At 41.4% G+C, this 288,358-nt stretch overlaps 6 protein-coding genes across 6 annotated transcripts in view; 3 read left to right on the top strand and 3 right to left on the bottom strand.

The window, feature by feature from the left end:
• Positions 1 to 3,474, bottom strand: part of RRAGD (Ras related GTP binding D) — a 21,390-nt gene extending 17,916 nt beyond the window's left edge. The window contains exon 1 of the mRNA XM_082481727.1: positions 3,243 to 3,474. Coding sequence (XP_082337853.1) covers positions 3,243 to 3,393 — 151 coding nt within the window. The 5' untranslated portion in view covers positions 3,394 to 3,474. The remainder of the gene's footprint in view (positions 1 to 3,242) is intronic.
• An 89,006-nt stretch (positions 3,475 to 92,480) lies between these two features.
• ANKRD6 (ankyrin repeat domain 6) lies at positions 92,481 to 131,260 on the top strand. Its single transcript, XM_082481310.1, has 15 exons — positions 92,481 to 92,690; positions 103,906 to 104,004; positions 113,082 to 113,180; positions 113,863 to 113,961; positions 117,451 to 117,549; positions 118,604 to 118,702; positions 120,236 to 120,334; positions 120,970 to 121,047; positions 121,855 to 121,959; positions 122,211 to 122,348; positions 122,714 to 122,890; positions 124,797 to 124,949; positions 125,525 to 125,638; positions 127,244 to 127,586; positions 128,819 to 131,260. Exons 1-15 carry the CDS (start codon positions 92,571 to 92,573, stop codon positions 129,391 to 129,393), a joined length of 2,397 nt encoding a protein of 798 aa, XP_082337436.1. The 5' UTR covers positions 92,481 to 92,570; the 3' UTR covers positions 129,394 to 131,260.
• Positions 131,261 to 133,271: 2,011 nt separating this feature from the next.
• Positions 133,272 to 135,208, bottom strand: LYRM2 (LYR motif containing 2). The gene is made up of 3 exons (XM_082481574.1): positions 135,160 to 135,208; positions 134,596 to 134,736; positions 133,272 to 133,673 (listed from the first exon to the last, which is right to left on the bottom strand). Exons 1-3 carry the CDS (start codon positions 135,202 to 135,204, stop codon positions 133,593 to 133,595), a joined length of 267 nt encoding a protein of 88 aa, XP_082337700.1. The 5' UTR covers positions 135,205 to 135,208; the 3' UTR covers positions 133,272 to 133,592.
• A 1,634-nt stretch (positions 135,209 to 136,842) lies between these two features.
• On the bottom strand, positions 136,843 to 244,475 carry MDN1 (midasin AAA ATPase 1; the record flags this gene model as incomplete). Its single annotated transcript, XM_082480739.1, has 102 exons — positions 136,843 to 137,827; positions 139,205 to 139,347; positions 141,091 to 141,154; positions 142,124 to 142,238; positions 142,333 to 142,406; positions 143,047 to 143,221; positions 143,864 to 143,979; positions 144,913 to 145,002; positions 146,821 to 146,978; positions 149,552 to 149,725; positions 150,357 to 150,558; positions 150,729 to 150,830; positions 151,205 to 151,366; positions 151,629 to 151,951; positions 152,579 to 152,714; positions 153,415 to 153,558; positions 153,673 to 153,842; positions 154,487 to 154,624; positions 154,818 to 154,959; positions 155,092 to 155,253; positions 155,625 to 155,803; positions 156,025 to 156,171; positions 156,534 to 156,760; positions 157,301 to 157,777; positions 159,708 to 159,823; positions 160,909 to 161,014; positions 161,960 to 162,086; positions 164,011 to 164,157; positions 164,327 to 164,486; positions 165,597 to 165,792; positions 165,982 to 166,055; positions 166,500 to 166,609; positions 166,873 to 167,019; positions 168,173 to 168,297; positions 169,048 to 169,142; positions 169,377 to 169,472; positions 170,113 to 170,348; positions 170,560 to 170,833; positions 171,658 to 171,819; positions 172,854 to 173,550; positions 174,666 to 174,775; positions 175,880 to 176,261; positions 176,360 to 176,574; positions 176,721 to 176,891; positions 179,402 to 179,528; positions 180,694 to 180,925; positions 181,066 to 181,276; positions 182,385 to 182,505; positions 182,857 to 183,017; positions 183,691 to 183,824; positions 184,486 to 184,595; positions 185,256 to 185,388; positions 186,175 to 186,288; positions 187,341 to 187,561; positions 188,614 to 188,816; positions 189,704 to 189,849; positions 190,399 to 190,607; positions 191,842 to 191,958; positions 192,257 to 192,416; positions 193,129 to 193,399; positions 193,547 to 193,807; positions 193,918 to 194,007; positions 195,072 to 195,260; positions 195,610 to 195,717; positions 195,807 to 196,004; positions 197,024 to 197,146; positions 197,672 to 197,880; positions 199,230 to 199,439; positions 200,197 to 200,430; positions 200,968 to 201,097; positions 202,178 to 202,322; positions 203,776 to 203,906; positions 203,993 to 204,131; positions 205,073 to 205,211; positions 205,289 to 205,423; positions 205,551 to 205,692; positions 206,427 to 206,573; positions 207,660 to 207,868; positions 208,230 to 208,408; positions 208,869 to 209,020; positions 209,833 to 209,943; positions 210,114 to 210,261; positions 210,903 to 211,016; positions 212,597 to 212,693; positions 213,623 to 213,767; positions 214,767 to 214,870; positions 216,261 to 216,472; positions 217,021 to 217,081; positions 217,167 to 217,315; positions 217,876 to 217,988; positions 218,945 to 219,040; positions 219,752 to 219,833; positions 220,920 to 221,113; positions 222,750 to 222,864; positions 224,621 to 224,724; positions 226,244 to 226,375; positions 227,611 to 227,823; positions 234,976 to 235,168; positions 235,248 to 235,355; positions 237,651 to 237,875; positions 238,508 to 238,734; positions 244,374 to 244,475. The coding sequence occupies 102 exons, from the start codon at positions 244,473 to 244,475 to the stop codon at positions 137,639 to 137,641; spliced, it is 16,740 nt and encodes a 5,579-aa protein (XP_082336865.1). The 3' UTR covers positions 136,843 to 137,638.
• A 2,505-nt stretch (positions 244,476 to 246,980) lies between these two features.
• CASP8AP2 (caspase 8 associated protein 2) lies at positions 246,981 to 267,321 on the top strand (the record flags this gene model as incomplete). The annotated part of the gene is made up of 9 exons (XM_082481169.1): positions 246,981 to 247,029; positions 248,130 to 248,210; positions 249,754 to 249,854; positions 251,053 to 251,127; positions 252,368 to 252,483; positions 255,930 to 258,475; positions 261,004 to 263,962; positions 265,834 to 265,933; positions 267,233 to 267,321. 9 exons carry the CDS (start codon positions 246,981 to 246,983, stop codon positions 267,287 to 267,289), a joined length of 6,084 nt encoding a protein of 2,027 aa, XP_082337295.1. The 3' UTR covers positions 267,290 to 267,321.
• A 10,886-nt stretch (positions 267,322 to 278,207) lies between these two features.
• GJA10 (gap junction protein alpha 10) lies at positions 278,208 to 286,163 on the top strand (the record flags this gene model as incomplete). Its single annotated transcript, XM_082480737.1, has 2 exons — positions 278,208 to 279,651; positions 286,096 to 286,163. Exons 1-2 carry the CDS (start codon positions 278,262 to 278,264, stop codon positions 286,161 to 286,163), a joined length of 1,458 nt encoding a protein of 485 aa, XP_082336863.1. The 5' UTR covers positions 278,208 to 278,261.
• Positions 286,164 to 288,358: the final 2,195 nt, after the last annotated feature.

The following is a 288,358-nucleotide window of genomic DNA, read 5'->3' as shown; positions in this document are numbered from 1 at the left end:
TAAAGAACAGAAGTCACACAGGTTAGAGGCCATCCATATCCTTTGAAGTATTCACAAATCAAACTTAACAAACCCAAAAGCACTTTCCCCACAGAGAAACACTCAACTCCTTACAAAATTTCTTTAATTGCAGTTATGTCTTTGCTTACGGAGTGCAATTTGTGTGCATTGCAACATGCAAGAGAGCCCAGCTCTGAGGAGTTAATTGAGAACTGCACATAGCAGTCCCAACCTGTCTCACCAGGATGCACAGTATACAATAGATACTCTAACATGTCCTTCACGCTATTAGAGATATTCATTGATAAATATAACAGTTTTTGAAGCCCATCCTGAATTCCACACCAATTGCAATTAATCGTCAAAGTAACTGACTGTCTTCACTATGCTTCACAGGCATATGCGATGGGGATGCCATGTTGGAAGGTGTATTTATAGATCTCACCAGTTTTCAAACATCCAAATAAAATGCTGCAGTTCATCTGCTGAAGTAACATCAAGCCAAAAGAAATTATTTTGCTCATGTTACCACCCATAAGGTAACAAGCCTCAGTCTAGTTTTAAACTAATACAGCTAATAATGATTTTTTTTTCCCCACTAATGCAATTATGTTATTTTAAAGTTTTAACCTTTTTTTGTGTAAAGGAGAAAGAGCAGTCCCAAACTTTCCACTCATGTACCTTCAAGCCTATTGACATCGTAGCATTTCCAGTACTACTGCGACTGTGATATTTGCAGCATTTTGGAGTGCTGTCAAGACAATAGCCTTACAAAACACATACAATGAACACCTTTGACATTAACAGAAGGCCTGAGCCTAAAGAGTTAACAGAAAAAGCTTATATGCAATTGAGAAAGCTGTTCAGCTACTGTGGGTTCATAGACATTGCAGAAAGGCCTGGTGGAAGGAAATTCTTGCGGCTAAAGAAAAGACTCAGAACCAGAAGACCTGGTTCCACTCTGCCACAAGTGTGGCACTCTGCAATCATGTCTTAAAGCTACTTTCTTGGACACTCTGCAGAGTGTTTCCCCGCTTCTAAATACTTTTTAATTGCATATATCAAAAATATGACTAGGCTTTACGTAAACTAAGAGCTGTAGGGTCTCTGAGTATGACCCTATGTGTAGAGTAAAAAGATTAAGAAGAGGACAAGAGCTGTGGTTTCAGCATTCAGGCTGGAGACAAGAAACCAGTACGGGATAAGAGATGACCAATATGAAGTTTTGAAATCTCCCGTATGCCTACAAGCACAAATTATGCTTTTAATTTTAAGCCTGGCTTCTTCCTTCACTTTCAACAGCCACGCATCGAAGCTGTTCTCCTTATATTGCCCTTTCCAATTTCTTCTTTGTAGAGAAGTGGAGGCTGTGACACTGAATTTTGGACTACTTACTCTACAGGTCCAGGAAGAGAGAGGACAATAACTGGGAAAAGGAAAGCCCCTTGCCCTGCAGCCCAGTGTTAAACAGACAAAATACAGACCTGAATCCCAAGTCCCTCCATTACAGATGCTCTATACCTCTTTCTGCAGAGGCTTCAGAACGAAACAGAAAGCCAGGGCATCTGGACTGTTAAAACAGACCTTTGTTTTAATCCTGTGTAAAAAAGGTCCCTGCATGGACTGTATTCTCCTGCTATTCAGGATGCAAAGGTTTGTTTCTGATAAGTACAATATTCTGGTATTACTACAAAGAAGCAATTGAAATTAGCAGTCTAACAAAGTGTCTATTGAAAAATATCCAAATAAATTCCTCTGAGGACAGAATATGGACTACTTCTCTAAAGAAAACGCTGTTAGTTTAGCACTAAAGAAATATGCTAAAATGTATTATCTTTGCATCAAAATAAAGGCCATTTTTAGCAGTTTCAAGTAAGACTTTAAATAGTCTCAGCTACAGCTCTTACAACCAAGCATTCCCACAGCCTTTAACCATGAAGGCTTATACTCAAAGCACTGACCTCCCCCTCCCCAAAATCGCATTAGTCAGTGGGATACCTCCCACAGCAGCCTGTTGGACTGGGCCTCTAAGGAGGAGGGTTCTGCATGCTAATAATCAAAGTGGCATTAAAACACGTGGCCTTTTATTATGCTCTTATAAAAAAGCAATCCTTTTTTTCGCCCTGAGATACTGAGAGTTTTCCATGCTCCTTTGGGAAATACGTCTCAGAAGAATGAATTCAGGCTCTGAATGAAAGCAACAGGCTCTGAGCTGGCATCGCCTCTTTTTACTGAATGAGGCTGCTTTTCTTGGTAAGCCTGTCCTTCCTAGCATCACCATCCATGCTGACACAGATACGCAGCGAGTAACATGGGTCTTCATACGCACAGACACACAGACAACAGGCATTTAGCGGAGTCTGCCACTGTGGGGACTGACATTCACAGCTGCAGAGCAGCCCCGGACACAGAGCTGCGTGTTGCTGCTGCCTTTTATAGCCGGACACCCAACCCCCCCGCCGCCTTGGCACACTCAAGGCACATCACCAGGCTGTGGCCACTAATAACTAATAACTCTCACCCCAGCCATGGAAAATACTGAAAGGAGGTTACTCCCCCCTACCACCACCACCACCACTCTGTCTGCACTTCTTTTGCCTCCTCCCTCTCTCCCAACCCTTCACCCAACCTGTCAGCCCTTGCCCTGCTCCCTCCTCGGAGCTCCCCGTTCGCTCTCACCCCACGGTAGCGCCCAACGAGCGCCCTGTCCCCGTCCCCACGGTCACCTCCGCAGCATCCCCCGCTCAGCCTGGCCTCTTCCCACTCACCCCCATCCCCGGCGAGGCCCGTCTTCCCCCCCCCCCCCCCGTCGCTCCGGCCGCCTCCTCTCTCCCACACCGCTATCCCCGGCTCCCTTCGTGCCCTGCTCAGCCCCGCCGTGCCCCATTCCCCGGGGAGCCTCGGCTCCTCCCTGACCCATATCCGCAGGCAGCCAGGCCCGACACCCCCCCTGCTCCCCCGGCAGCCAAACCTCACCTCCCCTGCGGCGGCCCCGGCCCCGGCCCCGGCCCCCCCCGCTCGGGCCCTGCCCCGCCTCACCCACATCTCCGCACACACGGGGCCGGCCCTGCCCCGCACCTCGCGCCCCCTCCCCGCCTCAACCGCCGCCGGCCGCTGCCCCACAGCCCCCTTCCGAGGCCGGTGCCCCCGGCCCTCCGGGAGCAGCCCCCCTGGCCCCGCAGCCCCACGGCGGCCGCCACGCCGCTCCCCCGCCGCCCCCCGATGCCGATGCCCCCACTCACACGCCTCATCGCCGCCGCTCTCTGCGTCCCCGTCCGAGAAGGACTCGGCCCCGTCGGCGTAGCCCGCCAAGCCCACGATCTCCTCCTCTTCTTCCTCCTCCTCGTCCCCCTCCTCCTCCTCCTCCGGCAGCTTCCTCGGCACCTGGCTCATACCGGCCGCGCTACCGGCGGGGCTCCGAGGGCCCCTCTGACTCCCGGTGGCCTCGGGGCGCGCCTGGCCGCGGGCGCGGTGGGGGGGGGGGGGGGGTGGCCCAGGTGCCGCGCTGGCGCCGTGCCGTGCCCCGCCACGGCTCCCCGCCGCCGCCGCTCCCCTCCCCCGCACGGCGCTCGCGGAGCAGCGCGGCGCAGCCTGCCGGCGGGGCGCGGAGCGAACGGGCGGGCGGGGGAGGCAGCGTGACCCGCGTCACCTGACGCGGCCGGTCACGGGCCGGCGGGGCCTCCGCGCCCGCCGCTCGCCCAGGCCCGGCCCCACCGCTGGCACCCGCTGCTGGCAGGCAAAGCCGGGCGCTGCCGTGCTCACAGGCGGGGTCCCGGGGCCTGCCGGCCGCCGCCGCCACCGCCGCCTCCCACCCCGGCCCCGCTGTCCCGCGAGCCTAGAGACACCCGTGGGACCGGTGCGTGCGTGAGACGCTGTCTTTGGCGTGCGGGGAACCGGGGTGGGTGAGCAGAGTGGCGGCCGTGACCAGCTGTGCCAGTCTGCCCCACCGAAATTAACTGCTGGTGATTTTATTACAGGTTGCCCCACTGGCCAGCCTCGGGGTCAGTCAAGTCCTGCAGCCTCACCCTGGGGCTCTGGGGACCCTCCGGCATCACCCCCACATGTGCCTCCGGCCTCCAGCACGTGGGAGATGGTGGGACTCAGGCAGGGCCCACGTCTGCCCAACGCTGCTTAGCTGGTGGATCCACCATGGGGCACAGACGCTGCCAGCAGCACTGCCATAGCAGTGAAAGCTGTTTTAGTGGAAGCTCCTTGGAAGAGGATGGGATTTGGAAGCCCCTGACAGGCAGAAGTGCACTCAGCTGGCCACCATTGCTTCCTCCAGACCTGCACTGTGAAGACAGACCTTCTGCTCCGCAGCCAGGCCTCTTCTCAGGAGTTGCCAGTGCTGCTCTTGTTTTGTACCAGTCTAAGCACCGGAGCGTGTGTGTTAGCCCCTGGCTGTCACCCCCCGCTGCCCACTGTGATGGCTGGCAGCTGAGTTCCCAGCAGCACATTTTCCTCTGTTTCTGTTTCTCTCTTACTGCTTCTTCCTGTCCTTTTTTCCCTCCTTGTGTTCAGTGTAATGGTTGGACTTAAGTTCGGAGTCTCCATGTGTTTCCTGCAGCTGATTATTTTCCCACCTCTATGCTGTGTGACAGTCTTCTCGTCACTGGGTGGTCCAGGCTGCGCTAAGCCACTTAAGATAATGGAGGCACACTTTTTTCCGGGGTGGGGGTAAGAAATCCCCCTCTCATGTTCCACATCATGGCAAATTACCAATACATGCATTTATTGAAATGCTTTTCTTTATTATTAATTTATCAACCTGCTTGGAAGTTTTGCTTGAATAGATTAACAATTTACTGAAAGATTATGGGAAACACTTCAAAATTAAATCCCTTACAAGGAATTAGGACTTAAGTTTGGAGCAGGAATTTTTACCTGTCATGTTTTCAGCATTGTGTCTTGGGACAGCCCTGGGAGACATTAATCTGCTGAAAACTCCTGATGGGAAGAGGAGGAGAGTTTCCAGGTCTGTAATGAAGGACCATCTATCTCACTCACCAGCTGACCACATCTACGCAGAAAGAGCTATGAGGTTTCGAGGCCAGCTATGGGAAATGTGTCTTGCCTAGAAATCTGACTGTCTGTATGAGGTTTCTTTTATACAAAGAGCTATTAAACATCACCAATGAGAGAGAGAGAATAATTTGGAGATATTAAAATACTAAATCAGGGTGTAGAAGCTCAGGAACGACAGGACTGGTTGCAATGCAGCGCTTCCCACAACACCAATGTCAGTGGCCTCCTGCTTGAACACAGCTTTGGGTTCAAAGCCACGTAGGCTCCAGGCCCATTGCCAGGTAGGTTTTTAGAGTAAGGCTGAAGCACTTCTGCCAACCCCTTGGCAATATAATCTGTCATGGGCTTTACGTAAGCTTCAGGACTTGTTCCTCCTCTGTGCCTTTGCTACCGAGTTGTTCTCTGTCCCCTCTGCACCTGGCCTTTTTCTTTCCTACTTTTTCTTTTCTCAGGTCATTCAACTTTGAAGCTTGTTGTGCATAGTGAAACAGCGCCCAGCCTTCAGTCACGGGACTTGTGGTAAGGGCAAGTAGACAATATATGATGTGTACAATATTAGATGTGACTGAACTTTGTCTGCGGGGAGCTGCAGTTCATAGACACAGTATACTTTCCATGTCAGGCAACTGAGGGAATCCCTCATGAATTTCTCTTCCCAACAGAAAAAAAAAAAAATCCGGAAGAAAACAAAATTGGCTATCTGGATTAAAAAAGGTTATCAATTAAAAAAGGTTAACGATAATTAAGCACAGGGAATGGTCCCACTGACATCCACACAATCAAGGGAGCCTGTCTGCATCTAGGTTTGCAGGATCGTGACAGGTTCTTATCCTGCTTCTGTTAAAGGGGGAAAACTCCCATGAAATAGACTGGTGTCAGATCAGTGCCAAGAAAGCCTTTTTCTGCAAATGTGTTAACATCTTGTTTCTCAATCATAATGATCAAACATAGCCAAAGTAGTCCTGCAAACATTTACGTATATGGAACTTATTTAACATATAGCTTAACTGGTACTCACATGAATACTTTCATTCCTACATCAGAATTTTACGCAATACGAAGTAAAATAAAATTCCCACAAAGTAGGCGTATCCTGAATATGGAAATGAGCAAACAAAATTATAATGTGAGGAATCACTACATATTTTGATGTATTTTAGCAATTACCTTTTAATTTCAGTAATAACACCAGACTTTAGACTAGTGCTGTAGTTTTCACAAAACTACAAAGCTTTGCTGAGATCAGAAAGGCATCAGAACCCAAAATTAAGTCAGTAAATCTTTCCTGTGGACCACCAAAGGTTTTGATGTGAACCTATGGTGTGACTATCACTACAGGATGATGAATACCATTGTAATCGCTTAGTGAAAAATGCTGAAGTAGAATCCCCTGCAAAAACATTCAACATAATGTATTGGCCACATAACTAGATGGTGCCTGTGATACTTCAACATTTCGTTCACTTAGGGCATCATCCTGAGAATGCCTGCGAGCCAGAGGAACGGCCTTTGAAAGCAATGTGCCCACAGGATCGGGCATTGTATGGGGACTAGCCACTCACTTTTTGTTTTCTCTTTCTTCTTCAGATCCCGCTTTTATCATTTTACTCAGCCTACTCACACAAACCCCCTTCTCCTGTACTGGTGGCTACAGATGGTCCCGTCTAAGTTGCCTCTCTACTGGTTTGTGAATTACTGACATACACATGAAATTAGTTGCCCACACATACACATGACTTGGGTGAAACGAAGGTCTCTGGGACCTTGTAACAGCTGGAGGGGTGGGTGAGGTGGCAAGCAGGCACAGCCAGTGTTCCAGTCAGCCCTCCGTGACCTTCAGTCCAGGCTCCCTGCTGGAGGGAAGGGCATCAGGCCCTTCCTGAAAGCGGTATTGTAGCACTTTGGCTCCTACACAAATTATTATCACAGAATCACAGAAAGTTAAGGGCTGGAAGGGACCTCTGAAGACCATCTAGTCCAACCCCCCTGCCAGAGCAGGGTCACCTACAGCAGGTTGCACAGGACGGTGTCCAGGTGGGTTTTGAATGTCTCCAGAGTGGGAGACCCCACAACCTCTCTGGGCAGCCTGTTCCAGCGCTCTTCCACCCTCAAAGTAAAGAAGTTCCTCCTCATGTTAAGATGGAACTTCCTATGCTCAAATTTGTGCCCGTTCCCTCCTGTCCTATCACTGGGCACCACTGAAAAAAGGCTGTTCCCATCCCCCTGGCACCCTCCCTTTAAGTATTTATAAGCATCGATAAGATCCCCCCACAACTGAGCTTCCACAATTAAGTTGCAAAGGAGCTTCGGTTCAGGGCAGCACCCAGCGCTCCGGGAGCCTCGCTCCGGCCAAAGCCCAGCATTTGGAGCTAGCAGCAGGTAATTCGCCCCGCTCGAGGCCAGGCCGGTGGCAATCCAGACGCGGCTCCAGGCTGGCGTTAGCCCACCCGCGCCCACAGCTGGCTCCGCTGCCCGCGCCGGTGCCGGGCTGGGGTGTGGGCCAGGCCCCACGCCTCCACGCGCGACCTTCCCCGTTTCCTCCGTGGGGAACGGCCCCACGGGGGCCGGGGCCGGGCGGCCTGTCCTGTCACTGCCCCTCGCCGGGGAGGAGGCGGCCCGGGCTGGCGGGGCGCTGCCCTCCCGGCCGCCCGCCGCGGCCGCTGGGTGTCGCCCTCGCAGCGGGCACGGCGGCGGCGGCGCCACCTTCGGGGCAGCCCAACCCCGGTGGCGGCGGAGGCGCCGTTGGAGGCGGTTGGGGGGCTGTGCCCGGCCCCGCGCCCAACTGGGGAGCGCGTGCCGCGAAGGAGGGGGGGGGGGGAGCGCAGGTGAGTGAGGCGCCGCCGGCACGCGTGAGCCCCCCAACCCCGGGCGCAGACCCGCGCCCAGCGGAGCGGCCGGGGTGGTGTGTGGCTGCGGTGAAGGGCGGGAGGGAGCGCGTCGTGGCGGGCGGCGGCGGACTGGGGCCGCGGCCGGGGCCGGACAGGTGGTCGCGGAGGTGGCAGGGTCGTGGGGGAGCTGCAGCGGGGTACGGGCCCTGCACAATCAGCGCTCAGCGCCCGAGTAATTAACGTGTTTCCTTATTAGGGTCCCGAAGTAGGGTCCGGACGGGGACACCCTCCCCCGCCCCAGTTCATGCACACGCGAACTCTCCCGAGCTGCCGCACAGATTGGGGAGCCTCTATTTAATTGCAGGTTTGGGGGGAGTGTGTATAAACGAGGAGCCTTAAACGCTCTTGTTCCAACTTTTAAGGCTGCGTCTGATGAGAAATGGAAATCTGGCTCAAAGTCATCCTTCCTGTTGTTGACATCACCTGAAAACTCCACTGGAAATATTTCCAGCAGTTTACCCGCAAACAGCAGCATTCCCCTGAGGACTCCACACCTCGTGAGTACGCGCTCGCCGCTGGTGGAGCGGTCTGGTGTTAGAAATCCATGGCTACGGCGTGTCATTGTTCTGCAGTGTTCATTTTATTGCAAGCGTTAATAAAGGGCTTATCACGCCCTGGGGGGTTGTGGGCATTACAACATAGGCTGTAGGCAGCGCTCTGTCTTTTTTTAAAAGGCATAGCCACTATCTTCGTGTTTTTGTAGTTACGTGTGAAGTGATTGTTTGGTTTTCTGTTCGGTATTTCTTCAATACACATGATCAGAAGGACGCGCTGTCTGCTGTGGCCTGCCTTTCATTCACAGGGAAAAAGCTGAGAGGGGTAAAAGTGTCTTACTAGCAAGGGGGATCTTCCCTCCATTAGTTGTTTAAATGAACTTAAAATGTCCTACCAGTGTTAAAGGAGCAATCCACTGGGCAGCTCAGTAAATCTGTCTATGTTCAAAGACGGAAAAACGTAACAAAGACTAAATTCTTACGCAGCATTAGTTAGGCAGGGTCCTCTAGTAGGACAGTTTGAGTGCATGACTTATTCGGAGGAGAATGTTATTTACTTAACTTGCTTGCTTTCAACGTGATGTGTTCGGGTGTGCAGCTAGTTTTATAAGAACTTATTTTGTCAGGTTCAAGTTCCAAGTATTGTGTAATCTTCATTCTTTAGATACTTGGAAAACAAAGTGTTTCTGGAGATTATGATTATGTGTAAGATCCTCAGTTGCGTTGCAGAGCACAAGACATAGCATAATGGCACTAAATCAGAACTGAAGAATAATGTCTGAGCAGAAAATACTAGTTACAACCACTGCATGTACCAAAACTACAGTTGGCTGGCTACATAAATTATTAGGCACCTGCCCTTAGATTTCAGTGAGTGCTTAAGGTCTATAGAAATCCTTATTTAGATGCCTGGTATGTAGATGATGTATGCCTGTTTGTGTCGGTGAAGACCTATTAGTCTGTGAGAATGGATGGGGATTCTGTAACAGTAGTAATCTCATTGCTTCTCTCCTTGTTGTTTGTTTGAAAAGAAACTAACAAAATTCAGAAGTGGCTTTGTGATAGTACTTGGTTGGGAAAGTTTTCACTTTCCCCTGCTTCTTGATATTTACTCAGAGAATGCTGTCAACCCCACATAAGAGACTGGCTTTGAACACTAGAAATGAAATGATCAGTAAATGATGGGTAAAAATACAGTGATCAACCTCCTGATCATCCAGGTGCTTTTCTTCAAGCTTTTTTGCAGAGCTCTCTTCTTTTTTTGTGGGGGGAACAGAAACTGTGGGAACCAGGGTCCACAAATGGGTCTCCAGTGTTTCCCAGTATAATGGAGTTGCAGCACCAGGCTTAGCATCATGCTCTGTCACAGGTGGCACATTCTGGAGTTTGCACTGTCAAACTTATGATGTTCTTGGACTTGATTAGATCTTAATAAATCAGGTACTTGTAGGGCATGGTAATGAGCGATTGAGCCTTGAGCTGTATTTCTTCATTTATCTTCAGCTTCACTTCTGCTTGACTTTGCCAGTGAGTCATTTTGTGAGGTAAGAAAAAAATCTTACTGCCCCTTAGTCTCTAAGTCTGTGTAATAGGACTAACAATATTTATCTGTTTGGATGGGTGGCATAACAATGAAAGTTTGTAAAACGCTTTGAGGTTCTTTAATTAATTATACCATCTGACAACTATGTTTTATTTATTTATTCTCATTAGTTTCAGATTTGCAATTTCTCTTTTTCCCTCAACAGTGAGGACTTTGGATGAACTTCCAGAGAACTCATAGGCCTGTCCTTTCTTTGAGATACATCAGTGCAACATGTCACTAGTGGAAGTATTTTATTTAAAACCACAGATGAGGTACCATATTTCACTGGCAAGATTGCCCTAGGGAGATATTTGTGAAAGACATAAATGAATTGCAATTGCTTTGGGCAAATAAAAAAATGAAATAAATAATTTTAGCTGCTTTTCATAGAATCATACAATGGTTAGAGTTGGAAGGAACCTTAAAGATCACCTAGTTCCAACCCCCGTGCCATGGGCATAGACAGCTTCCACTAGACCAGGTTGCTCAAAGGCCCATCCAACCTCACCTTCAGTTTCTCTGGGCAATCTGTTTCAGTGTCTTGCTACCCTCAGAGTAAAGAATTTCTTCCTAATATCTATTCTAAATCTACCCTCTTTCAGTTTGAAACCATTACTCCTCGTCCTATTGCTACACTCCCTGATAAAGAGCCCTTCTCCATCTTTCCTGTAGGCCCCCTTCAGATACTGGAAGGCCTCTATAAGGTCTCCCCAGAGCCTTCTCTTCTCTGTACTGAACAACCCCAACTCTCTCAGCCTGTCCTCATAGGAGAGGTGCTCCAGCCCTCTGATCATCTTTGTGGCCCTCCTCTGAACACGCTCCAACAGGTCTGCGTCCTTCTTATGTTGGGGGCTCCAGAGCTGGATGCAGTACTCCAGGTGGGGTCTCACGAGACCAGAGTAGAGGGGCAGAATCACCTCCCTTGACCTGCTGGCCATGCTTCTTTTGATGCAGCCCAGGATGTGGTTTGCCTTCTTGGCTGCAAGCACGCATTGCCAGCTCATGTTGAGCTTCGCATCAACCAACCTTTTATTTATTAGGGAAAGAAATATATGACTTCTTCAAAAATGATCCAATCAAAACCAGTAGGTGTAGAGCTGCACTTTGGAAAGACCTCAGTCCATAACAATATAGCAAGGAGCTAATTTTCCTCCCTGTCTCCTGTCCAGCTACGAGGACCCACCTTCAATGCATATCAGGATTTCACTTTTCTCTCTCACAACTGCTATCAATATGCTGTAACAAGCTATTCTTCAGCAGCACCTGTTAGCAGGGAGTGGAGTAGTCAAGAGAGAAGTAACTAAGCTTTTCCTAAAGGGTCTACAAGCTAGCAATGGTGTGCAAGAATATTTGCTATTATTTTACTCCGAAATTATTCTGGAGATTTTTTTCAACAGAATGGCATGTAAGGTGGATATACTGGTAGAGAATATGGTGTGTACGCTGTAGAGAATTACTGACAGGTTTATGAAAATCTGTACATAGTTTTATCTGCTGAACATGTACGCTCCTTTACTACTGAGGAGAAATGTGATGGACCGAAGTGCAGCCTTACTTGCTATGTAAATACAGGTTATTTTAATTCTGTACCAGGATTTATGGGATCAAATTTGTGTCTAAATTCTTTTTTTTTTTTGCTACCTAGGGGGTGTAAAAACCAACCTTCTAATCAAAACTCAGATTACAGTCTAGATAAATAGTTACACGAGGCAAAGCAGAAACACCAATTCCAGTATCTCTGACAGCTGCAGCTGCTCCTAGTGTCTGTTCAGTTCTTTAGAGTTTTCTCAGCTTCCTTGAGAAGAAAATCTTAAAGGCGCAGGAGCAGACCATCCCCATGTGCCGAAAGATGAGCCGGCAGGTAATAAGGCTGGCCTGGCTGAACAGAGAGCTTTGGCTGGAACTCAGGAAAAAAAGGAGAGTTTATGACCTTTGGAGTAAGGGGTGTGCCACTCAGGTGGACTAAAAGGGTGTCAAAAGGTTATGCAGGGAGCGAACTAGAAGGGCCAAAGCCCAACTATAACTTAATCTGGTTACTGCTGTGAAAGACAATAAAAAATGTTTCTGTAAACACATTAGCAACAAAAGGAGGGCTAAGGATAATAATAATAAGGCTCCATTCTTTATTTAGAGTGCAGGGGGAAACATAGTGACAAAGCATGAGGAAAAGGCTGAGCTACTTAACGGCTTCTTTGCCTCAGTCTATGATAGTAAGACCAGTTGCTCTGTGGGTATCCAGCCCCCTGAACTGGAAGATAGGGATGGGAAGCACAGTGAAGCCCCCATATTCCCAGGTGAAATGGTTAGTAACCTGCTACACTACTTAAACACACACAAGTCTATGAGGCTGGATGGGATCCAGCCGAGGGTACTGAGGGAGCTGATGGAAGTGCTCACCAAGACACTTTCTATCATTTATCAGCAGTCCTGGCTAACTGGGAAGGTCCCAGTTGACTGGAGGTTAGCAAATGTGACACCCATCTACAAGAAGAGCCGGAAGGAGGATCCTGGAAACTACAGGCCTTGGTGCCAGGGAAGGTTATGGCGCTCATCATGAGTGCCATCACGTGGCATGTACAAGACAACCAGGTGATCAGTGCCAGTCAGCATGGGTTTATGAAAGGCAGGTCCTGCTTGACTAACCTGATCTCCTTCTGTGACTAAGTCGCCCATTTAGTGGATGAGGGGAAGGCTTTGGATGTTGTTTGCCTAGGGTTTAGTAAAGCCTTTGGCACTGTTTCCCACAGCATTCTCCTGGAGAAACTGGCTGCTCATGGCTTGGATGGGCGTACGTTTTACTGTGTAAAAAAATGGCTGTATGGCTGGGCCCAAAGAGTTGTGGTGAATGGAGTTAAATCCAGTTGGCAGCCGGTCACAAGTGGTGTTCCCCAGGGCTTAGTATTTGGGCCAGTTCTGTTTAATATCTTTACCAATGATCTGGACAAGGGGATCAAGTGCACACACAGTAAGTTTGCAGATGACGCCAAGTTGGGCAGGAGTGTTGATCTGCTTGAGGGTAGGATGGCTCTACAGAGGGATCTGGACAGGCTGGATGGATGGGCCGAGGCCAATGGTATGAGGTTCAACAAAGCCAAGTGCCGGGTCCTGCACTTGGGTCACAACAACCCCATGCAGCGCTACAGGCTTGGGGAAGAATGGCTGGAAAGCTGCCTGGTGGAAAAGGACCTGGGGGTGTTGATCGACAGTTGACTGAACATGAGACAGCAGTGTGCCCAGGTGGCCAAGAAGGCCAACAGCATCCCGGCTTGTATTAGAAATAGTGCGGCCAGCAGGTCTAGGGAAGAGATCATCCCCCTGTACTTGGCACTGGTGAAGCTGCACATCGAGTACTGTGTTGTTTTGAGCCCCTCACTATAAGAAAGACATTGAGGTGCCAAAGAAGAGCAATGAAGCTGGTGAAGGGTCTAGAGCATAAGTCTTATGAGAAGCGGCTGAGGGAACTGGGGTTGTTTAGCCTGGAGAAAAGGAGGCTGAGAGGAGACCTTATCGCTCTCTACAACTACCTGAAAGGAGGTTGTAGAGAGGTGCAGGTCGGTCTCTTCTCCCAAGTAACAGGATAGGACAGGAGGAAACAGCCTCAAGTTGCACCAGGGGAGGTTTAGATTGGATATTAGGAAAAACTTTTTCACTGAAAAGGTTGTTAAGCTTTGGAACAGTCTGCCCAGGGAAGTGGTTGAGTCACCATCTGTGGAGGTATTTAAAAGATGTGTAGATGTAGCACTTAGGTACATGGTTTAGTGATGGATTTGGCAGTGCTAGGTTAATGGTTGGACTTGATGATCTTAAAGGTCTTTTCCAGCCTAAGGGATTCTATGATTCTCTGATTCTGTCTTAGGTATTAGTGATACCGGACAAAAGGGGTATTTGCTGAAGTTGATTTCACTGCTTTGGTGCTCAGAGGCTTAATATTTCTAAGGATTGGCAGACCTAAACTTACTAATAGAGAAAAACCTTTGTCAGCACATTATAGAGCATTAGATTCTGATTACCTTCACAGTTTACCTTCCAAAAGTATAACATTTTGGGGGAAAAAATTATTTTTTCAGCCATCAGGTAAATGAGAAATACATGTTTTTTTAAAGCAGCTATGATTTTAGTGTCTTGCTGAGAACTTTAATCTAGATGTTTGGCTGAAATTGAACCAAAGGCTCTTTTCATCCTAACGCTTCAAGCAGAAAAATACCTTAAGTTCTGCCTGTTCAAGTTCAAACAAATAATTATGTGTGGGCCAGTTGCCATAGGCCTTAGAGTAATGAAAGAACTTTTTAAATATTCCTGTTCAGGTTCAAATTATTTATTACAGAAATCAAATTTTTATGTATTATGCGATGATAAGTAGTGGGAATTAAAATAAGCCTGACATGAACTTCAAATCTAGCTTTCTTTTATACATATTGTAAGCAAACCAGTGTTTGATAGGTAATAATGTATTTCTTGGTACACATGTGATTACTTAGGAAGAATACAAGAAGATACGATTGTTGTTTTAAATTGCAGTTTGTAAGATAATAATTGATTCTAAAGCGTTTTTTTAGTCTGGGAGCTTCTAGCTCTGGTAATCCCATGCGACAGCCTCTGTTTCTGACTCTGGGTTCTTGCACTTAAATTGTTTGTGTTTTGTATGTTTTGAGCTGGATTGATGAAACAGAGCTATTTAAATAATGGTGGTATTGTTGTCATCTGTGCTTTCTCAACCATGAATTGTATTATGAGTATAACTTGTTTATATTTCCATTTAGAGATTGGTTCTTTAACTGGTATTAAATTTAAAAATCAAATTTTCATATTGGCAACAGTGTGTGTGTGTGTGTGAAGCCTCCCCTGTGTCTTGCTGTGACCTTTTACTGAATTATGTGTAATGGCTTCTTTCTAAACTTTTTCTTCTCCTCTTGTCTGTATTTGGTTTACCTCATACTGCCTTTCAAAAACTATTTGGCTTGTGAAGGCAGGTATTCAAAAGTTAGGAAGAGCTGGAATAAAAATGTGCGAATTCCTGTATTCTTGTTGTGTAGCTTTCACATGCATGTGTGTTGGGATGTTCTCTGTGTATTGCTTCCCTGGAGGATGGGGTACACGACACAGCGATGCTCAAGGTGGTGCTAGTCTGGGCATACAAGTATTTTTCATGTTTTCTGGAAGTCTAACACAAGCCCTTGGGGTCCAATTGCATGTGTGCAGGTCTTGACAGTGGAGCAGGGAAGGATACTGTTGGTATGACTAGTTTGATACCAGGGTGAAAAATGCTATCAAAAAAACAGTGACGGAATGAATTAATGTCAGTTTAGTACCTGTATTTGAGAAGTGTGTGGTAAATGAAGCATTAAGGCTGCACAGGATTTTGCGGTGAAAAGAAATCTAGTGCATTGCTACTAATGAGTGTTGAAAGAGGAGGGTGTCCTATGGAAACAGTCCTGTTGTGACCAATGTAAATACACTTTGGGTGGCCTAACTAATGCTGCACAACAGCTTGAATTCTTGCCTTACCAGGTTGTGGAGGAGTTGTCTATGTAGCCTCAGTGATGCACTTCTGATGCAATACTGAGTGCATAGCTAGCTCGTGATGTGATGCAGGGCTGTAGATTGCTGCCTTGTTCTTGCACTGTTTTACTTAGCTCCCATAGGTCTTTGTCAGTGATCCTGCCATGTGTGGCATGAAACTCAAGGTCCTTGCAATCAACGCGAAGACTCTGTCTCTCACGTCTTCCCATCTACTCCTCTGTGCTTCTCTCCCCTCCTTCCTACTCCCCAGGCCTTCTGCTGGTCCTTCAAACCCTAGATGCATCTCAGCCAAGCCACGGCCATGGAGGAAGCTGGCTGTGATTTGGGATGGGATGTGGGCACATCTGTGGGAAATGGTGGATGGAAGTATCTGGTGTGGATGCCAGGCGGAGGATACTGGGCCTATGGGTAGCTGGGGTGTGATGTGCTGAGTGTAGGCACCCTAGTAGGTCTGCTTTAATCCTGAAAAAAAAAATAATTATTTGGCCCTATGCCAAAACCCCTAAGCTTTTTTATCTTATGTTGTGATCAGAAGCATATTTGGAGTACTTTTTGAATCATGAAATCTCACCTTCTTCAAATACTGGTTTAAAGCAAGCTTCTTCTAATAGTCTGCCCCTCACTTTCCCTTTCTCCCTTGTGACTTGCCTCCTTCCCCACCTAAACACCATTTGTTTTTGTGAAGCAAGCCGCTGAAGATAAAGTTTTTGGGAGTATGACCTGGCATGGTGTTGGATGAAAGCATTTTCATCTGCACTGTGGAAAATGCATTTGGATTTGATGGGAATTAATTTTTTAAGGGTTTGCATCATTGTGTCCGCATTGCAGTGGGATTGTTTTCTTCTCCAGTTTGAGATGCCGATTGCTTTAAGCCAGTCAAGAATATTTTCTGTTGGTTTTATCAACATCTGCAATGTGACATCTTAGTAAGACCTGTTATTAATCTATTTATATTGTGCTGATACACTTCTGAGTGAAAATTGCCTAAATTGTCTCAAATGGGTCAGTCACTGAGGAAAGTGCCAGCTTTATAAAATAAAAAAGCACCATAAATGTATGGTCATCGTAAGTCAGCTCAATATTTGAGTAGCTTTTTAACAGTGAACACAGTGAATCATTTTAGGTATGTTTTACTTCCATTAAGAGTTTGACGTCTATGAGTGTGCTACAGTTGCAGAAATTGCAGCTGGTTCAGTCCTGAGCAGGACATGATCTTTTCACCATATCACTTCTGTCTCAAATAATTGCACTAATATTGGCAAGGCATACCCATTACTTAAGTTAGTTTGTTAATATATTGTAAAGCTTACATATGAATAATTTTCCTTAATTTTTTTTCTGACCGCTTTTGTGATTAGTCTGCGTCTGGCTGAAGTCTTTTGAGAGGATTTAGGGATGGCAGGCTGGGGCTGGTCTTTCTTCTGGCTGTGGAATTATCTGCCTGCCATCTGCAGTCTTTCATTGACATTATTGTTCTGGTTTAAATCCAGATTTTGAAAGTACAGCACTTTCTTACCATTTTGTCTTTTCCAGACTTTACAGCAGCTTCTGAATTCTTGCAAGTATGTGTTTTTTCATAGCTTTTCACAGCTTCTGTATAAAATCAGACTGTGCTCTTTTATGTGCCTTTTTTTTTTTTCTCTAAGTATAAGTGGTATTGGTCTCAAATCTTTACATTCTTCCTTTTTTGTTATACTGTGATACAAGTTCAGCCTTTGACTAGCTCCCAAGATCTAAAATTTGCATGTGTGGAGGCACAAGAAGTCTGGATGGATTTCTGTTGGCAGAGTCTGATATTATAAATGTTATGCTTTAACTTGTATCATGTTGTCATTTTTGTGTGCTGTCATATGGTGCCCTCCAGGTAAATATTAGTCTTTGCCGTAAAAACTTAGTATCATGGAAAAAGCTCATGGGCAAGATGTAGTTGGAAATCATTTTTCCTCCCATCCTGATGTGACACTCTCTGCAATATTCGCTTCTTTCATGGGTTTAGGTTCTCTTAGGCATGCTGAAATTCAATCTCTAGACTTGTCAGGGTTATGTCAGATGTACCCCCCCCCCAGAAAAGAGATCGTGGAGGATCAGATATTCCAGCCCTTGAACAGATATGATTTTGCTTCAGCACAGGAGATGGTACCCCAGTGTTAATGTGTAATGATTTCTCCCAGATATATGCTGTTTTCCTCCAGGCATGGCTGTTCAGTATGCTTGACTGCCGAGCATTAGTGCAGCTATGGTTTAAGTCTATCAATATGAATAGGAGACTCTAGTGTGGAGTAAGCTGAAGTGTGACTTTAAAGTACAGTATTTTATTAATGAATAATCAGCTACCAAATTGAATCCTTTTGTTCCACCAAAAGATTACACTTAATCAGTTTGGAGAAGCCTGGGTTTGAGAAATCCTGACCTGGCATGCACTGGGGGAAGCAGTTATCCATTTCACTTTCTCTTATGTCTTGATGGGCAAGTGGAGATGACTCTGCAGATGGACTGGATAGCTTAGTTACCAGTATGGCTGATAAAGCAGGACTGGATTTGGAGTGAATGAGGACAGCTGAGTCGAGAGGGCATTGATGTTAGTTGTCTTAGTTGCTACTAGCCTCAAAATAAGCAAGAGCAAACCTAATTTATTTAAATTCTAATAACATAAAGAGCTTTCAAAAACTTACCAGGTGATATAGATGCTTTTGACATAGCTTGGAAAAACAGAGTGCCTAACGTTAGCTGCTTCTCTGTGTGGCCATCTTCACAAATCACATTATTTCAGTCAACTTGAAGGAAAGGAGAGGTGGACATTTCTCGCTGACTGGGACAGGACTATCTGTCTGGGAAGATGTCTTTCAGTTGTTCCTTCACGGTGGCCAGCGGCTGTGCAACTCGCCTGCCTGCAGGTACGATGAGCCTGGTTTGGAGGTGCAGGCGAATGCTTTTGTGGTCTTTCTGGCTAATTCTCGCCTCTCTTACATTGGCTGCCTTTCATTTGCAGGGAAAGATGAGATATATTCTTCTTAATGGCTTTTCCTCTTTTAGGGCATCCATGTCAGTGACTTTCTCACGCTGAGGAGGGAACGTTGAGTGAGTGGGAAACAGGCTAAGAAAATCAGAGGAGAAAGGCTAGGAAAACCACAGCTTGAAAATTGCTTTCTGAGAAGAAGAGCCATTTCTTCTCACTTGTTTTGAGCCTGGGATCTGCTGGTTTAATCTGATGCCTTCTAGTATTTCTCCAACGTGATTTTCCTCTGCTTAATTATATCCTGCCTTTTATTGTCTTATGTTCTCCTTCCTTGAAACTTTTTTAGTTTTGCTAAACCTTTTTCTGAGAAGAGAGGGCCAAAGTTACAACTTTCAGGATGCACTTAAACTTTTTAGACAGTTGAATAAAGGTGCTTTTGGTTGTATTCTCTGCAGTAATAATTTTTAGCACTCTCCCTGCTTTTTAACTGTGCTGATGCTTTCTTAATAACAATCCACTATAAATCCAAGATCTCATTCCTGAATCATCCAGAGCCATGGTATTGAATTCTGCCAGCCATTTTACTGGCTGGTTATTTGGGGTTATTAAGTCCTTCTGTATTTCTTTGCAGTCAGCACTTGCTTTTATCCTGAATAATTTCGTATTATCAGTGAGTTCTGTCATTTAACTGTTGTTATATTTCCCTGTCCCCCTGTGATTCGTTAGTGGGTATATTGAATGCAATATATTCTTATTACAGACAGCCATGGGGCTGCAGGGTTAGTGTTCCTCCACTGTGAAGACTGACTGCTTTTTCCTTGTACCATTTATTTCCTGTGTAGCTGGTTCTCTATACAGATGAGGACTTTTCCTGTTATCCTGTAGCTGCCTTGTTTTTATAATACTGATTTTTTTTATTTTTTTTTTACTTTTTTTAAGCAGCCTTCCTGCCTTTGGGATAAATCTTTGGGGATTGGATGAGAGTTACCGTGGCTTGAGGAATAACTTTACATCAGTGAAGCTGTGGTAACAGGCTATGTGCAAACTCACCACAAATGTGAAGTAGCTTAATTTAAACATCTTTCTTCTGTCCAAACAGTCAGCATTTAACTCTAACTAGTCTACATTAAAATCACATCCCAGCTTGCTTCATAAAATTTCAAGTTCAGTACTCTGTTTAGGATTTAGTTTTGGTCAAAGAGTGCACTTTGAATTTGTTTGACAGGTCTCGAATAAAAACTGTTTAGAGCAACTACTTCTGCTTCTCATTCTTCCTACTTGTCAGACCAGGTTGACTGTTTCACCTTGCTTATTCAGAAGGTATCCAGTCCTTTCTCAATGACAGTTTTACACTTTGTTTATCTGGAAGCAAGATGGGACCCAACAAGAGAAGTGAACGGCAGAATGAAAAGATTGGTATGAATACTTGCACTGAGTAGCATGCCACACCAATAAGTTGAAGCAGAATTCATAGGTATAAGCTCTGGTTCTTGGCAAAGTTTCTTAATTGGAAAAAAACCCCTATTTTTAAAAATGATTCCCAGATTCATTGTGTGCCTACAGGAGTAACTTAATTTGAAAAAGCCAAACCCCAACTTTTTTCTGCCTCCTCTCAGTTCCCTCTTATCCCTGCCCACCAACACAGGTACTTGAGAAGTTTAAAATCAAACTTCTGGCTTCCACACTCCATTACTCTTTTGGAGAATCTAGTCTTTCATGTCTATAGCTGTGCAGACATACAAATGAGGATATTGCTGCTTCAGTTATTAGAAGCGTGTCAGGTTTTTCTTCTTCTTTTTGTTTTTAATCCTCAAAGTGGAATACTTGGCATGGAAGCTAGAAGCATATTTTATTCAAAATCTAGCATCCAGAATTTGGATGCATGTATTTCCAGCTTTTAAGAATAATTATTTTTGAAATGCTGTATTAATGTGAATTTGCTTATATATCATATGTGGGTTTGTACCTCCAGCAAGTGTCTGAATATAATTACAAGGGACGAGCTGGTTTTGGTAAAACCCAGGCAGACCAAGAAAACAGGCAGTGGTGCATTCAGTAGAACTGAGCACAGCACTTACAAAACCATTTTAAAGGTTTATTTGTTCTCTCTCTCATAATTTGAAATGAAGAATCTCTCCTTGACTAAACTGAAGCAAGTGTTGAGCAAATCGTTAGACTGCGGTGTAAAGCCTGTATTATCTGGGACCGTGTCTCTGTGTTTCCCAGGGATGCAACAAAGAGTGTCAGTGAAATGGAGATCTTGCTCTGTCTTTCAGTCCTCTGTAGCTCTCATGAAACGTGGTTACTCTGCCTTGGTGGAAAAAACAAAGTGCACTAAATGCACTTTTCAAGTAAGCTAAGGCAGGGAGGGTTAGCTGGGTGGAGTGAAACGATGATGCAGTTTCTCAACACGCTATTAAAATGTGTGCTACAGTGTTTTACATTAAGATGATAGATTTTCCTATCATTCTAGGGAGCTGTATACCGTCATCCTCCCCAAAATACTAAGATTTTGAAATGCATTAGGCATACAGGCAGTGTCTCAGTCTGTTATTAATAAATTCACATTTTAAATTTTAATATAACAAGCAAGTATCTGTTACATGTCTGTGCTATTTACTTGTAAAAACCAATCAAACGAACCCTCACTGGATTAGTTCTCATGCTTCAGATTTTGAGTATGAGTATTCACTCTTCTGCTAACAGAGAAGTTTCTCGTGGTTTGTGTATCTTAAACTTACTAGTTCTCCAACTATACACAGTCTTTCAAGAAAAACAGGATAGGTAAAAGTGTCTGTAATGCAAAAGTTAGCAGATTTTACCAAGTACCATTAAAAATCACTTCTCTTATGCTCTGTAAATGGGATTTTCAGACCTTGCTTAATTAAAGCTCAAGAATAAAATGATACCAAAATAATTACGGTTCTTTTAACTAAATTCTCTTGGTTTGTGCTTGAACAGTATTACCCATAGACAGGTAATTATCAACAACTTGTGTGTAGTAAAATTATAATTAGTTTACTGTATTAAATCTCAGAAGGGTAGACCTGAAAAACAAAACCTTCAACTAGTCTTTGCATTATTAGGTAGTTTAAAGATGGATGCTTATTATCCTGGGCTTTTTAAAAATGAATTTTTATGCCATGTTTTGTAACAGTATTGCTGGATCAAAACCTGATTTCCCTGCCTGTGTGACTGATCTCATTTAATTCAGTGAATCTGTTTACGTGAGTAAGACTCAAAGAATTTGGCTTTGTATGAAAAACATTATCCCAGAGGGAATTGTAGTAGGCTTCCACTTAATAGCTAAAAAAAAAACCCAATCAAAACAACCAACCCCCCCCCCCAACATTTGTATTTCCTTGTCTCATTGTATAATGATTTTCAGTGAAGTTTCGTATTCTGTGAAATTAAATCTGTAGCCAAGATGATATGATATTGGACAATTTTTATAATTCAGCATGCAGGTCTGTGCTCTTGAAACAATAGGCCGAGTGTTTTAAGGTGCAGATAGCCTGACTAAAATAACATGCCTTGCAAAAGAAGTTGCAGTGCATTCTCAATGGAGAACGTTCAGCAGAGAGATACTTGTCAGCTCTGCGTGGTATCTTACAATCACGGGAGTAGTAAACAAGATAAAGAAAATCTCAGCTTGCTTTCTGTTTACAGAACTGGCCTTGTGGAGGGATTGGAAAACAAGAATGCAAATATAGAATAAGTTTGCCTTATCTTTTTTCCCCTACTTTCTGCCTCCCGGTATTGAGCCAAAGATAAATGGGCAGACCTACTGTACGAAAAAGAAAATGGCACCAGAGTAAGCCCTTAGTTTCCTCTTTCTGTTTGATATGCTATTAAGAGCTCATGGTTGTGTGGCAACACGGCTCCCGTGATAATGTATGATTCAGTCCTGTACTGCCGACAGAGCAAAACTATGCCGTAACTCTTCCTTAATCACACTGCAATAGCTGCAAGTCCAAGGATGGATCGGCATAGTTCAGGAGTGAAGTTTGATCTTTTCTGTGTTTGGCCATATCAGGACACTGTTCTGGTTTTAAGGTAATGAAGGTGTCCTCTTCCTTTTCTCTGGTGCTGTCTGTTTCGTTTTCCCAAGGAAAATTCCTCTTTGTTTTGTGCCACTTCCAAAAGTTTCTCTGTATTGTTCCTCACCTTTGTCTTCTCCCCTCTTTTGTCCTAGATGTAATCTCTCATCCTTGATCTTGAATCATCTGGTTGTCTTTGATCTGTTCCTCATCCCTTACAAATCTGTTGTTTTGCTAGTTGTGTTCCTGACAGTGGTTAATGAGCACTGAGTCGCTACTTTCAACCCAGTCAAACCATGAGTATTAACAATCCTTTAAAAAAGAATTTGTGAGAGATTGAAAAAGGATATCTGTCCCTCTTCCATGCTCTTCCAGGTGCTCTTTGCCCGATTGGTTGTTGTAACGTGTCTTCTGAGGCTTTTTAAAACTTCTGCGTTTGGGATTTTCTTCGTCATCCGCTCCTCTAGGTTTTACTTGTCTTACTTTGCGATCTCTTTTTTTCTGCTTTCACTTCGGCCTTACTAATGTTTGGGTCTTGCGGCATATTTTTCCATCTCTGACTCCTTTTAACTCTGTCTACTCCAACATGAGCAGCTCATGGACTTTTCTGGTTGCTCTTCCAGCTTCCTTAGGCTTCCAGTCCTTGGCAGTGCGGTGTATTTTTGATAACACTGGTCTACTGTGTCCTTTGGTAGGAGCGATGGGTGAAGGAATATCTATTTCTACCATATCGGACAGGAACTACCGCCTCCTTGAAATTTTGTTGGGTTTTATTCCTGTATGTTGTAAAAGTGGAAATGGGATTTGTCTGGAAAGTGTCATGAAATATATGAGGCACAGGGGTCCTGAGGTTCATGAGGGTAGGGAAACAGAAGGCCAGGAAGAAAATCCTGCCTGGTTCTGGGAACACAATCCAGGAATATGATATCCCTGTAACATGGGCCTGCCCTTCTCTGTTGTTCCATCATTCGTTTTGGTTTTTTTGCTTCACGTTTCCATTCAGGACCTGGGCAACTTTTGTGGGTAGATAATGTGGATATTCTGCATGTGGTAGCACTGTCTTGCACAGGCTCACTCCTTGTGAAGTATGAAGAAGACTCAGATAAACTGAAATTCCAAAATATTTCTTAACTATAAGGAGGGTACACTGAATTGCATGATCCTTTTCTGTACTTGAAATAAGGCCAAAACATCCATTTTTGGTTGTAGACAAATTAGAAACATAAGAAGACTGAAATGTGTGCAACAGACAGCGTTGTCCTCTGCGGTTCCTACCAGTGCCTATCACCTGCCACCAAGGAGGTCCTTGCACTAAGGGATCCTGAGGTTACAAAGGTGCAGTAGCCTGGCCTGTGTAGTGAGGCTTTTCTGGATTTTCCTTTCTTCCAAGCTGTGGGAAACCTCCACAAGCATTAAGAGACTGAGTCTCTGTAAACCTAGCTTCAGTTCCCGGAGAGATGGCTTCCAGTGTAGGGTTGCTCCTTTGGGTTCCTGCAGGGCTGGTAAGCACACGGAAAGAGGTGAGGGAACAGGGAGCAGTGAGGGGAAGAGGGGGAATTTGTGTTCCCTTTGCACTTTCAGCTCCCTGTACTTGACACAAGTACAAATATTTGTGGATGATGAATCTGTGACTGCTTGTCTTCACCAGGAGCTAAGATTCTGTCCTGCTAGAGGAGCAGCTTTCAAGAAAAGCAGTCTCTGTAGCAAAGACTCTCTTTAGTCACCCAAAATGATGTTAGTGGTGTTCCTGTGTGAAGAGTGTGCTGGTATGGGAGATTTTTATTTTACCTGATTGGGTATCACATTTCGATGCAGCAGATGGCATGTGTCTGACCAGTGGCCTTTGGTAAGACAGTAAACATAGCAAGAATACAGCCTAACCCATTGATATTTTCTTAGGTCTTTTGTAACATCAAAGCACCCTTGTGCAATGCTCATTATAGTCACCTGATGCAAGATCCAAGGTTTTTTGATACCTGCTTTCTTCTGTTGTTCCTATGCTTGTACAGCTGGCAAGATTCTCGAGAGATATGTGGAAGAGCAATCTGATATTCAAGGTGAGTTGTGTTTAATTGAGCAGCAGTCTGTACTGAGAGAGGTTATATAAGATTAACTTCAGTTACTTGGCCTGAAGGTACTTTGTGTTGATGCATAGCTTTTAAAAATTAATTAATTGAGATCCTAGTTTGCACTATAAGTAAAATAGTACAGAAACATATGATTTGGTTTATTTTGAGCTTGGTGTGGAGGCATTCCTCATGAGTCAAATGTTGAGCTGAAGGTAGCCGACTGTTGCTCTGCATGGCCTTACCCTGCCAGAACAAATGAGGAAGGACATAGAATCACAGGATTATAAAATGGTTTAGGTTGGAAGGGACCTTAAAGATTGCCTAGTGCCAGCCCCCCTGCCATGGGCAGGGACACCTTCCACTAGACCAAATTGCTTAAAGGCGCATCCAGCCTGGCCTTGAACACTTCTGGGATGGGGCATCCACAAATTCCTTGGGCAATTTGTTCCAGTGCCTCACCACCCTCATAGTGAAAAAATTCTTCCTAATATCTATGCTAAATCTACCTTCTTCCAGTTTGAAGTCATGATCCCTTGTCCTATCACTGCATGCCCTTGTAAAAAGTCCCTCCCCAGCCTTCTTGTAGGCCCCCTTCAGATACTGGAAGGCTGCTATAAGGTCTGCCTGGAGCCTTCTCTTCTCCAGGCTGAACAACCCCAGCTCTCTCAGCCTGTCTGCAACAGGAGAGGTGCTCCAGCCCTCTGATCATCTTTGTGGCCCTCCTCTGAACACGCTCCAACAGGTCCACGTCCTTCTTATGTTGGGGGCTCCAGAGCTGGATGCAGTACTCCAGGTGGGGTCTCACGAGACCAGAGTAGAGGGGCATAATCACCTCCCTCGACCTGCTTCTTTTGATGCAGCCCAGGATATGGTTGGCTTTCTGGGCTACGAGTGCACATTGCTGGGTCATGTTGAGCTTCTCATCAATCAATGCTCCCAAGCGTTCTCCTTAGGGCATTTTGAGAACTGGGCTGTTTGATGGGTTGGAATAAAAAAGCCCTGGAGTAGGGAACAATAAGTCAGACTTCTGTTACCTGACTGAGATTCCCCCCACTGGACTCTTGCATGGTGTAGGAAAGTCTTTTGCAGAACTTCCAGAGAATTTAGCAAGTATTAAAGAAAGTATTAAAGAGGGTGCCCATGACCCACTGAGAGCTCCTTCAGCTCCACGTCTGTCATGGGATCAGGAAGGAGGATCAGGATTTCCAAAGTATTGTCTGGCATGACCTGTTTGGAGGTTACTCACAAACCTCACCTATATGAATACTGTTGTGAAGGGCAGCTTGACCATCCATCAGCAGAAGAGATCAGAAAAAAAGGGCTCTACTGCTAAGCATCAGCAGTTGTATAGCATTACAGCTTCATAAGGGGATTAAGACTATTTTTTGCCGATACTGTTTCTTATGAGAGTCTTCCTTCTGGAAGAACTTGGAGCTTGTCTCTATCTGAGTGGCACCTCTCTCTTCCTGTCCCTGACCATCTGTTGATAAAGGTGAGTGCATTAAGCACCGAAGTCTTGTTTCTCTGGGGAAACAAGTCCCCAGTTCAGTCCCCCAAGTCCAGAACTTGTCAAACTTGTTGACCTTTTCCCATTTTTTAATTACTTTAGACATCTGCCTTCCGCCAATAGTCTGTAATTACCTAGGGGTAAAGTTAAACTGTTCCTTTCTGTTGTTCAAAGCTCCCAGTGAGAAAGGCTTCAGAAAACCTTCAGACTGCTATAGGAAATAAAGCACGCATATGCTCCCTCTCTGTAATTTGCAAGTCTCAACCACGTGCTTTGTTAGACTTTTCAAAAGGATATGTTTCTCCTGGTTCATGACAACCATCCTGGTGGGTGATTTGCTACACCAAAGCAAGTTATTCACTGACATAAAAAATAAGAGTGAGCTGATTTTCAGGTAGTAATTGCTAAGCTTCTCTCTCTGTATAGGATAATTCCCATGGTGATATTCTGTCTTTGTAGCTTTAGCGATGAACCCTGCTTCAGTTTTAATTCTTCTTCTTCTTTGCATTCACTGTGTTATCACAACAAACAAAACCTTTAGGAATTACAAAACCAAATGTAACCCTATTGTACTTATAGTCATGGCACTCACTGTTAGGTCTTTTAGGCTGATGCATTAAAAACCTCACTGACAAAATGAATGTATAAGAGGAGCAGAATCATGGACACTAGTGCCCCTGTTCTTGACTACCTGTGTTTATTTTACATCTTGTAAAGTACCAACAAGAACATTGTGCAAGATGGATCTGAGCATCACAGCATTGCATCTTTGGATATGAACAGTTGATGAAGAAAATGAACTTCGGTATGCCTACTAGAATTATTGATTTAGTTGTGTTTGCTGCAGAGAAATTGCCTTACTTTGGGTTGGGTTGAATATCCTCAGATGTGTGTGGAGAACATTGCTGCTGTACCATTTCTCCTTCAATAGATAAACAGCTCAGGATGAATTGAGGGGGTGGAGCAGTTCAGGCTGCCTGTGTGGAACACTCTGGTCTGGTCCTGGTTTATCTGGTGGTTGTGTCTTTGTTTTGCCATGTGAAGAAATGCTTGCATACAACTTTACAGATTTCTGATTTCTAACATAGCTACCCAGTCTCTTCATATGCTTAACTAAAAGTCATAAATCTGTATTGTGTAAGTCACTGAATGTATTTTAGATGGATCACAGAATCACAGAGCGGTTGGGGTTGGAAGGGATCTCTGGAGGTCATCTGGTCCAACCCCTGCTCGGGCAGGGCCACCTAGAGCCGGGTGCCCGGGTTACATAGATTCTCTGCTGTGTTTTGTATTACTGTTATTTATCTAAATGTTTGAGTGTTTTGTATCTTAAAGGGAATTCATGCACCTGTATTTTGAGGCTTTGTAGTGCCTAGGAAAGATACTTTAACATCTTTTTGGTTGAAAAAATATTGCAAGTTTTGCAGTAAACAGTGCTCCATTAGGCAAGATCATATATCAATTTTGGTACTGTACAGTCCATAAAAACTGCAGATAATGGGTACACAGATGGCTTGATTTAACAGACTGGTTTGTAAGCATGGCTGAGAAGGCTAGAACTGGAGGGTGTTTGGGGGGGGGAGATTTGTCTCAAGAAGTTATTCTACAGTCAATGTATGTTTCTGGTGAGTTAGGATGTTACTTAAAATCGAAAGTATTTGAATATGAAGGAGCTGGAAAGGACTGAGACCTTAGCGAACAATTTCAGCTTTGCTGATCCCATGCAGAAGGTGTAACAAGAGTGGGCATGGCACGAGATTGTCAGTGGCCTTTTGCAGATAATTCTTCAAACCTCTGTTGGCAAGGTTATTCATCTGGTGCTAGGACTGTCTTCAGAAATAAGTGTGTATTGCATAAACTAAACTTACTATTGGACACTTAGGTTGCAACATCTGAGTCAGCAAATGTGTCCTACTAATATATTCAGCCCAGTACGTTTTAATAAAGCAAAGATCTTGTACCAAAACCCTGCTATTGTCACTGTTGAGCAGTCTGTTCCAGCAAATGCCTCTTCTCAAGCGTAACTCCCCTTCTCCCCCCAAAATCTGCAATGGTAAAGATTCTACTGGCATGTCAGCACAAGTCTTCAGAGAACCCAAGGGGCATTTTTAATGAGAATAGCTTTAGAATTCCTGGCTTGATTTATGAAGAAAAGAAAAAAACAAATCACAGAGACAGTATCCTCTTACCTATTAAAATGTTTGTCTTCTGCTTAATGGTGTTATCAGCTTAACTTTTGCAGATGCAAATTGAATAACCAAATGTTTACCTGTTTTCCACTTAGAAGTATAGACTCTTTCTCTGCTTAGATGCCATACAACTCCAGAGAGAGGGAAGTGGAAAGGTAAAAGACTAGAGGGCTTTGTTCTAAATTATGGAACAAATAAACAGTCAGGACTTCAGCATTGGATGTTTCCTGCAAAAATTTCCTGTAACTTGTCTGTGAGAAATAAAGTTGAAAATATTTTTAGCAGTTTGCTGTACTGTTCTAAGGAGGTTTTTGTAACTTGTACAAGGTGATATGAACAAGGCAACAGGTCTTTGCTTTTATTTCCCATTCATCAACCCAGCTGTATTAATGTATGCATTTCAATTTTTTGTTTGTTTTTGAGCAAGGCTTTACTTTACAGCCACAGAAATAAGGCAAGTACAATCATTCTGCATTGTTTATATTCATACATTCATAATTTTAATTCATATTCATAATCATGTTTAAAGGTATAGAAAACCACTCCAGCCCATGCTGAGGACACCAATTACAACAGGTGCCCTAAGTCCTATCTGCATCTACATTGCCTTTCAAAAGTGCCAAACCTGTTCTCATTTATGCTGAACCCAGCCAGTAGACATCATTTCTCACTGTTCAGTAACACCTCCGTCTCCTTCCCCCCCTCCAAAAAAGAAAAAAAAACAATCTTGACTCCCAACATTCCTCTCATGTCTTACAAATATTTGTGTAAGTCCTTGGCAAGAAGCTGACTCTGTTCCTCACCACTGGCCAGTCTGCTTCTGCTGCCTTGTATGCCTGTTTCTCCTAGCACTTTTGCCTGTAGTTCAAGTACCGGAGGAGGTGTGTACTGTGGTTTTAAACATCCTGAATACAAATCCTGTGGATCATTAGCATAGGCAAGTAGTATGAGAGAATGTAGAGGCATGGGGTGCTGCTGGATGTTTGGTTTTCTGTGGCTTTTATTTAAAAAGGAAATGAAACATGAAAAGCCATAAGAAAAGAATGCTGCAGTGTAAACCTTAAAGATGTCACCGTGTATGTGTTACTCTGTGGGAGACATGCCTTGGGTGGTACACGGGAGAAGCAGTGACTGGGCCGGGCTTGAGAGAGGTAAGAGTGTGCTTTTGTGTGGAAGCTGTGACCTGGAACCCAAGAGCAGGCTTACACCATCGGGAACAACGGTTGACTAATTCTGGCAGTTCCTGCCCTCTCTATGATTTTCTTCTCAGCTTTAGTGTTGTATTAACTCTTTTGGGGCAAACGTATTCCTTAGCTTTTTTTGTTGCACTCCCAAACTGGCACGTTCTTCAAAACCAGGATCATTTTCTGTACATCAGTTCCTTTTGCTGTATTCTGTTGCTTGAATATACACTGCACATAAATCTGGAAAATATGTGTTACAGGATTTTTGTTTCTTCTCATTTTAATACTTACCGCTAGTACTAGATTGAGGGGTTAGCTCTCTAGGGAAATTTCTTTGCACTATACTGATGATGGTCAATTCACATCAGTTGAAATCCAGGGAATGGAATAATAGTGAGACTTTGTCCCTCATATGATTCCGAGCAGAATTGCCTCTGGAGGTGTAGAGAAGGTATTCTTTGAGAGGAAATTGGCACTCTGTTGCAAAGGTTGCACAAATGCTGGGTCCAATGCTCAGTTAAGAAATTTCTTGCTTCTGTTGGTTCTGCAGACTTTGTTTCGGTCTCTTAATTGTTTTTGTAAGCTTTGACTTGTAGTAGGCAAAAGCAATATTCTTCTCATAGTGATGATGGTAAAACCTCCTGAAACTTCTGAAGCGAATTCTTGTGTATCTTCATCCTAGCAGGTCTGTTAGTAAATCAACATACAGTCTATCAAGGAGGAAACCTTTCAAGTAGAACTTTTCCTACGCAGATGAAAATACGGATGTGTAGGTCTCAGTCTCCAAATCTGGTTAATATAAATCTCCAATGCTTTATAAGAGAACAGCTACAAGTCTGGTGATGTAAAATTGCAAGTATTGTTCTCTTGTGTTAATAAGTTGTCAATATTACTGGAGGTACCAAAGTAGAAAAAGTAGAAAGAAAACTGTGCTCACCAAGGGGACAGCCCTGCTCCGGTTGATGGTTCTGGCAGAAATTGTGTTTTGTAGGACAGGAGCGGGATCGATTTCAGACTCTTCATTTCTTTAGCCTTTGCGGCTTCCTGCTGAACTACCTTTTTTTTTTTTTTTCAGTAGCCTGAAACACATTCCAGAAATGTCTGTGTGAGGGAGAAGGGTAAGAGTGCCAAGGCTGCTGATGAATAAGAGACTTTGTGATCAATCTTGTAAAATTGGACCTTTTCATTCAGACAATGGTTCTCCATTACTGAGTCTTTTGTTGCCTCCTTTTGAATTGGAGGGGAGAGGAGGAGATGTTAAGTGTTATCCTGCAGACACTTCCCTGCAGCCTACCTGAATTACCTGAGGGGTGGATTGCTTTTACTGGGGGGGGTGGGGAAAAATGCAGAGGAAGTTGATTCACTTTGTTAAATCTGAAGATGCATCAATGGTATTACTTCACTTCTAAACTACCCAGTTTTGGGAAATTTAAATTTACATTGAAAGTTTGGTTGTTTGGTTTTTGTTTTTTTTTTAACTATATTGATCTGGGCTGAGAGATTATAATGAAAACTTTAAGTTTTAAAATCACTGGGTTTTAAATAGACATTCAGGCCTCGTTGACTCCTAGTCCCTTAGAATTAATTTCTCTTGAAGTTGAGTGTGTTTTTTTCAGTTCTAAACTATTTTGGAACAGTGTTGTTACAATTCATCAGCTTGGAGCTTCCTACAAGGTGAATTTGGATTGCGTGTATATTTTATCCAGAACATGTCAGAATCCTAAACATATGGATTTTCCTGCTGAACATACCATATTTCTTACAGTTTTCCCGGTAACAACAGCTAGGGAACAACTGTGGCAGTGTCTAACTTAACTAGGTGACATGTAGTGTGTGGTCAGGGCTGCAGCAGCTGTGTCCCAGGCATACACTTTGGTAAAATTATCCATCACACCTAAGATGATAGTATCTGATTACTAATAGGTAATAATTGATATGTAAACATAACATAGACATGTGAGCTGTCACTTCCAGAAGGGGCACTTGATGCAGTGGAAGTGTTGTCCGAAAAGCTGATTCGTGACCAGCATGCAATTAACCAATCTCACACGCTCAGGAGAGATATTGTATTTATTCAGGCCTGGGTGCTCGGTGGATTTTCCATAAATCAGGCACACCTCATGCTGGTCTTCTTGCTATATTTATACACAAAAGTTGCAAGGCAGTACACTTCCAGTTACAATGATTGGTTAGTAATTTACATACAATTATAATATCCACTATGTCATTCTTTTAATCATCACGCATGCAGGGGGGAAGGGTCTTCACCTGGGCAAGGCTCTTCTTGACCTGTGTCTGGTTTTTTTTGGTATTATAATGAAGGCAGTTCACTTCAGGATTACCTTAAAAGTAAGTTTTGTTGCCAAGTTGGCCAGCTGGATTGTCAGGTTGTCAAATAACTCATCCTACACTCAATCAATCCTAGATGTTAAGGTCCAGAGAATAGGGACTTCAAACAACACAGTGTCCTGTTCATTACTAGTTAATTAAGGCTAGAGGGGCTTCAAACAACACAGTGTTCTGTTCATTATTAGTTAACTAAGGCTAACATTAATAATACTAACATAAGCTAACTTCTTAGGTCAGGATGCCCTATATCAGAAGAACTGTATGAAGGAGCTGCCTGTAGTTTGCCAGGTTTAGGAGTCCTTGCTTGAGAAAGCTTGCAGTTAGCAGAAATGAGTCTCATAAACTTGTCATTAAACCTTAGTTCTTCATTAGGTATTACAGGGTGTCACGCAAATGTCTTTGGAACGAATCCATTCACCTCAAGAGAAATCCCTTTTATTAGTTCAGTACTTTTGCCCCTTCAGTTATTGCAGGAGCTCCCGTTGTGTCCATTTATGATGTTTGCTTCTCCAAGTTGAAGTGTGCAGCTCTGTTGCAGCAAACACAGCAGCATCCTTTCAGCATTGCCATCAGTCTCTAGCTTCAAGGGAGCTGCCCTGTCTCCACAGATAGCTTCCAGCTTTTTGTGTTGGCTGTTTTTGTGTTGTGTTGGCTGTTGCGTTGGCTTGGCAGTTGCTCTCATCTGGGAGAGCTTTTTAGAAGACTCTAATCCTTATTTCATATAAAAATCTTCTGGACAAAATGTCTAACTCAGGAATTAAGCTGCTGCTTTCCATGCTGCATCCAAATTTTGTGTTTGATTTCTTTATAAAGTACGAGGGGTTTGGCTAGGAAGACTGTGCTGCCCCTCTGCGCTGCTTGTCCTTCTGCACAGTTGCAGCAGCCAGCATCCCTTCAGATCTCAGGGGGGAGACCTCATAGTGCAGTGGCAAACATCTAAATCTTTTGGGTGCCAAGGGGAACCTGCCCTGGCAGGGGGCCTTGTTGGGGAGCATAGCAAGGTCTGTGGCTACACAAGACCTCCTTCCTTTTTTCTCCCTTCCCCCAGCAAGACAGAAACCAGAAGTGGTTGCAAGAGGATTCAAAGGCAAGGCAGCCTCTTGTTCCCCTGCCTTGTGAGGGTGGCACCCTGGTAGCCCATGTCACCAGCTGCACCTGATGCAGAGGTCCACTGATGCCCCCTCCCTTCTCTCTGCAGTCTGAAAGTTTCAGATGCATTCTGCCCTCCATGATGGTATTGTTGTGACAGAGCATCCTGGGAACATACTCCCTCTGAAGAGCCCTCCTCCTGTCCTATGCACGTTTACCAGGTAGTGCAGGTCTGCCAGGCTCACACACCATGGACCAGTAAGTAGCAGATACGGTGATATGGTGATATGCTCCTGATTTCTAGCCTGATGGTTTTATGTGTGTAACCTTGCAGACTGATGTGGGGAGGAGAAGGCAAGGATGCTCCTCTATTTGGAATGCTTTTTGTGACTAGTTTTGTCCTCTGCCCTGCTAAAGCTGATATTACAGGGATAAAACATTTTGAAGGGAATGAATAACATGTCATAAGCCAGCATTGCTTCTTGTGCTCACTTGAGATAATTCATTATTGTGTCTGTTCTTCTAGCTGGGGAGCACAGCACTGGCTTCTTGGGAGGCAGATAGCAGATCATTGCAGAAAACAGACCTGTAGACACATGTAGTCCTCTGCAGGCGTGCTGAGATACCTTCTTCTGTTGTACCAGGAGACGACAATCTCCCCCTCCCAGCAAATGGACTCCTTCAGTCTTAATCAAATAGCTAACATTACTGTAAAAGTGAATCTCTGTTCTTAAGGCAAGATGGAGGAGCTGGTAGCCTTAGTTCTTCTCAGACCTTGCCCTGTTTAGTTTTGGGATTGTGGAAAGTATTGCTTCAAGTCAAAACATAGTGAATATTGTGAAATTGCAATGTACACCTGCCCAAGAAAAGTTACAGCTGTGTATTGCACTTCCTGCAGAATAGTGTGGAGGGGAGGAATTTTCTGCCTGATCTAAAGGTTTGGGGCATTTGTGTTTTGTTTTTTTTTTTTTTTAAGGGTTGAGCTGTTGCCTTGTGGTGTTGCTGCAGATCTGCAGGACTAATGTCCGAACCTGAACACGTTTTTCAGGCTTCTCTACTTTCTCATCACTGCCCTCCTCTCTCTAACCCTCTAACCTCAGCTTGCCACTTCCTGATGCATTTAATGAAGACAGAGGGCTCTTTATTGTATGATACTCAAAATGTAATATGATAGTGTTGCAGAAGAGCTAGTGGAGTGGTCATTGCCAGGTGTTTGGTGTTTTCTATTTCAGGAAGATATGTAGCTGTAAGAACGGCTTCTGTCTTACTCAGTCCCCATACAGGAAGGGAAGGCTGGTTGGGGATGCCTTGTTGTGTGGCACCATCTGTGTAGCCCCAAGTATTCCCAGGAGCTGCAAATGGATGTGGATGGTGGTGTGAGTTAGGTTGCTTTTAACCTCCTGAGGAGGAATGATGCCCACTGCTCGAACAGAGGTGAACATGGAGGCAGGTCTCACAACATGTGGAAACCTCGGAGCTGGCAAACCAAATGGATGTGAAATCCCATACAGAATGTCGAAAAGATCCAATTTTAGACCACATTTTTTCATGAGGGAAGTATGGGCGGATCTGTTGTCATACGAAGGCATCAGGATTGTTTTGTCTTTGGCCCCTGAGAAAGGCAGAAGCTGAGGTTTTACTATAGGATACACTTTCAGTTTGCTGGTCAGATCATCTGTTGTAGATACTCCTGCTGTTTGTTTCACCTTCTGTTTTACTCCAAGTGAGCCTGCACTGATTACAGTGTTGTCTTTTCTGGCAGGCAGACAAATAAAGTAGGACTGATCCAATTGTTGTTTCATAACTACTTCTTGGAAGACACATTGATCATTTTATGGACAAGTTCAATAACCAGAGCATATTTTCTTCATTTTTGAAAATGTGGCTCACAAAACATGTGTTGTTCTTTGGAAGTAAAGTGCATTTTAATGCACAGTAAAAGTATCTGACAAAGAGAACATGCATAGCCTACAGGGAAGAGTAGCTTAATTCTTCTGTCTTTAAAGATTGTTTTCATTTTGGAGCTTCTCTCCCAACAATATGATTAAAATAAGACACTGCCGGGGGTTGTCCTGGGCAGTTGAGCCATTAAAGCAGTTAGGATTTGGAAAGCTTTCTCAAAATCAGTCAACATCAGTAGCAGCCTACCATTCTCTCAGAGAAAGACATCTGTGTGGCTTTTTTTCTTCTACCAAATTATATATAGATATTTTAAAAGGGCTTATTGCAAATATTCCCTTGCTGAAGGAGAATTCAGCCATCGTTGAATGTAATTGTATTCCCATATGAAACCATCCTTTGGCCCATTAGTATCTTGTATTTCTTCTGGCAAGTAGATTACATGCAACATAAGCCTTGGAACTGAATTCTTGCTACAGTCATTGTACAAATTAATTTATTTTAAAAGTGACAATGCTTTTTTATATTCTACCAGTATATATGCTTCTTAATATTCTCTAACCTTATTCATATCACAGACTAGTTGAATTTGGAAGAGACCTCTGGAGATCTGTGGAAGCGGCACACTTTGGATATTAGAACAGCGCTTTAAATAACCTGACAAGAACTAAGTCCTCATACACTGTGTTATTCTGGTTGAAGATGAAACCACTTTTGGCTCAGAAGCTTTCAAATGGATTGCTGATCTCCCAACAGCAGCATACCGCTATTGATTTCATCTCTAGTAATCATTTCAGAGTTACCTTTATGTCATTGTCATGTTTTTGTCCTTCACCCTTGACTGAGCTTTTGAGCAGTGAGCATCTGGTGAAGGTGATGACAGTGATAAAAGTGTAACTATTCAGAAAGAGGCAGCAAGGATGTTTGCATCAAAAGGTTTATGTTGAGCATTTGGCTTCACAGGTGAAAGGTGAAGCAGTGAGAACTTGTCAGAAGGTTGCTTGTTCCAAGAGTGATTGGACAAAGTCACCAGGGCATTGTGAGATTTGATCTCAGGTTATGAGGAGGGTCACGCTGGTCAAAATTTCAAGCTGGTAAGTAGTCATCTCTTGATTTTTATTTTAAAAATGGGTCAGCATCTCCTGATGCCACAAAGCTAGCCTCCAAAAAGCCAGCATCTCCTCTACCTTTTCTCTCCTTACTAGATGTTGAGTTTGCAGTGGACTACCCTGATGATCCTGCTCTTGCTTCTCTTTTCTCCATGGCAAACCTACAGTCTGTGTGTACCTGAAAATGTGTGTAAGTCTCAGGTCTCTGCAGGTGTTTCCTCCTCTCTTACCTTAGTTGCTTTGCTATCTGTAAAATCACTAATGGTCATGCATTTAAGGAATGAGTCATTGATTAGTTGATTTCTAAGTAACGACACAGTAGCAAACACAACCATCCAGGTTGAAATGACAGCAAATCCAGTAATTTAATTCACCGATACTGGGCTAAACTTAATATCCAGGTGCATGACCATGGTGACCAAGCAGGCCAGCAGGAAGCCAGGCGTGGCTCTTCGGGTGAGGAGCTCTTCGGACCAGCTGAGGGACTCAAGGAATGCTGAATTCACTGATCAGTCCTTCTTTACCGTTGAGCTGTAGAAGCAGTGCCTGTACTTGTTAACTAATGACCATATCCCACCTCTCCCCTGCCCCCCATGATGGTTCTGTCCTTCGTGTGCATGGGCATGGAAATACTGCATAAGGCAATACTAGCCCCACGCTTACATCTCTTTTGACATGGCTTGTCAGTCAGGAACTGATTATTTTGATTTTGGAAGGTATGGGTAGTGATGGTGGAGCCAGATGTTTCCCTGGTGTCAGAGATAGGTTCTGCTCCCAGGCAGTTGGTGGTTGTAATGGATGACCTTTTTCTTTACCATTTATGGAGAAGAGATTTATTTTATGTAAGTGTACTCACTTTTCTCACTTTCCATTCTTAAATCTTGCCTTCCTTCCAATGTCATTTCTCAATATTTTTAAGGAAAAAATGAGATAATGAAGTGGACCACTTAGTCACTCATGAAAATTTGGGGAGAGGAGTAGGGTGGCCAAGGGGTGCCAAACACCTCTAGACGCCCAGATTTTTCACACAAGTGTTTTTGACTGTGCTCATATGTTTTACTTCATGAGTTCTTAATGTTAGCATCCCAAAGGCTTGGGCATAAGTATAAAATGCATGTTTCAACTCCCTCAAGCTGGAAGGGGGTTAAATTTAGGATTTCTATTCTTCTTAACTTGCCCCTTACAGGGAGCAGTAGATGTATTTTTGGCTTTCCAAGGTGGACAAGGAGAGGGTGGTACCTAATCATAAGGGTTGCTGTTACTTCATTACTGATTTTACAGTATCTTTTTACCTACTGTATGCTGAGTTCATTTAGATCCAGCTGTTGCTGAAATAAAAGGCTATTTTGCCGTCTGTTCACCTGTCTAAAAAGCCACCATGAGCTGAGGAGAAATAGAGAAATACTTTGAAGCCGTTGGACACATTAGGAGAGCTGTGTGCTCTCATGGCAGTCATCGCTTTGGGCGTGCAAGAACTCAATAATTGTAATAGTCTGGTTTCTTTTACAGCCCCTCCAGGAAAGTGCTTGTGATTATTTGCTGTTAGATACAAATCCAAATATGCATTAGGTTTTGGGAACCATTGCCTTAGCCTTGTCTAAGAGGGGGAAAAGAGCCCTGGTAGATTCCTATGTGCTAAGGGAATGTCTTGCAGTACCCTTTATCTGCAGCATAAACGTCACAAGTGATTTTAAAAAAAGATACCTCTTGAAAACAAATTACTGACTACCCATATTTAGTCAGTAGATCAGAAAGGCATTACTCTCTTCTACAGCTGTTGCTCCAGTATCCTGCATAGTGCTTTATCCTGCATAGTCATTCTGCTGGGCAGCGGAAGGCATGAGAGGAAGGAGGGTCACTGCCTGCTATGAAACCTCGTCAAGCTCTACGTTAACAGGCTCCTTTTTTTCTTTTTTTTTCTGGCCTGTGTAATACCTACTAGCTACCCCTCGTGGCATGTTAGCACAAGGATCCTTTGCACAGGGCATTTTGCCCCAGTTTGTGTTGCAGCTGAATTAGATCAAACCAAACCTGTAGGTAAGATTTTTCCCTGGTTTCCCTGGTTCAGTCCTGGTTTCCTTGGGAGGAAATCTGTTCCCTACATCTGTTTTTATGTATGTGCTGGATCCAAGTATTGCTAGTCAAAGTAACTACCTAGTTCACGGTTTATTCAAAGTAAAGCAGACAAGCTAACACTGAACAGGCTGTCTAAAGCTGTGCTGATGTCCTGCTTCCCACCACATGCAGGGACCTGACCTCTTTCCTCTTACTAGAGGTTTTGTATACAAGAAGCTTAACTTGTTTTTATAATCTCACTTGTCAGTAAAAACAGCTGTGATATGAAATACAAAAGCCCATCTTGCCTGGTGAAGAAAAATAGTCTTTTACCCTGTATTACACAGAAGATAACCAGACAATACAGAAGTGCAACCCTTTGTTGGTAACATGGACAGTGGGATGGAGTGCACCCTCAGCAAGTTTGCCAATGACACCAAGCTGTGTGGAGCAAATGACATGCTGGAGGGAAGGGATACCTTGCAGAGGGACCTGGACAGGCTCAAGAGGTGGGCCTGTGTGAACCTCATGAAGTTCCACAAGGTCCTGCACATGGTCTGCGGCAATCCCATGCACAAATACAGACTGGGCAGAGAATGAATTAAGAGCAGCCATGAGAAGAACTTGGGGGTGTTGGTGGATGAGAAGCTCAACGTGAGCTGGCAATGTGTGCTTGCAGCCCAGAAAGCCAACCATATCCTGGGCTGCATCAAAAGAAGCATGGCCAGCAGGTCAAGGGAGGTGATTCTGCCCCTCTACTCTGGTCTCGTGAGACCCCACCTGGAGTACTGCATCCAGCTCTGGAGCCCCCAACATAAGAAGGACGTGGACCTGTTGGAGCGTGTTCAGAGGAGGGCCACAAAGATGATCAGAGGGCTGGAGCACCTCTCCTGTTGCAGACAGGCTGAGAGAGCTGGGGTTGTTCAGCCTGGAGAAGAGAAGGCTCTGGGCAGACCTTATAGCAGCCTTCCAGTATCTGAAGGGGGCCTACAAGAAGGCTAGAGAGGGACTTTTTACAAGGGCATGTCATGATAGGACAAGGGATCATGACTTCAAACTGGAAGAAGGTAGATTTAGCATAGATATTAGGAAGAAATTTTTCACTATGAGGGTGGTGAGGCACTGGAACAAATTGCCCAAGGAATTTGTGGATGCCCCATCCCTGGGAGTGTTCAGAGCCAGGTTGGATGGGGCTTTGAGCAACCTATGTAGTGGAAGGTGTCCCTGCCCGTGGCAGGGGAGTTGGAACTAGATGATCTTTAAGGTCCCTTCCAAATCTAACCATTCTATGATTCTATGAACCTGTCTGCCTAACAGTAATGAGTAGGTCAACTCTGAAACCCTAATAGATATTGTTTACTGGCCCTTAATGGCTTTTTTTACTTCCTGAGCATGTCCCCTAGACAATTTGGGAACTGCCCTGTGCATTAAAAGACAGACAGCATTAGACCCGAGATGCTGTGTGGTCCCAGGCAGTGCAGCCACTTTTGTGGATGTGGTGGGACGTGTGCTCCAGTTTTAGGACTCCTTTTACCCACACTGTGGGAAGAACAGCAGCTTCTGGTGCTGGATCCTGAGCAGATTCAGCTGTGAGTTACTTCCAGCCTTACCTCTTGCCTCCTGTTCGGAAGTGGTGGTACAGTCTTCTCTAAGGAGAGATGGTGTGTTGGGAGGATTCCTTATGGGGGATGCATCTGCTAGCTCCTTCTCTACCCAGATTGGCACAACTTTTTGTGACTTCTGTGTTCTGCTTTTATCACAGCAGTCCTTGCTATGCCAGAAAAAATCCAAATGAGACCTTCTGCCCTTTTCTGACTTCTTCAGAATTGATGAATTGCTCCTTTGCAAGTAGTAATAAATATGAATTTGAAACACTGGCTTTATATTGTGTTTTAGTTTTTATATTCCTTCCTCGGTGTTTCAATTAAAAATAATCATATAACAGAGTATATGATAAGGCCATGCAAGTTAGCAATATAAATTCATTGTGTATGATGGGACCATAAAAATGAGAGGTTTTGGGGAGTCTTATGATACTATTTTGTTAGCAGTGAGCAAAATAACAGATTTGCTAGGCTTAGCTGGGTCCTGGGATAATCAAACTGTCCACTGATCCCAGATAAACATCCAGACCTGTGGACGGGTAGATCACGTGTATTACATCGCCATCTCTGTGCCAGTACAAAAAAACCAACCTCCTGAATGGGGACAAAATGTCATGTACAATTCCACGTGTATGCCCATCTCTGCAATAAGTATCGTGCACTTGTTTTAGTTCAGGTGGTCGGTTTGCTGGCTGGAGTTTTGTGGCTGCTTTCAGCCTCTGGAGGCTGGTGTATTGGCACCATTGAATATCTCCTTGAACAGATAAACAAAATGTTACGTTTTTTTAAAATTTGAGGCAGTCAGTCATCTTCTTAATAATAACGATAATGTATTTTTGTAAAGTATCTTATGTCATTTTCTAAAATCAAAGCACTGGGGCTTAAATAGCCGAGCTTCATTAAGGAGATGAAGTGAACGAAGAGAGGCATCTGGCAGAAGAACGGAGGACAGTGTAAAAATAGAGGCGTATGTTAGTTTGAGTAGTATTAGTCATTTCTGATATTGCGTTGCCTATGAACCTCTGCTCCATTCAAAGCAGAAGACTGAGCCAACGATGCCAATTTTCAGGACATTCACGGAGTGTTCCTTTCTTCCTGAAAATAAGCGGCTGAAGTTTGGGGAAATTGGAGGTGCCTTTTGGGCAGCAGGAATCTTTGCCACAAGGATAATTTGATAATGTATCCTAAATAAATCTTCAAAAAGCAAATCATCAATTTTTGTACTGCCCTTAATCTATTTAATTATTTTTCAATATGCTGTTTTCCTAGAACGTGTGTCCTGATTCATTTTTACATATTTATTTGTATAGCCTGTATGAAGAGGGTAGCTTGCTTCATGCTGGTTTGCAGAGTTTTTGTCTTAGGCTGTAACATGGCTAAGTAGAAACCTGTATTTCAGAAACATTAATGATTTTTCACACTTTTAATCTTGAGTTAAAGAGTCAGTTTCAAACATCTGTCCTAAACTCCTCGTTTCAGTTTTTTCGTTGCGTTCCTCTTCGTTTTGTCCTTTTCCTCCCTTGCACTTATTTTCTCCTGCTCTATATTTTCATCTTATGTTCCTTCTAAGAACCATAGCTTGGTGCAAACAGTAATGCATTACTTTTTGCAGTGCCAGTGTATGTCACAGTAAATCTGGAATCAGCGTCTCCATAGCTTGAAAACAAAAAGCATAGAGAAATTAAATGACTCTCAACAGCACAGAGAAAGCCGCTATCAAACCTGGGACTGGAATACAGGTGTTCTGGTCACATCACTGGACCCAGCTACCTCTGTGTCTAATTGCTGCTTTATTTTGTCTGTCTGACCTTTTTAGCTTTTTGTTCTCATTGTTTTCCTAATTTGAGCTCTTCTCTTCTGGTCTAGGTTGCTTCAGGCCTGGCCACTCTGGAACTGCTTTGGTATACATGTTCACCTGGCTCTCCATAATGCTTTCCATTGCGGTAGCAACATAGGCAGGATGCTGTTTCTTCTGATAGCATAAATATGCTCGATAATTATATGGTGGGATATGGATATAATACTTACTAAGAAAGACTACAGAACATACATCTGTTGTTACCCACGGAGAATAGGGACTTCAGGATTATTTCTGATTTACGTAATTGTGTGCACCATTATATTTAGAGAATGACTGTTTCCTGAAGTAGAGAAAGCTTTTTTGGTAGTTTTTTGAAAATTCCTTCATGTCACTGACTGTGATGTACAAATAATGTGGTGTAGTAAGACAGGTGGTATGTTAAAAGGGAATGACGTGTTTTGCTTTAATAGTCAAAGTACAAGAGCAATGCACTGTAACAAGGGATGGAAATTGATAGTTTTCTAAAAGGAATTTTTCATATTTTAAGATTTCAATAGTAATAAATACAGTAGTCTTGTATGCTGAATGCTTCTAGTTGTGAAATAAAAGGCGCACCAAACCCCATTTTCTCATGTAAATATGGTCAAAATTTCTCTCTGAAATGAAGAAGCTGTTTAGCTCTGTAGAAAGTTGTGACACCTGTGCCAGTTTGGAGTAGACACAGGAGAGGACACAGGTGCTTGCCAAGGACTGTTTTTCTTCACTCCATGTCCAATGAGCAGCTGCAAATGCTCAGCTTTTCCTGTCCGTTTTTAAAGTAATTTGTTTAGCAAAAATGGGATCATGTAGAATTTACTTCTGTCAGAGAGGAAATTCACTGGTGAGGTTTACCATAATCTAATACTGTCTTATGGTCACATGCAAAATGACTTAAATGGAAAATATACCTATCGGTGTTCATACTTTGCTTTCTCCCTTGTTGTGGTGGAGAGATCTGGAGGAACATGAGTAACTTGGATAAGTAGACTAACATTTCTTTATCAAACTATGCTAAATGAATTTAATGTGGGTTACTTACAACACCATCACGTTATTTTTTTGCATCAGTTTAATTAAGTTGGTTTTAAATCACAGTCTGAGTCACACTGGCATATCTTATTCACACAAATGAGGCTCTGCATTTTTTTTCCTTTGCCTACTAAAATCCACAGTTCTCTAGCCACTGCTAACATTTTCCAGCCTGAGAGGTATATTTTATCCTTCAGCATGATATTCTTTATTTGCATTTAGTTTTTGATTCACTGTGTTTAACAGGTGCTTTCCTCCAGTACTGCTGCTTAGTCAGTTTGTTCCTGTTTTCGCATATGCAGAGTTGATTATTCCTATCTAAATGAGGAACTTTGTACTTTATTGATTGCATCCTCTTTATTCCAGACCATTTCTGCAACTTGAAATGACTTTGAAATATGGATGCTTTCTCTTTCTAAAGGACTTGAAACTTTACCCATTCTGATGTCAAGCAGATTTCACAAGTGTCATCTCTGTTCCCATGGTCACAAATGGGACAGTTGAACAAAACTGGACCCAGAATAGGCACCTATGGGACCCTGTTAGAAATGGCTGGAAAGTTTGATAAGGAAACCTTCATAACTACTGAGTTACTGATTTTCTAAACCACTTGTGCACCTAGCTTGCACCCATAGGTGCATTTCCTCAGTTTGTGTGTCAGTGTCAAAAGCTTTACTGAAGTCAAGATGCAGACACTGCTTTTCTTTTTGCCTACTGGCAGGTTACCCTGTCAAAGAGGAACATTAGATCAGATGTAATTTTTGATGACTTTTGTGGTGTTTGTTTTTTGTTAGCTCATTGACGTTCCTGTATTCTGCTTGTGGCTGCTTAGAAATTTGTTTCTGGGTGGTAGAGGCAGGATGGCAGTTCATAATTCTTTTAGTTTTTCTTTTTTCACTTTTTCAGGGACAGTCTCAACCATCCTTTGTAGACTCTGTCTCTTTGCTCTTAGGAACTTAGCAAGTTCCTAAACGTAAGCCTAAACAGGTTTATGGCCATTTGTTGAGTGTTTTAATTGAGATTATTTTCCAAAATGTCATGACCTCCCCCAAATTTTCTCACATGTGCTTTCTTTGGTAAAACAAGACAAGGCAGGAGGATAAGTGGCTCTACTGATTCAGCTGGACCAAAAGCTTCTCTCCCACCTTGCCTCAGACAGCGGCTAGAAGTGGATAGCTAGGGAAGAGAAATGGAAAGAGCAGTGTAGGTGTTGTTTCATAGAATCATAGAATCTTTTAGGTTGGAAAAGACTTTTAAGATCATCGAGGCCAACCGTAAGCCTAACGCTGCCAAGTCCACTACTAAACCATATGTCTTTAAGTGCCACATGTGTACATCTTTTAAATAACTCTGGGGATGGTGACTCAACTACTTCCCTGGGCAGCCTGTTCCAATGCTTGATAACCCTTTCAGTGAAGAAATTTTTCCTAATATCCAATTTAAACCTTCCCTGGTGCAACTTGAGCCCTTTTCCTCTTGTCCTATCGCCTGTTACTTGGGAGAAGAGACTGACCCCCACCTCACTATAACCTCCTTTCAGGTAGTTGTAGAGAGCGATAAGGTCTCCCCTGAGCATCCTTTTCTCCAGACTAAACAACCCCAGTTCCCTCAGCCACTCCTCATAAGACTTGTGCTCTAGACTCTTCACCAGCTTCGTTGTCCTTCTTTGGATGTGCTCCAACATTTCCATGTCTTTCTTGTAGTGAGGGGCCCAAAACCAAACACAGTATTCGAGGTGACAAGGAGTTGTGGAGATCTCGCTCTCCTCTTGCTTATTCTTAAACTGGCCCCTCCCAGCTTCCTCTGGTGTTTTTATTTTTCTTTTTGTTTTTCTTTTTTTTTGTGTGTGGGTTTTGTTTTTTTTTATTAGAAAGGACAATGAAAGTTAATCTGTGTGCCACCTACATTGTGCTGCCCCATGTCACCTCCCTGCAAAGCTTCCTCTATTCCTTTCTAACGAGTTCTGTCTCATTTTGACAATCCTTGTATGGGAACTGGTGTCTCCTTTTTGGGTGGGGAGGCCAGAACTTCATGCAAGATTTGAGATACAGACTTTGATTTACATATTGTGTTTATTCAGTGGCATTTTGAGAACCTCTTGTATTTTTTCCCCTAGCATTTTGTAATGCTTGGCCCTGTTAATTCCCAAAGCTTTGACCCTGGCTAGTTATTGAGCCAATGTTTCGCTGACCTTATTGCCATAATCGCAAGATCCCTGAACGTCAGTGATCAGCCCCCTATTGTGTCTTGTGTGATATCCAGTTTGCTGGTCCTGTAAGAGAAGGATCCCTCCATCGCTCCATCAGAAGAGCATTCCCATCCCACCTCAGCTTTGTGCTTGCTCAGTGGGTTGAACCAGCTCACCTGTGGGGTCCAGCAAGAGGAACATCAGGAGTAGGTGGCTGAGCGCATGGCAAAGAGCGTAAGCACTCTCATTTTGGCAGGAGTGTGCTGTTGAGTCATGTTAGCTGTGTCAGTCCCCAGCACACTTCGGATCTGCTTGCTGGGTTACTCCAGATTTCCCGAAAGCCTCACCAGCCTACCCCGCTCAACAGAATGAAGTCTGAAGCAGTGACTTTTACCCACCCCTGGGCAGAGAAGGCTGTTCCCAGCGCGCTGCCTCGGTGGGCTGCCTGCAGCCTGCCCTTGGTGCTTTTTGCATGGTTTTCTTGAGCTCTTGGGGCCTGGAAACTGAAAAAAACACACTTGGCGGTTTAAACTGATGTCTGTCTGGCTGAACACGCTTGCACCTCAAGGACCACCACTGGCTGATGAGGCCATGAGGCATTTTGTGATGAGATATATCTCTTCTGTCCTCCAAACAAAGCCTGGGGAGACACCTTCCTGCCCTCTCTGCACCTTCCTCCCTCCCCATTCACAGCTCCTCTTCAAGTAGCCTCACATCACGCCAGTCCTCCCGGGATGCAGGACCTTCATACCTCGCTGCCACTCCTCCAAATATGTGCCTTTTTTTTTTTTTCTTTTCTCTTTTTACTCCGGAGACCATACTGAACAAGAAAATACCATCCTACAATTTCTAAATCTCGCTCTGTGGATTGACATCTCAGTGTATTTATGTTTAAGGCAGATACTTGTATAGACCAGCAGCCCTCAAACGAAAGAACAAGGGAAGATGATCTCTAGCAGCAGATGTCTTGCAGACCTCTCTTGTGACGGCTTCAGAGCACATCTGTGAGTAGCGTTGGTCATGCTGGGTTTTGCCTGTGCAGGTTAATGTAGTACTGCTGGTTCTCCCTTATCCAGCAGCTGCGGCAGCAACACATATATTCAGGGGTGTGCAGTATTTTTTTCCTTTTTTTTTTTTTTTCTCTTTGGGAAGAACCACTGAAAGGTTCACAGCTGAAGCTTTTTTAGTCTTCGAGTTGTCATCTGTAATATGTTAGTTGTAGACTTTCTCTGGATAATGTGGGATTGGATAACAGTGGCCTAATCTTGATTTCCTGAATTTCATAAATGAATGTTTGTGTTAATTTCTGAAGGTGAAATGGTTCTTTTGTTGTAGTGTAGTTGTTGCTGAATATTTAATCAGACTGTATTCACATAATGATTTTTTGTCTTCAGCAGAACTTTCTTATAATTTTTCCTGTTATTAGCCTACCATTGCTGCAGCTGCAGATAGTGGGGTTTTTTATCATAAACTGTGTCATGACTTTGGAAGGGTATCTGGCCTAGAGAGTTGAGGCAAATATTATATATTGTATGAATTGAACGACTGCAACATTATTTTGGGGATATGAACACGAGTATAGAAGTTTTCTCTAAAATGGCTAAGAAGCATTGTTTATATTTTAAATGAAAACAGGCTGCTTTTAGGGAAGGGTGATGAAAGAAGGATGACAGATTCAAGTGGTACAGTGGAAGGAGAGAAATGTAAGACGTGGGATATTCATACAGGTCAACTGGGTGAGCATACTGAAGTCACGGTGCTTTTCACATAGAGAGAAGTTCAGAAACTCAGGCAAGAAAGGAAAGACACATTTTCTCTTTGTGTTTGAAACGAGTTGGAAAGTTGATGCAGCAGGGAGGTGCGTGAAGGCTCTTCCAGATGACATGAGCAGCACAGAGGAGAGTTCTGCACTAGCAGTGCCGACATGATTTTTGGATGGGCAAAGAAGAGGCCTGCGGCGCTTGAGCTAAGAGGCAGGAACATCCTCTAGGAAAGAGACGGGAGCAGGGTCTCAGCACGAGGGATGTGAAGGCTGAGCTGCACCATGGAGCCAGGCAGGCTTGTGTTCTATGTGCCCCGTCTCTGTCCTGCATGGGTACTACTGGTCACACAGGGAGCAGTGCCAAAACGAAACATGGCCTTGTCCGAGTTGCTTACAGGTGAGGAATAAGTGCATTGGCCTGTCATGTTGTTTAGTCTCTTTAAATTCATTAATGCATAATAATGTAGGAATTTAGCAAGAAATCCTGCTGCTTCTCACTTCCCTCTGCGTTGAGGCTGCTGTCTGCATTGTTTCCTTTCTTCTTTTTCCTCCTCTTATACTCATCAGACATCTGGGATAATGGAGTTTTTCACTTCTACAGCAAGTGCAGCACCTGCCATGTGAAATCTTTCTTTCTCTTTTGAGTGAAAGCTTAACCAATGCTTCTCCCAGACAGAGATTAAGGCCTTGGTATTGCTGTTTGGGCTGGACATTTGATTAATACAGAGTCCCTTTATTGTCACCCTGCCTTTCTGCTCTTCTTCATTAAAAATCAGTGACTCTTCCCCAATTAATTTATGACACAGAGAAAAGAATGTCTAAGCATACAGACAAATAAAGAAAATATATAGCACATTCAGCTAGTAAAATGAGCTATTTTCCCATGTGGAGAGGAGATTAAGCAGGGGGTGCATTTGCCTCCTGCCAGTGCTAGTAGAAACCTCTGACAGACGGCAGCGCAAGGTATATATGCATGTGTGCATTTACGTACACACACATGTAGGAGAACTGAGCACAGTTCCTGTTCATATATAGTTTTGTTTTGTGTTTACAGTTTGGTGAAGTGACGTGGTGGTTTGGAAAGGGTTTTGTTCGGGCAAGCTACCCAGCGTTTCCGTTAGCACTCAACAGCACAGTGGTAGCAGGGAGAATATGTATTTGCTGACGTTTGTCCAGGGAGGAACTGCGAGGAGGGGTGTGTGGGTGTGTTTTGGCCAGAGCGCAGTGCCCTGGGGATGTAATCTTTCCCGTAATGAATTGCACAATTTACTGAGTTCGGAATAGGTATGTTGATAGTTTGCTGTAACCCTTTTAGCACTTATATCCAGGATTTTCTCCACTATTTAGTGTTGTAGTCCTTCCAGACACAGATGGTGTGAATACGTGCAGCAGTTCACCTGGGGTTAGGGTTTGATGAGTGCAGTTCTGCTGTCCGTTGCCTGCTGCCTCCCAGCTGAGCTGCTGGTGGCCATGCTGGGGCTAGCATTTGGGGCTTGCCGCAGTTCCCTTCGGTCAGGATGGGGGCACAAGCCTGAGAGGTGTGATGCAAAGCCCAAGCCAACAAGCTCTCTTGGACATGTGCAGGGGCAGTGTGGATGGATTGCTGATGCAAAGAGAGGTGAGAGTAGCTCAGAGACATCTCAGGTCCAGCTGTTACTGAAGGGAATTTGGTGGGAAGCTTTCTTCTGCAATGGAGAGATGGTTACGTGCTGTGTTGATGGTGAGACCAGTGTGGCCAGGGCTTGCCTTACCCCAGGGCAAAGGGGGCAGAGCTGCTGGAGCTTGGGGCTGCAGGATTTGGAGCTGGCTAGAATCTGGCTATAGGGCTACGTGCCAAGGGTGCCGGGAGCAGGGTTAGCAGGTCCAGCATGGTAAGTGGTGTTACAGAACAGAAGAAGGGACCAGGTTAGGAAAGTGAAAGCCCAGATAGAGTTAAATCTGTCCAGGGGCATCAGGGGCAACAGGAAAGCCTTCTATAGGTATATCAGTGACAAAAGGAAGAGTATGGAAAATGTGGGCCCACTCAGGAAGGAAATGGGAGACATGGTCACCTGGGACATGGAGAAGACTGAGATACTTAACTTTTTTGCCTCAGTCTTCACTGGTGAGGACTCTAACCGCACCACCCAAGTTGCAGAAAGCAAAGGCAGGGACTGGGAGAATGAGGTACTGCCCATTGTAGAAGAATAGGTTTGAGACCAGCTGAGGAACCTGAAGGTGCACAAGTCCATGTGACCTGATGAGATTCATCCATAGGTCCTGAGAGAACTGGCAGATGAAGTTGCCAAGCCACTATCCATCATATTTGAGAAGTTGTGGCAGTCCAGTGAAGTTCCCGTTGACTGGAAAAGGGGATACATAACCCCCATTTTTAAAAAGGGAAAAACGAAGACCTGGGGAACTAGAGGCTGGTCAGTCTCACCTCTGAGACTAGCAAGATCATGGAGCAGAACCTCCCGAAAACTCTGCTAAGGCACATGGAAAATAAGGAAGTGATTGGTGACAGCCAACATGGCTTCACTGAGGGCAAATTGTGCCTGACAAATTTGGTGGCTTTCTAACAGTGTTACAGCATTGGTGGATAAGGGGAGAGCATCAGATATCATCTACCTGGACTTGTGCAAAGCATTTGACACTGTTCCACATGACATCCTGATCTCTAAATTGGAGAGACATGGATTTGACCGATTGACCACTCAATGTATAAGGACCTGGCTGGACAGTCGCACTCAAAGTGTTGTGGTCAACAGCTCCATGTCCAAGCAGCAAGCAGTGATAAGTGGTGTTCCTCAGGGGTCGGTACTGGGACCAGTGCTGTCTAACTTCTTTGTTGGTGACACAGATGTTGGGATTGAGTGCACCCTCAGCAAGTTTGCCAACGACACTAAGCTGTGTGGAGCAGTCAACATGCTGGAGGGAATGGATGCCATCCAGAGGGATCTGGACAGGCTTGAGAGGTGAGCCTGTGTGAACCTAATGCAGTTCAACAAGGCCAAGTGCAAGGTCCTGCACATGGTCTGGGGCAATCCCATGCACAAATATAGGCTGCAAAGGAGTAAGGCTGGCAGGAAAGGGACAGAGTTTTCCTTCTGTAAGTACTAAATAAACTTAAATGTCCATGGGCAGAAAACTAGTTGAGAGGAGGCATGTGGGACTAGTACTTCAATGTATTTGAAATACAGGACCTCAAGTTTGGGTCTTAGTAATCGTGCTAGTTGGGGGAACCTGTCCTGATGTTCTCAGGATGTTCTATGGGGAAAATAAACCCTGGCTTGATGTAGTGCCGAGTGATCATATCAAGGGACTTTGTGACCATGTAGCTGCAGTGTGGAAAACCACAAGTTTTTCTTCTTTGAGTCTGTTCCTGAGAAATGTAAAGCAAAGTATTCTTAGGAAACACATAGAAATATTTTAGGCTTGTATGTACCTCGTGTATCTGTATAGATGTAAGGGACTTAAGTGTTGAGAATCCTGTGTAATGTGGTTGGGAGACCGCTACTATTTAATGTCTACTCTGAGCATAAGCAAAGCACTCTTCTCACTGCAGTTCTGCATTTCCTTCATGCTCAACCTTGATGGTCTTGTGCTTTTGTGAATCAAGTATCTGACAGAAGTAAAAAAAAAAAAAATACTCTGGTTCAAGATCATTTCACGTGAATGGGGGCAAGTGTACCTGAAGAACAGGTACTATATGAGCGCTTTCTCAAATAAAGATGCTTGTCTGTCCACTGCCTTGGCAGTGTACTGCCTCCAAAATGTACTGGATTCACCCCAGATCATAAGGTGGCAGTGGCCTTAAGTGCCTTCCTTTATCTTTCAGTTGGTTTTACTTCTGTTTTTAGTGTTTTACGGTAGTAAACCTTTTATTGTCCCAGCACCTCCCTGAGAAATTTATTCTACTGCTGTATGAACTGACTAGGTTAGTAATTCCATTTCAATATTAATTTTTTTAAAATGCATTAAATTCTGTGGGTGCCTGAAGCTGGCAGCTTGCTTTGGTAGTGATGCTATGGATCAAGAAACCAAAAGACAGACCTCATAAAGAGGGTATTTTCAGAAGCACTTGTTCACTTTGTTTATGGACGTACGTCTCCAGCACAGGATGAGCTTAATTTTTGCAGCTCTGGCAAATGAACTGTGACACACTCTTACTGATGCTGTTGCAAGTAATCAGCTAGAGGTTACTTTCCTAGATGAAATACATTTAAACGGCAGTGAAGGAGAGGATTGTGATTTATTTTGATTGTTTTTTCCCCTGATATTTGCATACTGCAGTATGTAATATAAGCAGCTATATATAATGATTTTTTTTCTCCATATGACACCATAAATCAAGAGAGAGATTAAAAAAAAATTGCTTTTAGTGACGTTGACTTTTCCTTTGAACAACCCAGGAGGAGCTTAGATCTGGATGCTTCAAATGAACATATCGTTCTATTTGTGTTGAATGTAACAATGCATTTTTGTGTTAGGTAATGTGTCTGTGAGGCAAATATCATCACCGGAATATAATAAACATTTAGAATCAGCCTTCATAATTTTCATTCTTATTCCAAGCTCAGTGTTAAAGAAATAGTGATCAAACTATTCATCAGAGGTTTTGATAAATATTTTTCTATAGTTGTCAGAATGATTAAGATATAATAACTTGTTTGAGATAGGCTTGAGAAAAAAGCAGTTAATAACACCACTATTACAGAACAGCTGTATTTTTTTCTCCCTACCAAAGAGGTTATAAATTAGGGTGTTTTACTGTGAAAACTCAGTCCTTTCTTTTACATTCAGCATTGACAAGAACATGAAAATAAATATGACAAAAATAGGTATAATCACTCAAAATTCTGCATTAAGAGTGCATGAGTGTGAAATGGGGACACAGAGGTCCATTTGGAGAAACAGAACATAAACTTAGTCTGTAATCTGTGTGTAACAGGCTCAAATGATAACAGTTTAAAAAGTATGAGAGCCTTGGAAGGAACTTAGGCAGCAACTGAAGAACTTGACTTGCTCGCTTGCTAGCTTGTGCACGCCTGCGTGTTTTTCAGACAATTGTGCCAGGGCAATAGCAGTTCTTGTTTGGCGCAACACTTCAGTGTGCTGAGACTGTGATGCTTGTTTCATCCCAGCATCTGGTGAGATTAAGTATTAGCGCTGCTGTTTAATGGATGTGAATGAATATTTGGAGTTGTTTTTGTTTCCTTTGGTTCGTAGCCAACAAAGCTGTCGGGATGAACAAAGCCTTCCGGACTGCCTACTATATAGATTAATTTACAGCTGCCAGTTTATATTAGTTGCTTTATTTATTCTGCTTGGGTGCTTTTTTGAGGAAAGGAGTATTTCTTAGTCAATTGTCTTGCAAAGAGAAAGGAATTCAAGAAATGTGAAGCAAACAAATTCCCGCTAATTAGGCAAGCTTTTGGCAGCTGAGTTGTTTGCTCTCTTTTCTTTTCATTTTATGTTACATGAAAGGACTGAAGTTCGAAAACAGAATTTAAGTCGGGGTCTGAACTTTGTCTTTGCCCTCCTGCACTCTGTGTTGGTGATGCTGGGGCTTGGTGAGTAGCAGCTATAACCAAATTTCTTGTCTGCTTTCTTAAAAGCCTGGCCCTACTGAAGGCTTTAACAAGCAGAGCAGCGTAGATCTCTTGCCTCTGCAGCTCCTAAGATGCTGTAGGTTTATCAGGAATCTTTAATGCTACTTATTTTTGTGATGTTTCCCTGAAATTCTCCTTCTCTGTGTTGCTGTTTGTACCCCGTCCTGGCTCCATGTGCCGACTGCCTGATGCAGCCAGGGACTGCTGCCTCTTGCCACTGGGGATGTTCAGACCCGCACACAACCCTGCTTATTTTGGGGGTCTGCACTCGTTGAGGGATGACTCTGTGCATTAGGTGGTTATCAGCGAAGGCATGAAAGCTATATCTGAGAGCTTATCCAAGAGCCTTATGGATATGTCTGGATATGGATAATACAGACTGGCTGATGTCTTTGCCCGTGTTCTAAAATAATTGCTTTGGAGGACTCAAGTAGTTCAGAAGGAGATTAGTTTGTTTACGTATGGCAGGATCAGGCACACTGGGAGATGCTCCCTTCTCCCCCACCCCCAGCGGAGCTGGAGCTCTTTTTTGCCCAAATTACTGAGAATGGGATCAAACTGGGATAATCTTCTATCATCCTGCAGGGATGGGGAATAATGCATTATGGGCCCGTTTGCAAACCAAGTGGAAGGTAGTAAGACATGAAACATCCCAGGTGTTACGAAGAGACCTTGCAGGGACAGGAGCAACTGCTCTCAGGACCTGCAGATGTCCCCGATGAACTCTCAACTGTGAGGCAAGGCAAGGAAATAAAGTCTCTTTGCTATTTGGAAATAATTTCCCTCCTGTTCATTGTAATGAATGGTCCCTTCTGTAATTCACTTGTAAACCTTGCCAGGTGGCAATTGCCATATCTCATATATTTTCATGCAAGTGTCTAATGAGAGATATACCACGTGTACATAGATACATGTATATGCACATCTATTTTTTTTTCCTTTTTTTTTTTTTTTCTGGTGAGAAGGTGGTTTTGCTCCATAGTAGGTGATTAGTAGAAGGCATGATACCTGCACTGTGATATCTTGCTTTCTTCTGTCTTGGTTGGACTTTGGCTTTGGAGCTTACAGCTGTCTAACTGTGGCGATAGTGCAGGTGTTTGCTATGCAATGTGCAGCTTCATTTGAGAAATACTTTCTGCTCCTGTTTCGGTCTTTATTCTTTTGAAGGTCTTTTAATGGATTTGGATATCCATTTAATGAATGTCGTTCTTATAACTGTTTCATATCAGATGTTAGAAGTATGTGTGTGCTCCATTTAATAAGAATTTTATTTGTTGCGGATGTCAAAAGTTACTTGATATGTATTATGTGAAAGTTTTCAAATCCTTATCAGTTAGTCTTGTGTTTCTACGATCATGTGCCAAAATGGAGCTGGTGCTGGATTTCTTTAAAGTATACTTTGACATACCTTGGTGTACTTACAGTTAAAAACAAAAAAGCAACCCTTCCAAATACACCAAAACCCAAAACAAATAGTCAATGAACTATCAAAAAGAAAAAAGCCATATGTGTTTTTTTTTCCATTGTAAGCAGCCTTTAAGATGGTCTTGGAATAATGAATAAAACTATTTAAAAACACTATTTTTCATCATTGCAGTTGAAATGTCATTTCCCTCTAAAAACAGCTCTGTACAATATTGAGAAGTGGTAGTCGTGTTGTATCAAAAATATACCCAACAATTCACCGTCTTCTAATTCTTTTCTTTATACTGAATAGGCATTTATGAAAATAAAGTATCTTCTTGGTTAAAAAAGATAATTGTCAAATTTTACTATAGGGTTAATATTTTGTTGCAAGTTATTGTGCCTTTATCATCACCAGAGATGATGAACTTTCACATTTCTTAAATCACATGTAAAATCAGTTCTTTAAATTAAATCGGTTCCTCCCAATGCCTCACCTCTATGCCAGTTGAGTCTGCTGCTCAGAAAACTCTAAGGAATCCTCTTCTTGGACGTAAAAGCCCAGGGCGTGTTGGGTTGCCTTCGGAAAGTGTAAAGCTAAGCGAAATGTAGTTCTTTCTGTTGCAGTTGTGGGAGGTTTTGTTCCTGGGGCTAACTGCCAAAACTCCAGTCCAGCCACGTAGTAGCTGGCTGCTAGTGATTAGATGTTCAGAATTATTTGCTCTACGGTTGGGATGGGTTTACAAATGTGTTGCTTTGCCATAGTGACATCCAGTTCCTCTGCCATGGACTAGAGCTATAGACAGCCTGGGTACCCGAGGACCTGCTGGCTGCTGTATCTCTTCCCTCTTACTGAGATGGCAGGGCAGATGTAGGATAGTCTTGTATAACACTTCAAGTCATATTTTCCTTCTTGTTTTTAGTACAAACAAGGTGCTTTCACAGAATTTCACGGAATTTTCAGAGTTGGAAGGGACTTCTAGAGATCATGTAGTCCAACTCCCCTGCCACAGCAGGATTGCCTAGAGAACATTGCTCAGGACTGCATCCAGGCGGGTCTTGAAAATCTCCAGAGAAGGGGACTCCACAACCTCCCTGGGCAGCCTGTGCCAGTGCTCTGTCACCCTCACCGTAAAGAAGCTTTTATGTGTATTTGAATGGAACTTCTTATGTTCCAGCTTGTGCCCATTGTCCCTCATCCTGTCACTGGGAACCAGTGGAGTCTGGCTCCATCTTCCTTCAACCCACCCTTTAGATACTTGTACGCCATAATAAGGTCTCCCCTCAGCCTTCTCTTCTCCAGGCTAAAGAGTCCCAGCTATTTCAGCCTTTCCTCATAAGGAAGATGCTCCAATCCCTTAATCATCTTAGTTGCCCTTCGCTGGACTCGCTCCAGCAGTTCCCTGTCCCTCTTGAACTGGGGAGCCCAAAACTGGACACAGTATTCCAGTTCTGGCCTCATTAGTGCAGAGTAGAGGGGGAAAATGACCTCCTTCGACCTACTGGCCACACTCTTCCCTATGCAGCCCAGGATTCCATTGGCCTTTTTGGCAACAAGGGCACATTGCTAGGTCATGGATAATTTACTGTCTACTAGAACCCCCAGATCCTTCTCCTCAGAGTTACTTCCCAGCAGGTCCGCCCTTAACCTATACTGGTGCTTTACATTCTTCCTCCCCAGGTGCAGGACCTTGCACTTGCTTTTGTTGAACCTCATTAGGTTCTTCTCTGCCCAGCTCTCCAGCCTGTCCAGGTCACGCTGGATGGCAGCACGGCCCTCTGGGGTGTCAGCCACCCCACCCAGTTTGGTATCATCAGCAAACTTGCTGAGGATACACTCTGTCCCCTCATCCAGGTCATTAATGAATATATTAAACAAAATTGGACCAAGTATTGACCCCTGGGGGACACCACTGGTTACAGGCCTCCAACTAGACTCTGTGCCGCTGATCACAACCCTCTGAGTTCTGTCCCACAGCCAACTCTCAATCCACCTCGCTGTCACCTCGTCTAGCCCATACTTCCTCAGCTTCCTGATGAGAATGTCATGGGAGACAGTGTCAAAAGCCTTGCTAAAGTCAAGGTAGATGACATCTACGACTCTCCCCTCATCCAGCCAACCAGTTATAACATCATAGAAAGCTATCAGATTGGTCGAGCATGATTTACCCTTGGTAAATCCATGTTGACCACTTCCAATAACTTCCTGTTCCTCAACGTGTTTGGAGATGACATCCAGAATGAGTCACTCCATTACCTTCCCAGGGACAGAGGTTAGACTAACCGGTCTGTAGTTCCTTGGGTCCTCCTTCTTGCCTTTTTTGAAGATCGGAGTGATGTCAGCCTTCCTTCAGTCCTCAGGCACCTCTCCTGTTCTCCATGATCTTTCAAAGACAATGGAGAGTGGTCTAGCAATAACATCTGCCAGCTCTGAATGTTTTCTTTTCAGCTCCTGACTTTTTTTTTTTTTCTTTCATGCTTCTGGTGTTTTCATTGGAGCTGATGACAATATTGTTTTAAAAAGCAAACCTTTTTACTCACTATTTTCATCATCACTTGTACTCTTGTTAGCGAGATCTGATGGGCTAACCTCAAAATAGTGTGCGTAGTGGTTACTCCCAAGAGAACAAATAAAGCAGAAAATCTTTGGGATACTTTTGGTTTTGTTTTGCAAATATCCCAGTTGTAGATATCCAGCTTTGTTACCTGATTTTGAACCTTTTTCCCTTTTTATTCCTGCCACAGACAGGAAGCAGACAGTGCACTGAGCAGGTACGCACTGGCAAGCACAGCGAGTGTACTTTCAGACAGACCTACCTGTCTACCTGTCCAGACGCATCTGTGCATCTTCTCTGAGCTGGATCTCTTACCAGAAGACTGGAAATGAGTCAGTAATGGCGGTATAGTGGGAACCACCACCGAGGCTGAAAGGAAATGGGAATAATCCAGTTCCTTCACATACATATATGAAAAGTAGGCATTTTAGACTATATTCGGTAAAGAAAAATAGTTCCTGTATTTGCTAATATATTTTTAACATCATGATTCAGAATGATTGTGAGAAGAATAAGCAGTTCATTTTGTGAAGTCTTTCAGGTGTTACTGAAACACCAGGCTCTTCAAATTTGTGCACTTGACACTTAAGCCAACCTGTCTCCCTTGGTCTCTCTTCTAGTGAATGGAAAAAAGTATTTCCTCCAGAGGGATGTTCAGAATCTCCAAATTAACTGCCTGGTCTGGATTGCCTTCTGTCTCTGTCTCCATAAGTGTCCTGTGCAGTCAGCGAAGAGAACCGGGCTGGGATACCTGTCGATGTGCTTCCCCTGTCCCTTGTCTGTCCTGTGGGGTGGCAGTTTGGGTTCCAGTCTGGTCGTGAGTGAGAGAGGTGGGGCAGGGCGGACATCAGATTCTTCGGTTGTGGGTCGTAGTTTAGGGGGGAAATGTGGCAACTTGTTCATTTGTTTGAATTGATTCCTATACATGGTGCTTGTAAAACTCCCCATATTTTAGAGAAAGGTGGTAAGTGACATTTTGTATGCTAGCCATTCTGTTGTTATCTAAAGAGCTCTTCTGTTTTCATGTGGAGGGCACTTCATTCCCGCAGTCATACTGCTCCACAGCCCTTTGTTTGTCTTTGCCTCTCTTTTTGCCCCTTTTGGGTGGAGGGGCATAAATCTCTTTGAAATATCTAGCTAAAATGTCAGGGTACTTAGTGTGACACAGCTAGTTACATTCATCATGAAGCATTTAAACTGAGAAGAATAAACTAAGCCAGTAAGTTCATAAATATAAAGGTATGTTTTCCTGCAAGAACTGTAACAGTTCTCTGGTGTCTGTGCATCACAGACTGTTACAGTATTTGGTTTTAATATGTGTGCCTTACAGTGATTGTTCAGTTAGCTGAATTAACGTTCCTTTGGCAGCCATAACTTTGAATTGACTAACTTTTGTGTGCTTAAACTTCCCCTCTAGTATTTCTTCCTTTTCTCATTTGATTTCCTTCTGAAAAGCTGTAAAGAAATTAGCAAAAGAGAGGGAAGGAAGACACAATGGAGAAATGCCATAATTCAGTTGAACACATACTTGAATTGAGAAGAACTGTTCTTTTTAAAATTCATGTTTTGGAGTTGTATCGCAGGCTGGCAATCCTGTTCACTTCAAAGAATATGCATGGATTTTAAACAGCAGACATTACACCCGGCAAAAGAATTCCTCAGTATGCTGTGTTATAGATGGAGAAGATTCACAGATTAAACACTCCAAGATCCAAAAAAAGATCCTACATTCAGAGATTGAAAAAATATCCTAAAGATTTAAATCCATTTGCAAACATGAACAAGAACAAGCTTACGGCTCTCTGGGTATCAGGAGCTGGAGTGAAATCCAAATCCCATCAAAGTTAACAGCAAATTCCCTGTGACTTAATAGGGTCAAGAATCATACTTGTTTTCTGCTTAAAGTTTTGCATGTGTAAGATTAGATATACTCAAAGTGGCACAAGGAATGCCTTTGCGGCTTAAAGATGCTAAATGACGGATAAATGAACAGTGGTTAAAAGGTGCTGGGAATCCTGTAGCCCTCAGATGAAAGCTCAGGGCTGTAATTACAGTTCAGGAGACAGTCTACAAACAATTTCTAGCTCTTTTTCTTGCAGAAGAGGGAAGCCTTGACACAGCAAAGTACTGTCTTTAATGGATGGCCAGTTTGTTGTTATGTATGGGGTTCACACTATCTAAGTAGAGGTGTGTGAAAACTGGAAGTGAGCTCCCTCTGTGGTCAGAGGAAGGGGCCAGAAAGAATCTAGGACACTTAGCCTGTGACTGTTACAGCTGTTTCTCTTTCTGTAGAAGGAAATTAAACTAGTCTAAACCAAATCTGTTGTAATGTTTAAGTTATGTGAGGTGTATCCAGCATGGTGACTACTGCGAGTTTTTGAGAGGGACTTGTATGCCCATTCATTAACCTTCCGTTAAGTGAAAGAATTTGAGGGAATAGCTAATATATTGCCTGGAAATACTGTAAAATAGGAACATAATGAATGGGAGGAACAGGGAACTGCAAAGAATTGGCCGGAGTCCCCAGGGTTGTGTCTTTTCCCTTCCCCCTTGCTCCTGGGTGGATCAATAGAAAGGGAGAGCAGTTGTCTAATGGCTTTTTTGCTCATCACTGTGTGATATTAGTTTGACACATGCAATTTACTTGGAAAAGCTTAAGTAGCCTTAATAACAGGAAGTCCCAGCAGAGCTGACACTAATGGTCTCCCCCGTTGTCAGTCTCAACAGAGAGATTAAGAACTGAATGAACAAAGACCCCAAATTACCATCTCCCCCCTCTGGGTGTTGCTGCATGAAAGCAGGTATGAGCCATGACAGTGGGTCTTTGGGCAGACTCTAGGTCTCTGCTGTGTCCCAGTGCAAGAGGGGATTTTGCCTGTGCTCTCTGTTTAGCGCCATTACTGAGGGCTGCTGCAATGTCACCCAGTCCAGCATTTTTACACAAATAGTTAAGTCCAGTCATCTTGAAAAAAATTCAGAATATCGTGCCTTGATAATGCATATTATTGAATACTCTTCAGACACTAACCATCCAATACGCTGTGTTAAACCTGGACCAGCTAGGTCTACCTTTTTTTCTACCTAGTTTTGCACAGGCAAATCATCTTTTCTTGGCCAGAACTCTCAGTGAGGTGTTAACAGCGCAGCTCTGTGGGGCGTACACCTAGAGACGGATGTGTCCCCAAGTGTGTTGGATTGAACTTGCAAAAATGTCTCAAAGAAAAGAGAGTATCTGTTTCAGCTTTCATGCGGAGCTTGGAGAGACTTAGTTAATAATATAAGCACTGTTATGGCTAAACACTTCCCTTTCTCAGTGGTTTTTTTTTTTTTTTTGAGTACATTATAAAGTACAGTGCCAGCTCTCTTTTGCCGCCCTTCTATAGAACAGGTTTGTACCATCAATCCAACGTTCAGTTAAAAAAAAATTGTTGCTGCATGTGCCATATATTTTCTGTCTGTTTTTTGTGGCCACCGTGTGGGAGACTTTAATTGCAACTCACTTCTCAGTAAGATTGTTTGGCCATTCTTTGGGAGTGTTGCTCATTTTCTGTTTTTGTAACATGGCAGACCAAAAATTTCTGACCATTAGCAAGTAAACCAAATGTGTTTCAATAGGGGTTTAGGTGGGCTTTACCCACATGGGATTTGATATGTGATGCTGATTGTTTATGAAAAGTAGACCCTCCACCTTATTCAGTCTCAGTACTGAGGAAAAACAGATCACCTTTCTGTGAGCAGCTGATTTTCTAAGATACTGTTGTGTTGATAAATCAGTTGTGAAACATAAACCAACTAAACTAAAAAAGGATTTGTATGACTCTGTATGTTTTTCTATCTGCATACAGTACACAAATGAACTCTGTACATCGGATGCATATGATACTTAATCTCAAGTGAAATGTTTGGCACTGTAGCAACAGTTCAGAGATAAGGATAGCTTTAATAGTGTTTTAGAGTCTCGCTTTCTTAAATTCAAATTCTTGTCTTACTGTGGTAAATTGAAGTTTTGTTGTTGATCTCCAGCAATTAGAATTTGCTCCCTTATATATCACAGGTACCATGTTGTTTTTTATTGATAAGGGCATGCATCAAAAACATTGAAAAAAAAAAAGAAAAAAGTGTTATTAAACTTCTTTAAAGAAGACTTGCATGACTGATATCAAAGACAGGAGGACGTAAATCTTCTTTTCCCTCCTAAAGAAAATAAGAAATACATCCTCCTAAATGGACTGCTGTGCATTTTTCAAATTTGGGAAATACCTATGTGTTTCTTGAATCATACACACTAAGCAAATCTGACAGCTTACAAGGTTCTAGTAATTTATTATGAATATTTACTGAAATGTGGCCTAGATTGTTTTCAGAAGGCAAATGCAGTGATCATGAGACTGACACAATTGTATGTTACGCTTCCAGGAAACATGCTACTGTATCTTTTGTCTTGTCTGGCTATTGCCTTGTCTAACTTTCCAAGGAAGAAAAAACTATGTAAATATAAGCAGAACTTTGATGAAACAGAAAAGTGATTTGCTCACTATGAAGGAGGGATTTTTTTCTTTCTTCACAAGGGAAGAACATGGTAGACTTGCTAGATATTTTTCTTTGAACTAAACTTATTCAATTTTAATATCTGGAGATTTCTCAGTAATCACTGATTAAAAAAATTCTCTTGTGTATCTCTTACTAATTCTTAGAGATACAGTAGTCTTTAGAGCAGTGAACATGGGAAAAATGGGAAGCATCTGAACAGTGCATCTAATAGGCCAATCTGCCAAATCATTCCTGCATCTTTTAGATCTCATTACATTGGATAAATCTTTGTTGAGTGAAACATCCAGGTTTCCCAAAAGGCCTTAACAGGGCAGAAACTTAAAAACTGAAATTTCTTAACAACTTGTGGCAAAGCAAGGCTGTGCACACATCAAAATAACATAATTTATACAATTGACACTTTGGGGGTATGTTTGCTTCTTTATTGCATACCAAGCATCATTCTAGCATTCATTTAAGGATTTTTAAGGGTATGTATTTTCTTCTGATGTGTCTTCTATTTCATTGTTGGAATAATATGAGAATCTATTCTGACATCTCTGAGGTGCCCTTGGGCTGACTTTGTGCTGATGCAGAGCTCAACGCCAGGCTTGGTTTCTCGTGGTTCTGGTATGCTGGTAGCCATGCGGTCCCTGCAGCTTAATGGCAGTCCCTCTCCACAGCCCCAGTGAGGTTTTTGCCAGCTTGGGCTTGTCCCTGTGGGGTTCCCTTTTTTCTCCCTGCAGTTTTCTCCCTGTGTAGGAACTCATCAATTGCTTTGAAGGGAAGACTGGCAAAAGAAGTTTTCTTATTGCTTGTGCTGTCTTCTCTCTTCTTATAAAAGCCTTTTGTTCTCCAGCAAAGGCAGAAATTCTTCACCTGCCCTCTTTTGCTAACCCCTCCACTTGCCCTGGTGATCATGTACCACCATCTCAATCATTTCACTACTTTTTCACCTCGTAGTATCCACCCTCACCTCTTGTTCCTCTGGTTTTGCTAGCAACCTGAGCTCATTTGAATGTCTTCCAGCTTGAAAAAAAGGCCAGGCCATTACCAGTTAGTTTGCACCTCTAGGTACCTTCTGCAAGTCTCTTTTCCCTCTTTGTTGCTCAACACACTGTCAGTAGCTGTTGGTGGAGTGCCTCTCTCTAATGCACCCATGCCTTTTGTGGTCCAGCTTTGCACATTCCATTCCGACAGCATCTTTACTGACCTCTTCCTCATCAAAGTTTACAATGTGTGCTGCCCCCTCAGCCTCACTTGAGGTGTCAGCTGTCTGCAGTCCCCAATGTTGTTCTTGAAATCCTGCCCATGCTTTTGTTTTCTGTTCCCGTCCTCTTGGGGTTCTTCTGCCACCTCAGCGATTTGCTTGGAGGATCCTCCCCCATCCAGCTTTTTGTTAATTGTTCTCTGTGGTTGTGCCCTTGGTCATTTGTCTTTGTTTTCTTCACCTTGTGGATGCGATTACCTTGAGATAAACATGAGCTCAACTTCTGCCTCTATGCTGAAGACTACTTTGTTGCTGTGCACCCGACTTAACTTTGGTATGGGCCAGAAATACCCATCTTTCTTTCCAGCATGGTCTTGTGGACATGGAAATATCAGCTTACATTTTTCTATCCCGTAACCTCAAATTTTTTTCCCCTTTTCTAAACCATCAGCAGCAATTCTGTATTTTTGATGATTTGGACAACACCATCATCCTTCTTTCCACTTTGATTCCTAATAAAAAAAATCTTTTAATTCAGGGTTCCTCTAGGTGATTGTGACCACGCTGTACCTAAAATTTCCCAAATTTGTCTGCATCCATCTCTTTTGTATACTTGTGTACTTTTAAAACTGTGTCCAGAATTTATGTCTCGTAATTTGTGCATCTGTTACTATGACGTGCTTCGTTGATGTTGGTAATGTGAGGATTTTACCCTGCTGCTGTTCTGGAATACCCCTGCAGAGGTTCTTTCCTTAGTCTTAGGGGTTTGACAAAAGCACCTTCCTCCCCACAACCGTCCCCCTTTTCTCTACCATGATGAACGTAAGGTGGTTGCCATTTTGAGGGGGGAGCCTGTGGTGACTTTTCATCTTTCATTCACTGTTAAGAGCTTGACTTGCATCCCTGGTTGATTCAAGATGTCACCTTCTGTTCCCTCTTTGGCCCGTTTTGATACTAACGCTCCTGCCCGTGGAGAACTACCTGAAAACATCCATTGTGCTGCTTGGGAAGCCTCACTCAGCGCCTCGCTCTTGCTTTAATGTGATGCCTGAAAAAAAATATGGTAACCAAGATTCCGCTGGCATGCCTGGGCTCTTAAACTGTTCACAGTGTTGTTGCTGAATCCCTCCTACACTGTGTCGCTGTCTGTCTGGTTGCTGCCTCTTGATTTTTCTCTCAAATTTAGGGCAAGGCTTATCTTGTCTTCTGTGTTTGTATAGTTGTTTTTGGGCAGCGATGCAATGCTATGCAACTGCAGCTTGGTGGTGGATATAATAAAAGTTGGGTTGTCACGGTAATAACATCAGCCAAAAGTTGTGTGCTGGGCTCGGGGATTGAGATAATTCAGACTTTTTTTTTTTTTTTTTTCCTTCCAGATGCCCTCCTTGCAATTTTCTGTTACTGCTTTTAGTGATTTCTATATAAAATCTGATTATGTGTGTTTGTCTTTGGTCAGTAAACCAGCTTTACAGACTGCAGTGACCAGTCCCATGAGACTGCTGCGCTTTCCTGCTTGCCTGACACACAGGAGCTTTTAAGTCCATCACTTAATTAGGAGCTATCTGTATTTGTTCTCAGATACACCGTAAGTTCTGCTTGGTTGCTGTACCTTTGGAGATGATGTGAAAACAGGAAACAAGGGGAAAAGTAATGTAGCGGTTGGAAAAGGGCAGAAATATTTCAAGGGAAGATTCTGGGTATAGTGTGGTGAAGGCACCTGAAGACAAGACTGAATCTGTTAATACTCAGGATCTTTTTATTTCAGGTCAGTTGCAATTTTCCAAGATTGAATGGCAGCCTGATTCAGACTGATTTTCACAGGGAAAATAATTGTTTTGATAATAACTATGAAAAATAATAGAGATTACTCTGACAGTACCAGAAAGAGTTTTTTTCAACACACAGCTAAGACTCTGGGCCTAAGTTAAAATATTTTACATTGCTACTTTAAAATAGATCTTCCTTACAATTTTTTCTGCATTTTTCGTTTGTTTTTCAAAATGCCTTCCATGGACAGTAGGCAGTGAATTGGTGTTTTGCCCTCTGGCAGCACGCAGTTTCCAAACACGTGTCCACTTACGCATCCAAAGTCAGCGCATTTACACCAGTAGTTTCCAGCAGCCACTTACAGGTGCATTGTAAACTAGTTGTACATTTCAGAAGTACTTTGCAATGTGTAAATGAAGTGATAGAATAGGAAAATGTCTTGTCTGATCCCCTAAATTGAACTGAGGCTCCATAAAAAGTGCTGATCTGAATCTCTACAATGGAAGGGAGACTGTGAGGAGCTCAGGGGCTCTGACACAAAGGAAGGAAGGAAAAGTATTGTATTAGCAAGCAAATGGAGTGCGGATGACTGACAGGAGACGGGTTTTGAGATGGAGGCAGGAAAAGGTGGAAGCAGAGCTGAGAGAAGAAGAATATCCCAGAGAGACATAAAAACAGCAAGTGAGATCTTTTCCTGTTGGTTTTTTTTTTATGTTTTAAATTATTTTTTTAATCTTTGCTTTTATTCTTAATACCTCAGTTTTTAATCTGAGAGAAAAATAGGATATAGTATCTCTGCTTCTTCAGATGCTTTGTAAAATTCATGCTGAAAACTGCCTCACGTATAAAGATCAAACTATTTATTCAAATGTAAAGGAAGTACCTTACAGTAAGAAAATTAGTCTTACTGTCATTGTCCAAAATTCTATCATAGTGGAAGATGAGGTATGAATAAAAAGCAATTCAACTCATGAGCTCCCAATTGAAATTCATAAGTGTGGAAAAGAGAGGCTGAGTCTGATTTATTCTCTGGGGAATTCTGTTTTCTGGCAGCCTGCAAGGATGGAAACCAGCAAGCAGTTATAAAATAAATTTCTGAAGATAAATAGTTCAAATAAGTGAATTTGGAAAGGAAAAGTCTGTTAAAGAAAAACAAGTTTTCTCCTAGTGCCATTCTCTTTTTGCGCTATGAGATACTACAGTATTATTCTACCATCCTTCAGCCGTCTCATTTGCTCTAATAAACATAGCAGGGCTGGTTTGCTCAGTCTTCCAGTTTTACATTTTTAACAGATAGGGATTACAGTTTTGCTGGACACTGAGGAAGCTTGGAAACATTGACCTGGCCAAATGGAAGGCTGCCTGAATTTTGAAGTCCTCACTTTCCATGTGATGACTGGTGTGGGAAGCAATGCTTCTGGAAGCCCAGCGCGTGAGTAGTGTCTGTCCTTCAGCCGTCTCCTCTGTGCACAAGCATTTGGAAGGTGGAGAATTACTCACGTCGCCACCCATCTTATTTCAAATGTTAAGCAACAAGTGCAATATGGCAGCTTTTCACTTTTTCACTTAGGAAAAGTAAAAAATAATTTAAAAATTACACAGCATTCCAAGCTACCTGGCTGTTTGTGCCTTTTCAGTACCATTGCAGTGTCTCAAAATCATGTAGGTGTTGAAGCAAACCTGGGGCTGCCAGGTGATGCCCAGCTGCTCCAGCCTCACCTCCACAATAACCTTCCTCCAGCCTCCAGCAGGAGGTCAGTGGCAGAGAGGGAGTTCCCAAGACTATCAACGTGAACAAATGATTTACTGAACAAGAGGTCCACCCGTCACTTACGAGTTGCTGATATTTTGCTCATCCTTGGGGAAGGTATTAACAGTCTCTAGCAATACTACTTCCACTATTTCTCTGTTAGATTCATTGAACAAAAAAGGGCATATGTTCAAATTATTGGCAGTGACTTCAAGTCCAAAACTTCTCTCATCAAACTACTGAGGTGCTTAAAGAAAAAAAATGGATAGCTGTCCATGTAGGAGTCAGGCTCAAAGATGATCTGCAAAATAGCTTGTATTCTGTGTTTATTAAACTCTCCTGTAGAATACATTAGAATATTAATTGCCAACTACATGTTTTAATTTTCTGTGTACTGGAGTAAGCCCTCAGTGTGTATTTAAAGTAAATTGGAAAGTTTTTGTAGCAACTTTGCTTGGACTTCAGAGGAGGAAATGTTATGAGTTTACAGTAAACTGGTTTTTGTACCTGGGAAAAGGGACGGTATTAGACTGGCTTTTAATAGCAAGGTTTTACCTGGTACTGGGGAGGATGAGCAGGTGGATTTGTTCAGCATTCTGGCTTTGTTTACTGTGCTGAGAAAATACTCATTTTTTCAGTTGCTGGTGATCATTGGTAAATGCTGTGATAGAAATACAGAGTTATTTTAAGACTACCTTGAGAACTGATAATGCTGAGGGATCGTTATCCATAGTTAAGAGCTCACATTTCATTACTAACAGGGATTATTCAGTTTTAATCCTTCTGTCTGTTTCCAACACTTTGTTCAGTAGCTATCACTGAAGAACTGAAAAGATAGATGTTTTCTTCTAAAAATAGAGTTGAGTTTACTTTAACATGCAACTATGCCCTGCAAACAGTGCAAAAGTATCATCCTTTTTATCCTGCAGAGCTGTTGTCTTTCTGGCATGACAGAAATTAATTAATTCCTAACTCTTTCTAACTATGGCAAAATACTATAGAAACTGTGCTGTTGCATGCATCTGTAGTGTATTTGTTAGTGGAGCTGCAATTGTAAGGAAAAGCTTTGTTCTCAGTAAAGGCACTGAAAAAACCAAGAGACTATAGTGGTAGAATAGAGGGGGGAAATTTGACCTTTGCATTGCAGATGTATTTGCTGTTCAGAAAGCTATTAGAAAAAGTTATTTTATTTTTAAATTGAGCCAGGTTTAAAATAGATTCATTGAGACCTATTTCAACTTCCTGACCCTTTTCTTTGAACCAAGTTTCAGATTGTAAGTAGTCTTTAACAAATAATGTGTAAATTAGCAGCACATTGTGGTAATTTCATAAATTGCAGTCTGCATTCTAGATACTAATTGCCAGATTAACTGTTTGTGTAGGCGTAAAGTTACTTCTGTTAGTATACAGTTTCCAAGGAGTGCAAGTAAGAGATAAGATACCCAAGTGAAGTCATACTAGCTGTGTTCTTGCTGAACCTGGTGAGGTGAACAGAATGATATAGTTAATCAAAATTAAATTGAGTTAGGCTTAATTAGGTTTACAGCACTAATGTTTCTGGCTTGTGTTGTTATGTGCAATGTTAGCCTTTTCCGGTTATGAAGGACTTCTTCCACTTCACCATGATCTTCTCTGATGATAGAAAAATGATTAACCAGCTTTTTCAGCATGGGTGATTCCCGTCCAACCCCACGAATTTGAATAATTCGGCTTCTGTAAGTCCTTGCCCAGTTGCTCCTCTCCTGTTGGTTGCTGCTTTCCTTCCCAGAATGCTCTGGTCTGGTAGCAGGCTTTGCCTACGAAGACCAAAGGGAAAAGGGGTTGAATACCTGAGGCTGTCAGTATTTGGCCATAGGCTGAATTACCTGTCAGTAGGCTGTCTTCTCCATTCATTAATCAACTGCAGTTTTGAGAGGAGCATCAGTTCAGCAAGCCATATAAGCAGGCTCTTCCAGAGTAGAAATCAGTTTTCTAAGCTGGTTACCAAAACTCAGATACGTGAGTTTCTAATTCAGGGAACTGAGAAGTTAGAGTTACATTTCCAACTTGCTAGGTACCAGCATCAACTCCTGTTACACTAAAATAAGGAGTCCTAGAGACAGGTGCTCTACGGTCAAGCAGCTGGAATAAATGAATAACAAGAAATAATTCTTTTTACATGATTTGTGAAAATGGCCTATATTTTGCTTTTCATCACTTAGTCCAATAACAGTAAGTTAATCCACAGGTACTTACAGGGTGGTAAGGGAACTAAAACATGATTTAAATCTTGAAGCATCATTATAAACAGGAAGTTAACAACCAACATTTGTATTAGTTGCAAGAACTTCTTAAAAGCCTGCCTAGTTAGTAATTACTTGTGTTATACTGCAAAAGATAAAAGGAGTTGAATTTAGGTCTTGTTAAGTTAATCTTCTTTTGCAGTCCGTGAATTGAGTTACAGCTTAGGTTCAGTGTTACTGCATTTTGTATTGTCAAAAGCTTGTGTTTCTGTGGACCACTCTGTAAAAGAAAAGAGAAGAAAGCCAGCTTGGACTATTTTTGTTAAATTGTAATCTGAATGGGATCAGTACTGTGGTTGGGTTGAAAGCCAAAATCAAACTCCCCTATTTTGTTTTGTTCAGCTGAACTTGGTTGTCCTTGGGCATGCTGCCCATCTGGCCTGACCCTGCATGCAGCACAGCTCTGCACCCCCAGCAGCTGGTCTGGGTAATGGGAGGACATGCAAGAGCAAACGTTTGGGTTTTGCTGTGTCAAACCTTGTACACTGCACATGAAGCTCACAGCTCTTGGTTCCTTTCCTGAGCTCCTTCCTGAAGAGGTCATGGTGTCTATGGGTAGAAATACCCCCGAGCAAGGTCCTGCTTGGGAACCTTACTGCCCAGGTGCAGCCTGGTCCCTCTTCAGGTGTGGTAGTGTTGGGGCCTTCCCATCATGCTGCCTCTCAAACCAAGCGCTTTCTGGTGTTGAGACTTGGTGCATCAAAGCAGGAGATGTTTGTGTTTGCTGCAAGTGCATGTTTGGGCCCATCAAACCCATCTGTGGCTGCTTTACTTGGGGTAGGACTGTCCAGCTTATTGATACAACCACCCTTCGTGTTGCATTAGGCCTTTAGGACATGAAGGTGGTTTCAAGTCTGATTCTTCCGCTATTTTCTGACTTCTGCAGGCTATCAGTAGCTGGTATTTTTTGTACTTATTTATGTGATTGCTTAGTGGATCAGATTCCACATTCTGCAGAAATAAAAGCTGAAACTTGAACGAGGACTTTTAAGCATAGCATCTAAACTACCTGTTGATATTAGGGTCTTCACTCCACCTTAAAAAGAAAAATCAGGCTTTTTTGTTAATGATAGTAAAGGAGGGGATAGCCACAGAGGACCTTCTATTTCCTTATAAGAAAGTAAATGCTGAACATGGATCTTGAAGTGTACTGAGAAAAAAATTTTCATCCAAGAGAGGGATGTAAGGAAGGGGAGGAGACATGTATAGCTATTTTATTATACTTTAAGCAATCCTAGTAAGGAGCTTTTCTCCTAATTTTTCCTTTTTAAAATAAGAGAATTTGTAGGTTTTAGAGAAGGAAGTGAGAGCAGCAGAATAAAGACAAGGGGCTTAATTTCAACAAACTTAAGGTAAGGGGTGTTGACATCCTATGGGAACGGTAAGGATTTTGAGAAAGGAAGACTGGTTTCCAAACAAGGCAATTTAAAGTTTTGCCTTTGATGCCTTGAAAAAAACCCGGAGAAACTGGCAACTTATGAGGATTATCAAGATATAACAAAGCTATGTAGGGGGAAAATGAGAAGGGCCAAAGCTCAATCAGAACTCAGCTTGGCCACTGCAGTCAAAGACAATAAGAAAAGGTTCTTTGAATATATCAATAGAAAAAGGAAGACTAGGGAAAATGTAGGCCCGCTGGTGAACGAGACAGGTGCCCTAGTGGTGGAGGACGCAGAGAAGGCAGAGTTACTGAATGCCTTCTTTTCTTCGGTCTTCACTGCTAAAGCTGTCCCTCATGAATCCCACCCTCTGAAGGCAAAAGGGGAGGTCTGGAGAGTGGAAGATTTTCCCTCAGTTGAGGAGGACCGGGTCAGAGACCACTTGGCCAAGCTGGACATTCATAAGTCCATGGGCCCTGATGGCATGCATCCGCGAGTGCTGAGAGAGCTGGCGGATGTTATTGCTAGACCACTCTCCATCGTCTTTGAACGGTCATGGAGAACAGGAGAGGTGCCTGAGGACTGGAGGAAGGCCGACATCACTCCAATCTTCAAAAAAGGCAAGAAGGAGGACCCAGGGAACTACAGACCGGTTAGTCTCACCTCTGTCCCTGGGAAGGTATTGGAGCGACTCATTCTGGATGTCATCTCCAATCACGTTGAGGAACAGGAAGTTATTGGAAGTGGTCAACATGGATTTACCAAGGGTAAATCGTGCTTGACCAATCTGATAGCTTTCTATGATGTTATAACTGGTTGGCTGGATGAGGGGAAAGTCATGGATGTCATCTACCTTGACTTTAGCAAGGCTTTTGACACTGTCTCCCATGACATCCTTATCAGGAAGCTGAGGAAGTATGGGCTAGATGAGGTGACAGTGAGGTGGATTGAGAGTTGGCTGCGGGACAGGACTCAGAGGGTTGTGATCAGCGGCACAGAGTCTAGTTGGAGGCCTGTAACCAGTGGTGTCCCCCAGGGGTCAATACTCGGTCCTATTTTGTTTAATATATTCATTAATGACCTGGATGAGGGGACAGAGTGTATCCTCAGCAAGTTTGCTGATGATACCAAACTGGGTGGGGTGGCTGACACCCCAGAGGGCTGTGCTGCCATCCAGCGTGACCTGGACAGGCTGGAGAGCTGGGCAGAGAAGAACCTAATGAGGTTCAACAAAACCAAGTGCAAGGTCCTGCACCTGGGGAGGAAGAATGCTAGGCACCAGTACAGGTTAGGGGCTTACCTGCTGGGAGATAGCTTGGAGGAGAAGGATCTGGGGGTTGTGGTAGACAGTAAATTATCCATGGCCCAGCAATGTGCCCTTGTAGCCAAAAAGGCCAATGGAATCCTGGGCTGCATAGGGAAGAGTGTGGCCAGTAGGTCGAGGGAGGTCATTCTCCCCCTCTACTCGGCACTGGTGAGGCCACAACTGGAATACTGTGTCCAGTTTTGGGCTCCCCAGTTCAAGAGGGACAGGGAACTGCTGGAGCGAGTCCAGCGAAGGGCAACTAAGATGATTAAGGGCTTGGAGCACCTCCCTTATGAGGAAAGGCTGAGAGAGCTGGGACTCTTTAGCCTGGAGAAGAGAAGGCTGAGGGGAGACCTGATTATGGCATACAAGTATCTAAAGGGTGGGTTGAAGAAGGATGGAGCCAGGCTCTTTTCATTGGTTCCAAGTGACAGGACGAGGGGCAATGGGCACAAGTTAGAACACAGGAAGTTCCGTTCAAATACACGGAAACAGTTCTTTACGGTTCGGGTGACAGAGCACTGGAACAGGCTGCCCAGGGAGGTTGTGGAGTCCCCTTCCCTGGAGATTTTCAAGACCCGCCTGGATGCAGTCCTGAGAAATGTGCTCTAGGCAATCCTGCTTTAGCAGGAGAGTTGGACTAGATGATCTCTAGAGGTCCCTTCCAACTCTGATAATTCTGTGATTCTGTGATTCTGTGAACTGTGGTAAGCACAGCTATGGTAAAAGCTGTAAGAAGTGATTAGATGAGCTCTGGAGATCTTCCTCAGATTTCCATTTCTGGGATTCTAAGTTTAGGCTACATCTTTTTTTGAACATGGCTATTAATAGTCTACCTGTAATTTAGATACAGTTTGTTTATTTGGTTCTTTATATTTCGATTGATACTTCTAATTAAAATGAAACAGAAAGGTGTATTTGCAAAACAATGACATTGTCATTGACAACACAGTCAGCAAAACACTACCAAAAGGTCTCACAGACATAACTGGGGGTTAGTTTTCCAATGCTTTTCAGTATTTTCAGTTTTTTTGTACATAAACACATCTGCTGATCTGAATGCATTAGGAAAAAGGATAGGAAAAGCAGCTGAATTATGCAGAGACATTAATTAGCAGGAGAGAGGGACAATGAGGTCTTCCAAGAGCATTTTCTAATTGAAGTCACTGAACTGGCATTGCGGCAATGATTTCTGCTTCAGACATCAAGAAGGATTATTTATTCTTAGCAGTTTTCTGTCTGCACATCTCAAAAGTTCAAGCAGGCCAAGTGACTTCCATCATTTGTGAGCACCGTTGCACAAGCAGTGACATTGCAGTGAGACCACAGGGTCCATTTCTAGCCTGTGGACCCAGATGCTCCCAGCCAGACTCTTTGCTCTCCTCTCTAACCGTAAGGGGGTGAGATGACCGAGGACATGACCGCTGTACCAGTTCCATTCAACAAAAGGGTTCATTTGAAAAGGCAACAAAAAAAAAAAAAAAAAAGACCACTCTACACAGGTATTAACTTTTTATAAGATGCATATGAGTTTACTGAAGCATGTACTCAGCATTGGGGCCATATTCTCTTCTGCAGCCTTTCTCTCACCTGTACGTGAGAGTGGTGAAACGTGGCTAGTCCACACATCCGTCTCCCAGCATTGGCTTGAAGCACAGACCTAGTGAAGCGTACAAGAGGTGGGCAAGCGGGGAGTAATGCTTTGCTAGAATACTCTCCTCCCCCTTTGCTAGCAGTTTTCATGTGAAATCTTCACATGGCCTGGATGAGCGTACGATCTGCTGGATCAAGCACTGGCTGACTGGAAGGTCCCAAAGAGTGGTGCTCAATGGATTTAAATCCAGCTGGCGGCCGGTCACAAGTGGTGTGCCTCAGGGCTCAGTGTTGGAACCATTTCTGTTCAACGTCTTTATTGATGATCTTGATAAGGACATAGGGTGTATCATCAGCAAGTTTGCAGATGACACCAAGTTAAGCAGGAGTGTTGATTCAGCAAGGCATTCGACACGGTCTCCCACAGCATCCTCATAGGGAAGCTTAGGAAGAGTGGGTTAGATCAATGGACAGTAAGGTGGATAGAAAACTGGTTGCAAGACAGAGCTCAGAGGGTTGTGGTTAGGGGCACAGAGTCTAGTTGGAGGTCAGTAATGAGTGGTGTTCCCCAGGGGTCAGTACTGGGTCCAGTCCTGTTCAATATATTCATCAACGACTTGCTGAGGGTGCACTCTATCCCCTCATCCAAGTTTGCTGATGATACAAAGCTGGGAGGGGTGGCTGACACACCAGAAGGCTGTGCTGCCATACAGAGAGACCTGGACAGGCTGGAGAGTTGGGCGGAGAGGAATCTTATGAAATTCAATAAGGGCAAGTGTAGGGTGCTTCACCTGGGGAGGAATAACCCCATGCATCAGTACAGGTTGAGGGCTGACCTGCTGGAGAGCAGCTCTGTAGAAAGAGACCTGGGAGTCCTGGTGGACAACAGGATGACCATGAGCCAGCAATGTGCCCTTGTGGCCAAAAAGGCCAATGGCATCCTGGGGTGCATCAAGAAGAGTGTGGCCAGCAGGTCGAGGGAGGTCATCCTCCCCCTCTACTCTGCCTTGGTGAGGCTGCACCTGGAGTACTGTGTCCAGGTCTGGGCTCCCCAGCTCAAGAAGGACAGCGAACTGCTGGAGAGGGTGCAGCATAGGGCTACCAAAATGATTAGGGGACTGGAACACCTCTCTTATGAAGAAGGACTGAGGGAATTGGGTCTCTTTAGTCTGGAAAAAAGACGGTTGAGGGGGGACCTGATCCATGCTTACAAATTCTTAAAGGGTGGGTGCCAGAAGGATGGGGCCAGGCTCTTTTCGGTGGTGCCCAGTGACAGAACAAGAGGTGACGGGCACAAACTTGAGTATAGGAAGTTCCACCTAAACATGAGGAGGAACTTCTTTACCTGGAGGGTGGCAGAGCACTGGAACAGGCTGCCCAGGGAGGTGGTGGAGTCTCCATCTCTGGAGACATTCAAAACCCGCCTGGACGTGTTCCTGTGCAACCTGCTCTAAGGTGTCCCTGCTCTGGCAGGGGGGTTGGACTAGATGATCTCCAGAGGTCCCTTCCAACCCTGTGATTCTATGATTCCCAGGAGGATAGGGAAGTTCTACAGAGAGACTTAGATAGATTGGATCATTGGGCCAACATCAATGGTATGAGTTTCAACAAGGGCAAGTGCCAGGTCCTGCACTTGGGCCACAATAACCCCATGCAGCGCTACAGGATTGGGGAGGTGTGGCTGGAAAGCTGCCTGGCAGAAAGAGACCTCGGGGTTCTAATTGACAAGCGGCTGAATATGAGCCGGCAGTGTGCCCAGGTGGCCAAGAAAGCCAATGGCATCCTGGCTTGTATTAGAAATAGCATGGCCAGCAGAAGTAGGGAGGTGATTGTGCCCCTGTACTCAGCACTGGTGAGGCCACACCTCAAGTACTGTGTCCAGTTTTGGGCACCTCAATATAAGAGAGATATCAAGGTGCTGGAGCGAATGCGGAGGAGGGCAATGAAGCTGGTGAAGGGCCTAGCAGACAAATCATATGAAGAGCGGTTGAAGGAGCTGGGACTGTTTAGTTTGAGGAGGAGGCAGCTGAGGGGAGACCTCATCACTCTCTACAACTATTTGAAAGGACACTGTAGAGAGGTTGGTGCTGGTCTCTTCTCACAGGTAATTAATGACAGAACAAGAGGGAATGGTTTCAAGCTCCAACAGGGTAGATTTAGACTGAACATTAGGAAAGAATTTTTCACAGAAAGGGTGGTCGAGCATTGGAATAGATTGCCCAGGGAGGTGGTTGAGTCACCATCCCTGGATGTGTTTAAGAGGCGTTTAGATGTGGTGTTGGGGGATATGGTGTAGGGGAGAACTTTGTAGAGTAGGGTAGATGGTTGGACTCTATGACCCCAAGGGTCTCTTCCAACCTAGACAATTCTATGATTCTATGAAATGTTTCTTATCTTTGCTGTGTCTAAGAGGTGGGGTAGGGAAGCTTGTTGTCATTAAACTGTGTTTCTGTAGTGTCTCAGTGGGCTTCAGAAAGAGAAGGGAGTCACCTTTCTCCCCAGTGTGGTCATTGCCAGTTAGAGGCAATAATTGAGCACATCGTTCAATTTTATGGTTTGCTCTGTTTTACCGGCAGCCCAGTCTCTGGCAGCTCCTTTGCCTCTACCGCGGGGATTTTTGGAGGAGAGTAACAGTCCATTTCCTCCTTGTTAAAGTGGCAGCTGCTCTCTTTGCCTCTGTGCCCTGGTGAAGCTTCTGCAACTTGCTTCTCTACAGGTGTACAGAGCTGCCATTTTACCTTCAGAAAGGAAACCACCATGAGCCCCCAGCCACTCCACCCCTGTGTGCCTCAGGGGCTGAGTTCATGGCCCAGGAATAGTAGCGACCTGCTTATTGTGGCAGTACAGGCCTGTAAGTCTTCTCATCTGCTCACAAACACTGCTAACGTGGTTGTCTGTCTGGAGTTTAGAAGGCATACGCTGGCTTCAGAAAGGATGTAATGACAGTTACGGCAACAAATAAACCTGGAAAAGTATCAAGAAAGGGGAGCTAGTAGGAGTATTTGTGAAAAGAGAACAAAAGAGGGATCACAGGCTGAGAAAGGAAACCTTAGCGAATATACCTATTAAGTTCCCATAGCCAGAGAAAAATCTACTCGCTCACGTCCACCTAGGTGCCATGGCTGAAACGGGATACCTGGGCTGGGCTGACAGCAAGATGTGATGGGAAAGGTCCTAGAGAGAGAAGAGAAGTCCCTTTCCTGATTTTATTGATTTGTCGTGTGATTTCTGGGAAGACACGAAGGTCTCCGTCTCATTTTCCTTGTTCGTGTAATTGTGCAACAATCACTGCTTTGCATTTTCAGAGACAAGTTAGTGGGAACCAAACTGGAGAGTCGTGGTTTGAACTTGTTTTGTTTATAGCAGGAAGCGGCTGTGAAAACCTCAGGAGGAAATGGCTGGGTTTGCCCAGGTGTACTCAGGCAGCCGAATGCTGCAGAAAGCACTGGTGTTAAATTTCTGTTTCTCCTCCGCCTGCTTTGACGCTCCATTTATGATGTGTTTCTCCTCACACAGGAGCTGTGTACCATACTGTGGTACGGAGACTCGCTGTTGCCGTCAAACTGGAAAAGACTGGAGCTGGTATCCCTGTTGTCCTCAGCCAGAGGCTGCCCTGCAAGACACAGCTGTAAAATGTTCGTCAGAAAAAACAGAACGGTAGATCCTTAAGGGTGAGTAAAAAGCAAATCAGACTTTTTAAAATTTTGTGCCTAAAATATATAAAAATAATGCCATGCAAAAATGCATTTGGAAATACATTAAAGTTCCTGGGTAAATAGGGATTGAGAAGAGCTCAGAGTTTTACCTGTGGTGACAGGTTATGGTGTTTATGTCCCACTGCTGTGTCCTTTGGAGTACATATTTCCTCTCCACCTCTGCTCTCTGTGTACATCCCCGTTGAACTGCATGTCTAAGGACCAGTGGCTCAAGGCTAGTGAAGAAAGGTGTCAGGTGTCCTATTGAAATGGGATTTCCCTAAGCAGGAGGCTGGCTCCTAGGAAGGAGAACTGCTTTCTCAGGGAAAAGACCACCTGGGAGGGACAAGCTTCTGGGGCTGATAGGAAGGCTGCACGGGAAAATACCTGGACAAATGTATCAGGAAAGGAGATGTCCTGTTTTGTGGGCCATGTGGACAACAATAGTTTCCAATGGCAGAGAGACAGAGAGAGAACATCTTCAGGATGCTTGTTGTTTTCTCAGTGGTTTTCTATTGTATTTTACTTTTGAATAATGAATGACTGTGTTCAGAAACCCACTGCAAAGCACATTCTTAGGTGTTTTGTAGATTGTAGCTCTAGACTTTAAGAGATGAACTTGTAGACCCAAAAAATCACATACTCAATGGCATGCCACAGAGTATGAGGCAGCAGCTGAGGAGGTTCGAGGGAGTTAATTCCAGTATCCAAGCCTTGCCCAGGCATTTGAATCCAGGTACCGCTTCTGCCTTTCCACAGCTGAATGAGGTCTGCCTGTGGAGCCCATCCCTTGAGACACATCACCTGTGCTCTGCCCAGACCCAGCTGGGAGAAAATGCTTTCTCCCAGAGCAATGTTTCCCTCAGAGCAATATGGGGAGTTTCCGTTCATGGAATGCTTGGCCAGCTGGGATATTTGTGTAAGGTATATACAGTATTGGTTATTAACTTTTTATGCATGGTACAGCAATGCTGTTTCCTGAATCCTGAGTGGAAGCAAGATGCGTGTCTTCTGAGGCTATCTTAACAGCAAATATGTTAAAATGATATAGCCATTTCACATATCAATGCATTTACAATTCTGGTGTACATGAAAGAAGAAAAAAACCTAAACTAATCTTTGCTAAAAGTCCCATAATTAAAGCAATGGCAGACAGACCAGTATGTTGTTAGAAACATAGATTGCAATTACTTGTTTTATTTATTCCGTTTTCTCCTTAAAAAGGAATCACAGCTGTATGAATGCTTCAGCTGGATAAATGCTCCGATACAGGAAAGAATTGTGAGATACTGGATTTTCAGATAGGTGGAACCTATAATGGTTTCTGTGGAAGACTGTGTTTTTGACAACTTACATGGATGTGTATACAGTGCATACCACTTCCCTGGTATGCAAACCAGGACTGTAGTGATGGATGGAGAGGAAGATGAAAGACCAAACTCTGGAAACAGTCCCTGAAAGTCTTTAGCTTCTGGAGTTCTCTATGTTAAAAGCTCAAACGCTTTGTAAGAGTGCACATAGTTCCTTAGAAATGAGATCTATATTTTTACATGCTTGTATGCACATGCATCCATATGTAGGTATGTATGTGTAAAATAGTATTTTCATCCTCTCAGCTAAATGTAGAAAATGTATGTGAGTGGATAGGGAAGTGGAGAAGTGTTTTGTTGGAGTCAGAATGACTGAAGGATGTAATTTTGTAATATTCTTTAACTGTTAAATTGCTGATGGATATAGAAATGAGCTGCAGGTCTATCACATATATATAAATGTGCATATATGTAAATGCACATATATATGTGCGTATATGTAAATGTGGTGTAAACAGAAAGAAATAACTTGGCTTTCTCCAGTTAGCCTATTTCACGTGAGAGGGAGTTGCATATAGGGGACTCTGTGATTTTGAGTAAGATGAGTGTTTGATGTGATATGACTTATTTATTCCCAACCTGATTGTGTACAGCATGTTGCAGTAATGCACTGTGCACCTGCTAGAATAAAGTTTATGATGATGATTGGGTTTTTCAAGAGAAAGAGACTGTCCCCCTAGAAATCCCCATCCTTTGCACAAGGAGGGGCTTTCCATGTGCTAAGCTGTTTTATTGTTTCTGGGAAATAAGGCAGTCTCAAGGCTGGAGGATGAGCCGGGCTTGTGGGATCATCGCCAGAAGCAGCTTAGGGCTTAGAAAATAAAACCTGAGAGCATGGCGTGATTTCTAAAGTCCATGCAGGAGACAAGTCATTACTGAGATTTGCTGATACTTTCTGCACCAGTTGTTTTTTGCATTTCTTTTCCAATCTGTGTTTTAATTCTAAATAACTCACAGTGATTTACCATTGACAGGAGATGTCATGGCGAAGTCAGGCAGATAAAAGTCCTCTACCAAATTGCAGAAAGTTGAGCGTTTCTCACAGATACTGTAGATAGGATTCATTTAATCTAACTTTGGATGATTATAGTGCATTATCTGAGATGGTGCTTAATGAGGTAAGTAATTTTAGAGTGTGATTCATCTGGCAGATGAAATGTACTTTACGATAACGTGGATCGTGTCCTTTGTTGACCATAAAGGGAACCTAGCCGATTAAGTCAGTCGTAGATGTCTGTACTGCCCAGTGAACCTTTTTCTTTACATCTGGTGTCACGGTGCCATCCAGAAAGCACCTGAGTTTTGGAGAGTCCTGAAAGTTTGCGTTCAGTCATCTGTGGTCAGAGCAGACAGAGCAGAGGTGGTGCCAAACACTTCCTCAAAATCAGCTTGTTTTTTCTTTTGCTTTCATGAATCTGAGATTTGGCTTCTGTCATTAATGACTGTCTTCAGAGGAACATCATGTAATATAATGGAAGTGATAATTTTTGAACTGTTACCATGAATTATAGCTCCATGGTAAAACTTGCACATGAACTCATGTCTTAAAAGTGTAGTCCATGTCACACAACCTCTAAAATAAGAATTTATGAAAATACAGCTCTGGTTTTTGGATGAATGACAAAGGAATCCCTATGTTTCTGGCTTTTAATCCTTTTGTGAAGGTGTTTCAAATTTCACTGAAGCTGGAGTGAACTTGATTGTTTCTAACACTTATTTGGAAAAACCTTCTTATGTAGAAGAGGTTGGGGAAGGAACGTATGAGAGTGATCCAAACGTGCAGCATGCAGGGCTGAGCACAGACTGGCCTTGTGGGTGGTGGGCGTGGTCTGGGTATTGGTTTTGAAGCTCTGTGCATGTGAAAAGAAGCAGAAGACAACAAAGAAGCTAGCAAGGAGACAGTAGACAAGAATGCCAGTAGAGCTGAGAAAAAGCATGAATGTGCTCTGGGGTGGTACACTGCAGGCGTGTGTTTGCACTAGGGATACTGTCCTGCTGTTGGAGTCCCACTGGTGAAAATCTCTAGCTTTCCTAATCTCATTCCAAGAGAAACCATTTAGATTGTAAGTGTAATGAATTAATCTGTCTGCTGTATAAACTATTCTGTGAGTAGGGCACACCCTGCTGTTTTATAGACTTTCCTGTTCTCTAGATGAAGTAGTGATGTCCTCTTCTTGTGGTGTACACCTTTACCCAGTGAGCACATGTGCAATTTTAAACACGCGGTTCATTTCAGTGGCTTTGTGTGACTATAGCTTAATAAATTTTCCAGGAAAGGGCCACGAAAGGGCTGGAGCATCACTCTTATGAGCAAAGGCTGAGAGAGCTGGGGCTGTTTAACCTGCATAAGAGAAGGCTCGGGGCGATCTCATCAATGTACAGAAATACCTGAATGGAGGGTGCAAAGAGGACAGAGCCAGTCTCTTTTCAGTGGTGCCCAGTGACAGGACCAGAGGCAGCGGGCACAAACTGAACCACAGGAGGTTCCCTCTGAACATCAGGAAGCACCTTTTCACTATGAGGGTGACCAAGCACTGGCACAGGTTGCCCAGTGAGGTTGTGGAGTCTCCATCCTTGGAGGTATTCAAAAGTCATCTGGGCATGGTCCTGTGCAACCATCTCTAGGCGTCCCTGCTTGAGCCAGGGGGTTGGACCAGATGACCTTCAGAGATCCCTCCCAAATTCAGCCAGTCTGTGATTCTGTGAGTTAGGTAGAACTGGCTGTTTGTCCCTCACAAACTGTTGCCAACCTTCTTGGGAATTCTCACAAGGTTGTACAGGGCTCCTGGCAAGAATATTAAACATCTGCTTCAATAGCAGGCCCCCGGAAAACACTGCCCATGTGGCTGGATACTTAGGAAATATTACCCCAGTAACACTTTTGTGTTACAATGTTGAGTCAGATGGTGAAATCAGTTAAAACTACCTTTCATAGGTCATATATGCAGTCAGGGCACCTGATTCATAAATTTGTACTGGCCGTACTTACACTAATTATCAGTGAAGCAGAGCAGATATGTTAGATCTATTACATTTACTGCATCAGGAATAGCACAGTACTCACTGGCATCAGCGTTTTACATGAAGAATTAATTGTGCAGTTAAGCTGTTGTCTTATAATGTGTTTCCTCTTGGTGGTGAAAGTCTTCATCTGTGTAATACTGAAATTCTATTACTAGACAGACCTAGAGACTCAGAAGGTGGTTCATAGTGTGGTGGTAGTAGTGGTATTTTTAAAAGGTACTGATTTGTATTAGTCCAATTAGTATTAGTCCAATTTGTATTAGTCCAATTTTGTTTAATATATTCATTAATGACCTGGATGAGGGGACAGAGTGTATCCTCAGCAAGTTTGCTGATGATACCAAACTGGGTGGGGTGGCTGACACCCCAGAGGGCCGTGCTGCCATCCAGAGTGACCTGGACAGGCTGGAGAGCTGGACAGAGAAGAACCTAATGAGGTTCAACAAAAGCAAGTGCAAGGTCCTGCACCTGGGGAGGAAGAATGTAAAGCACCAGTATAGGTTAAGGGCGGACCTGCTGGGAAGTAGCTCGGAGGAGAAGGATCTTGGGGTCCTAGTAGACAGTAAATTATCCATGACCCAGCAATGTGCCCTTGTTGCCAAAAAGGCCAATGGAATCCTGGGCTGCATAGGGAAGAGTGTGGCCAGTAGGTCGAGGGAGGTCATTCTCCCCCTCTACTCTGCACTGGTGAGGCTGCAACTGGAATACTGTGTGCAGTTTTGGGCTCCCCAGTTCAAGAGGGACAGGGAACTGCTGGAGCGAGTCCAGCGAAGGCAACTAAGATGATTAAGGGCTTGGAGCATCTGCCTTATGAGGAAAGGCTGAGAGAGCTGGGACTCTTTAGCCTGGAGAAGAGAAGGCTCAGGGGAGACCTTATTATGGCGTACAAGTATCTAAAGGGTGGGTTGAAGAAGGATGGAGCCAGGCTCTTTTCAATGGTTCCCAGTGACAGGACGAGGGGTAATGGGCACAGGTTAGAACACAGGAAGTTCCGTTCAAATACACGGAAACAGTTCTTTACGGTGAGGGTGACAGAGCACTGGCACAGGCTGCCCAGGGAGGTTGTGGAGTCCCCTTCCCTGGAGATTTTCAAGACCCGCCTGGATGCAGTCCTGAGCAATGTGCTCTAGGCAATCCTGCTTTAGCAGGGGAGTTGGACTACATGATCTCTAGAGGTCCCTTCCAACTCTGAAAATTCCGTGATTCTGTGATTATTATGCAGTTTCCTGGACCCGTTCAAAAGAGTGCCCAACAATTCAAAGCAGTAATGTCAGCCTTCTCCAGTGCAGCCCCTTCAGGTGTAGCAACTGGATGAGAAATCAAGACATCTGCAGAAAGCTTCTGAATTGATTTATGATCTTCTTTAAGGAAAATATATTTAGGCCATAGTCATTGATTTTTTGCAACTCACAAATAGATTTATGAAACACGTAGTAATTGCATATCCTTTACCACTTGTTCTGTATATATTGTCCTTGATGGGTGTTCTACATGAAGGGGCCAAACCGTGAAGATACTCAGTGTTCATTTTACTGCCTGCTAATGGGAACATTAAAATCAGGGGAACTGTATATGGTGATAGGCAGGATGACATCTACATGAAGAGAAAATTCTCTGTTCTCCCGCAGCACCAAATAGATTTATTGGTGTCTGAAAATACACAACGTACGTCAGTCTCTTTACCTGGCAGAGGAGGATTTTCCCATGGTGAGTTAGAGAGTTTGCTTCAGATGGTAACTTGGGAGAGGGTGGTACCTGACACTGAGAAGTACCTGCCCAGGGACCCAGATTGGAAGCCTTGCATCTCAAGGTGTCACTGCAGTATAGGGAGCAGACCTCCCAGTTATGCTCTGGTGCCGTGCAAGCTACGGAGTTGGATGGGAAGCCACAATTTGGGAAAGTGCAGATTAAAAGGAGTTGTGGAAGTCAGTCAATACAGGTTTTACCTACAGAAGATGCACCTTCGTACTCATAAGAAAGCATCCCTTGAGGTTGTTTTAACAGGAAAAAAAAGTAAAACCTATTTGTACTACAAGTTCATTTTGGGAGGAGGAGGGAGTAGTGTGAAAGCTCAGTAGGCACTGCTCCCTTCCAGCACTTCAGTCTCACTGTCCTCAGCTTCCATGATGAACTCTGATCCAAGGCCTGTGCATGAGTTACTGGGGAAGAAATATTAACTGTCAGTGTCTAAGGAGTGTCTTTTGCCCCATAAAGCCTCCCTCATTAACATGATCCCACCAGTGCAACTTCTGGTTTTGCCAGAGATTTTGCATTGAGATAATCCCTGCACAGCTGTCTCCTATCTCCCTTGCAAGCCGACGTGGAAACAAGATCAGCCACGTCATCAGCATTAAAGATCTTAGGGTTAATAGCACCATACAGCAAAGCAGAAAAAAAAAAAATCTGTTGTGATGCATATAACCCTTTCCAAAATGCATTATTTAATTATTTTTTTTTTAAAAAAGATATTTTTATCACCCAGACTTGTTTTTTTGCAAGGACTTGACTTGTTATCTAGATATTTTGGATTGATTAAGCAGTTGTGGGGTGCTACTAATGAAAGTAATTACTTTAGTCTTGAGAGGACTGCAGCACATTGTAAAATAGGATGTAACATTTCTTTAACACAATAAAAAATGGTTTCCAAGTAGATATTCTCTCTGTTGCTGCTTGAAATGTTTGTGGGTTTTGGCTTTGCAAGCTATTACCGCTTCTGTCTCTCCTGCTTGTGTAACTGCGTAGAAATAGGCGTTAAAATAGGCCTGTTAGGCTTCTCACACTCACTTAAATGTGTTTTTCTTGGTGACACGTTTCTGAAAAACAGAAGCAGTGTTTAAGCCTTAGTTTACAAATGGGGTGGTGGGACAGAAAGGACATGTAAGCTCTGTGGGAGGGGTGGAGCGGGGAGATGTGGGAGGGTGGAGCGTGGAGGAGACACAGGAACTTCAGAAAGGGAGGAAATCCCACGGAGATTTGGCTCCACCAGGTCCAAAATCAAGAGGATTAAACTCTGCAGAAGTGAGCGCCAAGCACTACACGAGCTTGGCTGTAAGAATGGATCTCTGCTTCCTACAAGGCAGGGAATGACAGACTAGGCTGCAGAAACAGGTCTGAGAGTTTGGAGTGGACTCAGAAGTGAATTTGATCTGTCTGATGCAGTTGCAAGGAAAGGCAAGCCTGGCTCTGGGATGCAGAAATGGAGCTGTGGAGGAGACCAGAGGGAATTATTAACTGGGGAGCTGTCATGATCTGAAGGGTTACCTGGCCTGTGGGAGTAAGGAGATCATGACCGTGGGTTTGCAGGATTCTGGAATACACAAGGACATGGAGGCTTCATTCTCTAAACTTCTCTGCTTTATTAAGGTTACCAAAAAATAGCACAAAATTCACCACTAGCAAGTGTATCTGTGATCAATACAGGAAATATATACATATATCAAACTATTAGAAATTACTAGCAGCAATCAGTAATAGCAGCAACAAGAATATATATATTGCAGGTTACTACAAAGTTATCCCTAGTAAACTTTTTCATCGTATAACAGCAGATATACTTATGGTAGATTACTTATATGCATATGTATGTATGTTGTTCATCATATTACCAATACCAAGTGCATCAAACCAGTCCCAGAAGAGGGCCAAACCATCCCAGAAGTGGGAGGGCAAACCGAACTGAACCCAGAAGTGGACCTAGGGGGGACGAATAAAGTAACAGGTAGAGTCTCACTTCAAAGATGATCCTTGTCATGGAGCTGGGAGTCAGCCAGGCATCCCCAGCAAGGGTCCAAGAACCTGTCTAGGAGATCTTGGAGAAAGTTCGTGCCGGGAGCTCAGCCTGTTTAAGAAAAGGAAAAGTATGTGCAGCACAGGAAGTTCTCTGAGGCAGAAGCTCAATTTGGGGTAAAAATTAAGTCCTTTGTATGTCACAGGGACATAAGAGGGCGTAGGACAACAACCCCTTCAAGCAGCCAGTAAGTGCTGCTAATTTCTGGTTTTCACCTGGGACAGCTGATAGATGATGATGATTTCTGTTCTTTTGAGCCAATTTCTATTTTCCAGACTGGATTCCTGTTCTTGCAGTTAGAACAGCCAATGGCAGTTACCGATTCTTACTTTCTCAGAATGTTTTCCCCTTTTTCCAGACTATTTTTCCTTTTTCAGACAATAAGTTGCTGTTACAGTGCCTCAGTTTTGTGCTTATCGATGGTATCTCAGGATGCCTCTGATTTCTAGGTACCCAGCTGCACTTCAAAGATGCCGGCTGGACTTCTCAAGGATGCTTCTGGCATTTCCCAGGTTCTCAGGCCAGCAGGCACTTTCTCTGTTGGTATTTCAGCAGACATATTCTTCTGTTCAGTATTTCTCCCCTTGTAGCCAGGTTGCCTTTAGAGCTGCTCACATCAAGAGTCCTCTGCAAATACTCTGTGTGGTTTTGAGTACCAAGCCTCAAAAGAAGTACAGCAGAGAATGAAGCAAGCAAAGAGCTGGAAAAAGTCATTTAGAGGGAAAGGGCAAAAAAACTTCAGTGTGTTTTATCTAGAATAGAAAGCAATGAAGGAAATGAAAGAAGGGAGGGGGACAGGGATCCCCATCCATGGGCAGTGATCTTCCATGCTTCATTATATTCGTTAATATATTAGAAAAAGACTTGAGATCATTTTGATAAAGTGGCTTATTTTGTGGGGAAGAGAAGCGAGCGTAGCAATTGTCTGGGGTACAACACTGAGAGTACTGAAATCTGTTTATTACCCTCATTTATGTGCTGTTGTATACCTCCACATGTAAGAAATTATGTGAAAGTCCAGTCTGCTTGCTGAGACTGCTGACAAATGTATCCATTACTATGTGTTGCTTTTTTTTTTTTTTTTGTCATTTGTGAATATCTTTGCCCTAGAATTGAGAATTGGAGCAGAGACCTTCTGTGAATGTCATGTAGGATCCTGCACAGCCATGAAATGGCAGCTTTGGTAGCTGACCTAACCTGGTGCAGAGCTGAGCCTGTGGTCCAGAGAGAAAAGCTTTGTCCCCTTCACCTACTGCTCTGTAACCCAAAACACTGAGTGTTTTGAGAAGTGTGCAGCTTTGTGCACGACATAGAATCATAGAATGGTTTGGGTTGGAAAGGACCTTGAAGATCATCGAGTTCCAACCCCCCTGCCATAGGCAGGGACACCTCCCACTACACCAGGTTGCCCAAGGCCACATCCAGCCTGGCCTTGAACACCTCAGGGATGGGGCCTCACAAACCTCTCTGGGCAACATCAGAGAGTCTTTGCTACCTTTGACCCAAACTCACGGATAGGATAGCGTAGGATAAAGTCCCTAAACGCACATATTTTCAGCAGGCTTTGTGGTCACTAAAGGCTGGACTTTTGCCTTACTAGGATCTCCTCAGGGATGCTTTTAAGTTGCTTCCCAGTATCTGGAGACCATTTTCAGGGCTCTTCCGAAGTCTGCAGAGGCCAGAGGGAGCCCTCTGGTAGGCTCAGCAGGTTTGGGACCTTCCCTAAAGCAGTTCCCTTTGTGAATCAGGTGCACCTAGTTTTAGCCCATCGATAATGTTTTTTCTTGGATGTTACAGCCAGCTTCTCAACAGCAGCTCTGGGGAATCAGTGCATGGGTTTAGGAAGTGAGAATTACCATCCCAGCTGTGCTGACTGTTGGGGTGATACCATGTTCCATGCAGTGGAATATGACTCCGCATTCACTTCCCAGCTGCGCTTGGTTTCTCTCACTTGTGCATTTTCCAGGGTGTGCCAGATCCCTGGATATTTGTGCTTCCTGTTCCTGCTGCAGTACTGTGTGATGGGACACAACTATGGAAAAATTACCTTCTCTTGATGGTAACAGTTTGCACCATACCCAGAGCGCACACCGCTCCTTGAGTTACAGTGGATATATTCAGCATTCCACCCATGTTTGTCTGAAGACATCTCTCTTCCTCCCTGGCCACTCCATCCCTAGGATTTCTTCCACTGACTTTCAGCTTAAGCCTCATTAAGCTTTTAATTGACACACTGCCTGCCACTCTTGCACTTGTGCCAGATGCCTAACGATATTGAGGAATATTGTGCTAATACCATAACATGTCAGGTACTCACGGTGTCTCTGTGATTCAGTGCTGAACTGGGGGGCCCCAGTCCAGCTACCTCACCACATCTCCCAGTGCTCTCCCAAGACATCAGCTGTGACGGTACAGGAGGGACTGTGTCATCACTGCTGGCAGCTCCTAAGTTGTGTTTTTCTTGAAGAGGAAGAACATCTCCAATGCTCTCTTGTCAGCTGGAAAATATTTCAAAGCTGGTAAATGTGTGATTTCTTCTTCCCTGTTCTGTCAGTCAGAGCATTTTCTGATCACTGCCTGCACATCTTTACTTGTGTTTATAAGATAGGATCTAGCTCAAAATGAAGTTTGTGGGGAGGTCAGAAGGCCTTTCCTGGCAGTGGAGGACCTACCCTTAGGGGTAATAAAGGAGGGAAAAGCAGCAGAGGAGGAAAGGGAGTTTGTTATGGAAAGGATTTTGGCACCTTCTGCTCACAGTGAGGTTCTGCAGTCAGCTTGGGTGGGATCTGTGTGGCATTTTAATTGATTGGCAGGTGGCTCCCGCACAGAAGATGATGGTAAGGGGCAGTTCTCCCATCCAGAATCCCCACTGTGTGTAACGTAAAACCCCACTCTCCCACCAGCGCAGCCGCGTGCCTGCTTCGTTCCCAAGGTTGGGCTCCGGCACTTCTGTTAAACAGCAGTGAGCTGGAAAGACCTCCTAACTAGTTTTATGCAAATAGGAGCGAAACATCTCATGCATGTGTGTTTGCACACAGGCACTGTCCCCCGTCAAACAATAGATGCTGTTTTATTATGTAAATAGTGCTCAACTGATGAGGGCTTGCTGAGAGTTTAGCTCCCTTGCACTGAATGGTTTTGACATGTGTGTGTACGCAGGTGTTGAGAGAGAGGGCGGGGAGAGTAATAAAGTTGTGAAACTTCAATGAGATAAGCCAAATTAAAAAATCAAATAATGTTATATGGAAAGTGGTAAGTATATAACCTGCATAGTGGATAAGGGGGGTCAGGGCTACATGGCAAAGAGATAAGTAGGAGGGGAAAAAAAAAATCCAGTTGTCTTCATACAAAGAGATTAGTGATGTCTAACCAATGACTTGAAACTGCCTCTTTGATCTTTGTCGTTGGTCCCCATGTGTCCGTGCCTCTCTCCAAAAGTGTTCTGCTTGGCTGGTGCAGCTTTGGAGGTTGGTTTTGGTGGTAACACCACATCGCCTGAGAGCTGCTGGGCAGCTGAGGTTTTACATTCAGTAGTGAAGCTGGCAATGGACGTCTGGTGACAGAGCTGCGCTCGACGCAGCAGTGGGGAAGCTGCTGTCACTGTCTCCCCATGTTTGCTGCCTGTGGGGGTTGGCTGTTGGTCTGTCTGCGGGCAGCCACCAGCTGCGGTGGAGCAGTGACATCAGTCAGTCCAATCTGGTTGTGATGGGATGCGTGATGAGCAGCTGTCATGCAGATACTCCCTGGGAGGCTGCTAAATAGTTATTGTTGCAGTAATTAATAGCAACAAGTGGGGGGAAAAAAAAAAAAGCCCAGAAAACATTTTCAGATGTCCCAGACCGTGCTGATACTTAGAGTGATGAATCACACAACTGTCCATATGAAAACTGAATAATTTTACTTGGTACGACAAAATAACACTGGGCTATTCTAAAATAATTCTAAAATAATTTAGAATAATTTTATTCCATTATTTATGTTGCATAAAATGAAGCTACCAGGTGCCGAGAGTTTTTCTTGGACTGTTCAGCTTAATTTCTGGTGATAAACTAGAAAAGAGAATTTGGGATCCCTTGCAGAAAAGTGGGGTCCTTTTTCCTTTTTCCTTTTTTCTTTTTCCTTTTTCCTTTTTTCTTTTTTCTTTTTCCTTTTTCCTTTTTCCTTTTTCCTTTTTCCTTTTTCCTTTTTCCTTTTTCCTTTTTCCTTTTTCCTTTTTCCTTTTTCCTTTTCCCTTTTCCCTTTTCCCTTTTTCCTTTTTCCTTTTCTTCTTTTTCTTTCCTTTCATCTTTTACCTTGGTACACATGGAAACTTTTTGTTAGCTATGTAAGCATTCTTTTTTGCAGATACTATTTAACTTGGTGATTGTACTGAGAGACTGACCTGTGCTCTGGCATTGCATCTTTTCCATTTAGTGCAGGGGACTTTTTAAAGTTGATTAGCTCATAGCTCTTAAATCCTGGTTTTCAGCTTTTTTCTCTTCCCTCAGAGATGAAGCTGTTTTCTTAAATCCTTCCTGTGAATTTAGGAGAGGCTATCAACTTATCTTTCAGTATCTGTGATGATTGATGTATCTTGGACTTTCCTTTGGCTTTCAAAAATCATCATTCCTGTACTTATTTGTTACTGACGTGTAGGCGATATGGCTGCTGAAGCAGCCTGGCAGCAGTTTGGAGACGAGGGAGCTGGGGAGGGGGAAGGTGCATAGAGTGTTTTTCGCGCGCTCTGCCAGTTGCACGGGAGAGAGGATGGAGCTGCGAGCTTTATGTGCTGTGCCGTTCCCAGCCAAACATCTCCTAGAGCATCCATAAGGCGGTGTGACTCATCGAGCCGCGGGCATTATCTGTGGGGATGCAGCTGGACCTCAGCATCTGGGGACAGTGCCTTGCTGCTGCCGGTTGGGAATAATAATCTACGGTTGATCTGTCCTTTTCCGCGTTTTTCCACGCTGATGGGGTGAGCAGGTTATCCTCAGAAGGGATTGCTCTGTGGTGGAGCAGTTGAACCTGTGGGCATCACACCTGGCCAGCTTCCCCAGAGAGGCTGGGGAAGTAGGTGTTGCTTTCCCAGCCTGCCCCAGGTAAGTAATCTGATCTTAAACACAAAAACACAGAGATGGCTGTTTCTTATTTAAAAATACATTAAAGCAAAATCCTGTTTGTTTGGGTTTTTTTTTGTTTTGAAGGCAGAAGCTTTGAATATATTCCCAGATTCTGAGCTCCCGGATTTGGGAGTCATAATGAGGGATTTAATGCTGGGCAGCAGGTGCTGGCAGCAGGGATACGATGCAGCGTCTGTAATTGTGTTGTCGTGTTCATTTTGCACCATCTGGGTGTGAAAGGGGCGGTCGAGCTTTTAATTGTAGTCCTTGGGCATCTGGTACCTTCCTCCTCCTGCTGCGGGTGCAGACGTGTTCAAGAAAAGATGCTCTGTGTGTCTGAGGCACGTAGAGAGTTAAAGCTGGTGGGAAGCGATGCCACCGCTTGTCCCCGGGGGAGGGTCTGTTGGGAGGGGAACGAGAAGGTTGTTCCCCCTTCCGCTCTTTTTCCCACTCCCCGTTGCCTTTTCCTACCAGCTCAGGAGAGAAGGAAAGTTGGTCTTTCAGTTGTCTGGGCTTTCTGTCCTAATCGGACGTGCTTTTCTGAGTTGCAAATAATCCGAGCTGAGGAGATGTAAAGCAGCCGGCGTGGAGAATGTGACCTGTTGTGCGAGCGCTTGTCAGCAAAACAGCCAGGAGCAGGAGCTGGGCTCGTGATGTGACTGCCCTCTGGGAAGGGGACTGACGGCTGACAGAGACTTGGACAATGTGGGAGACGTCCGTAAAAGACCAATAGCTGAGTCAGCTCCTTGCTGTCCTTTTATACGCCATCCAATTGGTGGAGGAGGCAAGAAGGCAAATTACACGGTAACGGTGGGGCCATCGCGGTCCATCACTCCAGCGTGGCAGGGCATGGCTGGCTGAGGCTCGTAGTCTCTGAGGGGAGCGTACTGCAGTAATGGGAAGGCAGCGAGAGAGAGGGAGGGAGAAAAATCAAACTAGGGAGGACGATTTCCAGCATTTACCTTGCGTAGGTACGTACCTGTTAACCAGACTTCCCTCACAGCACTAAACTTTGCACTGTTGCAAGTCAGTTGAGGTATTAGTGTATGTTTCTAGTGGTGTGGCTAAGATGTAATGAGCATCTACAGTTTCTGCAAATTTGCTAACAGATGTCAGTGTATCGGGAAAATGTTTCCATTGAGATTTTTGCAGTGAATATGGAAATCTCTCAGTGTCAATGATGTTATTGCCTTTTTTTTAATTTAACAGGTAAGAAAACCAAGCAGGGTCTGACCACGCACATATTAAGATGCACAGAGCTGGATGTCAGTGTGTTGTGCATGACTCCATCCAGTGTTTGGGCATCCGAGTTAGGTCTAAGGATGGGGACAAACAAGTGATGGTACAGTTCACCTGGAAGCCACCACAGGCAAGGGCTGGCACAGAAACAAACCACCCCACTGCCTGAAAAGCTCATGGGGAAAGATGCCTGTTGGAAAGCTTGCCCTGTGCTGTGCGCTGGTCATGGAGGGATGGAGTGGGAAGCACTCCTGGGTGACAGAGATACTGCTTTGGGATGGCATTGGGAGCAGGGCAGCTGGGCCCAGGGTGTTCAGCTTGCTTCAGTAACATGTGCCACTGGAAAGCAAATACTTAGGCAGGCGAGATCTAAACTTGGGCCAGGATGTCCAAACTGTGCCCATCACATTGAGGATGTGAGTGGGACTGGTCCAGCGGCACAGGGTGCAGCACTGCTTCACTGATGTCCATTCTTGTGCTGCTTTTGAGACACAGAAAGTTTTTGTCTTGTTTCTCTGAATAAATGTGCAGCAGTTTCCATGTTGCTCAAAACATGTTCACACCTAGAAAGCAAGGGGATGGTAAAGAAAAGCTAACCTGAATCTTTTACCTGGAGATAGTATTGCCTAATGCTTATACTTAGAAATCAAGAGTCAGTTATGGGGAGTTATTTCCTGGCTTTGACATAACTTTTCTATTAACCTTGGAGAAACCAGGAACTTTCCTGTCCTTTAAAGGGCCCTTTTATAAAATGTGTATAATGTTATTGAGCATAATACTCACCTCAAAGGGTATTGTAAGAATTAGTGCTCATAAACCGTTTCAAGATTCATTAATACAGATTACCTTGGGAGTCCAAATTAAATTCTGCAAGTATCTACTACTACTACAAGTTAACCAACATGGTTTTAATATATGTGAGCTTGTGATCTAAAAAGTCTAGTATAGATCAGCGATCCTGCAGGGTCCGAGGACTTTGGATACCACTTTGGTGACACAGAGGATCACGACACCCTATTAACCATTCAATTAAATAGGGCTACAGCACCTTTTTGTTGCAGAGGTGTACTGGTGGATACGACCTTATAACATTGGAGTGATATTTATTAAAAGGTCTTGCCCCCAGTATTTAGAAGATGGGGAGTTCAAGTGCCACAATCACCCATGCATTTTCTCCTTGTTGCTGGGAGTGTCTTCCTGGTATGAGGATGGAAATTAAATCTTTGTGCTGTTCTGGAGCTGATCTCCCTGCTGAAGCTGTTAGCAAAAATGTCAGTACTCTGAATGGTGGGATTATGATGGGGAGGGTTTTGTACTATCAGCTAAACAGAGACAAATCAATTTAGGGGGGCAGCAATGCCATTAAACAGTAATAGCTTTTAGTTATTGCTGTTTTGAGATGGATTCAAAGGGATAACGTAAGGGTGAAAGACATTGTATTCCACTGTCAATCTCCAAGATCATATAGTTGCTGTACCAATTACCCTTAGACTATGCAAAGTCTGTAATACTGGTAGCTGGTAAGGAGCAGTGCAGTGATATTTCAAGAGAGAGAAAGATCGATCATGTGTACACACACTGTCTATCTTGAAGATGTTTTTCCTGTACTGAAGCAATTGAATACCAAGGTGTGGCAAGTACTGATAAAGCTGAAATGCTCCCAAACTGGGCGGGTTCTGGATCCTACAACTCAACGTGATCTGTGGATACATTTTCTGAAATTATGTCAGAAATCACTTTTCAGGTCCGATGGTTCATTGCATGGGTCAGTGGAGCCCAGGAAGAAGAACATGCTCACTAGTTTGCATTACAAGTGCCAAATCTGAATTGTTTCTGGGGTCAGTGTGGTGTGATGTCAGTACCGCAGAGGGAACATCATTTCTCACTGACAGCAAAGATGAGTTTCCCAGTTGCAGGTTGTGATCCTTCCCCAAAGTGTCCTTGGGATGGTTCAGGGGAGGCTGTGAAGCATTTTATACTCATGAGGGAACACTCAGCTGCCTTTGATTGCTGACTGCACTCAGTCCTTCCGAGGCAGAGGCTTATGTATTTATATCTGCAGCCAGTAACTATAAACTATCCTTGTTCCCTTGGCCAACACAGGCTGAGCTACTCTTAGCAGTGGAGGTAGTTAACCGGTACTCTGCCAATTAAAGTCTGGGAGACCTGGAGGGGAGGAGAGAATGACAGGGAGCCATGCCAGTAGAGGTTAGGCCAAAAGAGAGTTTTGCTTTCAGAAAGTTTTAAGGGTTTTTGTCCCAAACTAGGGGAATGAGGGCATTCTGAAAACCTGCTACATCCCTCTGCATTGTAACATTGTAACAGAAGTGTGATGTGTTCAGGAGGCTCTGAGGGGTTTTTGTGACCCCCTTCCAGAGCGATGTGAAGACAAACACTCAGGGAAAAGCTGCTGCAGTGCTTCCATGTCTGAAACCTTGCTGACGGCAGTGTTGTTTTCTGATCCACAGGTGCAGAGAATGGCATAGCAATAACGTCACCATCCAGGGAGCTGGGGTCCTTCCTTGCCTGCCTGCATGCTGCTTGAACTGATCCCAAGCCTTTGTTTTTGGACCGAAGAAACTGGGAAACCTTTCTCTGCTAATTCATGAGCCAGCAGGATGTGGTCGCCGTGCTTTCAGAACGCCTGCTCGTAGCCGCCTACAAAGGCCAAGTGGAGAATGTGGTGCAGCTTATCAACAAGGGTGCCAAGGTAGCGGTTACCAAGGTAACAAGAGAAAAACGCTTTGCAAAATCCCTGGGAACTAACATAACTCCTAGACCATTGTCTGGGAAAATGCCCTTGTAGCTTTACCATTCTGAATGTGACTGAGGTTAGTCTTTAGATTTCCTTCAAGTTTATACTTCATAGCTCATGTGAATTTACAATATAGTGCATGTCTTGCATTTATACACTTCCCAGCAGACACATCTGTAGTGAACACCGAGTCCTTAGAAACATAGTGTGTCAGCAGAGGGGCAGTGACATTTTTTCAAAGCCTGCATTGACTTTTGAACACTGTGCGAACTAATGAATGGAGCAATTCATCATTGTCGAGGGAAGGTGGTTCAGAGCGCCCATCTTTCTGGGTGAGGGGATGGGGGAAAGCCACCTGTTGCAGTAGGGTAAAGATATGCAGAAAGCGTTTCTTGCCACTGAAGTTTCTTGGTACAGCAGCCTTGCTTATATGCCAACATCTTCATTGATTCATGCCGTGTAGTCCCCAGTCAGTTCCGAACTTGGGGGTTGCAAACTGTGTTCTCTGTACCTTTGAGATAAAGTCAGCATCAAAGGATTTCTGCTTAGATATTAAGAGAGTTCAAACAGTTATTCACCTATTTCTAACTCAGCACATTATAAATAATACTAGCATATAACAGATGGGATAGAAGTTGCAGTTGCAGAGAAGATTTAGTCAGCAAAAACCCTTAAAAAGAATTAGGTAAGTTAAATCTTTAGAGCTGTAACATAAAATTTGGAACGTCCTGTTTTTATGAACTATTGTTTTCCGTTGTGTCTAGTTTTATTTGTATTTCCAAATGCGTTTTGAACATTATATATGTATAGGGGCTAATATTTACAGATAGAAAGCAAATGTGAGTACGTTTGATAAGTAATCTCTCTTTTCCTCTTTTTATCTGTCAGTGATGGTTGTTTTCAATCCCTTTGGAGTGTTTGAGTTGTAGATAGTATTTATTTTGAAAGCTGGAGTGGTGCCAGGACACCCGGTGTTTCTAAGTTTTGTTTGCCAAAACTAAGTGGCCTCTTGTTGGTAGATACAAAGCACAGATGTAATAAGCGTGAATGGTCCCATAAAGATGCCCATTTGGCTCTGTTGTCCAAGCAGCTCTGTAGCTGATGAACAGCTATTAAAGTTAGTCAGTAATAGATTAGGAAATCGTGACTTACTGAGGTCTGAATGGTAGCTCGGGGTTTTGTGGTGGTTGTTTTTTTTTTTTTTTTAAGATCATGAACTTTGAAACTGCTGAGGGATCTACCTGAAAATACATAAATGATTGAAAGGATGCCATGCTTTGTAGAAATTTGTGCATTAATGTAATTTCAAATCCAGCTTCCACGCTGTCTGAACATAAAATGTGCTGTCCTTTGTAATGGTTTCCAGAATAATCATGCCACTGATTTAACTCTTTCATGGATTTAGTTGTCATAATCCATGATTCAAATGCAAAATTGACACTTTCTCATTGTTGTTGTTTATTATGCGATTATCAATGCCTTCTGTTAATTACAGTAAGAAGGAAACTGTGTAGATCTGACTTTCAAACACAAAATTTGGTTAATTTGATAAAAAGCAGATTTGCTAGAGTTGACAAGTTTTTCTTTCCTGTACGATATAGGTGGCTTCCTCCTCCTTGCGCTTGCTTTATTGTTCAACCCTTGAGTGGAAAATCAAAGCAAAGCTCATTTGGTGGCAAAACTGTGCCCAGGTACAGAGTGTTGGTGTTTCTGTTGGAAAGCTGTGCTTGCTGATGAGCTGTGAGGCCATCCCTGTAGCTGAACTGGTGCTACGGGATTGTAGTTATTCTTTCCTAGAGATTGTGGGTCATTCCCATGGAGCCCAGGGAGGGGGGGATGACAAAAGCTGTCCTTGTCATTCTGGGTGCATCCTGGTGCATCAGCAGACAGCACAGATGAGGTACTTGGGTAGCCTGGTGACAAGCCCTGCTCAGAAGAAATGAAGTCAGATCAGTAGGATGGCAGAGCAGTGCACAGAGGAGTGGAGAGGCTCTCAGAGGAGTGACCGAGGCTATGTGTGTGGAGTATTTTGGAGGTGCTCACGCACTTATTCCTCCTGTGCTGTGAGCCAGATAGAGGTGAGCTCAGTGTGAACCAAGAGGCATGACACCAAGCTGCATCCCTCATCAAAGCCCATCAGTTCAGACTCAGTAATGTCTACACAGTGTCCAGTTTGCATCTGGCTCTCACCCAGGGAGAGCAAATAAAGGCTGGCTGGAAGATCTATAAAGGCTCTGGAAGAGCTTGGCTTGCTAATCTGGTGACACACAAAGGCTGGAAGGAGAAAGAGCCATTTAAAGTCAAGGACAAGGTTGTCACAGGAGCAAGCACATATAAATTAGCCTCAAGTATATTTAAACTGGAAATTTGAAGGGATTTTTTAGCCATCAGAGAGCCAGGTTCTTGTGCAGTCTTTCAATAAGCAGAAGAGGTGCAATATGAGAACTACTTTCAGGATAGATGTTGTTAATTTTAGGATGGAAATTAGATGGCATGCTTATTGTAGCGGAGAATTATTGATCAGGCTTTCAGATAAATTGGAACCCAGAGCTTTCTCCCCTCTCCAAGCTAAAACTCATTGCAAATGAAGCATAAAAATAAATTTATTCACGTGCATGCCTTGGTTCTCTTACACCTCTATGTCTTCTGCTTTTAGTCAAAGTCTTCAGTTTGTTCTGTCAACTTAATTTTAAATTCTAGGGATTTGCTCCAAAGGAAAAAAAAAGGGGGGGGGGGGGGGTAGTACTTACCAGCCAAAATTCCTGCTGAATTCTATCAGAGTTTTATTGGAAGAAGACATGCAGAAACAAAGCTCTTTGGAGGGAGGGAACAATTTCACACACCACTTTAGGCTTAAAATTTATTTGATACGCATCTGTAAGCCTAGACTGATTCTTGTGGAAAAAAACAAACATAAAGAGCCACAGCTTGAAGTGACCAGGATCTAGAGCTAAATGCTAGAGAGTTCTTTATTCAAACCGGATTAATTGAGCATGGCTTAAGAAAAATGAAGCATATTTTCTGTAACAAACCAAGTACTATTAAATGCTGGATAGCTGGCAAGCTTGTCCGGTTCTATTTTTATCATGTATAGGGAAGGTCATATGATATGGTTAATTGCTGCTTCAGTAAACAACAATTCAGCTGCAAAACAGTATTTCACTTTTGTCACCTCTAACTATATGATTTCAGAAGAAGAATAGTATGAAAGAATCAAAATACAGTAGAGAACTGGTGTGTCCAGGTGCTCACTTCAGCGTTTTCTCAGGGATGCACTTGTTTCATTTTGACAGTGTTACTAACAAGTCATCTGTCCGGGTGAAGTTAGTGTGCTGGTGTACACTCCAGCATCTTCCCTCAATGACTGACGAGGGGCACTGGGGCTCTTTCCAGGGTTGAGGGCTTTTAAAATGATAGAATCATAGAATCATAGAATTGTCTAGGTTGGAAGAGACCCTTGGGGTCATCGAGTCCAACCATCTACCCTACTCTACAAAGTTCTCCCCTACACCATATCCCCCAACACCACATCTAAACGCCTCTTAAACACATCCAGGGATGGTGACTCAACCACCTCCCTGGGCAGTCTATTCCAATGCTCGACCACCTTTCCAATGCTTTTTCACCTTTCTGTGAAAAATTCTTTCCTAATGTTCAGTCTAAATCTACCCTGTTGGAGCTTGAAGCCATTCCCTCTTGTTCTGTCATTAATTACCTGTGAGAAGAGACCAGCACCAACCTCTCTACAGTGTCCTTTCAAATAGTTGTAGAGAGTGATGAGGTCTCCCCTCAGCCTCCTCCTCCTCAAACTAAACAGTCCCAGCTCCTTCAACCGCTCTTCATATGATTTGTCTGCTAGGCCCTTCACCAGCTTCGTTGCCCTCCTCTGCACTCGCCCCAGCACCTCGATATCTCTCTTGTATTGAGGTGCCCAAAACTGGACACAGTACTTGAGGTGTGGCCTCACCAGTGCTGAGTACAGGGGCACAATCACCTCCCTACTTCTGCTGGCCATGCTATTTCTAATACAAGCCAGGATGCCATTGGCTTTCTTGGCCACCTGGGCACACTGCCGGCTCATATTCAGCCGCTTGTCAATTAGAACCCCCAGGTCTCTTTCTGCCAGGCAGCTTTCCAGCCACACCTCCCCAATCCTGTAGCGCTGCATGGGGTTATTGTGGCCCAAGTGCAGGACCTGGCACTTGCCCTTGTTGAAACTCATACCATTGATGTTGGCCAAATGATCCAATCTATCTAAGTCTCTCTGTAGACCTTCCCTATCCTCCTGGGAATCAACACTCCTGCTTAACTTGGTGTCATCTGCAAACTTGCTGGTGATGCACCCTATGTCCTTATCAAGATCATCAATAAAGACGTTGAACAGAAATGGTTCCAACACTGAGCCCTGAGGCACACCACTTGTGACCGGCCGCCAGCTGGATTTAAATCCATTGAGCACCACTCTTTGGGACCTTCCAGTCAGCCAGTGCTTGATCCAGCGGATCATATGCTCATTCAGGCTGTGCGAAGCCAGTTTTTCCACGAGAATTATATGGCGGACAGTATCGAATGCTTTTTGAAAGTCCAGGTATACAATATCAACAGCCTTTCCCTCGTCCAATATTCTGGTAATCTTGTCATAGAAGGAGATCAGATTCGTGTGGCAGGACCTGCCTTCCATAAACCCATGCTGACTAGGCCTGATCCCCTGGTTGCCCATTATGTGGGTTTTGATGGCACTCAAGATGACCTGCTCCATGACCTTCCCTGGTATCGATGGGACGATGGATATGTAAAGAAGGGCTGATGGTCAGCAGGTCACAGCACTGTTGATGATCTGACACCAGGGAGCCCAGAGAGGGAGTGGTCTGGTGGCCCTGCATTGCACATACATCAAGTGCTCGTCCTGGTGCTGTGATCTGTGCCATCAACCATGTGGGGTGGTGGCCAAGAGACAGTCTGGATCTCAGTGTGTGAGGCTTCACGGCTCTGCTTTGGGCATTTTCTCGTGCTCTGCCTGAGAGGATGAAAAGATGATTCCCGTTTTTGTGCCTTTTTATCTGACGTTCTTCACGGGTGTGAAACTTATAGCTGTTTTCTTTATGAAAAGGGCAAAAAAATCCCAAAACAACTGATCATACAAATTGGCTGATCCAACAAGCAGGTGCCTTTATAAAGTATTTTGGTGGATATGCTGCAAAAGCTGGAAAATTAAGAACTGAGCCGGGTGCAATTAAGTCCTTTATTTCATGCAAGAAAGCTGATCCCTTCTTTCAGTCCTTTTGTGGTAGAGCTTTCTTTCAGTAAAGTTACTGACAGCTGCATCTTTGACATTTAAGCTCTGGGAGCTTTGCTGAGCTGCTCTCTCTTGCTGTCCTCCCAGGATGGTATTTTCCTTGTCCCGTGTTATTTTTCTTTTGATTTTCTGAGTTGAGACAGGTTAGGGAAAGGGCTGATAGCCACTAGGAGTGGCCCAGGAGGAATGGTAGCAATGACATCTCAGATCAGGTTGGCTCTTCTCTTGATCTTGTCATCAGAACAGTGCCTGGAGGATGGAGAGAAGCAGGATTTTACCTCCCAGGCATCAACTTCTGGCGTATCCCAAGGATGCCTGGCTGAAACAAGGCACTTTCAGGGGAAAAACAGCCCTTAATGTGGGCTTGCTCCATGTCTGGAGATGAAATTTCCAGGTCTGAACCTCTGCATTACAGCTCCCCCAAAAAAAGTGTTACTGGATGTTGGGTTTCATTGGGGCATTGCAGCACGGTGTGTAGCATTCAATAGCGAGAATTAATAGGGCCAGAAATTGCTGTGTATTAGCAAGCACGCACAGAGGACTGTGCCATTTGTCTGTTAAATGTGAAAAAGATTTCCAGAGGAAGTCATAAAGGTAGTACAGCCAGTTTTAATGTAATTTGTATAGCGCCAGGGGTTTTAAGAATGTTTTTTCAAAGGGAAGCAGAATACAGCTTTTCTGCAGAGTGTAGCATTAAGATCATAGCTATAAAATTGAATTCTGCAGAGATGGGATGATTGAGAAAAGAGAAATGCAAAAGGTGGTGCTTCTGTTTTGATTCAGTAATTCTGTTTGATTTGAGTTTTTGAGCTAATCCTGTTACAAATCTGCTATATGGCAACACTTCTGTAATGCTGGGGTACTTGTAATCTTGTCATCAGCATTTCAACTTAGCATGTTGAGTTCTTAAAAACGATTTTTTTTTCTTCCTTTTTAAGTTCAGACAAACAAAAAAAGAAATAGATTTTGGTACTTTCACATTTTTGTACTCCTTCAGTTTGAAAAACCTCCTTGTGTCTGTTTTAAACAATAAATAAAAATAAATGAAATGGGACTAGCAAACATTTAGAGTCTTGAGGTCAATTAGAAGCTTTCTGCTGACTTGAGCAGGCAGGTTATTCATGGAGAACAGTCTAACAAATCATCAGTGTGAACAAAGTGACAAGACTGGGTTTTTGTTTTCAAGCTTTCTAATAAAACACGGATAGGCATGTTTTTGTGTGAGTGCATAATGGCTGAATAAATAACAGTCCTTGTGCAGCACAAAAGCAGGGTGAGATGGAGAACTGAATGTACTTGCATAAAAGTATCAACGAAGACATAAACACAAGGAAAGATCATGCGGCTCGTGGTGCTAAGGGCCCCCCCGATGGATTTGGTTACAGAGTGCATACGCTGGCAGCTGCTCCTAAGAAAATTCTGCTTTTAAACCGTATGTATTGACAGCTGCCTGTTGATGTCGGGAAGTTAGAATACAGATTAAATACAAACAAAAACCCTACCCTTGCACTTTACTGCTGAAATTCATATTGCTGTTTACTATGCTTGACTGCAACCTGATACGCCCCATAGCTCTAGCACAGTGTCACGGTTGTTGGAAGTTGCAGCTTTAGTGCAATAGGTCCCATTTATTTTGTCAATAAGCCCATGACTCGGGAGGATTTGTATTATTTGTTGCCTGCTGAAGCAATTATTTACATTTGAATAGAAGTCCAAATTGCATATTTTTTTTTTTATATGATTGACTGCTTTATTGGTTCATTAATCCTAAGTTGTAGCACTCTCTCATTTGTATTTCTATAATAACCCCCAAACCATTACAGTTCATATTTGGAAATGCTCACAAACTTACAAATTGGTAATCTGCATGTTAAGGAGTCCCTGGTTTTAGTGTTGTCTCCTTTCAGTGAGCACCTATAGCAGACACTCTTTTTCGTATATATTTCTTCTCCCACTAGTACCCGTGTGTGTATTCAGATAAGCCCCCCTCTTTTGTGCTGCAGTGGTGAGTGTGAAGTGACTATGGAGAAGATGCGCAGAGGAAAATTTTTCTGCCTTCCTCCCTCTTCCTCCTAGATATTTTAGATAGGATGCATTGTTGTGAGAGAAAAAATTTATTAAAAAAAAATAAAGTCCTATTAGCCTATCAGCAGTCTCCTGCACAGTCACTGTAAAGGGCTGTCGGTTTGGCTTGCAGACATGAAGGAGAAGATCAGGCATGAAGGAGAAGAGCCAGGCAAGAGCAGCTCTGGCTGTCGCTGCTGGGGCTTCCCACCGTGGCACAAACCTGTTGAATGTTTCTCTCCAAAGATTGCCATGGTCTCAGTTTGTCATCACAGCATGAGGGGCACCCAAATCGCCTTGTCTCTCCCCCATAGTTTGTTCTGGATTGGTGTGTATATACATAGGTACATACACACCTGTGTATATATGTTTGCATGGGGAGGTGGGTGGGAGTTTTTTTCCAGTGTTTGCATTGCCCGTATTGGAGCACTGTCCAGCTGTACTGTCCATCTCTGCTTTCATTTTCATGTTACTGGGAAGAAAAAGAAAATCTGGCATTGCCAGTTCTTGCAGGTTATGATTAATCTTGAGATGATCAGTGCTCTTCCAAAAGCCTGTGCCTCTAATCAGTGTAATGTGCTGGATTTGATCCTCCTTCCCACTCTCCCATCCTAAGTAGGGTCATAGTTTTCCTATTCTCCCTTTATAGCCACTGGGAAGAGCTCAAGGACTGCATGCATGCAGTAGCTCTGATCTCAGAAGGTCTCTCTCTAGGTGTCTCCAATAGGTGGGATGCCTCTGAACCTATGTTTCTGGATAGAGAATCTCAAAGCACACAAACCCTCTGGAATAAAAAGCTGAAATATAAATTTTAATCCTCTAGTCTTCTGTTTTAACAACTTCTTATTTTTTTAAACCAAAACCTGAGGTTTGGGAACCTGGCTGAAGTTTTTGAATGCTTGGAGATGACAATAAGGGAAATGCACGGTTAACTCTGTTTACTGAGTGACAGAAGTGGCCAGGGAATGTTGCCTTGTGTAGGCTCCTGTCCCCGGTGGCACTGCGGACATGGTGATGCTTGGTGTCACTTGCTGGAGGGGCTGGAATGGGGTTGCCTTCTCTGCCAGCCTCTACTCTTTCCCTCCTTCCCAAGCCCAGCAGCTTTGCCCTCTGCCTGCTGATCTGACACCTCGCCCTCTCTCCTATTGCTGGGGAAACCACAGCTCTCCCTGGCCCCACGGTGGCCTCTTCCAGTGAGTACCCTGTCCTCCAGCACCCATCTCCTGTTGCTGGCCATGAGCGTGGGGAGGCTGCCCAGCTATTGAGAACAGGAGGCAGGTTGGTCCCAATGACAGGAGAGCTTGGTGCTCCCTGGGGCAAGGGCAGCCTTCTCCAGATAGCCTCCTTATCCTCCAGATAAGCCCGTTCCCCAGGGTGACTTTAATTTAATGTGCCTTAAGGCACTGAATGGGCAGGTGAAGGTCGTGTAATCTGGATCTTCTGCAGTTTTGCAACCTTTCCTTGTGCTTGTGCCTGCCACCAGGCACGCTCTGTGTCGCGATTGCCTAGGAAGGTGTGTTGGGTGAGGAAAACGTGTCCCTCATACCGAAATAAACTCATACTCTGCTTTCACAGTTTATTTTTAACACAGTACCTTTGGCTGAACCTCATTGTGTTTTCAGTGGTTAGAGATGATTATCTTATCAGAAACTTTCCCTGCTGGGATATATTCATGTAGCTGATACTGCTTTCCTTTTAAAGTACATGAGCTGGCTTCAAGTTGAGTTTGTGTGGGATTTTTTCTGCTCCATGCACAGATTGCAATAAATTGTTTTCATGATGTGTTAGTAACCTTCTGGGAAGTGAGATGCCCGGATTAGGTGATTTACTTATTGCCATTAAGTAATGTAGAAAGTCAGAACCCATAAACCTGAACGTGCTGGAGCACATATTCAGAATCCAATCATATTGTTCATAGCTGGGAATGATTTCTCAATCTGGCATCTATTTTTTTCATTTTTTCCTTTTTTTTTTTTTTTTGTTTTTTTCCTCCCCCCATGTTGCCTGGAGACTTTTATGCCTCCTGCTGTTGAGTTACCTGGAACAGTGACATAGCCCTGGCTCTCCTCCAGGCTGATGGAGAAGGAAGTGTGCTGGGTGCAGCTTGGTGCCCTTCGCCATAGGGGCAGGCGTTTAGGGACTTGCGGCCAGGTCGAGTGAGAAGCACCCAGGCAGCAGGCTGGGTGGTGCCCAGCGGCAGTGGTGACAGCCAAAAGCGAGCCTTTCCCATGCCTTCAGTAGGGTGGGAATGGAAGTTTCCCATGCTGGAAAGAGCTGCTGCCAGTAACAGGAGACAACGTTTGGGTTTTGAGACCTGCATGTCAGAGTGGGTGAGGTCTGGCCCTTCAAATTGATAATGTGGGATAATTAATCAACTTTAAACATTTTAGAAGCACAGCACAACTAGTCAGTAATGAAATGGACATTTTGACCCCAGCCATTCTCTGGATTTCAACACTGGTTTTCCTTTTTGCTCTGAAGGTGCTGAATTCCTGAGACTTTACCAGTTACGTGGGTATGGGATTTGCTGTGTGAGAACAATCCTGTCTTGAGCTTGGTTTTTTATTTACTTGAAGTAGCTTTCCTGCTGGAGAGGTTGCTTAAAACCTCAGAGAGCTGACAGTTGTCTTCTGCTTACTTCAGGACAGTAGGAGTCAGTCAGCTCTTAAGGTGTTTGCTCCTTCTGTAGGTGATATATTAGGGCCATTTATCTTCCTTTGCAGGGTGAATCACTGGGTGGAAAAAGAAATAGCAGAGGTAATGAAGAAATAGATAGATATATATACACACACGCACTTCCTAGAGCAAGAGTTAATCCTTGATTCTCCCTTAGGAGTTTTCTTTTTCAGGTTGTATGGGTTAAGTGTTTAGGGAATCGTTTGTTGTAGTTCTCCTCTGTTGTCCAGACTGCTTCTTACAATCTCTTCCCTCTTTGAGACTCTTTTCACATCAATTCTTGTGCCTCTTTTAGGAGAAACAGACTATTCTCCCTTTCCTGAGATGTTACATTTTAAATTCTGTCAAAGGATGCTCAAGCAGGGCTCAATTACAAGTAACTATTGTTTTTCTCTTGACATTTTACTTAGATTTTTGGAACCCATTTGTTGGGGAGATGCTTTTTTTTTAAAAAAAAATATTTTACTGTCAAATTTCAGTCTTTGGCTTTCTTTTTTTCTTCTAAAACCATACATCAGGTATACATCTCACTAATTAAAGCTTTTCTGTCCTGTTTATTAGGGAACCATCCATTGTCTAACCGTATTGTCTAAAAAAATCTGACAGATCTTTGGCAAAATGAGGTTGGTTGTTGTACACATGAAGTCATTTGGAGTGACTACAAGTCTTTCATTCCTTTTAAGGGCAGCGTCCATCATACACAACAGTCCAGTAACTCTTATTTCTGTTGCAAAAACAGTGCCCATTACAATATATGAATTAGCCCACTATTGCAACTTTGTTGTACAGAGTGAAGTTGAAAGTGGTTGACAATTCTGTGCTCCAGAGGGACAGAAACAAAAGGGTCATGAATTCTCTTTAGACATTGACACAAAGCCGAATCCCAATTTGTAAGGAACTATCCTTATGTGAATATAATACCCCTTTTGGAGAGTGTTATCGGGATAAACTGAAATGTTGCAGAAGGGGGAGGAGAAGTTTTCAGCATAAACAAAACCAAGGTAAAGCCTTTGGTACACTAATATATGTCAGTTGCTGCTATTGCAGGTTTCAGAGAGTGAGGTATGAAAAGAGCAATGAGGAAAAGCATATCAAATTCTGGTCAACTACCATGTGGAAAAATTCATCTTATTTTCTTCTCTTCAATAGCATGGCCGGACGCCCCTGCATCTTGCTGCCCACAAGGGTCATCTCCACGTTGTCCAGGTTTTGTTGAAGGCAGGTTGTGACCTGGATATTCAGGATGACGTAAGTAGATACAGCTTTCTTGCTTGGAGTGGAGGGGAAAAGGTAATTTGCAAATAACAGTAGATCAGACCACCAGTAGATCAGACCACCAGGGTCCTGGTGGACAGCAGGATGACCATGAGCCAGCACTGTGCCCTTGTGGCCAAGAAGGCCAATGGCATCCTGGGCTGTATTAGAAGGGGGGTGGTTAGCAGATCGAGAGAGGTCCTCCTTCCCCTCTACTCTGCCCTGGTGAGACCGCATCTGGAATATTGTGTCCAGTTCTGGGCCCCTCAGTTCAAGAAGGACAGAGAGCTGCTGGAGAGAGTCCAGCGTAGGGCAACTAAGATGATTAAGGGAGTGGAGCATCTCCCTTATGAGGAAAGACTGAGGGAGCTGGGTCTCTTTAGTTTGGAGAAGAGGAGACTGAGGGGTGATCTTATTAGCGTTTATAAATATATAAAGGGGGAATGTCATGAGGATGGAGCCAGGCTCTTCTCAGTGGCGACCAGTGATAGGACAAGGGGTAATGGATTCAAGCTGGAACACAAGAGGTTCCATTTAAATTTGAGAAGAAACTTCTTCTCAGTGAGGGTGACAGAGCACTGGAACAGGCTGCCCAGGGAGGTTGTGGAGTCTCCTTCTCTGGAGACATTCAAAACTCGCCTGGACACCTTCCTGTGCAACCTCGTCTAGGTGTTCCTGCTCCGACAGGGGGATTGGACTAGATGATCTTTTGAGGTCCCTTCCAATCCCTAGCATACTGTGATACTGTGATCTTAACTTCTTTGAAGCAGGATTAAATGAAAAGAAAACCTGTCTCTCCGTTTTCTAATTTGGAGATGTAACCTCTAATTTAGAGATGCAAAACTACATGGGAGACAGTATAAAATTTGTTGGTTTTCAACGAATAGCTTGATCCTCTTGCTCAGGCTGCAGAGCTTTATAAGAGCTCTGATTGCGCCAGGTGGGTGTGAGTAGCACTGAGAGTAGTTGTCTGCCGCTTGGTGTGGAGATTAAATAAGAGTTCGTTGTACTCTGTAGGAACTCACTGGAGGACGTCAGGTAGGGGACACGATCCATTTTGATGTTTGCCTGAAGTGGGAGATGCTTTTTGTGTATACTCATGCCGTAGTGTATAGAGTATTGAGCAGCTGCCCGGAGCGCTCTGCAGCATCACGGGGAAATTGTCCTGCTGGCAAACGTGCTCGATGTGGTGATGGTCGCATTTGTGAGCCTGTTGTGTGGTGAAGCATCAGCACAACGAAACATGCTTTGAATTTAGCAAATAGTAGTTTGTTTCCATTCAGTAAAATATGTAAGTTACTGGAATTTCTCGTTTTTCCATAAGAATAGTTCTTATCTTGGACCGGGCTTTAAGGGAGTATTGGAGTGAGTGGTAATATGGCTTTAGTTACCTCACTCTGATGAATGAAGGTGTAGGCTGAGATGTACAACAGCAGTTGAATAACTGTGACTTCTTCAGGGTTGTTGTTAACTTCTGATAGTGCGCTGGAACAAGTTTGAGGAAGGGTTGCTTTTTTTCCCCCTGTAATAAATAAAGTAAGATTCTTCAAAGGACCTAGAGGTCCAAAGGTGGTTAGTAGAGGCACCTGTATGACTATTAAAAGGACACTGGGAATGTCTAGGTGCCTTTTGAAAATCCCCTTAGGCATTTGTTTGCATCTAGAGAGTCTTAAATATCTACAGAAATTGGAAAACTGGTTTCCTTCTCTGCATGAGTAGCTGCTTCCTTGTGAGACGCGAGCAGTCTGTCTGACAAGCTTAGGACTGGGGTACTGGTGCAGCCAGTTTTCTACTGGAAAACTTGTTTTTCTAGGAAGAAGCTTTGCTTCCTGTGCTCTTTATTCTTTCCCTATGCCCATCTGTGAAATGGAGCAGATTTGCAAGTGTAATGGTAGTATCAGTTTATTCAGATGTATCCCGAGTATATTTTTCAGTTTCTCCCAGCAAAAATGATTCATCACGTACTTAAGACAAAATTGCAGGTACTTTACAAGTACAGTCAGTTTTCCTGAGAAAAGCAAGTTGCTGCTCTAAGAATGTAAGAGCTTCCACTGATTTGGTCAAATTGGGTTTCTGTGAAAACTGTTTTTTGAGTAAGTCTGGGGGTTTTGTAATTCTCTAGGAATAAAAACTAGTCTGTTTATATGTAAACATGATAGCCATAATAGATACCAGTAAATCAGTGTTTAGCATAATTTCAGTTTGGCTAAGAGTCTTGTACTGTAGAAATACTCAGCTCGTAGAAGACCTATTTCACTTGCCTTGCAAGCTTCTCAGGGGCTTTGTTCACGATAACTGGATACCGCTTCTAAATGTGGTGACTAATCTGTACTGAATAGATGCATGCTTGATTCACAGGTACTGTTTCTTTAAAATGTATTTTGATTTTAGCTCTGTATTTAGTACTTGTAATGTGGTTGGGGTTGAGGAGAGCCTCAACAGTTGCTGAGTCTTAGAGGGTGTGTTTGTGTTTGTCTCAGAGGAGGAGGAAGGCTAAAATTCCAGGTGAAGATTTTTGCTTGTGAAAGGTATTAACTAAAATATTTCTGCTTTCCTTTTACATAGGTCTTCAAAGAAGGTTCTCTATTTATGGTTTCTCCTTGTATAATTAATAGTTACACTTTATTTATGTGCCACAGGATATGTTCATACTCTCTTTTAGTTGCAATCTATTGATTATGCCTTCCGTCACATTTACTGTGTGCTTATTTGGCAGTGAAGGCATCGTAGTTTCAGCTGTTGATTAACATCTGTGCATTTCATTGCTGTTTTTCAGGAATACGGATTTAGGTTCAGAGATTAAATCGCTTGTGAGAGTGGGGAGTATTATATTTAATTGAAAAGTAAATTACTTAGTTGATTTTCATCTGTGGCATTTTTGTGATAACACAGAAAAATCTGCAGAATCTAAAAAGATAACATATATTGTATTTTTCTAAATAACAAGAGAAACCTTAACACATTTTATTTTGGAGTTGACTCTCTGTAGCTAATGAACAAATGCAAGACTAACTTTTCATCTGCCACATGATAAGCAGAAACTTAAAAGTTGCTAAATGTTGTGGAGACATTAAAACCCTCACTTCATGTTCTACAGATACATTCTTTAAAACACAGTAAGAGCCGTAAGAATTAGTTGAAGAATGACCTCCAGTGGCCTGGAGTGGGATTATTATGAATTTCAACCAGTGGAGTCCAGCTCTGTAGAGTACGCCACCCCAGGAGCTAACTCTTTCCTTCTCCCTGCCAATACTGAAAACTCTTATTGGGATCCTAGTGCCATCTCTGAATGGTCAATGAGTATCCATACAGCACACACCTCAGAAATAGTCAAGGAGAAAGTTGTCCTGGTGAAGGAAGTCAAGGACGAAAAAGATAAGAGAAACCAGAAGAGAAAGGCTAGGAAGGAACCTAGAAGATCAGAAAGAGAGAAGGAGGTTAGAAACCTTGTGCATCAACCCTGTCTTGAGCTTGATGTTTCCCATGGCTGCATGCTGTGAAACCTTGGCCTGGTGGTCTGGCACGACCGAGCTCTTCTGTGGTGCATGGCTGCATGGTGGGCTTTGTGCTGGGTGCTCTGCATCGAGTTTCCTGTCCTGTGTGCCCGCTCTGAGAATCTAACTGGGAAAACAAGTTGATTTAAAACAAAGGCCCGAGGCCCCAAAACATCTCTTCTGGAAGCTCCATTTTAAGAAGCAGAAAAATAATTTCAAATGGAACAATAACCTAGGGTTCATAATCATTTCTAGCCGAATGTAAATATGCAAAGTGGCTTATTCCTGTGCTCTCACTTCGGTGTTGTTTAAGCTGTAATTTGTTTCGTTCATGTTTATTTTTTCAGGCCTTGCTCTCTTCTGCTGGTCATGCATCATCGTTTGTGAAATTATTCTTACTGTGTGTCATGATGACTGCCTTTCTTTAGCAAAGGAGGAGGAGAACAGCACATTGACATTGAGAAACATTAGGGCGCATTCAGTTGCCTTTGTATACAGCTGCTTGTATACATATGCTTGTATGCTCCTGCGAGTATTTAACACTTGTGGTTATATTTTCACTTTAAAATGTTTTGAACTTTCTACTGTAAATGTAGTGGTTTGATTTCAAAGTATAAGACTTCGCAAGTGCCATTCAGCATCTTGTACCAGGGACTGAAGGCACAAGTTTTTGCTGATTATTTTGGTGCAATTCTCCTATAGCAAGACAGTTTGGTGATTTCTGCAAACATGGAAAGACAGTGAGGAGGCAAAGTGTGACACTGGAGAGGATCTTTAAAGGAGATCATACAACTGATAGATGCTCTGGAGAATAGGAGTGTGCAGGAAAACAAAATATGGTGGTTATAATACTTTTGTAAATCAGAGAAAGGAAAAAGTGTTACAAACCAGGGTAAATGAAATCTCGTTAAATTTGGGCAGTAGAGTCTATATAGAGACTGCAGTAACCCAGGAGAACTGGCAGAAGTACTAATACCTACCTGAAACCCTTTGTAAGTTGCTTGTGTTGTTTCCTTTCCCTTGGGGTTAACTTCAGATGTAAAATTAGATGCCAACCCAGTTCCTAGGTGCTTGGTCCCAGTGGTTGCAGCCCCTGTTTTAAGTTAGTCAGCAAATGAAGAAACTCGAGGAGGTAATTGCAAACACCAGGACACTGAGCAAAGCGCCACCACCCTACCTAACACAGAAGTGCTAAAGGAAAGATGTAATGCCAAAAATCCATGGAGAAGGTGAAGATTTACGTATCTCCCTTTCTTCAGGACACTCAGTCTGTAACCCTCTCCTGAAAGCAGGTGTTTAAACTCTCTGTTAAGAGCATGATTTCACCCTTTGGAAAGGTACCTGCTGGTGCTGGGCATTGCTGTGGAATAGCCCCGTTATATGCAGAGCCCTCACGCTGGACAGTCCTGCATTGGCCGCACTGGGGGATGTGGGCTCCTATCCCAGTCTCCCACCAGTGTCTTCCTCTCTCTAGCCCAGTAAATACCGAGATTTTTCTTAAAAGTGGAGCACTTTCAACACAGCAGTGCTCTCATGGCAAGACAAGCTGGGTGAGTACCGTAGCCTCTGGGCTGTTGCAGAAAAGCCAGCGGCCACCTGCTTTGCTAGCCTCTTTTCAAAGGGTGGTGGGTGTACCTGCAAGTTGCATGGAGCTTCTTCCAGCAAGTCTGTGAGAGAGGAGGGGAGACAGCTGTGTTAGGGAAAGCGGCAGTCCTGGGTCTGTGCTACGCGATGACCTCCTTGGTGCCACCATGACTGCAGTGCCGCATGGCAGCGTGCAAGCTGAGATCTTCACTGAAAGGGTTGTCAAGCACTGGAACAGGCTGCCCAGGGAAGTGGTTGAGTTGCCAACCTTGGAGGTCTTTAAAAGACCTGTAGATGTAGTGCTGAGGGACATGGTTTAGTGGTAACTTGGCAGTGCTGGGTTAACGGTTGGACTTGATGATCTTAAAGGTCTCTTCCAACCAAAATGATTCTGTGATTCTATGTCTGGGGTGTTGAAGTGGAAACTCAAACTGAGTTTGAGTTGCTTTCAGGGCTAGGCAGCAGCTGAGGAAGGGGCTTTAAGGCACACTGTTGTAGACTTAAGTACCTTACTTCTACCAAGCTTCACTTAGGCACCTAAGTGTCTTTTTTGGCTTTGGGCCCATGTCTGCATTTAGGCAGACTCTGTTGTTTCTGTCAAGGTCACATTTGCGTGACACAGCACTGGAGTTATCTCTCTTCATTGCTACTGATCTGCGGTCTGTTCCTAAGGCATAAATCACCTACAAATAGGATCATAAATTGTACCCAACGTAATAGTCTGTGCAGTTAATACACATTTACCAGTGTAATTGCACTCCGAGCCTCTGGAACAGCCCCCTAATGCCTTGCTAAAGGCAGAACTCCGATGAGTGCTTTCAGAGACAGTTATTTTAGCAATTAATTAAAAGATACGAGTTGGTGATTACACTGTCTGAAAATTCACACTGTGAAAAACATATCACTCATCTGTTTTCTCTGACTCCATAAGAGGCAAGATGGGGGTTTTCTCCTCTGCTGATGGGGAGGCAAGACAGGTTAGAAAGGCAGCGGTGCAGACAGTGTTATTTATAGTTGTCTGTGGCTGGGTCATTCAGTGGCTCACACACAGAGGCCATCACAATCTGGTGGTTCAGCTTCCACAGCACCTTAAGCAGTTTAAGGTTAATGTGTGTGCCGAGATCCGAGGGAATGGTTGACCAGGTTCTACCCTGCTGACTGGGAGGCCTGGGAGTGGTAGGAACCTTCACCAGGACATTGATACCTGCCACGTCTTCATTGGGAGATGCCTCATTCCAGGTGAGGCAGGGTGTGAGATACGCTTTGACAGTTCCTGTTACATGGATGAAGTATTTATTCACCTGGTCAGGGTGCTGGTTGGACTTTACCCTTTTTTGCTTGGCTCTCCCCATGCTTGTGTAGAGAAGATGTCAGCACCAAAGCCCGCACCTTGGGCAGGAGGCACCTGAGCCTACCATCTGTGGGACTTGTGTCCCTTCACATACCTGGGCTTCCATTTTGGGGACCAGAATATAGTATGGGACAAAGCCCGGGCATGGCTGCAGCTGCCCCAGTGCTGTTCTGCAGCCCCGGTGAATGGCCCCTCAACACCAAGGGAGACCTGCTCCTGCAGCAGTGAGGTGTGCTTCCCCCTTTCCAAATATGCGTTTGTTTTTAACTTAACTGCGATGCCATTAAAGTAGCTGCCATATCAACAAACCCAAAAAAGCTGAATGGCCTTTGAACTCCCTGCAATTACTGTGATGGGGTTGGGCTAACGACAAGAACAGCCTTGATTTAAACTGCCCCAGCAAGAAGATCCTTAATTACAAACTAAATCCAATACAATCCATTCCCACCCCCAATTTGGTCTTCTCCACAATCAATTTTCTGGACTGTAAAGAAGTAGGAACCAACCATTCGTTGTTCAAGCTCCATGCATTGCAATGACAGATGTCATCTTCTTTTAGTCTTTATTATAGTATCTTCTATAGTTTTGCTGGTGCAGCAATACAGGTTGGCAGGGATAGGTTGATGGATTACTTTCCACTTCATGGTAGTCAGATAAAATGACCTTTGCACTGTCCACATTACCCATTGCTGCAGTAGCAGTAGCTGGGCTAGTCATCAGTACCATGTGTTATCGGAAAAAAGGGTGTTAAGTTCTTCCCCAGCTCGTCAGCGAGCAGATTTCTGTGCAGTAATAGTTACTGGGAACTATCGACGCTTGCACTTGAGATGGTATAATTTGGACATTTTCCATAACATTTTGTTTATCTTTAAATTTGGAACAAATACACAGGTTCAGGGAACTTGCAGTGCTGTCAGTTTTCCAATACTTTGTGTTTTTCTGAAAGTCCCAGTTCCTGGAACCATTGCTGTCTTTGTTCAAAATCTCTTAAAATACATTTCCAGTCTTAATAGGGACAAGAACAAAAGTAGCAGTATGTAACCTCTAGAGACAAAACATAGGAAGTTTCTAAAAAAACCTTCAACACAATTTTTAAAGATCAATTTCATGATTATAAGCCAATTTAACGATTAACTAGTGGTGGGCATTGGCATTACAGGGGTTACTAAAAGGTTGTGGTTGGCAATGCTCATTTTTCCCTTATGGGTCAATAACTATTTTGGGTTCTTTTGTGCTAATGACACCTACCAAGAGCAATTTTTAAGTCAGTTGCTAATTGCCCTTGAGAAGAAATTATCCAAATTTTCCAGTTATCTAAAGATTTGTAGACTGTAGGACAGAAAATACAGAAATTCCTTTAGTTTTACTATTTAATATAATGTGGTATTATCTGATAAAGATTTGTAGCAGAGAATTTTTTTATCTATGTAGGACTAGCTTCCTGCAAGCTTTTCTTCCTCAGGATACATTGCATATCTCTGCCCTGCGTGTGTTTTTTGTGACCGTTATCTAGATAAGCAGCAGTGGATTGGATTCCCACTCTGTTTATTCATCCCCCAAAAAGCCTGTGTGCAGCTTTGAAGCTAGGCTTTGTGCCTGGACTCAGGCTGTGCTTCAGCATTGCAGGCTCAAAGCAACTTCAAAGGAAAGCCAAGACTGGTTGTTGTAGCAGCAGTGGAGCTTCTGCAGCTCATTTTCCCGTCGGCCGATGTCTTACATCCCTACACACTGCTGCATAAATCCTCCTATTCCCCCTCTTATATCACAGTCTCACCAAAATGCACGTAAAAATATATAGATGGGCAGGGCCAGTAGTTTGCATTTCCCTAGTCTTCAGTTTCTGGAAGTTTTGTAGAAAATTAATCTTGGGCGCTCTAGCTCAGCAAATGAGTTCAACAGTTGTTAGCAGGGAGATAAATGGGCAGGCACACAAGATGACTGCATCAGCATCATTTCTTCTGGAGACTTGGCCATAAAGGAAATAAACTGATGTAAGAAACTTGCTTGTTGCTGCTACGTGGCAGGTCAATGAGAAAGGAAAGTTGTTTGGACCTCAAGATCTCTCTGTCGCTTGGATGAAATAAGTTGATGGCCTTGCAGTTGTGGTCTTCATCATAAAATTGCCTCCACTCTTAGCACTAATTAGTAAATTCATCAGAGGTGCTGAAGAGGCTGATCTCATCTCATGCTCCTTATCCTAAGCATGGCTGATGGAGTAATCGGAGCCAAAACAGGAGAGCCTCATCCAGTTAGTCTAGGATCATTATGATAAATTACGACAGCCTGTAATTCCCTTTAGTTCCCTACAGATACTGGTGGTTATTAGACACGTAGTGCCAAATGTGTTAGATTCACTGCCTTCTAGTACTACCGTATTTTTAGAACGCTTCAGCGCTGTATGTGGGATTGTGATGACTTGCAAACTTCTGTAAACAGTTGGTTTGTAGCTCTTTGATACTTTCAATAACTTCGTTAATCTTGGTAGCTTTAATGATAGTTATTTATGGGGACTGTTTTCAAAGGCAGCTTGGATTTAACAGTACATGTGTTGAAGATGCAGCCCCTGTGTGTGTGCTACGCATTTGCATTGAGTCAAAATGACGTGGGAATGGTACCGATTACAAATTTGCTTCTTTTTGCAGGGTGATCAGACAGCATTGCACCGGGCTGCTGTTGTAGGGAACACTGATGTTATAGCAACTCTGATTCAAGAGGGGTGTGCTTTGGACAGACAAGACAAGGTAACAGGCAAAAGCAAAGTCCTGTGGGATGGCAGTCTTGCCAGCCAGTAATATTAAAGTCTCAGAGAGAAAGTTATGGTTTGTAGTCCTGAGTAAGTATCTGATGCTTTGAAAGTAATTGGAACAGTTACATTGAAAAAAAAGTTGTACCATCTCTTTAATATAAATTACTGATTTAGTTATTTTTTATGTCAGGCCTGGTAGTTTTTTAAGAGTCTGGTCACAGCTTATTAAGGGAGGAATTAAAGAAACGTACAACCATACTATGCCCTACACAAAACGCTGTACAGTTTCCCTTGATTATCCTTGAAATTGAGAATCTCAGGCTGTAAATTTAGTTTGGGAGTAAATATAATTAATTCCAAGATCCAAACAAAAACTTTAGTGCTGTTCTCTGCTTGCTAGGAGATGCAGGATAAACTAGAAGATAAAGATAGAGGCTTAAAACACAAAGATTAGATAGGAAAAGATGCGTAAGGTGTCAGTGGAAGGTATTTCACATTTAAGTCTGGTATATATCTGCCTCATAAAAATATAGTAGAAAATCAGCTATCAGGAAAGGCAAATGAGTTATTTTTCAAGTAAGCAGCTGGGGCGTGCAGCTTCTGCGCTCTGAATGTAATATTACTCTGTGTGGAGACACAGTGCACTAACCTTCTCCTCTTGTATGTGTGCTCTTCAGGACGGGAACACCGCTCTTCATGAAGCTTGTTGGCATGGATTCAGTCAGTCTGCCAAAGTGCTCGTTAAAGCAGGAGCCAACGTTCTTGCCAAGAACAAGGTGAGACCCATGCAGGAGGAGCTTTCAGTTCTGGTGCAAGGTGGCTGATTCTTAGCACTGGAGGTTTCTGGCCATGGCGTTTCTCAGTGGGTGGGGGACCAGCTCCTGGTGGGATTTTTTTTTTCTTCTTTTTTTGCATTTTTTACATCTGGATGGTTCCTCCACAGGCATTAGGAAATTCATATTTTGACAGCTGACGCACAAGGAACTCATTAGCACGTTAAATGATACATTAATTATGGCTGACAAACATTGCAATTCCTGTGGAAATCTCCACAGTGCTCTAATTTATACTGAGTAGACTCATTGTGATTGGTCTGATTTAAAATGAAAATGAATTGTACTCATAGGAAAATGGCATTCAAAGTATGTTTCTTCCAGAAATTAAACGTCCAAGTAAATGTAAGCCACAGAGGGAAATAAATAGCGTATCTTGTGTTAGAAAGTTCTTCCTAATACATGAGTGTAGGCTCTTACCAAAATCTTGTAATGAACCCAGATTATCTTGCCTCTCGTATATATAATACCTTGAGAGCAGTTTAGAGGAAAGAATAACAAAGCAAGGGGTTTTAGTTCCACTCTAATTGTAATGTCTGTGGGAGACTTGTCTTCAGTTCACTAATTCAAAAGTTAATTAAATAGTCTAGGAAGAGACAGTAGCAGTCTGTGGTGTGAGCTGAGTTTGGGTTTGAACCGCTGTGCTGATGGGTTTGTTACGGATTGGTTGGCACTGTGTCCTTCTGAGCACTTTTTGGTAAACTTATCTCTAAAATGACAGCTGAAAGGGGCTAGTGAAGAAAGGGAAGAAGGGAAACAGGTTGCTAAAGTTCAGGATTTTGAGTAAAAAGGCACATTGCCTGGGCATAGTGTTTCTGTATGTGTGCATGTATATATGCATATGTTTGTACAATCACAGTCACTTTGTGGTCTGTAATTACATCATCTTTGATATTATTTTATGTGTGTTCCTTCTTTTATATTGTTCCAGCTTCCAGTTTGTATTTTCTGTAATTATTTTTGCTGTAACGTTCACCTAGATTTGTATCAAAGGTACTTTAGACAACTTCCCATGCTTGACTTTATAATCTTGTGAACCATTATACTTCTATTCCTGGATATGTTTATCTATGTATATATACTTATACTTCTGTACAAAGGTGTGGACTTAAGATGCAAGTCTGGTTATCCTGCATGCTTGGATGCCTCAGGGTATTAGAAGATTTAGCTTACAATACAGTGTATGTCAACTGGAGACAACCTGTCTTGGAAAGCATGTGCACAGAATAGCTCAGGAGGGTTGATGTCTGAAATATGACTGGCAGACTTTAATACTGCGTGAGCAGCTCCTGTGCTGGACTTTGATGTCTTACCCACACAATCCTCCCCCTTTGCATTTCACTGTTTGGGTGGTTTTGTAATGGACAGGATCTTTTCTCAGGAGCCACTGAAAAATGTGGGAATTGTGCATGCTTGCACACATGCACGTGCTTTTACCTCTTTTGATTTCAAGAAAAATGAAAAGCATAAATCTACTTAATCCCAAAATGGTTTCTCTGGTCTCTCAACTTTTTACATTGCTGATGACAAGGCATAATCTTTCTGGCAGCCAGGGCTGAGTGCCGTAATGCAGGAGCACTCTACAGGCTGTTGACTTACACCTGAGCATCATGTGATTTTGGCTGGGTGGGAGAGACTGGGGCTGCTAGATTTGCCAAACCCTGCTAAGCGGCAGAAGACGGGAGGGATTTGACTCTATTTTCTATAACTCCTGGTCAGTATCTCCTGGGACTGCCTGGGGAATGCTTGTATGGGTGCACTTCTTGCAGCCCAGCACCTTGAGCACAGTATTAAAAGAGCAACGCAATTGAAGACGGCTTCTATAGTAAGTAAAATGAAGAGGACAGGACAGCTGGGATTCTAAAGGCAAGTCAGGCAGGCATTTGAGGAATGGGACAACACATGGTTAAACCACCTGGGTAGCCATATTCCTCCTGTGCAGCAAATACCCTGGAGATGCAGTTTATTTTCAGTCAAGTTGGCTTAATAAAAGCACCACCACGATGGTAGATCATCCCATGAGACCGGTTGTAGCCTTCTTTTTAGATCCTCCATCAGTCTGTACATTTCAGTGGAGATTCAATAGGCCAGTGAAGACCCTCCCAAATCGGTATAACTCGGACCCACTCTCCCTCTCACAGAAGCTGGCGAGAGATTTGTCACCCTGTGGGAGACGAGCCAGAAGAACCTGCTCTGTGAGCTTTGACCCCATGCACCGGCACCGTGACTTCTCCCAACATTGACATCCTCACCTGTCACCTACTGCACAGGACCTCTCTGCCTTCCCACCAGGGCCAACTGTCCAAACAGCAAATGATAAAGACGTTGCAGAGGCTTTTCAGAGATAAACCTGGGAGGGAAAAAATTGACACTTAAATCCAATTTAGCTGAGAAAGAAAATGTACATGTCTGCCACAGCTTAGAGACTACATTCAGTCCTGAAATAGTCTGTAATGTGGAACTGAAGACCTAAGACCACATCTAAGAGTTGTCCTTTTGTAATTCAAACCCTGCAGCTTTGATCTGTGTCTTGAAAGCACGGGGGACAAATTAAAGGACATAACCAAGGTGAACAGGCAGCCTAGTATGCATGGGAAACCTTTTTACCTGAGCTGATTTCATTTCTAGCTCCCAGGAGCCAAAAACCCCAAGCATTTTCAGGCCAACAAAAGCCAAACAATGTCAGAAAAACTTGTCAGACTAAGGTTAGAAAGACAAGCAATCTCTTCTTTGATTTCTCTCCATAAAAACTGCAGGTTTGCTTCTTTCAGAAACCTTAGTATGCGATTCTCTGGGGTTTGGGTGGCTTTTATTTCCCCTTCTCATCTTGGCTGGTGGCTTTCTGGACACTGAAGCTTCCCAATAACCTAAAATCTGCATCCTGCCTTGTGAGAGCACCTACAGACCCGGCCAGACTTGGAGCTGGTTTATGTTACGATTGTAAAGAAACGGAAATTGTTGTGACCTTCGTCTGCCTAACACCCTGCAGCAGTGGCAGCCAGCTTTGCTTGGGACCAGAGGTGCCGTACCATGGCAGCCTGTTTCTTTGTGTGCGTGCATGGGGGAAACCCCAAACCACAAGAATTATATTTCTTTAAATGAAATACTTGATAGTGCTGTTTGATATTAATGAACCAGAGAGTCTTTGCTTTTTTTAATTTATAGAGTCTTTGCTTACTGCAGACTTGACCAATGCAGATATTGTTAGATTGTCGAATTTCTGCCTTTACTCTGTCCCAGATAAATAATTTCCAGGATGAAGAGGGTATTTCAGTCTTCAGATTCATTCCGCTCATATCTTTGGGAAATTAACAGTGACGGTTCCCTACCCCTAGGTGGATCTTCTTGTGCAAAGACCTGTGAGGTTTTATTTTTTAATGCTTATGTCCAATTTCTAACTATGGCTTTTATATTTTTTTGTATTTCTCTAAGGCAGGTAACACACCTCTTCACCTGGCTTGCCAAAATAGCCATTCCCAGAGTACTCGTGTTTTGCTACTTGGAGGATCTCGAGCAGACCTCAAAAATAATGTGAGTTTTGAAAAGGAAGTGTTCGGTTTTGTTTGCCTTTGTTTTAGCTATATTGCTTTAACTTGTAGAAATACTGAGAAATGCTTTAAGCTGTGGTTTTATTATAAATGCTATTGATAAAAAACACTAACAAACCATTGTATACATCATGTACAGGAGTGCTTTTGATAGAACTGAGTGATTCACTACTTGTACCATCTCTTGAGTGGGGATGGAAGGAGCCAAAGTGGGTTTTGCTGTTGCACAGACAGAGGCAGCTGCTCCTTTGCTGCTTTTTGTGGTCCTGATGGCCAGACCCGTATACTGTCGTGCAATTCTGCAAAAGGGCTTCTCTCTCAAAAAGGTGGAAATCTTAAAGGAGTTTTGTGCCAGAACAGGGAAAGCCTTCAGACCTGCCCTCACTGAGACAGATAATATATACTGTGTGTCTGTCTGTCAAATGAGGTAGATTCAAGGTGACTTCAATTTCAGGCAGCTGTCATCCTATTTTATAATTATTCTGGCATGACAAAGGGAAAAGAATCTACAAACGGAAGCCAGATGGGTTTTTTCCTGCTCAATAACAAGGTGGGCAGAGGCACACAGAAATGGAAACCGGTGGGGCTCTGCTCCCAGCTCCCAGTCCCAGCTGCGCATGTGCCACCCCTCATGGGGATGCTGCTGTGGCCCCCACTCCTCATGTTTTCATCGTTATATGCAACACCGAGTTGAGTTTCCAAGTCACATTGGTTTGTGGTTCAGAAGAACAGATTTAACGTAAAAATGTAAACCAGCTTTTGTAGTGCAGTAAACCAGCATTGTTATAATTCCTGTATTTTCCATGAGTGGTTAAAGAATTCGTACCCCCACCTTGCCTAACCCCAGCTCTTGCTAAACCTTCCCACCCATGATAGTAGATTTTGTACCACAGAGAAGACAGCATTGCTGTTCTTTGAAGGTGTATGACATTTACTGCTCTTTTCGGTTTAATAGGATTATTTCATCCCTGAACACCATGACAAGTGCAAGCTTTCTTACTGCAATTACATGCTCAGAGCTTTGTTTCTGTTTGCAGGCAGGAGATACCTGTCTGCATGTGGCTGCTCGTTATAATCACTTGCCCATCGTTAGGGTGCTGCTCAGTGCTTTCTGTTCTGTCCATGAAAAGAACCAGGTCAGTGCATGAACCTCATTGTGACTCTGTGCCCTTTGCATACGGCTAGTTGTTGGGAAGAGGGATTCCTACCCAAGGAATCCAGTTTCACTCTGTGTTTCACTGTACCTCCAAGTGCCTGAGCTTTTAAGAATAGCCTTAAAGTAATGGCATATCAGTGTTTTATCATTTTGCCATCGCATTAGCATCATTTCTTTAGTGTTGCCTATTCAGATAATAAAAGTGCAAATTCCTCTGGAATACTTTTCTTTGCTGCATTTTGCAGTAGGGGGAATTAAGAGGACATAAAAGTGCAGAAGTATGCTTTAAATTCAAAGCAATGACCTAGGATTAATCATAGTTGTTTAATAGAGAAGTAATTGGTTGCTGTACCTATAGCATAGCCTAATTGGATGGTAGAAGGGAATGAATTTAGTACATTAAAATGTGTTAAATCTGCTAAATAAACAGATTATTTTGTGCTTAACCACATCGACTCATGTTCCTGGGAAATTTTCCATATGTAGTTGGGGATCATAAAGATGTTTTCTGATCTGTAAGTTTAATGTTGTTTCTTAAATATGAGATATTACAGCAAACAAAATGGGTTTCAGCATGTTAAATTAACTATGTAATTTTATTTGGAAATGCATTTTTTAACTTGCAAAATGAGCTACCGAATATTAAGATTAACTGGTGTGAACCTGGCATACAGAGACACCCTTTTCCTTCATTGCCCAGCACTACCCAAAGTTGTTCCGTATTTGCACATACAATGGTTTTATTTATGAACATGCCTCATCCAAGTTAGCAACAAGCAACAGATTTCCACTAGTCTCAAGGAGATCTAATTTTCTGAAAGCAAAATGCAAGGCAAAGGGGACAGGAGGGCATTATATGCACGTGTCCCATCTCCTTTGAACAGCTGCTGGCTCTGTTACCAGAGCCCAAATCTGATCGTAGCCGTCTTCACCTCACTGCACTGGGACAAGGGCAGGGCAATATGTTAGTGCCGGACCCCAGTCGCCTCCTGGCTTTGGTCCAAAACCTGTTTTTCTTGAGGAATTTCATGAAGAGAACGCCAACCATCTCACTGCTGGCACTTACCTGATTATTTTTTGGTAATGTGATACATGACCACCTGCGCACCAAATAAACAAACCTGCAAAAAAAAAAAAAAAAAGAGAAGGTTGTGGTGGGAAAACCGGTTCTGCCCTCAGATGGTGTATCCGTTTGCTGGCAGTAGAGTTGGGCTGTCTCCAAGCTGCATCATGTGTCACTCTGTTTAGTTAAACCAGATCACCAGCGCCCCAGCTGCATTTCTCAAAACCAGGCTGAAGTAGGTCCTTGCCCCAAAGTAGCTCCTTGCCCCCTCCTTTCGCCTTCCTCCCAACTCTGCTTTTTTTTTATTGACCAGACCTTATTTAAGCTTAGTTGCATCAGTAAGCATAGGTCTTCTGACCTCTGAGCATCTTTCAGGAAGGTGTGATTTCTGCAGGGTGAGACACCTAAGGGCGTGTGTTACACGGCTGCTTTCTGCTTTGTAACTTGCAGGCAGGAGATACTGCACTCCATGTAGCTGCTGCGCTCAATCACAGGAAGGTGGTTAAGCTGTTGCTGGAGGCAGGGGCTGATGCATCGGTTGTCAACAATGTAAGTAGGACATGGAGTTTCTTTGGTATTTTGTATTAGAATCATAGAATGATAGAATGGTTTGGGATGGGAGCGACCTTAACAATCATCTTGTTCCAACCCCCCTGCCATGGGTAGGGACACCTCCCACTAGACCAGGTTGCTCAAAGCCCCATCCAACCTGGCCTTGAACAATTCCAGGGATGGGGCATCCGCCACTTCTCTGGGCAACCTGTTCCAGTGCCTCACCACCCTCACAGTAAAGAATTTCTTCCTAGTATCTAATGTAAATCTGCCCTCTTTCAGTTTAAAATCATTACCCCTCATCCTGTCACTACACTCCATGATAAAGAGTCCCTCCCCAGCTTTCCTGTAGACCCCCTTTAGGTACTGGAAGGCTGCTATAAGGTCTCCCCAGAGGCTTCTCTTCTCCAGCCTGAACAAGCCAAACTCTGTCTTAATGCAGACTCTCTTCAATGCTCTCTCTAGTGTTGGTAGAAAATATTGGGTGTTAGAGTTGAATTAAATCTGGGTAAATGAAAGTAGTTAGTCACTATGCTCTTGTGCACACAGCATGTTCTAACCTCAAGTGTAGAAATTTCACATTTCCAGCAGCTCGTGTTTTGAAGGGAATACCATTTTCTGTTTCCTCTCAGGCAGGTCAGACCCCTCTAGAGGTTGCCAGACAGCACAATAACCCTGAGGTTGCGCTCCTTCTCACTAAAGCATCACAGGTATGTTACAAATCTCTCCCCAACACATGCATACACATGGAACTGAGGCCAGTTAACCTAGAGGAGACACATCCCCTGGTCCTTAACCTTCTGCTGTGAAAGGTGCCTATATTTCTGCTGGCATTGTGTGCTGGCCTCAGGTCTATTGACATAGAGCCTTTTAGCCCCCAAGCCCAGCAAGGTGTGCAAATTAAGCCTCAGCATTAAGTGCCGGCAGAGGTCCTGGCTGTCCTGACTGGCAGAGGATGGAGCAGCCAGAAGCACTTGTTGCTTGTGGTGGCCCTGTACCCAAAAGCTCCCAGGTTGTGTCCCTCTGCTGCCTGCCTCAGACTTCTCCCATCTCCGAGATAGTTGCTCACACTGGAAGATGCTTTGAAATAGGGACAAAATGTCCTGTTTATACTCTGCTGCATGTGTGAAATGCTACAACGCTCTTCAGGCAGGAAGGCACATGGAAGGGCTCTGTATTCTGGTAAGAGACCAGGTGCGATCCCTGCCCAGTTCCTCCTTGTCACCTCTGTGTGAGAAAGCTGGGCTGGGCTTGGCTTGGCATCCAGCCTGGGGACACAGGAGGAGGTTCTCGCCCCTCCAAGGGACAGCAAAGTGCCCTGGTGGATGTAGCCATAAAGACACACCACCACTGAGCTATGAATGCCCACGTGGCTTGGCCCATCAGCATCCAACTGGCAGTGCGCTTTCTTTTATATATTGCTTTCTAATAGAGGCAAGAAAGGTCTGCTCTATTGCTTGGCTTCTGTGGTAGGAAAGAGCATGACATCACTGAGTAACAGTGTGGTCTGCCTTCAGGTCTCACGCTTTAACCGTGGAAGAAGCCTGAGGAAGAAGAGAGAGAGGCTGAAGGAGGAAAGACGAGCTCAGTCAGTACCACGGGATGAAGTGGTACAGAGCAAGGTACAGCCCAGCATTACCAGCTGTGTCTGCTGCAAGGGGGGGAATGTAAATAATACCCATCAGGACTAAATCTATTTGGAGCCATCACTTATGCTTGACCACAGCAGCTGTCTGAGGCAGTCTGTCATGCTTTGCTGCTAAAGAGTTGCCCACCCATGTGCAGAGCAGCTTAAAACTGGGAAATTTGAAGAAAAAGGACCTTTTCCCCATCTGTGCAACTGCTCTGAAGTCCCTGTCTTTGCTTCAAGCAGGGCAGTGTCTCAGCTGCTGACGACACACCGAGCAGCGACCAGCCACTGCAGAGGAAGAGCGATCTGAAGGATGAACCCCGTTCAACCTCACCAGATCCCAAAGGGAAGAAGAGCAAAAAGAAAAAGCCAAAGGAAAAGGTATCAGTAGGTTTAATACAGCAGAGAGAGAAGGGATAGTTGTTGAGCAATAGTACAGGTGTCCCTTCGGCGTGGCGGTGAGTTAGGGTAGCAGCCCCACTGTGCTCATGGGGCGGAGGTCGTCTTCAGACAAAACTGATTTCTGGTGGGGAAATTATGCCATTGAGGATGATGCAAACCAGATTTGTGCAGAAATATGGTTATTGTGCTGACAGACACCAAGGTTGTGGCCAGCCACTGCAGCTGGATTGGAGTTTTAATCAGGTTTTTGCTGTAATTATCACAATGGATTTGTCCAGTTCCCATCAGGAATAGTGCACCAGGGGGCTCATAAATAGGGAAAACATTGTGTGTATGTTATGCAGGTTTCGGCACTCTCGGACCCCATCTCCCCGGCTGATCAGCAGACTCTCCCTCGGCCCCAGCAAAACGTGCCTAAGCGCAGAAGTAAACATCACTGCTCCTCTCCACCCCCTCCCCACGAGGTCCGAGCCTACCAGCTCTACACACTCTACCGAGGAAAGGATGGGAAGGTGATGCAGGTGAGCCGGCCGCTGCCCTTGTTTGGGCTTCAGCTGCATTTTGGCCTGAATTCTGCTAAACAATAAGCTGGTTTTGTGCGTGCTAAGGAAGCCGTACTTAACTAGTTTTGATCTACAGACTATTTCCTTTTTTGAAATAAGGTGTGAACAGTGATTGGAAATGACACTGGAACTTTTATGATACACTTTGAAATATTAGGATTTCCAGCAGGAAATGCAGAGAGCTTTGCCAATGAAAATAAATGAAAGCAGTGTGTGAGCACTGAAGCTTACTACCTAAACTAAGAGCTTGAGTATGCTCAATACATTTTGTTTCAATCCTGTTTATTGCAACATATCTTCGGGGATTCTAGGATTACTCGAGGCAGGAGAGGTACAGAAATTGGTTCACTAATAAAACAGAAGACACCAGCTCATGTGCATTTATTCCAGTTTATAGACTGATACTTTACTCCACTCAATTTATTTTATTCCACAAGTATTTAGTAGCACGCATTTACAGAAGAGCATTAAAACAGTCAGCAAATCACCCTGTAGACATTGTAAACTTCTACAGTGTTGCTTTCTTAATACTGCCCTCCTGTACCTGTGGGAGGTTCAATCCTTTTATTTCTTCAGCTTCTCACATCCATCCACCAGCTCTCCTCAGCCCCCTGCTGTAGTTAAGAAATGCGGATTCTGAAGATCACTCAAGTCAGACTTCAGAGGTTTTACTGGGCATATTTTCCAACATGTCGCGCTGTGTGCTTGGGAAATTTCCAGACAGGGGCACTATGAGATTATCCTAATAGCAGACATCAGGAAGGATGGAGCACCTTTCATATGTTCAAAGGAGTATCTCCCTGCCCCTAGGATCTCATGGTAGGAGGATGGGCCAGTAGGAAGGATTTGGGAAACAGCAAGAGAGGTGCAAGTAGCAGATAGGATTTGTATACAAACCTAATCTATTCACAAAGATTAGCTTAATGCAGCTAGACTCCCTTATAGCATTTCCTTAAATACATGACACTCCTCTCTCCCCTTCTTTTTTGCTCATCTGTCATCTTTGATGCCCTCAGGCAATAAGAACTTCTTAAGCTTTCTCTACCTCTCTGCAAACCACCCACCTTCCCCTGCCAAGGGAATAACCCCCAATTTGTGAACAGTACTGCAGGGCCAAAGGAGAGAGGGAGGCTCCTCTGCAGACAGATTCAGAGCTGCCGCTTTGGGCTCCTGATTCACCCCCAAAGGAGGCAATTTTCTGCCTGAGGACTGCAGAGGAAGCCGGTGAGGATTAGCTGTCCTCGCTTAAGGGAGCCTTTTGTGACCATCTCCCCGAGAGATTTAGATGTGGTCAGCACAGCTCCCCTTGCAGAGGAGCCTTGGGACGGCGTCATGCAAGTCAAAGGAAAGCCACGGTGTGCACAGCAGATAAGGGTCAGCCAAATGGCAGGAGGATGAAGGCAGATGGGAGCAGTGAGACATTGCCATACATTACACGGAAAAAACAAGCACATATTGGCGCTAGGTTGAAAAACAAACACACGCAAAAACACAGACGTCCACAAACTCAGATTTTTCGTACAATTTGGAATTACAGCATTGAGACACGGGGTAGAAGTCTGTAGTGTGGTAACCACTCCTAGGGCACACAGTACCACGGCATACATGACCGAGTTGTAGCCCCAGCAAAATCAACACTGCTGCGAGTTAGGATGTGTCCATATAAATTGGATCAATCCTTTTTTAGTCTGTGCTTTTCCAACTAATAGCCTGTTTGCTGAGCTACTGTAAGATGTTATCAGGAGGGTGAGATACAGTACATGGCTCGGAAGAGCCCAAGATTGACTCAAGGAGGCCGTGATAATGTTCCAAGTGCACAAAGAGGACAGCGGGAGGTAGCAAGTAAATGTATTACTCCTTTCAGGCACCAATAAATGGATGTCGTTGTGAGCCCCTGATAAATAAGCTGGAGAATCAGCTGGAGGCAACGGTAGAAGAGATAAAAGCTGAGTTTGGGACAGTACAAGATAAGATGAATGCTAAGCTGGGCCAGATGGAAAGCAAAACTCAACATCAAGTAAGAATATGACCCGGAGGTCTGCTTGTCCACATGACTATTAGAAATATATCCTAAGCTTAATGAATATTTTCATTGTCATGATTCGTTTATTGCTTCTTGTGTTGTAAAAACGAACCGGATATCTAATACTCAAGACCAGGGAACTGTGACATTCCACAGGGATCTAATGTTGCAAACGAAGGTCTTGAGAAAAACACATTTAATGTGTTAAGTGGCTTCAGGTGCTTCTTTAGACAATAAATCTGAACTGCTTGAGGCCCTAAGAGGGAAACTTAAAGGCGAAAGGCACTCCTACAGCTGGTCAGTTCATAATTGTAAAAATCCCTCTTGCTGAATTCTGTTTGCACTGAGATTCAAGATCCTCTAAATTATTTTCTGTTTTTAATGTAATTGTTATTCATCGATAATTTTGTGCTTGAACCTTTTTGCAAGCTCCATCTAATTGTATTTGGCACCATTCCTAGAAATGAAGACAAAGACAGACTGTACTTTGACTTCCAAGGTTCACAGATGAGGATTTTGTTTGGTTTTTAACATGATCATCTCAGCTAAATTGTGGTTTTTTTCCACAGCTCCGTGTTTTAGACAAGCTTATGGCTGAGCGGCTGTCTGCAGAGAGAACAGAGTGCCTTCACCGCCTGCAACAGCACACTGAGCTGGAAAAAAATGAGGGGGAGAAACGGCAGGTAGGGCTTGAAACAGCTACTCCCTGTTAGCTCAGATGGATCAGCTCAAGACTTTCGTTCCAGCAGACAGAAAGAATGTTGGAGATTTATCTCATCTGTTGAAATAGGCAAAAAAGCTCCAAAGACCAAATTTTTCCTATCCACCACCTTAATCCCTAAACCAAATTTATAAAGCTTTTGCGTTAGAAATGGGAAATGTGCAATCCAGTCCCAGTGTCATAATTTAATTTGGTGGGTCTGAAGTGTGGGATCTATAACAAACTATCTTTTTTCTAACATAGTGCTTTGCAAAAATTTGTACCACTACATTTTTAACAGTTGTGCTTTCAGCTTTTGCTTCATTAAAGGGCACCTGCAGGAACATCTGCAAGTAGTAACAGAGGCTGAGATCTGCATTGTTCCTTTTACTTCTCATCCATTTGGTTGTGTGCCCTGGGAATCCCTCCCTTCTTCTCTGTGTGATCTTTTTTTCCCCCCATGTATTAAAAGGCTGCAGTTCTTCCCTCTGACTTTGGCAACGGTGCACCATCTCCGAGCTGTTTATCGCTGCCAATAGGCATGTTCTTTTTGTATGCTTGTTTAACCAGCGTTACAAGAATAACTGTTCCCATAGAGATCCAGCTCTTGCCCTTCTCGCTTCTGCAAAACCTCACCCTTAAAACATGCCAAGAAGTTTGCGTTTGTTCACTCACACAGGTAAATTTAAAATACAGTTAATTTTCTCATTATTGGTATTCTTCTAAGAGTTGAGAAATACACTTTGTGCTAGTAAAAGGTCATGACTTTTTGTAAGACTGTTCCAAATCCATGTTAAAAGACTGGCAGCTGTGATAATCCCAGCGTAATCTACTGGTCTAACATCCGCAAAACACTTTTCTCCAAAGAAAGGAGATACTGGAGTGATGCATCAGGTGAACTGAAATTACCATTAACCAATATCAGCTGTTCCTGTTCTGTTGGGTCTAATTGAAACTACTGGAAAAACCTGAGTGGGGCTTTACTAAATGCATGGACTAAATATCCGTGTGCATAGGAGAGCTTTATCTAAATTCATGACGTCATATGAACAACTCGCTAAAAAAGCTACTCATATTTTAAATTATTACTGTCAAATGCCTCTGCAGCTGACACTTACTACGCACCTTTGCAATTTGAAAGCTGTTAGCAGTTGGACTCCATCACTGAATGAACAGAGGAGCAGAGGTTGGTAATGGTATAAAGCTGTGTCCTAGAAGTGTCTAATTTGAATTTCACTCTTAAAAAACGGCAGCTTTGACCACATGTGACATTCCTTGCACTTAGTACCATTGACTGTATGATTAAACAAGTCAGCCTTGATCAGAGGACTTAGAGCTGCATTTGAAGTAGCGCATTCAAATCTAAGAGGTGGTAGCTTGGACTAAAGAGGGTGCCTTTCATCAGCTAATGCATAGTTTTTCATCTTTTCTGATTTACAGCCCTTTAAATATTCCCAGTGGCAGCATGCATATCTGTATGGGGAGTCTAAGCCCACAGATACCAGGCTTACTTCCCTTTCTCCCTGCCACACATCCTTAGCAGCCCAGGAACCATAGGATTATCTAATTTACAGTGTCTTATTCATAGATTTCCTTGGTCGATGAGCTGAAGACTTGGTGCATGTTGAAGATTCAGAATCTGGAGCTCAAGCTTTCTGGTGATTCCAGGTCATCAAGACCCAAATCAACTTTGTCCACTTGTGAGTCTCTGACTGAGACCCTGGATACTGAGAACAACCCCCACAGTGCCAAGGACTGTAAAGCCAACCAGCCCATGCTGCAGTCCGAGGGCTCCCACCAGCATTCCTACATCACGCTCCCAAATAGCCTCTCGGAAGATGGGGGAAAGAGCAGAGTCCAGATGCCAGAACAGAGCTTTGGGCAGCATTTTTGCATTCAGCAAGATGGTGCGTCAGGTACAACCTTGTCAGGTATTTAGATTTATCATATTCATTCAAAGGTGAGCTAATTAACTGAGGGGTACTTGTATTTATACCACAGATACTAATTCTGCTGTGTGCTTTCCCCCATCCATGCGCATTGGGATTGGAATATACTTCAAGGCAACTGCTGGGAATATTTTAAGACACAGTTGGGTGGAATTCCAGTGGCTCTTCCCGATGCTTCTATGTCACTGTGTCTTTGAAGCCAAGTCCTTTGACTCTCTGAATAACTCCATTTTCTGAAATTTCTCCAGCTTCCCAGTGAGAATTGCTCCCACCCCACTGTCTGTCAGGAAGGTGTGCAGATTATCCAAAGTCTACTGAATAAAGTGTATTGTATTTAGTGTTTTTCAGATGTATGGAACCTATAATAGCACGTTGCAAGGATGTGAACCTAAAACACTAATTTTCCTTGTTAATATTCAAACTGCAACGATCTAGAGTAAACCTCTCACTTTTTCCTCTTTCCTTGAACCAAAGTCTGTTTAATTATTAGTTCATTTGACAAGAACAAAAGCAGCTGAGAACATTCAAGCCAATTCAGGGATCATGGTCCCCCCAAAGATATGGAAGACCTTGGTTCAAGCCCGTGCGTAGCCAGGGAGGCTTTTGAGGAAAAAGGAAAACAGGCAGAATGCCCAGGTCTCCACAGCCAAGGAGACCGGTAGCAAAGCCCTGGGCTTCTGTAAAATACATCGTATATGCCCCCCAAAACACTATGCAAAGTGAACAGACATGGACGTGGTACCTCAGCAGACTAGAAAGGCAGAAGACCTCACAGGAGATCTTGTGGCAGCATGGGTGTGAGCTATACACCGAACAGTTCAGGAACATCAAAATGTGTTACCTTTGCAAAATTAGTGGGGCCTCAATTCTTGTAGAAGCAGAGGGTTCACAAATATCAGAGACATAAACTACTTTGGGGATCTAGCCTGGTCTTTGTTACACGTCCTTCTGGTGCAGTCCTTTGATTGTTGTCAGTCTGTAGTCCCACAGCCACACTGCAGTGCCTCTCTGCCTGCACCAGCTTTTCTCTCTTAATGACTCTTTATTATATCACCTGACTGTGAAGATGCGATAGACTAATACAAGCCTCTACAATGTACACACAGCATGGTACGTGGGAAACCACATCATTCATAGAAGAACGAGGATTTATGAATGCTAAAATAAATGCCCAGAGCTTTTCTAAATATATATGTATATATTTTATTCTGTAGGTACAGACCAACAGTTAATCGTTAGCGGACCAGTTTCTTCTTCTGCCCTTGCTCAAGATGTCAGGCCAAAGGACAAAGCTGTTAGTGCCAGCACGCTCCACAGGTTCCAGCAGGAGCTGCCCTCCTCCGAGCTTTTGGGCTCCAAACTGAGACATGTTAAGGTTCAAGCTGCTTTGCAGCCCTTGACTGAACCTGCAAAGACTGAACCACAGAGCGGCTATTTCATCGACAAAGGAACTCAGACAAAGAAGTCCAGCAAAAGCGGGCAGTCAAGGCACAAAGCTCTGCACCACGCCGGGCCACATCAGAGCCAGGAGCAGCAGCCCTCCGTCCTGCCTGGGGGACAGCCGCCTGCCCCACCGCTCAGAGACACCTCCCAGGCCCTGGAGATAACACAGTACTTCTTTGAGGCCGTTTCCACACAGATGGAGAAGTGGTATGAAAGGAAGATAGAAGAAGCCCGGTGCCAAGCTAATCAGAAAGCGCAGCAAGACAAAGCTGCGCTCAAGGAGCACATTAAAAGCTTAGAAGAGGAGCTCAGCAAATTAAGGACTAAGGTGCAGAAAGAGAGCTAGCGTCCACCATGCAGGTAAAGACAAGCAGTGGGACTTATTTGGGAACGTGCTGTACAGGAATCTGGCATATTGTTAGATATATACATTTGTAGTGCCTGTTACATCCGAACAAAATGCTCTTTTTCAGGAGTAGAACTAATTTTGGAAACTCCAGAACCGAGGAGAATTCATATGCAGACCGTACTGATGACAACAAGATGCTGCAGCTTAGATCCTTTCTTTGTTATTTCCAAGAGTCTGTTAAATATTGCACTCTCAATTTCCAGGTGCTGCTTGAAAACATACTGTGTTAGAAACCAAAACTGCTTTCTGAACAGGGAATTTCCTTATTTCCACATAGGTCATGTGTGGCTAGACAGTTCTGCTGTATGCTACGTGTAATCAGGTGGCGGTACCAATACCGAAATAAATCCAGGATGTTTGAGAGCTTTTGACATAAATTCCTTAGTGATGAAGGGCTTTTGATACTATTTTAGATACTCCCTGTGGCCTCTCTTTAGTCAGGGGAGAGAAGCTACAGAACCAACCCAAATTGCAGTCCCAGGCAGGTGACAGACGCAGGCTTCCAGCTGGGACAGGCCAGGCTCCTGCTAAGTGAGATGCTAACGTGAGTCATACCATCCTATGTGGTACAGAGGCTGCAGTTGCCACTTTGCTTTTCTTTTGGTTTTACATTAGTAAAACAAATGCTAAATTAGTCTCTTTTTTTTTTTTTTTTTTTTTTAAATGGTGTCCTGGTTGCAAAGCTCCTTGTGGTTACACAGTTGTTGGGGCCATACTTGAGTAATCTGACCGAGAAGTTTTGTTTAGGTAGTATTTTACTGTAACCATGCTCTACTTGTTAGGCATAATTTTTATATACATCCCTTTTCCTTCAAGCAGCAAATGGCTGAATTCTGTACTACTGAAGAAGCTTGGAAAATTCCTTTATCTAAAGAAGTGAAAGCTTGGTTCCCTGTTTCCCTGTACTCAAATGTTTCTTTTTTGCCACAGCCAGGACTTTTTCCCAGACACCTTGTCTTCCTTTGTTCCTCTGAATGATACCTCTCTCTCTGTTCTTTCCCTTGTAGCTCCAAAAAGAGAGGCCGGGCCCTGGTGAGTCTGTAGGTCTTAGGACTGGTTTCACCAACAGTCCCACAAAGTAGAACTCAACAACATATTTTAAAGTTTTTATGGATGTGTTTCGTTATAAAATTAAAATTTACAATGACCGATGATGTTGTCCAGGCTGACAGACTCCAAATAAACTAGAGGCACCGTAACTTGTCGCATCTGCACCCCTTTAGGGTTTCCTCCTTATCCTGCTGAGAAGGCTCCATCAGATTTGGTTAGAAAAGTAACTTTACGTAACAGATCATGATAGAACAGTTGTTCAAAACCAATTCAAATACAGGATAGTACTGTTATGCCAAGGAGAAAGATATTTTTTTTTCCTGTACTGAGGAGCCCTAAAATCAATTCAAAATACTTTACAGTATTGAAGACACCATTAACTAATTAGTAATTAAGCTTTTGTCTTCTTAGCAGATGTATAAAGCAAAGAAAATTGTATTATATAACAATATTTTTAAAGTTCCTATTAATGCACTATCAAGACAAGAAAAGTGTATCTGCAGTTACAGAAATACTAGTTTTATTGCTCTGACTTCTGTAGTCTAATATAGACACTTTCATATGTTTACAGTTTTGTTTAAGCTACTGTAGGAATGCAGAAGCATGCTATTTAATTTTTGTATCACCTTGATAAAAGTTGAATGTTTTGCCAAGCAATTAAAATAAGTGTTGCTCCAGAAGTCTGTGGTGTAATTTTCCAGCCAGAGGAAACAGATGCAATCCCCTCACCTGACTCAGAAGGGGGAGCAGAAAATTGGACTTCCAACTTCTAAGCTTTGGTGTTTGTGGCTATAAAACATGGAACCCGGGTCTAGTAGTGTCTGTCCCGAGGAAGGCTGCAGGGACCGACTGCCGTCTGTTAGCTGACGTGCGCACCCAGTATTTCGGGAGTTACTGGCGCAGGGCTGAGTTGTGCAGCTGATCACACGCACCCTCCTGAGCTCATGCAGGGGACAGGGCAGGGCTATGGCATTCGCTACTCTGCTTCAGTTACGAACTGCACTACCAAGGCAGCCACTGGAGCAGTAATTAAAGACAGTAACTTGGATGCAGAGTACTGATTTTAGAGGTTTTCTGCAGCCAACAAGTGTACTGTAAAATAAAGGGGGGCATTTTCTGCTAATTCCTTTCTGCTCCCCTCTATAGTCCTCCCGTCTTCAAAACTATGAGTTGAAGGACTTCTTTACAAAATACCTGTATTACCTGTATCATCTACCTGTCTCTGCAGCACACACTCGGAGTAAATTTACTTACCCTGGCAGACTGTACTTGGGCTCCTAAAGGCCCAAGGCAGGCAATTTTATCTTGGCGAGCCCACAGAGCAGTGGAGCTCACGGGCAGCAGCACCCAGGAGGTCAGCGGCTGTCCAGGGCACTACCTGTCAAGACCTACTCTTGGCTTATGTGGCCACAACCTAGAAACGTACAAAACGGAGTCAAAGGAGTAATGCAGGCTCAGGGCTCCACATGGAAAGCACTGCGATGAGGCGGCAGGGTTAAAGTCTCCTAATCAAGGAGCAGAAATCAAACCGCTGGCTGAAGGGAAAAGGAAGGCTCCATGTTAAGAGCAAGCCAACATTGGCTATGGCTTTGTATAGACAAAATTCCTTTTAAAACAGCATTTTTTGGTAATGTGAAAAATCGATCCCCAACACACTCATGTTCCGTCAGTGTATTCTACCAGAAAATGTTAACAAAATTTAGATTCTTTTAACAAAATATTTAGCCATACATATTTTTCACTGACTGATCAGAAGCTGAAAGGCTTCTGTTTATACAAACCTGAACTCTTTAGCAGCTTCCCTGGCTGCTTGAGCCACATCCTTTCCCGCAAAGCTAAACAAACATCATAGGAAAGGATTCTACAGTGACTTTCAGAAAGGGGGGGGGGGGGGGGGGGGGGGAGCATTCTTTCTAGTCAAGCAGCAGCTTTTTGCAGAGCATCTTTGCTGAAGTACATAGCTTTGAAGACCCTTTGGCTCCAGCAAGAAGCATATGTCCTGCTGCTGAGTGGGATCTTTCATCTCTCCTGTAGCCTGGAGGGGAAATATGGCCCACTCCCATCCCTTGGGCCAGCGGTGGCACTGACTGAACTTGGTGTGGGACCGTCTGGCTCACTCACTCAGCAGAAAGCCTGCCGGGCAAGGGGACGTGGCTCCGTACGTGAACTGTCGTAGCAGGGTAGGAGAGGAAAGGGTTCCTGCATCTCCTGAAACCACAACCTCCACTGCACACAGCTACTGCACAGACAGGTATATCTATCTGCTTTCTGGCTATTTATATTGAGAAAATCCCAGACCCACTTGGGCATTTTAATTTGTGAATTATATGGAAAAAAAGATACACTGCAGTTCAATGGAAGGTAAGAACATTTGCACACGAAGAATTAGAAGTGATGTAACATTTGGAGAAACGGACTACAACATTCACAGTTACCATTTCCTATTTGTAATTCCACTCTACATTGACTTTTAAATACTAACTTGAAGGTAGTGCCTGGTAACTTGGTAATAACCATTTCTGGAGCTAAAAATCTATTTTCAAATACAAAGACCTCCCCTTTTAAGTTTTATTCAGCAACAACTGAAAACTAGCATCTAAATACAACATGTTTTTGTAATATTTTATCATGTTTATTTGTTTTAGGCCCATTTATTTATCCCAAATCCTTTTTTAACCCCAAAAATCTGCAGCACAGTAGAGAAAGAGCTGTTACCACTATGAATGTTACCACTTAAGAGGTACCACAATAGAAAACAGACAAAATAATCTGGCTTATATTTATTTTCCATTTTCCTGGTCAAACACTACTGCTGTCTTTTTTGGTGCTTTCTGCTTTTCCCACAGCGGATGCTACATAATCCATTCAGTTCGTTAAAGTGCTTTGTGTCTGACTGATTTCCACAAGGGAGGGTAACCAAACCCAGCAGAGGAAAGGGAAAAAACAAACAAGAACTCCACTATGGTAGATTCCACCTTCAAACATTACCAGGTTGTCAGCAAAGGCTGCGATTACAACCACATTCTGGAAAAAAATACCGTGTTTGTTCACAGCAGATGAAAGTCCAGCTGTCAACAAAATTAAGATCAGGATTTTGCCAGCTTAAGGGTTCTTTGAAGTTCCCGAAGTTGCATGTTGCCTTGCGTAATCATCATCCTGATTGCATCCTGTAAAACAGAAAGGAATCTACTGAATGGAACTGCTGTACACAGCACAGGTTTTATATAAGCACACAGATTTTAAGACATCCAAATATACACAATTCTTACCAACACTGTTGTGATCTATTTCTTTCTGTGAAGTAACATTACAGTCACTGTGATGGTTAAAAAAAACAGATGAATAAATGAATAAATTTTCTCCGATTCCTTAATGATGTGTTTGGGGGCTAGCTGTATCTTTGCTTTAAAACTCAGTTTTGAACTGGATCCAAACTCCTAATAATGTTTTCTTTACGCCTCTGTGACTACCGCCTTTGCAAGTAAATAGTGACAACTGCACAGGGGCATTATTCCAGAACAAGTGGATGTTTCGCTCAACATCATTATTTTTACCTAAATATTGGTAATGCTTTGTCTGTGTAATTCAGCCACCAATGCCTTGAGCACTGGTGAGAAAAAGGAACAAACTAGAAGCAAAGGAGAGGAGCCATACAAGAAGCGTAAAGGTTTCTGCATTTCATGCATGCTTCATATCCACAGCCATCCAATTCGATTTTGGATGAGTATTGTTGAATATAGTTGAAACCGAACATGGAAAAAAGAAGCTATAATAAAGCCTGAGTGTTATTAAGTTTATGTTATCTATCTAATACTATTCAATACAATTTTTTTTAATTCGTGGCTTAAGTAAGCAAGATCTGCTTGGGTTTTAGCTCTCAGAATCCAGATTATTATCTATCTGGAAATCAAGAGGAACATTACTCCTGCCAACAGGGGGGATAATATTTAGAGATGCTGAATTAGTTCTTTGCACAAATGCTCCTTGAAAGATGTTAATAGCAGTCGCCTTCCCACCACTCCGGACGTGACACCCGGTGACAGTGCGCAGCGCGGGGGGGGGAAGTGTTGCGGGTATCCCCATCCTCACCTCTTCCGTAGCATCTTTATTTCTCCTGAATTCCTCCCTGGCCCAGTCCTTTAAGTAGCGGCGATCTGCCTCGGCGGGGACGTGGCGCAGGGCCCGCAGGATGGCCCTGTAGAGCTGCAGGACCTGCTGCCGCCGCAGGAACTGAGGAGAAGAGGGGACAGCGACGTTTAAGCGAACACCACGTTCCCCCCACCGCCTTTAATGAAAGGCGCGGCACTGCCTTGGATCCCAGCCCAAGACGCTTACAGTTTCACACAGAGAAACGCACCAAACGTGCCATATGGAGCCCGTGGCCAGCTGCACGCACAAAACGCAGCGTTACAAGGGCGAGCGCTCGCCCTCCCGGCCACCCCGCACCGCCCGCCCGCCTCCCTCCGCCTGGCCGCTGCCGTTTCCCGGGGGCCCTGTCACGGCAGCAGCAACGCGGAGGAGAGCGCAGGCCTCCCCCCGCCTCCCGCGCGATACAGCCCGCTGGGCCCGCCCCGCCACCTTCCCACCCCCCTCCCCTCCCTCCCCTTCCCCGCACCAGGCGGGCGAGAGGCGGCGTGAGCCGCCCGCCCATACCTGCTTCAGGCTGAGCGCGGCCGGCGGCAGGCGGCTGGCAGCCATGACTCCCAGCTCCGCCTCTCCTGCCACGGCCGTGGCCGCCCAGCCCTCCCGGGGCGGGCGGGGCCCAGCGGCGGCCATTTGCTGGGCCTCCGGCCCGGGGCCGCCTGTAGCCCGGCCCAGCGCGCGCCGGAGGAGGCCCCTGCCCCGGCAGCCATGTTGTTCGAGGGGAGGACACCCCCCCTCACAGAGGAAGGCCTGTCATGGCCCTGCCATGCTGAGGGGAAAACGGGGGTGCTTATCGCCCAGAGCTGCCGCTGAGCCTAACCCAGCGCCTGCCCCGAGGAGCTCCCGCTTACCCGCGGCAGTCGGTTGCTGGTGGGCCGCGGGAAGGCGGAGGTACTTGAGTAGGAATCACCAGAGGTTCTACCAGCCTAACCAGAGGCCGTGGGGTGTTTATTCAGGGGGTTCCTCTCTTGTTTTCTTTCCTCCAAAACTGCAAACAAGCTCCACCAACAAAACAAGCAGCCAACTACTAGACAATACCGCAGCACCTCACGGCAGGGCCGGGGGAAGGTCTGCGCTTCCGAGACTGATGCATCTGACGGACTAACCTATTTAACTGTAGAATGAAACTAAGACCTAGAAGTCGTCTGAGCAATTACAGGACACTAAGTGACTTTGGGCGTCTTCTTAAGTACTTGCAGCTGTGCCCCGACGTGTAGTTGTCCCTAACAGTGCAAGGCGCTGACCGTCAACCAATACAGACACAGAGCTGGTTTGCAGAGAAAAAACAACCATTAACATGCAGTACCAAATGCAGTGGTTTGGTTTTTTTTTTTTTTTTTAATTAGGGAAAACACTTTTGTTTAAACACTTCTGCAGTAAGCATTGCTAATAAAATTGGGTCTCAGGCTATAACAACATCCCTGCAACAAACTATAATTTGCATTTGAAGTGTATCCTTGCAATCTTTATTTTTTTAGTTTTTAATTTAAGTTTTAGCTTCTAGAATATTTTCTCCAAGTTTCCTACTACAAATATTTAGTACAAGTCTGAAACAGAAGTACATTCTGGAGAATTGCCTAATGAACTAAACCCACCTACCTTCACTGTTCAATTTCCCAAAGCATGTAGGTATTTGTATGCACATATGGGAGATTTAAAGAACCCTGGAAGGATATTATATAGTACCTGATATTTAAATTCTGATGGGATAGAGTTCCCCTGTTGAATTTTCAGTTTTGAAATTTGCTGTGGCAAATCTACACAAATACGAGGAACAACCTTGCTGGGCTGTTTTGCGCCTTTGGGTATTGCCACGGCTGCACCTCAGAACAGCTACAACAATACTTCAAGTAAGGTTTTTCTATCTAGAAGCCAAAGAGAACCATCACATCTTTGGGAATACACCCACATTTCCAGCCATTTTCTGATCAACTGCACCACACTAACCTTCAATTTTTGTACGCAAAGAAAACCTTCAAAGGGATATTAGACCAAGGGCATTTAAATGAAGTTTCCCTTCAGACTGTCACTGAGAGAAGTCGAAAGACCGGACCCCTAATCAAAACTCTGCCCTGGCAGTATCCTCATAAAAGGAGGATAGGTGTTGAAGTAGGGTAAACCACATTACATTTTTCAAATGAAAATTCATATTTGTGCACTGCTAGAGAATGCACAGCATTTCCATCTGGCAAATTTGGTTAATTTATTCAAGCTTTGATCAACTGAAAGAACAGACATAAGTACAAAGAGTGGTACCTCTTTTTATTAGTACAGACATATAATATAAGATGCATAGCTTTTGCAATGAAAAATCATGTCCATGCTCTAAGACATCAGATTAATGAAAGGTCCTCAATGTCTGCCTTGGACAGAGGGGTAAACTTCACAGTGTAAACTGATAATACAGGGAACAATCATATGGCATTATTCATAAAACTCCCTGCTGATATTGTCAGACAAAAATCAGCAATAATGAAAACAGACTGTGTTTCAGTTTTGGTTGTTTGAAACCATCTGCTTCCCCTGCTCCCCCAGTTCTTCCCAAAGAGGCATCAGCCACACGGGTGAAACTAAAGAACGCCATTTTGCAGGACACCTGAAGTTCTTCTAATGCAGAAAATGCCTTCTCAGAAGCAAGATTGATTTTTCTTATTGCAATAGACAGTGGTACGAATACTTTTACCTTTGTGACTGTTACAAATACTTTTTTTTTTAAAAGTAATAAGTTATTACAAGAGACGTTGAAGAAAGTTTTTGTTATTTGTGGGAACAGGCAATGAAAGAAGACAGTCTCACCGTTGCATAATTCTCTGACAAACGTGGGAGAACGCACCCAAACCATTTTGTTCTTATGCAGTCTGACTGCCAAAAGGCAGCTCCTGCACATTAATCCTCATTAGAAGGAGGCCTTATGAACTCTCCGATGAAATGCCAGTCCATATATTTCAGCAGTTTAGCAGCAATCAGGTATTGATTTTGTCTACAAAGTCTACAAAGCGTCCGAGGCAGTCACCAGTTCAAACCACTGTCTGAGTGCATCACTGAGAGTTTCTGGAAGCGCGTTCACATCTCTAAGGATCATGTAGAACGGGAATGGGAATTCTTCCATGTAAGATCGGATTTCAGGCAATTCTCCAGGTCCTTTGAATATAGGTACTTTAATGTCCAAAATGGAATCCTGTAAAAAAGAATTGATAGGACTGCTAAACCACATGCATCTTTTACAGGCCTTTGATATTATTTCTCCTATTTTTTTTCAAATACTTATAATTCCTCCTCTGTTAAATTAAAAGTTAATAGACAGTTTTAAGATTAAAAGCCATAAGTGTTCAAGGGTAAATCAAATCAAAAGCTGAACACAAAGCAGTTAAATGCTTTTGCCTGTTTAGATAAAAGTGCTCTAATCAATGAATTACAGGCTAGAAGAGCCTAAGCTTAAGCTTCTGCAATACCAAGCTCTATAAATAAATCCTGTCTTTCCTTAGTATTTTATGATTTGAGTTTACTGTTATCGCTTTAGTTTTATTTATCCATTTGATGCCTTTCCGGCACACTGTCATCTGTAAGCGCTTTAGGGCTAAGAGTTCAACCTGCACTGGTGCAGTGATATAATACAACAAGATTCTTTAGCAAATTATTTTATAATATTTCAACAAATACTACAAAGACAAAAATCAGATTAAACTCCAGCTGTGCTTCTTGTAAAGTAACTTTTTAGTTGCTCAGTGTAGCAGCTCAGAAAATTAATAAAGTTTATAAAAAACGCATTTCACTGCCCAGAAATTTTTGCTTGACATTATACCTAAGTTTCATCAGAGCCTTATAATAGTTTGTCAGCAAGAGAATTGTTAATTTTTCAACAATAAATATAGCTGATGAGTTTTGTGTGGAAAAATAAAAATACAGGAAGAAAACATGAACTACAAAAGTAGAGTCATCACCTAATTCAAAGTAAGGCTTTAATTAAGTTTTAAGTTTACTCGCTTACTGCACTACAGTCTCCCTGAAAAGCTCCCGGATATTTCAGATTCCCAGCCAAGGAAATCTGACAGTTTTCTTTCACAGCTACCAAATACAGTACCCAGCTTTCCCAAATCAGGCACTAAATAACTCTCATGTACTCCTTTCTGTCTAATGTGTAACATCATATTGGCTCCAGCTGCCATATCAAATGGAGACTGCTGTCAGAAATGATCAATTTGTATCAAAATTGAGAAGAACAAAGCATTTCTCAAACTTCGAATTTGTCAGCCAGCCAGCTACTTCTCTGGCAGCAAAATCTACAACCATTACATTTGAACACTGGAGCTCTTTCTTAGACTTTCTGTGGCACGGAAGCCAATTTCATTTTATTTTTTTTAAATACAAAAGAAGATAAGCATCATAGTAGGGAGAAATCACAGCTCTGACAGATGTTGTGAAAAACTGATATTGGGCTAAATATCTTCGACCTCTGCAAAAGATAAGATAGCTGTAAAGCACTACAAAAGACAAGAAAAAGATTTGTATGTTTCTCATTCATTGCACTTGAATACTCCCTTGTTCACTTACTTACCCGGGAATTAGGATTGTCCAACACTACGAAAATAACAAAGATATTGGCATTCTGAGCTGCTTGAACTGCTGCTGTCACTCGTTCCTTGCCTTCCAAGAAAAGGCCTCTTCCATCAGATACAATCAAAAGTAGCTGCGCTGTTTCTGAGCACAAAGAACATTTTAAATTTCAGTAAGTTAGAGTAATCCATATAAAAGACTATTTTGTTGTTAGTCCTGTGGGTATAATGGAAAAACCCTCAGAGTATTTCTAAGGAAATTAAGTCTTTATCAAATAGAATCCTATGATTTAACATTAAACTGCAGTTATGAGCGGGTCAAGAAAGACAATTTTTCTCACTGTGTGATACCATTGAGAATAACTGGGGAAAAAAGAACCAGTCCATCAGTGTCATAATCAAGGATGAAAGGCATGGTAAATACCTAACGAATTGTTTCACTGTCTTTCATGCCTGGTAAGTGCCTAAGAGTTAAATATTGGCTTAATTATGAGAGTCTAGCCACTAAATCACTACCTCAGTAGTGCAGCAGCTGCTGCAACGGAGTGTCCAAATCTGTTCCTCCAGAAGCAGGTGCCTACGGGTGCATCTGTATTAGCACTTCACTTTGGATTATGACTGTGCTTTTGAAACATGTTTCCCTGTTGTCCCCACTTGAACGGGCTTGGCTTCCATCAGAGAACAACTGTGGATTATTTTTGGAGGAGACTAAACCAGAATACAGGCTCCAGAGCCACAGTCAAGGCAGTCCAACCAGTACAGGGCATTCAGTCCCTGGGACCAGATGAGCTGGTCTGAAGTAACCCTCCTGAAACATACACAGCATAGATGTTGGGTTCCTCAGCACCAACCATTTCCTGGAGACGTGTTACCTAACCCGTGTTGCCCCCAGACTTAGAGATATATCCCTCTAAAGGGACATTTTAACTAAATTATGTACCTGCCACCTTTTAATTACAAGGGAAATAACAGCAATTACAGTTGGGAATGCAAGTACCTCTCTCTTGTCCCCCCCATAAGCATAATGGCTAGGGAGGGAAGCAGAATGCTTCCTCCTTTTCTGCAGTCAGGCCCCCAATGTGACAGGGCTTGGTCTTTTTACAAAAAGGGGTGACGTATCCTACTGCCTTTTCCCTTGCTAGCTCCCCGATTCTGGGGAGCTGATTGCTGCTGCATCCCAGCCTAGTTCAACAGAACTGGATGCTGCTCCTCCTCAGAATACTGCAACAGCCTGGCCACCCTGTGGCTAAGCAACTGTGCATTATAAATCCCAGACTGTCCATTTCTTGGAGTACTTTAACAACAAAAGCTTTTTTAAAATATGGGTGCCACCATGACAAGCTTTTAACTAGCACAAAGCAGCGTTTTATGCTAACTATGGGTCAGCCGTGAGGTAACAAGCCTTCCAGCTTTTCTAGGAAATTGAAGCAGCTCATGACTTAAATTTGCACCAAAATGAGAGGCAGGTAGGAGGCAAACACTTACCCTCCTTAGAACAGTGTGCTTCTGGATACCTACAGAAATCAAGCTCTCAAGCAAAAGCAGAAGTGCCTATGGAGTCAAGGTCACCAGGAAGCTGGACAATGCTCTAAAACAGGCAGTGTCTAGGACTTAAAAGCAATCTGGAAACATGATGTAAAGGGAGGCAGATAAGGCATGCCTTTTTAAAAAGCCTTAAACAAAATTACTGACAAATACGAAGTAGGTGTCTTGCGTTTTGAGCTAAATCTCAACCAAACATTCCTTTTGACAAAGCAAAACCCAAAACCCTAATGCAAGTGATGTCTCAGTGCTGGGAGTCTTTCTGGCAGGATATTGCTTCGGGACTGTAGTGCGCATTGTGCTGCCACGGCAACAAGTGTAGTAACGGAAAAAAGAAAAAGCTCACCCGGATTAATGTTTTGAGACAACTGCTGTGCTGCAGCAAACATATTGGCCGATGATTCTAGAAACTGCAGAGGAAACAAATAACAAGATTAAATTATCATAAAATAATAAACTTAATGATAACATTTTAAAATAACACATTTCTGTATTTTAAATGCCAAGATAGTTTAGTCTGACCACCTACACAGATACAGTCCTTGGAATTTTCCTATATTTACTCCTGCTTCATACTTAATAAGTATTTTTGAACTACAGAATCTTCAGAAAAGCCTTCAATCTGGATTTAAAATTTTTGCAGTGCTAACAAAGTCATCAAAACCTCAGTAAATTGTTCAAGTGATTAATGGCATCATTAAAAATATACATCCTATTTCTAGGTTGAACTTCTTCAGCTTCAACGTGCAACAGAAGTATCTATGTTACTTAGAAGTTACATATTCCCCATTAAAATTAAGGACATCAACTGTCAAGTCCTCCCAATTTCAGCATTTATAAGATTACCATTGAGCTACTTGGGTCTCCTCCTTTTCCATTTCATATTAATAGAAGATCTTATTCAAGTCTGGAAAGGTAAGACTGCAAAAACCTTCTTAAAAGAAGAAAGCTTTGCAGCTGTTCAGGAAGTACTACTACAGAAAGTGATTTTCTCCAGGAATCAGTCAAGTCTGACAAACATACAAAACTCGTTCCTCTTACTACTACAGTAGAATCCATATCATGAAAACCTCCTAAACTCCCACAAAATTTTGTGTTATGTGGCACTGGGGTACAGAGCAGCTTGTACCCAAAATGCTGTTTAAAACCCAATACAGAGAAAGATGAATGCTTAAAAGTGGCATACATCAGAACTGAAAGTGAGAAAACACTATTACAAAATCGTGACCATTCTATCTCTTTGTTATCTAACCAGCTATCACGCTCTCAAATACAACCAACCAGCGAATGTTACAAAGCGATCATGAAACCATGAAGCTGCTCATATCTAGTCTGGAAAATATTTCCAAACCTGTTGCCCTAAAGGCATTCTTTTGTACCTGGGCTATTTTTGTTTTCTTCTGCTGAAACTTGCAAAGACGCAATATCCGTGTCCCTGACTGGTCACTGAACTGTTCGTGGAACGGGTGCAACAGCTGAACAGTCTCTCCAAAGCTTTGGAAAAGAAAAAAAAAAAAAACCAGTGTGAAACTGGTATACTTACATTCTGCTCTGAAGGCTTGAAGAAAAGTCAAGATTTCAAACTCACCTACACACAGCAATTTGACCCACTTCTAGAAGAGTCAGTGCATTCCCAATAACTGCCAGGGATTCATATGCAAGCTATTGAAGAAAAAAGTTACATCAAAAATAGGATATTCCAAGTTTTACTCACAGCTCAGTGTTAAATATAAAGAATGGTACTGAAATTATTTTTCATAGTCTAGTAAAATAAATGACGAGACTTCCTGTCTTTTTTCCTCTTATAGTTTAAGTGATACAGTCCTTGCAATAAAGATACACTAGTTCTACTTGAGGGCTTCAGCTGATTGATTTAGAGGTACCACTTCAGGCAGGCTAATGAAATAAACACTGAAATAACTATTTAGAAGGAAACACACATTTTTACTAAAAACCCTACAAGTGAGCTATGATGAACTAATATTTAATCCTCCAATGAACTACATAGATAAGCAAATTTTGGCGTTTTAGAGGTTACAAAAAATGATTTTCCAGCGGATACATACAGTTCCAACAAATTTAACATCTCCTCCTTTCAGGTAACTTTCACTGATCTTTCAGTAACAAATCTTAGGCATGAAGTGACAAAGCTCAAGCACAGCGACCAGAAAAATAACTGCTCTAGAATCACCAGAGTCAGACTCTCTAACAGCCACCAGTTCTGTGGGAAACAAGTCAGCACCTGACATACGCATCAACAAGGGGTAGTTTCTTCGCACTCCTTCCAAGGTTTTTATTTTACCTGTTTAGAGTGATTGTCTATCATACTAGAGGAATCATCAATAGCCAAGCAAATCTGGTACTGTCGTTTACTGGGCTTGGTCCTTCGCAACCAGATCTTATCTTTTCTGAACTGACTGGCAATGTACGGAATCACTTTGCGCATGTTCAATCTCTTCCCCGTTCTGTAGTCTCCTCTGAAAGTTAAGAAAAAGACATAGTGACAGGGATTATCAGCAAATATCTCATTTTGGAAATCTCGGCCTGTGCAGCATATACAGCAAAATAACAACATTTTGTAAAATATAGTAAACCCAAAATTAGTAGCTCTAATATTCAGGCACAGATTAAAAAAAAAAAAAATCTAACATTTTTAATGCAATGTGGATATTCAGTGTTTTTAAAAGAAGTTCTTAAATCTAGGTGCCTAAAGTGGAAGGAAGACCTTGAATTTAGACTCTTCCAGTTTGAAAAAAAGTCTAAGTGATTTTTTTTTTTTTTTTTAAGAGCTCTAATGTTAAAACCAACATAGAACATTTTTACATTTAACAAAATCTTTGAATCAACAGCACTTCACAGGTTTAAGCTGGTTTGATCACCTGTTGCACAGAAGCAAAAATAGGAGGCAATATCCTCAGGATGGGTACCTATTACTATATCAAGCTTGCATTTCATAAAATAACCCAGTGTTCCCATGTGAAAATAAAATTAATGCATTTGCAAACATGAGTAATTGCTATAAAGCAAAAACAGCATAGATCTGCAGTTGTACAGAGGTTAAAGCCTTCCAAAACCAGGAGTTTAAAAGAAACTAGAAGCTTCAGAAAGACCCAACTTACTTCAATTTGGCTGCCTGAGTGGGTTCCAATATGAGTCGTAGCTGTTCGCAAAGCTGCTGTGATAGAGGAGCTGTCAGTACTAAATACCTCTGCCACAACTGTGCCGCTTCCTTCTCCTAAAACATCACAGAAAGAAATAAAAGCGAATTATGAAAAAACAAAAAGTTGGGGAAGCACTGCCTGAAAAAAGAAAACAAACCTCAGTGTGCCAAGGGGGAGGGAGTAGGTAACACCTGGCACTCCGACGGTGTCTTGTGTGTCTTGTAAAGATGGCAGTTTGCATTCAACTTAGCATGCACCTTGCTGCTACAACTCTGCAATGTGCAATGGCCCTTCGTCTAGGAGTACACAAAGCAGCTTCGGCATTGCTGTTGCTATAGGAAAATCTTGTAACGGCCAGCATCTGACAGCTGGCATTACAGCAAGGCGAGCCGTAAAGTCTGCTAGGTTCTCCATCAGCCATCAAAAATAGTATTACTTACATTAATTAAAATTCAGCAAAATTGTTATGCCTCTACACTGGCAATTTCACTCAGGAATTACTTCCAAATAAGTACAATTACAAGTACTTCCAAATAATTACAATTCATGAGTAGGACAGTCAGAGCAAGTATTGTATTCTGGTTCTGCTGTTGGTTAGCTCAAACTCCACCACTGCAACTGAAGGAAACAGCTTCTATCCATCATAATTTTGTGAAAGAAGTGTCCAGCACTTAACTGCAAGTGACAACTCAAAATGGAAGTAGCTTGGCAGGACTGAAAAAAATGTTTTTATCTATGCAATTTTTAGAAGTCATTATCAGCAGAGCAACTTTTTGCAAATAGTGCATATCACAGTCAACCCAAAATCTGAAACATCATTCTGCTTTAACAACAATGTATTTTTTTTCAGAATAAGTTAAATGTAACAAATAGACTCTAAACCATGCAATTTTGAATATTTAGATTCCAGCCTGCTTGCCTTCCTCAATGCTTCAGCAGTAAAACAAGATGAAATAATGCAATGAAGGATTCTTATGACAGCTTTATATTAAAACAAGGTCACAAACCTCATCTGGAGTTCCAGACTGCTGTGTCTGCCAAGCTTCCAGTTGCTTTTCAAGTTCCTTTCTTAGCTCTTCAGGATCTCTAGTGATGTGCTAGAGGTGTAGTTATGAGATTTATGAGACAGAAAAATAAGTTCACACCTCTGGTGATCCCCAAACTACAGCAAACTATAAAAAAGTAAAAATGCATTGTTCTTGTTCTTTTAGACACAAAAATACCTGAAAAAACTTAAATGAAGATTCTAAATATCCATTTTTTTAATAGCCTCCATGTACAGGTAGGATAAATACCTCCCCACAAATACCTGCATCTGTGATACAATCGATGTAGAAACTAAACTACCAACATCTATGATACAAACACTGAGAATAATCAAATACAGAACTTCAAGGTAATTCAATGAAATTATCTTGACAAACAACAGATTTAATGACAGTATAATGGAGATCAAACTATTGAATATTACCTATCTAGTATTTTCCAAAATATAATATGCTTCACTTAATTTTAGTTTTTTTAAAGCTTCATTCAAACCACTTAAAGAATTGAATGACATCTTCCTCTTTACCTGCCAGAATGATAAACCATTCTGTTAAAGGACACCCAAACTTTATTACACTTCTTTTACTTTTATTGTCCTCAGTGATGACTTCTGTTTCTGACTTGTAAAACCATAGTTTAGCCAAACATTAGTATATCGTTTGCATAACCTGCAGGTTGACGGATTAAGGAAAATAAGCCTATGAATGTAAACTCAACGGTACCAACAACTTCTCATTCCTCAAGAAGCAGCAGTAGCCCCTCTGGTCACCTACTGTAGGTTTAAGGAATGGAGGAAGAACGTACACGGAGGGGGCTTTTTCCCTGTTCCTTTTGCTAAAAGGTGAGAACTTGCACTTTCCCCCCAGCACTTTCCCCCCAGCATTGTTTCTCCCTTCCTCTTTAACTGGTGCTGCAAGAGCTCCCCCTCCTGTTTCAGGTTTTGCATGTCAATAGAAAAAAAAAACAACAAAACAACAACAAAAAAAGGCACCTAACTATTCTGACAACAGGAGAACACTTGCATTCAGTAGCCTTTTTCCAAAGAGCTGCAACATTTGGCATTAAGATGGAAATACCAGGTATAGCTGGCACACCTGTGTTGTGCATAGAAACAGTAAAATATTGCCCTCCAAGTATGTACTTGGGACACATTATAAGCATGAAAAAAAAAAAAAAGAGTGAAAATAATTCTTACTTTATCAACTCGTTATCCACCATCAACTGCTTTTATGCCATAGCTCTTTATGATAAAATATGCTTTTTCACAGCTAACGGTTTGTACTGGGAAACTATCGAGTGTTACATGAAGTTCTAGGATTTTCTAGACTATGATAATGTTTTTTGAATTGAGACATTCGTAAAAGGCTCACAAAAGTTCTCCAATACTTGCTTTTTTGAGGAAGTAATATATTGTGATGAATTAACTGAGGTGAATTCTTTGTCCACAATGGTGTTTTAAAGTCACTAATGCCTAGCTCTATCATTACTCTGAATCCTTTTTGTATCTTCAGGCCACACAGCCTTGCACACCACTTTCCACTCTACCCAAGCACTTGCTCAGCAGATTCATCTGAGCAAAATAGTTCTTGACAGTTAGAAAAACAAAAGTTTTTTAAAAAAGAGTGAGGATGGGGTCTTCCCACATAAGGATGGGGAGGACTTGTAATTTTAAAGTCATCATTCAGCTGCATATACCACAGTTGGTTGTGTGTCACTGTTCATTCTGGTATTAAAGAACAGCAAGCTACTGAGTTGTCTGAAAGAAAGTAATTCTGAATTTGTGCATTCACTAATTTTATTAACACAGGCCAAATAAAATAGACTGTTTCTAGTACTGTAGTTGTAAGACGACACATTGGTTATCATACCTGGGGAGTGTCCACCAAAAACTGATGGGCTGTATGTATGGTCGAGTCCCTGCTTCTCTCTGGCTTCTCTTCAGTCACCTTTGGTAGCTTTTCTGTTGTAGGGTCATCAACATCCTCGGAGTCAAAAGTCTGGATCTCTGGCTCCACTTCACTCGGTCCTACAATCGCAAAATGAATTACTAACTTTGTGGATCACACATAATACAAGAACCAATATTGTATCTCAACTCTTTTACAAAGCGTCTCACATGCTTTGCAGTGCACAAATTTTACTACAATCAATTCTAGCAATAGGATGAATATAAGACCTTGCAACTCACTGGAAGAGGTAAATATGCATTTCCTTATGCAAACTGGTTTTCCCTCTTATAACCTTCTTTCCAAATGAACAAAATATTAGCGGATGGATGTTCAACATCTGAAAGTTCCATTGGTGAAGTACATTTTTTGAGCTTCACAGAGTGAGAGGAAGTATGAAGCAATTTGAGAACGTTCAGAAAATCGTATTAAAAAAAATAATGGCAATCTTTTCTTATCTCATCTTTAACTCTTTAGTTCTGTAATGGAACAGTTTCCGATCAATCGGGAATCAATTTACAAATAAAGGAATGGACTAAAGGTTTTCTTTTATTATTATTTCTACTATACTATACTGTTTAACAACTCATTTTTTAAGAATTATTAAAAAAAAAAGTATGACATTGTAGGAGATGTTTCAAAGATCCTAGTTTTAAAGAACATACTGTTAGGGAATTGTGTGGAAAAACAAATAGACTGATTACATGCATGCCTGTACATAAAGCTAATGAGTCTATCGAGATTTAAGTGAAGAGATTAAACTTGAAGGGGATGGGAGGCAAGAAGGTGAATTCAGGCTGGTAGAACTCATCTCCCCTCTCCAGCCAGTTTTTGTGTTGTTTGAAAAGAAAACCATTCAAAATTCCAAGCTACAATGTCATTTACTTAGATTCATCAAAATTAAACTTTTGTTGCAATTGGCAAGACATGTTTATTTGTATCTAGCTTATTTTGTTTGTATGGGCTGTGTCAGACCTATCATCTTCTCCTCCACCAACCATTCACATCAGATAGCCATTTTCTGTTAAGCAGCTCAGTTTTGGTTTGTTTTGTTTCATTTCCACTTAAGGAAGAAAGCAGTGAGACACTGTCACTTTGGTGCTACCTCACTGGATGTTGTTCAGACCAGCTCCCCAGCTTCTTGATGTTTTGTCAGAAGTTACACACAAAACCAAGATGAGTTATGTGGTGCTGATGCTGGTGACACTGGAATGCATTGCTAATGCCAATTAATTAAGTGAATTGGCATTGTGTCTAACAACAGGGAAGTAGTTGCTTTTTACTTCTTCAAAGAAGTGAATAAAGAAAATTGGAGAGACATGGATTTGACAAATGGACCACTTGGTGGATAAAGAACTGGCTGCACGGTCGCAGTCGCACTCAAAGAGTTGTGGTCAACAGCTCAATCTCCAAGTGGAGACAAGTGACGAGTCGCATTCCTCAGGGGTCGGTACTGGAACCTGTACTGTTCAACATCTTTGTTGGCGACATGGACAAGTGGGGTCAAATGCACCCTCAGAAAGTTTGCAGATGATACCAAGCTGTGTGGTAAGGTAGACACGCTGGAGGGGAGGGATGCCATCCAGCGGGACCTGGACAGGCTGGAGAGGTGGGCCCAAGCCAACCTTATGCAGTTCAGCAAGGCCAAGTGCAGGGTCTTACATCTGGGTCGGGGCAATCCCAAGCACAAATACAGGCTGGGCAGGGAATGGCTGGAGAGCAGTCCTGAGGAGAAGGACCTGAGTGTGCTGATTGACGAGAAGCTCAACATGAGCCAGCAATGTGCGATTGCAGCCCAGAAGGCCAACCGTATCCTGGGCTGCATCAAAAGAAGTGGACAGCAGGTTAAGGGAGGTGATTCTGCCTCTCTACTCCACTCTCGTGAGACCCCACCTGGAGTACTGCATCCAGCTCTGGAGTCCCCAGCATAAGGACATGGACCTGCCGGAGCGTGTCCAGAGGAGAGCCAAGAGGATGACCTGAGGGCTGGAGCACCTCTCCTATGAGGAGAGGCTGAGAGAGTTGAGGCTGTTTAGCCGAGAGAAGAGAAGGCTCTGTGGAGATCTTATTGCGGCCTTCCAGTACCTAAAGGGGGCCTACAGGAGAGCTGGGGAAGGACCTTTTACTCAGGTGTGTAGTGATAGGACTAGAGGGAATGGCTTTAAACTGGAAGAGGGCAGGTTCAGATTAAACATTAGGAAGAAGTTTTTCACTTTGAGGGTGGTAAGGCACTGGAACAGGTTGCCCAGAGAGGTTGTTGGAGGCCCCATCCCTGGAGGTGTTCAAGGCCAGGTTGGACGTGGCCTTGGGCAACCTGGTCTAGTGGGAGGTGTCCCTGCCCATGGCAGGAGGGTTGGAACTCAATGATCTTCAAGGTCCCTTCCAACCTAAACCATTCTATGATTCTATGAAGATTAGAGACCATTAACTTGAAAGAAAGCAGCAAACCCCTCTGTCACTCAACCAACTCAGGAAAGGCTAATGTTGGTTACTAGGCAGGAATAGGAATACCGCTGCATAAAAGTCAATTAAGAGCAGATGTTTTAGTCTTATAAAACATATACACATCCACTACATGCAAATATAAATACCTACATATACATTTAAAGATGTACATCAGCATAGATTTAGAATGTGTTTAAAGTTAATGTACCTGGCTTTTTAGTGGCAGTAGACTTCTTTTTTTCTGGCTTCAGCTCCTCTGTGTCTACTGCTCGGAGATCCTCATTGTTCTGCATTTCTGTATCCATAGCTGCATTTTCAGAATCTCCCTCTTCCTTTTCTTCAAAAGGCATAATAGGTTTCTCTTGCTCCTTGCTAGCTACATCTGTATAAAGGCAACAATAGTTATTAAGGGGAAAGAAGAACGAAAAGTAGTGAAGTTGCAAAAAAAAAAAGTTGCATTCTGAGGCCACTGCATATCAGTTTTGGTGAACTTCAGAAGAGATCTGATATTGTCTCAAACCTCAGTTTTATCTTTCACTGTGCTGTGCTGTGTTGCGTCAATGAGTTATTGCCCTGAAAAGCTGATGGATAAAATAGACTAGTTACTTTAATAGAAAGCAATTTATTTAAATTTAGATTAGAGAAATATTTATGAAGAGACATCAATTTGTTTGATACAGAATAAAGAACCTGTTGTGTTATCTGAAATATTTTGCATGTGTGGTGGCAATTTGGGCTTCAAAATAATTGAGAACAGATTTTAAATATGTTTATTAAACTAAAATCCATTTTTATGAGTCAATTCACTATTTTCAAAAATGTTATCATTAGTTTGAACCTGATTGCCGAAGAGGAGCATTTCTTGTAGTGAAATGGTGCTACCTCTTAAATCAAAGCAAGGATTGTTAAATATAACTTTAAAAAACATACTGGGAAAAACTACAGTAAATAAGAGCACTTCAGGATTTGACTCTGCTCTTTACAACTCTTTACACCCAGAAATACCACTGTACCATATGTCTGTGCATCATAATATTCAGAGCTTTGCTTAATATGTTCAAATGCATCAGCCTCCTCCACGTTTTGTTTAGGCTGAGATGTATTCCGCTTTGCTTCACTGCTGGATTCGATGGTTCTCAGTCGCTTGTGGATATGTTCATTGTGATCTCCCATTGAGCGCTCATTGTCTGCCTGACCAGGTTTCCTCTTGAAACTCTGAAAAAGAACAAATTAACACCATGAACTTCAAGTGAGATGCAACCAAACACAGATTAGAACAAGAGTTCTAACAAGGAGAAACTGAGTCCTGACTATCTGCTGGTTAATATTAAGATACTCAAATTAATTAAAAAAAAAAAAAAAAAAAACGAAGAGAAGAAATGAACCTGGGTATTTTTTCTGCTTTGCTTCTGAGAAGCCATCCGGGCCATGAGCGTGGATTCATGGCCTTCTGATTGATTTGCACTCGAAGCTCCACTTCCATATTCCTGCGTGATGAAAAGAAAATTGCAACAGTAATTGAAAAGGGGTTTACGAACTGTTGTAGACAAATTTGAGAAGCTAAACTGCTACCTTTTATTCTGAATGACAAACAGCTCACAACTGCAAGTATTATTCTTGTCAACAGCAGACAAGACAGTTCCGCAGCTCCACAATTAATCTAAATGTACCATGCAGTTTGACGGCTATGAAGGTATCTACACAGTCTTCAGTTTTTTTTTCAGTGAATTTATAATTGGTGTTCTAAAAATTGAATCTTCAGACACAATTCTTAAAAATATGGCAGCGATTCCGTGATTGTAACTTGAAAACACATTCACAATTTCATCATTTTTAATTAGGACACTTCCATGTAATTTACCTCTTTAGACTCGTCTCTTTCTGAGGCCTCCCCAGCCAGCTCAACAGCACTGTCACTCTGCAAGTTTTCTTGCCCAGTCTGCCCTTGTGTTTCATGCTCCATTCTTTCCTCTGGGTCAGGAATCTGTTCATCCATTTCTGAATTATCTTTACCCTCTTCTTCCTGAATGAACATCAATTTATTTTAACATTCTAAAACCATCAGGAAACAGAAGGCTAAGGAGGTAACAGGAATACAGATGACAGAAATAAACCAGTTTAATAGTAAGTGCATCTCTTATCTTGAAGAAGATTATCACTAACATTACACCTACTCAATGTCAAATTGGTTTCACAGCATCATAGAACACATCAATTTCTTAAGTCTTGTATAAGGTAATTAAAAACAAAAAAAGAAAATTGGTCTTTTATTTATTACTCTCTACCTGAGGTTGAAGGCCTTGATCAGCAGCAGGGATTCCCTTATCTTCAGCAGATTCATTTTTTTCCTCATCAGTTGGTTGTGACTCTTCCCCCTCCTCTTCTGCTGCATCCTCAGTGTTCCCTGCATTGTCTTCTTGATCATCAGCATCTTTGTCCCCTTCATCTTCTTTCTCCTCTTTATCTTCAGAAATACCTTCTTCAGCTGGTTCTGTATCTTGATCATCTCCTCCTGTCTTGCCAGTATCCTCCTCATTCTGTTCTTCTGTCTTCTCTGCCTCACTTAAATCAACAGGTTTCTCATCTACTTCAAAAGCATTTTCTTCTTCTGGGTTAAAAAAAAAAAAAATCAGAAAGATAAACAAAACTTTCAGCGAAGTACACAGACATAGAATATTACAGATATTTGAAATAAAACTGCCCAGCCTATAAAAAAAATCTTAAGGAAAATACTGAGAATTCTATACATAGAATCTATGATTTTCTATAGCAGATAACTTCTTTAAGTCACGATTGGTTTGTAACTAAAAATACAGCAGGATGAATTCTTATTAACTTCTTTTAACCTAATACTCTTGAGGGTCAGTTGACTTTGAGTACAAATTCTTGTAAGTATCATAGAAAAAACGGAAACCACAAAAACAAGTGGACAATGAAATAAGGAGCTTCTAGCATAAATTAGGGTGTATCACTTGGATAACATGAGAAAGCTTGCTTCACAGTGTGTGTGAAAAGGAGGTAAAGAAAAACGCTGTAATGTTGAGTTCTTATCTGGCCTGCATTTGTTATCTTGATATTTTGATAAACACAAGTAAATTTGCAGCTCCTTGTTACACATACAGAAGCCTACCACCACCCTTCTTTCTGTAGAGAAAAAGAGCTCATTATCTGACTGTTCCTCTCTATTTCCATTTGGCTTTAATCTGGGAATCCGTAGAGAGATTTTCAGCTGTACCTTGATCTTCTTCCTCCTCATCACTCTTCTCGTCATTCTCCAGGTTCAAATTATCAGGAAGGTCCAAAGGTTCAACTTCAGGCTGCTTTTCTTGCTGGCCATGATAAGGATCTACTTCGTTCTCATCATACTCACGCTGTCAGCAAAAGAATGGGGGCAGAGGGAAATAACATGTATGTAATAAGTGGAAGGAAAGGCAAAGATGAGAAATAAGATACTACTGAATTCTCTAGGACACAGAAATACTGCATACGTTATTACATTCTGATCAGTTAAAAACAAATTTCCAGTAGTACACACCCTTACATTTAAGTAGCAGAAGATCACTTTTGGCAAATGCATTTACGTAAATTGTGACTTCTTCAAAACAGCATGTTTTGTGTTCAGAATGCAGTTTTCCTAGCTGAAAGATTCTGAAGAGAATCTGCAGTCTTTCAGATCGTAAATGCACTCTTGCATGTTATGCAGAATCTTCAAGCATACTGTATACAGATTTTGGGGATGAGTCCAACTGACTTAAGATGTTTCTGCTGCTAAACACAGCAGAACAAGAACTTTTAAGCTTTGTCCATCAAACCATCAATTCAGTGTAAAGCTTGTTTTGGCAGCCTTTACAAGTTCAAGTTAGTGCAAACAAAAATTCTTTCTGGATTATGGATCAGAAAATATACATATAATATAATGGATACAAGATGGTTTAGTTTTAGCTCTGAACTAACTTTTTTCAGCGCACCTCACTATTAGAAAAAGAGCATTTCAAATTCTCAGAAACATGATGTGAGCAACAGAATATTGTTTAACAGCAAGATATTCTATGTAGTCCAAATCATGTTTACCTCATCAATTTGTTCATGGATTTTCTCTTTGTTTCCACTGTCGTCTTCTTGTTGCTCTTTTTCCTCATCCTTGGGAGGCTGTTTTTTATTATCCTTGTTTCCTGTGCCCAAATTGTCATCTTTTGCAACGAGCTCTGAATCCTCCTATTAACCAACAAATTCAAAAGAAAATCAGTTACGGTACTCGCTTCTCAAAGTCTGAGTGACAAGACATCATCTCCTACAGAAAAAAAGACACCATGAAATAACTTGTGATACCTCATCCATTCCTGGTCCAGTTTCTTCTGTTTTACTACTGGCGTCTTCATCATCATCTTCATCTTCATCCCCCCAGAGCCTCTCATCCAGTTTATCATCAGCTTCAGCATTATCAAGATTTCCCATCTGCTTATCCAGTTCCTCCTCTTCATCTGAATTTTCATCATTTTCTGTGTACAGTTCAGGATGTGTTTCAGTACAGAAGAGGTAAAGCTAACTTTTTTGTTAAATTCAGAAACAAACAGGCAGTCAGCTTAATTTCATCACCCTATGCAGTTAATTGAGAGATGCCGAAAAGACACACATATGCTAACACCCAGAAGAGCAAGGTTCTAATTACGTGGTTCAGAGTGTTCTCTTGGGCATACGGACACACGGCATTCTCTCCCTCAGAATAACAACTCCCAGGTGCTAAACTTGAATCATTTAAACCCTCTATTCCTTATCCTCTCTCTTCTCCATCTCCTCCAGCTTCATTAGTCATGTTTTGAAGTTAACTACAGCCATATTAAGTATTCTGTTGATCTGCAACAGCTCCAAAGTCAGTGACTTATTTTAAAATGTGTCCTCACAAGAGGAAGATACAATTGTCTCCCTTCATTTCAAAACCACCATAGTCACAGAAGAGAGACAGTATTTTCTTTGTACGCTTCTTTACATTCACATTAATACTACTTAGTATTCGTATACAAATGGCACTACTCTGTTGTTAACACTGACTTTTCAGTATATGCTTCATTAAATAAAAGTATCAACCGTTACTGGACTGATCTGTAACATTTTTTATAAGTTTGCCATAGTGGAAGGACCAAACCTTTTTTCTCCTGTTCTCCATCATGCATTTTTCCTTCAAAGTCTTCTGTCATTTCAATTGCATTGTCTTCTCCTTCAATGTCTGGTTTAGAATCCGGATCTTCTTTCTCCTTCTCTTCACCCTTTCGGAAACTGTCTTCTATCTGCATTATTGGTAAAGCCAAAAATTACAATGGATCTTGCCTCTATATTAAAGCTTGTATACAAAGATAAAAGCCAACCTAAATAGGAGACTGGAGGTAACTTCATGTTTCTTTTACCTGAAACATCACAACATGTATCTCAAGGACTTTTTCAGTTGTACCCAAATTAAACAAGAACAACCCAAACACTTGCCTGATCTTCACTTTCTATTTTATCGCTCACATCTTTCTTGCCTTCCCCATCTCCAATACCACCATCCTCGTAATCATGAAACTGTGTTGCTCCCTCTCCAGCTTCATCTTCGAGTAATTCTTTTGGCAGGCAAAACCCCTACAAAGGCAAACAGAAACTCAAAACTTTCTGTACTAGTATATACATCTTTCAGCTTAGTTTCTATGTAAGACTTTTGTACACATTAAATATATGGTCACCATATATCCACTGTTATCTCTAATAACTTACCTTTTGGGCAAGCTCTGTAAAAATGCTAGTTAGAACAGAAAGCAGTTTTCCAGTACTCCTGTGAGATGCCAGTGAAACAGTGAGGTAGAACAGGATAAGGTCTGAATACTTGCAGAGCATGGGCTTTAGACGCACCAGCAAATAGCAGGACTGGTTGAAGAACTGCAATTAAAACCAAAGAACAGCTGTCAAACATGATTACGTAGAAACTGAGATGCACCTCAGAGAGGGTGATGATACAGACCGAAAACAGACACCTAAACCAGAAATATCAATAGGTGAGTTTAAATACAATTTCTAAAGTTTCTGGAGCTTTTTCAAGATTTTCACAAAAACTAAAACTTTTCTTTCTTACTAAACGAACATCTGGCTTTTGCACTGTAGAAGAGTACCTATATTTTGACTATAATTTCTCACATGCTCGTAGTTCTAAGGTATTGGACTGTAAGAAGCTATGCTCATTTAACCAAAGTTCACAATTCCAAATCTTTTGAGACCCCAAAGCCAAAAACTCTTGAGAAGAATAATTTTACCTTATGTTTATCTGAAGTGTAATCTTCCCCATAAGATTTCAGGTTCTCCAGGAGTTCCGAAACCGCTAAAATTGCTTTTTGCGCATGCAAAGAATCCAAATCTGCAGCGAGATCCTCATCCAAAAGCTTAGTTATATGTCCTGTTTTAATCACGTCAAATGAGGCTGCATCCTCTTTGTCTGAAATACATAAAAAAAATACAGAAATCACGTCAGACATTCTAAAATGTTACAGCAAGCAAACTAGAAATATCCATTTTATATGTTTAAATAGACAACTTCTATTAAAATTGCAATTTTCTTGTGCATTTGTACCTCTGCTAGACACACAGTTCAAGAAATGTTTAGGTTTGCATTGCTTAAACTCTCCTCCTATCCCGTAAATAAATTAACAAACTTACCATTTTCATCTGGAGACTTTTCTTCCCCTTTTCCATCTTCCCGTTTTCTCTCTACCAAACACTGGATGGCATACAGAACAACACGGATAACAGTTTCCACTTTTGCTGAGAAGTGCTCCACAAACTCTTCATGTGACCCTTGATTTCCTTTTGAACCATAACACAGGCAGTTTTACATAGAAACATATGAAATTACAGGTTACTATGTTTCCCCTATGCAAGGAGCATGATAAGCACTACACAATTTTTACTGCATAGTTCTTCTAAAATCTCCTTGCTAATCCTGACCTGCAACTACGGTGTAAGATCTGTCATCAACAGTGACTAAGGGGGAAAAAACAAAAAATTACTGCATAAATTAACTCTGGACTAAATTTTGCAAGTTTGAATTTCATCCAGTGTTTCTGGATATCTGAATGAACACGGAGCCATCTTCTGCGATAACCAAAGTAATCAATTCTTATATCTTTATCTAAATTACAAAATGGGCAGAGAAGAATTGTCCTTACCACTGCAATTTGACATTGAAGCAAGAAGCTGTGTTCTCCAGGCTGTGAAATCTGCTGATGTATTATTAACTTCTTCTTGTATATACTTTAGGCTTTTGATTAGGGCCATCTGATTTACAGCTTGCCTGTCTTCCCTGTTTGGAAGAAATAGGGACTCTATGCCCTGTAACTGAGCTGAGACTTCCAGCAAACAACTCATAGCTGATGTGCAAACTTCAAAATCTCTCCTGCAACAAGAAATACCATAAATACTGAAAGAAGAACAAACAGTTCACCTTAAGATTAAACCACGGATGCGGGGGAGGCAACTGATCTCCATTTTGAACTTATCAAATAAAAAGTATGACAACAAGCAGATATGCCACTTATACCCACACTGTTTGAAGTGGAGAGAAAAATGAGAGGATTATTATTAAATAGGCTACAGATTTCTTTTAAAATAAAAATTTCTTCATTAAATTAACATTTGAAATTCGCCCCATCAACTACGGAGCTATGGGTATGAAAACCCAGAAGACCAAAGACAAAGTGAGAAGCTGAGATGGACCAACTTTTTTCTGACTTCTCAGGGGAGTGGAAGATGACACATACATTTGTTTAAAAAGCCAGGCACTGCACTTAGTAAGAAAAATGAACGGAAACAAGCTTCAAGAGCATCTGAACACAATTTTCAAGACACACATAGACAAACATTTTCAAGAGGACTTCACACATCTGATACGAACATAAAACATAGAGATTCAATTTCATGCACATGTAGAACTCACCAGGAATAAAACAAGGTCTCACATGACTGTCGTCTTATTTTGTCCACTTCTGCTTTATTTGCCTTCACATTTGCCAGCATCGCAGTCAATTGTGTAGCTAGCTGCAGCCACAACTGATCCTTATTTCGCATCCTGCATGCAGGAGGCAGTTGCTCAATTGTTACTGGAGTCATGTATTTTAGCTCCGAGGGAATTAGGTCAGGTATTCCCGTAAAAACACTTCCCATTTCAGGTCCTGAGCTCTGAAAAATATTTGTTTTGACATTTGTCCTTTCACCGTCACTGCACTTTAACTCTTCTTTTGGGCAGCATTGTATAAACCAAGACAGCTCCTCAAGAACCATCACGCACTGCATGGAAAGTTGCTGCAGTTTGTCAGTCCAGCGTTGAATACTGTCTTGAGGAGGAAATGCTACATTATATTCTCTGTCAGCAGTCAACCGAGAATCTATCTCTTGTATACAACTCAGGAGGTTCCTGGTTAAGAAGAAAAGGAAAAGTTACAATCACTAAGTTTTATGTTATACTTCCCTTTGAAAAGCTCAACCTTTAGACTAAGTTCATAAAAGCTCTACATAATGTAAACTTAGTGGAAGTAAACCTTTTTCTGGAAAAACTAAAATGATAGTCTTTTTGTAGAAAAAGTTTTGTTTAATTACTGAATTTTTCTCTCCATTGCATATGTTTGAATTGTCCTGAAAACAGGGCTTTGTGAGATTTCTCAGAATCTACACCGTGCTTTCAAACAATCCTTAAAGTCCTGGCCTGATACTGAAATATTAATTTTCCCCCATTATAAAAGCAGTTAGATTCTAACACACCTTCATTCTCTGAAGCGCTGTGTTAACAAATGAGCTGACAAATGCTGGAGAGCAACTCTGTGGAAAGGGACCTGGGAGTCCTAGTGGACAACAGGATGACGATGAGCCAGCAATGTGCCCTTGTGGCCAAGAAGGCCAATGGCATCCTGGGGTGCATCAAGCAGAGTGTGGCCAGCAGGTCGAGAGAGGTCATCCTCCCCCTCTACTCTGCCCTGGTGAGGCCGCACCTGGAGTATTGTGTCCAGTTCTGGGCTCCCCGGTTCAAGAAAGATAGGGAACTGCTGGAGAGGGTCCAGCAAAGGTCTACTAAGATGATTAGAGGATTGGAACATCTTTCTTACAAAGAAAGACTGAGGGACTTGGGTCTTTTTAGTTTAGAGAAAAGATGACTGAGGGGGGGATCTTACTAATGCTTACAAATACTTAAAGGGAGGGTGCGAGGTAGATGAGAACAGTCTTTTTTTTAGTGGTGCCCAGTGATAGAACAAGAGGTAACGGGCACAAACTTGAACATAGGAAGTTCCATCTTAACATGAGGAGGGACTTCTTTACTTTGAGTCTGGCAGAGCACTGGAACAGGCTGCCCAGAGAGGTTGTCGAATCTCCCACACTGGAGACATTCAAAACCCACCTGGATGCCGTCCTGTGCAACCTGCTGTAAGGTGACCCTGCTCTGGCAGGGGGGGTTGGACTAGATGATCTCCAGAGGTCCCTTCCAGCCCTGACCATTCTGTGATTCTGAGATTAATCTGATTTGCAATGAAAGTCACAGCAATGCAGCTAAGTGTCTTAGAAGTTTTACTATTCCTGCTAACTGTAAAGTTGAGGGTTTGTGTTTTGGGCTTTCGTTTGTTTTGTTTGTTTATTTTTTCTGGTTTCCTAGGGTTAACACAAATTTTGCACCACTAGACTCCAGTCTAGATTTCCTTCCCTGTACAAAGGAATTAAATCCTGAGCCAACTTCAAAAAGTTTTATGGATTACAATAGTGATTAGCACAAATATGCACAGTGGAGTTTCCAGTGAAAACAATGAGTCAAACAAGAGTGAAAAAAAAAATCACATCAAGTGAGCATGACTTCCTATACGCTTTTCCTTTTACAGTTTTGACACAAGATCTAGTATCTCCTACCTTTCTAGAATTTTTCTTTGTAAGCTGTTGAGGTTTCTTCATATAGGCTCAAAGTGCCATCCAGATTATTTATTTGTTCCAAATCAAACCAACAACTTGAACATAGCCAAAATTAACTTTGGCCAATACCTCATGAGAGACTTAAAAATCTATAGGTTTAACTTTGTAGTTAACTACAGTAATTATTTCATCGTTTTTATGTATGCCTAACTTGTTTTTCCCAAATTATTTTGATTCCAAAATATTGGCTGCAATGACAGGATAAACAATACCTAGCCCCCTTTCCCCCTGCCTTTTATATCTGGGCTTAATTGAGGGGAGGAGAGGAGGAGAGAAGTGGGGAAGCAGGAGGAAGAAGTTTTGTTTTATTCTACCTTATTTTCCATTTTTCTTGAACTGAATTGCTTACTGTCAAACTCCTTGACAACATTTAAATGTTGGAAAATGTAAAATACCTCAGTAAGATCCACTGTTCTGTCAATGCAGTAAGAGATCGTCTCTGTCTGACAAGCATCTGCATGAGGTGTGCAGAGAATCCTTTGCATCGTTCAATGCTGCCTAGTCCAATATCCTAAAGAAAGCAGACACAGAAAAAGTGGGAGGGAACAATTAGATGAATAAGCAGACAACAACATTCTCTATGCCTCCATTTCATTTCACTGGGCAGGCTGGAAGGTTATGGTTTAACTGAACAAGCCTTAAAATGTAGACAAAAGTTATAGTTATTACAGTTTCCCCATCTTCCATATATCCTGCATACAAATTTGATTTTCAAGTAGCTTCTGCAACAACAGTTATATTAACTTACGCTCCACTGCAGCAATTCTTATCAGGTATTTAGTTCCAATAGTAAAGCTACCTTACATAAATGATGATTAAATTCTAGAGACAAGAGCCTAAATTTTTTCATTCATGACCGTTGCTAAAACCACTTCCACAACTAATTTTACCAGATTTACTGACAATTACTTTCACTTCTTTCATTAGAAAGGATCCCATTTTAACATTTGAAATAGATGTTCACAACACAGAGCAAAACTGATCTCGGCTACATTCCATTATTTATGCCACTGCCAGCTGTGACACTTGTCAAGATGATGTTATAAAACACGGGGTGAAGCACCGTGAGAAGAGCAGCATCTGGAAGAGATCCTTTTTTCCTGGACTACTGGAAAAGTGGTACTGATTTGGAAGAACTCATTTGTTCCTTCTACTGATTTTAGACTAATTTTTAAGCGAAGAAATGTATCAGCACTTTTTGTGTTAGGCACAGGTTCCAGTTATGTCCAATTATAAAGATCAACTGTTTTTTTCATGAGCAACAACTAATCCTGGTTTTGTTTTCCTAACAAGCTTTGATTCAGCATTTTGGGAGTTTTCTTCATGCACAAAAAGCAGCAATTTGGGACCTGTTGGGATGAAAGATACTGTACATTTAAAAAATTATTAACTCAATTCACTAAATTGGTATTGTTTGGTCATAAAACAACAGGTTTTAAAACAGTGCATTTAATGATTGGCCCCAAAATATCATATTTTGTATCATATTACAGAACATACCACGATCTCACATCACCTGTTTACTACTAGAAAATTTCAGTCCAAGATGGTAAAGTGAACAGTAGTAGGATTTCCATTTTTACTTTAGTGTTTTACCTTGGCAGGTGCTAATAATGCTGTCTGAAGTCTAGAGTGGCGTGCAAGTGACCGATAGAAGTACTTCTGGCATCCATCCCAGGCAGAAGAAATCTCTGTCAGCAACCTGACAGAGCACAAAAAACGTCCAATATTAGAAAGGTATATAATTTCAGTACCTCAGCACACTGGAACCACCAGGTCAGCTCTTCAACCTAACAGATAAGCTTACAATTTGTTATTTTGCAAATGCATTGATCTTGTAATTCTTCATTTTCTCCACAATTATTTTAGTCTTAAGAAAACATTTACATTTAAAAAAAAAAACAACTCTAAGAAAACCTTAAGCAATAGCAGCAAAATCTCTATCTTTGAATATTACTTAACACCTAAATAGTGATTTAGCCCCCCGCGTCCCCCCCGCCGCCCCAGTTAAATCCAGCTTGATAGGGAAGCCTTTATTTTGGCCTTGATGAAAAATATTATAAACTAAACCCTTCCATCTGAGAAGGACAATAACCAGCATGACTCAATGGCAAAAATCACTTGCTGCCAGAAAAACAACAGAGAAACACCTGAAAGAACATCTTTCCTCAAGTTAAGTTTTTCCAGAAATGCTCACTTTGACGTCTGTGTATTTTCTCCTGAAATATCCCATTATTCAATGAAGACGAAATAATTAAGTAATCCCTGTAAATTACAGCTCATCTTTAATAAAATCATTACAGTCTACATTCTAATATGATGCTAGCAAAGCATCCCAGGCAAAGCTGGACAGTGGAGGGCTAATTGAAATCTAATTCACAGAAACAATGATACAGGGTAGACTTGTCAAAAGTGCAAATTAAAACAAAAAAAAACAACAAAACCAAAGCCCTCACTCAGTTGTACGTGCCAAGACACTATGCACAGGATTTTCAAAATGAGAAGTCATGGGAGGAAGGGAAGGCAATATGTAAAATCATAAATGAATTACAGTCCAGAAATTCCAGTCTAAATCCACATGCAACAAATTCTATATATTATAGTTGCAATTCACACAATCTAAGGGTTAGAAATACTGTGTACATACGTGGCATCCAGTTCATGTGTACAATTTACTACACCTAATGCACTACGCAAGTCCAGTGGATGTAGGTACAGTATTTCATGACAGTCTTTTGAACGGGACCAAGAAAGACCTTTCCGGTATGACAAACCTGGAATGACATTTGAACACACATCCTTTTATGTCCTCATTCTTTTATATGAAAGATGTCACTAATACAGTTGGTATTAAGATGCGATATAGTTTTTTTTCCTGATGCTGTCTGATTTTGGCAAGTCTTTGAATATGCTGCAAGTTCTATAATGTAAAACCAAATCATAGCTATCTTCAGCTGAACATAGCTGAAGAACACAGCTGAAATAAGACAAACATAGACCAGTGTGTATAAAGGAGGTTGGTGAGAGGAAAAAAAAAAAACAACAAAAAACCTTGAACCTGTGAGGCAGGCTACACCCTGAGAAAGTTATAGGTATGTCCTTTTAAAGCTTTGTCTTAAGGCTGCTATTTTAGCTATTTTTAAAACTGGATGCAACATGCTCATTTCTCTCAAGCCAATTAAAACATTCCTTTCAAAGTATCCTGAAGGTAAGCAAAGCTTGTAACAAATACTCATTAGCTATTTAAGTTATGTTGCCACTTTTACAAAAAAATGGAGAACAAATCTTAAGAGCAACACTTTTCACTGCTGCTGGTCCTTTAAGAAAGCTGAGTTAGGGGTCATCACCTCATTAAGACATGAAAACGCTGATGAATGAGGAAGGTAAAGGTGTCTCCTGAAAGCAAAGACAGAGCCCAGTAAAGAATTCAAATCCCATGTGTTAATTAAATCATCACAGTATGTCATTCCTCCAGCACAAACTTCACAGGACAACAATGGCAGATATTCCTCCAACACCAATAGGTGCAAAAGAAATGCAAAATACGGGATAACTGTATGTGCTGGAAACCTCCCACTTAGATTCACCTGTGTTTGCAGTCATCTAAATACAAAAGAACCTTAATATCCTGGGAACTATTTACTCAGTACACACATCAACTCATTTAAGTAGCATAAATGACAAACATTCAAAACTACAACTGAAGCCTTCGTCCCACCTCCCAGAAAGCATTGAGGATGTTTTTGTTTTCATTTACTTTCCAAGTGTTGTGACACCTTGAGTTAGTTTGTTATCAAAATCATGTCTTCTTGGAACCCTTAACTTAATGTTTCCAAGCTTCTTTCTGCAACCACGAGGAACAGGGTTTTTTTTGTTTTGCTTTGTGTTTTTGAGAGGTTCTTAGCATCACTCCAGGCCAGAAGCTATGGCTTCCAAGAGAAGCACCAAAATACTAAACTCTCTTCAAAAAAAAAAAAAAAAAAAAAAAAAAAAAAAAAGAAAAAAAAATGGGCAAAGCTACATTAATTTCTACTTTCTATGACAGCAGATGGCTGTTTATTTAACAAGACTGCCTACTTCTGCTGGTTTCTAAACTGCTCAGTGACTAAGAACAGCTGATGAATAATTTAACATAACACCAATAACAACAATTAATAGTTTGGGTAGGTCCTTTACCTTAAGACTAGCAAGGGGAGCAATGGAGACTGGGCTGCTGAACAGGGTGCCTCCAACGATTCCCATCAATAGACCATTCAGTCTACATGGCTCAACCGTGCCTCTGCCAATCTGATCTCTGCCAGACTGTCAATCAAGAGATGGGCTCTCATTCTAATGAGCTAACTAACTTAATTTCAGTTCTGGATCAGAGAACGAATACAAGATAATGAGCTTCCCTCTTGTTTCTAAAAGCCAGGCAGTAACTTCTGACTGCGGATAAAGTAGATTTCTGCTTCAGAAAAGCTACTGTTGTACATATAATGGAATGTCAGAAGAATAGAAGGTATCTGAAAGGGCTAACACACTGGGCCTCATAGTCAGCAGAGGAAGAGAAAGATGGACTTAAATGCTTCTATGTATTACTGGCTCAATGTCGTCAAAAACATAGTATTATTGTGGGTTTACATGTATTGGCAAAATTGGTAAAACGCTTAAGAACTTTGTACTTTTAAACCAAGCGCATTTTCAGTCAAAGCTCACCTGTTTTAGCAAGGCTTTTAAAGAGATCTGACAACGCCCGTTGCTTTTGCATTTGAATATGCTTTGCCTCTGACTTCTGCTTCTCCTTATCTGCTGTCTGATCAAATGTTAAATTTTGCAGTTCAACTACAGAAACAATGATACCACCTGTACAGAAGACAGCAGAGAAAGGTAAGAGATGTGAAAATTTAATGTACACAAAGGAGCCACGGGAAGATAGGCTGAGACGGGAACTATACATCTACAGTTTTTCCTGATTTGTTCCATTTATGTTACAGACGTCAATTATGGTATGGAAATCACAATAATACTTAACCTGTGAACTGGTCAAGATTTTCCACCAGACTTAAGAATGAATTATTTTCTGTAACTGTTGTACACATTTTCTTCATTTTTTTAGTAAGCTTAGGCAGACGATACTGAAGAGATTCTGTTTGAAATGTAATGCCATCATGACATTCTTCTGGGAGTGCCCTCTGAGAAAAAAAAATGAAAGAGTCAATTATACACACATACTCAAAGCTGTCTTATTTGACCATTAAGAGTAAATTGCTGCAAAAACAAGGGCTAAATTCTGCATTCATCTGAAACAACGAAACATGCCCACATGATCCTTCGAACAGTTCAGCACCAAGACTTGAGGAAAATCACAATACCCGCCTGTCAGGCACCCATTAGTTTTGAAAACAGCCAAACAAATGGAAGATGCTATGATCCTACTCTCTTAGGTGTTTGTCATTACCTCTTTCATAAAGGTTATCACTGCTTCAGGTCAGCTTCCTTAGCCTTCCAAGCTCAAAGACACAGGACAAGAGCAAGATCACCCACCCTCCTGGTTTGAAGAAACTGAACAAAGCCTTGGAAGCTGAGAGTAACCAACCATTTCCCACTCACCCCCAAATTCTGATGAGTTACAATTGTCTTCTTACATCTTATTAATAAAACTAATGGAATCTGTTTCAGAAAGAAAATTAGTTGACTTCCTCTCTGAGCTGCACAGCTTAATTAGAGACATGTTAAACTGTGGCACTGTGGAGCACGATTTATCACATATCAGTTAGCTGAAGGCAAATGTTTGCAGTACACAAGCTGTCAGCCAACAGCAAAAGTATGACAATGTAGTGCATTCCCCTATCAGGATTCAAGCACAAAGTAATTTTATATTTAATCACAGCTTATATACACACAAATCTTACACCTACATGATCATTTGCCTGGATCCCTGTTTAGAAAAAAAAAAGGGTAATAATAATTTCAATTCCCAGTCCATATTACTGCACTAGTAGGGAAGTAACAAATTGCTGCAAACAATATGCAAGCAACTTGGAGATGAAATGTGTAACTGCTATCATCTCTACATTAGAGTATAGATATTGTGCCAAATCAGTACAGAACATGCTTATCTTTCCATGCTGCATTTCCACCCATCTGCAGTGTTTCATAACACTGAATGCAACTAAGACCAAAAAGTCGATTCAACAGATTTGACACTTATGTAAGATTTGTCTGCATAAATCAGTGAAAAGCAACACACAGATGAGAATAGAGAAAATATCCTTCTCACACTTAGAATAAAGAATAGTCACCTTGGCAGCATCTGTTCTAGCAGACAAAATTTTTCTTAATGTGTTGTTTAGCCTCTGAACTTTGGTCTCTTTGTTCTCAGATTCTTCCTGCTTTTGCAAGCAGTCCAGCTGCTCTTCCTTACCAATTTCCACCAAGGCAGGCTGACACGGTTCATCCAGAACAACTTCAAACTTCTTCATGAATTTAAAGAGTGTCCTAATTACCAAAAGAAAACAAAAATATTACTGTGTTTTATAATCCTGGAAATTTCTCAGCTGCTGGAAATAAATGCTTCCACTGTGTTATGAGCAGAAGAAACATTCTTGCATTCAAATTTAACATCACAGAGAAATTATCTAGAAGGAAGCTTCCAAATACAGAGCTTATTTCCAAGCTCTGAGTTACCTGCGTATTTTTTCAACTGATTGTTTTATAGCCCAGAAGCTGACATCATTCCACTTTGAAATTTTCACAAATTCCTAGTGGGAAAACAAACAATCAATGGGATTACTCATGTAAATGCAATGAAATATTTGCATATAAAATATGATTTTTAAAGCTGATCACCTATGATGACCTGGGGGTCTTAAAATGCAAGACATTTCAGTAAGTGGGCAAATTATTGCATAGGCTTCTTACTCTATTAATATATGTGTTTACGCTAAAACTACTGCATAGCCAAATGTTGTGAAACCCAAAGGGGCTTCACTACTGGGTAGAAACCTCCATGGCTAAATGGGACTGATGAAACATTAAAGACTTCAACCAACCCTCACCTCAGAAATAAAGTTTTGCCAAAGAAAACATGAAGTATAGTGGGGATTTCAGTGGCCAACAGAGCTATTACATACAAATTCAAATAATATCTGCTCCGCTGTTCCTTTGATTAGATCAGTACATTTTCTGAGCAAAGTTTCCTTTACCTTAAGTTCCTTTTCTATAGGTTGACGAAGTTCAGTAATTCTGGCCTCAACACACTCTGAAAACTGCTTATAATAATGGTATAGATTCCATAGGATGCTGCACAGCACGTCTAGAAGGGACAGACAAAAACAAGCTTCTTTTAAAACAGTATAAAGAGGAGAAATACATCCGGGGGGGGGGATTGTAATAATGAAGCTTAGCAACACCAAAAGGTGGGGTAAACTGATCAACAGTATCCTTCATGAAAATGGGAAAAAAAGCAGTATAGGCTTGTGTTGTATTTGAGCTTAGTGATCTGTTTGGAAAGTCTCGAATACCTGATGGTCAGGTTTCTGTAAAGAAGACTCAACACACGTAATGCTAACAACTTACCCTTTTCTGCTACTTGAGGCATCAACAAGACATGGCAGTGGAAAACCAGTAGTGCTTGAAGTCGTGCATGAAACTGTCCCAGCGTGGATCCTTCAATGAAAGCTTGTAGTGTGCTGACCAGTGTTTTCAGATCCATTTGCTCAGTTTCTGAACATTGCACCCGAAATTGAGAAGGAAAGGGGGAGAAAACAAAACAAAAAAAAACAACATGAAAATTGTTGTCTGTTCTTTGTAAACTTCCAACTAAATATCAGGTCTCTATTAGGAAAGGTTCAAAACAAAATAGGAAAGAGGCATCAGGGGAAGAATTCTAATTTAATAACAACTAAAACCAACAGACAACACACTGGAAGGAAGGAGAGGGTACAAGAGAGGTAGCAGTAAGATAGCGACTGAGGAGCCCAGCTACACGTTCAATTTCAGAATGCATCAAGTATTTAAAGAATGTGTGCTATTCTCTATGAGTGAATGGCTGCTTTGGTCACGATGGGCCATACTGTAAATTAGTCACTGCCAGTTCCTTAACTTCTCAAAATCATCAAGACAGAAACAGATCTTAGAAGAATCGGGTAGAGAATAACATCTTCAGAGCATTACCTATGGAAGAAGACATGCTGCCCACTTGGAGATGTAATAACCCAAGGATCTGAAGCTTGTCAAGTAAGTGCATTAATTAGTCATGAGGCAAAGAACGCTGCCTCATGCCAGAGGATGCTACTTTCATCTTTACAATTTCATTAAATTTCAGGGAGGCAAGGGATTTAGACGATATTCTTACCCCTATTTTATGTAACATGAACACTTAAAGAAAGATTTGTTAAGAACAATATATGCCAAAACATACTTACTGTAAGAATTCTTTAGGCTTTATACAGAATGTTAAAAGCAGTTCAGCTGGGATATGAATTATGCTTTGTGCAGTTAAAAAAAAAATGAGGTGCCTTTTCCAGCTGCAGATGGAGGCCTCCTACCCTCCAAAATCTGTTTGAAATGCTTATATGAGCATGACATACAGTCACCATAGTTCTACTTTCTTTTTGATGCTTTTCACAGACATCTTTTCTTTATACGACCTACAGTGTTAGCCCTGAGAGACACAGGTAGTTCCAGAAATTAATACCAAGTGAAGTTCACTCTATATGGAAGACTCTATATACAGTCATAGAATTTCTTGTAGGGCAAGGGCTAAAGAACTGCACCTGAAAGTGCACTGTCAAACTCTGGCATTTAGGGACCTTAATTATGCATCTTTAGTAATTTCTGGAACTGCATCACACATTCATATAAGAACAGCACTTACCTCCTGTGTTTGCCTCTGTCTGTTCTTGAACATACTTCTCAATCATCTGATAGATTGAGAACCAGTGCTTTGTGGATTTCTCTACGTGCTGTTTCATAATATTGTCCAAACTTACTGACCAGCAACTGGAAACCACAAGGAAGGGGAGAGAAGAAAAAAATAAAGCAAAAATATTATGTGTAGTTTGGGCTCTAAAACAACACCAACTTTACTTTTCTGTTTCTACTAAATGGAAAGAAAGTTTCACAGGATGGAATAATCTGCACATATGCTTAATATATGCAATCAACTCCTGAGGATCACTGTTTTGCCACTATTATTAAATATGACAGAAGAAATGCAGGAACTAGGGACTGTCAAACAAAACTAGTCAGAGCCAGGTTCAAAAGTTTCTTTTCATGATTCTACGATTCATAAAACTTAAGACAGACTTGTGGAAGTCCTGATCGTAGCATACTGTGGATATAAAAAATTTACATGGTCTTAAACAGGAGACTAGACAATAATTTTTAAGGCAAATTTAACAGGGGTTGTTAAATAGACAAAACACTGCAGCCTCAGTATACCCTAGGATGAGAACAGAACACTGCACTGGGAAAATATTAGGACGAAGTACTGTAGTTATCTGTCCTGCTTCTGCTCCCCCTGGGGCATATACATGGGGTCACCATGGGCTGCACATGCTCATTCTGAGCCAGTACACCTGCCAGTTTGGGTCGTCCCCCTTCCCCCCCACATTGTTACTAGGACAGCCACACACATACACACAGAAGCATGTTCTACAATTAAACCAACTCTGCATCGGAATGTGTCTTCATATGAAGACAGAAGCTTTCAGTATCTAAGAAAAAATAGTAGGGAAGGACAGTTCTTACTTCAACTCCAATCTACGCCACTGAATAATCAGTTGTGTGACCAAATCAAGGTGTTTCCGCAAGGACAAAGCTCGACTAGCATTTTCCTCCCAGTCCTGGGGGGTGAAAAAAAAAAAGTTCCCATTTATACAAAGCCAGAAATGAAGTCTTCAGATGGCAAAATTCATGCAGTACTCAGATTACGTTCCTATACCTTAAACTTGGCATGGAGCAAGCTCGCATCCCCAAATCCTGGCAAGCAAACATCTTTCAATTGTTTTTATCATGTTACCAATATAAATAAGGAAGCATAAAAGATAAAATAAAAGTTTCTTTAGCTTTTTTCTTACCTGTGCCTTTGCAAGAAGGATTTCCAAGCCATTCAGGAACTTTGAGAGAGGACTAGAGAGTGGGAAACTCCGGATTCTGTCCATCACAACTAACAGCTGCAGAATAAGGAACAAGCATTCAACCTATAGTAGCTGATGTTCAACAGAAGCAGTCATAAACTTAAGCTAATTTGTATTAGCATGACCCTCCTCCACAAGAGATAAGAATTTTGTTTTTATTATTTTAAACTGCTTCCTTGTTTTAGTATAAGCTCACTAGTAGTTCAGTGAAGGCCAGTGCACTAGGGGAAAGGAGCATAAATGATCTAATGCAAAGAGGTCAATCGATTCTGAGTTTCTGCATTACTCTAAGAAATATAACCTGAGGGTCATGCAGCCCCATGAGCAGGACCAAAGATATCCATTTTAAAGCACTATGAAAGAAAGCATTTTGGAAAAATACAGGAGCCTGAATAGCAAAAGACTTCAAGATCCTTTGAGGTATGGCAGGTTGAAGATTGCTTAAAGCTGTAGGCAATGAATACCACTTAACATTTCATAACTAAAATAGAACAGCTAATAATACCTAATGCTTCTTAAGAAGAAACAGGCGTGACTTCAAAACATAAGTAATACAGACAACAATTAGGCAAGTGTATGTGTGCGCATGTCTATGCATATCTATACGCATATTTACATACAAATGCAATTCTAAACCACTCCAGTTTTCCCCAAACATTTGTTGAGGTGTCCTTACCTGCACAAGTACCGGATGCTCTGGCCATTCCTGCAGTAGCCCATTTACTTCTTTAGCAAAATTATCAAGTACAGGTTGGCACTGTCGGACTTGCTGAATATTAGGATGCTGGTAGAAGTCATATGGACCATCTTGCTGCAGCATGAGATCTGAAGTTAATTCCTCAAAAAAGGTATTGTGAAGAAGAGTGCTAACTAGAAGTTGGCTTCCCAAAAGACTATCATTCATTTCAGCACCTAAGAAGCAAAAAGGAGAAGACATCACATATGCTATTAATTCTTTTTTCACTTGAACAGAAAACGTTCTTCCCCTCCAGCCCCGTATCATAAACCTTAGCATGTCATATATTACAAGGATATCAGAATATGACACGTGTAAGCAATGAGATGAGAGTATGGAAGAAAAGAAACATACTGAAATATTTTTCTATTTTGCTAGCAATCTTACCAATTAAAGGATAGAATTGTGACACCAGACATGCACCAGTCTGATAGCAGGAAATAAATGTACTGAAATAATGTTTGGCTTGATGAGAAGGCAGACTCTGTTGATACCACAGGGATCGAGCAAAGTTTAAGCACAACTGTTGATGAACCATCATTACTGTTTGCATAGAGCTCTGTGACAAAAGGGCTCTATCAACTTCCAACTGGTCTTCCAATGCATCTTCAGTTTCCATTTTTTCTTCGAGGCTTGGCTGAGCTGTGATATCTTCAAAGTCCTGCAATTTACATGATAACCGAAGGTCAATTATAATTTCTTCTTTTAATGCCTCCCCTCCCAACCTCCCTTTTTTGCGCTTTGTGGCATTGCGACAACATGCTAGTGATTTGGAGCTGGCACTGTACAGGTACACTGCCTACCTCACAGCTCAGATGTCAGTCTGAAACAAAACACAGGTTAATAGAACAATTAAGGACATAACCACAGCAGGCAGGAGGGCAGTACAGTGAGCTCAGAGCCGCTGCTAACTAAACCTCTTTCAGAAAAGCAGCAGCAGTCACATCTGCTTGTAAACCACCTCAATACTGTTCGGTGGCTTGAAGATCTGAACTGTTACATCCCAACAAAACACACCAACACACATAACTGTCTCATGCATTTCTGTACTGCACAACGTTGCCTGGTGAAGACACACTTAAAAAATTGTTCAGTAATGCAAGCCAGTTAAATTTGAGAAAATCTCACAGCTACATTTAATCAAGATTACATTTTTTCAGAAGTCATTAAACCGCAGCAGACCTTATTTGATAAATGAATCAAACTCCAGAATTTACAACAAATAGCTAATGATATTGTCATTCAGTAACTTGGAATTATTCAGCTGAACCACAGGACAGCTCAAGTCCAGAAGTTAATTCCAAAAACTGTCTACAAGCAGAAGGGAAAACAAAGTAAGAGCAATTAATACCTTTCTATCAAAATCTACTGCACATTTTTCTTTTGTCTGAAAGAAAACCTGCTTCATTCCTCATCTCCTTTTACTTATAGCACATATTTTCAGGAGCTATTTCAGACATAATTTTTGTCAATTACAGTTGCTACCTTTTCGTGAAGGGGAAATCTCCTCCTAAATTCTTCTTCCTCCTCCTCCTCCTCACTCCGTCCTTTCCCATGACTTTTACTCCTGTATCTGTACAGACTGTGTTCCATTGCCTCCTGCTCTTGGGCACGGCGTTCCTGTTCATCCCATTCATTTATAATTGCCTGAGGAAACACAAAGCAGCATGCTTTTACAGAAGTTAATGTTTATAATCACCTCATATTTCATCACAGGGGCAGCATCTATCTCGTTTGGCTCTTTCCTCTGCTACAGCCTACAACAGCATAAATCAAAGCCATGTAACCTGAAGGAAGATTTGTAAATTGCCCTTCTCAACAAACCACTGAGGAAAAAGCACAGAAAACAGTATGCAACAGAGCGCTTGGCCAAATTCTAGTTTCCTTCCTTAAACCATTTTACAAAGAAACTCTCTACAAAGTTTGCTTTTGTTTTTTTTTTTTTTTGTGTGGTTTTGGGTTTTGCTGTTTTTTTAATAAATAAAATCTTTTCTAACTATCACAGGCTATGATTTTATGCCTTCATAAATCCTAACAAGTTAATCCAATATTTTGGACTATGGTAAAATTATCTTTTATCAATTCAATGGAAAAAAAAAAAAAGAAGATAATTTTAAGAACATGATACTGACAATTATCAAGGTCGAATCATAGACTGGCTTGAGCTGGAAAGGACCTCTAAAGATGATCTAGTCCAATCCCCCAGCCATTTGCAGGGACATTTTCCACTAGATCAGGCTACTCAAAGCCCCATCCAACCTGGGCTGGAACACTTCTAGGGATGAGACATCCACAACTTCTCCAGGCAACCTGTTTCAGTGTCTCACCGCCCTCATTGTAAAATGTTTCTCCTTTATCTCCCAACTAAATGTACCCTCTTTCAGTTTAAAACTGTTGTGCCTTGTCTTATCACTACAAGCTTCGGTAAAAAGTCTCTTTCCACCCTTCTTATAAGCCCCCTTTATATACTGAGAAGCCACATTAAGGTCTCCCCGGACCCTCCTCTTCTCCAGGCTGAACACCCCAACTCTGTCAGCCTTTCTTCACAGGAGGGGTGTTCCAGCTCCCTGATAATTTTTGTGGCCCTCTTGTAGACCCAATTTAACAGATCCATGTCTTTCTTATACAGGGGACAAGGCAGTTTAGTGCAAGAACCCTGGCCATTGGTATTCAGCTCCTACCTGACATAGGTGTCTAAAAAGCTGCAGAGATTTCTTGTCCATCTCTCCTCTGGATAGTACATGGCATCGAAGGTGCAACAAAGCATTCATTAAGAGCTGTTCCAGAGTTGGGCAAGGCTGCTCTACTCCCTCAGATTCTACTTCAGAGTGCTTCAGAGAAAACTTTTTAAGTCCATGAAGGACCTCAACTGAATTCACCGAGCATAAAATTTCTGCACGAGCAAAGTAAGTGGGGAAGGCGTGGCCAACAGAAGGAAATGTCAACAAAGAAGTGAGGAGGTTGGTCAGATCAGTTGGACGCACAAAACTTTTGACCACTGCATAAGCTTCAGAAGCCACCAATCGCATGCCATGTTGCAACTGTAAGATGGCAGCTTGCAGTGGAATGATGGCATCAGGGAATACAGCATACTCCTCTGCCAGGTGTTTTCTAAATTGATGGTGTGATTGTTGCCAAGATGCTTCTTCATTTAACAGGTTTTGTATTGCCTGGAGTGATTTAGGTCTTTCCCCACGCAGGAACTGCAGAAGGCGGGCTAAAAGATCTTGGACTGAAGAAACCTGTGCTATGCTGTTGATGTACTGGTGAGCCTCCTGGTATAAGCAATCATAGAGTGGAGTTGGAGGCCTGAAGGCCTTTTTTCTGGAAAGACTGCTTATTTGCTCCTTCAACCTTTGTATTCTTTCATGCAACAGTCTGTTGAGAAATAACATTGACCAGTTTAGACATATAAACATATTTCATACAAACATGTTTGTATATATCTAACATAGCAGTTAGATACATAAAAAGATTCATCAGAAATATTCTGCTAGTTTGTGTGAAACAGCAAATAAGGAAAAAACAAGAAGTGACACCCATAACATGCATATGTGCTTCTCTCTTCTTTTTTCCCCACACTTCAACAAACTTAAATTATTTTTTTTGCTTGTCACCTGACAGGTCTGCGAGCTTTAAAGAAAAAGTTGTATTACTGGAAGCAATTGGTAAAACTCAGCCATTCAGAACTTGCTTTCAATGACTATTTTTCTCTTTAAGCAATGGCATAGAACTATCAGATCCTCTACGTGTCTAATAATGAAAATGAAAACTTCCATTAATAGTGGAATGAATATAATTAATGATACCCAGTTTTTATCTCCGTGTACAAGGAAACCAGCACAAAGGAGAAATCTCTGGTCACTTAAGAATCCTCAAGTTCTTCAGATAAAAACAAAAAAAAACCCAAAGCCAACAACAAAACAATGGCTACAAATTCTGAATGTCAACAGTGTACTCCATGTGTTAAGATATTTAATTCATCCACAGCACCATAGGCAATGGCTGTTGCTAAAATACACACCTGGAGCTCTCCACCCAGTTCTAATCAGTTTGAGAACTCTGCAAAATAGCACTAGCATCTATCAAGGCCTTGAAGAGTTACAGTGAGAGATACACATTCCATCTCATTTCAATTTGTTAATAACAACGTCACATTTTAATGAAACTACCATAATTTAGATGTATGGCTTTATTTTCACTTCTGGGCATAGCTTCAAATTTTATCAGGGTATGAAGGCCACTACTTTAATTGTTGTAGTTATAGCAGTACAAACTGTACAGATAATTCCTTAGTCACTGCAAGTAAACAGAAGAGCTTCTGTATTTTTCTTTACCACCTCAATATGCAAATTGATACTTTCAAATCAGCAACCCTTATTTCTGCAGAACACCACAAAAATTGTTAAGCTGTGGAGAAAAGCTTTGGAGTCCAAGCATCCAAAGATGAAGTTTCCCATCTGAAAGAAAAGAGTTAAGGTCTGAGATGTTACCTGAGATGGGGATGACTATAGTTGCTGACTGCTTTGTCTTCAATACTTTTTCCAGTATGCAGTTGGAATGACAAATCATTTGTTTTCCATTCACACTCCAGCTGGTGTAACTAAAAACGAAAGAATAAACCATTGTCTGAGGTTCTGGTTTTTGTAACCAAGTAGGTTCTATTGGGTTTGTGTGGCAAAGTTTTGGTAGCAGGGAGGCTACAGGGGTGGCTTCTGTGAGAAGCTGCTAGAAGCTTCCCCCATGTCTGGTAGAGCCAATATGAGTCAGCTCTAAGACAGAACCACTGCTGGCCAAGACTGAGCCCATCAATGATGGTGGTAGCACCTCTGGGATAACATATTTAACAATGAAGAAAAAAGCTGCTGTGAAACAGCAGCTGGAAGAGAGGAGTGAGAATATGTGACAGAAACAGCTCTGCAGACACCAAGGTCAGTGAAGAAGGAAGAAAAGGAGGTGGTCCAGACACTGGAGCGGAGATTCCCCTGCAGCCCATGGTAAAGAAGAAAGGGGTGGCAGGAAAGTGTTTTAAGATTTAGTTTTTGTTTCTCATTACTCTACTCTGACTGGAAATAAATTAAATTAATTTCCCTGGGCTGAGTCTGTTTTGCCCATAATAGTAATTGCTGAGTGATCTCCCTGTGCTTATCTCAATCCATGAGCCTTTCATTATATTTTCATTTCCCTGTTCAGCTGAGGAGGGCAGTGATACAGTGGCTTTGGTGAGCACCTGGCATCCAGCCAAGGTCAACCCGCCAAAAACCTTTTTGATGCCCAACATGGGGCATGAGGAATTCAAGATAAAGACACTAATTGGGAGAGGAAACGGGCAAAACATGGACTGAACACAGCTAGACAGCAAAGAGCAGAACGATTGTGGGGAATTTCTGTTGTAATTATGGTGAAGGGACGAAGAGTGCATTGTGTCTACATTGTCCACTTCTGTTTAGTGTTGTGATGATGTTACTTTCATTTTGGTGTGGGGAATTCTTTTTGTTGATGTGAGTGAAGTTTGCAAAGATTGCGTGACAAATGTGCATTTTAATGAAAATTCTTAAATATGTGATTCACAGGGGACAGTAAAAGAATTTATAACTATATAGTTAAAAATCATGACTAAAAATTTGCCCAAGGACACCCAAGCCAAACTCCTTTGCATTGATTTTATACATTACAAAGGTAAAAGTCAACTCCACTCCATACTCACCTCTTCTTTTGTATACTTGAGCTTGTATTCTCTTTTAATAGCCGGATCAAACCTGGTCTGCGGAAGCCACACCTGAATCTGCACCAAGCCAATATTCACCCAGAGGCCTCCTCGCCAAGCTGTCTCTGGTAACTCCTTAAGCCCTTCCCCAAAGAACTGCTGCAAGCAAGTGAGCAGGAGAAACAGGAATTCTTTAGGAAGTAACTCCTGATCAGTAATGTTTCTAAGTGTCTTGAGAAGGTACTCATATGCAACAGGATCCTTAAGGTAGAGCTTCTCACAGCATTCCAAAAATTCCTCTTGAAGATCCACTGGAACCAGATCTACCAGTGCAGAGAGTTGTCTGCCTAGCATTATTCCTTGCAGTCTAGCATCTGTGTATCTGGAGGCAAAGGAATGAAAAAAATTTACACATCGTAAGCAAACTTCTGTAACGTGCCTGATTTAAACAATGTATATGTGGAAGAGAGGTCTTAGTACCTAAAATCTGCTATTGAAGAGACAGCCAGGTTGGTCCATAGTGCTGTGCTGACTTCATGAAGCTGCTGTGCTCTCTCCATCCATTCTCCCAGTGTCACATGGGATGACGACAGAACAGGAAGCCCACTCACATCCCACTGGCTTGTCTTGCTGCTGCTAGTTAGAATTTCAAAGAAGCACTTTGAGAAAACGGCTCGAGTCAAAATACCTGGGCCCTAAATTAAGAGATTAAGAATTAGATTTTTCAGATGCAACTTGTATTGACTATGCTAAAACTTAAAAAATTGCTTTAGAAATCTGTTAAATTATTTAATAAACAAGTATTCAGCCTAGATGTTTGATTAGGCCAGAAGAGACAAACCTTCATAGAACAGTTCATATGGGATTTAGAAAAGTTCTTTTCCTCTGTTGCAGGTAGTGGCCTCCAAGTCAACCAGTAGTCTGGGTCCATGGTGAAAGTACTGTTCCAAAAGGATGCTAATACAGCATTAACTAGTTGAGATGACAGAATAGACATTTCTTCAGACGATATCTAAGAGGAGAGAAAGACCTAGGGCTGAAAATAATTTACTGGGAGCAAAAAAGAATCAAGTGCACACACACACAGAGTATGCCACTTTTTCAGTAAGGATAGTACACAATATTCTTCAAGATCCTTTTCAAATTCAGATAGCATTTGCTTGCATCTCCTCTCAACAAAAAGAGTACACTTCCTGAGGTCAGTACTGCCTCCTTCTGTCTGTGGAATATGCAGTGTGTTTACAGAGCAAGTTTTCAGAATACAGCCTCTAGTCTATTTTGTTATCATACATAAGGTTGCATAAGCATTAAACAGATAAAGCTATCCAATATTCTGCTCTGAAGCATTTAAAATAAACTTGCTGGTTTAATGAGCTTTGTGGGAACACAACCACCACTGTATCATAGCTGAATGTTAACCGATCAGAATTTCTGACATATTAAATGCTCTACAGAAAATGTATCAAGTAACTGTCTCAGTCTATTCGATTTGCAACACAGACCTAAAAAAAAGTTTAGAGGCACAGGAACAGAGGCAAGGATTTTTCAGTGCAAAATTACTCGGAACACATAGCTACAACCAGGCTGACACCTGGCATTCAATCAATTTCCTGTTTTCCGTTCAGTCACAGATCATAGAATCACAGAATGGTTTGGGTTGGAAGGGACCTTAAAGATTATCTAGTTCCAAACCCCCTGCCATGGGCAGGGACACCTTCCACGAGACCAGGTTGATCAAAGACCCATCCAGCCTGGCCTTGAACACTTACAGGGATGAGGCATCCACAACTTCTGTTGTGGACAATCCGTTCCAGTGCCTCACCACACTCACAGTGAAAAATTTCTTCTTAATATCTATGCTCAATCTACCCTCTTTCAATTTAAAACTGTTACCCCTTGTCCTATCACTGCACTCCCTGATAAAGAGCCTCTCCCCATCTTTTCTGTAGGTCCCCTTTAGGTACTGGAAAGCTGCTATAAGGTCTCCCCAGAGCCTTCTCTTCCCCAGGCTGAACAATCCCAACTCCCTCTGTCTTCATAGGAGAGGTGGTCCAGCCCTCTCATCATCTTCATGGCCCTCCTCTGGACTCCCTCCAACAGGTCCATGTCTTTCTTATGTTGAGGGCGCCAGAGTTGGATGCAGTACTCCAGCTGTGGTCTCACGAGAGCAGAGTAGAGGGGCAGAATCACCTCTCTCGTTCTGCTGGCCACATTTCTTTTGATGCAGCCCAGGATATGGTTGGCTTTCTGGGCTGTGAATGCACATTGACAGCTCATGTTGAGTTTCTCCTCCACCAACACTCCCAAGTTCTTCTCCTCAGGGCTGCCTCAATCCATTTTCTGCCCAACCTGTATTTGTGCATGGGATTGCCCCGGCCCATGTGCAGGACCTTGCACTTGGCTTTGTGGAGCTTCAAAGGCCCACCTCTCAAGCCTGTCCAGCTCTCTCTAGATGGCATCCCTTCCCCCCAGTGTGTCAACGGCTCCACACAGCTTGGTGTTGTCAGCAAACTTGCCGAGGGTGCACTCAATCCCACTGTCCATGTTGCCAAAAAAGATGTTAGACAGCACTGGTCCCAATACCAACCCCTTATAGGAACACCACTTGTCATTGGTCTCCACTTGGACATGGAGCCATTGACTTGCAATTCTTTAAGTATGGCCATCCAGTCAATTTCTTACCCACTGAGTGGTCCATCCATCACATCCACATGCCTCCAATTTAGAAACAAGGATGTCATGCATGACAGTATCAAATACTTTGTACAAGTCCAGGTAGATGATGTCTGTTGCTCTTCCCTTATCTACCAACACCGTAACCCTGCTGTAGAAGGCCACCAAACTTGTGAAGCACGATTTGCCTTTAGTGAAGCCATGTTGGCTGTCATTGGCCACCTCTTTATTTTCCATGTGCCTTACTAGAGTTCCCAGGTCTGCTCCATGATCTTGCTGGGTGCAGAGGTCAGACTGACCAGCTTGTAGATCCCGGGTCTTCACCTTTTTCCCTTTTTAACAATGGAAATGGGAGTTATGTTTCCCTTTTTCCAGTCAGCGGGAAGTTCAAACTGGCATGATTTCTCAAATATGATGAATAGTGGCTTGGCAACTTCATCTGCCAGTTCCCTCAGGACCCACAGATGTATCTCATCAGGTCCCATGGATTTGTGCACCTTCAGGTTCCTCAGCTGGTCTTGAACCTGATCTTCTTCTACAGTGGACGATACCTCATTCTTCTAGTCCCATTCATCCATAGATAGATGACTGGAACAACAGTACCAAACTAGATCATACAGAACTATGTTATTTAAGACTTTGTGGTGTTTTATTGATGTTTTTATGTTGTGTTTTAATTACCTTTTTTTGCAAGCTCACATTTAATAACCTTTCTTATTAAAAGAAGGAACAATTATTGTCAGGCACAGGTAGAAAAACTGCACATCAAAAATCTTACAGAGCTATACCTATTTTGAAGACCCTGTTGAAAACTTCTGTAAGATGAATTAAACTAAAACTTGTTCTTACTTCATTAAGGTGTAATAAGTGCCACAGTCCAGATAGCTGGTGAGAAGCAGCTGGTGTCAACTTCAGGGAAAAAGCTATAAGCTGAAGTAGGTCTGAACATATGCTCAGTTCTTGACTGCAGTTCTCCCTGTAAGCAGGTAAAAGAAGTACAGTCTAAGTAACACTTAAGCAGGGCACATGAAATAAATCATTTGGATAGTAAAACAAATTGAGAATGGCAGGCAAAGTCTCAATAACAAAGACTCCCTGAAAGGTTAAAATGACAGCATTTTAAATGTTGGAGAAGAAAAAGCACTGAAATAATACTCAAAACACTTGTATCCTTCAAAGTTGGCAAAATCTAAATACAAGAAAATGGCGAAGAAGTGGAATCTTGTGTAGCTATAATCTACATGTTCAGCAAAACATACAAAACATTTGAGGCAAACTGTCTTCCAAGTTTATAGTTCTTGTGAAAATCAGAACTTTGTTGAATTCAAGAATGAATCAGTGATACTAGGAGTCTCATTGCACAAAAAATTACTTTCACTGAAATCTAGAAATGAAGAGCTCTTTTTTAAGGAACGGTAAAACAGTCAGTAAGTAAATAGACTTGGCCCCTTAAACTTCTTAAACACTTCTTAAATTAATAACATTAATAATTTAAAATACAAGTATATGTGTGTAGTTTACATAAAAGGTAGCAAGCATACTAGTGTACTTTCTCCATCACCAGGTCTAACTTAGTCTTTCTGCAGTAGCCCCCAGCAACACGGTGATAAACATCTTCATGTTAATTCTTAATATCAACAACTCTTCTATTTCATTAAAAGGCAAATACTATGTATTTCCAAAAGGAAAATACTATGTACCATTTACTACATAAAGGGTTTGTTTTCCTTCACCTATAATCCATTCTACTGTTAATAAAGCAATTTCTGGAGTCTAATGTGTTTACTCCAAGGGGTTTGGACATTAGCATTCCTATATTTGCCTCAATAAAGTACGTTAGAAAACGATAAAACTATTTCCCCATTATAATGCTATACTACTCCATTTGCTAATACTTTTAATAGCTGCCCAAGTACAATTTTGCATGCAGACAAGGAGTGCATATGCATTTATATACATAAATATAAGCATGTGTGCACCACATACAAATATATGCATATAAACACAGCCATATATATTAATACATAAGTACACACATGGGTTTACATACAAATGTAAAGTACCAAAGTTACAGCTTTTAGCTAGGGATACTGAATCTCATGAAAGGAATATAGGATTTCTTTCTCTGACCTTCTTCTTACCTTCTTGCACGAGCCTTGGCCACATAATCTGCTGTTAGTTTGTACTGCCAGAGCATGCCTATGTATTCCATTGCAGGCCACAGCTGAACCCGACTGCAGAGCTGGTTTAACAAGGCACGGTCTAACTTGTTGGAGATGGTATCTTCAGTAAACCTTTCTTCTGAATGACTATATATAACTCCTTCTGCTCTTAGTTGTGAATGTACAGCTTTCAAAAAAATCTTTAGTTGACCTGTTTGACAGAGCACAAGAGGCACATAAATGCACGTACTATTTCTTGCCAGTGAACATTTCACATCCTTTCCATTTGTATACAGAAAGAACAGAGATGGCAGAAGTCATCCTGTTAGGGTCTTCAAAAGTGTTACCTACCCAGACTAACATCTTCTAAATGATTAGCTCTAATTATCAGGCCATCAGCTTGCAGCAATGCTTTCTTCATCTTCCATCCAGTGGCAGCAATTTTCAGACAGCACATTTTTTCCTGCCATCTACTTTCTCCAAAGACCAATCTTAGCTCTGAGATGTTAAGTGGTTTGCTGAGAACTTTTAACTGCGAAAAACATTCCATGCCCAGCTTATCCTGGAAACACAAAAAGGGCATTTGAACAAGTGGCAATTTGTTTCAGCAGCGCTAATAACACAACAAACAGGATCTGTGATTGCAGTCAGAACTAAGATTTCAAATTCACATGCACACGACTGAAATACAAGTATATATAAACCAGCCTGCAACAACTTAATAATTCTTTTGTAGCCCTACTCAATACAGCAGGAAGACAGAAATTGAAATAGTTGGCCACAATTCCTCCTTTTCAAGTCTTTTTTTTCCCCATCATGAAGAAACTACATAGATTATGCAGACAAACAATACCTCAACACAGTAACTTACCTGAACTAAGGACAATAAATACACAAATTAATAAAAAACTCCAGAAGCTACTGTCACTTAAAAGAAACTGGAATTTTATACCTGCAACTTAAATACATTTGGATGCCTAGAAAAACCTCCCAAAATTCTCAGTGAGCACTGAATGTTCTTTGAAGTCCCACAAAGTAACTACATGCATTTTTTAACAGCTGAGTAACTTTGAGAGATAAGGACATAAAAACCTAGGTCTAATTACTGATCACCAACTTGAGAAACCTACATGTCTACTTGTGCCCTGCTTTTAAAAAGGGACTTATATTCTTTAGAAAATTTTACTTTAAGATTTTTTTATTGAATGACACCAGTTGGTGAAATAACTTAAGAAAAAAAACTGTCAGAGTTAAGAGGCTTTCTCTCGTGGTAAGCCATAAGGCAGCCCCATCATATGCTGTATAAAAAGAAGTACCTGTTCTATTCTATATACCCGTATGTTCACTAAATAAGCAAGTGGCATAGTGATATTCAAAGTATCCAGAACAGAGTAATATTTTTATGTTTGTCCACCAGCCTATATTAAATAACTGCTATCTATACAAAGCATAATCAATAGTAGAAATGCTATCTAGATAAGTGATACATTTCACAAAAAAGATGTAAATTAACATATTGCTGAAATAGCTTTTTTAATCAATCTAACAAGTCCAAAAGGAATGCATTTTTGCTGGCCTGGAAAGCAAGTGCTATAAATCTTTATGATTATTTTAAAGCAAATTTGAACGTTGCTGGAAATACAAGTCTTTTGCAAACAGAGTACCAATACCTTAAAAGGAAGAGGTCTTCCTAGAGACTTCTGTAGTATCTTCATATTGGCAGAAATACCAGCAGGATTGGCCAAGCAGCTCTGAATCTGCTGTGAAACAGATTGAATTTCCTTGGAAAACCTTAGAGATTAAAAAAAAAATAAAGAACCCACACAGTTAAATCAGAATTTGAGAAAAAAAGGTAAAAGGACACACAAGAAAGGAAAGTCCATTCTCTTAACCTTCCACTAAAGGAGCAACTTAACTTTAAAGTACAGAAAATGGGTAAAAATTCTTGATGATGGTTTGGGAAGAAGCCCAGTGCTAAGAAACCTGAATTTTTAAAATGAACAGCTATGTTATACATTGGACTTGCATTACTAATGGAACACAACTTGGACACTAACAGCAAACAATGTTAATTAGCTATAATACTAACAAAAGGGTAATTTATACACTCATTTAACAGAAACACAAATCAAAACCACTCACTTGTGCTGGTCTGATCCAATAAGCATCTGAGGAATTCTGTCAATTAGATGCTTCATAACCCAGTGCCAGTGCAGACACAGAAGTGACAACCCTGGCGAATCCACTGTCACAGTGTCAGAGACTGCCCAGAACCGGTCACGCCACAGCAAGCAGTATAAAATCTAACAAGAAATCAAAAAGGTTACAGTTTTTCATTGCTGAGCCCTGCATGTTACAGAACCCTTTTTACTTCAAGCAGGAGAAAAATGCAAAAATATTGTCACTCCTATTAATTTCAGAATCGTGTAATGCTTTATACTTAGTGGCACACAACTAGCACTCAACTTTGTTTTCTAAAAATACTGCAGGGCTCTGCCGTGGAACTACACAAGTCAAAAATAAGTAATCCCTGCACCAAGTCAGATTTCAGCAAAATGATCTCCACAGTCTGAAAAGGGAGAGGGAGAAGTGAACCAGCCCTGTGACATGCATGTCAAAATACCAGGTTCAGATATCTTTATGCGAGATGGGTGTGGATACTTCCTTTATCACTAGCGGAGAGAAGCAGGCACTTCTATGGCACAATGGATATCTAGGTCCCAGGTGTGTACATTTAGGTAAGATAATTCCCACCCTGAATATCTACAGGCTGAAAACCTACATTCCACACCAAGAAATGAGAAGATGGAGCACAAATACAGCCACTGAAATAAACATGATATTTGCCAGGTGTCAGGCCTATTCTGAATACCAGTAAAGACACTTCCCTTTATTTCATGGTCCCTGAAACTAGTGGTCTGCACACTGCCTAGTTTCACATAACTTCCATAAATTTACTATGAAAAGTTCACTCACGTCATGCATGTCATCATCACTTAAGGCCACCTGAGTAGACTTCACCCAGTGAAATGCAAATGCATCCCAAAGTTCAAAGAAAGCAGCAAGGTTGACGACGACTGCATGAGGAAGGCAGGTGTAACTTCCTGGATCTGAGTTTGGGCAAGAAGGAAAGGAAGGGAGAGACTGAATATTACAGCCACATAACAGGACAAGTAAGGATTGATTTCTGATCTCTGTGGTTGGGGGAAAGAAACTCAAAAAGATCTAAGAATCAAAGTAACAAAAAATATTCTTTCACTATTTGCACAATTCTGTATTGCTTCTAAGCATTTAATATAAAAATAATCCAGAATGAAGGAAACATTGATCAACTGCTTCTATGCAATATCCTAACTTCATCAGTAAAGTTTTCCTCTTTGTTTTAGGAGTAAACATCCTTATTACATAAAACAATAGAAAGAGGATTAGAACAAAAGCACAACTGAAGCATTTGGCTATTCTTACTCACTAAAGACAAAAGACAATTCCAATTTCTCTCCATCATTTTCCTAAAGTTTAGATAAGAGACAAATTACGTGCACTCACTACCTAGTAGAGGTTGGACATAAATGCTGTAGCATAAGGTATATCTAATTTAAGAGTAATGTTTTGCATATCATATTAGTCCTCATCTGACTACTTTACATTCACACCATCTTCCTTCACACATTCAGGACACACCACGTTTAAAGTACACGTTCCGTAACAGTCCTAATTAACCATATTTAAAGTTGACCATAGAACTGAAAGGAACAGCGAAAATCAACTCACCTTTGTGGAAATCTAGAGACATTCTTAAAACACTATTTCTTGGTTTCTTGCTGGTAATCAAATTCTTCTCGGTGTAGCTTCTTTTTTCTCGGTTAAGAAATAATACTGCCCTGAATTAAAAATTAAGTTGTTTGAAATTCAGTATCATTTTAAAGCCTCTGCCTTATGAGAATGGTGAAGTACAAAGTAACATTTCATTGTATTATGAACTGAGAATCAAGTGCAGCGTAACTAATTGCTTGAATATGGTTTCTGCAGAAGCAAGCTTCACAAAGAGCAGATTCCTGACTTCAGCAATCAGCAGGAAGGAAAAAGCAGCGAGCTACTAAGCAGATGCAACACTACCACCTGTAGGATATATGAACAGTTGCTTCATTGTACTGTAACTGCAAAATCTGTGTACTTTTTGCTGTTATTAGGAAAAGCAGTCTAAATCCCAAAGCAGGGCAACTATTTAAGTGTTATGTCGGAGATTTCACACCGCTGCTATTGCCTTTTTTATGCTTTATCCCACAGCTCTGGTTTGTCCTTGAAGTACTCCAGCCTAGAGTGAATACTGGGAGCCCTGTTCCCTACATTAAGTGATTTGTTATAGCTTGCATCTACAGAAAACAGAAGCAAAGAATTTAAATACCTGTACAAAACCTCTTCCTCATATGTTAGAGCATATCTATCAAAACCTAAAGACATACTTGGCAGATACCACAAGTGTTTATGCAGCACTGATTGCAGTCATCTGGCAATCTTCATAAGCTTTTTTTGTAACTCACCGATTTGCTACAGACTTCAAAAGGATCAGAAGCTGATCTGTGTGTTCCATTTCTGTATCAAAGTTCATCGAATTTCTAATGATATCCAAAAATGGCATATTCCATCTTGGGTCCAAAGGCATCACATGTTCATCTGGGAAAGCAAACAAGCCAAGACAGGACAGCAGTGGAAACACTATTCAGTGAAAGACTTTCCTTGATGCCCCTGCCAGTACAAAAACATTAGGGAAAGAAAGAAGGAAGCCTAAGAGGAAGGCAGAGTCTTAAGCTCCCTCACTCGAGGTACCCAAACAGAAATGCATTAAGTTGATTGACTGCGGGTTCTGTAAAACAGAACAGTGAAAGAAAATTAACCAGTGGCCAGAGCATCCAAAAAAGCCTGGAAGCTCAAGTCCAACTCCCTTTTCCTTTCACAGTCCAGGCGAGATACCCAGAACCATCCATACAGGGTCCAGTGTCACTGTATGTAGCTTTCATGCACCTAACAAGCTGGGAAAGGAAGCCACAGGCCTGAGCTCCCCGTAAAACACCAAGGGAAAATAGGCCTCAACATAGGTTTCCGATGGGCCAACACAATAAATGCTGGGAAAAAAATCAGGATGGCTAAACCATTCAGTAAGAAAGGCAGTAGATATATGCATCACTCTTAAGAACATCGCTTAAGCCCGAACTGTAGGAATAAGCCTGGGCCACAGATACACGGTCAGGATTCATAGTCATAGCACTCATACCTAATTTGCCTAGCAGTTCTAGACAGCAAGAATGGCTTTGTTGTTACTTCTTTTGCAACAAAAGCAACATATAGTCAGAATTCAGCCGTTATTGTGTTACACACATTACCTAAGAAGGGTTGCAGTGTGTTCAGAGAACACATAAAGGAAGCCCCAATGTCTTACATCAATTTTTTTTTCAGAAATACCTGTCATAGTTGGCTGCAGCAACTTGATCATGTTACTGACTCCAGATGAGAGGGGACTGGCATAGAAATTACCAAGGGCTACAGCACCTGCTTCCAGCTGAATCCGCACTGGATCTGTAGGTGAAGGAGAGGAAACATAGGTGTAAAAGACAGAGTGTTTAGCACAAATAACCAAAAATAACTTCAACTAAGCCAGCACAAGCAGCCTGAATCTTATCTGTGCATGCACTTTGGATGTGCTGGTTGCTCTTATTTTGTATTAGCTCCAAGAGGTCTTAAAAGCAGTCAGAATATCACAGCCAAAGAGATAAATCCAGTAAAGTGTTCTAGTTAAACTGGTGATACTCCATGTACGCTGCTAAAAATATGGTTTGTGAAAATCCATGAGTTTATACCTTCAAACATTCCTCTCAGTACATCTATTTTTTACTTTTTTTCCCCCAATTTAAAATAAAAATAAAAATAAAAATCCCATAAGAGCACACCTGTCATTAAATTAACTTTCTGGATATTTTCTAGTTTATAGACACACCTGCCTGGAAAGACAGCAAGATTAAGGAAGAGCAATCCCATTCATATAGAGACAACACAGACTGAGATTTCACACTGTACAAGGAAGCTAAGCATATGAGTTACTTGGACTAATGCCTGTCTTAATTCTCCACAAGTTTAACGCGCTTAATGTAATTAATCACTGAATACCTCATCTCAGCTGGTTCCTGAATGTTCAGGCAACACAGATTCAGGAAATCTCAGTTCTGCAGTTTCCACACTTTCTAACAATTTGTATTTTAATACCAAATAAACAGAAGGCCTTTTACTGCTTTTACTATCATTATAAAAAAAAAAAAAGAGTGAACAGAAAGGCATATATGCTTACATAGACAAAGAGCCATCAAAAAATAACTGTAACTCAGAAGCAGTAGAAATTACACACACGCTTGAACAATAAAAGGCAATGTTTAGCCCAAAGCCTCCTGTTGTCCCCAATATGCACAACCTGTTTCTGTCCCTCCTGGGAGTCTCAATGTCCTTGATTTAGTGTGGACAGTTGAGAACTTTCATATCGGATCATTTGAATGGTCTGAATGTTTTCATAGACTTAGGATTTGTGAAAATGTAATAAACCAGCCCTTGGCAAAAGAGAAAGTTAAATAATTACATACCAAGCACCTGTGGCAGATTTTTGGCTAAGGAGTTAAGCCATTTAACTCTCAATGTCCAATCTTGATTGGTTGCTTTTTCTATGAACAATTTCACTGAAGCCTGGAGAACTTCTATTTCATCCATCCAGTTTGCATCTATCTCAACAGCACTGAATCTGAGACTCTCAGGATTAGTGGACTGCATAATTTTTTTAAGATCTTGCAGAGTCAGTGGTAGTGTCCTGAAACACAAAGTAGTGAAGTCCAGCAATCAAGACTCAAACTGCCATCTCCAGGAAAGAATATATTTTGCAAGTCAAGCTATGCTGCCTGCAACCGTCTTTAGGCAATAAGGTAGCAAAGCAACTACCTCTCCTCTTCTTTTCTTTATTTAGCTTTAAAGCCAGTTTCCAATTTCAAATCAGTTGGGCGTGTCTACTATTAGGAACTCACTTCTGGCACTGCATGAATTTTTGGTAGGAAGTGAATATCCACAGCATTTCACTAAGAAATTTAATTGATTTGTGCACCAGAACAATATGCAAAGGTAGGTTAAAGAAGACAAAGATAGAAGTGCCATTGACAGAAAAAACAGTACGTTGCTAAGGTTGTACAATTTCAACATTATATTTTAGTACTAACTTCTACAGCTTGTTCTTTCACTGGAAGCAAACCATAGTACCTGTCCACAGTAGGTCACTAAGCAAAGCAGGCAGGAAGGAAGATTTTGCACCAGTGTTGTTTTCACAACAGTTACATTGCTCAAGAAATCTTTTAATGATTTCTTGCATATGGCTCCTGCACATCAGACTTCCTTCAAACAGCTCTGTTTGAAGGAGGAAGTTTTTCACCTGAAGCTACTGTACCGAAAATAACTAATGAATAATTGTTTACATGAAAGCAGAAAGTGCAGAGGAACATTACTATATTTAAAACTAATTAAATACTCGTTTTTTAAAACTCAGAAGGAAAACAACATAAGAGATTTTTAGGGCTTTTATTACCTTGTAAATGCCTACTCCTAACTAAACTCAAAATGGGTCAAATAAACTTATTGAAGATTGAATACAGTAAATATTTTGGACTGAAGAATAAACCAGTAAATAATTAAACTTGTATTTGTAGCTATTGCATAGAAAGCTAACAGGAGCCTCGGTTACAGAGTGTGACTACCGCAGTCTCTACCCACACAATTTGCTCAAGACAAAGTTTTGCAGGGAATAATGACAATGCAACCAGTATTTCACACATAGCTTGTTTCTTATATATTAGATAAGAAGTGTTTCTTGCCTACCTGCAGTTTTTAAGGTTTAATCTATTCAGACAATACATTAGGACCTGTGCATCACTCCGGACTGTTGAAAGAAGTGAGTCTTCAGCTGCAAACAGACCTGTAGGTAGGGAGTCTGGCCACAATCCCATTGCTAGCAAGGAGTCACCCCAAGTTTCAGGGGAAGCCAGAGATGAAGCATGCTTCGTAACCAATTCTAACACAAGCTACAACAAACAACCAAAAAGCAGTTTAGAATCATATTCAAATATGTATTCAAGTACAATAGCTCAGGGAACTCTTTGATTACATGTATTTATTATGAAATCGTTATAAATCAAATGTTCTACAAACACTATATAACCTACGTGATAAAAGCACCAAAACATTCCAAGCATGAGTGAAACAACATGCTGTACTGTTTAAGATAGGAAGTGAATATTGCTGTCTCCATATGACAGTGTGCACAGTGTTTCAGGCTATCCATGAATCATTATCAATATCCCAAAATCTCAGCTGAAGCTGTTAAAAACCAAGTAAGCCAAGAGTCCAACTGGCATATCCTCTGCCTCCCTTATGCTGCAAAGGAGTGACGAGGTGTCCAATAAACCATATTTATCCCCTGGGGAATATCTCAATAAGCACATCCCAGATTGACAGGTTTTATGCAACTGTCACTCATCTGACCTCTGTCTCCAGTAGCATGCCACCAGGCTGAGAAAATATGTCATGAAAGGACAGGTAACAGCTGAAATTCACTGTACTTCACTATTCAATACAAAAAAAACCAACCCAAACCTACAACTTCTGGAGCTTCAACTGATCTGTTAGTTACATGCAGAACTGTACTGATTACACTGGAGCCAAAAAAGGCTCAGAATCTAAAAGATACAGAAAGCATCCCAATGTGACTTAACCCCTCCTCTTCATCATCTGACAGATGCCTGAGAGGAGGTTTAAAATTGTTTGGTTCATCTCTCCAAGAGCATCATCTTCCTCAACCCCTTGCTCAAGCACTGAGAAAACAGAGGATCTCAAACACTAAGCCTCATGAAATGATATTTTTCACGGATCTAGATGATGTAATAAGAGCTTTCAAACACAAGACTTTTACCTTTTGGTTAACCTGCAGTTGTTGTGAGCGCCCATAAACTTCCCAACAGGCTCTGTAAAAAGACTTTGCTAATGCAATGCCTCTTTCTATCTGCTGCACAATTAACACAGCAGCCTGAAGCAAAGGTGACAAAGATGACACAGAACCTGAAAGACAGTGATATGAATGTTTAGTAATTGTCAGCCCTTTAAACCTCTGTGGACAAACATCACTTTAGACCCTGAAGAAGATCCAAAATAAATGAATCCTACTGGGTCCTGAAAATGGAATGGGTTCTTCCTACGGTTAATAAGAAAATATGACAAGACTATAAATAACAAGCGACCAGCTCAAAATAAGATGTTAAACAGCAGAGATGAATGAAACTTAGTGTCATCTTGCTCCAAAGGACAATTTGAATAGGCCTTGTGCAAACCCTCTATTTTGGTGATTTCCACTGCCTTTCCTACAGGAATAGACAACTGACATTTGCCAATATCTGATGTTTCCTTACAAACCGCTCCAGTTACCATCTTTTGGGTTTGGGCCTACTTCCTGAGAATGCAAAAGACAACGCAAAACAACTAGATTATATGTTTATGCCTTTACTTATATCGGAACATAACACAATAAAATAACCAAGCTTTTATATTAAAGAGTTAATCCAAATATATGTAGTGAGCCTGAGTTATTAACAAATACTGAACAGACTTTACCTGCTATTGCCGCCTTAGTTTCTGAATGCACAGCCAGAAGTGCATCACAGATGCTATCTCCCACTAAACCCAAACTATGCAGAAGTAACTTCAAATCCAGATTGTCCAATATGTTTCCATCGTTCTCCCCAGGAATGTAAATTTCAATCCCACGATTCCGCATGGCTCTGGATATTTCCCCATGAACAGGATCCATGGAAAGGAAAAGCCTGTCAGATATCAGAATAGAATAGTTCAGTTGGAAGGCACCTACAATGATCATCTAGTCCAACTGCCTTAGGTTCTTCAGACGTAACTTCGGGCTTTAAGCTAGCACTCCGGAACCACCAAGTCTGCTCTTCCATAACGTAAATTCACCTTCATAAAAATGGGGACACTGACACCCAGAAAGCCAGAGACATTTACTAAATTTAAAGTATAATTATTCATACAGATTTCTAATTTGAAATTAGCCACAGATATCTTGGATGATTTTTAACTCAGTTATGTCTGAGCTATGTCTATTTTATCATTTGCCTACTTACAAAAAAAAAGTTGAACTACACCTCTGAGCAATAAAGATGACTTTTAAAAGTCATAGCAATGGCTTCAGATAAATTTGTGCTATTTAAAAACCAAAGTATCCAACACCCAAGAAGTCCATACTATCAATAGACATCTCTTAAAATCAAGGAGGAAAAAAACTTCTGAGATACAATTCAGCAAAAACAGGTTTCTGAAAAGTCAAAAAGATCTTGCTTCGAATTCAGACAAACCAAAAGCATATCAGTCCCAATATTCTTTTCATGAATTTATAAAAAGTAGGAATTATAGAGAATACTCTGTATGTTCTCCTCCTATCTCTCCCAGAGACTACTTCAGGTCTGAGAGAATACAGACTGTCTGTCTGGGGTTTTGTTGGTTTTTGTTTGTTTGGTTTTGGGTTTGTTTGGTTTTTTGTTTGTTTGGTTGGTTGAAGTTCTGTCACTGCAGGAAACTCAAATTTATGGATGCAATGGAAAAAGCTGGGAGGAAAATTATATCCATATACCAGCTTTTGTTACCAACATATCCGAATACTTCACCATCTTCAACACATGTATCGTCAACTCCATTACAGTGAAACAGGGAAGTGCTGAAATCCTAAATTAGAAGGCAGAGGTATATTGCTATGAATTTTCCAGTGTAATAGTCTATGCTGCAACAGGAATATAAAACCAAGCCTCTTAAGGCCTCTTCAAGGTCCTTTCCAACCTAAACTATTCTATGATTCTATCATATGCTCACCACAGTGCAATTTTCTTCCTTGACAGACAGAGTAGCTATAGTACATGGCAACCTGAACAGCATTCAAAATACTAAAAGACTGGCTCACAGCTGACTTTTTTTCCCCCCCAAACCTGCTCTTTGGTATTAAAAAAAAAAAAAAAAAAAAAAAAAAAGGAAAAAAGAGCAGAAAAGCACCTGAAGTTTGGATGAGGAGCTATCGTAGGAATTGTGCCATCTATCACACCTCTCTCGCTCATGGTAAGAACGCCTCCCGGTTCAAGTAAAGCATTCAAGCGGTCCAGCACAGAAGGGCTATATTCAAAAGAAATTTATATGGTTATAAAAAGGTAACAATTTGATGCCTTTCTGATCTGAAATCAACCAGTCTTAAGCAAAATTCCAAACAGCTAATTACGTTAAAAGGTAACAGGAAAACTATCAACTGCTAAGCTGTCTAAGAAGGAAGACACTCTTCCAGAAAATCTAAGTTACTGCTCCCATGTATTGTTATCAAATGCAAAACATTAAGTTGTTAACCACACAGTAAGAGGCAAAGTAAATTAGGGAGGTCAAGGGTTTACTCAGTGAAACAAAGCCGCTAAAATCTTACTTGCAGAAGTTAACATTGTCCATCAACAGCCAGTCTCCAGACTGCAGGGCCTGAACCAACATCCCATCCACCCACTCAAAAGTGCCATGGCTGTTACGGTCTGCAGCCTGAGCCTGCTGCAGCTTGAAACACCGGAACTCTTCTACCAGGTGAGCAAACTCTGAAAGGAAGAATATCTTGCATCAAGACTTGTTATTGAGATAGCTTCCTGTTCCATTCAAGAAAAATAGTAGTTATTTTGTTAATAAACATGTATGCTTCCTACTTTTTAGAGGAACATAACAGCAGAGGCTCCAACTCTTAAAATAGCGTCCCATGGGCAAAATCCATGAGGACACACAGGGTTTGCAAGCACAAAGAAATATAAACTAGACTGACACTTTTCTCCCTAAACAGACACTTTCCTCTGTCCCTTCTCCCCCATTAGATGAAGTTTGATGGATATTAATGCCGTATTTTAGACAATGACTTTATTAAAAAAACACAAAGGAAAAAACAACCCATGCATTATTCTGCTGACTTTTGTAAAGCTCGGCTGATTAATCCTTCAGAGAACAAATACAAGAATAGACTATCCAAATTCCCTTTCTTAGGAACACAAGATAAGAGCTGTACTGCATCGTATGTCGAGTGGTTCAGTACAGGACAAATCAGCTACCAGATGTAACTACACAAAAAGCAAACCAGAAGAACCATCACCAATGTAATTTTTTCAGTAGATAGGCTGTTATGTAAGTAATATGAAGCAACAGTATTGACTACAAAGAGCACCCCCAAGGTTTCTCAAGCTTTCACTGCAGATTTATACTTATTTATATTTATTTTCTTTAGAGAAAAATACAGTCTTACTTCAAATCGCTGATCATACATACCTGCCTTTGAGTATGAATTTATTTTGTTGTTTAGTCGCTGGGTAAGTACAAGTATTCCCTCCAGTTTGCTCACTAATTCAGCTGTAACACTTCTACCTCCTTCACCCAGAGATTTGGGTTTGTAATTCAGAATGAAATTGCTCCAAGCACGCAACACAAGTTCAGCATCATCTGCACAAATTTCTGTCAGGAGAAGACTGTCCCTTACTAGCGTGCTCACAGCATTCTCCACTTTTTCCAACAGGCGCTGCCATGGCCTATTGATATCAACCTGCAAACATACCATTATGGAGTTAGTTCATCCAGAAGACCGTGGTGCCTAAGGCTCCATTTGATGCTTAAACGCTAAGATCACAGCGGACTGGCCACTGTTAAGTAGGAAGGAGAAATATCACCATATTACCAAAACAGTATTTACCTGTTCAAATCCACCCAGGAGTTCAGTTGTATCCATTGCACTGTTCATTGCCATGATTTTTAGTTGATGGCCGGTGAGATGGGCCAGCAGCTCAACAAGACTGGTTTTGCCAACAGCTGCCGGACCCACCAGGATTACCATCCAGCTCATGTGCACACATTTCATTATAGGCTCGAGGGACTGCAGTGAATGATGCAGAAGCGAGAGACTTCTGCCAGGACGAGGAATATAGTTGCCACGAGAAAGAACTGAATAACCTATCTGGAAGAAATGAGAGGCACATGGGTAAGTAATCAGAGGCAAATGGGAATTCAGCTGTGCAAGTTGCTTCCTTCTCTCTCCATGCACAAAACCTCTTGACAACAGCCTACCTGAACGTTATATGGAGTGATATGAAACTCCCTGGTTCCTGTATACACATCAGCCTCCTGGCCAAAAATGTCTCTAAATATAGATATAACCTAAAACAGTTGAAAGAGCAAAAAAGAGACAGTCTTAAGTTATTTATTGTTCTAAAGATTTACTTCTAAAGTAGCATTCCCTCTAAGCTTCACAGCCACGAGACAGTAGCTAACACAGTTTAATCACAAGCATCATTTCATTCAAAGTGCAGCAAGTGATTAAAGTGAGTGTGAGCTGTCCACAGCAACCCATTTATTAACCACGCTTTCCTGTGACTTGAAATACTGTAAGTAATCCTTCCCTTTAACAAAATACCAAGAAAGGAGTCATTCCATAAATAAGCTTTTTGATAATACCACCACAGGAAGGGGAAAGTAAACCCATGAGAAAAATATCCAATCACACTCAGTAAGTAACTTCAGCCTTACAATCTGATTGACTTCTAGTTTAATACCATTTAAATGCTGTGAAATTAAACAAAAGCAAAGGATTTCTACGCAAGAGAGGGATAAGTAGGTGGCAAAGGTAGAGTAACAACTGCAGCAAGTGTGTTTTATTAGAGGAATTTTAAGCAGCGAGTTTAACAGAATGAGGGGAGCAATTTGACAGGCAGATGAAAGAAGTGACAGATAAAGAAAAGTCAATAAAATCTAAGGCAGAATAATTAAAGAATGCTGTCAGGGAAGGGCAGAATTATGCAACGTTATTTTTACTTACTGTACTGACACAAATGCTTTCTAACCATGTTAAGAATCTCTCCATATCAGTGCTATTTATCTTCTCTTTCCTCACAAATATTCACGCAACTCATGCCACTTCTATAAGAATGTTATTATTTAATACAGAATCACACAAGAATGTTGTGGTTTGCTCTGTTTAAGTCCTTTGTTACTCTACCTGCCTTCATTTACACCAGCTTTATGCTTTTATACTAGTAGGTAATATTTTAATGGACAAGGGGAGCAGGTACATATATTAAACCACAAAACCCCACACACAGCTATTCTTCTTTTTTAAGAGGTAATGCCCATGAAAGAATTGCAAAGCATCTTCAAATTTACACTTGGATTTCTAGAAATACTTCCCAACACTCTGAAGAGCAAGGAAGGAGAACACAGCTCACCTTTTCCTTGTCTTCCCTGGTTCTCATTCGTTCTCCATATACTAAAAATACATGCTGGCCTGGATCATAGCATCCTGGTGACTGGTCAACAAGCATAAGCTGGCACCAGCGGAAAAGATCACGTAAGTTAAACTCCCAGGGACCCCCTTTCTGTCCCCACTTTTTTTCAGTCATTACTTCTTTATCAATCTGGAAAAAGCAGAAATAAAAAAACGTAAAATAATAACTAAAAACAGTCTTTTATTCCACCCATGTGCTGGTCTTCCAATATTTTTTAAAAAATCAGCTGAACTTCTGCCTTTGGCACTGCTAACAAGATAGAGGACAATAGAAAGAGAAAGCCGTATTCACTTTTCTGAAGATGTCAGGAACTAAAGCCTGATTTAGTTTTGTCCCTCCTTTAGTAATTCTCTAACGCTCAGCTCAATTTTGCTTTTTCCTCTCACACTCTATAAATGAGTATTCAGTACGATGCTCCCACAAAATCTTACTGCATTCTGCCTACTTCTATACAAAAGAAATTAAAATACATATTTACCTTATTATTGAAAGCAACCATTTTAGCAATAATGCTTTTATCAATAGCAGGAAACAGCGTATTCCCAATAAACTCCATATCTTCTGCTGACAGTGGATCAACATACACCTGCAGAATCAAGAGCATGCCGAGTGTTGATATAGTCAGAAAATTACAAGACAGGATAACAACAGTTTAAACCAAACAAATAAGCTTGCCTGTGTAAATCTATTAAGAAAGGACTTGGGCAGACCCTTTCTTCCACCTCCTTGTCTGTATGGATTCTGGCATCCAAAAATCTTAGTCTTCTTGTGCTGTACATGAAAATTCATTCCCAATTCTGGAACATAAATCTCCGCTCTGTGGTCAAAGCATGCGTTTAGCCCCTCTAATACAGACTGAGAAGCCAGATTCAACTGATGAAAAAAATAAGGATACAATATTAATGCTCCACAAAACACTTCGGCATAATCTCTAGTTTATCAGGCTGCGATACACAGAAGACAAAATTCAATTTCCTTGCAGTTCCAGCACTGTTATATGGTACTACCTCCAGCTAGACTGTTATTACACTGGAGCAACAAAACTATGACTAATAGTTTTTCTTATGCGCGCTTGCTATTTGTTTTCTGTTTTCACCACGACAACGAAACAATTCTCCATCGTAAAAACCGCACGTTCAAGAAAGTTTCTTCTGAACTTATGTTCACGCATTTGTGGCATCCAGAGTGTTTTGTTTGCTGGTTTGGTTTTTTAAATGAAGGCAGTCTGGGTTTTTTAAGTATCATGGTTTTTTAGAGTGATATTATTCACAATAGGAAAAAGGCATACAAACAACTAAAGAATTTAAGATTTTGCACTCTGCAATAATTAGAACACGTGTCAGGAAATGGGCTCTGTGCATGCATATGCTTGAAAGCACTTGCTACTTGATATATGAACAAATTTGTGGCAGAATAGTTTATACTGGCAAAATGGAACTCTTCATCTCAATTAAATCAGTACCTAACACAGTGTATTAGTCCCAGCAAAAGGCCTTTTATTTCAGTGAAACGATATCCATGTAAGAGCATGTGTAGCAAAACTTCTGTTGACACTCTTCCCAAAACCTTTTGAATGTGAATCAAATCTATTCTCGGGTTTCTGCAGTAATTTAGGGTGGGATTCAATCCTTGTTCTCTTGTCTAAGAGGTCTAGTCAAAGTTGGTCTTTTACACTCCCTCTATGGAGGGCGGAAGGGCAGAGGGACTTAGTAGAGCGAGATAAATTTTCTCTTAAGTGGAACAATCACTTTCAATGGGGCACTAGCCGTACATAACTAAAATAAAGCAAATTTTAGTCATCAACCCTCAAAGACATTTATCCTACATGCCAAAGCATCACCTTTGCTCTTCCAGAACATTCCATTTCATTTGTGCCCTACACTTGAATTTACCTCATCTAATACAATCCAGTGTCCAGCCTTTAATGCTGCTAGCAGCGGTCCATCACGCCAGGCAAATTCTCCTCCTTTCCCACCTTCAACAGGCAAGTCTGTCCCAAATAAGTCTGTCACATCCTTTGGGAGTAGAGAATAGGGAAGAAAAAAAAATAATTACAGAACTCCACAAAAGTTTATAAACAACCTTTGTTAAACTTTACCTCACATTTTCTCCCTCCCCTTTAAATAGAGCTAAAATCTAAGTATTAAATTTCAGTAATTACAAATCACTAAAAGCTTTTCCAGGACTCCAGTGACCAGCTACCATATTTAAGAACAAAAAAAAATTAAATTGGAACAGAAAAGCTAAAAAGCCTTAAAGCTGTTTTCAAGTAGCTTTGCAGAAGCCAAGAAAAACACAGTAGACAAAGATATGCATGCCTTCACTTGAAAAGAACAGAAAAATCTGGGCATTGGCATTTGCTCACAGAAGCTCACTACTCTTTCTGGTTCCCCCTTCCCATTTAGTTTTATCTTGAGACCAGGAAGCAAAAAATGACTCAGACTCAGTGCCAGAGTTAAAGAGAACTACATTTTTTTAAGTTAAACAAAATCTCCTCCCTGCAGTAAACACTAAGTTGCAAATATAATACTTTATTCTACCGTTTGCTCAGATAGGTTGATTCGAACCAGGCAGTTTCCTGAGGCTTTTGCCAGGGCAGCAACTAGACTGGTCTTGCCCACACCTGGTGACCCCTCCAACAAAATAGGTTTTTCAAGTTGCAGAGCTCTTAATAGTCTTTGTGCATTCACTGCTGTGGTCCCGGCATTTAGAGCATAATCTGTAATGCTGTTCCTCTGGAGCACAGGGCCTAAAACAAAGGAAAGGTAAACCAGAAAACACTTAAACCAGAATGTTTATGCTGGAGCTGCTGACAGTGTGCTTCTGAACGAGCTCATTCTGTCTGTTAATTGCTGATCTCATTACAGCAAGCAACGGAGATCAAGCTCATAACCCATTCTCAGAGATCAGGCACATATGCTTTTTGTTTGACCCACAGCTGTGTCTCAGCCCATCTCTGCATATTTACGTGCAATTCTGCAAACAGAATATGAATATACAATGTATTTTGCCATGAAACTTCAACACGAGGATCTAAAACTCAAAAGCAGCTTTTGAAAATTTGGCACTGAAGGATACAATTCAGTCATGTTATAGAACAACATATTAATCTGTTCCATACACTTCTAGTTCTGTGAAGGAAGAGTGCTTTAATTAAAGGGCGCTGCTAAGCACGTATTTTCTTTACTGTTATTATGACATACAGTGAGGAGGGAGTACAGAGCTTGTCTGCCAAATTCCAGGCAGTATAGATCACTGGGACATCACTCCCCAAATTCTGTAATACAGCATTGTTCAAGTATACAAGATATTAATCACCAATTTATCTCACACATCTTGATACCTGTTTAATATGAAAGAGAGCCTTCCTTTTGCGATCTAATTAGCAGAGGGAAACAGCCATTTACAAAAAAGCATTACCTTGTACAGTTTTATGCATGACTAACACAATCCATGAATATCAAAATGCTCAAAGATGAATAATTAATATAGCACTAGGAACACACAGTTCCACGTACTAAAAACTAACCAGCTGAACTAGAAAGCTCACAGTCATCACTTTTTAGTCCCTTCACTGTATTTTAAGGGTAGAAAGCAATATTTGTAAAGTTCCATTTGCATTAATTTGCCACATGAGGACCTAAAATGCAGGGACTAAATAATTTAGCAAAAACCGCAGCAAGTCTTTGAAAAGCTAGAGCAAGGCAGGGCATTAGTCTCCATTCTGTTTAGCATTGCACCCAGGACCCCTGATTCCCATGCTTTGCACAAGGCCCAGGATGAGCTGTACCTTTAGTTAGTGCAAAGTGACAGAAAATTACAACTCAAAATTAAAGCAGCTTTGTAGACACCAAAAAAGTCTACTACAATTAGGTCATCAACCAGTAATTTTAAAAGTCAAAGAAAGCAATTAACAGATGTGTCATCTTAATAAATGTGATTAAGTTGCAATCAACACATTTGGAGGCAAAAAAGGCATTTTTCTAAGGCTTGAGAACTATAAATTGTTCTGTAATGGTTCAGTCATCCTACTTAGATTTAGTGAATAACAGAACTACTGCGAATAAACCCATGGAATAAATGTCCACCCACTCCCACAAAGTCTCTTGCCTCTTGGAATAAAAAAGGGGTGGATTCCCATAAAGTTGTCCATCCACACAAACTCTTTCTCCTTTGTTCTGTCATAAATCTTTAGTTCATTCTTCTGATAATCAGTTAGCTCAAGGAGCTGACTCATTTTCTCACATAAGAATGTCAGGCATTTTTCACGAGCTAATAAAGCCGTATCAGCTGAGCAGGATGTTGTACCTGTAATTAGAAAAATTGTGTGCTTTACAAACATAACTAGACACGTTCACCTTATGACTAAGAAACTCAGTTCCTTCACAGATGCCATTTTTGTGCAGCATTCTGTTTCAGGTTTATATTCCATGTTAGTTCTTTTGCTTGCCAGTGCTCCCAGTATTATTTACCATGGACAAATTCTTCTGCAAGCAACAGAATTAAGGACACTTTACCTTCAAACCCCTTTCTTCTACCATCGCTATCATCCTGATACCTTGCCATAGTCCCCCTAGGCCTTCTTTCCCCTTCATTTCTTGTGGCTTTTCACTTCTTTCCCACTCCCGTATCTCCTACTTATCAGCTGGGCCAGTGGCTGAACATGCAAAGATGCATTCTGAGCTATGCGCATGATACAGGCTATCATGCAAAGATGCCAACATGTGGGGTGGAAGAGAGAATAATATGTGGTCATGTAATTAAGTATCACACCAGCTCAGAAGACTCAATAAAAAAAACCAGGCTTTTTTAATTTGTGTGCTAGCCCTTGTAATATTATTATTACTACCTATAATTTAATTAAGCTTCTGGTATTATTCAAACTCCTGTTTCTGAAAGCACAAAAGACGCATATGAGGTACAGGATATTGTTAAATAGAAGTGAAAACTTCTCACAAGATAGTTCTAATTTGCCCAAAGCATTTTGTTTGCATTCTACTCAAACATATTAATACAAACATATACCTTCTTATTTTCTGCTACCAAATGAGCACTGAAGACTTACCCGATCCTATTCCATCAATGTATACCAAACATGCAGCGTGGATAAAAGACATCATTGGAGAAAGGTAAAGAAGGCTATATTCTGTGGTAGAATTCAACTCTTCATCCTCTACCATAACGTTCATAAAATTAACCCATGACAAGATGTCTCGCACGCTGAGAATACACTGGCGACCAAACTCTTGATTAGTCAGCCATTCAACAAAGTCCATCATGAGCTCTGCTATGTCTGCCCCTGAAAAGAAGGGTCAAAAACATAGTTATCAAGTAATTTTATCGGTCCCATCTACTACACTGTTGTATAATAAGCATCACTGAAGTAGGTACAGCTGTAATGCACAAGCAACATGGATGGGTACTCTATATCCTAACAGGCAGCATAACTGAAGATTAAGTCCGTGCCTGTACTGTCGTTACAGATCCTTTTAAATTCAAGTAACAAGACAGAAACATGTGATTAACAGCAACAGCGAAGCTGCTGACAGAAGATGAAGTGCCAGTTCTTTCAGCACCTTACATTGAAACTAAGACCGGGCACTGAAGGGCTAGGGATAATTCAACCACCTGGATGGTGGAGTAAATACAGCCTTGATCCTACTTCTGGCGAGCCATATAACATATATAATGAAGTCCAAAATATTTCATAAGTGTCCTCAGAGATGTACTTGCAAGAAAAATGGACACAGTGGTGTAAATTCTGAGGAAAGTTTAGCAGCCTCCAAACTATTTTTTTTCTTAATGTTTCAATTCCAACACGCAGGGAAATACCCACCTTGATTGTTTATTCCACCCAGAGACAATCCTGGATGAAGATTGTGTTTTACAATCTGTATCAAATCATCACGACCATTGCTTTGTGGACACCATATTTCTGTAAATCTGTTGCGCAATGCAGGAGAAAGCTGCAAAGAAACCCAGAATGACAGAGCAACTCAATTTATATTACATCATATTACTTAAGGTTGCAGTTAGCTGATAGCCTTGTAAGCCACAGTACTTACAAACAATAAAGTGAACAAGCTAGGTCTTTCCTTCTAATTTTGATAAAGCCACACTTTGTAACCAAATCTTTCAGAGAATATGGACTTTAAGATTTCTAGTAGTGGCATCAACGCAGGAAACAACTGATAAATGAGTAAGTTCAAAAGAATATGGGAAGAAACTGGGCCGGTTTGCAAGCACCAAGGCTCCATTTCATTCTAGGACATCATGTATCAAACAATGGCTATGTAATCTCCCTTACTACCATGTGGAAATTTGCCTTCAATTACAACTTGTTTCTGCAATTCCTCTCTTCCTCTGGTTGAATTAGTCAAGCAAAAACCATTAGCACTAACACAATGCAGAAATAAATCCCCTTTCAGCATGGCTTTACAATGAGTCGTTCTGTACTGTAGAAACCACTTTAAATGGAGTATCCATCTTCTTTTGTGTAAAAGAGCTCTCAACACTGCTTAAAACTTTTTGGTTTTTTACCTGTTTCTGAACTTTGGCTTTAAGTAATTTAAGACAGATTTTTTTCATTTAATGAGAAATGTCTTCTGGGATGTGATGTTCATATACACTGAGAATGAGAAGATGACTTCTAATTGTCACTTTCTGAACAGTATTAGGGAGAATAATCTATCATGCAACTTCACACTACTACAGACACATGTTAGAGCTGGACATACTTGATTCATGAGCCACATTTCCTGTACTTGAAGTATTCTACATATCAAGCCTACATAGAGTATTTAGAGGCCTTACGTTTTCTTTGACATTCTGCTGGGTATTGACTTATATTGTCAAAATGACAGCACACAGAAGTGATGGAAAACAGATACCACTCTAAAGGATGATTAGGTTGTAAGGCAGATGCCTACTAGGAAGCAATGGATGCCAGAACTGGCATGATGCATTTTTGCGTTGTACTTCCAATCACTAACCAGTCAATATGACCAGAAGATGCATGCTGTACTTCCAGTTGCTTTGACATTTACCTCTTTTTTCCCAAAGTCACCTCCTGGGTTCATGGTTGCAAGGATACGAAATTTCTTTCCTGCAACTAATAGTTCTACCTCGTTCTCATCATCATCTTGACCACCTTTTTCAGCAAGTACCAATGTCTTTTCGGCTTCAAGAACACTAGAGAGGTTAAGAAAATTATTTAAGTTTCATATCACACTTCAAAAGGTCACTTAAAAATGGAAATCACACAAATTGCCCTGATTAAACCTTCACTGCCCCAGAATTTGCATTAAAATTGTAAAATCTGTTCATCCTCCCCAATTAAGAACATTTTTAAATTTTGTTCAGAAGGAAACTCTACCCAACTTTGTAAGGTTCAGTTCAAATGATGTGTAAAAAACTTACTTAATAAAGTATGTATCTTGCAGCTCTCTTTAAAAAAAGCAATAGCAAAACTTAAATTCATATGAGGCAGATAAAGAAACCTGCACAATGAACCAGTCTTCAAGCTGATACACTATACATCTGAGAAGCATTCTACTATTTTTTTGTGGGTTTGGGGGGATTTTGTTTGTTTTATTAGCTGTAAAAGTTAGAGCTGTTACCTGCTAGAAAAACACTGCTTAGTATCACTGTCAAAACAAAGAGGCTAACTGAACTTTATGAAAGAATGATAGCTGCAACGATACAATGCAAAACACCCAGCTTGTAACAGAGAGGGTTTGGATATGGTAGAAAAAACAGATGCTAGCCATCTCAATATAATGTGTAATGGAAAAGACTAAAATGAGGGATACTTCTGGAAGCAGATAATAAAGTGGGGGTTTTTGTTTGTTTTTTTACACGCACACAAGAGGGAAATAACTAGATTTTGTGTCTGGTATTTGACAAGATGCATCATTTTCAAAAGCTCACTGACAGGCTGAAAACATCAACATTGCAGATGATAAACTGGAGATTTTAACTTTATTTTTATTTTCCTACTTGACTCATGCTGTAATCTGTCTTTAGATACTGTTTAAACTGTTTCAACTGAAGTAGGGTTTATGTTCTTAATTTCTTTATCCAGGGACATGATCTATTGAATAAAGTGAATCTGTTCATCATCTTATTTTTATCCATGAAACAAATACAGCAATTTGAGTGAAGATCAGTCTGTAGCAACACTATAAACCAAATGGAAAGTTATGGCACCAACCAAAGCATTCAAAACCTAATCAGTGTACCAACATATGTCAAGCAAACGTCTACACATCTGCTTTTTAATCAAAGTACCTTATATTTTCCCAGTTAAGACATCAAGACTTAGGCAAGACAAGGCAGTTTCATCTTATCTTATTATTTTTCCCCCTAGCTGTAATTAAAATCTCAAACAGCAAAAATTACTATCAGCTCTGTCAGATAGACGACAATTGGAAAAACAAAGGAAATTGGCACAGAAGTTGAACAACAAATGAGGCCAGTGTTATCTGGGTCATTCTTCCTTTCAGCAAGAGCTATACTATTAAGAGACCAGCTTACACAGGCCAGGAAACAAATATGCCTAAAAGAACCTAGATTTACCCTGCTCATGTTTGTATAATGAACAGACACATTGAGGATACGTAATACTAACACATTTAAGACATACCTGTTAAGTCGCTCTAGTACAGAATCATCAGCTAAAGAAATCTCATCAAGGAGAAAAAAGCCCTCCTCTTTAATTGCTAACACAAGAGGTCCATCACACCACTCAAAGAGTCTAGAACCATCAGATTCCTCCTAAGAAATAGAAAACACAGTGAGAAGTCATTAATAACTGCTACTTTTTGCTTACACTATCCAAACTACTATCAATGCAAAACAACCTGGTCTTTCGACTTCTGTCTGACTGGTCGCAGTCCTCCCAGGAAGTCCGAAGTCTCCATATGCAAGTGGCAATTCACCGAGTATAGCTTCTGACTTGTTAATGCTGCAAAGATCTGACAAATGGTAGTTTTACCACACCTGCAACAAAATTTAATTGAAAAGAAATAATTAAAAATTTAAACCAGCTCACTTTGGACAGGATTCACTTTCATTGAAGAGCTATGAGGCAAAGGCCCAGCATGCAAATTTCCTTCTGCTCCTTTCCTTGAAAGAAATGTATGCAAAGTGAAGCCATTTTTGGCACAACTGTTGCTGACTTGCACAAGATGCCTTTAAATAAACTTAAATCAATATCTGCATTGATGGATTTCTGCAGGTTCAAAGTCAAATTTATTTCAGCCTGCCCCTACAGGTAGTCAACTAAGTAACATTTCACTAAACTGGAGATGCTGTGTGTCTACGCCAAGCCAAAGTCTGAGGGAATAAACCACTCAGTACCTAGAGTTCTCATTTAATACCTAAATAATTTTACTTCTCCTTTTTTTGCATTTTTCTTCCCTTCTCTCCCACAAAACTTTACTCTTCTAATTTATAACCAGCACAGAAGCAGACAACATCTACTTGCATGATCTCCTTTCCAGCATATGAGGCGGGGACTGGAAGGAAGAGTGGTAGTACCAAGTCTGTAATATTCAAATTCTCAAAACATGTAAAGCTAATGTGCTCTCAAACAGAAAGTGTCACAATTCCCCAAAAGCAGCCTCTCCAGTGAGGCACAGTGAGATTCTACAGGGCACCTTATGAAAGGTGGGGACTGAAGTCAGCTCATTTCAATGTTATTACTTTCTATATAATTTCTACACCGTTATACATAATGCAGATAATCCCATCCAAGACCTGTGCTGAAAGAGTGTCTCCCCTCAAAGGTGAACTGTCAAAACCAGCAGTTGCACGTCTGCCATGACAGAGGCTTAAATGTCCCAGATCAAAGCAACACTGAAACCAACACAATCATTTGGTGTCTGACTCAGTGGCTGTTGCAGCACTACAAAGAACCGCATCATGAAAATCAAGGTTACCCAGTATCTCCCACCAGCAGTACTGGTTCACCAAACTCCAAGGCTCTTCCCACCAAAATGGCAAGTCTCCTCATTCCTTGAGTCCAGACAATATGGTTAAAATCTCTGTCCATGACTGACATCCGCGTAGAGAACTTAGCTGCACAACAAAAGGCAAACTATCAGCTTCTGTCACATCTAGAAAACTACCAGCATGGTCCTTTTAAAAAAACTCACCCAGTAGCTTTTTGACACTTTCCCCTGAGAAGAGAGACTCAGGATATAGTTTTTTCTTGAAGTGTTTTTCAAGGACACTCTGAATAACATCCACCTCCTCCTGTTTCCTCACTCTGCCTGCCAGAAGCATAAAACCTATAAAACAGAGGAAAAGAGAAAGCAATTACTACCTGGTTAATAAGCAACAAAAACTTATACTTAAGAACTAGGGTTAGAAAGCAATTCTACAGACACTTTAAAAACCTGAGGCAGCAGGGCTCACCATCATTTGCTAAGTGCTGGAGCCAGTCATATTCCTTCTCCAGCTGTTCTGCCAATCTGTACCTTTCAGCCCAACGAAACAGATCCCTCAGTGTAATGAACCCATGCTTCCCAGCAAACACCGTTGAACCTCTGCGGTAAGACTGTCATAAGAACAAAGTGTGAGCCATTTTTTCATGAACCTGTTCAAACACTTGAAGCAAAGTTAATTAGAGCTCTCTGATGTGACACTTCTTCAAACAAACTGTATTAAAAAAAAAAAAAAAAAAAGCCTAGTACAATCACAACTCCTAAACTCGAATGACCTTTATGCGGGTACTTGATAGGCGCCAGGAACAAAATAATACAGATAATAATAAATAAAAATACTAAGGACAAAATAGGGACCTGGAATAAAACAAAATCCAATCAAAAGATTAGATTCTACACCAAAATGTATGTTAGCAGTTTGAAGCATGCTCTTGTTTGCGCTGAGATAGTTTTAGCTACATACTAAGAGTTAAACATCTGTTAAACACAGGAGTGTTGGAACACGTTCAAAATTATTGCTTAAAAATAATACCAAATTTAGCATGACCCAAAGAGACCTACAAATCCAATATTGTACTTTGGATCCAGAGCAAGCGATTATTCTACACACCAAATCCCAAGGCCTCTGGTTATTAATTTTTTTGCTGTCTCCCAAATCAGACACCACCTTCCCTATTCTCTATCTTAACCAAAGAACTAAGTACTTTGGTGGGTTCTCTTCCATCTGTTTTGGTTTAGGCTTTTAAATATCTGCCAGTTAACAACACCTCCCCCCACAAAGAAATTTCTATGACTTTGTGCTGAAATATGTTTGCATGTCTTCTACAAAAAGAAGAAAGTCTCATACTTGCAGGTCTAACATGACTTTGACAAGCTTGCTGCAATAAGAGGGTGGCAAACTGCATCGCTTGTGCAGGATGGTTTCCAGTTCAGCACTTGGCAGTTCATCAAAATGCAGTTCCACAAAACGATTTCTAAAGGCTCTGGACAAAACCTAAAATATGAGAACATGCTATAGCTTGAACGTCTTCCTTTGATATTCCTCATGTTATATATCTTCCCCTAAACATCCAAAGGAAATATGGATAGTGTCATAGCATACAAATTAGCACATACACATAAACATTGAAAGACAGCATAAGAGACAGCCTGGATGAGGTCAAGAGCTTTAAAATGTGTTGTGTTTTAACTGTGGTAGGCAGCTAAGCACCAAACAGCCACTCACTCACTCCCCCTACAGTGGAATGGGGGAGAGAGCTAGATGGGTAAAAGCGAGAAACTTGTGGGTTGAGATTATGACAGTTTCATAGGTAAAGCAAAAGCTGCACACACAAATGAACCAGAATTAGGAATTCATCCACTACTTCCTATCAGCAGGTGGGTGTTCAGCCATTTCCAGGAAATCAGAGCTTCATCATGCGCAATGGTTATTTGGGGAAACAAACATTGAACATCACCCCCTTCCTCCTCCGCGCTGTTTTTATTGCTAAGGATGATGTCATATGGTATGGGATATCCCTTTGGTCAACTGGGACCAGCTGTTCCAGTTGTGTCCCCTCCCAGCTTCTTCTGTTAGCCCCAGCCTACTGGCTGGTGGGGTAGCGTGAGAAGCAGAAAAGGTTTTGACACTGTTCGAGCACTGCTCAGCAATAACTAGGACATCCCTGTTATCAACACTGTTTTGGTCACAAATCCAAAACATAGCACCATTACTAGTCGCTATGAAGAAAATTAACTATTCCAGCACAAAACGGACACCAATCGCCTAAGTTAAATCTCTTCTCTGGTGCTCTTGAGCAAGAAATTCCGAATCAAATATAACACAAATGAACTCCAGTTCAGTGAAGTACTTAAATCTCAACTACTCAAAACAAATTAGAAATTTGGTATCTGCAAAATAAGCAACTAACCTAAACAGAACTCAGCTGTACTGAAGTTAGTCCACAGCCTCCTCATACCTACCTCCTGAGAATTTCATGTTAATTCTGTGCTACACATCAGAAAGTTTTCATATCGTACTTTTATATACAAGAGATTAATTCCCGAGTCATAGCTACTCAAAGGAAGAGATTATACAGACCTTTCTGCCACCATAGAGTCCTGGAGGATTCTGTGTAGCAAACAGCATGAAGCGAGGGTGAGCTTTGACAACTTCCTGGGTCTCAGTAATGAACAGCTCCCTGTTATCATCCAACAAACGGTTGAGAGCCTCCAGGACATCAGTGGGAGCCAAATTCAGTTCATCTAGAACAATCCAGTAACCCTTTCTCATTGCATCTATAAGAACGCCTTGGAGGGAAAAGAAAGAGTTCTAGTTAAAAATCTAACAAACTAAATCTAACAGAAGCATGCATTTAAATACTTCTAGCAACCAGTTTTCACTCAGTACAATGCTAATCCAGAGACAGAAGCAACAGTATTAAGCTGTTAAATTCTTTTCTTTATGTCCAATAGGACAACTATGATGAGACAAACGCAAACTCTTAAGAATTTACTGAAGTTATGTAACTGATTATCATTAATAGGCAACTACTAACTTTACGACAGGTCATCTCTCCATTGTAATAAAACAGGTAAGTTAAGCAGAAAACAAGAAAAAAAGCAGTGAGGCGAGACAGGAATTTGGAGTAAATACAATATGCCCACTCACCTTCCTTAAATACCAACTTCCCAGAGGCATCTGATGTGTAACAGCCAATATATTCCTGGATGTCAGTGTGCTCATGATTGTTAATCCTTACACAATGATTCCCAGTAGCAGCAGCCAACCAGCGAATTAAACTGGTCTTACCAACAGAGGTCTCTCCTTGAATCAGTACTGGATGAGTCCTAAAAGGGATAACCAAAACAGTGGCTTAGAAGCACGAGTCACGTCTTCCCCATATACAAGACATCAGCTTTATTTGAAATTTTCACAGATCTACTTCTCACTACTTAACTCACTTGGAGTATTCAAGATCATACACTAAAAGGGGAACACAAGTAACTTTATGCCCAAGTACTAACTGCTACCTATGAAGCTTTGCATGGCAGTGTGAAATAAGCAGGTTATTCTAACTGCAAATTTCTATATTATCATTTAATTAAAACTAGGTATGGCTTAAGGTAAGAGAGGAGACAAAAAATACATGTAGAAATTCAAGCCACTGTATAATGAAAAGTTAACTGTAAAGTAGAAGGAAAGTGAACATTAGTCATGCCAAACAATAAAGGCTAGACAGCCACCACTTGAGGCCCAAATAAACATCTTTAACTTAATTTTTTAATGGAAGAGCTGAAACAGACTTACCCTGCAGACACAACTCTGGCAATGTCTTTCAGATTAAGCTTAACTGAAGGGGTTAGCACATAAGTCTCATCTACAGTAGGTTCTTTATCCCCAGCTGAAATCCAGTATCCTTCTATAAGTATAAATCTCCCTCCTTGGGGTTTTGGTATTTGCTAAGGAGACATGACAGAAATAACAGATTATACAAATGAGTTTCACTTTGCTAATGAAGACAAATACTGTTACAGCACTGCAATATATTCTGTAAGAAGTATTTTAAATTAATCCCTGAGCACTCCTGCAGTAAGCACTGTCCCCTTGTCACAGAATGCAAATTACAGGAAAAGCCTGACCAGATTATTTCGAGGTCACGAAGCAGGAATCTTTGCCAGTGCCATGAAGATAAAAGTGTCTCAAGAGGGCTAGCACTGCGTTGTGAAGTACACTTCCAAGCAGGAAACTGGCTTTTATCTTTTTATATTCATACATATTTTCTAACATTAAGGGGTTTATTCTAAAACAAATACCTCTTACAACTGGCTTCCCCATCCCACCTGCCCAGTCCCCCATGCAAACTCATGCTGGGCTCCCAGCACTAGTGAGATTCTTCCTGTCTCATTAGGGACAAAGCACAGATGTTTGCTTCATACCCATATGCTCTGCATTAGGAGTCTAAACACAAAAATCCTGTGAAAGCTTCACAGTTGGAATCCCTGTATTAAGCTACCCACACTCCACAATGCTGTAATTATTCAGACTTCCATATTTTTTTCAAATTAATAAATAAACTAGCCAGCATATGGGTATTTCAAGCAGAAGTAAAAAATTACAAAGGAACAGTATTAATACTTTTTTTTTTTTAAGTTCTTATAAGATGAAAGGCAGGACTGCAAGAAGGAAATGTAGAAGAAAAAGGCAGAGAAGGCAACTCAAAAGAAATTCTACTCTGAATACTAAACAACTCTAAATAAGCTTAGTTACCTACCTGCTTGAGAAGGGTTTTGATGTTGCCAGAGACTATATGCTGGCAAATTAGCTTTTGAACTACTGGGTGAGAACCTCTGTCAAGCTGCGTCAGGAAACTCAAACAGAAGCCCTAAGAAGAAGAGTTATTTTCAGTGATAAATGAAAAAACATTAGGAAAAACACATAGAGACTAAAGAATAATTTCTGTTCAATATTGCACTTAGAAGAGAGGATTATCCTTTACCCAAACAGTTTTTGTAGTAAATACACACTGAAACAAACCCCAGCACAGGTAATCACCTCATACAGTGAGCGTGGTATGCTGCTACATGGGTTAGATGCTGCAAATCTCAATGCCCTGCAAAGTGTACGGAGACTATAGTGAGGTCTGTGGCCAGTTCCATCCACCAGCTTTGCTTCTGCTTCCTTTCTGACAGATAAATAAAAGCTGCAAAAATAAAGAATGAAAGCAGTTCCAGTTACATAGTGCTGTTACTGATCAAACCATTGCTCTAAGGAATTAAACCCAAAGTATGAACACTTAAGCTTATCTCCAACTGTCACTGGTTAGGAAAGCCATGACAAACTCTGCCATCTGTATAGACAGTGAAGGAAAGCAACAGAACACTTTAGACCCATATTTTTGAGAGCGCTTGAGAGAATGACTATAAACTCAATGTATTCTAAGCATGTAACAGTTCTTCAGGTTAATACCCTGACATAGTACACCTTAAACTGGGGGAAAGAAAGGTAACTTCATATACACACAAGACTTTCATTGGTATGATCTACAGAAACAATTATTTTAATCTCTCAGATGGGAAAGAGGACTTAAACAACAATGCTTTTTAACAACAAAAAAAAAAGCAATTCTGAGTAAGAAAAAGTAAATGTCCTCCCCACAAGTACAGACACCTTCAGAGTGAAGACGATGGATGTATACCCTCTGCCGTTTCCTAAGGCTACGGAAACTTCTGTATGGGGAGCATTATGGTGTTTCCCAAAACAATCTAACCACAGACTACAATTACATACTTTCTTTTTGTGACTTATTCCATCAAGGATTTAAAGAGATTACAACCAACTTACTTAACAATTCCTTGTACTGTATTTTTGTTCACATTCAGGCCTCTCAGATAATCCATGATAAGAACTTGCAAATCTCCTTCATTTCTCAATTCTTCTACATAAAGTTCAGTAAACCTGTAAGAATCAAATCAATCCATAACACTTAGACATAAAATCATGTTATATATGATTCTCATGGTACATAACTTTTACAATTTTTTAAGCAGCAGAATACTGACTTGGCAAACTACCTATAGATAGACTAAATAATCACAGTAATTAAAAAGAAAATTTTAGTAATACCTTATTTTTAAGTATTTTATCTGAATTATTTTAACCTAGTAGACTGAAAATTAACTATGGGACACTATTTTTTTGAAATTAAAATTTTAAACAATTTGCTGTAACGTTTGGATATCAATTGCATGAAGACCAGAGCACTGACACAACAGGAGCACTTTTCAAAGTGGACTCTAAATGTCTCTATTTTGAAAAGTGGACACTTATGAGACAAGATATCACCCATTCTAATTTAGTTATGGCTAGCACATCCAGGTTGTTTCTACTTTTACAAATATCCACCTCAGCAATGATAAAATGAGAAAACTTGACAATATGCAAAGGAAAATTAGCAGCAAAAGACACACTCAGTGAACTTCTGAATATCTTTAAATATGTCAGTGTTTCACATTTAGTACACTACACTGGCAGCTCTACTTAATGAACATATTTTCTAACCGTTATTTAGTCCAGTATATTTGCATCAGGTATTGAATACGAGTCTGCAGCCCTCCTATGCCATGCATTACAACTGCAAGTAACGGCTCAGGACGCACCACAGCAAACCCAATACAATTGAGCAATATCATTAACTTTAGAGGGGTGGATATTTTTGACAAATGAAAATGTAAGTTCATTTAAACATAACAAGCTGAAGTCTCCTAACTTTCTTTTCTTCCACTACTAAACCAGGAAAGCTAATAGCAATAAAATACTTTGCCACAAACAACTGCAAATAACTAGTTACATATAGTGAGCGAATCTCTACAGTTTTGCACAGTGTTTATGAACCTGATAAAAGGATGACACGTGCAACTTTTGGCATTCATGAGGGAAACTGCATCAAATACAAGCAGAAGATCTTTGCATTCAGGAACAGGTAGTACGGAAGAATAGATTTGCCACAACTCCAATTTCCTGGCCACAGTTTAAATGTTTGAAGACCACATGTTAAATACTTTGAACATCATATATCTGCTCCAACCATGCATACCACCTTCCTTTTGAGAAAAAAAGGCTGGATATACAGCTTTTTGCAAAGACCATCAACACTTCTGAGTCATCAAGAGAAAGGCTGCTAAACAGACCCAAAGCACTTGTCTTTATTATACCCACCAGGAACATAAACTGCTGCAGCAGCATTCCCAGGCACTGGCAGCTTAATTGTAAAGAGTGTTCATCCCCCTGCCCCTCTACACTACTGCTAGACTATTTGTTCACGCTCAGCAACTTTACAGAAGTATTTTCTTGATGCTATTTCATGAAAAACCTTCACCATGACGTGGAAAGCACCTCTCACAGGAAGTTAATTTGAGTTCAGACTTATATCCTCAGGCTTCAAATACGGCATTCTTCACTGGGTCAACTCGTGAAGCTAGTTAAATCCTGAAAAAGACAGTGACTATGTATTTTGTCACAGAATAGTTATTTCCTACCTGTTTCTTATTCCTGGAGGAAGATTTCTCTTTCCAACATCTGTAGCTGGATTCATGCATGCAAACAAGCGAAAATCAGGGTGACGGACAAGAGGCTCTAAAGGAAAACAGAAATAAGAGACATGAGGTTAATGCTAAACCCAGGATATTTGTTATGCTAAATGAGATAGATTTTCTCTAAGCCAGTTTTTCTTTTCCTCTACTACATTTTCTTAAAATACCAGGGTGAATAGTTTTCAGAGAATAAGCCCGTGTAATATTATCAGAAGTATGTCTGCATCTTTAGAACAGCCACAGGCAAGTGAAACCCTGACTTTTATTTGTGCATAGCAGGACATTTTACCAACACAAAATTTTTGTGATTTTTGTCTTCCACGGTGGTGGCTGTTTAGAGACTAGCTGGACTTTGGGCTGCTTAGGGGAGCTGGTTAGCGACAGCCTTTGCATCACTTGTTTCACATGAGTTTTCTTGCTTTTGCTCTTCCTAATCTCTCCCCGATCCTGCTGGAGGGTGGTGGAGTAGAAAGAGTGAGTGAGCAGCTGTATGGGTGCTTAGCTGCTGGGTGGGGTCAATCCACAAGGACTAAGAAAAATCAAAGGCCTTGTCCATGTATTTCTAGCTGGAGAACAAATATATTCTCAGGATCGGTGAAAGACAATTATTATATTAACCTCATGTCCCATGCCCTTTAGCCATCAAGCTACCTCAGCTTTATAAAAACAAAATAAATAATGACACTCCCTGTAAGCAATGCCTACTAAAGCCAATAGAGAGATCTGCTCCTTGTAGGATCCAAAGAGGCAAAAGCTACAACAATTTCTGCGTGCTGGAACTCTCCTGAGCCACAGTGACTTAGAACTCCCACTTCTTGCATGCAAGTACAAAGGATAGAAAGAACACATTATTCTCTTCTGCACACATTCATTTTAATAGTAAATGTTCTCAATTTACATTGAGCTGTATATGATAGGGAATTCAACTAAATGGACAGCAAGATACAGTATAAGCAAGCACAGAAATAGTACCTGTGTCTCCTCTGTCTAGTAATACCAGCGACCCAGATGATCCTTCCAATAAACCACTCAGGCACTCTAAAGTCTCTGCTGCAGCCAAGTTAATCTCATCCAGTAAAATCCACTCTCCCTTTTTTACTGCTTGTGCCAGAGTACCCTAAAAATAAGATCAATTTGTTAATCATGTCAACAGCAGTGATGTAACAACTAAACCATCTGTATACTGGAAACACTTGTTTTGCAGTCTATGGATTGATTAGACAAATGGCAATTCCAGACCTTCTACAGCAATAGCAGTTTTACTGCTCTCCCTCAATAACAGCAATTATTTCACAAGTCACAGAAGTCAGACAGTTATCACCATTACCAGCTACCATTTAAATTGGCTCAGATACAACAGAATTAAGCTCTCTTATTTGTGCAGTACTGCCTGTCAGTGATAACCATCACTGTAGTGCATAAACATCACTGACACCACTATGAGAATAAAGGCAGTTAATCTAAACAAATCCAAACAAAGACACAAGCAATATTATGCTCCTCAGGGAACTATAACTTAAAACTATACTTCAGTCAAAGGTTCTCCAACTACTTATATAATCATTTATAGAAAGACATCTGGTCAACATTTTACACTTTACATAAAATTTGATAGTATATAGTCAGACTAACAGGGTGACAAGGAACATACGTGCATAAACCATATATCATAGTTTCCCCTGATCACGCTTAATATCATTAGAATATTATACCATGGGTTTGAAACATTAAAAAAAAAAAAAATCACTTCTAGATAAACAGCATAGATTCTTAATATTAGATCCTTCACAGGAATCCTCAGGCAGAAGCATGCCCTACTGGAGATTGGTCAAGACGTGTTTTCTAATGTCATACACTTGAAAAGATATGACATATTGCTGATATTCTTTTATCATACCAGTCCTAATTCCTATTCTACAGCACTGACTTAATGTGTTACCACAAAACATTCTCCCACCTCCCTGCAGTAGCACATTTTGTTCCAGAGTTATGATGGAGCAAATTTTACTTCACAGCAAGATTCTTGCCAGGAAGTTATTTATATAATACCGATTGCAAAGTCTTTTAAATGCTCCTCCTTATTCTTTCTAGCATCAAAACGCAAATCTCTAAATACCTCAACAAATGCAAAGAGAAGAGCATTTTCTGTCATTTTCATCTGTTGATGAGCATGATTCAGTTTCAGACCAAATGCCTCCCACTTCTCCTTCAGTGGTGAGCCTATAAGCAAAACAAATTTAAGTTTGTACCATTGGAACAATAGCACAAAAATTGTTTAACAACAGTATTTTAATCAAGCTCTTTCAAGTACAGAGATACAAGAGTAAGCTTGGCTGAAGAATGAAGACATTAAAGTTCTACAGATGACATCTCATGAATGAAAGAAAAAAATAAATTTTTCTGGTTTTGTTTTGTTTTTTATTTAGCTGAACGCTATTGACATATAGGTACAGATAATTTGCCATTCATTCCAGCATGTCCTGGCTTAGGAACAAATACTTATGCTGCACTTGGTTTCAGTATGACTGTTAGCACTCCCTGATTTCCAAAGACAGAAAAAGAGGCATCTCAGAAAAATAAATCCAAATTTACAAACCTTATGACAGCACAGATTAACAGTGAACAATTCAGTACCAGTAAAAACACTGTTGCTTATCAATTATTACACTATTTACTATTGCACTTTTTTCAGTTATTTGTTTAAAGTCACAGCCTGAGGTATATGCAGCATCATGACTTAAGTTCTACCTTTGCAAGTTACAGATTTCAGCTTCTCTTTATTTTAGGACTGTCAATACTTGCTACAAGTGGTCTTTAAACCTTTTTTTTTTTTTTTTTTTTTTTTTTTTTTTTTTTTTACATTTGTGGGCATTTATTTTAATATCTGTATATTCAGAAGAAGAGGGGATACAAGTTCCATAATTAAGTTTACTTGGCCCATACCAAATGAAAGCCACAACTTCACTTGTTCCGCAAGTTGGGAAGTATAAAACAAGAAAAATGTTTAATTGGAGACAAAACCACAATGAAACAAAGTAAAGAACTAGGCAAGTCAGCATCACTGACAGTGAAACCAAAGTCATCAGCAAGCTTTTAAAGTCATCACTACTGTAAGAGAGCTATTTGGGTTTGGCGGTTTTGTTGTTGTTGTGTTTTGCTTTCTTTTTAAAATAGGATATATTTGTGATACCTAATGAGGTTCCAGGACTGAAAGAAAGTTTGAATACATTTATATGAAAGACTGCCACACAAAACACTAGGACTGTTCACCAACAAGCAATCAACTAAGTGCTGAGTGGAGATCAGATGTCAAGGCACCATAGGTCAGATAAGTAAACCCCCATTCTGTCAGACATAGCTACCAACAGTGATGGATTAGAAAGAAAAAAACCCTATTCTAACAGTATTTTGAATGTCATCTTGTAGACAGAGATTGCATTTTCCACAACCAGAAGAAGAAAGTAATAGAGGGATAAAAAAAAAAGCCGCACACAAACCAAAACCAACCCACCACAAAACTCAAAATCAACAAACAATAAATTAACCACTATTTATCTATTCTTGGCAATGGTTCACCGCTACTGTGTGTTTGATCAGTTTGAATTCTCACCAGACGCATTTTCTTTTGCTTCCTTATTAACAGCAGATTTATGAATATGCTGCATTAGTTTTAGCAGATCATGCCAACGTTTCTGCCTGTAGCAGGTCTGAATGTGCCCCAAGAACGTTTGATTTTTCTTTCTAGAAAATGTCTGAGAGAAGAGTTCTTCAAAAGACTCTCGCAGAGGTAGCCAGATCAGCTTGTTATCCACAGGCTTGTAACTGAAGAGAAGCAAAAGATTAATTACTTATTTGTGACAAAGGAACTAGCATCTGTGAACTAACAAAAACTGTTACTGGAACAACAATATTGTCAATGAAGGAACCTTGGTTTCCATAGTTTTTTACTAAACTAATGAGCGAAGTAAAATTGCACATATTTAAATGCACCTTATGAGGGAATTTTAAAAAGAAAGGACCACCTTGATAAGTAAATTATTTTTACTACTACCAACCAATACATCCAGTGAATATTATACCGTATTTATATTGAACAGTTTAGCCATTTTTAAAAAGACATTGGGTTGTGCTTTTAGATGACTTCACCACACACAAATGTGCACAGAATTCACTGAAACTGCCGCTGTTCTTCAGCAAAGACAACAAGTTTTCTGCAGGCAAACATGTTTCTTAAGACATTAATGCTACTATGAAACAGATACATGTCTAAAAACAATTCTTTGACAACACAACAATACTTGCATTAGAAGCTTGTTCCTATACTGCCGATTTGTTATGCAGAACAGACAAAACAGCGGTCAGTGACTCACCCCCCTAACAGATCTGCCGTGTCACTTTGTTGGTTCATGTTGATAACCCTCAAACGGTGTCCTTGAAACAGAAATAGAAAGCACCATCAACTTTTGTTTGTTTGTTGTTTTCTAAATCATCTTCCTGTAAGTTAGTCTTTATTTACCTGTAATATGAGCAAGGTACTGAACAGTTGAGGTTTTGCCAGTTCCTGTTTCACCAACCAAAAGCACAGGCTCTCCTTTTACAACACAAACTGCAAGCTGTTCAATCAATACTGCAGAGGGCCGCGTGGCAGCAAAGGTTTGTTTTGCTCTGCAAAAACAAAGGAAGTAACTCAAACTCAAGATTTATCAAGGACCTCATTTCAATTTTACCTTTTTTTTTTCTTCTTCAAGAGAAGCAGTTGAATTTAGGTTCACTATTTTTTATTTAATTAAAAATATAGGTATGGAAAATTCCGTTCAAAGATACCCCTATAAAATTCTTACTTTTCTCAAGATACAACCTAGACATTCAGGGTTTCCAAAGAACTTCCTGGCCAGTGGAGTTAGTGCCACATACTATGAAAGTCTCCCTTTACAAAGATAGATTCCTCAAAAATCTTATTATAACAGCGGTGGATCCACACTGCTTTGAAGAAACTCTAGTTCAAAAGAAGCCGAAAAGCTCCGTGCTTTGGTTGCCAGAAGTATGATGCAGATAGCCTTAAAGATGTACAAGGAAAAGCTCAGGTCACAAGAGAAAGAAGTCATCATGTTCCTTTCATCAAGAGTGAGAACACCCAATTTGCATTTTTTAATCCCGTGACTTCCAATCTATTCTATTCCACCACAAAATATTTCGATTCACATGGAAACGACAAGATATTCTACCTTTGTAGAGTGATAGTCTGGGTTTGTTTCTTCATGAGATGCACTCTTCCAACAGAGACTTCTTGTTCCCGTATTAGAATTTCTGGTTTATAGAGTTCACAAAAGAACTCTACCTGTGAAGAAAGCATCAACATTTCCTATACCAATGTTGCCTACAACATCACACTAAGAACACCCATGGCATGCTCCCAGTATTACTTTGCAGCAAGCTGATTTTCATTATATTTTGCAGGTTTTACATACTCATCACCTAAAATAATGAAGGAACTCAGAAGTGTTATTGTCTGTACAAACAATGTCTTTCCATTTAATAACCTGGCAATGCGTCTATGCCATTACATTTCTACTTCATCTACTTCCATGGTAGTTCAACTACATAACTGTTCCCAGGTTCAAGTTTATCTTAACTAATAATAATAGAAAAACCTACCTCCCTCAAAAAAGAATTTAATACCTCTGTATAAACACGGATATTTTGCCATTGGCAGCGCATAATACCTTCCTATATTGAAATAATGCAATCAAACTACTGTAGTCAGAAATAGCTGACAAATTAATGATTTAGTTTAACTCAGCCATTTATAATACACACTATTAATATATAAAGAGTTACTAGACTCTAGAGAGTTACTTGATTTTGGAATCAATGATTACAGAACAAGTAGTAAGGAAGATTATGTTTCTCTCTGATCTCTTCATTTAAGTGATTAAAATTCACCATAACCACCAAAGAAAAAACACATTCTTTACTATTCTGTGCACCTAGCAGTATCATGTGATTAGACAACTGTGCTGTTCCAGCTGTGTCATCCTTCTTTTGCATGATGAGGCCATTTGCAATCTGCTCTGAAACAGGTTCACTGGAACTTTGAGAAAAAAAATGCAGCTGAAAATAAAACAGGAAATAAAACAGATCCTGGGATAGTACAGAGAGAAAAAAAAACAGTGTGGGACAAAGAGACGTGCATAATTTTTAAGAAAAACAGAACACATTTAAATGAATCACTACAAAGATAGCAAGTTATAGAGTATTACCAATAAACATCATGTTAATTATAGCTCAACATACTTTTTTCTTGGAAATGTTTAGTTTACTTCCAATAACTTTTGCCATTTTCTGTCTGCTCCCTTGGTTAGACAGCATAGCTGTGAAACAGTCCAATGCCTGTCAAGGGGAAAACAAATCAACTTCTTCAATACAAATTTTCTATGACATGAGCTAACAAGCACCATCTTAACGTACATGAGCCTGAATCCAATCCAGCCTTGGTAAATAAAATTATTTCACTGTCCACAGATCGAATCAAACAAAGGAGTACAAAAGAACATTATGAGAACTTCTAAACTCTGTAATGAAGTGGATTTCTACGGAAAGTAAAAACTTTTCAACGCCCAGTCACAGAAGCGATTTTTAAATTAATGGACCAAAATGGAGAAGGAAGTGATGTTGTAAGATCTCACATCTTAAAACTACCTCCGACTGATGCACACCTGAAAAATTCCAACCCTGGAATGTGAATTGATGCATAGGAAAGTAGAAAGAAGCCTAATATTACAAGAAAAAGGAAAGATCTTAAAACTTTTACTCTCAGTTATACGCAATCCCAGCTTGTATCAGTTAAAATTATGTTGCAGCATGCTGTTTGTATGGCAGTACTAAGTCTGGATTGGCATTCAGAACATTGCAGCAAAAAATTTTCCTAGTAATAAGGAAAGGCTCCAATCAACAGATCGCAAACGTTCCAACTATGTTCCAATTGCTTCAGATAAAACTAAACATAAATTTCAGTCTCACATTCCCAAATAGAGTATTTTAAGATTTGTGAGACAATAATAGAATTTAGGTAAGCAATTTCTGGATCAAGTCTTACCGCACCTCCTGAAAAATATTCACTGCTGTGGTTGAAGAGTTACTGTCGAAGTTGTAAGCAATCCTGCTGCACCAATTCAGTAAGTCTCTAAAAAGAAAAACAAAAATATCAAGTATAATCAACACAAAGCGCCTTCTTTCATGTTCAGCTTAGGTCATCAGGTCATCTTGTGGCAATTGCACATTTAGTTGTTGAGTATGTTGTACATGGGAAGACACATATAAATAGGATACTAATTCTCAAAGACTAGCTGAGCACATAAAGACCATCAGTATTGCTTTCAGACATGTTACTTAGAAATACGTAACACATACTCCATTAAGCCATAAAGTAATTATGAAATTGAAAAAATGAAAAGCAGCAAATTTTTCATCCAGAAAGATAAAACCCCCTATTTTTTCAAGACACTGATTCCTTATCAACAACAAAATCTTCCAAAAGGCAAGAAAAGGAAACATCTAATTCTTGAAAAACAACAGCTGCTTTAAAATTAGTGACATAATTATGCTTCACAAAAAAATTAGCTACTACCCACACCTAAGTATTTACTGACTAATTCACAAAGCAGTACTGGTTACAGAAATTCCACATGAGTAGAACTGGCATCTGGTATGAGAGGAAGAAATAACTGAACCTCAAGCTGCATTTCATCATAAAAATTCTGATATTAATAGTACACTACAGGTCTGTTATTTTCAGTTATCTGTTAGTTAGAATGCTGTGAGTATCTAATACAAAATTATCTAGATAAGAAAAAAAAAAAAAAACAAACAAAAAAACACAGTTGCTGAAAACATCTACCGGCTATTGTGAGAACACTATACAGTACATTTCAGTCAACAATTCTTAACTAGAACTGATATTTTGTGTTAAAATGAATTGAGAAGTAATCCATATGGCTTGATACCAACTCAGCAACACATGTGACAAAACCTAATCTTTTCCTTAAAAAAAAGTATAGCAAGCAGGAAGTCCTAAATAATTCAGATTGAAATTTTTTTTTAAGATATATTATTATTTTATAATGAAAAATGGATTTTCCTATTTTTTATGAAATTCCAGATTAATTAGCACTATTTTAAAAAAATTAAGAAAAATAACAAAGATAAACACTTCTATTTCTGCAGCTAGCTAACTAAATTTCCTTCTAATAAACATATAAGAAAACGCAACCTTAGAGATAGTTCTCGTCCTTCCAGAGTTGGTTTCTTATTTTCTGGTCTTGATTCTGCTGAATCTTCTGGTATGTGCTTGGAGCCAGAAGCACTGTTTTCTGATGCCTGATACTTGTCTCCCGTAAGGTCAATGTAAATGTCTAGCAAATGATCAGTTACAAGAGCAAGGTTGGGGTATCTCCTTTGAAGAACCTGAAAAAAGAAAAAAAAAAACAACCCCAAACAAAAAAAAATATCTTCAGTATCAGAAGGAAACCACCAGCCCTCCAAATTTTACCAGGATACACTTTAATAGATATTAAAGCTAGCAAACTGCACAAAAATGCTGTCTTGGAATCTCTTATCTAAAGAAGATAAAAGTCATTGTGACTTTTACGATATCGATTTGGATGCCAAGTGAATTTTGCCAGCTCTTTACAACGGATAACAAAAGTTCTTACCTCCTGTCCTTTCTATGACTGAGATTTTTTAAATATTCAAGTTGTCTATTCACTGCGCTGACAAAGAGACATTAAGGGGCTAATTTTTCTTCTGTAATTTTCTTCCAGCTTAGTTCTCTCCACTAAGCTTGCCAACCAAAATTATTGCTTCCCAAAATAAGCTTTTCACAGGCACAGGCCAGGAACACTGGTCCTACCCTACCAAATTGACTTTTAAGATTAACCAGAAGAACATGAGTCTATTTTCAAGACAGGCAAGTGGGTGTTTTCTATCACTGTCTCTTCTTCTACTACTACAGAATCCTACAAAGTTTGATTTTTATATTTTTGTGTCTTGAGCTACAAAGTTACAAAAAAGAACACAGAGAACCTAGTGGTAAGCGACACATTTAGCACTGAAGCTTCCCTTTTACTTAAGGTTTTGACAGCCAAGCTTTACTTGAATACTGGTCCTTTCTGAGGTCATCTTTGATATCAGTTCAGCCAGATAGCCTTTTTTAATACTACAAGAGTGAGTTTCCTAGAATTCCTGCCCACGTGTATCTATTTATAGTACACAAGTGTGTGTATCTCCAGCAAACTGTCTGCAGAGACCTCCCCATGCACCTACTTGCTTCCCCTCCAACAAAATCTACAACTATGAAATAAGTGCTGCTCTTGTTCCAATTCCTAACAATTAGCTGACAAATAACAAAATGGAAAAAACACACAAGATCAACCATAACTGTGCTGGCTGCTGAACGAGTTCCAAGAAGTGAATGAATCCTACTGAAAAACTATCTTCTTCATTCTAGAGAATTCAGAACTTTCTCAACTCTTCTGCTAGAGACTATTCACCTCCTTTTCCCTTAGGCAAGGGTCTTTTAACATCAGATCGTATTCTGAGGTCTGTATCACAAGGAGAACGTCTAGAATATTCTATTTTCATTTAAGCCCTGGGCTCCTTTAATTTTTTAAAGGACTACACAAAGCAAACGTTCCCCAGAGATGCTAACAAAAGATGTCAATAGAAACAGTTATTTGTACTCGATAATTGACCAACTACTTTTAATCTCAAAGTTTAGAACTCTGGATTACAGTAAGCTCAATTTTCTTTTTCTCTGTTTTTACACATCAGTGGGCTACAAAATGGCAAACTAATTTGATTCTTAGACCCGTTCAAAGCAGAACTGCCTGCCACAGCAAATTCCATGAATTTTTGTCCAATTCACTTCAAATTTTCCGGATAAACTACCCATTTACTTAAAAATTGGCAGAATAAATCTGAAGTGATAAGTGTGTGTTGTGGAACTTGGAGATAACTATAAGGATCAAATTTATTACTGAAAAACATTTATTACCCTTAATTGAAACAATTATTCACATGACCCAATAGAGCAACACAATACCTCCTTGAGTTCTCCTTTGCTCATGTTATCCAGATGTATTTTGGTCCAATATTTGTCCAAAAGAGCAGCGTGGCTACTTTGCTGCCTGTACCAACCTCCACCACAGCTGAATATCCTAAATCAAAACAACACAAAGAAACACAGCATATTGTGTCTTGCTGAAGCATTCAATATTTTCAATGCATTCCTGTGCAAAGAACATGTTACATACTGCTGCATAAAGTGCAGGCATAGATGACCCACAGTTTGCCACCGTACTGTCACATACCCTACCTTGCCTATCTCTGCTTTTCAAATTATCTGTTCTTTTATGACAGTGTTTTTCCCCCTGTAGTGCAAAATCTCCTTAAAGATACTTGCAGAAAGAGGACTGACAATAAATTAAGTCTATCAGAAACAACGTACAGAATCCTTTGAAAAGAGAAGGAGCTTGACAGAAGTGGCCTGGGAAATATCTTCCACAGATCCTAAAAGATCTGTGCTCTATTGCAGAGATGCAGGAAAAGCATCTCCAGTCCCTGTTCCCTCCAGTCTTTCCTGATTATTTTTCCTCATTCTTCAGGCTCACGGTCCTTTCCATCACATATATTGTTCCACTCTTTTTTTTTTTTTTTTTACTGCACAAATAACTATGCAGCCTTGTGTTATACCCACTGTGGAAGTAGCCTTGTACATGCAAAACATTAGATATTGGGCTCATGGGTTTGTTTTTTGTTTTCTGGTGGCTTTTTATTTGGTTGGTCTTTGGTTGCTTTGTTGTTTAGGGTTTTTTTAAAGTAATATTCCACAGCTGGAAACTGCAACAGACAGTAATGGATTCAGTAATGGGAACTATAATTTGCTGCTAGACAAACCGTTGACCAAATATACAGAAGAAAATCTTATGAAATGAAGCCACCAAAAGAGAGTTGAATCCAAAAGACTCAATTCCAGAAAAAATACATCAGATAACTAAAAAAAGGAACTTATTTCTAGAAGGAAGACAAAAGCAGGAAAATTTGTTAAAGACTTTGAAGTAAACTACAAAACATTTGAAAACCGTGTAACCATTTCCCTTCTAGGTATCCTAACCTTTAATCTTGACACAATATTATGTCTTAATATACAAGACGACACTCTGACATCTGATGCATGAACCATTATTACAGTGAAACTGTCAGGGAGAGTACCTTAAATCTTTTACTCATTAGAAAACATTACAAACATCTATATTGACACAAGACTTTCACAAATCAGATTTAAAAAAAAAAAAACAACACCTTTTCCTTCTATTTCTTTTTTCATGATTCCCAAATAAAATAACTTTACCTTACTATAGATGCAGGGTTCAGTTGAAATTATTCATGAAACTCTTAAAAAATTATCTTCCAGGAAACACATCTATACAACTGCTCAAGGAGGTAGAATAAAAAAAAACAAACCAAACACCAAAACCCAGAAAACTAATCATTCAGTAGTCAGACTACCAACTACCCCAACATCAGCAAAACTAAGAAATATTTTACACAGGTGCTGTTAAAACTAGCAAGTCAAGATACCTTGTGAATATCCATCATAAACCTTCTTCACACAGTAACTGCTGAGAGTGGTATTTTGTTTTGGTGAAGGGTTAGTTTTGTTGGGTTCCTCCTGGCAAGTTTCATTCCTTCAGCCTTGTTAAAGTGACCTTTCTGTACAAAAACTGGATTCACCCAGTAATAACATAAGGCTGCTCTAAAGCAAAAAAATTCCTTTCACAACTTGTATGGTTTCTATTGCTTGTTAATTGGAAATTGCTAAAATACTCCTGCCTAAGTACCTTGCACTTCCCTCTCTTTGACTTAAAAATAGGCTATCCATGCTCTTAACTTCATTTAACTTTACAAACCTACCTCCTGGTTGCAAAAAACTGGAATCCTGATGCTACTTTTAAACAGTCACCACGACCAGGAATCAGCAACTCTTTTTTTTCCAGAAGAGGAATCAGCACAGAAATCTGAAGAAGAAAATTTATAAAACAATTTTTTTTGTGAAACTGTACCAGACAGCACACTCATCCACACTCATTTCGCAACTGAGATCCTAGAGCACTTCCACTGAGCACCACTACAGTGCCAGCAACTGCCATTTCCACAGATTGCACTTCCAAGTGATGCTAACAGGAACTGCACAGTCCCCAGTAATTTTAATCAGCAGTGGAAGTCACAGGTGTAATGTTTACCTATCTTATTCCTCTTATATCCAAATTTAATGATAAGAGAATGGAAATGACAATGTAAAGACCAATGCCTTTACACTGCAAGTCCAAATCACAGTTATTTATTTTGAACTATCAAATTAATTATTAGACACTTTCACTTCAGAAGCCTTATTTTCTTTATGTGCCTGAACAAAGATGACCTGCATCTCAATTATGTCATTTTTAAACATCAACATTTTTCAGTGTATACCCTGCTATCCCCTGGAGAATTGGGTATCTATTTAAAGAATCTATCCTTCCAGGCAGAAGGACAGTAATAATGGTGGAAGGAAAAAAGGGAGGTAGGACCACAATGATCCCTTAGCACAGAGGGAGACAAGCATGGAGACTTTGATATGGAGAAAGGAGGCAGGATGCCTGCAGGGAGGACCTGAAGAAAGGGAGAGATGAATGCAGGATACTACTCATGGCATGCTTATGATGAGTGCAATGAGCTGAGTCCAGAGAAGCAAATAAGTAAACGACCCTCTGGCAGTGAAAAACTGTCTAGTATATACAAGCAGTATTTCTTGGCTTTCTTATAAATTCCCTGTATTTCAGAAGCCTAGAACTCAATAAACAAGCTGGCAGGTTATTTAGTCACACAAAGGATGCTTTACAGAACAGATATGAAAGAAGACAACTATCTGCAAGATGTCCAGCAGGCCTATACAGCAAAAAATCTCTACAACACTATTTTTTGCAGAAGGCATGCTTTCAGCAGCCACTACTTCAAAAGGGAAGGATGACAGTGTAACTAGTCATTCCGGAGCAGAAAACAGGAAATATGTTAAAACCTATACTGCTTAATGTAACAATACATTTTTAATATCCAAGCCAGAGGTAAGAAATGTATAAGAAAAACAAAACAAAACAAACAAAAAAATACCTTAAAAAGACACAAAACAGAACACCAAAAAAATCTTAACAGCACCACTCTAATATAGTGACAATATTCTGTAGTGTTTGGAGCCACATTTGTTTTCAAATATCAAAACATGATTTAAAAGACATATAGCTCATTATCAGTGTCAGTTCAAAGCTTCAGAGTGAAATTTGGCACCAGTGGCAGTGTCATGACTACTCTAAAGCAATGACAAAAATTAATGTGGTGTGCTAATATGTGAATGAAGAAAGACAGGTTAATTCTTTCCAACCCCTTTTAAAGGGGCAGTATTTTCAGCATGCTGCTGCAGAACTCATGGTTATTAGACTCCAAAAATTGCTAGTACGGACCCTAGGACCAGCACCTTACAGCAAACATGAACCTACATACCACATCCAGAGGAGCATAATCAATATCCTCCAGAAGTATCCAATGACCTTTGGTAACAGCTTGTGTCAAAGTTCCAGGTTGCCATACAAATTCTCCTGGTACATCTGTACAACGATACATACCAAGCAGCGTCTATGATGGAAACAATCAGTAAATTAGAGACCTGTTAATTACATCCCTCAAAAACTCAGAGTAAAAACTTGCAAGAATGACCAAAGCTGGTATACAAGTAACACTTAGTTAACCTCCACATTATTAAACAATCCATCTAGTAATCTGTAATCAGCATCTAGTAATCAGCATTATGCTTTTTTAATTAAGAAAAAAGAATTTCACCCTTCCATATCTATGATAATCTAACTAAAACATAGTAATTCAAATGAAACAGGTAATTGGAAGTGGATTTACAGAGCTGTGCCACCATAAATAGTAAGAGGAAATAGTAAGAGGAATTGTAAAGCAAGTTACAAAACTTGCTTTACAAAGATATAAAAAGGTACAAAACCAGACGCTTCTCAGTATAGTTGTAAATTCCACATTTAAGCATTCCTTAATTATTTAAGTTTATGGTTTCACTACAACATATTTTGTATCTTGAACTTTATCACTTTTTCTTAATATGGTGGTCTTACTCATGTATATGAAAAGATACTCTTGGGGAGAACAGTTGTGGGATGGTGAAATCAGCTGTTCTATGCAAGTAAAGAAGGTGCTTATGTATGCTAACAAAAACCTTCTGATAGCACTTCTGGTAGACTAACCACCTTGGAAAACTAAGTATCAATTGAGCCAAACAATATCAATTGTCAAAAGTTATATATGTAAAACCAGAAAAATGTGAAATTATCTTCACCTCCAGTTTCATCTCTATAGGAAGAGCTAGATCACTATCCTGTCAGTGCGAATGTCCTCAACATCATGGGATCTTATTTCAGCTCACCTTTGCCACAAAAAAATGGGATCAGATTAAACTGACATTAGCTCACTTAAACGGAAATAAAAGTGTCCATACAGCCTTTGGCATAAGCTTGAGTTATTTTAGAATATTTTTCCATTAATTTTTTTTTTTTTTAATTAAAAAAAAAAAATTCATCAGGGCTCTTCCATATAGAAAAACCCTGATAAAACATAACTTGAATGAAACAGATATAGCAAGATTACGCACAGAATTTAAAACCTGATGAAGCTTAACTGTTATTTTGCTTCACATTTATTTATTCTCATCAATAGTAAGACCAATACTACAGAGCTGGGAGTTGTGGGGTCTTTAGGTAAAAAGTTAAACATTGTCTTATTAGAAAATTAAGTCCATGCTTTAAGTAAAACTATGTCTGATCATCCAACAACAAAACAACTTCATCAGTTACCTTACTATCAGTTTGATCTCCAAGCTGGACTTTCAAAATATGAGGAGGCTTTGCTCTTCCTGTAACAGCTGCTAAATATTCAATTAAAGAAGTTTTGCCACATCCTATTGGTCCTTCTAATAAAACAGGACGCTGATATGCTACAGCAATAGCAAGATTTTGAAGATTTGTGAAGGCAGATTCAACCAAAACAAAATGGCTGGTGTCATTTTCCTGTTCAAACATAAATTTTGAGTTACTACACTGAAATCATTACTTCTTTTTACAGATTATACAACACAGAACAATTAGGAAAGTGAGTCTGACAACTAGAAGATTTTGGCCTGCAGATCTGTCAACACATATCAAATAAAATAAAGGATTCTAAAGCTGTATTTAATGACAGATATTAAAATAGATTTCATCAAAAACATATTATAGGTGAAACATTTAATAAAGTATATGTACAATTTGTTCCCAAAGGGAGTTCACACTAAGCTGTCAGTACAGACATAGTAACTATTCAATCATAACACATGTCAGTCAAATACAATTTGCAATATGAGTGAAATTAAGTCATCAGAATGGATCTAAATCACAGGACAAATCAAACAGCAGTTAGATTGAGATGATGCAAGTATGAATATTGACTGTTGTATTTACTTCTTTCTGGAAGAGCCAAAGTATAAGATCATTAAACTCAGTGCATGAAAAAAGTGAGGTAAATTCAGTAACATTATTTTATTCAAAATGCAATGAATGTAGTTTATTGAATGGTAATTCATCAACGTCAAATATTTTGACTCTCCTACAGTCACTTATATATCAGTATATGGCACAAAAATTAGTGGGGTTCTGCCAAAACACAGAGAAAAGAAATGAAAGTATATACCACACCAAAATAAGTGTCTTTTATTTAAGTCTGATCTTCTTTTCAGATATAGTTTCATTTACTTCTCTGGTAACAATTCTAGTTTTTAAAAGAGTACCTGCTTTCCCTCACAGTTTGCTCCTACCTCTTCATCAGACCTCCTCAGCTGTTACTGGAACCTCCCCAGCGTAACTGGAACTACACTGTATACCAGATCAGTGAAATACCTGTGGCTATTAAAAAAATAAAAATATGCCTTTTGGGAAGTTGTCTCCTCCCTGTCCTTTCAGCGAATACAGCAAATTCAACTACAGAAGTTGGGGGAGAGGAGAGAATTTGGGAAGAAATTCCTCTTTCCTTGCTTCTGCTATGTGGGAGCTAGTCCGTGGAAAATAGACCGTGTGTATAGCAAATTGTGAAGGACGCCTTAACCTTGAGACTAGATAACAGGAAAGTTGGCAAAAAGAGTGAAACAAGAACAGGATCTCAGCAAGAAAAATAACGCTTGAGCAAGATTGAGCAATATGCTAATGTTAACCAATCATGGGTGAAACAACCCTGCGTGCTTGCCGTATGCACAAAGCGAGACAGCCAATCAAACAATGCGTGATCGCGTGTACAAGATATGAATGACTATATATGTAACCCGAGTGTTAGCAATAAACGGAGATTAGCGGAGATTAATGCTAACATACATCGTATCGGTGTGCTTGCTCCCCTCTACCTGGCCGCAACATTCTGGTGACCCCGACGTGATACAGAAGACGTGATACAGAAGCTGCGCTGCAACTGAGAGAGACCAGGACGGCTAAGCGGACGAGAGAAGGTAGAGATCCCGGCTGCTTGAGAGAGGCAGGAGAAAAAAAAAAGAGAAATGTGGCCACGGCTGACCGGTGAGTCAGGCAGACTACGGTCTGGTTCAGGATGGGATCCGCTGTATCAGCGATAGAAAAGGCTACGATAGACGGGTTGTTAAGCGTAGCAAAGAAAACAGGGCACCAAATACCCCGGCAGGAGCTCACAGACTTCTTGTTTTGGTGCCGGTGCCGTGGACTATTACAAGCCACTGGACAGTTATTTGATCAAGACCAGTGGAGGCACATAGGTGAGGAATTATGGCAAAGTGTACAAGGTGAACAAAAAGGGAGTAAGCAGTTAGCGCGGACTTATCGGCAAGTGCGTCTCATGATAGAACAAGTACATGCTGACGCCGAGGTTGCAGCTGCTTTACAAGACGCACTGAGTAAAGGGAGGGAGCAGGCAGAGAAGGAGGAGGCGGATAATCCTACAGATTGGGGGCCTCTCTCTGATCCTGTTCCCCCAGTGAAACCCTTTCACAATATTGCCGCTCCTGTAACCAAAAAGGGCGAGTTCGACGATCTAATTCCGCCCTGGGACCCTAATGAAAAGGCGCCACCGTATCCTAATACCGAGGGGGCTTCTGCACCTCCGGAAGAGCCGACGCCAATGGAACTTCAGTTGCCCAAGGTGCCAATAGAACCACCACTAGTACCGTTACCCAAAGATGACTGGGATCTGGCGGAACAGTTAGGAGAACAGAAAGATCTCATGACCAAGCTTTTGCAAGAAATACGGAAGTTGGACAAAAAAGGACATGAGAGAAGGAGGGAGGAACTGTATAAGCGGGCAATGGAGGCCATAAAAGAGAGCCTGGAAAATATAGAGAAACAAGTTGATAAAAGAGATCAGCAGGTATGGGGGGGTCGGGAAGGAATAAAACGAGCGATTAAAGCAGGTAGAATGTCGGTAGCAGAAGGTCATAAAGAGCTAAAAAGGATTTTTGGAGCGGCAAACGGCCTGACTGAGGAAGAGAAACGAGAGTTAGAGGAGGAGATGTCCCGGGAGGAACAAGATAAGGGATATATGCCAAGAGATTCTAATTTTGATATGAGTAAACATTGGAGGGGTATTATAACACAGGCTAATTTATCTGGGGAAGTCACCCTTGAGCCCCTTGTGTATGACCCCGTGATAACTACGGCAAATGGCCCTGAGTGGAGAGCGTTAGATTGGCAGTTGGTCTCCAAGCTCCAGCAGAATATTATGGCTTATGGAGCAAATAACTCGGTTGTGCGGAGACAAATGACTGCCTTCCTGAAGTATCAGGATGTAGTTCCAGCAGACATCAGAGTGCTTATGGAGACTTTGTTAGGACCGACCGCCTTTACATTATTTCTTGCAAAATGGCAGGAAAAATTAGAAGAAAAACAATTAGATAATGTTAATTTACCGGATGGGGACCCGCTACGATTTGCTACTCTACAACAACTGATGGGATCTGGCCCGTATAGAGATCCCCAAAGGCAGGCGGCACTGGCCCCAAGAGTGTTAGCTCAAAGTAAGACCGCCGCTCTTGAAGCCTTTTCCGCGTTGCCGCAGATGGGGAAGCCCAGCCCTCCATATATACATATAAAGCAAGAGGAAAATGAACCATTTCTTACCTTTGTTGATAGAATAAGAGAGGCCGTTGATCAGGCCCCTGATATGGATTTTGAGCTAAAAACAACGCTGGTAAAGGAAGTAGCAGCTCAGAATGCGAATGGCACTTGTAAACGTTTGCTCGCTACACTGTGTCCAGGGTCCTCCCTCATACAAATGGTAGAAATTTGTTCTCGAGCTCCCTGGGAAGAGGAGAAGCAAAAGGCGAGCATCCATGCCACCGCCTTAGCCGCTGCACTAAAGCAAGGGGGGTTGGGAAAGGGAGATCATGGACCAGGAGTGTGCTTTCAACGTGGGGAAAATGGGTCATCTGAAACGTTTTTGCCCAATACGCCCCTCTAACAATTCGTCTTCTCCTTCTGTGTTCTCGGGAACATGCAATCGCTGTGAAAAATTCGGCCACCGGGCCGCTGAGTGTCGCTCGCGATTTAAAAAGGATGGTACTCCATTGCCGGGAAACCAGAACAGCTGCGGATCGGGCACGGCTCAGAAATACCTGACAAACAGGAGATACGCCACGGTTGCCTCAACGAGCTTGCCGCAGCCACCGCTGGAAGCGCAGGAGTCGATTTGGCCGTGGCAAGAACCATAACTATTACTACAGGAGAGGTAACCCTAATAGACTCCACGGCAACAGGACCATTGGGGATGGGGTTAAGTGCCTTGCTTATAGGACGTTCGTCAGCAAGTAGAGCGGGAATTTTTGTATTACCAGGTCTTACTGATGCCGATTATACGGGAATAATTAAGATAATGGTTAAAGTATTTGCTCCTCCTGCAACCATTACCCAAGGAAGCAGAATAGCGCAGCTTGTCCCATTTAAATCGAGAGTGCCCGTCACAAAACAAGCAATTCGAGGGGCAGGCACCTTTGGTAGTTCAGGACAAACTGCGGGACCTTTGGTCCTCTTTACCACCAAAATTGGGGTAGAAAGACCTCAGCGACAGGTGAGAATAACCCTTGAGGGTGAACCAATGACAAGGACAGAAATCAAAATGATGTTAGACACAGGATCCGATGTTACAATTGTCCCTGCTTCAGCATGGCCAGAGCATTGGCCCCTGACCAAGTCTGCTACCGTGGTTAGTGGTATAGGAGGAGCATCAATTACAATGCAAAGTACCCTTTTTTGTTGTATTGAAGATAAACAAGAAAGGAGGGTAAAGCCCTATGTCATGCACACACCCCTGTGGATTTTATGTCGTGATGTGATGTCCCAATGGGGGATTGCGTTGCAAACTTCGGGTTTCTGATAGCTGCCATTGAGGGGCAGAGGCTGCTCACGGTAAAACTGCAATGGGAATCAGATGTACCGGTGTGGGTATCTCAGTGGCCGCTGACTGAAGACAAGTTAGAGCCTCTGCAGCAATTAGTTGAGGAACAATTGAAATTAGGACATATTAAGCCATCATTCAGTGAGTGGAATACCCCTATTTTTGTTATAAAAAAGAAATCAGGAAAATGGAAGCTCTTGCATGACCTCAGAGCGGTAAACGCAATAATGAAACCTATGGGGGCGTTACAACCAGGCCTGCCTTCTCCAGTCGCATTACCAAAACATTGGCACTTACTGATTGTAGACTTGAAAGATTGTTTTTTCTCTATTCCCCTGCATCCCTCAGATACTGAACGTTTTGCTTTTAGTGTGCCACAGAAAGACACCTGTCGCCCTACACTCAGGTATGAATGGACCGTACTTCCACAAGGTATGCGCAACAGCCCTACAATATGCCAATGGTATGTAAATCTAGCCATAACCAAGTGGAAGTCCAAGTATTGTGACGTAATAGTATACCACTATATGGACGATATCCTGTTAGCCAGAGAACAGGAAATTTCAGAGGATATGGAGAATCATTTACTGAAATGTCTAGCCGAATATGGCCTACAGATAGCTCATGAGAAGATACAGAAAAATAGCCCTTGGTTATATTTAGGAATGACTGTCACAGAAACACGCATTAGGCCAGGAAAGCTGAGACTTCACACAGAAGTTAGAACAGTTAATGACCTACAAAAACTGGCTCTGTAAAAGTTGACGCATGCGTAATGTTTAATCATTCTAGTAAAGAATCAGGACCAATGAACCACACCACTATAGTAAACTCCAGTTTACCTATATATCGAAATAGCACCATCTGGTGCAATTATACATCACCAAACATTTCAGTATCTACAAACAACCCTCTCGCACTGCCGGTGGGATACTTTTTGATCTGTGGGGACCGAGCTTGGTCTGGTATACCATCCAGGTTAAAAGGAGGTCCATGTACCTTAGGACGACTCTCATTACTCACCCCTAATATCTCGATGATCTTGAACATGAGTCATCACCATCACCGAAGTAAAAGATTTGTGCATGCATTTAATAGCGGCTGTAAAGATAATGTACAGTTTTGGTCCCCTGAGAAAATCATAGCAGCATCCTTTTTTGTCCCCGGCGTAGCGGCTGCAAGTGCTCATGCTACACTAAACAAACTAGGATGTTGGTTAGCCAAGCAAACAAATGCCACTTCACTGGCACTTTCTAGTCTTTTATTAGACGTTGATTCTATTCGTCACGCTACGCTGCAGAATAGAGCTGCTATTGATTTTCTCTTACTCGCTCAAGGACATGGTTGTGATGAATTTGAAGGAATGTGTTGTATGAATCTTTCTGATCATTCACACTCTATTCATGCCCAATTAGAAGAACTACACAGACTGACCGGAAATTTGGATGGATGGTTGCAATCACTGGGACTTGGGGGATGGATCAAAAGTCTTATCATGATGTTTACTGGACCCCTATTGATTTTGTTAATCATTTGTATGTTTGGACCCTGTTTGATTTGATGTCTGATGCAACGTCAGGAACAGATATCAGATGCCCTAATTGAAAAAAGAGGGGGAGATGTGGGAGCTAGTCCTTGGAAAATAGACCGTGTGTATAGCAAATTGTGAAGGACGCCTTAACCTTGAGACTAGATAACAGGAAAGTTGGCAAAAAGAGTGAAACAAGAACAGGATGTCAGCAAGAAAAATAACGCTTGAGCAAGATTGAGCAATATGCTAATGTTAACCAATCATGGGTGAAACAACCCTGCATGCTTGCCGCATGCACAAAGCAAGACAGCCAATCAAACAATGCGTGATCGCGTGTACAAGATATGAATGACTATATATGTAACCCGAGTGTTAGCAATAAACAGAGATTAGCGGAGATTAATGCTAACATACATCGTATCGGTGTGCTTGCTCCCCTCTACCTGGCCGCAACACTGCTACTCAAGAAATTCTGGACATTGGTAGTCTTCATTCATTTCTTTGTCCTTCATTTGTAGATCAGTGTTGCAAAATGAAACAGAAACACTCAGCTAAGGGCTAAAAACTGTACCTAAATGAGAAAAACAGTCAAGAACACTGGCTGCCGCTACAAAGAACCACCTGAACAGTTCAAGATGAACAGAAAAAAGGTTAAATACTGGTAGCTCAAAAATGTTTATGCCTTCGATGGACTTCCTGAAACTATAAGGTACTACATTATGCATTACACTTCACAAAGTTCTTGCTCACTTCCTCTCCCCTTTTTCTGCCTTCTAGAAGAGTAAGTAGCAGCCTTGGTTTTTTTTGTTTTAAGAGAAGAACTAAGAATATGTTTGGAGAAAGGCTGTTTATCAGATGTCCGCATAGCACAAAAAACTACTTCATGCAGGCAAAAGCAACTGTAGGAGATCCTGGCTTTGCTCAGCTATGGAATATTACCCTAACTCATACTGGAGATACTATGTAAGGCTGTATAATTTTTTGCAGTATTTTGGTAAGAACAGCTACATGAAGATAAAATGAACAGCACTATTAGGCCTTCATTGCTTCATTCCACTGCAGAGCTTCTTTGCTGTGTCTATATTATGCAACACTACCCTACAACACACATCAAGAAAGCTGAAGATACACACATTACCCATAGTATCTCAATACCATTTAAGCAGGAAATAAAGTTGACCACATCTACAGATTCTTAAAAAATAAATTTTTTTTTAAAAAGGTACAGACTTAACCCTGGGTTACCTACCTGCTCTTCAGAAACAAGCTGTAATCTAGGTAGCACAATACCACACACAGCTACTACATTTGCAGAGAGGTCGCCTGATACAATATGTCCTTGTGTATATTGCAGTTCTTCCTCCTTTTGCCAAAATGAGGAGTCCGGATTGGCCAAAACAAGGGCTTGTTCCACATTCTGCAGCTGAGATTCTTCTAGTAACCTGTGAAATCCATATTTATTAGCTCAACTGAAAGCCATCAACAAAAACAAATAGTGTTGAAGATTTTAGAAGTTCTTACTTTAGTCTGAAATGTATCAGCTCCTCAGAATTGAATATCTTCTTCAGGAAAGATAATTTATGCTCATCATTCATGCACGTAACCAGAGCAAGACAGTTTGAAGTATACCTAAAAATTATAACATGTCATAACATAGTCTTAAGAAATTTAGTTTGACAACTGTCAATTGCAAACCAAAATATGAAGTTCGCAAAAACATGCAGAAAACCTTCTTCATAGAAATTATTTTAGTGCTATACTTAACATTCTTTAAGATTAGAGAAATATCTCAGAACTGAGAAAAGCAATTCTATCATGGCACAGTTTATCATTTATACACCAACTAGCTTACCTTTCTGTGAAGGACTGAATGATCAAGAAATATAGCAAGGGAGAGCACTTTCCCAAATAAATGAAGGTAAACATATAAGACAATGAAAATCAGCTTTTCTTTGCCTGTTTTTTGCTTCTCCTCCTCCCTTTCAAAATTGCTTTTTATTTCATGCTATTTCTAAAATAACCCTAACACAACCAACTCGAGACTCATTGCCAAAAGAAGCCAACAACTCCCAAGTCTTGACTTGATTACTACATAAAGCTGTCTTGCAACAAAAGGACATTTAATACAAGTCATAAAACATTTTCCAGTTATTATACCACTGCTTTTAACTTAGAAGAACAAAGCTTTCAATGAACTGGGGGGGTGGGGGGAGAGCTGGGAGGAGTTACCAGAAGATTGGTTCAGGACACAATTTAAAAGTCAGCTCATTCACTTACTTAAGATTATTAGCTGAACACCAAATAAACCAAATCCAGTAAATGAATTAGAAATTCTATTTCTTTTTTCTAAGACTATCTAAGTGTATGTCATCCTGAAGAGCTTCATAAATGGCTGACAGATTTGACAACACTCTTGTCCCGGCCCTTCCTAAATTATACACCTTATTTTAAAATTATGCGTTACTAACACAAATCTGAATTTATCTTTAAAAAAAAATAAGACTATTAAAGACCTTTTCCTTAAAATAATAAAAGGCACTATCAATACTACTACTTGCATAAATAAGGTAGATCATATGACTAGGTTGAAGCCCTGCAGGCAGACACCTAACATAAACCACCTGACCCAAAACTATGTGCAAAGTCTGCAACAAGGCCAGTTAGGAAGCATAGCTTAAATAAGCCAAACTTTACAGTGACCGAGATGTCTATATACAAACAATAGAAAAAACCCAACTAATTAATAGTGTATCAATGCAGAATAGTAAAATATATCATTGTAATGTAAGTTGCAGTGAGAGTAGATTAATCTCTACTTCTTTCTAGGATAACATGCTAGAATGCATGCAGTACACCAACAGGCTTACAGTAGAGGTGAAGCGATAAATTCACCATCTCCCCTTACTCCAACTTGGGTAAACTAAAGTTATTTGAAAAGATCCTCCAGACCGTAGCTTTATGCATGACTAAGAGCTAGCCTAAGTTTCACTCTGTGATTGATCACTACAGCTTTCAAAAGATCAGGTAAGAAGAACAGGTACAGATCATAGAATCATAGAATGGTTTAGGTTGGAAAGGACCTTGAAGATCAGCGAGTTCCAACCCCCCTGCCATACGCAGGGACACCTCCCACTAGACCACATTGCCCAAGGCCACGTCCAGCCTGGCCTTGAACACCTCCAGGGATGGGGCCTCAACAACCTCTCTGGGCAACCTGTTCCAGTGCCTTACCACCCTCAAAGTGAAAAACTTCTTCCTAATGTTCAATCTGAACCTGCCCTCTTCTAGTTTAAAGCCATTCCCCCTCGTCCCTCCACTACATGCCCTAGTAAAAAGTCCTTCCCCAGCTCTCCCGGCCCCCTTCAGATACTGGAAGGCCGCAATAAGATCTCCCCAGAGGCTTCTCTTCTCCAGGCTCAACAGCCCCAACTCTTTCAGCCTCTCCTCACAGGGGAGGTGCTCCAGCCCTCAGATCATCCTCGTGGCTCTCCTCTGGACACGCTCCAGCAGGTCCACGTCCTTCTTATGTTGGGGACTCCAGAGCTGGATGCAGTACTCCAGGTGAGGTCTCACGAGAGTGGAGTAGAGGGGCAGAATCACCTCCTTTGACCTGCTGACCACACTTCTTTTGATGCAGCCCAGGATACGGTTGGCCTTCTGGGCTGCAATCGCACACTTCTGGCTCATGTGAGCTTCTTGTCAATCAGCACCCCCAGGTCCTTCTCCTCAGGGCTGCTATCCAGCCATTTCCCGTCGAGGCTGCATTTGTGCTTGGGATTGCCCCGACCCAGGAGCAATACCGTCAGTACAGATTTTTCTGGTATTATTTGAAGATTCTTTTCTACTTGCATGTGAACATTGTTAAATACAATTCAAGATACAGATACATCTTTTCAATGAAGAAGATCTAGGGGGTTAACTTACCAACGAACTAAAGTGTCATGACTCCTTAGAAGTGGAATACACACACTCCAGTCCCATAATTCCCGGAAAACTGATTGCTCCTTTTGTAAAAATCTATAGGCTGCCTCCATGAGGTCCCGTAACTTCATTCGTCTGCGCCCATATCGGACTGTGTTTGCATCTGAGCTCTCCAGGAAAAGCCGCTGGAAAACTGGTGACATATTCTTAAAGTATCTTAGAGCAAATCTTGAGAATAAAGAGAGAGAGAGAGAGAGAGAGAGAGAGAGAGAGAGAAAGAGATGGAACACAGACATCTAAGCCAGAAGAAAGGAAAATAGCCACTAATAAAAACATCAGGACAGAGGTCCTGAAACAGCAATTGACGGTATACTGAGAAATAAGACCACACTTGGGAAAGACAACCACTTCAGCAACCAGCTGACAACAGATATTTTACCTTATTAGAAATCAATACTTAATTATCAAGGGCAAACAGTACTGCCTTTGGTGAAGTCTCTTTGATTGCTCTTGTTTACTCAAAAAGTAATACTGATTCCTACTTATGTAACTTTATATTCTACTGGCCTACAAGTCTACTCTTAAATGCAGAGATTTTGGTTGTGAGCAATTTTCATGCCGGCTGTTTTGCTTTTCTTTTGATCATTAAGACAAAAATCACATTAGATCTTAGGACACAATTTCATTTAAATAAGCTGTGTTTAAGATTCATGTTTTCTAAATCATTCTTTCAATTCAAAATACTTTGTTATTGTGGGAGACAATCCAAACTGTAATACCACCTCTCATCACCAGTGAAGACTGACAAGCATATACTCCCAAAGTTCAAACATTCCACAAAAAGACATTATACTACTCACGGCAAAACGTCAGGGTGGTCAGCAACCAGCTTGCTCATTGCTACACACAGCCTTTCATGCCGATCATGGTTGATTTGGCCACCTGCTTTAATGGCTTCTGCATTTCTTTCCAACAAATCCAACAAGATTGGCCGAACTTGACAGCCAATCAATAAAGTACATTCTTTATCCAGTAATAATTGCGCTAGGGTATCAAGGATGCATTGCCGATCTTGCTGAGTCCAAATCTAGAGGAATGGAAAGTAAGAACACGTTAAATGGGAAAAGATTTGGACTTTTAACTTCAGAATTATTCATGCAGGATTCACAGTCAATTTTACAGGAACAAATATTTCAAAAAACAGAAGGGAGTCCAAAATTCTCAATGGAAGTACTTACTTGACACAGCTCTCCATATTTAAAAAAACATTGGGAAACAGAATGAGTGACATGCAGAATCATACCCTGAATAGGAATTACAAAAAAAGTCCCAAAATCCTAAATTATATTTCACAGCTGAAAGATAAAGCAAAAAAAATTTATTTTTTTTTTTAAGAAAAAATTGGGAAAATGTTATAACTACTAATATATCTTTGTTAATAGAATTCCCACTGATCTCAACAGCTCGGTCTCACGAGAGCCACAAAACATTTAAAAATTCAAGTTCTTAAAGAAAGTCTGAGTTGTATCACATTCACTATCTCTTTTCAAAAAAGAAGCATTCCATCAATCATGATCACAGCCTTATTTCCATATTTCTGATAGCAATTATCGTGAGCAATGCTCTTGACAAGAAGCAGCATGTATCTGCAGTTTTGAAGTTGAGATATTTTTCTTACTTTATATAAAAAATGGTCCTTTAGTGCAAACCAAAATACTAGGCTTTAGAACAGATGGAAAACATTCACATCTGCTAGAAAAAAAAAAAAAAACAAAAACAAAAACAAACAACAAACCCCCCCCCCCAATCTTCCTAACTTTGTTACTGAAGAACAACAGCCCATTTCTTGTGTCTTATGCTGAAATTTCTCTAGTCTTTGAGCTCATGTTATTATCCAGTCATGTCTCCACTTCCACAATGTTTAGCATATGTTGCAATATAAACAATTTTGATTTGTAAAAAATTGGGATTATGAGTTTGCACTGCAGCGGTTTTGCTCTTAACTCTGATGCTCCTCTGCTCTCCCCTCCCTTATACTATCAAGACAATTCAAGAAAATCTTCCTTTGCAAACAGTCATAAATACAGCTAGGCAAGGCAGCTTTCCAAACAAAACAAGCACTTATTAAACTCCTACAGAAATATTCTGTGATTTAGGTAGTCTTTCATTTTATCAACATGTGCAGCCAATTTCTGCTTCTCCTAGACTTTTGTTACTCAGGCAAAACCTGCTCCTGGGCCTGCGTATGGAATGCTTTCATTGCCTCAAGATAAATAGACTGCAGAGGTCCTGCAGGTTACTTTTGAAAGGGTGACCTTCTAAGCTTATACTCCTTATATATTCTTCTAGAATACATGCATACTTGTTCAAGTTCCTCGGGTTTCCTTCTGAATTTGAAAAGACATTCATTCCCTAACAGCACGTAAGAAATCAGGGAAACTGCAGCATATACACTACAAACACCAAAACAATCACATTAACAATCACATTAATAATCACAAGCAGTTTCTTAAATGCTTTGTGTTTATTTTTATGAAACATGATATAAGTTTATCTTCCTCTCATCTATCAGAGCAGCATCAGTAATGTGTTTTAAAATGGAACATTCATCACAGAGCAAGCAAGACAGTTCAATATAGGGGATCAGATTTTGAGTGACAAGATGATTGACAAGCTGTTCAAAGGCAGCATGGCTCAAAAGAACTGGAAACAAACTCCATTGTAAAAAATAAAAAGTGCCTTCAGTTTCCAAATCAATTACATCTTTGGCTACCCAAACAAGGCACAACAGGGTGTCTAATTTCTTAAGCAGATCTTTCAATATCAAATAAAAGGAACAATTAACAATAAAATAGTAAATAAACAATGTGACTGTCTCAGTAAAATTCTGTAGTTACATGACTACTGTACAACAAATCCATTCCATCAGCAATTTTGTGAGAGCAAGCAGTTTTTTAATCATTGTGTGTAGTACCCTTAGGACACATAAAACTGTTCAAAAATCACAGTGGCAACATTCTACAAGGAGACCATCTGATTTCAGAGCTTTTCACAGTCTAAATTAAAAATTTTATGGAAAAGAATACTGTCAGAGGGATTTTTTAAGTAAAGGTGGCTTTGTGAAATGCCCAACTTTGTCAATCAGTAGCAAAGGACAGCTGATCTGAAAGTGTTTAATTCTAGTGTTCAAGTCTGGGATAGTAAATCTGCACCCAAGGTTCCAAACAGTTGCCTTAAGAAAGCATCATAAAAAACTGTCCGTCCAAATATAAAAATATATACACACATGGTGTATTATTAATGAAAGAGACATTAAATAGAAGCACAGCTAGGAGTGAGACCTGAAGTCAAACATGATCTTAGTTGCTTCTCTAGCAGCCTGTTGCACATCACCTTCCCAACCTGCACAGTACATTCACACAGTGCACACAAGGTAAAGAAATCTTTGTTAAGAACTGGCTTAATTACTAAGAGAAAGGATCACAGGAACAATCTGGGCCCACATAAAAGCCACATTTCTGATCATGGCTCCCAGGTGTTTCCACAGAATGTTACACCATACATAGATTTAACCATGGGATACTTCTAAAGGGTAGGAGGGCATAAGAGCCACACGTGGGAAATCCTTCTTCCCCTCCAATGCAAGAACACATCTTCTTGGCTCCATTCCCTCTCACACAGCATAAATGTGCAGCAATCAATTTGGCAAGATGATCCAAATTAATCCTTCTTCCAAAGTCTTCCGCTGGGTGGGAAAGTTGAACGGATTTTCCACGTCAGTACACTCATCAGCGTCAGGATAAGAAAAGCAACAGAAAGGTCTGGCTTGGCCTTGGGAACAGGCAAAAAGAAAACAGTGCTGGACCACTCTTTTTGGCAGCTGTCCAGTTCAGTAAGATAAAGCGAAACATGAGCCTGCACTCTTCCTATAACCCACGTACTTCAAGAAAAAAAAAAAAATGTAAAGAGGCAGGGGGATATACAGTCTCACAAGGAGAACATAACTTCAACTACCTGCAGAACAAGCTAGAACATCCTACATCTGCCCCAGCACACCATATTTGACAGAGCTGAACAGACCACTCCTTCAAGGATAGCGAGAAAGTTCTCTTTGACTTTGTATCAGTGTATTTATTAACATATTGTCTTCCAAAATTTACAGCTCTTCAAAAACTAGAAGCAGAGGGATATGAGAATACACTCCAGGATGGAAGCAAAAGTGCAACATACCTTCCCTTATTTATAATGGTACATGAGGTAAAGCCTAATTAATCTTTCAAATAAAAAGCTGAAGTCATAGTTTAGGGAAAAAAACAGTCTGCCTTAGTTGTCAGGACACTTTTCTGACAGCCAATGAGTAGCTGGGTGAATTTGGGACAGCTAGGTCACCTCCTTTTTCCTATGTTTTTCAAAAAAAAAAAGGAATAAAGGCACTTTCCAACATCAAACACTAAGAGTGAAGGGCTATAAATAAGAGCTTGGAGATATTATCAAAACAATTTTCATTCCTACATAGAAAAATGAAAGGCAAAACAAAACACACCAAGCTAAAACAGCAACAGAATAGAACAGAAGATCCAGAATGGCATCCTCAAGATCTCCAGTTCACTTAAGATGGTTCCACAGACTAAATAGAGGAAATATCCAAAAGGGTCAGGTTTTTTGATTTATATCTTTCCATATATGCAGAGTGGTGGATGTGAAGGGCAGAAACAAATAAGGACATTTTTGCACTAAAGTTCCATTCCAACTAGCATTTTAACCTTCACATTAACAAACTTCTCTACTGAAACTACACCATCACATGGAGCTGAAATACACACATTTGCACAAAATCTGCATTTGGAATTCTACACAGGAAGACATTATTTGCTTAAATTATCCAAAAAATAGAAAGGCAGGAAACAAAGACTGTTTTAGAGAGCTTTTCATCCCATTCTCTTCATTAAGAACACATAAATTTGCTGTACCTTTGCAGAGTTAATGGTATACAAATACTTTACAGAAAAGGTTCTATTTCCATTACATAATGATGCACAGGGAACAAGATCTTCCATCACCACATAAATGGTGCCTTACTATGAATCTCAAAGGACTGTTCCTTACTTAGCAGTTGTGGGCAAGTTCCATTCCATTATGGAATACTGAAGAAGTAAATCACCAGAAAGACACAGTGAAACTGCGGAGCAAAGAGAGCTCTAGATTTCCAGAATGCATGCTTCCTAAGTTACATACAAAGCAACTCATAGGAAATCAGGTACAATGACTGGAGCCAGTGGTTGTTTAGTGGCAAGATAAGCCTTACATACTCCTAGCTCTATAGCTTCCAAACTTGGAAATGGCAATTTGGTTTTCAAAAGCACGTGTCATTATTCATTAACGTGCTGCTCCAGGCTCTCTGTATATGATATAATTTCCATGTAGCAAGACTTCTAAACCTGAAGTATATCTCGAAAGAGCTGCCAGAAAGGGAATGGCACAGTCTCTTTCCCAGTCTCAGATCTCAGTGACTCACTTCTGGTTTGCCACTCCATCTGTCTGCTACATCATGTATCCGCATCATCCCCATCTCTATTTCTCAGCTGTTTCTTTCTCTTGAATAACAGCTCTTTGTCACTGCATCCCACCAATTAGCATCAACTCTCCAACACAGGAATATATATTCATTTCAATTACAATTTAATCCGATGATTTGTAGTGACAGAAGAAAAAGCCATCTGTCTACCAACAGAGAATCCTGACTATTGGTACTGAAAACCTTCCCCGACCATAACTAAGAGATAGTAACTCTGACTGAAAGCAGATGTTCTGGAAAAATATGATGATTTAGAGTTTCTATTTTCAAACACATGGGTCATTTCCTTGACACTCAAACAGAAATATGGATTTTGAGCCCCAAAGTGTGGACACAACTGAGGGACTTCAAAAGCTCTACCATGAGAAGTATTAATAGTATAACATCTGATGTGTTGATGTCCTGTTACTACATGCCTTCGAGTATTTTCGAGACAGAAATGAGCTAGACCTCAACTCTCCTAGAAGGCAGGTATGCTTTTCACAGTTAAGGCAGCCAAAGCATAAAACCAGTGAACGTAGGAACATGTTTCCTGCGTCACTGTGATTTAAAAAAAAAAAAAAAAGAAGAAGCAAACGCTAGAAAACTCAGTCCTCCGTCTTTTTACCCTGCATGCTGTTTTAAGGCTATTCAAGAATTAAGACTATTCAAGAAGACTCGCAGATAGCTTCAGGGTAACATGCTGCAGCTAAGGAACTAGATACTGCCTCGGTGCTCGCTAACTACATGGCATCTCTCACTGTGAATGCTTTCTGAGTCACCTTAAGGGAAACAGGAGATACCGAAGATTTCAACTACGGAGCAAAATGCCCCCTCAGGAAGCGCAACAGGAGGGGTACCAGGGGACAGGAGAGGACCTGCCTCACAGGGCTCCCCTCGCACGACCCCGAAAGGGGCGGGGAGGGGAAGAAACCGCAACAAGCACAGACGGACAGAGCCAAGAGTTGCTCCCGCAGAGCAGGAGGACGAGGGGGCGGGAGGGGCGACCAGCAGACAAAGCTGCCGGGAGGAGATGGCGGCGCGGGGAGAGGCAGCGCGGTGCGTCCCCTTCCCTCCTCGGCAGACCCTGTCAGACCCGGCCGGAGGGAGGGAGGGAGGGAGGGAGGGAGGGAGGGCAGCCGGGGGCCGCCGCCGACCGCCGCGCCGCTCACCTGCTTCGCCAGGAACCTGCTCAGCTCCGCGCTGCTCTTCTCGTTCCTGCGCGCCACCAGCTGCAGCGGCTCCACCAGGCGGAACCGCAGGTCGGCCGCCATCCGGAGCGGAGCGCGGGCAGCGCCTGAGGAGAGCGGGGGGGGAGGGGGGGATGGGGGACAGGGGGGAGCGGGGCCACGCGCCCAGCGGACTGCAGCACGGACCGCGCGACACGTGGGGTGCGGGACGGACGCGCGGCGCGGCACCAGCTTCCGCTTCGCCGGCGGCGTCACCCGCCCGCGACGTCGCAGAGCAAAGGGAAGCGCGGCCTGCCTCCCGCCCGGCCCCGCCTCTCACGTGACGAGGTCCCCGCTAAACTACAGCTCCCAGCATGCACCGCGCGAGGCCCGCACAGGCATCCGCCAACTGGGGCGGCCGATGCATCCCGGGAGGTGTAGTCTTCCAGGGCCCGCCCCCTCGGCGGGGGATGGCTCCGCTCGGGAGCAGCGCCGATTTCTCCCCGCGCTGGCAGCTGCGGGGGACTGCCTGCGCCGCGTCCTCGCCCTGTTCGCCCCTTCCCACGGAGGTAACTGCCATTGTCGCGACGGGACTTGTACAGCGGGGCTTGCTCAAGGGCCACCAGCCGGGGCGCTGGCCCCGAAGCCTTTCACATCTGGGTCACGGCGTACCGATCGAAGGCGACGGTGAGCGCGGGCGGTGACTAACCCAAACAGGTGGTTCAGGCTCGGTAGGAAGGAGGCCGGCATTACGTTAGTACCTCCACGTCACCTTCCCCAACTGCCCTCGCCGGCCGCAGCCGCCTCACCCAGCCCCAGCGCCCATCCAGCGGCACTGACCATGTTCCCAGCGGGGTTTGGCAGCGGCCTCGCCGGCAGCAGGAGCCGGACTTAACCCTCGGGTTTCCCGGGAGAGCCGCCGGAGCTGCCTCACGCCCACCCCACTGCAGCAGCGGGGCACGGCCCCTCCGTGCCCAACTCGCACCAGGTGAGCCAGCGTGCCGCGCCTGCTGCCTCTCGCGGCCGCTCCTCTCCCCTTCCTCCCCCACCACAGCCTTTACAGGAGGGCTGGGCGCCGGCGGGAGGAGCCCCGCTCGTCCCGCCCGCAGCTGCAGGGGCAGCGCGGCTTCCCGCCATCGGGGCCGAGGGGCTGAGGCAGGGGCTGGACCGGGCTGGGGGCGCGCGGCCGGGAAGGGGGGGGGGCGGGGCGGTGGCGGAGGCGGAGGGGCGGGGCGCGGCCCGGCCCGGCCCGGCCCGGCCGTCTCGCGCTGCTCGCTTTGGCGCCAACTGCTTCAGGCCGGGGGGGCGGGCTTTGCCGACGTTGCGGCCGGGGACGCGCCGTGCGTCCGCGGCCATTGGCTGCCGCCGCCAGGAGCCCCGCCCCCCTCGGCGCCCGGCCTGCGGGACCAGTGGCGGCGGCGGCGGCAGCGGCGGCAGCGACCTGCGGGGTGTCGCGGGCCGCGGCGCGGTGGCTGGCCGGTGGGTGAGGGCCGCAGGCTGTGCTGGCCTACCGAGCGGGGCCTTCCTCCTCCCGTCCCTTCGCCTCCTCCGCTGGCTCGGCGCCATATCGCCCCGTGCGGGTGCCGCTCCCCTCCCCCACCACCCCTTACGCGGGTCCCGCCGCCCGGCCCCGGCCTTGCCCGCCCCTGGGGCTCACCCGGCACCCGGCCTGCTGGCGGCTGTGGGGCGCGGAGTGCCACCTGTGAGGCGCAGCTGGGGTGCTGCTCCCAGGCCGCCATCGGTGGCTCTCCCGCCCTGACCCCCGAGAGGTGCTGGGCGCTTCCGCCGTGACAGGAATTGGGGCGGGCGGGAGCCCCCTCCCGCCCCTGCGGGGAGGGTGAGGCCTGGGGAGCGCGTAAGGGCCGCTGGCTTGGAACTGGCAGGCTGCTGCTCAGCGCCAGTCGGTGCCTTTGCTTGCCCCAGCACCGAGCTTCCTCCGGTGCTCCTCTTCCCTGCGCAGCGGGTGCCTCGGCGTTGCAGGCTGCTGCCCTCGCTTTAGAGGTGCTGGTGTATCAGTGCCACAAGCGTGTGTGCCTGTAAAGTCGTTCTGCAATAGCTGTTGTGGCGGTTACTGTACGGCTTCGGCTGAGCTTCGTCCCGTGGCTGAGCATTGTCATATGCCTTGGCGGGCAAAATCTTTATTGCTGCTGCACGTTACTGGTTTGGCTGGTGGTGTCAGACAGGGGGAAACTTGCTCTTTAATGGTCAGCAGAGGAGAAATCAGAATTATGGAATCAGATTATTTTAACTGGTTAAGATACATGTTCAGATAACTTGTTCATAGAATGCAGTGTTTCAGACCTAAATTTCTTTATAGGATCTTTATTTGATACATATAAATAAAAGATACTGCTGAAGATCTTCAGAATGCTTATTTACAGGACATAATTTAGTACTTCATAGAGCTCTACGTTTGTTATCTTGATGTAAGAGTTTTCTCATTCTAGTGTTGGATTTTGTTGAAGAGCAAGGGCCACAAGTAGCTCAGGTGTAAATGTCTTTTATCAACATACTTCTGTTTTACGATGTTGTTCTGAAATTGTCAATTAATCTGTTGTCTTTCCTCTCATATTTTACTCATAGATGGGGAAGCCATAGGGAGTTTATATCATGGCAACAGATGAGGATGGACTGGGACTGTTTGATATCCGCTACGGTGGTAAGATGTGTTAAAATTACTTTGTGGTTTGCAGTGAAATAACACAAGCAGTCTCATAAAAATAAATAGATCCAAAAATAATTGAGAAAACAAAATGGAAACAGTTTAAGTTGAGACAAATACTGAGAAGGTTCAACTATAATTAAATGGCTGTGGCACATTATCAGTGCTACTCCCATTAGTACATTTGGATTTCAAACCATAACCGTGTACTTTGGATTTCTAATATGTTTTGAGGGAATGGCTGAAACTGGTCTCTCCCCTGTGTTTTACAGTGTGTAATTTAACCTTTGCCATATCCTAATGAAGCGTATATTTGGACACATTAGGAGGTTTGTTCCTTTGTTTGCTGTTTGTAAGAGCAAATGCGCTATCATCTGGTACCCTAACATTATTTCCAGCTCCACAGTTGATTGATCTGACATATGTTTGTGAGATTCCCAGCCTCAGAAGGACTGTGGATGTTAATATTTTTCTTTATAACAAAAATATCTGTTGCAGAACTGGAGAGATTCACACAGAGGAGATAAGAGGCATTGGAAAAACGCATGAAGAGGGACTGAGGAAATTTAGATTAAAATACTTTTACAGAACCAGTTAGTATGTGAATAGATGGCAATACTAAAGCAAATTCTTTGAATTATGATACATACTGTTACTGTACTTAATGTTTGGTGAGAAATGTTTCTTTTAACAGTGGTTTGATCATACTAATTATTTTTGTTTCTGAGTTGTATAACTTTTGTATTCTGTGCATTTTAGAAAACAGTTTCAAATTCAGATCAAGTTGACTTAGTTTATAATTTTAAGTTGTATTTGTCCTTAAAGCCATATAATTTGCTTCATGCTCAGTTCTTGTAATATTTAAGAATTGATCGTACAAGACTGTCTTTGCTCCCTGATGACTAAAAATCTTTTCTACACAGTTGCAGTAGTTTGCTGGGTAAAATTACCCTGTCTTTTACTAGTCTGTGCTATTACTTTTACTACTCTCTACTGGTCTAGGATCATAGCTACACTTATTTTATGGGAAAGTTACAGGCTGGAGATGACAAAACATTTACTTTTGGGTTGGTTGTTTTTTTTTTTTTTGGCTTTAGCTGAAGCTTCCCCCTTCAAGGAAGGTGATGAGAGCTCAGTGGATATTTACGATGGCTTGGACAATGGTTTGACAGTTCCTGGTAGGTTGATTGTATCTTGCTGCTTGTCTTGGAGCTTTATAGTCTCCGTGATTCTTAGGCTGGTTTCAAGTAAACCAATTTTATGTTTAGCTAGTGTAGCATATGCTTCAGTGAGCTACTTGTTTAAATTCAAGACATAATGTTACACTCTGTATAAATACAGCAGATAATTCTTAAAACTATTAACTATTAGCTGAATGATTATAAGATAGTTTTCATGTGATACTGGCTATTTTAAGAGACTTGGGCATAAAAAGCAGTGCAGAGAAACCTCAGCTATTCTATCTATGCTTTGATATGGGACATTTTACCTTGGAAAAGGCACCTTTATTTTGTTGTTTTTAAATAGCTTCAGGACTAGAACCAACAGTCACTGATCGCTAAATCCCCAGTGAGAGCTCTGAAACATACTTTCTGTGTGATACAGTACATTCAGTAGATCCTTTCAACCTTTTGTTACTTTCTGAATAATTTCACATGCTAAAGTAAATCAATTTCCTCTTTTAACTTCTTTGAAGGTAAGAAAGAAATGGACCCAACATGTGTTCTTTTTTAGGAGTCTTAGTGTACTATTTAATGAAATACTGTTTCTAGTATTTTAACAAGTGTTTCTCTACTGACCTTACTGCTGTAAGGCCATTGAATTTTTATGGAAAGACTATACTATATTCTACAGTCATAAAGCATCTACACATCTTTTTCACTTTCCATTTTGTATTTGTTACAGCATATAGCAGTATTCTCTTAAGAATTTGACATACTGAGATGCATTGTTTAGTAAACATAATAGATGCAAGGAGGAATAACTTAAAGTAGAGCAGACATTTTATATAGTCGAGTTCTGAGGGATCTCTTTTTTTACATTTAAAAAGAGGATTGGTGAGATTTGTGCTTTATGCAGATAAGGTGTTATTTGCATGTTGTCTTGCATTGTGTTAATAATACTCTGCATTATAGTTTTGTCCAAAGGATTGAAGTGCAGCTTTGATAGCTAACTTCATTTATTTGTCTACAAATGAATCTGTGTTTCAGATGTGTCATAAGTCATGTCCTGTCAGTAATGAGTACTTGTTGAACTATCACACAGGTTGATTAGAGGAAAAAACACCGTTATCTAAATACTTGGGGTGTTTGGGTGTTGGGTTGGGTTTTGGTTGTTGGTTTTTTTTTTTTCATTTCTTTGGCATTTAGCTAGGGAGTTTAAGTTTGTGAGGGGAATGTAAAACAGCAAACAACATTTATTCAACACAAAAAGCATGGTATTCAGCACCGTACCAACTCTGCAGTAACTCCATCTTTGTTGTTAGGTGTCCCATATATCTGTTAATTTTTCTAACACAATTTTTTCAGTTGAACTTTAGTTTTCATCATTACCTTTTATGTTGATGTAAATTGGATCGAGTATTTCCAGTAAAACTAGCATAAATGTTGAAATTCAGGATAGGAGTTTCTCCAAATAAGGTCATGTGTTTTCCTCAGTGACACAATGCAACCTGGCTAGAAAATACCTTTTTCTTTATGTAATTCATTTTTCTTTCCACAGACAATTCCACTCCAAATTCTACACCAGCTGGAAACAGCTTAAATTTATTTGATGAGATATTAATTGAAGAAGGGACTGCAAAGGAAGCATCCTACAATGAGGTATGTATTAATGTGACAAAAATAACTCAGGTGTTTTGGGTTTTTCTTTCTTCCTATTTTTCTTGTGTAAAGTGCAAATAATGCTGTCAGTATGCTCACATTATTGGAAGAAATAAGGAAACTGTTTTTAAATAAAGAAGTTAAAACAAGAGTGTGCTAATAAACTGTTAGTCAACAGGTTTATCAGAATAAGTGAATCTCTCACTCTGTGACATGGTCTGTTCTCATTTAGTGTCCTTTGCATGTGGTTCATGTATGAGCTACAGCATGGGAAAATGTACTGTAACTTCCTTCTAGTTAAATATCTGTTCAGATGTCTGATACAAAGCTAGTCTTGACATTTCTCCCAACTAATTTTACCAGACTAAAGCAGATAGGTCATGGATTAATCTTATGTGTCATTAAATTTTGTTCTTGGGATTGAAAACAACCATGCAGTAGATAACCGCTTCTAGCAAAATTAGCGGAACACTTAATCATGTAGCATCACCTATCCTGGTCCATAAGATGCATCTTAACTACAGACTTGAGATTTAGAGAAAAAGGGACAGACATCCACAGATACAATGTACTATAGAAGCAGGAGCAAAACCTCCAGGAGTCTACTAAGTGATGAAAATGTCACTTTGAAAGTTTGAAAGCAGTTGACTGTCAAGTATGACAATAGGGAAGTTGTCCATTCTTCTGTGAAAGTTTTATCACCATCTGCTTTTAAAAAAGGTCTCATACCAAATGTATTTTAGTTAATTTTGTGATCTCAACAGGAGCACGTCCTTTGCAGTCTATTTTTGCTATCAAGGTTTGTTTGTAGTAAATTTTTGTTGTGCTTTTTCTTACTTATTTTGTGTTATATAAAATCTGACAAACAAGTCTCCATCTGTAAGACTCTGAGAACTCCTGCCCCTCAATAATTGTGTCTTTAATTTCACAATAATATGGCTTCCTGTTACCTTCTAGCCTATTACTGTTGGGCAAGCACACATCAATTTCCTCTTATCTGAGTGTTTGTGGAGCTTGAGAGACTTGAATGCCTGTTGGAGCATATTGAAGCTTTTTGTTTTAATATGGCATTAATATGTTACTTTTGGAAAAAAACAGAACTTTGTAATATAAATTACTATGTTAACTATCTATGAATCTAGAGGAGTAACTTTTCTGTGTAATTAATTTCACTTCTGTGAATTCTTCTCTTTGACAGTTACAGGCAGAATATGGAAAATGTCAGCAGCAAATTAAAGAGTTGATGAAGAAATTTAAGGAAATACAGGCACAGGTACTGTAGTTCAAGGGGCAACATTGTCAAGATTTATGTAAACAAACTGAATATTGCTTTGAGAGAGAGCCAATTTCATATGCTTTCCAGAATTAACCCATCGCATGGATGGTTTGTAAAGCACCTTTGTAGGTGCTAGGAGCTTGTTCTGCCTAGGACAGTTGCTAGGATAGCCTACTGACAAAATCAGTAGGTAAGTTCACTTGTATCACAATGTTGCATGCAGTAAGACTTTAGTTGCTTAAAAGCTATCTTCTATCTCCTTAATTAGGAAAAAAAGCATATCAAATGAATAGTTATCAGAAAGGTATCCAGTTCTCTTGTTTTTTAAAAAATAGGCCTTTAGTACACTGAGGAGAGGGTTGCAAAGGTACCTGAGCTGTCATTAGAACTGGAAGAGGATGTCTACGTTGCTTTGAGCATAGTGCCATTTTGATAAGGCTGAACTGCTCTTCAACTTGAGCTAGTATCCACGTGCTGTGCCATTCTCTATAGCTAGGTTACCTTGGGCAATTCTCCAACATGCTCTACTGTTCATTACAGATAAGTCCCAAAGGTTCTATGCTTTGAAATGGTAAGCACATTCTGCCCTTTGATGCTTCTGTATAGTTTTCTGCAAAACTTGTCTGCCTTTTTAAGCAGGCTTTGCTGAGGACAATTATTAAGAGAAGGGGCTATCTGTGATTGACAGATAGGTTTCTAGAACATCATATCTGGAAATTTTAGAATGATAGAGCATCCAAAGTTGGTTTTGATACCTTGAAAAAAATACAATTACCCTCTTTCGCTGGAAGTGCTTAAAAGCTACACCTTTTATTTGATACAGTGACCAGGAAAGCAATAAATTGAGTAGAAGAATGAAGCAAAGGGGCAGACTGTAATTTTTTAGCTCTGTGGTTACTTGCTTTATGGCATATTTCAGTGTTAATAAATGGTATACCTAAAACCTCTTAAACGATTACCAGGAACACAAACAGGAGCATAACAAGAGTGATGTTTAAAAAAAAAAAACAAACAAAAAAAAAAAACAAAAAACAACAAACCAACTCCTTTGGATCTCAGTAATTCTGACTTCTCCAAAAGACTTTCTGTATGTTCTACTGTCAGTTTGCACATGATGGGACTTTTTCAAATGGTTGTCTTGCACTTTTTTTCTTTACATGTTTGTATACCCGAGGTAATTCTTGTTTTTTCTCTTCCCCCTCTGCCTTGCTCTATTTTTTGTATATATTTAAAATAGAATGTCATTCTACAGAATGAAAACCAAGCTCTCAAAAAGAATATTTCAGCACTTATCAAAACAGCAAGAGTGGAAATTAACCGTAAAGATGAAGAAATCAATAATCTCCATCAAAGGTAAAACTAGATAGTGGAACTGAAAACATGCTTTTTGTCTGTTCATGTTTATATACTTGTAAGAAACTTTTAGGCCTATTTTAAGTAAAACCAATGAAGAAAATCATTACTTAGTAAACAAGTGTGTGGTTTAGTACTGGTACAATCAGAGGAAATAGATATGTATCATCTTTGCTTGATGAGGTCTTTGTTTTTTAATTAAGAAAGCAAGGAAGAATCCGAAGGGTGACCATTTGCCTGAATTCTTTTTTTTTGTTTGTGTTGTTTAATCACACATTCCTGGTGGGTTATATAACCATCTTGCATGTTTCAAAGCAGGTATTATCTTACAAAGTTCAGCTTCGGAACTACTCTGTTTTGTGGTCTCAGACATGAATTCCGTGGATTTTTTCAGACAACAAATGAAACTAAATAAACTATATAATGGTTTCATGGCAAGATATGAAAGCTCTGTCTCCAATGGTGGGGGATAGCAGCTAGAGAATTCTTGGTAATGTCTGTGTACTACAATTCTTACTTCAAGGAGTTGAAAATAACATACTGAAGTACGGATGGGAGAGTAGCAGAGTTTTAAGGTGTCTGAACGTTTTGAGACCAGAGCAAGGGTCCAAGATTCAGGACCTCTAGCTTATCACAAGGTCACCTGCTTGCCACTTGTGTTACATCAGCCACCTCATTGGTTTGTTTGTGTTTCAGTTTGACCATTTGATATTTTCTTGCACCAAAAGGTGTCATAAAGAAGAAGGTTCATTTGATGTTACTGTGCTGGAGGCTACATGCATATTAACTATGTGATTTTTTTTTTTTCTAAATATTGAAAATTACCAGATATGATCCGCTGGAAGTCAAGAGGTTTTAACATGTGTAATTCGTTCAGTTGATCGGCTTTGACAAGATAGCTGTCATTTTCACACCTTTGAGTGTAGTATTCTGGGTTTTAAATTAAATTGTTTGAAAAATATTTTCATGTTTTGAATACTCACCCTCATTAAACAGTTAACAAACTCTGTTGCAGTACCTTCTGATGGTGATGAAAATTGATGAACAAGGTATTTGATCTAGGTATTTTGGAGGCATACATCATGGAAAATTGTGGGGAAAGTGGCACTTTAAGTCTTAGAAGCATGCCTTGTCTGTTGTGCGGTCTATAATAAATTAGCTCATCTTAAGCAGGCTCCTTATCTGTAAAGACTGCTTCAGAGATAATGTCTTTGAGGGAAATAGTGCTTATCTAAAAAAAAACCAAAACAACAAAACAAAAAAAAAACCCAAACAAATAAAAACAAACTAAAAAAACCCCACTTGGATAAAATTACATTCATGACACATGTATGCAAATTTAATAGGCAGAATAAAGTACAGCAAAAACTTGTCAGTATTGTTAAAAATAAAACAGAAATATAGGAAAGATTTTTGGATTACAACAGCTGCAGCATTGGTGTAGTTCACCGTTCAATTCACATCACAACGTCACAATTTTGGAGTAGAGCCAGTTGTAAAAGCTGATCATTACATACTTAAATTTACAGTATCGGCCCACAGGAAGTGTTCAGTTATATAAAGCAAAACCAACCCCATTTTGTATTGGAGATAAACATGGAATTATTTTACACTTGACTGATTTCTTACAAGTAGACAATTCAATATAGAATTTTAGGCCAAGACCAAATGTCAGTGTGTAGCAGCCCCTTCATCCTTGACTCTCTAAAAAAGGAGCCATGTATTTGGTGGTTTGCTGCCATCATTTGTTGATATGACTTTTACTTCTGCATTGGTTAAACACAGTCTTTCCTTTGAGATAGTGAAGAGTATTTAAGAAGGTTGACATTGCTTTTAACCATGTCATTTTAATGAAATGTTTTGTTGAATATGGCAGCAAAGTGTCTGTTTGGGTTTTTTGGTTGGTTGTTGGTTGTTTGTTTTTTTTTTTTTCCTGGTGAGGTAACTTTGAGTTCTGTCAGTAATAAGTAAGAGTTCAGGCTGTACAGGCTACATGTGCCCTTTTTAAATTTTTTTTCTTTTATTGTGATGACCTTGCAGAATTTGCATGTGGCCTTGATGAGGCTTGATTATTGTAATTTACTACTTGTTTTCTGCAGCTTGCAGCAAGTTCCAAACATGGTAGCTTATTACGGAGTTAATGGCTGTGCTGCCATCCAGCATGACCTGGACAGGCTGGAGAGCTGGGCAGAGAAGAACCTAATGAGGTTCAACAAAAGCAAGTGCAAGGTCCTGCACCTGGGGAGGAAGAATGTAAAGCACCAGTATAGGTTAGGGGCGGACCTGCTGGGAAGTAGCTCGGAGGAGAAGGATCTGGGGGTTGTGGTAGACAGTAAATTATCCATGGCCCAGCAATGTGCCCTTGTCGCCAAAAAGGCCAATGGAATCCTGGGCTGCATAGGGAAGAGTGTGGCCAGTAGGTCGAAGGAGGTCATTCTCCCCCTCTACTCTGCACTGGTGAGGCCACAGCTGGAATACTGTGTCCAGTTTTGGGCTCCCCAGTTCAAGAGGGACAGGGAACTGCTGGAGCGGGTCCAGCGAAGGGCAACTAAGATGATTAAGGGATTGGAGCATCTCCCTTATGAGGAAAGGCTGAGAGAGCTGGGACTCTTTAGCCTGGAGAAGAGAAGGCTGAGGGGAGACCTTATTATGGCGTACAAGTATCTAAAGGGTGGGTTGAAGGAGGATGGAGCCAGGCTCTTTTCAATGGTTCCCAGTGACAGGACGAGGGGCAATGGGCACAAGTTAGAACATAGGAAGTTCTGTTCAAATACACAGAAAAATTTCTTTATGGTGAGGGTGACAGAGCACTGGCACAGGCTGCCCAGGGAGGTTGTGGAGTCCCCTTCTCTGGAGATTTTCAAGACCTTCCTGGATGCAGTCCTGAGTAATGTGCTCTGGGCAATCCTGCTTTAGCAGGGGAGTTGGACTAGATGATCTCTAGAGGTCCCTTCCAACTCTGAAAACTCCGTAATTAGCTTATTTGCTTGTTGGATAGGATAAGTACAGTCAGATTATACCTATTCTTTTGGTTGCCAGTTTATCAAAGAATGAACTATTAAATTGCTCATTTTTAATTTTTTTTAATCACTAATGCTGTAAAGAACAACTTTTTTTTTTTTCCTTGGGGAAAGGCTCTATTGTTGGACAATGTAATACTAATTTGAATTACTGAAATTGTTAATTAGACTCAGTACAGTATTTTTCCACAGATCTTGCTTTTGCTTTAGATGAATTTCTTTCGGAAAATATGTATACAAATTATATTCTTTTAGTGTGTGCTAATGGAAATAATTTAACTTCTATTTTTATCCCTCATTTTTCCAAATTGAAGCTGAAAGAAAGTATGAAAAAAACCTTAGAGATATGGATTAATTGCAATTCAGCTTTAGTTATGTTTAAATAAATTTCAAAGCTAACATGACCTTTTTTCATTTTGTAAACAGGCTATCGGAATTTCCCAATCATCGAAGTAGCTTCACCAGAACATATCTTCCAGGATCAACTAACGGAAGGTGCTCTGAGATGTGCAAAACAAAAGATTCCAAATTCAGACCTTCTGATTTAGCTGACAGTATAAAGATGGAGCATAGAATGAAAAATGACTGTTCAAAAGATACATATCACAGTTACTCGTCTCATAATGCAGACAACGGGAAGTCTAGCTCTGAAAAAAGAAACACTCCATATTTACTGAGATATCCTCCCGAAGAGCTCTGCAGCGATGGTACTCATACGTGTCTACCGAACTATGACCATAGTTCCAACAAGGATAACAGAAAGGAAAGAAAAGAAGTTAAAAGTAATGAACAGTATAGTAGGGGAAATGTCAACAAATACAAAAGAGAAGTACATCAGAGCACTGGAACCAACGGTAACTGTAACAATGGTGACAGTGATGATGGGAATTCAGATCCTCAGCAAAAGCTGAAAACCCTTTCAGAGAAGACTAGTAAAAATGAGTCACAACAAAAAAGTCAGAGCGTAAAACTCAAATGCAGTCCAACTGTAGAAAGAAGAGTAGAAAGGGGTGCTTCTTCCTGGGAGAAACAACCTACCAATAAAGACAGATTTCAAACAAGAGGTGAATTGTATGCTGAGGAGAGATCACAAAATTTATTTAAAAAAGACATTAAAGCACATGATAAAGATGAAAAAAACACTGGCCAAAAAAATAAACCAAATGAAAAGCCACAGGAGCAACCAAGGAGGTCTGGTAGAGGGAGTAGTCCACACTCAAAGAATGAACATTCAAAGAGTCTTCATGAATCACGTAAATGTCGCATGGAAGAGTCTAGAAAAGGAAGAGACATTGACTGCAAGAGAGACCGGGGAACAAATGATCATACTTCTCGAGAGGGAAGGACTTCACCTTCTAATTCCAACAACAGAGAGCATAAATACGCACGCTTGAAGGAAAACAGTAGTAGATATGAATGGGAAACAGCACATTCCAAATCAGAAAGACACAGAACTGAAGAAAAAAGGAAAAGAGAAAGAGAGAATCAGGATGAAAATAGACACTTTAGAAATGAAAGAAAAGTTGCAAAAGAGATTTCTCACCATTCTGGAAAAGAATTCAAGAAAGGTATAGATGTTACAAAAAGTGAGAGAAACAAGTCCTATAAGCTAGAAGAAACATACAGAGTAGCAGATAGCTTAAAAGACCATAAAATCCCCAAAACTAAAGATGATCACACTGGGACAAAAAGCAAAGACTTAAAACTTAGCTTTATGGAAAAGCTAAATTTAACTCTTTCTCCTGCTAAGAAACAATGTCTCTCCCCAAACCAGGACACAGATGGACTTAAAACACCTTCCCAAAAGGCCACTGAAGAGGGAAGTACAGAGCTCACGCTGCAGGCAGAACTGTTAGATTCTGACCACCCTGTTAACTGTGGTCCTGCAGAGCAAGCTAATGCAACAGTACGAGTTCTGGACAGTACAGCCCAAAGCGACGTGGAACCAGCACTGCCTATTTCTGTCAGTTCCGAAAATGAAGCCTTGAAAGTAGCAGCAGCAGCAAATCCAGCGCAGTCTGAAGAATTGCCAGCAGTGGCAACTGATGAACTGAGCTCAGAAACCTTACCAGAAGCAGAAGTAGGTCAGGTACAGCCTCAAGCCTTGCCAGGAGCAGCAGAGGTACTGGTTCCTGATGAAACACAGGCTGAAATGTCAGAAGCAGCAGAGGCTTGTGATCTGGCTCAATCTGAAGCCTCAGCAACAGCAGTGGCAATGGTGGATCTGAATTGCCCTGAATCTTTGCCCCTGGAGGTAGCAGGGAGTGTGGTGGAGTGTGAAAACTTGTCTGTGACAGTGGGTGTGATGCCGGATGATAATGTACCAGCAGCAGAAGTGGCACAATCTGAACCTGCTGGTGAAAGTATGGGAGCCCTTCCAGAGTCAGCAGCAGAGAAGAAAGAGGAAGATAAAATATGGCTAGCTGCTGCCATAGAAAGCTCAGCAGACCAATGTGGCTCTCAAAACGTTGTCTTAAATGATTCGGAAGCCAAAAGTTCTGGTGACCTGGAGTCCTGTGATGTCACAGATGATATTAGCAAAACAAAACCAGACTCTTTAATGGAAGTAGTGAAGGACAATGATCACTTGGCTACAGAAAATGTTGAGTGTCCAATTGAGGAAAAGGGTGTCTGCGAAATTAATATGAGTACATCTCAGTCACTTGACAGAATGATGTTAACTGATAAGGATGAACCATTAGTTGACCAGAATGCTTGTGACCTGGAGCCAGATCTAACTGAAATCAGTGTTGCAGCATCTTCTCTTAGTGGTGAGATTTATCCTAGAACTAAAGAGAGAGAAACCAACCCAGTTCCTGTTGATGATGACAGCTCAATCCTGAGCATTGATCTCAATCACTTGAGGTATATTCCAAAGGCAATCAGCCCACTCAACAGTCCAATGCGCCCTTTGGCTAAAGCACTTAAGATGGAAAGTCCCTGCAAAGGTCTTGTGAAGAGTTATAACAAAGGTATTTGTATATGTATATTCTAATTTCTTTTCTACATAAATGCTTAGAAGATCCATTCATGGAAAGCAGAAATTTATTTTAACTGCTTTCTCAAAAATATAAATTGTTTCTTCTTAAGCTGTATAATTCTCAATGGTCCTTTTTGTTTGTAGTGGAACCATTGAACAATGCAGCCGAGATTGTAGCTAATTGAACATAATTGCTATAAAAATTGGAGTTTGTCACTGCTGACAGATGAGTGGTTGAAATAAGACTTACGTACTAACATCTAAAAGAAAAATACATATAGGTTTCTTAAGTGCAGTTATTTCTGAGTAGGTCTCATTAGGATTTTCTCTGGAATTGTAGAGGCAAAAGTTACTTAGAATCATATTCTTTCAAGTATTTGTGAGAAAGCTGAAGAGAGTACCCGAGACTTAAATTCTACGAATGTCAGCTAAGAGAAGGCTGTGCTCTCCATCTGAATTAATTTCAGTGTGAATTTTTATATATGTTTTATAATTGTGAGTCAGCCAGTGGGAGGAAAAGTAGAACAAATAGAACATTAGAATTTATCATTAATGAAGTAGGAGCTAACTCCTAAATAAGATGTCAGGGAGATAAAATGCGATGACAGCATTCAAATAGATGACCCAAAGTTTAAATCTTGTACTTGTGTGAATTTAACTCTTCCTGTAATGTCCTGCTGCAACTAATAAAAAATTTCCTTGGAAGTTTAGATTTCCTACTAGAAGAGGAATGGTAGAGTGACCTTTAAATCCTTTTTCTAATGTTTCAGAACATAATCCTTATTTCTTTTTGCAAATCTTAGTATGGTGTATTCTGGCATTGTCTCTTGTGATTGAGACAGTTAAGTGTGAATTCCTTTAGCAACGTACATTTCATTTCTACAGTAGTTTATATTCTTTGAAATATCTGGGGGGACACAAGAGCTTTGGGATCAGAGTAGATGAACATCAACTAAAAGTATTTTTCTAATTTTGTAGTGTTTCCCTGAGTTACTTATTAGAGGAATCCATCCTGTCCAGAACTTGCTACTAAATTCCAAAGCAGTGATTTTCAGCTCTGAAGTTAGATGCCTACTTGTCTTTGTGATCTGACTAATGATTTGTGTGTCAAATGTTCTGCATCTGTTAAATTGACAGGAGGCTATGGTTTCTCTTGGCCTTGAAATTCAGTTCGTGCCTTTCTACTGTTCTGTGGGACAGGGGTACATATATTAATACTATATTTTGACCACTTTCATTTTATGCTTTGGTATGTCAAAATATAGAAGTGGTTAGTTTGAGAAGGTATTGATCCCTGTAAAATTGAAATGGAGGCGGTGATGGAATATGTTTTGCCCCTGTAGAATCTGTGTAAAGTAAACATTTCAAATGATGCTTTAAAGTGTTAATCACAAGTTCATTTTTTATGGAGATCAATTTAGATATGATCTTTCATGAGATTAAATGTTTGTTAGAGGTCATTAAGCAGTCTAATCTATGTGCGATTGAACATTAGAGTGTTTTATTAACTAGAGTGCCCAGCAAGCCTAAAATTAACTGTAAATCTCGTTAATCAATACATATGCACTTCAGTGGAATTTTTGTACAATGGAAATGAGCTTGCCTTTTCATCTTTTGTAACATGCTGCTTTGTAGCTAACTGTAATTGCTTATTTTTCTTAACAAAACAGCATTTGGTTTGAATTTTAAATGATGATTAAATATGCATTTAATGATATCTCAAAGATATAAAACATTTAATAAACTTATTTGTGCGGCAGAGTAAGGCATGCTACATTTGGCAGAACTTTCTAGCCTTTCCTCTCACATATCTCTCTCCTCATTTCTGTCATTCAGGAACCTGAACTGGACACTTTCTCCAAAATTTCTCAGAAAAGCTTTTTATGTTGTTGTGCTTAGTTACAGTGCTGGTGATCTTAAATGCATCAAAAAATGAAACAGGAGTTTTACCATGTGTGTGGTGCCTAGTACTCGGTTTTGGTTTAGTAAGTCACTTTATTGCAAGGCTCAAACAACCTTTTTATTGGCCCTGGAAAAGACTAGAGCAAACATTAGTAGGTCATTTGTTCTTCTCAATTTGTTTTTGTTGTGAGACTGTTAAAAGCAAAGCCACCTATTGTATGTAAATGTTAGTCCATGATGATGTTAAAGTGTAAATTTAGCTTGCGCGTCCTTCAGAAAACTTATTCAAGTAGATGGAAAGAAGTCCAAAACTGATGGAAACTGCTAGATTTTTCTGTTTTCAATGGATGTATTTGTGAGATCAGTCACATGTTTTTGATGAAATGTTGAGGTCTGATTTGCCCTGTGAAGCTCAGAAAAATCTCTTAAACTAGAAGCTGCTGAAGCAAACCACCCACACTTGTTATAGCCCAAACTTCCTGAGTTATCATTGGCAGTTTCAAACAAACCGTTCTGGACCGTCATTTTACAGAAGAGAATCTTCCAGTTTTTTCTGAAAATGTCTGTTTATAATTGCATTCTTTATGGTGATTAGCAAACTGTTTTTTCTTTTTACAGATTTGATTCCTGAAAGTACGGTGGTTGTGTGTCCCACAAAGAATTTGTCAAAGGAAGTAAACAAAGAAAATCAAAAGCCAGTTAGCATGTCTGATGAACACTTAGAGATGGAGTCCCAGCTGAGTATCTCTTCAGATGAAATAGAAGAAGGAGAAATCATAAGTAGCGATGAAGATGAAGAAAAATCTAAACCTGAAAGAGGCTCTGAAAATACAAAAAAGTCAGGACCAAAAGCTTCTCCCGAGACACGAAATTTGACCAGCAGTCCACAGAATCAAAAGAGCAAAACTGTGCGTTGCAATGAAGATAATGGAAAATTTGTTTCTGTGAAAGTAAGTACAAAGAACAGAGAGAGGCATAAAAATCAGACTTTCAGATCTTCGAAGGATACGAAGAAAAATAAAACTGTGAGCATTGCTTGTCTTGAAAAAATAGTTCATGTTATTGTTGAACCTTCAAATGTACAAGAAATCATGCAGATGCTAAGAGCTATACGAAAACAGATGAGGAAAAATTATATGAAGTTCAAGGTACACTTCCCAGTTCAGCATTTTCACAGAATCATAGAATCTGGTATCATAAATTTTACATCATTGATAAAATACTTGAACTTTTCCAAGATGTCTACATTGGGTGAGACATTAAAATTGAATATCTGTGATATTATAGAGTCCAAACTTAAGCAAGTGAAAAAGAATGCAATAGTGGACCGTCTTTTTGAACAACAAGTATCAGATATGAAAAAACAGTTATGGAAGTTTGTAGATGAACAGCTCGATTACTTACTTGAAAAGATAAGGAGAATTATAATAAAACTATGTGATGTGGGAAATGTGGGAAATGAGAGTGAGGAAGGGAAATTTGAGAGAGCAGGAAAGCAAAAACACAAGATCAGTCATAAAAACGATATGCAAAGATCTAGAAAAAAGTCCCTGAAAGCCAGATCTCAAAAACCTGAGGAATATATCCTTTCAAAACAAATTGTGGATTATCAACGACCTAAGTGTCACCATGAGAAAAATAAAACAGATGCACCAAAACCTGCCTTTACAAAATGTCTTAACTCCATTGATAACACCAGGAATTCCCAAACCAAAGTGCACATCTCTAAAGAGAATAGTTTGCAAGGCACTCTCACTCCATTGAAGGGTGTAAAATATGAAAAGGAAGGATTCCAGCTATCCAGAGATGCTAACAAGTCTGATCTTAGTTATGAGCTTCTCACAGAACAACAAGCTTCCAGTCTTACGTTTAATCTTGTAAGTGATGCTCAAATGGGTGAAATTTTCAAAAGCTTATTGCAAGGCTCTGATCTCTTGGAAAAAAATGGTGGCAATATTGACAGAAATGAGTGGGAATTCAGAACTCCAGAAAAACAGTTTTTAGATAGTCATAAATGCAGAGGTAATGGTGCCGGACTGGTGCAAGAGATTGCTCCAAAGGAGGCTTGTGTGGAATCTCGACCAGTAGAGGATATTAACTGGCCTATTGTTTCACCTGTAAGAGCTCCCTCTTTAGCATCTAGGCTTCAGATGTCTGTTGATCCAGATATACTAGATGAAAGCTGCATGTTTGAGGTTCCTACGAATGCAGCTTCATGCAAAGAAGATGAATGCAATTTACAAAAGAATAAAGCATTTGTTTCTTCTATCCTCCTTGAAGATTTGGCTGTTTCCTTAACTATTCCATCACCTTTGAAATCAGATGCTCACCTCAGCTTCCTGAAACCTGAGAATAATTCTAGCTCAACTCCTGAGGGTGTTCTCAGCGCACATTACAGTGAAGATGCACTTCTTGAAGAGGAGGATGCCACTGAACAAGACATTCATTTGGCTTTAGAATCTGATAACTCAAGCAGTAAATCCAGTTGTTCTTCATCATGGACAAGTCGGCCTGTTGCTCCTGGTTTTCAGTGTCGCCCCAGCCTACCAATGCAAGCAGTAATCATGGAGAAATCCAATGATCATTTTATTGTTAAGATTAGGCGTGCGGTGCCGTGTACCTCACCAGCATCTGATCAGGTGGCTTCAGTGAAGGAGGCACGGGCATCCTCAACCAAGACTGAAAAAGAAGAAATGAGAAGTGGGGAAAAAGAAAGGGGCAGTCAGAGTGCCACAGCAGTCACTGTGCAAGAAACTCTCAAACCAGGTATGGTTAAGACGGATCCGTTGCCTCATGTCAGCACTGGACAAGAACAAAATCGTGCCTTACCTCAGCCTCTAAAGGTGTCACATAATAGTATTGGACAGGAAGAAACTCCTGCGTTGCTTGGACCCTGTAGAAAATCTTCAAACACAGAGAGCCATGACACTGAAAGCCCAGATGAGGGCTCTGAGCAATCTCAGGCACACAAATTAAAAGTGTCTGAAAATGTAAATGAAATAGGTGTTAGATCTCAAGCTTCTTTTCCTGATGGATGCAGTACGGAGTCATACATAGACTTAACAGATGATATTGTTAGTGAAACTTCATGTCGTGCAGTGGAATCCACTGCAGATAACAGGACTCAGGAAACTTCTATAGAAAACTCAGAAATCGATGATAAAAAGGAAGAACTGGAAGAGTGCTCTGATGCATTTATAGACTTAACAGAAGAGCTTTCCAATGAGACTGTAGCAGTTGAATCTAATCTTGAAACAAAATCCACTTCAAATACTGATGTAGGATGCCAGATAAGTATAGATGATAAAACTAGTAAAAAAAGGAAAAAGGAGGCTGTCGGAGAGAATTCCAGCTCAAAAAGGCAACGAAAAGAAACTGAATCAGCAGGTGAAGGGAGTGATGCAAATGATGTGAAGTCTGAAGAGGTAAATTCAGCACCCAAACGATGTTCTAACAAGAAGAATGAGTTGCAGCAGAACAAAGACTCTTCTCCATTGGCTTCATCGGCATCATCACCAAGTCTGTATGCCAAAAACATCATTAAAAAGAAGGGAGAAGTAGTAGTTTCGTGGACGAGGTAATTTCTGATTTGATCTGTTTGATTGTTTTAGGTTTGGGTTTTGTGGGGTTTTTTTTTGTTGTTTTTGGTTTTTGTTTTTTTTACTATGTGATATACTGAAAAGTGGGAAGAAAAGGATATTTAGCCAATGGCTGAAGTTATTCGGTAGCTCTACATCCTTCTGTAAATATGGACCCTCCTTCTATCTATGCAGGGTGGTTTTATGAGATTGGTGTCTTCTCTTTGAGTACCACGGAAAGGAGCCAAAGTCTATTTTATCTTTTTTCTATAACAGTTTTCCAGGGGAAAACAAATTTAAGAGATGAACTGATTTCATGTAATCCTGTCAGCAGCCTTTGGAAGAGAACAATTTTTAGTCATTTCTTAGGTAGGTTAAATCAGATTAGCGTTAAAGAAGGTGACTTCCATGTGTCATAACTAATTCCATCACTTACCCAGATCTCCTCAAACAAGAGTATTTTTTGCTTTTGTTTTTAAATCTTGTATGCTAACATAACAAGACCTACTATACTGCACTGTCTGTAATTTTTGTTTCCCCTGCCCATTTCCTTTCCTGTCTGAAAATTCCAGGCAGGCTTGGTAGGGGATTGAGGTCTTTGTTCCTTCAAGGCCTGGAAGCATCAGTGACTGGGTAAAGGAGAGCAGCTAAAGATTTCCCCCACTGAGAGAAGGCATGAGAGCAAACAGTTTTCTGTTTTGAGGTCTACACTGCTCAATCTGCAGAAATGTACTAGTCAACCATTCAGCCTATATATTCCAGTTAGTAAGATGTGGGTGACAAATGAGGTGACTGTGTCAGTTACATGCAACATTATTGTGGTGTAATCTTATCCTTAAGAAACTATAGTTAGGAGGCTTTGCTGTTCTTGCTACAGCTTTATATAATCAATGCTTTATAAAGGGGATCGTAAAATTTTCAGGGCAGACTTTGCTGAACTATAGTTCAGATATAAAGTAAGTTTCTAGGTAGCATTTTAAAAGAAGATCATCTGCTTTGTGGAGAAAAGACTGCAAAAGCTAATATGATTTTTAGTGTGCAAACCAATGAGATAGGAAGAGATTATCAGAGTTTTCCTTGTGAATATTACTAGGTTTTCTGTGTCACAGTCTTTGTCCATCTTTGAATTATTATCCTCCCCCCCCCCCCCAAAAGTGTATTTAAATAACTAGTCATTACATTTTTTCTTTGAAAAGGGGGCAATTAAATATAATTTATTGGAATATGGCAGGTTTCAATCAAAGGTACATAGTAGCTACTGTGTAATAGCTGTGTCTATATACATTTTACATATACCTAAATTCATTAATGAGACAAACAGCAAATCAGTGACCTACTTAAAGGACCAGAAGTCTGTTCTTATTCTCATGTGAACAGTAGATGTGCTCTGTTTGTTATATTAAACCACTTACAGAAGTCAGACACCTCTCTGTTTAATATTTGAACCTCAGTGGGCCTTAGGTGAAAGCTGCTGCCCAGCTGTGCAAACTGAGGCAAGTCTGCCTAGAACTACTGGCCCCTGTTGAATTTATGAGTTCTTTTCAATTCAAGTTTAAATGTCTGCTGTAGAAGCCTAAAACTCATTTTGAGGACTTTGGGTTTGGGCTAACTCTGTTGTAATAATCCTGCCCTTCCTAATAGGGTAGCATCATCTCCACTGCCACTTGTTTGTACTGACTCAGTTACTCTGTGCTGGTAGAAGGGAGGATCCTCCGTAGGTTCATTGCTGCTGTTTGAAATCGTTACATAGTTTAGAAATATTCAGTATTTTATATATGTCTCTGTGTGTGTGTGTATATATATATATATATAGTTTGTATGGATGTACACATATATGTATTAATATTTTTAAAATGCATTTTTGCTATAGAAATGATGACCGAGAAATTTTGCTGGAATGTCAGAGAAAAGGACCATCAAGCAAAACCTTTGTTTCCTTAGCCACTAGGCTGAACAAAAGCCCAAATCAAGTAGGTGCTATCATTCTTATATTTGATAACAACTGTGTTGCTACCTCTGTGATTGCAGTTGAACAAAAATCTTTGGAGACCTTCTGCTAATTTGAAGTTGTTTTTTCCTCATGTCTTTTGGTGGGGGGTTCCTGCAAAAGGAATCTCCTGGTTTTTACCTTTTGAAAATATACATTATACAGATATTACGGTCCAGGGATTCTTCAGTACCTGTTTGATTGGCACCTTGAAACTGCCGTGTCCAATCATAAGTCAGGGACAACAGGACCGTTTCTATTGTTGAATCAGCACTTTGATAAAGAAAGACAATTTGGAGAGGCCCAAAACCTTTGCACACATTTAATAAATTAGAAAAGGATTAAAATTAGAGCTGGAAAAAAATACCAAGATTTTTCATGAAAATATTTCCTTTTTTCTTTCACTTTTTAATTAATTAACTTCAAAAGACAGATGCCAAATTGATGTAAAATATTTCCAGAGGTTTGCATATAACTTTGTCTTGAATTTCTATCTTAATCTCTATCCTGCAAATCTAAAAAGGGAGGAACACCCATTTGATTAAGTTAGGAAATCCTGCCTGCTCAGGATTTGGCTTTTAGGATGTTGTGCTTTATGGTTACAGAGTCTTTGTGGGATTTAGAAGCTGTTGGGGTGGATGATTGGATAAAACAGTGTTACCTGTGCATTTATGCCACTCTTCCCAGTTAACTGTTTGGTGGACGGTAGATATGCTTTAGCAATGTATATATAGTGTTAAGAAATACTAACTCAAGATTGAATGAGGTCGGTATGTAAGCTGTAGCTGTGCTCAACGAAAAGGTGTTGGGCTCTCGTCTACAGTTTTGTAAAATCCTTAGTAGGTAGATTACTCCATGATGAGCCATAAATACCTGAAGCAACGGTTGTACAAGAGGGTAGAAAATAACCAATAAATTGCTTTTTGTGGAGTACAAAATAAGTTTTTGTCCTTACATTTGAGTCTTACTCACAGTTATACTTGGCAAAATTCAAGTCTAACTGATTTTGAAGCCTTCATTTTTTTTACTCCTTGTTGTAAGGAAACCTGTGTTAAACCAGTAGTTGGCTCTAGCTCTCTGTGATTAACCTGGAGGCTAACTTAGATGTCAAAGGTATAGGAAGCTTCCTGCATCCAATTAACTTGTTAATGGTGCTCCTAAAATTCTCCTGCTAAAGTTTATTGGAAGCAAATAAAAACCAAAATAGCGGTCTCTTTACAAAAAGTCTATGCTGTCAGAGCACTGGGGCCTTAATGATATGTCTTTTTTTGTCCTCTATTAGGTTGCAGAAAGATTCAAGCAGTTAATGAAGCTGTTCAAGAAATCCAAGTGCAAGTAAACTTACCACCAAGTTGCTTCATGGTTACAGGGTGTAGCTGTTACCAGCAACGATGGACTACAACCACTGCCTTCATATGATGGGATTAGTGGGAGGTATCCAAGTCAGAATACTGTTTGGTAAATCTGATGCTCTGTTAATTGTTTACTTCCCTGTCCATGTTTTCTCTGAAGTGCTTTATCAAAACAACACAGAGGGGACTTTACAAACAAACAGGCTAGGAAAGAACGGGCACATACAAATGGAGCGGTATCACTTCAAGGGGTTGACATCTCCTGTTGGTTAAATGTGTTCTATAAGCAAAGACAAGGGCATGCAGTCAAGTGAAAATGGTGGCTCTTGCTTAACTTGTTGGAAGTACAGTGTATGGTGATGTGGAACTATGATTTTAAAAAGCAAGAGTGCTTTGGAATCCAGTTGGTAGATAATCCTGGAAAATGGCAGGTACGTCATCTTGGTTACCTTGAAACATATTTTAAGAAGCTAGGCCTTTTTCTTTTAAAATAAGTCGGGGTAATGATAGCAATGATTCCAAAAGCTGCTTATCAAGTAACTGCATTCTGATCGTAAGCAATAGGTGGTTCTTCCGCTTTGTCAGTTGCTCATAGTGGGTTTCAAGGAGAGAATCTGGCACTGAGTGTAGGGTTGTCTTCAACTTTAAGCACATTATCTAAGCCATTTCTTAATGACTCCAGTGTTCAATGGAGGTGAATTAATTTCTCTATGAGGGTGCCCATCTGTCGTCATTGACAATGTAGAAAATCTATGCCAATTATCTAATCCAGACCTCTAACTTTCCAATTTTTGCAGTCAAATAAAATGAGTCCCAACTTTGGTGAGAGAGTGAAGCCAGTCATTAATGCAGTGACCAATTTTTCAGTTTCTTCTAAATTGTGAAATGCTGTAATGAGTGTTTGTTTACAAAGAACTCTCTTGTAGTTAAAAACATTTTGTAGCTCTGATGATATTTAAAAAGCCTTAGTATTGAATTTTGAATAGTTGGGGGAGGCCATAAAAAATGTATTGGAATTATTTTCCAATTTTTTTTTTCCTTTGGAAAAGCCTGATGTTTTTCTGCTCCAAATTACATCCGGGAAATGAACATTCTCGTTTGTTAAAAAAAAAATAATAAAAATTGACAAGTGATTTTTATTTTTAAAATTAATTTAGAAACAGACTTTTGCAGATTCGTAAAATGTAACTTCATACTTAGTAACCAGGAGAAAAACTTTTCTGTAAAAACAAGCAGTTTAAAAAGCTTGTCAATTTGGCATGTTTTGACAGCAATTGTATCTATCTTTACAAATTGTTTAGTACATTAGAAATTCATTATGTTCTATTTTAAAGAACTCTTACAACTGCTTCCAGTTTTACTAGTATGTACTAAAAGTGTGTATGTATAGATATGTATAAACACACACTTCTCACATATAGCTGCTTTATCCTAAATTTCTAAAAGCTTGCTTTTTTTTTCTTTCTTCCTCCTAAGCAACATTTCTGGAAGTTGCACAGGTTTTTGTATTGTGAATTCAGTGATTTTTGAGATTTTATTCTTTATGGAGGATCAGGATTGCTGTAGTCCTTATTCAGTCAGAACATCTGCTGGGTTTAGACTTCATTTAAGAGCCCCACCTCAGAGCATTGCCTTTCAACTTGGATTAAATTGGCTTTTTTATTTTCAGAATCCAATGACTGCTGCTTCAGTTTCAGCATAATGTTTTTTTGCTCCCTCTCCAACTAATGGGACAGACTTCTCATTCTAATAACCCATCAGATAATTTGTCACTGATGTTGCCACTGACACCTTTGGATTACTGTAAATGTGACCTATGGAACGGACCGTCATGCTGCCAAGCACTGCATCATCCTCATTTTAGGCAGTGCTCTGGAAACTGTTGAGAGGAATGACTTGAGTAGATGATGGTGTTGGTTCTGGCAGTCTTCCATCTTAGGTGCTTGCTTTTAAAACGTTTGCTTTTGATGATCAAGTGTCATCTTCCATGCTACACTGGCAGGGCCTAGTGACTTCAGCGGGGAATTGGTATACCTACCCATGCTTGTTCTTAACAAATATTTGTGACAACTGTTTACTTATTGGAGATTCAAATCTAACTGAGTCTGTTCTCAAAATGGTCAGTTTGCAGAGTAGCGTTCATGTTTGTGGAAAAATCAGACTCGACTATGAGCATTCTTTTAACCATATCCTTTGAGGTGAAAATGTGCACAGTACTGAAGGCACTGAGGGAAGTGGCTTCTCTCCACTTAAGTGCTTCCTCTCTCTCTCAAAAAAGCAGGCATTTTTTTATTACAAAGTTGTTTATTCCTTGTCTGTGTTTATTTACTTTATCTGTACGGGTGATGGGGGGGGGACAGGGCTTGACTGTTTTGGTTCTAACTTGGATTCCTTTTTTGTAAATTATGAAACTTTTTTAATGTTCTGTCTATTGTAAGTATGTGTACAGGTTCCCATGTGGTAATGTAAAATATCTGATGTGTGTATATATATAAATATATGTATAAAAATAGAGAGCTTTGTTTAGCCAAAGATGATTTTTTTAACTATATAAAACTCCAGGTTTATTTTGTATAAACTAAATAGTTTGCTTACTGTAAGAGTAATGCAAAAAATAAAACTGTAAAATTCACACACATGTGTTCTTGTTGAACAAAGGTTGGCTTGGAGTGGTTTTGTACCATTGTTTGTAACTTATTTCTCCAACAAGAATTTTGATACATATATGCAAAATGTACTGTATGTAAATCTACAGTCTTATTTGTGAAACCTCAGGTAAATGAAAACTTTTTTTAGAACTGTTGGGTGATGGCTTGACAACTACAAATGCTGTGAAGCAGCATTAAAATTGACTTCTGTTAGTTTGTATAAAGGAGTAGCTGTGTTGATGTTCTGGCCAATAAACATGGAAATGATCAGCTGCTGCTCTGATGCAATTAGTGCTCTGAATACATACTGCTTATTTCTCAGTGGACATGACTGGATCAGAAATTGGACAATTTCACAAACTACAGAAAACCTTTAAACTACTTAGAACCTACAACTTTCCTCTTTCTTTTTTTTTTTTTTTTTTTTCTAGAAAAACTGAGTTAGTGTTGACTGGAATATGACAAAGGAGAAAGACCTTTTTGTATCCAAGGCTTTTCAATGGAAGAGTGTAGCCCTTTCAGAGTCTTAATCCAACTTCCTCTTGAAGCTTCTAGGTTTGCTTCTATCTAACACACACGTTTTTACAGGATTCAGTTTAAAAGCTCTTAATGGACGTGAGTATTGGATAAACTTCCAAAGTGGAAATTTGGAGAGCAGCATTTATGGAGACCATGCATAACAGTGAAATTGTAGAGCATGGGGTATTGGATTTTGAGGGGTTCTCTCTGGTCTGTTGCCAGCTAACTATCTACATACAATATTTCTCTTAGGTGTCGATCCAGCAACCCATAGCTGTTTCTGTTAAGTCTTGCCTCTAATTGTCTTCACTCTAAACCCAGCTGCAGAATAATCTTTTATTTGGCTTCATGAATGGAGGCAGCAGTAATAAAGCATGCCAAGAAACAGGTATAAGGATTACTTAGAAGAACCTATGAAATCATTTTGTTTCTGAAACGCCTCAATTGGGCTTTGATAGGAGAGATGGATAAAGTTTCAGTGGTGGTTGGCACATCCTCTCCCATCAGAGTTTGAAAGTACTGTGCTGTGCCACCAAATCAAACCCATCTTGAGCCACAAGAGATAATACGGGGAATAAAATAAATAGAGAAATACTTTAGCAGAAAGTTCTTGTTAAACTAGAGGCCCGTGGTTTGAATCTGTAAACTGGAACATAGTTGTCCGTATTATTAAATTAATTAGTGTGGTCTTTGATAATCATCCCAGTCCAAAACTGTGCAGCTATCCTTCACACGTTTTAGACAGCAGTGTGGAGCAGGGGCAGGTCTCAGTAGGCAGTTTGGATGTGAGTATCCAAGGGTATAGCTGTGCCAGTGCTGAGGGCTGCAAAAATATCCCTGGCCTGTTTTATTTTGTCTGTCGTTTGTTTTAGTGGCCATCCCAGCCCAAACCACAACAAAAGGAAAGTAGCCTTCATCTTCCTGTGAAAGGTAACTCGCCCCACAAGGAGCAAGTCTGGGACCAGTAATGTCCATCTGTAATAAAATGGAAAATCTGCAAGTTCAAGTGAGATGGCTTTTTTTAATAAACCCAGGGGTTTCTAACCAGTCAGGTTACACTGTACATGGAGTTGTTTTGGCTAAAGGCGGGTAAAATTCTGCAGTCTTATCCTGGCGTTTTGGTATGGCTATACCTGAATTGCTTCAGCCACAGCCTGTTGTCTGGCTCCTTGTTCCACATATATTGGCTAGAGTTTTATGATGGGTTCAATGAGACGGCAGAAAGCATGTGCTCCTTGAAGTGGTTTTGACCTTGTAAACATTAGCTGTTTTGAACATCAGAATAGTAATATATTAGTACAAGGAAATGCTGCTATCTGTGTTACACAAAGATTACAATTAGTTCCCACGTATATCCTTTTCTGGTTTTCAAATCTGTGAATCCCTGACATGAGAATATCAAAAGCTGCAATTCTAGAAAAGGTGTATTTGGACCTAATATTTTGATTATATATTTTGAGAGCTTATTTTGTAAGAGCTGTCATTTATGATTTAGGTGCTGTCACAGGCCAGACGAGTAAACACCTCATGCTGGATTTTAACACTGGGGTTTATTGAAGAACCAACAAGATTAGAGCTTCTACCCTGCTTGGTTGTCTCCAAGTCCTGCCCTAGCACTATGTTTCCTGAGTCTCCACTGTCCCGCAGGGAGGTTACTGCTGGTCCAGGAAGATTGAGTATGAAGCTGTGCTGGTTCCCACTGTGCTGCTGCTTGAGAGTTACCCATCTCAGGTGTCACTGGCCAAGGTCCCTGGGCATCCCATGGCATTTGTCACCACCTGTTTCTGAGCTCCAGGATCTTCCCCCACTGCCGGGATCTTTCCTCCAGCCACCATCTTCACCACCTTCTTTCCAGGCTCCCTTCTTTCCAAAACTACTTCCAAACCCCATCTTTATGGCACACCTCTTCTTTCCAGCACTCAGCTTTTCCAATTTAAATAGTCTATGTGCAGAAGCATGAGGTGTGATCAGTCTCCTTGTTGGTGGTTCTTTCTTACATCTCGTGGAGGACTCGGATGTGCCATGTCTGTTTAGTCCAAATGTTACCACAATTTACAACCAGCCTGTACTGCTTGCAGCCAGCAAGTGTGCTTGTGCTCGAGTTCAAAAGTTCAATTTCAGACATTCCCACAGGCACACACATGCGCACTTATCTCTTGCCTGTTAGCATCTGCATAGTAAGCTGCTGTCACCTATGGAAGACACTTATAGCAAGGAAGTGTCCTCAGCCACCACAGATTCTTGCTCATCTCCAAATGCAAAGGACTACACTGCACTCCTGTTCTTATTCCCTGTTCCCCATGCCCCGGCCATGGTTCCCTTCCGCGTACAATTAATTGTATCGTCCATTAACGAGCTTGCATGATGTTCTTGCATGAGGTTTCAGCTGGGAAGGAGTCAAATTTTTTCTGAGTGATCGCTGTGAAAGGAATGTCAATAATAGCTATTGTTTTTAGTGGTTGCTAAGTGATATTTAAACTATTTGAGGACTTTTTTAAGCTTCCCGTAAAAGAATAGGCAGAAGGATGGAGTGGCCAATGAAATATTCCATACCACAGATGTCATGCTCAGTGTATAAATGGGGGTTAGCCCAGAGGGTGGGAATTTGCGATCACTGCTTGGGACGGTGCCAACTCACTGGGGGGTGAGAGTGACCCATGTCATTATCATTATTGTTATTTTTTCTTTTCTGTTATTGTTTCTGTTAAACTGTCTTTATCTCAACCCAGGACTGGGGTTTTTTTTTTCTTCCTTTCCCCTCCCCTTCCCCCCCTTCCCCTTCTTGGAGTGATAAGGGGGGGTGTGAGCAAGCAGCTGTGTGGGAAAAAAAAAAATTGCTTTCCAATTCTCCCTTAGCAGCCTACCGTCACCTCCCCTGTCCCCCGAGAAAACCTAAACCTCACAGCAGGTTACTGTGAGGGCAGAGTGAGGTAGGCAGCAGTGGTTCTGCTGCTGTGACCTGCTGGGGGGGAGAAGAGGTGGGACAGAAATGTGCTGGGCCAAGAACAAGCTGTTTCTGCTGTGACTGACAAAGTGCGTTCTCTGACAGGATGAATAAATCACAGGTACTGTGGCTCTTGCCCAGTTCTGAAGTTTTCCCAGTGAGCAGAGCTGAAGAGAGTGCTCCTGAGAAACACCTGGGAGCTGTGGAAGCTGCTGGAGACATCAGGTCAACACCACCTTCTGGTGAGGCAGCACTGGGCACCTTGGCCTGAGTCGAAGCTCCGAGACAACTTGAAGCAGCAAGGTAAAGCCATAGGGACTTTGTGACTGAATTTGGAAAGAAGAGGCATGAAAATAAAATGCCAATGACAGGTACCTGAGAGTACGTGGGTGTGAGAGCGCATGGATGAGAAAGGCCCATGGGGGTCTGGGTGGTTTGGGTGAATATTAACACATCTGTCAGGAGTAAATGGTGTAGCTCTACTGTCCCTAAAGCATTTGTAACATATGCGTAAACCATACATCTGCTGCACTAGACTGAGGCTTAGAGGAAAGATGCTGTAGTCACCTTACCTGCTGCAGGGCAAGGCTCTGAAGGCGTATTTAAACAGGAAGTTCAGGGAGACGAGCACAGCTTGTGTGAGAGAGAGGGATGCACTGGTACCTAGGTCTGAGATAATCCCAAAGAACAGGTGGGGCTAGTGTCTTTTGAGAACTGGCCACTGGTTAGTGGGAATACCTTTAGGGAGAAGAGGCTGAAGTGGAAATCAGTCACACACCTTGTAGGATGGAAGAACGGGCCAGAAGTTCTGAAGCAAGAGAGAGAAAAAAAAAAAAGATATTCAGGATTTCCATAAAATTTAGACCTGGGCAGGACTAGGCAGCAGAAGCTCTTCGTATCAGAGCCTCAGTTCTGGTGGCCCTGATTTCTCACAAAATCCCATTTTGGCAACTCACCTTCCTTTTTTAAACCTTGTCCCTCACAGATGCCAATTCTGAATGAGCTTTGGGGTGGCTCTTTCACCCAGCTGACAAAGGGTTACTGTGCTGAAAGCCTGTGTTTCTAACTGAAGACTTGAGTCATGGTTCCTGTGGCCTCCATTTTCAAAGACTCAGTCTAACGCATCCTAAATTAACTCACCAGGCAACAGAGTATGAAATCGGACATGACCGATCGATCCTTGGACATCGATTCAAAGCGAAACTAATGGAATGTAAAGAAAATGTAAGACTCTATCGTACTGTAAAGGCTGCCTATTTAGCCATTTTACAAAATAAAATTTCATCTGGGACCTGGGTGGAGGCGTACTGTTTGAAGAACCGACTAAAACAAGGCATCGGGACGTTGCAAACAATTGCAGTACAGATTGAGCCTTGAGGGAATGGCTTTGTTAGATGCCACTGACTAAAATAATTGCATGATAATTTTGGCTAGAGGCACCATCCTATCATCTGCTGATTTTTAAACCATGCACGGATAGTTTAGACTGAGTGATCTTCACATCCAGCTACAAAGAACCAAGAAGTCCACTCAGCGTACCACGTCTATGCTTTGGCTCTTGGAGAAAAAACAATGTTAGGACATTGTTAGCACTGTCGAAGGAAGGTTTCTGAGCTATAGCAATCAGCAGTGCTGCACGCTCCTTCTGCAATGCTCTAGGACAGACTAACCAAGGGCTTTCTTCTAAGGTAAGTGGCAGAAAAATAATTCTTCCTAGGGCAGTACGGAGCAGGCAGGTCCCTGTCAGACTCGAAGCAATGCGAATTAAATCCAGGAGTATTTACATCATAGCATTTAACCTTTTTTTTGACAAGAAATTTAAGATTTTACCCTGCTTTTTCAAATCACAGCTGATAAAAACCTGGCATAAATTTAATATAGAAGTGATTTGAATAGTGGCAAATTATCAAATGAACTTTAAAATAAAGAAGTAACAAAACCCAGAATTAAAGAAACTCCCTCCAAGAAAAATGGTGGATTTCCATCTCATTCTAACTGATTACAGGCATGAATTTTTATTGTTTGAAATAACCATATAAAAATATTTGGACAGACATAAAGGTAGGCGGATGGTATAATGAAACATGTCTCAGGTATATACAATCTATACTAAAAATGGTATATTTCTATTATACTAGGCTGGTATACTAGAATACTAGAATTTCTAGTACACAAGTAGACTGGAAGTAATTATATCATTGATATTTGAGATTACGCTCTTACAGTAACCTGAAATACTCTGTTACACAGAGCTCAAATAAGACCAGGAAAGAGAAAGACAGAAAAATTGGAAGCACATTGCTATGCAAGGTTGTAAAGTAGTTTTGGCTGATTTCTTAGAAACTCTGGCTCTTGGGGCTCTAGACTAACTTCTCTGCTTTAGACAACGTTCACCATGTCAATACTCATACTGCAATTCTACCGGTGCAGATTTGAGGGTAAGTGTCTTGGAATAATAAACTCAGTTAGAGAGTGGAATTAGACCGCTCCTATAATTCCTCTCCCCTGTCTGCCATTATGAAGGAAAGATGAGGATAGAGTTGCTTAAATACTGGTAGAAACAACTTAAGAAACAGGCACATCTATAGAGCCAGAGTGGTACGTTTATACTCCTCCTCCTCTTGTCCTCTCTTCCCCCAAATGGATACATTAATTTTCTGCTCCAAAATGATGATAATTCCTAGTGCTAGAGGAATGCTATCTTGCCATCTTTGGGATTAAAACATGTCTCCTTTCCCTTTTATTCCCATGTTTGCACTTTAGCATCTCACTTGGGTTGTGGGTTATTTTTGGCAGAGTCTATCAATTTCAGTGAGGGACCAGCCATTCGCAAGGCAGAAAATAGACCCAAAGCTCCTTTGCTTAACTGTTGCGTTGCCATCATTCAGTCACCTTTCAGGGGAAGTGGCACAGAGCAATCAGCAAGTGTCACCTGCTCCTACTTGGCCTCTTGGGTACTCTGGGTTTGGGAGCTTGCTCTATCTAAATCTCTATTTCTCACTTAGCTGAAGGTGCACTATTCTGTATCAGCACTTCCAAGGTCAGAAAAACAGATTCAACATCTTTAGTTTGAGATGTAATATTTTCTAGTAAACATTTCAACTTATGAAGATCTTTACACCCACCCAACCTATGAAGTTGCAACAATTTGATATCTGCTCTGAAAAACAATCCATATGATGTCAGAAGAAAGGTCTGACATTGTTCTTTAGAGATGAGGAAAAGAGGCTACAATAATTCTTGCTGACTTTTTTTGCATGTATCTTATTTCAATGATAGATATGGGAGGGAAGGAGTAAGGAAAGAAGATATTCCAGGTGCATCGCAGCACCTAAGAAATTGCTTGATTGGCTAGGTTTCCTCAACGAGTTTCCCATGCCAAAAGGGAAGTTCATTGTGTTGACTCAAATTTGCAGAGGAAAAAAAAAAATCCTATAAATTAAAAAATAAAGTGTGTAGGATGCCTATGCAGAGAATGACTGCACTGTTGGTTACAATTGAGAATCTTTACTTGCAGTGTAGATAAATACAGCCTCCAAGCCCAACTGTGCTGTGTGGGATCATATCATAAACCATAAGCAAATGATATTGATAATGGTGATATCACCCAGCTGTGCTATCAATTAAAATTATGTAAGATTTTAGGTACTGCAACCAGCAGCTCTTAAAAAACCTTACAAATTGCACTTTACTAAAGGTTGTGGTTTAGTGGAATTTGGGAAGTTTTGAAAGTACAATAGCATAAAAAAATGCAAGCGCAAACCCTAAGGTAGACGTGATCCCAGTTGCTTTCAATATTTTATTACCACCTTAGCAGAAAAAAAATCCGGGGACACAACATAAAATGTGCAGTGCATTCACAAATAAATAAACAAAATTCCCCACATTACCTGAAACTCCTGAATATTTTCCAGAGAAACAACTTGGAAATCAAGCACCTGGCAGCAGAATGTACATCAATTTGCTGGTGAATCAAAGAGATTCTGGGAAAGAGGTAGTTAAAAAAATCATCACACACTCAAAGCTAAATGCCTCCACATCACTCCATTATGTAATCCCTGTTTATTTATCTCATATGTTGAAATCTATAATGAAGACAAAGTCTTGGTGATTCAGTAAGACTTTAAATGCATAAAATTAAAGATATTAATCCTAGAAGCAGTATAATTTATTAACATTATCCTAGAACTGAGACTATTTACACATGTACATCTATGTGTAAATTATCTCTGTATTTGTAGTTTTAGGAATCCAAGGGACAAACTTCTGGATGGTTACCCTAGGAGATGGGAAAATATTGGATGGATGGCACTAATAATGCTACTACCTTGGGGTACAAAATGGAACATTTTTCTCTCACAGTTATAGCATATGTCTCAAAACTTTATCAACCAAATGAAAGCCACGAGTTTTATATATTATTCTAGTTGCTTTTCACCTAAAACTATGGCAGAGCCACAGACAGTGGAATGGAGTGGGTGTAGAATTAAACTATAGTTGGCAAAGGATTTGCAAAGTGGAAAAAAAAGTCTTCTTTCCTAGTGGGAAGAAAATAGTGTAAAACTGTAGGCAGTTAAGAAGAACTGTGGTTTACAGCTGAAATCAATCTCTCTCAAGCTTAAAATAATCTCACATTTGCATCTTTCACCAGTAATCATAAAGTCTGCCTTCATTTAAAGACCCATTAAGTAGAAAATAATGATGAACTTCTTAGAACTCTCCTGCTATCAGAAGAATGTATATGAAGTATCATTATTTAAAAAAAAAGGCCATTTCCAAAAGAAATCTAGTATTATAGTAAAATAATGTGGGGTGTTTTTTTTGTATTTCAGATATGAACTTCTGACCATGGGGGACTGGAACCTGTTAGGCAGCATCCTTGAAGAAGTGCACATCCACTCCACCATAGTTGGCAAAATCTGGCTCACAATCCTGTTCATATTCCGGATGCTGGTGCTTGGAGTGGCTGCCGAAGATGTCTGGGATGATGAGCAGTCCGAGTTCATCTGTAACACGGAGCAACCTGGCTGCAGCAATATCTGTTATGATAAAGCCTTCCCCATCTCTTTGATCAGATACTGGGTGCTGCAGATCATCTTTGTCTCTTCTCCATCCCTAGTTTACATGGGCCATGCGCTCTACAGATTAAGGGCTCTTGAGAAAGAGCGACAGAAGAGGAAAGCCCACCTGCGGGCTCAGCTAGAAGACCTGGAGCCCATGCCTGAGGAACACAGGAGAGTGGAGAGGGAACTGCGTAAGCTGGAGGAACAGAAGAAAGTGAATAAGGCACCCCTGAGAGGGTCCCTGCTGCGCACCTATGTCCTACATATCCTGACCCGTTCAGTGGTGGAAGTGGGCTTTATGATAGGTCAGTATCTTTTATACGGGTTTCACATGTCCCCCCTTTACAAATGCACTCGCCCCCCTTGCCCTAACACGGTGGATTGTTTTGTGTCCCGACCCACAGAGAAGACCATCTTTATGGTTTTCATGAACAGCATCGCCGCGGTCTCCCTCTTCCTCAACATCCTAGAGATCGCCCACCTGGGCCTCAAGAAGATCCAGAAGAGCCTCTGTGGGCAGCCCCGGCGGCCGGTGGGCCCCGCCGAGGAGGAGGCCAGCCTCTACAACTCCAAGAAGAGCTCCGTGGTGCCGCCGGTCTGCCCGCCCGGCGACGGCTCTCCGCCGCGCCCCGCCACCGCCCCACCGCCGCCCCACGTTCCTGCCACCGCTCCCGCCACCGCTCCCGCTCCTGTTTCGGTAGCGCCACCGCCCCGCCAGCACCGCGGACAGCTCCGCGGCGCGCCACCGCCCCGCCGCCGGCACAGCGCGGCTCAGCACCACGGACAGCAGCCGCCGCCCTCCTCCAGCAGCGAGGAGGCGCCGCGGGCGGCGGCGGGCGGTGGCCCCGGGGCGGCGGCGGGTGGGGGGGCGGCCGCATCCCGGCGGGGACCCCGCAAGCACAGCCGGGTGAGCATCTGTCGCGACGTGGAGGAGGAACGCGGCGACTCTCCGGACAGCGGGCACTGCCCGGGTACCCGCAAGTCCAGCTTCCTCTCCCGCGTCCTCACCGGCAGCCGGGCGGGCAGCGACAGCGAGAGCGCCGCTTCCCGCGGCGGCTCCGGCCCCGTCTCCGGCTCCGTCTCCGGGTCGGAGGAGAAGCGCCGGGAGCAGGAGGGCAGCCCGCCCATCAGCCCGCCGCCGGCCGCCGCCACGGGACGCCGCGTGTCGATGGCAAGTAGCGCCCCGGGGCAGCCGGCGGGAGGGGGGCGGCGGGGGGTCCCGGGCGAGGAAGGCGCCCTCGCTGCCTGTCCCGGCCCCGGGGAGGAGGGGGCGAGCCAGGGGTCAAGGAGGCTTGGGCAGGACTTCTGACACAGCCCTAATGCCTCGCATCCTCCAGGTCAAGCCGAGCTCCTGCACGCTTGGTCCCCTTCTACGGTGAAAGCAAAAACATCAGTAATGGAATTACTGAGTCCTGAGGACGCCTAAGTCACCGAATCTCAGCTTCTTTATACTCATCATCCCAATTGGCTCGAAGAGGACTGTCCCAGGGAAAACTTGTTTAGCTCCAGCCTGCTTGACACTGTAAGAAAGAGAAGTCTTTAGTTTGCTGAGTTCAATGGCTCAGCTTCTCTCAGCTTCAGGGGTTTTTCTCCCAGAGGCAACCACTGAGTTAATTGCTTAATGAACAAATCAAAAGATCTACATATAAAACACCAAATAATTGCAGTGCCAAAGTCAATGACTACAGAATTGCACTTTCAGCAGCTGTTCCTATTCTTTGGCTACACACTTTAAAGTGTAAGTGTTGATAAGAGATACAGTTCTTGCATTCAAGAACCAACGGGGCTTTTTTTAGAGTAATTTGAATTCTGATTGCCCCAAATCGTAGGACTTGTCCTCTGAGAGCAAAAAAGCTCCTTTACAAATGCTTGCAGGAACAAACCCTTAAATACCTTTTTATAGGGCATGTAATAAACAGAAGATTACTTCACACAATGCTCAAAGTTATAGATTCTGTTCATTTTTTTTCTCACTCTTTCTAAAAATAAATACTTTTCTGAAATACAAAAAGAACAAAACCAACCAAACAAAAAACTTCAAATCTTTTGTGGTAAGAAGCAGAAGGGACTTTCACACATTGCTCATCAAAAAACTGTGGATTCCAGTTTTCATAGGGTTATAGTTTCTACAATATATAGTCAGCATAAGCCATGTTCAGTTGTCACTTAGATGCAGTTTGACAACTTTTCACTCTGATGTTTCTAATACAGGGAGAGGGGCCTACAGTCCAACCTGTCGATCTGCTGTTTTTTGATACTCAGATGAGAAGGCTCTTTAAAAAAGTGAAGTGCAAAAAGTTATTAAAGCAAGACAGAATTTCAGTAGCACCCTGTTGAGAACTCGCAGAAGTTGCCTGGCAGCTTTTACTGTTTAATGACGATGACACAATCTTCCAGGGGAGATCTTGCAGAGAAATATAGTCAGTTTGTGAAGCAATGTCATTGCTCTTGAAAGTAACAGTCTTCTGGCATGCTGCATTTGGGGATCATTATATATGAGACTGGTACTACCATTTTAAAATGTGGTTCAAGTAGGAATGTTACCTGTTGCTTCCTGCTTACAGCACATGATATTTTAAAGTGAAAGTGCTTCTATATATAATTGAGTCAATATTTTGGCACATGCACTTTATTGCTAGCATTACTAAGGCATTTTACGAATACCAATTTCAATACAAAAATATGCTGGTGCATCATAAAAATGTTGAATCTGGGTATTAAAGCTTGTATATCCTTCTGATCTGTATTTCCCAGTTCCTATATTCACTATTCAGTCTTGGTTGTCAAAGGCACTCAGCGTTGATTTGGTTGGACTTCCAGGAGACAGTCATCATGTATTAATGTTTTGACAGAAGGAAAATATGTGTGATTAGATTTACCTGTGTTACAGGAGCATTCAAAAATCAGTTATGCTATTAAAAAAAAATACTTAAAAGGAATTGCTTTTAAAAAAATTCCAACTGAAGCACAAAAAAGAATCTGCCATGCCTGATTAATAGTGACTTCTTGCAACAGTAATGCAGAGAAAGGACAGACACTTTTTAACATAAAAATGAATCCACATGCACAAACATTTTCTAAAGAGCCAAAATACAGTCTGTTCTAACATGGATCTTACTAAGCTAAGCGGGGTAGCCAAACGAACGGAGCAAAACCATAGTGGAATTCTCACTGTTCTTCAATTTTCTTTGGTAACTTTCCCAAACTATATCATCTTTAGTTCCACAGTGGTTTGAATGTTTTCTCTTTCCCTTCATCCACACCATTCTGCCAGAATCTGTCTGTAGCATTCTTTGCAGTAGCTCAATGAGAGAGAAGTATCAACTCAATATTGAAAATACCACTTTCTATACCTCGACAACAATCCTCGCAACCTCCAGTCAAACACATACCTGTGCTTGTGGTAAGATGCAACAGACACCTGCAGGACAACTGCAGCTGCCCACAACCACCGTAACTTTCTTAGCTGAAAGAAAATCTCAAAGCTACACAGACCCAATCCATCCGATACTGCAAGAGTCTGCATAGAAGTCAACCACATCCTGTGAGTCATGGCATTGAAAGCGCCAAACACATCTAACTGTACAGTTATGGATGCTTGACTTTTAGGCAGTGATGAGATTTTTTGAGCAATATTATCAATGCCATTTCCACACCAAACTTGAGTCTCTAACAGATAACTGATGATTATTAGGGACAACTAAATGTTGTGAAAGTTACTTCTAATAATGTATTGCACCCTCTTGGTGGTGGACAGTAGCTGGCCAGGTCACAATCAAGTGATTTATTCCAAAGAAGTACAAAACGGTATCAAAGTCTCAGCTGTAACAAATGCCTCAAAGACAACAGGAAATTCTTTTTAGGACTTCCTCTTTGGAGGAAAGGTTGCTTTGGACCCTTGAATCCTTCACTGTAAACCCTCATGAAACAGCTCAATAGGATATTGAATGCAAAATGCATGTTTGGCATGAGGATTCCTCAACTTTTCAGACTTCAGTTCAAACCAGGCCAGCTATATATATATAAGAAGAAATGCCCTTCCCACTGTACAGACCAACTGTGTTTGGCTACAATGCAAACCAACAAGGCTATTTAAAACTTCCTCATCCTGAATTGGTGGAAGTGAAGAGCCATTTCTTCATTTCATGTCAAACCGTGGCATAAAAACTTGAAAAAATATTTATGCTCCAACTCTTTAGTTTTACACCCAAAACACTCACTCTTCGTACTCTATTCAGTTTCATGGTCACTGCATTGTCCAAAGTTATCCATTATTTAGATTGGGAAGCAAAAATGAGAGGCAAAAATCTTGAAAAACTTATTAGGCTAAAGGCTTCTTAAGAGAATCCAATCCATTGGGGAAAAATATCTTTTCCTTCAGCCACTGCTGGTCAGACTTTAGATCTATTAGGTTCTGAGGACAAACCACCAAAACGGGATCTTCATCACATCGCACATGTCAAAGCACAGGAGGAGAGAGTCACTACATGACATGAAGGTAATTGCTAAATGATTTCAGTCCACCTCAACACAGTGACAAGAGCATCACCAACTATATGGGTGAGCTAATCTCAACTTGATGGAGACCTGGGATAAATAACTTTACAAAACTCTACATCAACAGGGGAATTCAGCATCTGTGTACAGCCGAAAACAGGCTATCTGCTAAGCCTCCGAAAGCTCGGTACTGAGGAACGCAGTCAGTGTGCTTTGAAGTGAGAGCGAACAATTTGTTCACTGATAACTGTCTCCAAGCTAATAATTTCCAAGGCTGACTTAGAGGATACATCTTAGAGAATATATAGTATCTTATCTTCTAAGAGGTATCGTGGGTAGACACAGAGTTCTGCCCTAAGTTTTGCATCTCTTGCCACATTTTAACTTTTATTTAAGGGGAGATACAGCTATGGAGCAAAGGGGCACCTTCTGCTTGCCAGCCTCCCTTAAATGGCTGCTTTTCACACGTAACTCAGTGAAAAGAGCTGCACTGAATGTAGTGCAACTACAGTCAGAAATGACAACGGGGATTCAGAGACATACAAAGGTGTGCAGGAATTATGTTGCTGTCAATAGGATTCTGCACATGAATGACATTACGAGAAACCCCCCCTGTAATTTGCAGCAGTCAGGCCCTTGGCTGGTGCATGATACATTTTTAAGTCTGATAAAATTAATAGGCTGATGCAGTCAAAGGTCAGTATATAACTAGTACAGATACAGTCTGCAGCCTCTTGAAAATAGGCAGGGCCAGGAATCACAGCCTATAGTATGTGTCTATCTCTCCGAGCATTGCACTAAGGGGTATTGTCTCACTGCCTGTCGTGCCCAAGGCTGCGTGAAGCCATTGGGACCACGAAACGACTCACTTTTTCTCTCTCGGGGGACAAAAATAAGAGATCCGAGTACTCCAACTGAACAATTAGAGAGCGAGAGATTTTTATTTCCAAAGTCGCCCTTTGCCAGAACCAAGCAGTACTCCTCATCAGCTGTTTTCTACAAATCAAAGGAACGACTGCCGAACACCAGAAAGCTCAGTGGAGTGTGGTCACAGCCTGGCGTTGCATCCCCAGAGCAGCGCAGGGTCAATCACTATTCAACAGCTGAACGCAAACCTTTCTGCAAAAGCGGGAGGCTGTGTGTTATTACGTTGCTAGCTGCGTTTGAAGTCTTTTGCTAGCTGCGTCTCTCCCCGCCTTTCTAAAGCAGAGGACTCCAGTTGCGCGCTACCTGAGCACGTCCCGCATCGGTTCTTTTTGGCCTAGATATAATAGTTGTATAAAGTGATAATAGTTATATAAAAAATCCTAAGGTGTGCTCTAAAACCTATGAGTTTTAATTTGGTTAGTTGGGAGTATCCGCACTAGATTGGCAACTCTTCCCATGAAGGCGCCATCTTTCAGATGTCTTGGAACTACATTATCACATTTGCACCCCAAGCCTTAACCTGTATTGAGAGACCTACTGTGCTAGTCCTCTTGCTAGAGTACCCAAGAGGATGGGGAAACGACGTTGTCTAATGGTCTTGTTTCTTCATTGAGCCAAGATAAGTTCCTGGAATCACACACACAAAAATTGGAAGTCATTAGAAGATTTATAATATTCTTAGCAATGTTTTAGCTGAACCACTCTCCTGAGAAACCAAAATTACTAGATCAGGCTTTTCAGAAAGAACTAGACATTTTAGGCACTCAAGGCTTTTTTTTCAAGAAGTGCTGAGTTTTCCTCACCCTCACATCTATTCCTTATTCTTTAGCTTACCCTCTCCTCCAGAGAGCCCTGTGCTTTCAGTGTCATTTCTTTAAGTCTATATTTTTGGCTACAAAGTAATCAGTGTATCTTTAAAAGCAAAGCCCCCTCCTCGTGATGAATGAGGGGGATAAAGCTGATAATGAAGCAGCTGGTAAAGCTGATACTCTCAGCTCACAGAATTGGACTGAGATAGGGTTGCTGATTTTATTCATTTGCAGAAAAGAAAGTCTCTGGGGCTGAAATCCTGTCTCTGCCAAAGTTGGGGAAATTTTACAATTCACTGGGTCCGGTTTCCCTCACTGCATTGCTTTTTTATTTCTCTGCGCTGTTCAATTCCTTTTCTACTTCTCAATTCTCCATTCAGCTTTGAGCCTTTTACCCAGTGGGAAAATAGTCCGTGGTGAGCAGGATGTGAAAGAGAGAGCTGCTATTCAGCCTGAATGCTTGCAGTCTTCTCCAGAACAAGGCGTGTTTACTCACCCTTTCAACAACACTTGAGGAATAAATATCCACTCATTTAATTAGCTGCTCACCCGCTCTCGCTCCTGGGGCTGGGAACAGTTTGATAAGAGTGAATGTACATCGAAATAACAAAACTAATAACTGCAGAGGAGTTATTTAGACAGCTGAGCTCCAGCAGGAATATCTACTGGTGGGATAAGGGACTGGTAAAACCCAGTGTTCCTCTAGGATTTTTGAGAATCCTTAAAGGTATTCACATTTACACCTGTTGATTACTGCTGGTTTTGTACAGTTTTTCTATGCAAACATCTCTTAAAAACCCCCAAGATTAAATTCCACAGTAGCTGTATTTTATTCTGCCCCGGAGCACTCAGGAGAAGCTTGTGATGATGACAACCAGTGTACCAATTATTCTGCAAAAGCCACTTGGTCACCCACAGGTAACCGTTCACCAATTCCACAAACAGAGATAAACTTTGGGGCTCAGCAGCGGCTGACAAGTAATGAACCCCTCTGAGGATTTGTGCAGCAACAAATGGATAAGATGGATTTGAGAAAGTGGAACTCGCCTAATTGAGTCCATCTTTGTGTGCTTTTAAAGCAATCAAAAATATACAAAACCCCCTTAATATGTAAAGCAAGTCCTCTGGGATGGGTCCACTTATTTCAAGCAAGTTATTTCAGGGATTAATGTGTTTATTTTGGTTTAAAAGCAAGGTGTTCCCCCTCTCCCCACCCTCGCCCTAGCACCGAACAAAGCCCTACAAGGTATGTTGACAGCTAAACACCAGATTCCCACCTTGCCAACCACGTATGTGTTGGAACCTGGGTTAATTACTATGATAACATTTCTTGTTCTCCTTTAAGCCAATTCAGCTTCACCCTTTCTTTCTCTTATTGTCTTTCAGAGCATGCTCCTAGAACTATCATCTATCATGAAAAAGTAATGACATTCCGAGGAGAAGAAACAAACTAAGGGACTGAGCACAAACCGCCTTCAGCAGAGAGATAAAAAGCAGATTATCTGTTGCTATGCTCCCCTCTCCCGCCGCTGTAATGCTAAATTCATAATCCAGTTTAAGAAAGCAAACACTTGTTTTATTCCTCCTTTTTACACCAGTCCCGACAGTAGCCTACTCTGATTGCTGGTGTTAATGGGTAGCTCGCTCCACGACGCAAGATTTCTCTCGCGTAGACTGAGCCGGATCCGGTCAGTGCGTGCTGCCACTGCAGAAATAGCCTTGTGGCTTTGGGAGAACATTTTGGGATGTAGAGCTTGTTGTGCATGCCAGTAGCGTTCATATCAGAAACCAGCCCGATCCACAGACCTTCAAGGTAGGGGAAGGCCCAAGACACCTACAAGAAAGGGTTAGTTTGATTTGAAAGCAACCTGGAAGGCTACGTGGCCTCTATCTCCCCAGGCTTCAGCAGCCTATGAATAAAAGATGGAAGAAACGCACCAGGAATCTGAAGGGACAGGGAATTTAACAGAGATAAAAACCCAGCTGAAGAATACGCTGCTGCTCGTCTGCCTGTGCTAATAACGCAGTCCTCCAGCTCTGATAGAGTCTTTCCATGCTAATGTAGCCTCCTTGTAGCTAATACTTTTGGCTTCAAGTTTGAAACTAAGTAAAATCAGGCAATTTATTTTAAGTGCAAAACACCTGTACCTTTTTTTTGCAGTTTGCTATTCAAGACGATCTGCAAGGTATCACCGCAGGGTCACGAAAATCTTATTCCCTTCACTGTCTCATTAGTTCATGTAGAGGAATTGAAGGACAAGCAGAGCTAAAAAGAGCTCATTTTCAGTTTGCTAGGACAGACTTGCTCTGGAGGGTTGGATTTCTGGGTTTTATGCGGCCCAAGAAATCAGCCCTTCCACTTCTGTATCTGGAAAATAAAGCACCTTCCTCTGACTGTCCCTGACCCTGTTTCTGGCCACGTGCTTTTAGCCGCTTTTATTTGTCAAGCTTATCATTGCTCACATTTGCTATCACCTCAACGGCGAGCGATGCTTGGCACAAGCTTGTTCGCTATGCCAGTTTCCCCAAGCATAAAAATCCTCTCTGACTTGACAGCTCTAAGGCAAGGCTAGCAGAAAGCAGGACAGCAGGGGGAAAAAAAAAAAAAAAAAAAAAAAAAGAAGAGCCAAGCATAAGGATTGTTTGAGATTACAGTGGTTTTGTTCCAGTGCACATGATTTACATTTATATTCTGCCTCACTACAAACTCATTGACAGTTTGCCTGTGCATTTGTTTAGTATTTTAAAGCAAAAAAAAAAAAAAAAAAAAAAAAGGAAATATTTAAGATGGTGGCCATTAAGTGCCAGCAACAACTGATCAGGGATGGAGAAACAGCTTTGCTGAAGTACATTCTCTACTGGCAGGCTATGCGTAGATGCGGTGGATGCTACATCTGACAGATTTGAGGGGGTGGGAAGCTTTCTTCATGTATGCTCAACAGCAAGAGTCAGAAAACTGGCAAACTCTGGGAAGCAACATTTCTGGTTTTCTTCCATGAGAAATTTAAGATTGAAGAATCGCAGGCAACTGTCACTGCTGCAGACGGAGGAGGACGCAGCTTGTATCTCTAAGGACGGTGGCCCAGGGCACGCGATCTAGGGTCTCCTGCACAGTGATAAAAAAGCCTGGGGACCTCCCTCTAGCAGTTTGCCCTCCTCCCCGATCCCCACAGCAGCATCCCAGCAAGTGTGTGGACCAGGGTAAGACAACTGGACATTCCACTTCCCAGGTCTCCTCCTGCCAAGCTGTTGAGCAGGCTCTCTGGTTGCATCCAACCCGCGGCAAGAGGTGGCTGCCACCTGTTTGGGAGTCCCAGAGAGCAAACGCCCCCTGCTGGACCCCACACCCCGCTTGGGGCAACAGCATCCAAGGCTGTTACCATTTCTTCTTTCCTTTCTGGACCTTTTGCAGTTTAAGTGATAAAGGTCCATAGCACAAGTTTCTGCTTCAGAAAGGAACACTATCTATTTGGGTTACACAGGATTTTCAGCTTGCCTTTTTTTGGTTTTGTTTTTGTTTTGTTTGTTTTGTTTTGTTTCCAAGAAACCTCTTTCAATTTCTCTCAGGTTTTCTGTAAAGGGGAAATAACCCCCGACCTCTCCCCTTACCTCCCAACACGTACGCTGACACTTTAGAAGACCAAAACAA

The sequence above is a fragment of the Vanellus vanellus genome (assembly GCF_965231255.1).
Source record: "Vanellus vanellus genome assembly, chromosome: 3".
Classification (NCBI taxonomy): Eukaryota; Metazoa; Chordata; class Aves; order Charadriiformes; family Charadriidae; genus Vanellus; species Vanellus vanellus.
This window is presented reverse-complemented; position numbering and strand designations above follow the sequence as displayed.

Excerpts from the sequence above, each read along its gene's own strand:
- ANKRD6 (XM_082481310.1), top strand. The coding sequence starts at position 92,571 with ATGAGCCAGCAGGATGTGGTCGCCGTGCTTTCAGAACGCCTGCTCGTA. Across the intron at positions 121,960-122,210 it reads ATGAAGTGGTACAGAGCAAG|GGCAGTGTCTCAGCTGCTGA; the intron begins GTACAGCCCAGC and ends TGCTTCAAGCAG. Across the intron at positions 122,349-122,713 it reads AGAAAAAGCCAAAGGAAAAG|GTTTCGGCACTCTCGGACCC; the intron begins GTATCAGTAGGT and ends TATGTTATGCAG.
- LYRM2 (XM_082481574.1), bottom strand. The coding sequence starts at position 135,204 with ATGGCTGCCAGCCGCCTGCCGCCGGCCGCGCTCAGCCTGAAGCAG. Across the intron at positions 134,737-135,159 it reads CCGCGCTCAGCCTGAAGCAG|TTCCTGCGGCGGCAGCAGGT; the intron begins GTATGGGCGGGC and ends TCTTCTCCTCAG. Across the intron at positions 133,674-134,595 it reads ATAAAGATGCTACGGAAGAG|GATGCAATCAGGATGATGAT; the intron begins GTGAGGATGGGG and ends TCTGTTTTACAG.